Genomic DNA, 288,358 nt, shown 5'->3' with positions numbered 1-288,358 from the left:
CTTCTGTACCACACCCTCAGTGCCACCACCACCCTGCTGCTAACCTCATTTTCTCTCTCTTATTCATGTTTCTCACCAACATCTATCGCATCCTTGAATACTATAAAAACCTATTTTTAAGTAACACCCCATTCTTTACTTTGCAAGGCTTATAAATGGAATCAGTTCAGTTCAATTCTGTTGCTCAGTCATGTCTGACTCTTTGCCATGCCATGAACCGCAGCACACCAGACCTCCCTGTCCATCACCAACTCCCGGAGTCCACCCAAATCCATGTCCATCAAGTCGGTGATGCCATCAAACCATCTCATCCTCTGTCATCTCCTTCTCCTCCTGCCCTAAATCCTTCCCAGCATCAGGGTCTTTTCCAATGAGTTAGCACTTCACATCAGGTGGCCAAAGTATTGGAGTTTCAGCTTCAATATCAGTCCTTCCAATGAATACCCAGGACTAATCTCCTTTAGGGTGGACTGGTTGGATCTCCTTGCAGTCCAAGGGACTCTCAAGAGTCTTCTCCAACACCACAGTTCAAAAGCATTAATTCTTCAGCCCTCAGCTGTCTTTATAGTCCAACCCTCACATCCATACATGACCACTGGAAAAACCATAGCCTTGACTAGACGGACTTTTGTTGGCAAAGTAATGTCTTTGCTTAATCTAGGTTGGTCATAGCTTTCCTTCCAAGGAGTAAGCGTCTTAATTTCATGGCTGCAATCACCATCTGCAGTGATTTCAGAGCCCCCCAAAATAAAGTCAGCCACTATTTCCACTGTTTCCCCATCTATCAGCTATGAAGCGATGGGACCAGATGACATGATCTTCGTTTTCTGAATGCTGAGCTTTAAGCCAACTTTTTCACTCTTCTCTTTCACTTTCCTCAAGAGGCTCTGTAGTTCCTCACTTTCTGCCGTAAGGGTGGTGTCATCTGCATATCTGAGGTTATTGATATTTCTACCAACAATCTTGATTCCAGCTTGTGCTTCCTCCAGCCCAGAGTTTCTCATGATGTACTTTGCATATAAGTTAAATAAGCAGGGTGACAAAATACAGCCTTGACATACTCCTTTTCCTATTTGGAACCAGTCTGTTGTTCCATGTCCAGTTCTAACTGTTGCTTCCTGACCTTGCATACAGGTTTCTCATTAAGCAGGTCAGGTGGTCATCTGATCCATCTCTTTCAGAATTTTCCACAGTTTATTGTTATCCACACAGTCAAAGGCTTTGTCATAGTCAATAAAGCAGAAATTGATATTTTTCTGGAACTCTCTTGCTTTTTCCAAGATCCAGCAGATGTTGGTAATTTGATCTCTGGTTCCTCTCCCTTTTCTAAAACCGAAGCCTGCCTTGAAGAATTTTGAGCATTACTTTACTAGTGTGTGAGATAAGTGCAATTGTGCAGTAGTTTGAGGATTTGGGTCATTGCCTTTCTTTGGGATTGAAATGAAAATTGACCTTTTCCAGTCCTGTGGCCACTGCTGAGTTTTCCAAATTTGCTGGCACATTGAGTGCAGCACTTTCACAGCATCATCTTTTAGGATTTGAAATAGCTCAACTGGAATTCTTTCATATCCACTAGCTTTGTTCATAGTGATGTTTCCTAAGGCCCACTTGACTTCACATTCCAGGATGTCTGGCTCTAGGTGAGTGATCACACCATTGTGATTATCTGGGTCATGAAATGAAATAAATAGCAGAAATTGGGTGAGTCTCCAGAATAGTGGTGTTTGTTGTAAAATACTAGTAATATTTTTAAAGTTCTTTTAGGCATAAACTTCAGAGTATCCCATGAAATAAAACAAAATGTTTATATTAAAATATCATATGGTGGCTCAGATGGTAAAGAATCCACCTGCAATGCAGGAGACCTGTGTTCAACCTCTCAGTCAGGAAGATCCCCTGGGGATGGGGGGGGGGGTCTGGTGGGCTGCCATCTATGGGGTCACACAGAGTTGGACATAACTGAAGTGATTTAGCAGCAGTAGCAGCACATAAAAGAGTCAGTAGAGTGTTAGTTGCTTAGTTGTATCTAACTCTTTGAGACACCATGGACTATAGATTGCCAGTCTCCTTGGTCCATGAAATTCTCCAGGCAAGAACACTAGAGTGGGTTGCCATTTCCTTCTTTTATGTGCAACTGATTTTAAATATACATGACTGGAAAATGAATGAATTTCTGATTCATGCTACGGGAATGAACTTGAAATCATTATACTAAGTGAAATAAGCCAGACATAAAAAAAGAACAAATAGTGTATAATTCTACTTACAAGGAATTTAATCTACAGTAGGCAAATTCATAGAAAAATAAAGTAAAATAGAGGTTAACAGAGTCTGGAGGAAGGAATGAATGGTGAGTTTTTACTTAATGGATACAGAGTTTCTGCTCGGGGTGAAGACTGTAAATACATATAGATGTAATTAGTGCCATAAAGTTGTACACTTAAAAATACTTAAAATTGAAAAATGAGTACAAGAAAAATAATATTTTGGGTTTTTTTTTCTGTGTCTCAATATACATAGTTTCTATTATTAAGTCTTCAGAATTACTTGTCTTTTCTTCTATGTCCAATGTGTTTATAGTCCCTTCCAGCATATTTTTCATCTCAAATGTTGTTGTTTTCATTTGTGGAAATTCAGTTTGAGTCTCTATCTTCTTTCTCTATTTAATACACTCAATACTTTCTCTAGTTTCTTGAACATATGAGTGCAGCTAAAATTTTAGTTTAACTATTCTTGTCTGTTAATTCTGTTTTCTGTGTCATCTTGAGCCTTCTCATAATATTTTACTGTTGTTTGCATGTCTTGTAATTTTTGTTTGAATGGTTAATATTATGAATATTATCTTCTAAAATGCTGCATATGCTGTCTACCAGTAAATAATATTTAGTGTTTTTTTGAGTTACAGTTTAACTATTTGCAAACAGTCTGGTTTTTTGTTATCTCACTGTTAAGCTTTGTTAGGCAGAATCAAAGAAATGTTTACTCTATGGTTAATTTTTCCCCCAGTGCTGAGGAAAACAAACAAAAAAACCTCTGACTACTTAGTGCACCAGGAATGGGGATTTTTTAAATGTAGGGACCAGAAATATTTGCAGCTTTACGTGTGTTTTACGTGTTATTCCCCTTTAGCCCATTAAGGTGGTTCTTTACCCAGACTTAACTGATATTCTCTCATGTGTTCAGTAAAAGATATAAAGCTGAAGACTTGAGGCCATCTGAAGATTTCTGGGTCTCTCTTTCTGTATAGCTCTCTACTCTGTTACTCTGCCATGAATACTCTAGCCACCGTGGCCCCTCCAGAGAATATGCTTTCTACTAAACTCAGGGAGACCACTGGGCAATTCAAGAGCCTCCTCTTCCTGTCTTTGAATGTAGAAATTCCCTTCAGTCAGTGTGCTGGAGCAGATAGGAATGTAGGGCTGAAATCTTGTTTCCCATCCTTATGGGATTACTGCTCTTCACTTACCAGTATTTAATTAGCTCAAATATTATTTGATATATTTTGACTGTTTTATTTTTTTAAGTTGTTTCAGGTGGGAGAATGGAGAAGGCAATGGCACCCCACTCCAGCACTCTTGCCTGGAAAATCCTATGGACAGAGAAGCCTGGTAGTCTGCAGTCCAGGGGTTGCTGAGAGTCGGACACGACTGAGTGACTTCACTTTCCCTTTTCACTTTCATGCATTGGAGAAGGAAATGGCAACCCACTCCAGTGTTCTTGCCTGGAGAATCCCAGGGACAGGGGAGCCTGGTGGGCTGCCCTCTATGGGGTCGCACAGAGCCAGACACGTCTGAAGTGATGCAGCCGCAGCAGCAGCAGCAGGAGGGAGAATAAATCCAATGTTAATCCATTATAGCTGAAAGTGGAAGAACTATTTTTCTTTAAATTTTTACTTTATATTGGCATATAGTTGATTTATAACATTATGTTTAAGGTATACAACAAAATGAATCAGTTATACATATATCTAGTCTTCAGATTCTTATCCCATATGGGTTATTACAGAGTATTGAGTAGAGTTCCTTGTGCTGTAGAGTAGGTTCTTGTTGGTTATCTGTTTTCTATTTTACATATATAGTAAGTGAGTGTCCGTGCTCAGTCATATCTGATTCTTTGCAACCCCATGGACTAAAGCCCACCAGGCTTCTCCATCTATGGGATTTCCCAGGCAGGGATACTGTAGTGGGTTGCCATTTCCTTCTCCAGGGGATCTTCCCAATCCACGGATCAAATATGCATCTTCTGCGGCTCCTGCATTGGCAGGTAGATTCTTTACAATTTCAGCCACCTGGGAAGATATATAGTAGTGTGTATATGTTAATCCCAACCTCCTAATTTTATCTCTCCCCTCTAACTTTCCCCTTTGGTAACCAAAATTTGTGTTCTAAGTCTGTAAGTCTGTTTCTGTTTTGTAAATTAGTTTATCAGTTTTTTAGATTCCACATATAAGTGATATCATATGATATTTTTCTTTCTGTGACTTACTTCACTTAGCATGATAATCTCTAGGCCCACCCATGTTGCTGCAAATGGTAGCATTCCATTATTCGTCATGACTAATATTGCATTATATATGTGTATCACATCTTCTTTATCCATTTCTCTGTCGAGGGACATTTAGACTGCTTTCACATCCTGGCTACTGTAAATACCACTACAGTGAACATTGGAGTGGATGTATCTTTTCAAATTATAGTTTCCTCGAGATATATGCCTAAGAGTGGGATTGCTGGATCATATGGTAGCTCTATTTTTAGTTTTCTAAGGAACCTCTATACTGTTCTCCATTGTGGCTATACCAATTTACATTCCCATCAGTACTATATGAGGCTTCCCCACCCTCTCCAGCATTTATTGTTTGTAGATTTTTCCGATGGCCATTCTTACTGACATGAAGTCATACCTCATTGTAGCTTTGATTTGTATTTCTCTAATAATTAATGCTGAGCATTTTTTTCCTGTGCTTTTTGTTCATCTTCCTTGGAGAAATGTCTATTTATATTTTCAGATCGGGCTGTATTTTTTTATGTTGAGCTGCATGAGCTCTTTTATATATATATGTATGTATGTGTGTGTGTATATATATATACACACACACATACATACATACATGTATATGAGTTATTTTTTATATTGAGCTGAATGAGCCATTTGTATATTTTGAAGATTGATCCCTTCATGGTTATATCATTTGTAAATATTTTCTCCCATTATGTGGGTTATCTTTCCATTTTGTTTATGATTTCTTTTGCTGTGTAGTGTGGAAGACCATTTTTTTTAATTTAATGATACTCTAAAAAACTAAAAATGAACATAAATAGACATATCTTAAGAGCATATAAACTGTAATTCATTATTTGTCCTGGGTAAGGTAAATATTTTTTTGCTTGCTATATCTCAGTAACTATGCAAATGAGTAAATATATTTACATATTTATATAATGAATAAATTCACTATTTCTAAAAATTAATTATTTCATCTCAGATAAGCAGTTTGTTTTATTATGATTTTCTGATAATAGTAGCTATTTGGGTGGCTAATATTTTACTCTCTTATTTTAGATGATAAATTAATCTTACTAGCTTAAAACCAATCAAATTGTCACTCGTTCAACAAGCATTTCCAAAATTGAGTGCTGAGTGTTTTTTATCTAGAGCTTTAAGAGTTTTGTAATGAATTTAAGATTGGTTTTACTGATAGTTTTCTATCACAATTTCTCACAATTATCTTTCCTCCCCTGATTCCTGGATATTTGTACATATTGAAAGTTTGGAAAGTTCATTGACAGCACAAATTAAAACTTTATTTTTTTCTTTTTATTAAAGGAAACAGTTTCAGGTATTACTTGCTTAATTATATATACAAATTGAGATAAAAAGATAATCCCAAATGACAAACATTGCAAACAAAGTATATTTAGCATCAGAATTTGTTTTTATAATTATGTAACAGTGGTGGCTCAGATGGTAAAGCATCTGTCTACGATGCGGGAGACCCGGGTTCGATCCCTGGGTTGGGAAGATCCCTTGGAGAAGGAAATGGCAATCCACTCCAGTACTATTGCCTGGAAAATCCCATGGACAGAGGAGCTTGGTAGGCTACAGTCCATGGGGACTCACAAAGAGTCGGACACGACTGAGCAGCTTCACGTTCATGTGTACATTATTCAAGTTTCTGTGCATCTTATTGGTTTTGGGTCTCTTTTAACATAGTTACTCTGTCTATCAGGAAAGGAAACAGGTATGCAATAAAACAATAATTATGGCATGAACATCCAGGCAACTAATGCAGATTTATAAAAATTGAAGAGATAAGCAATAAGCAACTCACCTTAGAAACACTCAAGCTCTCCTTTCAATGGCAATAATTTTTTCAAGTTTCATATTTTATATGTTTTTCTCTTAAGGAATTGCTGAAGAATATGCCATTGGAAGAAAAGTACTTAACTAGAGAGAATTTAAATTAGCCTCAATTCACATGGCAAGAGAGGGTTCTTTTTTCTATTAGTGGTAAACTCTGAATGAAACTCCTTTAAATCTATTTAAATTTATTAATTAGAGCCCTAAAGAAAGTAAAAGTTTCCTTAGATACCAGTGTTTTCCCTGCCACTACTATGTCAACCTTGCTCTCCCATCCTCTCTTGGCTGCATTCAATATTACTATCTCCTTATTCAGAGGATGAAGAGATACAAGTGACATCTATCCTTCTGAATGGAAGCCTCACCTGAAAAGATATGAGTGAATGAGCATTCACGAATGGTCCTCAAAAATGTATGAGAAAAATATCTGAGCCATGTGTGTATTTGTTCCTTAGAAAGAAATCAATAGTTTTTCTCAGATCCCTCAGGATCTTACACATAACCATGAAAATTGTATCTGAACATGATAATATTTAAGGAAAGCAGTTTATAGCATTAGGATCAAAAAGAGTGTCAAGTAATAATATATCCTGAAGAACGCAAGATAAAGATTTCAAAGGCAGATAAACGACGTAGGATGAATAAGGGTGGGGGAGAGATTCCTAAGTTATCCTATGGGTAAGAAACTTTCAAGAAAATATCTTTTTTGAAAAGCCTAGGAGGAGATTAAATTTAGAGCCTCACTTCTATCATTATCCTTGAATCAGTCTCTCAGTCGTGTCCAACTATTTGCAACCCCATGGACTGCAGCACACCAGACTTCCCTGTCCATCATAAACTCCCAGAGTTTACTCAAACTCATGTCCATTAAGTCAGGTGATGCCATCCACCCATATCACCCTCAGTCATCCTCTTCTCCTCCTGCATTCAGTCTTTCCCAGGATCAGGGCCTTTTCAAATGTCTGTTCTTCACATCAGGTGGCCAAAGTATTGGAGCTTCAACTTAAGCATCAGGCCATCCAATGAATATTCAGGATTGATTTCCTTTAGGAAGGACTTGTTGGATCTCTTTGCAGTCCCAAGGGACTCTCAAGAGTCTTCTCCAACACCACAGTTCAAAAGCATCAATTACAATTCAAAATTATACTTGAATAAGCAAATTCAATTTTTAACATCTTTCAAGCTGAGCATTAACTGTATACTTCTCTTAACTTTTTTTTGACATGTATAGTGCTGTGTTTGTTTGTTTGTTTGTTTGTGGCTCTACTGGGTCTTCATTGCTGCATCCAGACTTTGTCTAGTTGAGGAGGGTGGGGGCTATTCTCTAGTTGTGGTACATGGGCTTCTCATTGCAGTGGCTTTTCTTTTAGTGGAGCACAGGCTTTAGTAGTTGCAGCACACCGGTTTAGTAGTTTTGCTGGATCTAGGGCATGTGAGCTCTAGAGCAAAGGCTCAGTAGCTGTGATACTCAAGCCTAGTTGCTCTGCAACATATAGGATCTCTCCAGACCAGGGATTGAACCTGTGTCCCCAGTACAGGCAGAAGGATCCTTATCCACTACACCACCATGAAAGTCCTAACTGTATACTTTTTATATATTAGATCTTTTGCAGGATAAAAAAATGTGTACAGTGTGATAAATTGTAGTCATTTATAAATCAACCTAATTATTAGGATTGAAAGTAATGTAGTACAAAATTAAAACTCTGGTCTTCATTGTAAGAAAATTGCAATCAGTAAAATTAACTAGCCTTTTAACAAGAACATACTATCGGATTCCTGGTTATGTGTTGGTAGAATTTGGATAGAGGAGAATGGAATGGCAATTTAGAGAAACTAGCTGATTTTTATAAAAATATAAAATAATGAACATTCAATGTGAGGACCCAAGAGAAAACAGAACTCTTTTTAGGACGCTATAAATAACAAATGAAGTAGCAACAATTTCCTTTCATTCTCTTGAGACCATAGTTCATTCTTTCACAGGTCTGACATTTTAGTCTGAATGGAAATGCTGAAGATCAACAGTTCCTGGAAGACTGTGACTCAGCTGCCTGGAGCGCCCCGTTCCTTTACAATGATAATTCAGAAAGTTGAACTCAGGATGTCATCTTAACACATGGGTGTAGTCACCAACAGCTGCAGTACCAGTCTTGAACTAAGCTCAGGTATTTTTCACTATAGCACAATCAGAAATTCTCAGGTTTTTCACATTAAGATTTATTTCACTCACAATTGCACTCACTGAAGAGGGAGAAAATTGATCATTATTGGTTCAATATGTTTATTGTACTTAAGTATAAAACTCTAGCTAATATTTGGAATCATAATACTTTCATAATCAGACACAAAGTTACCTGATCATTTATCTGAAACCAGAATGTTATAAATATCTAGCCTTAGGCATATTGAGTGTAAATTTTGCTTCTCTTTACCTCAAGGAAGTGATAGTATGAGAATATTTTGTGGGAAATTCCTATACATGGACTAACATGTTGCTCTCTTTTTCTTATAATACAACTGATACTCTCAAAGGCAGATAGTATAGAAGTTTCCAATATGTTTGTCTGAGCATAGAAAATCTAGGATTGCAACAGACTTTAAAAGGAAATGAGGAAGCAGACTTGACTTTATCTATTCATCTTTTTAAAATTTAAAAAAGGTAATATCAACTTGAATTATATAAGCTATTAATCAAAGTCTTAATTAAAACCCTGTTAGGAAGGTCTCAACTGTCTTTCTGTGTCTTTCCAAAATACATATGCTGCTGCTTAAGATGTTACAGTTCAGTCGCTCAGGAGTGTCTGACTCTTTGCAACCATGTGAACTGCAGTATGTCAGGCTTCCCTTTCCATCTGCAACTCCCGGACCTTGCTCAAACTCATGTCCATCGAGTTGGTGATGCCATCCAACCATCTCATCCTCTGTTATCCCCTTCTTCCCCTGCCTTCAATCTTTCCCAGCATCAAGGTCTTTTCCAATGAGTCAGTTCTTCACATCAGGTGGCCAAAGTATTGGGGTTTCAGCTTCAGCATCAGTCTTTCCAATGAATACACTCAGCATTAATTAATAGATTAACTGATTAATTATGTAATCAAGAGATTGATTGATGGACATATAAGAGAAACAGTGGTCCTGAAATACATTTTCTTTTTATTTTAAATTAATTTATTTATTTTAGTTGGAGGCTAATTACTTGCCATACATTGACATGAATGTGTCATGGGTGTACATGTGTCTGCCTCCTGAACCCCCCCTCCCCTCCCTCCCCATTCCATCCTTCAGGGTTGTCCCAGTGCAATAGCTTTGAGTGCCCTGTTTCATGCATTGAACTTGAACTGCTGATCTGTTTCACATATGGTAATATACATGTTTCAATTCTAGTCTCTCAAATCATCTCACTCTCGCCTTCTCCCACAGAGTCCAAAAGTCTGTTCTTTATATCTATATCTCTTTTGCTGTCTCACATATAGGGTCATCGTTACCATCTTTCTAAATTCCATATTTATGCATTAATATACTGTATTGGTAATTTTCTTTCTGGCCTACTTCACTCTGTATAGTAGGCTCCAGTTTCATCCAGCTCATTAGAACTGATTCAGATGTATTCTTTTTAATGGCTGAGTAATAGTCCATTGTGTATATGTACCACCACTTTCTTATCCATTCATCTGCCGATGGATATCTAGGTTGCTTCCATGTCCTGGCTATTATAAACAGTGCTGTGATGAACATTGGGGTACATGTGTCTCTTTCAATTCTGGTTTCCTCAGTGTGTATGCCCACCAGTGGGATTGCTGTGTCCTATGGTATTTCTGCTTCCAGTTTTTTAAGTAATCTCCACACTGTTCTCCATAGTGGCTGTACGAGTTTGAGTTTATTTTTGTGTATGGTGTTAGAAAGTGTTCTAGTTTCATTCTTTCACAGGTGGTTGATCAGTTTTCCCAGCACCATTTGTTAAAGAGATTGTCTTTTCTCCATCGTATATTCTTGCCTCCTTTGTCGAAGATAAGGTGTCCATAGGTTCATGGATTTATCTTTGGGCTTTTTACTTCCATTTATTTCCATTCTCTTATTTCCATTGATCTATATTTCTGTCTTTGTGCCAATACCATACTGTCTTGATGACTGTGGCTTTGTAGTATAGCGTGAAGTCAGGCAGGTTGATTCCTCCAGTTCCAGTCTTCTTTCTCAAGATTGCTTTGGCTATTTGAGGTTTTTTTGTATTTCCATACAAATTGTGAAATTATTTGTTCTGGTTCTGTGAAAAATACTATTAGCTTGATTTGGATTGCATTGAATATGTAGATTGCTTTGGGTAGTACACTCATTTTCACTATATTGATTCTTCCAATCCATGAACATGGTATATTTCTCCATCTATTTGTGTCACTTTTGATTTCTTCCACCAGTGTGTTATAGTTTTCTATATATAGGTCTTTTGTTTTTTAGGTAGATTTGTTCCTAATTATTTTATTCCTTTTGTCACAGTGGTGAACAGAATTGTTTCCTTAATTTCTCTTTCTGTTTTCTCATTGTTAGTGTATAGGAATGCAAGGGATTTCTGTATATTAATTTTATATCCTGCAACTTTACTGTATTAATTGATTAGCTCTAGTAATTTTCTGGTGTTCTCTTTAGAGTTTTCCATGTAGAGGATCGTGTCATCTGCAAACAGTGAAAGTTTTACTTCTTCTTTTCCAATCTGCATTCCTTTTATTTCTTTTTCTTCTCTGATTGCTGTGGCTAAAACTTCCAAAACTATGTTGAATAGTAGTGGTGAGAGTGAGCACCCTTGTCCTGTTCCTGAAAGCATTTAGGGGAAATGCTTTCAATTTTTCACCATTGAGGATAATGTTTGCTGTGGGTTTATCATACATGGCTTTTATTATGTTGAGGTATATTCCTTCTATGCCTGCTTTCTGGAGGGTTTTTATCATAAATGGATGTTGAATTTTGTCAAAGGCTTTCTCTGCATCTATTGAGATAATCATATGGTTTTTATCTTTTAATCTGTTAATGTGGTGTATCACATTGATTTGTAAATATTGAAGAATCCTTGCATAGCTTGATAAAGCCCTCTTGGTCATGATGTATGATATTTTTAATATGTTGTTGGATTTTGTTTGCTAGAATTTTGTTGAGGATTTTTGCATCTATGTTCATCAGTGATATTGGCCTGTAGTTTTCTTTTTTTGTGGCATCTTTGTCTGGTTTTGGTGAAATACTATTTTCTTACCCTACTAAATAATGAATGCCTAGAAGAGCAGAAACAAGTGGGAGGAAAAATAGAAGTAGCCAAAGGTCTTACTGTATAATGTTCTTTCCTATTATGGACAGTAATGATAATAGAGAAAGACATAGTAAATATATTCACAACTTTTCTTCTCTCACACCAAAATTCATTGTATTTCTTTGTATTATTTTACTAATGCCAGTAACGCCTCATTTGGCGTTACTGGCATTAGTAGTTGAGCAGAATCAAATTCTCAGAAATCTCCAGTTTGGTTTAGACATATAAAACCATATTTTGTTTATCCATCTATTTATTTATATTCCCACTTAAAGGAAAGAAATGAAAACAGCATACTATGAAGGCCTTTGCTGTTAAGTAAACTGGATTAAGGGGATTCCCTGATAGCTCAGTTGGTAAATAATCACCTGCAATGCAGGAGACCCCAGTTCAATTCCTGGGTCAGGAAGATCTGCTGACGAAGGGATAGGCTACCCACTCCAGTATTTTTGGGCTTCCCTGGTGGCTCAGCTGGTAAAGAATCCGTCTGCAATGTGGGAGACCTGGGTTCGATTGCTGGGTTGGGAAGATCCCTTGGGGAAAGGAAAGGCTACCCACTCCAGTATTCTGGCCTGGAGAATTCAGGCCAGAATATACAGTCCATGGGGCTGCAAAGAGTCAGGCACAGCTGAGTGACTTTCACTTTCAAACTTGATTAAATTAAGAGTTCCTGTGATGAGAAAAGACGAATTCAAATAAATGATTACCTCCTTCTCTTGAAAAAATGTCATAATATTTTTTATAATTTTATACATTTTGGCTGTTGGGTTTTCACTGCTGTGCAGGCTTTCCTCAAGTTGCAGGGAGCAGGGGCCACTCTTTGGTGGGGTGCATGGTCTTCTCCTTGCGTTGGCTTCTCTGTTGCAGAGTACAGGCTCTAGGCTCACAGGCTTCAGTAGCTGCAGCACAGGGGCTCAGTAGTTGTGCTTCTCGGGCTCTAGAGCACAGAAGCTAGAAATATTTCTCAATAGCTGTGGCACAGGGGCTCAATTGCTCTGTGGCATGTGGGATCTTCCCAGAACAGTGATAGAACCCATGTCTCATGCTTTAGCAGGAGAATTCTCTACCACTGAACCCTCAGGGAAGCCTGCTCTTGCAAATTTAGCAGTTTATCTAGACAAAGTAACTTCCCACCTTCGTTCCTAAAGAGTTTTTAGTAGATATGGACAACTATATATGGAAAATCTTTGACATTATTTCTTTTATTATGGATTTTTATTTTACTTTCCTTTATTCTTTATATTTTATAGTAAAATATTCACTACTCTTTTTTTGAATTGACTTACAAATTTCATAAATATGTTTACATGAATACATTTTCCCTATTCTTAACTTTAGGGCTTCCCAGGTAGCACTAGTGGTAAAGAACCCACCTGCCAATGCAATCCCTGAATTGGGAAGATCCCCTAGAAGAGGGCATTGAAACCCACTCCAGTGTTCTTGCCTGGAGAATCCCATGGACAGTGGAGCCTGAGGCGAGCTACAGTCCATAGGGTTACAAACAGTCTAACACAACTGAAGAAACTTAAAAGGCACATTTTTAACTTTATCTCTGTACTTGCTTGTTCTCTCTTATTTCTTCTCAATTTTCCTTCTCCATATCCAGATCTCTCACTCTTTTCTCTAAACTAGTAATAAGAATTAATATTCCCTCTTGCCATTTAGAGGGAGACTATTTTCCCTTTTAAAAATATAAACACAAAATTAAAATAATAATAATAATTGGTGAGTTTCTTGACTGACTTTACTTATAGGACTTTGGTCCAGAACAGAGACTAAAAATCACCTACTATGATTTGATGAATTGCTAATTTCTAGAGAATGCAAATAATCTAAAATTCACTTCAGGGGGAAAAAAGGAAAATATTTGTGAAAATAGTGGGTCTTACTTGGGCTTCCCTGGTGGCTCAGATGGTAAAGAATCTGCTTGCAATACAGGAGACCCAGGTTCAATCCCTGGGCTGGGAAGATACCCTGAAGAAATGGCAACCCACTCCAGTTTTCTTGCCTGGAGAATTCCATGGTCAGGGGATCCTGTCAGGCTGCAGTCCAGAGTGTTGCAAAAAGTCAGACACGATTGAGGGACTAGTACTTGACTTGGATCTTTCTTAGGCTTGCATTTGCCCTTTTGAGGGTCTGGTCAGAATTCCTGTATTTGAGTTGAAGCTCTGCCAATATGCAAATGAAATACTTCGAGGTGGAAATAGTTTCTGATTCCTCATTAAAAGAAAAAAAAAAGCATATTTCAGATACTTATCCTTGTATTTTATTTTATCTCTAGCCAAATATAATTCTGTGACCTTGCCTTTTATTTCAGCTTTTTAAAATTTTTAAGAATAAATTTAGTTTACATATGTTGTATGTTGTTTGGTCATTAGCATGAAGATATTCACATTTTTCCCCTGGCATTGCTATTTCTTTTCTCTGGTATTTTTTTTTTTAAGTTTTAGTTCTCACAGTATTATAATTGACAAGAAATTAGGCCTCCACAATAAACAGCTTATAACATATCATTCCTAGAGGAAATTTCCCTGATTTATAAAATCCAAACAACAACTTCATTATCCAAAAGAGAGAAACAGACTTTTTTTATCACTAAAATTGTTACACTGAAATAAAGATAAATGTTATGATCTGGCCTATTAGCTAACATTAAGGAATTTCACATTGAGCAATTCTCCAGAATTACGACTTCCTGTAACGAGTCAAATCCAACGGATGTTTCCTAAAGAATTGGTCAATCTTTTAGTAAACACGATTAGAGTCAATAGTCTGCAACTATTTAGAGAGGCTTGGTTTTTTGTTGTTTTGGTTGTATTTTATTTTGATTCCAATATTAATTTACTTAGCATGTTCAGAATGTTTTGCTTCATTGTTTCCCATATTTTATCATGAGTTTGGATGTGTTTTAAGATATAATCTGAAAATCTGACTCATATATGAAACATCAAGCATTATTTTAATGACAAAACAACTTAATGCTAAGTAAAGGGGATTCTGACCTGAGCATTATGGTAATGAAATATTGATGTTATTTTCCCATCTTCCAAGCATCCTCCAATCAAAAACACTGAAAAAATAAAAATTGGTGAATAGCCAGTTTGTGAAAGCAGGAATAGCAAAATAATTGTCTGGTTACATTTGGCTGCCAGAAGGAAAAATCCATAGCATGAGTAGCTTAAAAATGAGGCCATTTATTAGTTCACATTATACAAAGGACAGAGGATGCTTCAAGATTTGTTCATTCAAAACAGACCTAAGTGCTTTCCATCATTTTTTTTCGATCATTAACAGCAGGTCATCTTTATCTTGGGATCACTCACCTCAACATTACAAGGTGGTTGTTTCGGTCATAGGCATCATATACAGACAAAACAATGGATAGGCACAAGGCACCTGTCCCATATGGCTCCTTTTAGAACAAAGGTCTTTTTCAAAAGTTCCCCAGCCCTGGAAGATAGCATGCTTCCTTTCTCATCTCATTGGTCAGAGATTTCTCATATAAAAATACCTAAACCAATGACTATAAGGGAAATGGAATTACCATGATTAATGTGGATTGTGTGTGTGTGTATGCTCAGTCTGTTAGTCATGTCCAGCTCTTTGTGACTCCATGGATTGTAGCCCACCAGGCTCTTCTGTACATGAATACTAGAATTCGTTGCATTTCCTTCTCCAGGAAATCTTCCCTACCCATAGATTGAACTTATCTCTTGCATCTCCTACACTGGCAGTTGGATTTTTTAACATTAGTGCCACCTGGGAAGACTGAATGGGTTAATGAAGAGTTAATTATTTATAAATTTAGTTCTTAGGTGGGCATAGACTATCCTTCCCTGAGAACTAGACTTATGAACATACACATCTTACCTGCTATCAAGGAAAAGTGGCAGAGAACAGATGTTGCATAAGTAAATTAGATGACTGAAACATCTTACAAAGTTAAAAAAAAAAAAAGACAAAAATATATCCATAATCTCACTGACCTAATTTCCCTTATTGAAGCATATTTTTCTGTATATACACCACTTTTTGTTTAGTTGATCTCAATGTATATATATATTTTTGTATACAGCTTTTAAAATTCACATTAAACATTATTAATCCCTACTTCATCTTCCAGTCATTATCATTACCAACTTAACTTTGTGTAGTATTACATCTGATAGGCGGAGGTGCTGCTGTCTCTGATAATTGCCATAATGTTGCATATCTACATTGTTTAAAAATATAATATTATTTCCTATTCTTAACCTTGATTGTGCATTTAATCATTTTCTTATTTTTAAATTCCCAAGTGTGATAGCACTACCCTAAAGTACCATGTACATTTTTTTTAACAAAGAAAGTATCACATTTAGGAAAAATTATTAGTTGATGATTAAATAACAAGCCACTTATATACTTCCCCTTGACAACACTCCTCAAAGTCCTACCTTTTTTGTACTTTTGTTACTCCGTTGTTTGGTTTTTGTCCTTTTCTTCTGTCCAGTTGATAAAATCCAACTCTGAATCCTTCAAAAGCTTAACTTCTGAATCTAGAAGGAAGAGGCACTGAATTTTGAAGACACCAATTACAATGAATTCATAGTTTGGGATTCTAGCAGCTCATAGTCCTTTAAGATTTTCAATATGCCATTTTATTTTACCTACAGAAAACACCAAACCCTCACGTTTTTAAAAAGTCTACCATTTTTGATATTTTGAACAGAAAATCTCAACCTCTTCTTCACATAGAAAACTGAATCACAGCAAGAAAATCTTGGGCTTTCTGTCTGCTCTTCAACAACTCTATCACAAAACATATGTACACACACACCTGAAAATGTATCCTGATTTTCTCTCCACCAAGAAAATCTCATTTTAATAGAAGTTCCTCTTTTCTTCAGGCCAGGGTTAGACCTTCTTCTCTTGTGTCCAGGATCTCATTGTCTGTTTACAATTTTCTTTTTAGCTTTTGTCTCTGCCTCTCTAGTGGCAGAAATGTATTAAACTATGTCTTCCACAAAAGTTTCCCTTCAAACACCCTCTCTCACTTTCCAGCATAGATTTATAACATGATGTTTTTAATTGCTGTTTTCACAGCCTATGTTCCAATTTCTTCCTCAGGTCATCAGCTTTTATTTTGCAGTGTTGCAAAGGTAAAGACAATACCATGTCACTAAACCCCATGCATGTTTTTTCTTTAACTCTTGTACTTGAAACCTCTGTGTTCTAGACATTGCCAACTTGTGACAATTTTATAAAGTACTCACTTCCTTAGCATCTGTGTCACTACAGCCTCCATTTCCTTTTGCTTCCCTGGCTATTTCTTAATCTTCTCAGACCTATTGCCCTCATCCTTGTTCTCCACAGTTAACTTGTAGGATGCTCCTTCCCAGTCCTCACACTCACCTCATTGAGTCACTGTAAGGATTATGTGAATTAATGTTTGTAAAAGCTCTTAGAAAAACACCTGCTTCATATCAAATGCTACATAAGTACTTATGAGTCGCATCAATTGCATGCACTCCAGAAGTAATTATTTCTATATTGTTTCTCACATTTATGTCTCCATAGAGATGTCTACCATAGCTCCATGTCAATATGTTGAGCATCTTTTTCGTGGCTCCAATGAATGTCTCACAAATATTTAAAATGCTTCTGCTCTGGATGAAAATATTTATTTAAATATATTATAATACTTCACTTTCACTTTTCACTTTTATGCACTGGAGAAGGAAATAGCAACCCACTCCAGTGTTCTTGACTGGAGAATCCCAGGGACAGGGGAGCCTGGTGGGCTGCCGTCTATGGGGTCACACAGAGTCGGACACAACTGAAGCGACTTAGCAGCAGCAGCAGCAGCAGCAGTAATGCATAATCATAGTATAATTTTGCCTAAGATTCATACTATTTTAGTAACACCAAGTAGAATGCTTACTTTTAAATTTTTATTGAGATATACTTTACATATAACATTGTGTAAATTTAAAGTGCATAATGTGTTGATTTGATATATTTATATATTGCAATATGATTATCACCATAGCATTGAATAACACCTTTATCATGTCACATGATTATCATTTCTTTTTTGTGGTGGGAACAACTAAGATCTATTCTCTTAGCAACTTTGATGTTTATAACCACTAAGCTGTGCATTAGATCCCCATGACTTATTTATCTACTGGCTGAAAGTGTGCACCCTTAAATAACATCTCCCCAATTTCCTCATCCCCGAGCCTCTACTAACCACCATAAAGTACCTACTCTAGACTTATACAGATTTATCACTTAGATGAAAACCAAAATGTGTATTATTTCTAGATGGTATCAAACACAAATTAAATAGACCATTTCTGGATGGTTTTACTGTTAAAATTTTTATATATTTTTCTCATTGACTAGATGGAAAAAAATAAAACGTCTAGGTACCTGGAACTTATAAGCTTATTGTAGTCTTGCAGTTATAAGAATATGTGGTAGATTTTTTGGATGGAAAAATTAAATTGGTATCATAAAATTATAACTCAATTATTACATAATACACATAAAATTGTGAATACATTCACTTTACAGTTATTAACATTTTTAATATTAATAAATATAATTATTTATATTTTCAGTGAGTCAACTCTTCACATGAGGTAGCCAAAGTATTGGAAATTCAGCTTTTGCATCAGTCCTTGCAAAGAAAACTCAGGACTGATATCCTTTAGGGTGGACTGGTTGGATCTCCTTGCAGTCCAAGGGACTCTCAAGAGACTTCTCAAACAACACAGTTCAAAAGCATCAATTCTTTGGCACTCAGCCTTCTTCACAGTCCAACTTTCACATCCATACATGACCACTGGGAAAACCATAGCCTTGACTAGATGGACCTTTGTTGGCAAAGTAATGTCTCTGCTTTTGAATATGCTATCTAGGCTGGTCATAACTTTCCTTCCAAGGAGTAAGCATCTTTTAATTTCATGGCTGCAATCACCATCTGAAGTGATTTTGGAGCCCAAAAAATAAAGTCTGCCACTGTTTCCCCATCTATTTCCCATGAAGTGATGGGACCAGATGCCATGATCTTTGTTTTCTGAATGTTGAGTTTTAAGCCAACTTTTTCACTCTTCTCTTTCACTTTCATCAAGAGGCTTTTTAGTTCCTCTTCACTTTCTGCCATAAGGGTGGTGTCATTTGCATATCTGAGTTCACTGATATTTCTTCTGGCAATCTTGATTCCAGCTTGTGTTTCTTCCCAGCCCCACGTTTCTCATGAGGTACTCTGCATAGAAGTTAAATAAGCAGAGCAACAATATACAGCCTTGACGTACTCCTTTCCCTATTTGGAACCCGTCTGTTGTTCCATGTCCAGTTCTAACTGTTGCTTCCTGACCTGCATATAGGTTTCTCAAGAGGCAAGTCAGGTGGTCTGGTATTCCCATCTCTTTCAGAATTTTCCACAGTTTATTGTGATACACACAATCAAAGGCTTTGGTATAGTCAATAAAGCAGAAATAGATGATTTTCTGGAACTCTCTTGCTTTTTCAATGATCCAGCCGATGTTGGCATTTTGATCTCTGTAGGGGAAAATGCAGTCATTAAAAAAAAAAAAAAAAAAACATGAAAGGGAATAGAATATGTCATGGGGTTGTCTCAAGTGTTCAAGACAGGATTATGTGAAGATATCATTTGAGCAGAGATTTGATACCAAATTAACATACCTATAGATTTATAAGATTGAGTCAGAGCATCATTCCAGGGGTGGAGAGGTAAGGAAATACTGTGATAGGGATTTACCACAGAATTTCCTTTCTGGTGAGGTCAGGAGTGTCTCTACAGCTTTTTTTATAGTAGTAATCATAACTTCTCATTATCCTGAAATCTTGCAGAAATGCTACATCTTAGTTTTTAGGCCCCTAGGATAATTTAATAAACTGTATTATGCAAAATTATAAAAAAATTCAATTTTAAAATTCAGTAATTTCATACTTAGCCCCCAAGACTGGCTGAGGGAACATTATTCTCTAATTTCAAGTTACAAGGAACATATGATTTGTGATTACAGTTGAGAAATGAAGCAGAGAGGGGATTAGGCAAAGCAGTGAGTGTCTGTTTTACCTGCCAAGTCTTTCCTTCTTCTGAACTTTGATACTTTCTTCCTAAAAGAGATTATAGAGAACAGTTTTCCCAAAACACATATCCTCTCTTTGTAAATAACAACAAAAATCCAACAAAAACACATAATTTGACAGAACTGGATACTAAGCATCCTTCTTATGTAGGAATGTGGCAGGTCATAGCCAGTACTGTCTCAGCCTTCATTTTAAACAACAAGAAATAGAACATCGTGGCCCATAATTATGCAGAAAGAAAAGAACCAGCTTATACATTAGAAACCAAACTCCAGAGCTGCTGTATCTCTTCCCACAGTCTAATGACAAAAGGGAAGTTACCCTTCTGAAACATTTACTCACCAAATTTAGAGATATAAGAAACTAGGAGGACTCCTGCTAGGAACTGAATCGTGTTCCTCCCACCTCAAATTCATATGTTGAAACCATAACACCCAATATCATTATATTTGAAAATAGGACTCTTAGGAGATGGTGGTGATGGTGGTTTAGTCGCTAAGTCAAGTCTGACTCTTGTGGCCGCATGGACTGTAGCTCACCAGGCTCCTCTGTTCATGTGATTTCCAAGGCAAGAACTCTGGATGGGTTGCCAATTCATTCTCCATTATATGAGATAATTAATGTTAAATTGAGACCATAAGGGTGGTGTCCTAATCTAGAATTGATGACTATATAAGAAGAAAGAGTGAGCTCTTTCTCTCTCAATATAAACACACAGAGGAAAACCATGTAAGGTCATAGAAGGCAGTTTCTGTAAGCCAAGGAGAGAGCTCTCCCCAAGAACCTGATCCTTCCAATGCCTTGGTCTTAATTTACCAGCCTCCAGAAGTGTGAGAAATTTGTTCTGTTGTTGAAGTGGTCTATCGTGTTGGTTAAAAAGCTCATTTGTGTTTTACCATAAAATGTTATGGAAAAATATGAATGAATATTTTGGCCAACTGAGTAGTTCAAGATACTGTCTTATGGTAGCCCAGTAGACTAAGATAGCTGCTGTGAGCTTTATCCACAAAATCACTTGAATATTTACCTAACAAAGATCTATCCAAGCATTTCTGGTTGTTTTGAAGTGATAGCAAAGAAAAACTACCTTGAATTAGGTCTAAGTCAACATTCTTCAGGGCTTTCTTTGTGGCTCAGGTGGTAAAGAATCTGCCTACAGTGCAAGAAACTCGGGTTTGATCCCTAGGTTGGAAAGATCCCCTGTTCTGGAGAATTACATGGACAGAGGAACCTGGTGGGCTCCAGTCCATAGGGTTGCAAAGCGTTGGACACAACTAAGCAACTATCACATAGCATTTTTGCCAGACCTCAAACTTGGACTAGGTCATTGATGGTTACCTACCTTAAACACTGAGGCTCTTTTACTCTTTTTTTTTTTTAACCAGCTGTCACATGAACATAAACTTCATGTAATAATATTATGATAATAATAATATAATATTGCATGTTCAGAGTTCCCCAAAACTTACAACCACCGACATGGTTTGGAGCATAAGTCCATTGTAAGATGGTAACTGCCTTAATCAAATCTGCAGTGTCTTTTTGAAATCTGTATTTACTGTTTTTATTACAACAAAGTACACTAAACCACAGAGGGGTGTACAAATATAACCTTTACTAATATTTAAATTTTCTTTTACTAAACCTTTTTTTTTCTTAATCTGACAGTATAAAGTGATAACTAAGGAATTTGCTTTAGACTTAATACATCTACATAATCACTTACAAGCTGTTTTCTTGAAAAAGTTATTTTATCATTTTGAACCACCATTTATTTTCCCTATCAAATGAGGATAAATTAAAAATATTATTCTAGAGGGAGTGTGAAATATAAATGAGAAAGAAATAATAATTAAGGCTCATTGGAAACTGCTTTTTGTGTTATGATTTAAAGTGACAAACTGTAATTTATCCACCCCCTGGGGAAAAAAGTAGCTTAAAAGCAGGCATCTAGAAAGAAATTCTAAACAAAGACATAATCTACAATGTGAAAATTAATACCAAATAACTCAAGAGCTGACTATAATTACATGTTTGAAATGAGACTTAAATAAAACAGGAATTTGTTCTTTTTGACACTGATCTTTAGCCAGGATTTTATAAAATGAATGTATATGTGGTTTCTCTTTCTTCTAAAGTTTGGGAAAAAAGAGAAAATATGATACTTAACAGATTTTCTAAGTTCTCCTTTAGATGATCCTTTGTGTAGGCTTGTTCTAATCTATTCATTCAGGCTTTGACCGATGGGTGAACCTGTGTCCTTTTCCCAGGTATGAGAGGCAAGCCCCTAGTTTTTCTAAGGTTTATCACCTATTCCCTTCTGTATGGTTTGTTAAAGCTTGGGCCAAAACCCCTACGCATATATATGGATAGAGTGACGCGGAAATATTTACATAATAATAAGTATAAGCACTAGTGAAGTGTAGCATTAAAGCTAGTTATAGAAAACACTTAGGCAACATATTGAATCAAAAATTAAAACAGTGACCACAGAAAAAAAGCATTCATCAATTAACTGTACTTGTGGGATTAGCAAAAAGATAAATAAGGGGTTTTTTTGAGAAATCAATTTTTATCCTGTAATTCCCATTGGTGATATTATCTAACCATTCTTCAAGTCATAATAAAAGTATATTTTAAAAAGAAATAAATATAGACTAAGTAATTAACACATTTATAGTTTACTACATTGCATTCAGTCTTTGTTCCACAAATCTTGTTTATTTAAAGGATGCTTTGGGACCCTGCCCTGCCTCTGTCCCTTACTCGCCATCTAGGCATATGAGGTTGGAAAACAAATCATGGTATTTCTAACATAAATTCAATATAAATGCCCCATTGGCTGCACAGCATTATTGTCAAGGTATAGTAACCTAGTAAATAAGAAACCACTTGAAAAAATAATAAATCATTCCGTTCAGTTCAGTTCAGTCACTCAGTCATGTCCGACTCTTTGTGACCCCATGAATTGCAGCACATCAGGCCTCCTTGTCCATCACCATCTTCTGGAGTTCCGAGTAGATGATGCCATGCAGTCTTCTCATCCTCTGTCATCCCCTTCTCCTCCTGCTCCCAATCCCTCCCAGATTCAGAGTCTTTTCTAATGAGTCAACTCTTTGCAAGAGGTGGCCAGAGCATTGGAGTTTCAGCTTCAGCATCAGTCCTTGCAAACAACACCCAGGACTGATCTCTTTTAGAATGGACTGTTGGATCTCACTGGAGTCCAAGGGACTCTCAAAAGTCTTCTCCAACACCACAGTTCAAAAACATCAATTTTTAGTGCTCAGCTTTCTTCACAGTCCAACTCTCACATCCGTACATGAACACTGGAAAAACCATAGCCTTGACTAGATGGACCTTTGTTGGCAAAGTAATGTCTCTGCTTTTGAATATGCTATCTAGGTTGGTCATAACTTTTCTTCCAAGGAGTAAATGTCTTTTAATTTCATGGTTGTAATCACCATCTGCAGTGATTTTGGAGCCCCAAAACTAAAGTCTGCCACTGTTTCCCCATCTATTTGCCATGAAGTGATGGGACTGGATGCCATGATCTTCATTTTCTGAATGTTTAACTTTAAGCCAACTTTTTCACTCTTCTCTTTCACTTTCATCAAGAGGCTTTTTGTTTCCTCTTCACTTTCTGCCATAAGGGTGGTGTCATCTGCATATCTGAGTTCATTGATATTTCTCCCGGCAATCTTGATTCCAGCTTGTGTTCCTTCCAGTCCAGCATTTCTCATGATGTACTCTGCATAGAAGTTAAATAAGCAGGGTGGCAGTATACAGCCTTGACATACTCCTTTTCCTATTAGGAACCAGTCTGTTGTTCCATGTCCACTTCTAACTATTGCTTCCTGACCTGCATATAGGTTTCTCAAAAGGCAGGTAAGGTGTTCTGGTATTCCCATCTCTTTCAGAATTTTCCAAAGTTTGTTGTGATCCACACAGTCAAAAGCTTTGGCATAGTCAATAAAGCAAAAATAGACGTTTTTCTGGAACTCTCTTGCTTTTTTGATGATCCAGTGGATGTTGGCAATTTGATCTCTGGTTCCTCGGCCTTTTCTAAAACCAGCTTGAACATCTGGAATTTCATGGTTCACGTATTGCTGAAGCCTGGCTTGAAGAATTTTGAACATTACTAGTGTGTGAGATGAGTACAATTGTGCAGTAGTTTGAGCATTCTTTGGCATTGCCTTTCTTTGGGGTTGGAATGAAAACTGACCTTTTCCAGTCCTGTGGCCACTGCTGAGTATTCCAAATTTGCTGGCATATTGAGTGCAGCACTTCACAGCATCATCTTTCAGGATTTGAAAGAGCTCAACTGAAATTCCATCACCTCCACTAGCTTTGTTCATAGCAATGCTTTCTAAGGCCCACTTGACTTCAAATTCCAGGATGTCTGGCTCTAGGTGAGGGATCACATCATAGTGAATAGCTGATCATGAAGATCTTTTTTGTACAGTTCTGTGTATTTTGGCCACCTGTTCTTCATATCTTTTGTTTCTGTTAGGTCCATACATTTCTGTCCTTTATCAAACTCATCTTTGCATGAAATGTTCCCTTGGTATCTCTAATTTTCTTGAAGAGATCTCTAGTCTTTCCCATTCTGTTGTTTTCCTCTATTTCTTTGCATTGATCACTGAGGAAGGCTTTCTTATCTCTCCTTGTTATTCTTGGGAACTCTGCATTCAAATGCTTATATCTCCCTTTTTCTCCTTTGCTTTTCACTTCTATTCTTTTCACAGCTATTTTTAAGGCCTCCCCAGACAGCCATTTTGCTTGTTTGCATTTCTTTTCCATGGGGACGGTCTTGATCCCTGTCTCCTGTACAATGTCACGAACCTCCATCCATAGTTCATCAGGCACTCTATCTATCAGATGTAGTCCCTTAAATTTACTTCTCACTTCCACTGTATAATCATAAGGGTCATGAGGGGCAGCCGTGAGGAGATACCCCTCGTCCATTGTAAGGAGCAGTGGCTGCACTTTGCGGGAGCAGGCGTGAATACATACCCCACATCCAAGGCAAGAGAAACCCAAGTAAGATGGTAGGTGTTGTAAGAGGGCATCAGAGGGCAGACACCCTGAAACCAAATCACAGACAACTTGTGAATCTAATCACATGGACCACAGCCTTGTCTAACTCACTGAAACTAAGCCACATGTGGGGCACCCAAGACCGGCAGGTCATGGTGGAGAGGTCTGACAGAATGTGGTCCACTGGAGAAGGGAACGGCAAACCACTTCAGTATTCTTGCCTTGAGAACCCCATGAACAGTATGAAAAGGAAAAATGATAGGATACTGAAAGAGGAATTCCCCAGCTCAGAGGGGCCCAATATGCTACTGGATATCAGTGGAGAAATAACTCTGGAAAGAAAGAAGGGATAGAGCCAAAGCAAAAACAATACCCAGTTGTGGATGTGATTGGTGGTAGAAGCAAGGTCCAATGCTGTAAAGAGCAATATTGCATAGGAACCTGAAATGTTAGGTCCATGAATCAAGGCAAATTGGAAGTGGTCAAACAGGAGATGGTAAGAGTCAATGTTGATATTCTAGGAATTAGCAAACTAAAATGGACTGGAATGGGTGAATTTAACTCAGATGACCATTATATCTACTACTGTGGGCAGGAATCCCTGAGAAGAAATGGAGTAGCCATCATGGTCAACAAAAGAGTCTGAAATGCAGTACTTGGATGTAATCTTAAAAATGATGACAGAATGGTCTCTGTTCATTTCCAAGGCAAACCATTCAATATGACAGTAATCCTAGTCTATGCCTCAACCAGTAACGCTGAAGAAGCTGAAGTTGAATGGTTCTATGAAGACCTACAGACCTTTTAGAACTAACACCCAAAAAGGATGTCCTTTTCATTATAGGGGACTGGAATGCAAAAGTAGGAAGTCAAGAAACACCTGAAGTAACAGGCAAATTTGGCCTTGAAATATGGATTTAAGCAAGGCAAAAGCTAATAGAGTTTTGCCAAGAGAATGCACTGGTCATAGTAAACACCCTCTTCCAACAACACAAGAGAAGACTCTACACATGGACATCACCAGATGGTCAACAGCGAAATCAGATTGATTATATTCTCTGCAGCCAAAGATGGAGAAGCTCTATACAGTCAACAAAAACAACCGGGAGCTGACTGTGGCTCAGATCATGAACTCCTTATTACCAAATTCAGACTTAAATTGAAGAAAGTAGGGAAAACCACTAGACCATTCAGGTATTACCTAAATACATCATTACAAAATGCAAATACTTTGTAATGATATAGCTTTGTACTTCTATTATCACTCTTGAATGTAGTGAATATACCATACTGCCAGAGCCTCAGGAAATTTGATCTTAATTTTAATTGTGGATCATAAATTAAAAAATCCTGATGCCAAAATATCCCTTATAGTGATGACTCAATGCCTCAGGCATGTGGAATTTGAGGGGTGGGTAGTTAATAAAGAGATAAAGAAGGCTCCGTACTGACTTGTTAAAATTTGATATCTGGCAAATATGCAGTTACACAGTCTTAGATCTCTCTTGGGAAACTGTCCAAACATTTTCATTTTAACAATGTATTTATTTAGAAAATACTTTTTTCCTGAGAAAATCTGGTTCTCAAACCTCTCACTGAGATTATGCAAGTTCAGTAACTATCAGGAACAAGAGTTGGAAGTCTAGTGAGAAATGTATTTAACAAAAATCCATTTACAGACTCTAATTGTTATGAATAGTTTGGGATTTTCAGTTGAAAAATACTACTTATAAAAGGTAAATTCAAAACTTAAGAAAAGAAATAGGAAACTTAGAATCTCAACAGGACTTTTTTCTTCCTCCCCTTACTATAGACTTATGCCTATGTTTCCTTTCTTCATTCATTATCCTTGGTATCAGGGTTCTGTAAATTCACCCAAATTGAGAAACACTGGAGAAAACACAAAGGTTAGAGATAAAAACAGGCTCCAGGTTTTAGTGGGCAACCCCCCAGGGATCAGCCAAACTGAGTAGACAGAAGCACTAAACACCAAGAAGATAATGACATTAGCTACTGCTGAGTAGAAAATTGGAATTATTTTTCAAGTTATAGTTTTTTATATTTTCCTGGTTGTCATGTTTTGTCTCCCTGTCTTTTCATTAGTATACTGCAAATAAATAAGCAGCAAAAATGAAATTTCTTTCAGATATGGCCAAGTACTCATTGGCTTAATTTTATGAGTAAAATTTTTAAAAAGGAGAAGTTCAATGATATGTGCTAAAGAAAATCTAAACTAAAAAGTTTAAATTATATAAGAATTGTGATGATAATATATATGTAAACACATGATTCTTTCCAGATAAATTTATAAGATGAGAAATAACAAGACTGTACCCAAAACTAATGATAGAATAGAATAATAACTGCCTCCATGTTGTTATAGACTTTTCCAAAAAAGATGTAGTGAACATTTAATGCAACCCTTCCAGCTTACTGTGTTCTTCCATTCTTTGTGAGCTATTTGCACTTTGACTCTTGCCACAAGTTCTCATCCATTACCCATTACCATTTCCTTTGAGATGTGCTCAGCCAGTCACCAAAGCTAAATTGCCAACATATTTCTAGCTCCGAAAGACTTGAATTCTTACAAAAGCATTCACTGTAGATTAAGATTTGTATGTCTAACCTTTCAACTATCATCAGTCAGTTCAGTCGCTCAATCGCGTCTGACTCTTTGCGACCCCATGGACTGCAGCGCCCCAGGCCTCCCTGTCTATCGCCAGCTCCCAAAGTATACTCAACTAATGCCCATCGAGTTGGTGATGCCATCCAACCATCTTATCCTCTGTTTTCCCATTCTTCTCCCATGCTCAATCTTTTCCAGCATCAGGGTCTTTGCAAATCAGTCAGCTCTTCACATCAGGTGGCCAAAGTATTGGGGTTACAGCTTCAGCATCAGTCCTTCCAATGAATATTCAGGATTGATATCCTTTAGGATGGATTGATTGGAACTCTTTGAAGCTGAAGGCACACTCAAGAGTCTCCTCCAACACCACAGTTCAAAAGCATCAATTCTTCCATGCTCAGCTTTCTCTATAGTTCAACTCTCGCATCCATACATGACTACCGGGAAAACCTTAGCCTTGTCCAGATGGACCTTTGTTGGCAAAGTAGTGTCTCTGCTTTTTAATATGCTGTCTAGGTTGATCATCTTTTCTTCCAAGGAGCAAACGTCTTATAATATCATGGCTGCAGTCACCATCTGCAGTGATTTTGGAATTTTGGAGCCCCCCAAAATAGTTTGTCACTGTTTCCATTGTTTCCCCATCTATTTGCCATGAAGTGATGAGACCAGATGCTATGATCTTCATTTTCTGAATATTGAGTTTTAAGCCAACATTTTCACTCTCCTCTTTCAGTTTCATTAAGAGGGTCTTTAGTTCTTCTTCACTTTCTCCCCTTTGGTTGGTGTCATCTGCATGTTTGAGGTTATTAATATTCTCCCGGCAATCTTGATTCGAGCTTGTGCTTCCTCCAGCCCAGCGTTTTTCCTGATGTACTCTGCATATAAGTTAAATAAGCAGGGCGACAATATACAGCCTTGACATACTCCTTTTCCTACTTGGAACAAGTTTGTTGATCCACGTTCAGTTCTAACCGTTGCTTCCTGATCTGCATGCAGATTTCTCAGGAGGCAGGTCAGGTGTTCTGGTATTCCTATCTCTTTAAGAATTCTCCAAGGTTTGTTGTGATCCACACAGTCAAAGGCTTTGACATAAGCAATAAAGCAGAAATAGATGTTTTTTTCTGGAATTATCTTACATGAGGCAGCAGATGTTGGCAATTTGATCTCTGGTTCCTCTGCCTTTTCTAAGTCCAGCTTGAACAGCTGGAAGTTCACCGTTCACATACTGTTGAAGCCTGGCTTGGAAAATTTTGAGCATTACTTTGCTAGCGTGTGAGATGAGTGCAACTTTGTGGTAGTTCGAGCATTCTTTGGCATTGCCTTTCTTTGGGATTGGAATGAAAACTGACCTTTTCCAGTCCTGTGGCCAAGACCGAGTTTTCCAAAGTTGCTGGCATATTGAATGCAACGCTTTAATAGCATCATCTTTAGGATTTGAAATAGGTCAACTGGAATTCCATCACCTCCACCAGCTTTGTTGGTAGTGATGCTTCCTAAGGCCCACTTGACTTCACATTCCAGGATGTCTGGCTCTAGGTGAGTGATCACACGATTGTGATTATATGGGTTGTGGAGATGTTTTTTGTACAGTTCTGTGTATTCTTGCCACCTCTTCTTCATATCTTTTGTTTCTGTTAGGTCCACACAGTTTCTGTCCTTTATCGTGCCCATCTTTGCATGAAATTTTTCCTTGGTATCTAATTTTCTTGAAGAGATTTCTAGTCTTTCCCATTCTATTGTTTTCCTCTATTTCTTTGCATTGATCACTGAGGAAGGCTTTCTTATCTCTCCTTGCTATTCTTTGGAACTCTGCATTCAGATGGGTATATCTTTCCTTTTCTCCTTTGCCTTTTACTTCTCTTCTTTTCACAGCAATTTGTAAGGCCTCGTCAGACAACCATTTTGCCTTTTTGCACTTCTTTTTCTTGGGGATGTTCTTGATCCCTGTCTCCTGTACAATGTCATGAACCTCCGTCCATAGTTCTTCAGGCGCTCTATCTATCAGATCTAATCCCTTGAATCTATTTGTCATTTCCGCTATATAATCATAAGGAATTTGATTTAGGTCATACCTGAATGGTCTAGTGGTTTTCCCTATTTTCTTCAATTTATGTCTGAATTTGGCAATAAAGAGTTCATGATCTGAGCCACAGTCAGCTCCCAGTCTTGTTTTTGCTGACTGTATAGAGCTTCTTATCTTTGGGTGCAAAGAATATCATCAATCTGATTTTGGTATTGACCATTTGGTGATGTCCATGTGTAGAGTCTTCTCTTGTTTTGTTGGAAGAGGGTATTTGCTATGACCAGTGTGTTCTCTTGGGAAATCTCTATTAGCCTTTTCCCTGCTTCATTCTGTACTCCGAGGCCAAATTTGCCTGTTGCTCCAATATTTCTTGACTTCCTACTTTTGCAATTCAGTCCACTGTAATGAAAAGGATACATTTTTGGGGTGTTAGTCTAGAAGGTCTTGTAGGTCTTCATAGAACCGTTCAGCTTCAGCTTCTTCAGCATTCCTGGTTGGGGTATAGACTTGGATACCTATGATATTGAATGGTTTGCCTTGGAAAAGAACAGAGATCATTCTGCCACTTTTGAGACTGCATCCAAGTACTGCATTTTGGACTCTTTTGTTGACCATGACAGCTACTCCATTTCTTCTCAGGGATTCCTGCCCGCAGTAGTAGATATAATGGTCATCTGAGTTAAATTCATCTGTTCCACTCCATTTTAGTTCTCTGATTCGTAAAATGTCAATGTTCATTCTTACAGTCTCCTGTTTGACCACTTCCAATTTGCCTTGATTCATGAACCTAACATTCCAGGTTCCTATGCAATATTGCTCTTTATAGGATTGGACTTTACTTCCATCAGTGGTCACATCCACAACTGGGTGTTGTTTTCGCTTTGGCTACATGTCTTCATTCTTCTGGAGTTATTTCTCCACTGATCTCCAGTAGCATTTTGGGCACCTACCGACCTGGGGAGTTCATATCTCAGTGTCCTATCTTTTTCTTTCATACTGTTCATGGGGTTCTGAAGGTAATAATACTGAAGTGGTTTGCCATTCCCTTCTCCAGAAGAAGAAGGGAGACGAAGCTCAAGAATAAACAGCTTCACATTTTGTCAGAACTCTCCATCATGACAACTGCCATTCCTAATCAAATTAGAACAAAAACGTCTCTCACTTTGGGCCTAAGGTCTTTACAAATCAGTGCTATATTTTCAATTTTTTAGACTTTCAAAGAGTCTGAGATGATATTTTCAGTAAAGAATAAGGTCCATGAGTATTGTCCTTCCATTTTTACAGTATACTCGAAATGATGGCAAGGATTACTTAGAATGATTATGATAGCTGACATCTGGAATTAGTTATCATTCTAATGACTCTTCCATTTAATCCACACACCTTATGAAATAGGTTTTAGTAAAATACCCAGTCTATAAATTAGTAAATAGAGAAAAAGTAATGATAAACATATTGTCAACTTTACATAATTAGTTAATCATATAACTGGTATTTGATGCTTTATAGTCTGTGCTGGGTTACTAGAGCTGCCATGAACAAACTGTGACAAAATGGGTGGCTTAAACAACAGAAATGTATTTTCTCACTGTTCTGGAGGCAATAGAGTTTGAGATCAAGGTGTCACTTGCATTGATTTCGTCTAAGGCCTCTCTCCTTGGTTTATTTATAGTCAGTCTTTCTCGGCATGTCTGTGTTCTCATCTTTTTTTGTAAAGACACCAGTCATATTGAATTAGAACCCACTGCAAGGACCTCATTTATCTTTAATTATCTCTTCAAAAGCCGTATATCTCCAAATACAGTCACATTCTGAGGCACTAACGGGTTAAGATATCAACATATGAATGTGGAGAGGACACAACTCTGCTCATATTACAGAGCTGGCAAAGAACGTATGTCCATAATATATAAAGAACTCCTACAACTCAATAATGAAGAGACAAAAAAATCTTAAAACACACACACACAAGTTATTTGGACAGTAACAGAGGAACTGGTAGTTGTTACTTTTAAAATATGATACTCAAAGAAGGTCTTTTGGAGAGAGGGTATCTGACAAGTGTTCTGACTAGAAGGACAGAGTCTTTCATTCTGGAATCTTGTAGAAGCGTATTCCCACAGCAAGAAATAACAAATTTAAAGTACTAAATCTAGAATGAGTATGGTTTACTCAAGAGTCAACCGCTTCAGTTGAACCAAAGGATTAGTAGGCAGTTTCCATAAAGTCAAGTGATTACCAAAAAAAAAAAAAAAAAAACTGACAGGAGATAACGTTGAAAGAGGAGCTGGGATTAGACTTTCCCCTTGTTGAAATGATCTTACCTCATGATGATGTTGGGAATACTGCAAAACATTTCCCAGCTTCTGCTTTGCTTTGTGTCTTTAACTGCCCTTAATATTGTTCCACTTAGAAAACAGTCGCAAATGTAATCTGTCCCGACCAAATTTGTCCCTAGTATGCACACTGATCAATGCTTACATTAATTTACTCAGTTGTATGACTAGCACAACAGTTCACTCAGGATTTAATTGACTCCTCTGTCCACATTCTGTATATTCAATGACTGTATATTCAGTTTTATCAATAGTAATTCAAGATATCTGCCCCTTTACCTTTAATTCCACTGATAACCCTCTGTTCATAATTTCAATCTGATTTGCAACATTCTAGCTGTTCATTCCAATTATAATTTTGTCCTCTCAACATCTCTCCATTTTTGTGGACTTTGTTAGTAGAAAAATCATATAATTTTTTTAATGTTTTTCTGGTTTATAAAATCCAAATTTTTCTTTTTGGTAGCATTATCTCTCAAGATATTTTCTAAAAATATTTTATGGGAAAATAGATATTTGACATGAAAATTTAGAAATGCATTTCTGTATCTCCCATAGAGGACACCATTGCACATTACCATATTGTGTTTGTTAAAAATCCTATAGTTGAGAAACCTATATAAAAAGTTAAACAGATATATGTTAGCCTATGAAACTCTTTTTAATGTAACAACTAATAACATTCTTGCTTAACTGGTATTCTAAGAACATACCTTGACTAAAATGATAAAATAGATGCTGCAAATTATCATTGAAGAGACTATAAAATGTTATGCAATATAACCATAAGTTATTCTGCAAAGTAAGTAAAATGTGTTACTCCAAATGCGTAAATTTTAGAAATGAAATGGAAATTAAGGACAATCTATTTCAAGTCCTGCATTTTATGAATCAGGTTCATAAACATAGATTTATTTCCAAAGATTACTTAGATTGCTGGCAGTGCTGAACTTAGAATTTCTAGTTTATTGCCCAGTATATAAATACTATTTTTATTCAAGGTAAATAATTACATTTATTGTTCACTACTATGTGCCTAGTATATGCAAAGATATTCTCACAATTTATCTTGGCACTTAACATTACTTATGTATAGAATTCAATTGGTTGAGCATAAATTCCTTAAGGGTCAAGGCTTTCTCTAGTTTTTTGAATATCCCTTAGTGTCTAACATATTATTATATACAATTAGTCACTAACTCAACACATATATGCAATATACTCTTGCTTAAACAACTTCTGATGTCAGATTACAAATTAAATGGGATTTATTAAGAGTGAAGATCCTATTCCTGGTTCACAACTGATGCCTTCTTGCTGTGACTTTACATGATGGAAGGTACAAGGGAGCTCTGTGTGATCTCTTTATAAAAACACTAATCCCTTCCATCATGACCTAATTACCTCTGAAATGCTTCCTAATACCAAAACTTATGAGAGTTAGAATTCTACATCAAGATTTGGGGAAACACAGTTAGACCATAGCATAATCCAACCAACAATTGAATGTTCACATCCTAACCAACATTTTGTATTATGAATTTTTATTCATTTTAGTTGTCGTATCCCCCACAATAGTGCTAATTTGTATTTTTTGATGAGTAATGATGTTGAGCATCTTCTACTATGCTTATTGGCTATATATATATAATCTATTGGAAAGTTCCTATACAGACTTGTTTTGCTAATGTTTTCTTTCATTTTAGGTTTAAGGGTTCATTAACAAAAGAAACCACTGATCACACATAATAATTTTTATATTTAATAGATTATTTGACTTAATTTCAGTATGTGTGCACACTAAGTTGCTTCAGTCATGTCTAACTCTTTGTAACCCTATGGACAGTAGCCCGCCAGGCTCCTCTGTTGATGGGATTCTTCTGGCAAGAACAGTGGAGTGGGTTGCCATGCCGTTCTTCTGCAGATCTTCCTGACCCAAGGATGAGATGTGTATCTCTTATATCTCCTTCATTGGCAGCAGGTTCTTTACCACTAATGCCACCTGGGAAGCCCAACTTAATTTCAGTATACAATTATTAAAAGAAGAAATGTAGAGACAATAGAGAAAAATAAGAGCACATACATCCTCAAATTCCTCCATCCAGTATCCAGATTTGAACAGTGCTGGGAAGTCCCTTGTTCACACTAATCTGGAGTCCCAGTTGGGAAAAGGTCCCAGGCAGTGCATCCACCCCATTGGCAAGACTTCAAATTGCAATCACTTGTACCCCAGGGCACAACCTGATACTGTCACCAGTTTGCACACAAAAATGCAGCTCTGGTATAACTTTAACTTTTACAATGCTGTTTCTCTCACCTTATAAGTCTTAAGACTTCTTAGGCCTTGGGGTAGAGGGGACAGGGAGGAGCTGGCCAGGCCCTGGGGGTTTAAAAGATTTCAAAACCCACTCCATTTCTTATCTAAAGTGCTGCCTGACTTGCTGTGCTTGCCAGTAGGCTCGGAATGCAGGCAGTGTGCAGGCAGGTCAGAAGCAGGTCAGAGGCCTGATATTGCTGTCCTGCTTCTGAAGCCTGAATTAGACTTCCTCCATTTCAACTTCTTTAACAAATCTTTAATCCATTTTTAACTGCATATTTATTTGTAGTTCTTTATACATTTTCAATATATAATCTTAAGATATATGAATTTCAAATACTTCCTCACAACTTGCCTTTTCAATATCTTAATGATGTTTCCTTTGATGAACAGAATTTCTTATGAAATACAGTTATCAGTATTTTATTGTATTTAGTTGGTGCTGTCTATATCCTGATTCAAAAATGCTTGCCAACTTCATCATAAATATATTCTCCTGTGTTTTTTCTCCTAACATTTATTATGTTTTACCTTTCACATTTAGATGGTTGAATTCTCTTGAGTCAATTTTTGTGTATGATACTAGATTGGGTAATACATATTTTTAACGGGGTCAGCTATTAAGACAGTAGAGTGCAGAAAGGTACAAGTATGTAATAAGAAGTGAGTCAATCAGTACACAGCTTCAGTTTGGGTTTGTTATTTATCTTGTCACTTTGCAATGTAATGCATCTTGAAATTTAAAAAATAAGTAAATTAAAATAATATATAATTAATTCAGTTCTCTCTGATCACCACAAATTGCAATTTTATGAATGTTATAACATGTTGTACTATTTCTTTTCAGTGGTGCACCCAAATCAGTCTTCTACATTGCTCTTAGAAATTGTATTATTTAATGCTTTTGGTCACTTTTCAGAAGCAATATTATGGAGAAAAAAGAGCACTGAACTAGCAGTTTGCTCACTTGAACTTAAGATCTGTATCAGTCAGTAACTAGCTATGGCTTGTTAAATAGCATACTCATAGTTTTTTCTGTTCAACTCCTTTTTTTCCTGAAAGCAATAACCCACTTCTCCTGGGAGCTACACCTATCCGCTCCACCCTTAAACTCAGATATTTACATTAATATTTGCAGTGTTTTGACATATTCATATTTACTGACCCTTTTATAGAATTCACCAAATATGTGCTAATCTCCCGTAGCTTTTGACCTCAAGCATATTGGTTCAGCGGTGGGACACTTCCCTATCATTTCTGCGTTCAAGCTTTGTGAACCTAGTCCGGGAAGAAAAGTAGTCATACTGTTTTGACTAGGCCCTCCTTATGCAAATTCCTTCATGTCATGTTTCCTTATATCAGCAGTTCCAAGTCCAAAAATTCAAGCAACCATCGATCAGGTAGTACTATAGCATTTATTATTGAAAAAAATCCACATATAAGTGAACCCACATAGTTAAATCCATATTGGTCAAAGGCCAACGGTGCATATGTATATTTGTGCATGCATTTAAATACATATATATATGGATTCAAGTACTTCATGATATGATTTAGAAGGTATATAGCACTGCTACCAAATATAATTTTCATATTTGCAGTGTCGTAAGAAAATAGGATTATCAATTTCACTGGTGATTTTAATGAAGTTTAATGCAAATTGTCATTTATCACTTTATTTATTATTTAAGACTACACTTTAATGATGTATACTGTAGCAATGATCCACTATAGACATAAACGAAATACTCTCTAAATTGTTTTGATGGAGTATCAGTTCCTGCATTTGTGAACATGTACTGATAACACTGCTCTTTCCTTCCTGATTCCCATGGCAGCAGCGACTGAGAATGTGCATGCATTCTCTTCTTTTCTCTGCCCATGCTGCATGAACATTACACATTTCCTTCCATTTTTGAATACAAAGGAAATATAGCCTTTAAGTGTGCTTTTCCGTTATTTTTTGCTATGGATCTTTAAATAATTTTGAAACAGGAAGTCTCACTCTTCTCCTGAAATCTGTTTCCTATAGGCTGTAAATGTGTTGATTTATCACTTAAAGTCACTTTTCTGTGAAACTCTTTTGCATGAGATAACTCTTTAAATTGTGGAGAAAAATCGGAGCAAACAACTAGCTATAATGTTAAGGCATTTCTTTTTTCAGCAGTTCTGTTTGCAATCTCATAGAAAATCTGGTTAGGAAATTGTATAAAAACAGAAATATATTTTAAAGGAAACAAAGATGAACATTTGGAGAAGGCAATGGCACCCCACTCCAGGACTCTTGCCTGGAAAATCCCATGGACGGAGGAGCCTGGTAGGCTGCAGTCCATGGGGTCGCATGGAGTCAGACACGATTGAAGTGACTTAGCAGCAGCAGCAAGATGAACATTTAGAAATGTATTTCTGTTTTGAACATGGTGGCAAAGGGAAAGAGGAATCAGAAATTGAAAGTTACATTCAAGAAATGATAGAAAATTTCAAATAAACGTAGTTCTGACTCAGAAAAGAATAGTTACGAAAAAAATGTGGCAAATAGAATTGCATATGAAAATGGATCTTAATACATACTTAGTCATGTTGATTAGCATTACCCATGTCTCAATTATTGCTACTTAAGTGTGTATTTTCGAGACTGAAATATGACCTGTGTTTGAACATTATTAGCTATATGCATTGAAATTATGTGTGTCTATAATACTGAATGCTAACACACATGTTTTAAATATGATTTATGGAATTCATGAACAGAGATGTATGAGAATACACAAGATTCCTACTAAATTGTGTATAAATCCACATCTACTCTCTATTCATTCGGTATATCTATGTTTTATATTTCAGACATCTCTGAATCTTCATTAACATAATGAAGAAAGAACAGATTTGGGGGGTTTCTCTATGTCTGCTGCTTAGCTGTGCCTCTGCCCCTCTTGATGCTGTTCCTGCGGCAGGTGAAGAATATACAAACATTACAGGTAAAGTGTTAGAAGCATTCATCCTTTTAATCCAAAAATTAATACATTTTTCTTCTTCTTGAAGAAAAAGAAGTTTTATTGAAATGATACTTTTCCAAAACCTTAGTACAAAAAAAGTCACTTTAGGGAAGAAGATCTCTCATTTCTCAGATTGTATATTAAAACCTGAAGTATCTCTGGAAAATTGCAAGTAAAAAAAAATGATATAGATATAGCTGTCTACGAACCTTGATGTCACCTTTGACTGGGGAAAGTGTGAGAAGGAAAAGGAAACAGCAGGCATTGAAGGTTTCAGTTTTTCTCTCCTTCCCGTCTTCATATTCCTCAAACAAGAACTTCTCAGATGAGACCAGTGTGAGAATACAGCCAAGCTGGATACCAGGAGATGGGGATAATAGAAGATAGTTCTACTCCCATAAAGTTCTGTGCTTAAAAATAAAATGCAGTTGACTCTTGAGCAATGCAGGAGTTGGTGCGCCATCAGTGAAGTAAAGCATCCACATGTAACTTATACTCAGCCCTCTGCATCCACAATTCCTCTATGTCTGGTGTTCTGCATGCAGATTCAGCCAACCACAGATCATGCCTTACTGCAGTATTGACTGCTGAAAAAAAAATCTGTATAAGTGGACCCACGCAGATCAAACCCGTGTTGTTCAAGGGTCAACTGTTCTAACCATGAACCATAGAACAAGGAGGAGACTGTGTAGTGATCATTATTATAGATTTCTTTCTTTCTTAAAAGTACTATTTTGTGACAAATTAGTAAATTATTGATAGAAGCTTCAACTCATTGTTAATAATGAGAGACTGAACAACATGAAAGCTTCTATTCATATGTGTGTGTGTGATGTACAAACGATTTCCACAAATACCTTTTTATTTCATCTCTTACGGCTCTTTCGTGTGATTTGGTTCAGTGTACTTCCCTTTAATACAGACTGAATAAATACATCTTATGTGTCTGAAACTCTGGTAGATGCCAGGGAAGACCAGATGACTGAGACTGGGTTCTCCAAAATGTCATGATTTCACAAGGAAGACAGGTTATTTCAGTACAGTGTAGTAATTAAAATGAGAGAGGCATGCACAGGGTGCTGCTGTTGATACAAAGAAGAGGGGGCCTCATCTATACTTGGCTGTCTAAGAGTGTGGCCTGGGGAAGTGCAGATATGCATCCTACACCACATCAGCCTGCACCCAAGAATCAGACACTGGGAGCAGATTTGAAATCAGACACAGCTTTGAAGGTCTGACCCAGCTGGACCCATAGATTGAACTCCACCCGCGCAAGAAAGCCTAGCCTACAGCAGCCCCAGCTGACTGGTAGATGAGAAGCAAACCCAGCTGGGATCAAAAGTGTCAGTCACATCCTATCCATGTGTGAAAAGTAGAGGCTTATTGTTATATGCCACTAGAAAAAAATATATGCTTGAGAAATTTTCCTAAAGATGGAATGTTATTTAATAAAGTTAAAAACCATTATGTGTCTTATCAAAGTAGGAATGTCATCACTATGAGATGAGATCTAATCCTTCATTCTGCTCATTTCTCAAAAAAGGGGATGGCTAAAATTTTAATATTCTGGAGGTAGGTAGAGAAGGAATATGGAGATTAGAGTAAATCCTAATAGGAGAAAAGCAAGCAATCCCATTTTAGGAAGTGGGAGGAGAAAGAGTCCAAGTTTTCCCAGTATTCACCTAGTCCAAGAAGTTCTCTCAGTTAGGCTGAGAAAGTGAATGCCAGTTAATCAGGAGGTTCCTGAAGTTGTTGCTACTGCCACAGTCAGCCAAGAAAACAAAATTAATCCATCAATGTTTAAACCCAAGTTTAAAATATCTGGGTAAATACAGACCAAATCCAGCTGGATAAGAAAAAACCTTGATTGTAAAGCCAGATGTGAAGACCACTTAGCTGACTGGCTGCACAGACTTATGCAGTTTTGTTTTTGTTTTGTTTTCAATTAATCTTGTGTTAGCATGATGCTTTGTCTGTCTCTGGGCTTCCCTGCTAGCTCAGCCGGTAAAGAATCTACCTGCAATTCCAGAGACCCTGGTTCGATTCCTGGACCAAGAAGTTCCCCTGGAGAAGAGATAGGCTGCCCACTCCAGTATTCTTAGTCTTCCCTGGTGGCTCAGCTGGTAAAGAATCTGCCCGCAGTGTGGGAGACCTAGGTTCAATCCCTGGCTTGGGAAGATCCCCTGGAGGAGGGCATGGCAACCCACTCCAGTATTCTTTCCTGGAGAATCCCCATGGACAGAGGGGCCTGCTGGGCTAGAGTGCATGGGATCCTAAAGCGTTGGACACAACTGAGTGATTAAACACAATGCCTGTCTCAATTTAATTTTGGAGATATCATCTATTACATTATGCCATGGTCACGCCATCATTTTATAGAAACTCAGTGAAATAATGTACTAATATTTTATTGAAAAACATTACGAGATTTTATGGCTTCTGTCATAAGTCAATAGTAGACATTTTAAAATTAAGTCAAATAGCAGGGAGGATGAATAGAGAAACTTCTTGACAAAACAAAAATGACAAAAAAATTATGGTGAAAACTTTCTTTGAAAACAAAATGCCTTTGGACTAGGAGAGACAAAACTATCAGGGAACATTTAGAGAAAAGCAAGTATATTTCATAACACTTAGAATCAGATGGGCCTAAGTATGCATTTGTAGTTTGTCGCATGGCAGCTTTACAAAATTAGATGAGTTTATATAAACTCTCTGACTCCCAGTATCCTAATCTATAAATAAGTGATGTAAATGACTACAGTCAGATGGCTGTTATATAAATTGCATAAAAGCAGCTGGCACATATCCTAGCACAGAGTAGGCAGAGTACATGTCTGTGTTCTATCTTTCCAGAGAAACCAGTCTTTTAGTGAGACAGTCAAGTAGCATGTAGACTCCCAGGCAGTAAGTTACCTTAAAGCTCCAGGTTTCCAGACAAATCCCAGGAGGAGGAGGACTCTAACAAACAAGGACCTGACACATCCCCAAATATTACCCTGAGCCCTCCCCTCAATACCCCAGGACCGAGGGGAGGGAGAGTGGAATTGTAATCCTCAGACTGTGAAAAATAAAATGCAAGAAATCAATTCTGAACATGATTACATGTGAACCATAATTCTGTTTATTTCAATACATCAGACTGAATTCCTGTTACATTGCCCTGTGTGTGTTTTCCAGTTGTATGGCCTTAGGTAGATCCTTGTCACAGTCAATGCTTTCTTCAAGTCTCAGGAAGGAAAGTTACTCTTGACCCCCTCAGAGCAGCTGAAGTATCTTATTATACATGCTCACAGCATCTTGAAGTTCTTTAATATTTATATAAGTAAGTCTCAGTGTCTGCATGTGCCATGAAGTGGGGGCGTGGGGCGGAGGTCACTGACACTTAAGCTTCTGTCACACCTGCCGTGACAGCTCGGTGCCAGACATACAGGATCGGCACACAGCTGTTAACTTTGGAAAAGGTTTATCTAAAGTAAAAAGTGAAAACAAGACAGACATTCATCCAATTTCAGTAGCGGCATGGCTTTGTGTTTAAAGGAGCCCTGTGATCACTCCCCCAATCAGGAATGATGCTGCTCAAGTGGGAGGTCACATGCTCACTGCACAAAAGAATAAAGCATATTCTAATGCAGGATTTGTGTAAGAAATACCATAAAATTTGAATGGTAAAAATGAATAATTAGATAATAATTAGTAAAATATGTTAATCAAATTAATTCATAGTGCTTTCTTTAGGAAATTGCTATAAAACCATTACCTGCTTTCATGTTATGTGGCAGCCTGGGAGGGAGAGGAGTCTGGGAGAGAATGGATATATGTATATGTATAGGTTGAGTCCCTTTGCTGTCCACCTGAAACTATCAGAACATTGTTAATTGGCCTTATCCCGATACAAAATAAAAAATTTTTAGAAAAAGGAATAACAAGAAAAAAAAAACTTTTAATTTTTATCAAGTAAAATTTAGAAAAATTTATTGAGTATAAATTGTAAAATTCAATCAACATTCTTGATCTAAATGTCAATTAAGGAATCTCAGTCACACAGATCTGTGACTGTATCACTCAGTTATTAAGAAGGTGTGAGATATCTGATATCAAATTATCTGGGGGTCAGATCTAAAGCCATCACTTAGAGTGTGAACTGAGAAGTTCATTTGCGCAGTATTATTTTACAATTTGCACAGAGGAGATGAAGATGCCTAATTCAGATGGCTGTTGTGGTTATTAAATAACATGATTGCAAAATGTCAGGCGCACAGTCGTCTCCGTGAACCATTTGCTGTCTTTCCTACCCAGACTCTGCTACTACTGCAGAGCAGTTACCGTTTGTGTGTGTGGTGCACTGCCGCCACCTGGTGGCACAATTACTAAATAGCAGGTTGAAAATAGGCTATTATTTCTATCCTTAAAACATAAAATGTAAACTAAAAATTTGGCATGATGATAAAGAGCATCACATATATGAAAAGTCAAAAATATTGTCAATTATCAATGAGGAAAACCTGATAAAAATTATTATAAGCAATAGTTCCCCTACATATACAGTATATGGCAAATCAGGCAATGCTTTCCACATTCTACAGGCGTCCTCTTTAAAGGTGCTTGTCTAAAGAACGGCTGCAATGATTTGGTGTCTGTAAAGTTCCGCAATAACTGTAACTTGGGAATCAGGACCATCATATTATATGAGAAGTGCTATGCTGTGTTGTGCTGTGCTTAGTCACTCAGCTGTGTCCGACTCTTCGTTACCGCATGGGTATAGCCTGTCAGGCTCCTCTGTCCATGGGGATTCTCCGGGAAAATACTGGAGGGGGTTGCCATGCCCTCCTCCAGGGGATCTTCCCAACCCAGGGATCGAACCCAAGTTTCCTGCACTGCGAGTGGATTCTTTATCATCTGAGCCACCAGAGAAGCCCAAGAACACTGGAGTGGGTACCCTATCACTTCCCCAGGGGATCTTCCTGACCCGGAATCAAACCAGGACCTCTTGCATTGCAGACGGATTCTTTATCAACTGGGCTACCAAGGAAGCCCTAGGGATTTCTGAAATAATGGAATATACCTCTACAATTCACAATGTCAGAATACTTGTATTCTAGCTCACTTCTCAAAATTATTGACATAGTTCTGAGATCTGATTATAAGATCAGACATTTGTAAAACTGATAAGTCAAAATTTGGTCAGCCCTATCTAGAGTAGATAAACATAAAATGATAATTCAGTGACACATGGTGAGCCATCTCTTAGTCAGATGTACCACATAGTGTCTTTGATGCAAAGCCTTCTAGCTTCTCACAACTTTCTAACAACTTGGAATATCAAGTATAAAATTATCAGTCTTCAAGTAAACATAGGAATATAAATAGCATTCACAATTATATAAAAATATATTACTCAGAAAATGCTTTCACTTATTTTTGAATTTGAATTGACAATTGTTAACTTCAGTGATAAAGGGAAACTATATATTTTTTCATAAGTCATGTTTTGTTTATATACAGTTATATATAATACTCTAAAATGCCATTATATATTAATTTCTATAGAAAGAAGTTCTTGTGTGTATAGTGTAAAAGAGAAAGTCACTCAGTTGTGTCCAACTGTTTGGGACACAAAGTCTCTTTGGGACTGTATAGTCCATGGAATTCTCTAGGCCAGAATACTGGAGTGGGTAGCCTTTCCCTTTTCCAGGGGATCTTCCCGACCCAAGAATCGAGGTGGGGTCTCCCGCATTGCAGGTGGGTTCTTTACCAACTGAGCTACCAGGGAAGCCCTTGTGTGTTTACTTTAAGAAAATAAATTATTTGGAATTTATAATAAATTACATAAATTTTCATAAGTAGGAAATAGTTTAATGTAGTAAGATGTATGCACACATATATGAACATAGATACCCTGTTAATTTTTTTCATAATGCTTGGAGTCATGTACCAGCCCTAATATTGTTGCTTTTAAAGACTTATTTTATATGTAAAAAATGATGCAACTATTGATTAGGGAGATATCGCTATGACTCAGTTACATATTGGTCAACTGGTACAAGTTTAAGCAATAGTAAGAATCTATTACAAATTTCAACATTGTCCCTTGATAGTTGGTTAATAATCAATAAAGTTCAATAACGTTGGTAAGATCTGTCTCATTTGGTGAGTTTATATATTTATCTACCTTTTGGATAACTTTCATAGCTTCTTATATTAGCCTCTTCTATTATTGTTGTACTTTTCCTTCAAATTAAAATGTATTAAAAAGGAAGTGAAAAGGAAGCAACATTATTACAGTGTTGATGAAGGATTATATGTTGTTCTTTTATTTTTACCTTGTAGATGCTGAGGTGGTTCCAGTGCGACCTATACATTCATTTTGTGCAATGAGAGCAGATGATGGCCCATGCAAAGCAATGATAAAGAGATTTTTTTTCAATATTCACACTCAACAATGTGAAGAATTTATTTATGGAGGATGTGAAGGAAATCAGAATCGATTTGAAACTCTGGAAGAGTGCAAACAAAAATGTACAAGAGGTAGGTTTTTGGAGACACTATCATCCAGAAACCTTTCAGGTTATTCGATCTAATCATAGACTTGATCATTTTAGAAAAAAATTTTTAAACTATTTTAACATTAGAAGGAATTTTTTTTTACTTTTTCAACTTTAACAATTATTGTTTTTCATTTTTTGTATCAGTTATTATAAAATACATTAAGCTTATTGTCCTATACACTTCTCCATGATGAAGAGGGAAGCAAATCCTTAAGTGTGCAGAACAGATTTTATATCTGCAACAAATTAAGTGTAATTCCATCTCTTTAGGGAGCTATGAGTTCACAAGAAATAAATCATTATTCACAGTGATTTAGACTTTCCTTTTTCAACACGATGATGTCATAGTTGTTTCCATATCAAGATAATGAATTAATCCATTTTGTGGTTCTCAGTAGTTAGTAATTAGAAAATTATAGAAATATATATATATATATATATATCTCTAAGAGTTAAATCCTTCTCTTTGGTACCTTGGAATAATGTAGAAAATGTTATCTCTAATGGCTTATTAAGACCTTACTGAACCTGACTTTTCTTTCCATATTTTACTAAATTATAAGTATTAAAAGCACACCACATTCTGTTATTAAACTTAAATTAATGCTTTTATTCTTTTAATTATATTAAAACTTTTTAAATTCTACAAATTACAATGTTTTATGTGGTTTTCTCTCTTTAGACTAAATTCTGAAAAATTACTTGTCCAATTTTATCTCAACTTTATTCTTCTGAATTGAGAGCTACTTGAGAGATAGAAAATCCTGAGTTAGCCTTATTTCCATAGTTTCTAGACCCAGATTTCTGCCTTGCATGTTCTTAGAGCTGAATTACTGTGTAAGTCTATGGAGGGTTTCTTTACTTAACACTGGTGTCTTGTTTTTTGCAAAGCAGGTGGCTTAGCATTCTCACACTGATAATGCTTTCCCACACCGCTTTTACAAAGCAGCCTTGGCATCATGATGCTCTTGGCTTGTGGGAAGAATCTCAGTGTGGTGAAAAGAAAGAGCTTTTCTCCCCCTATGATTGTTGTATGCTCCTGAGCTGACAGAAAAGAAATGATGTGAATGTATTTATTTCAGAGCACTTACTTCCCTCTTCTTCTCTGTAGATGTGCTGGAAAATGTTGCTAACACAGATTAGGCAGTTCGGTGTTTCTCTCTACCCTGTACATTTGGTTTTGTGATTGCCTGGTCATTTTCCATCCATCACAGATTTCTATACCTTTCCCTCTTCCATACCTGCCAAGTATCCTTTTGTATTGAGTATCACTCAAATTCAGTACCTTGGCTAGAGGTCAGGTTGCCTCATTCTTTGTAATCCTCACTTTCTCATGTAGCAGCCTACTTATTTTCATCAACAGGACTATTTCCAGAAACACATATCTATTTAGCATTTATAATTTAAAAATCTCTTATTTCACCATTGTGACAAGTTACCTTTTTCTTCAGAAATTAATCAAATATAATCATTTTGTTCTTCAGTGAGTGTCCTGTTGTAATATTTTTTCAAATACCAAGTAATATAATTATAATAGTTATATTACTATTATATATTATAATAGTAATGTTACTATTATATAATATAACTATAATAGTTATATTACTATATAATAGCTAACTACTACCATAATAATATATGTCCTATGCCCCCATCTCCTCGTTATGTCTTCAAATGTCATTGACAATATTGCTTGAATATCTGAGTATTTTATATAATAAGCTATAGTTAAGAATATGGCTGATATATAGAAAAAGAATTACTAAACTTTAAAGACATTACCTAAGGAGAATATTCCATCTTCAGCTATAATGTAGTAACTGGAGCTGAATTTCTCTCCTAATGTAAATAACTAAAAACTGGGGGGAAAAATGTATGAAGTAATGTTTTTACAGACAGTGATCAAAATGCAGTACATGATCGTGATCTCTGAGGGAAGGGAAACAACTGAGGTGAGGTTTCCAGTCTCCCCAGTGTTCTGCATGAAGGTACTTCTGCAAAAAAGCAAAGTGGCTGTCTGAGGAGGCCTTACAAATAGCTGTGAAAAGAAGGGAAGTGAAAGCAAAGGAAAAAAGGAAAGATATACCCATCTGAACACAGAGTTCCAAAGAATAGCAAGGAGTGATAAGAAAGCCTTCCTAAGAAATCAGTGCAAACAAATAGAGGAAAACAATAGAATGGGAAAGACTAGCGGTCTCTTCAAGAAAATTAGAGATGCCAAGGAAACATTACATGCAAAGATGGGCACAATAAAGGGCAGAAATAGCAGGGACCTAACAGAAGCAGAAGATATTAAGAAGAGGTGGCAAGAATACACAGAAGAACTGTACAAAAAAGATCTTCATGACCCAGATAATCAGATGGTGTGAAAACTCACCTAGAGCCAGACATCCTGGAATGTGAAGTCAAGTGGGCCTTAGAAAGCATCACTATGAACAAAGCTAGTGGAGGTGAAGGAATTTCAGCTGAGCTACTTCAAATCCTAAAAGATGATGCTGTGAAAGTGCTGCACTCAATATGCCAGCAAATTTGGGAAACTCAGCAGTGGCCACAGGACGAAAAGGTCAGTTTTCATTCCAATCCCAAAGAAAGGCGGTGCCAAAGAATGCTCAAACTACCACACAATTGCACTCATCTCACATACTAGAAAAGTAATGCTTAAAATTCTCCAAGCCAGGCTTCAGCAATACGTGAACTGTGAACTTCCAGATGTTCAAGCTGGTTTTAGAAAAGGCAGAAGAACCAGAGATCAAATTCCCAACATACAATGGATCATAGAAAAAGGAAGAGAGTTCCAGAAAAACATCTATTTTTGCTTTATTGATTATTCCAAAGCCTTTGACTGTGTGGATCACAATAAACTGTGGAAAATTCTGAAAGAGATGGGAATACCAGACCACCTGACCTGCTTCTTGAGAAACCTGTATGTAGGTCAGGAAGCAACAGTTAGAAGTGGACATGGAACAACAGACTGGTTCCAAATAGGAAAAGGAGTATGTCAAGGCTGTATATTGTCACCCTGCTTATTTAACTTCTATGCAGAGTACATCATGAGAAACGCTGAAATGGAGGAAGCACAGGCTAGAATTAAGATTGCCAGGAGAAATATCAATAACCTCAGATACGCAGATGACACCACCCTTATGGCAGAAAGTGAAGAGGAACTAAAGAGCCTCTTGATGAAAGTGAAAGAGGAGAGTGAAAAAGTTGGCTTAAAGCTCAACATTCAGAAAAACTAAGATCATGGCATCCAGTCCCATCACTTCATGGCAAATTGCTTGGGGAAACAGTGGAAACTGGCTGACTTTATTTTTCTGGGCTCCAAAGTCACTGCAGATGGTGACTGCAGCCATGAAATTAAAAGACGCTTGCTCCTTGGGAGGAAAGTTATGACCAACCTAGATAGCATATTGAAAAGCAGAGACATTACTTTGCCAACAAAGATCCATCTAGTCAAGGCTACGGTTTTTCCAGTGGTCATGTGTGGATGTGAGAGTTGGACTATAAAGAAATCTAAGCACCGAAGAATTGATGTTTTTGAACTGTGGTGTTGGAGAAGACTCTTGAGCATCCCTTGGACTGCAAGGACATCCAACTAGTCCATCCTAAAGGAAATCAGTCCTGAATATTCATTGGAAGGGCAGATGTTGAAGCTGAAACTTCAATACATTGGCCACCTGATGTGAAGACCTGACTCATTTGAGAAGACCTTGATCCTGGGAAAGACTGAGGGCAGGAGGAGAAGGGGATGACAGAGGATGAGATGGTTGGATGGCATCACCGATTCAATGGACATGGGTTTGGGTGGACTCCGGGAGTTGGTGATGGACAGGGAGGCCTGGCATATTGTGGTTCATGGGGTCTCAAAGAGTCAGACACATCTGAGCGACTGAACTGACCTGAACTTCTGGACCATAGTATAAGAGGGAAGTACAGGCATAGCACACTAGTCTCTCTGGTAAAGGATGTGGAGATTGGAGACTGGTAAACTGATGTGGCTAGGTTCTGAGGGACAGTATGTGAAACAGAATGGACATACAAAGTGAAAAAGCTAAAAATTCTGGAAAAGGGTCCCACTGAGTTTGTTGCTGAATAATAAAGCTGCATGTACTTGATGAAATTCCATGAACTGAGAACGTAATTAAAGAGATTTGTAAGTGGAACACCTCCCAGAGCTCCCACAATTAAAAGAAAATTTGCATTTAATTTAATACTGGAATGAAATTAGACCTAGAGTAAAAGCTACTTAACCCCTGCCATAGTGCAGGTTAAACCAAGCCTTAAAAATTCGTAATTAACTACTTGCCAAAAAAGCACTTCTTTAATTGTTGTGCTCTGTCGCTCATTTGTGTCCTATAGACAGCAGTGACCAGGTTTGCAACCCTATAGACAGCAGCACACCAGGCTTCCCTGTGTTTCACTGGCTCCCGGAGCTTGCTCAAACTCTTGTCCATCAAGTCAGTGATGCCATCTGACCATCTCATCCTCTGTAGTCCCCTTCTCCTGACTTCAATTTTTCCCAGCATCAGCTTGTTTTCCAGTGAGTCAACTCTTCACATTGGGTGGCCAGAGTATAGGAGTTTCAGCTTCAGCATCAGTCCTTCCAATGAGAATTCAGGGCTGATTTCCTTTAGGGCTGAGTGATTTGATCTCCTTGCAGTCCAAGAGACTCTCAAGAGTCTGCTGCTGCTGCTGTGGCATCACAAATAAAAAGTATCAATTCTTCAGCACTCAGCCTTCTTTATGGTCAAATTCTCACATCCCTACATGACTAATTGAAAAAAAATATGGTTTTTTGACAATATGAACCTTTGTTGGATAAGTAATGTCTCCGCTTTTTAATATTCTGTCTAGGTTTGTCATAGTTTTCTTCCTAGCAGCAAGTGTCTTTTAATTTCGTGGCAACAGTCATCTTCTGCAGTGATTTTGGAGCCCAAGAAAACAAAAGCTGCCACTGTCTCCATTGTTTCCCCATCTATTTGCCATGATCTTAGTTTTTTGAATGTTGAGTCAGGTTTTTTCACTCCTCTTTCACCTTCATCACGAGGCTCTTTTAGTTCCCCTTCGCTTTCTACCATGAGGGTGGTGTCACCTGCATATCTGAGGTTATTGATATTTCTCCTAGCAATCTTGATCCCAGCCTGTGCTTGCAGCCCAGCATTCCACACGATGCACTCTGCATCTAAGTTAAATGAGCAGGATGACAATATACAGCTTTGATATACTTCTTTCTCAATTTGCAACCAGCCCGTTATTCATGCCTGGTTCTAACTGTTGCTTCTTAATCTGCATACAGGTTTCTCAGGAGGCAGTTAAGGTGGTCTGGTATTCTCACCTTTTTAAGAATTTCCCACAGTTAGTTTTGATCCACGCAAAGGGTTTAGCACAGTCAGTGAAGCAGAAGTAGATGTTTTTCTGGAATTTCCTTGCTTTTTTCTACGAACCAACTAATGTTGGCAATTTGACCTCTAGTTCCTCTGCCTCTTCTAAATTCAGCTTTACATCTGGAAGGTCTTGGTTCAGTAGTATGGAAGCCTAGCTTGAAGGTTTTTGAGCATAACCTTGCTAGCATATGATATGAGTGCAATCGGGCAGTAGTTTGAATATTGTTTGGCATTGCTCTTCTTTGGTATTGAAGTGAAAACTGACCCTATCCAGTCCTATGGCCACTGCTGAGTTTTCCAAATTTGCTGAGATATTGAGTGCATCACTTTAACAGCATCATCTTTGGGGATTTGAAATAGCTTAGCTCGAATTCCATCACCTCTACTAACAGTGTTTGTAGTAATGCTTCCCAAGGCCCACTTGACTTCACACTCCAGGATGTCTGGCTCTAAATGAATGACCACACCGCTGTGGCTATCCAGGTCATTAAGATCTTTTTTGTATAGCTCTTCTGTATATTCTTTCCCCCTCTTCTTAATTTCTTCTGCTCTGGTATGTCCATACCATTTCTGTCCTTTACTGTGCCCATCTTTGCTTGAAATATTCCCCTGGTGTCTCTAATTTTCTTGAAGAGATCTCTTGTCTTGCCCATTCTGTTATTTCCCTCTATTTATTTGCATTTTTCACTTAAGAAAGCTTTCTTATCTCTCCTTGCTATTCTCTGGAACTCTGCATTTAGATTGGTGTATCTTTCCTTTTCTCCTTTGCCTTTCTCTTCTCTCCTTTTCTCAACTATTTTTAAGACCTCCTCAGAAAACCATTTTGCCTTCTTGAATTTCTGTTTTCTTGGGGATGCTTTTGATCACCACCTCCTATACAATGTTATGAACCTCCATCTATAGGTCTTCAGGCACTCTGTCTATCAGATATAATCCCTTTGATCTATTTATCACTTCCACTGTATAATCATAAGGGATCTGATTTAGGTCATACCTGAATGGCCTAGTGGTTTTCCCTACTTCCTTCAAGTTGAACCTGAATTTTGCAATAAGGAGCTGATGATCTGAGCCAAAGTCAGCTCCAAGTCTTGCTTTTACTGATTGTATGGAGCTTCTCTATCTTCGGCTACAAAGAATATAAACAATCTCCTTTCAGTGTTGACCTTTTGGTGTGTCTTTGTGCAGAGTAGCCTCTTGTGTTGTTGGAGGAGGGTGTTTGCTGTGACTGACACTAAAACATTATTTGATGGAAGACAATAAAATCCAGCAGCCAACAGCATAATATTCAAAAATATCTATATCCCCCCCTTCCCAGAATACTAAGCACTCAAAGATGAAGCAAAGTTGATCCATAATTAGGAAAAAAGTACTCAATTCTAACAGACAAGATGACAACATTAGCCGACAAGAAAGTTAAACTAGCTCTTATAAATATGGTAAAGGATTGAAAGAAAACAGGAACATAATAAGGAGAAAAGTAGAATATATAAAAGTGAAGTAAATGCACTTTTTTGGTTTTGGAATGAAAACTGACCGTTTCCAGTACTGCGGCCACTGCTAAGTGTTCCAAATCTGCTGACATATTGAGTGCATCGCTTTAACAGCATTATCTTTTAGGATTTGAAATAGCTCAGCTTGAATTCCATCACCTTTACTAACATTGTTTGTATTAATGCTTCCTAAGGACCACTTGGGAGAAGGCAATGGCACCCCACTCCAGTACTCTTGCCTGGAGAATCCCATGGACGGAGAAGCCTGGTGGGCTGCAGTCCATGGGGTGGCTAAGAGTCAGACACGACTGAGCAACTTCACTTTCACTTTTCACTTTCATGCATTGGAGAAGGAAATGGCAGCCCACTCCAGTGTTCTTGCCTGGAGAATCCCAGGGATGGGGGAGCCTGGTGAGCTGCCGTCTCTGGGGTCACACAGAGTCGGACACGACTGAAGCGACTTAGCAGCAGCAGCAGCAGCAAGGACCACTTGACTTCACACTCCAGGATTTCTGAAAAGTACAATATATAAATAAGAAATCCAAGTCATCATTCTCAGTTTAGTCGTCACTCAGTCATGTCCGACTCCTTGTGACCCCATGGACCGCAGCATGCTGGGCTTCCCTGTCCATCACCAACTTCCAGAGTTTACTCAGACTCATGCCCATTGAGTTGGTGATGCCATCCAACCATGTCTTTCCTCTGTCATTCCCGTCTCCTCCTGCCTTCCATCTTTCCCAATATCAGGGTCTTTTCAAATGAGTCAGTTCTTTGCAGCAGCTGGCCAAAGTATTGGAGTTTCAGCTTCAGCATCAGTCCTTCCAATGAGCACCCAGGACTGATCTCCTTTAGGATGGACTGGTTGGATCTCCTTGCAGTCCAAGGGACTCTCAAGAGTCTTCTCCACCACAGTTCAAAAGCATCAGTTCTTTGGTGCTCAGCTTTCGTTATAATCCAACTCTCACAGCCATACATGACTACTGGAAAAACCATAGCTTTGACTACATGGACCTTTGCTGGCAAAGTAATGTCTCTGCTTTTTAATATGCTGTCTAGGTTTCAATGGTCTCCTAAATAAAACAAAATTTCAGCTTCAAAGACTTGAAATATAAGATATAAATCATATTTCTTCTTTAACTTCTATCGATTATTTCTCTGAAAATTGTCAGGTTCTATGGATGAATTTCTACAGTTGAGCTTTTATAGTTGAATTTCTTATAAAATAAGAATTTCACCAGATATACTTGAAGTATGTTATATATTACAGAAGAAAAGATCAGTAAACTTGATGACAGAACAAAGGTAACTGTTCAAGATGAAGCACACCTAGTGTGAAACCAGCAAACAACAAAAAATATTGCACAGTAACCCATGAAACACAGTCAAGGAGCCTGTCAAAATGTATAATTGGAGTTCTGGCACTTGGGACAGAAGATATGCAAACAAGAAATTGGCAAAGAATTATTCACATTTTTATGATATCCACATTTCATTTGATGAAAGCTTTAACTTTCAGAACCAAGAGCCTTGACAAAATCAATCAAAGAATGAATACAAAAAAAAAAAGCCATGTCAATGAATCACGTTGCTGAAAATTGTGGCTAAAAAATAAATCATAAAAAAATAAAAATTATACATGCCAGAACAAAGACCAAGAGAATACCAATTTCTCATGAAGAAAAAATTCACAAGAGAATAAAATGGAACATCTTCTTTAAAGAGCTAAAGGAAAAGATAAACTGCCAACTGGTAATTGAGATCTACTAAAAATACCCTTATGATGGAGATAAATAATTTTTTCAGATTATCAATATTTGAGAAAATTCATTGCTAGCAGACTTGCACTGTGAGCAATTTTAGAGGATTTAGGACAAAAATAGGAGGGTGAACATATGAAATTACTGTTGTATGGTTCTGATACTACAGGTGAAAGTGGTATAAATTATTTGAAGTCAAATTGCCATGAATTAAAGATGCATATTAAAAGTCCCAGAATAGTCACTAAAAATAAAAGAGATATAGCAAATTGACCAATAGTGAAGGTAAAATTGTTATTAAAATATTCAACCAATTCTAAAAAATATCCAGAAAAACAGGAACTGAAAACAGATGTAAAGTAGAAAACAAAGACCTAAGGATTTTTGTGCGATCATGATTATAACTACATTAAATTTTAATGGTATCATCACTCAAAGAAAAGGCTTATAGTAGACAATACAAAAAAACTAATCATGAACTAACTACATGTTGTCTACAGGAAAGACATTTTAAAAATATGGACACAGAGGTTAAAATTTAAAAGATGAAAAAAGATACACCTTGCAAGCACAGATCATAAGAATGATTAGTAGAGGTAAACTATAGGACTAGGAATATTGGCAGAAGAAAGGGGAGATATTTTATAGGAATGAGGGTCAATTAATCAAAAAGTCATAACACTCACTGTCTGTGTGTATGCCTCAACTGTAGAACCTGAAAACTTTCAAAGAAACAATTGATAGAAGTGAAAGGAGAAATATGATTTATATCATATTTATATAATATATGATTTATATCTTTGAAGCTGAAATTTTGTTTTATTTGGGAGACCATTGAAAATTATGACATAAATTGCCATGCCTGAGAATAAATTCAAGCCAAGTATTTCACAGAATAGGAATTATAAATGTGTTCAGTTTGATATGTATCCTCAGCTGTCCTTTTGCAGATAAAGGTGGTTTATCAGTTGTTTCCAAATATGTATAGTTTTGTGTGGCATATTTACCAGCGTAATAATAGAGACATAATAACAAAGTTAATAAGGTAGAAAACATTAAAATATAGTTTGTTTTTTGGTTTCTAGACACATGGCTTTCAAAATGTTTGTCTTTTGGTTTAGTTGGTTTTTTTCCCATAGCCTGAACAAAACTGGGCTCCCCTAGTGACTCAGTGGTAAGAATCCACCTGCTAATACAGGAGACGTGGGTTCGATCCCTGGGTCAGGAAGATCCCCTAGAGAAGGAAATGGTACCCCACTCCAGGATTCTTATCTGGGAAATCCCATGGACAGAGGAGCCTGGTGGGCTACAGTACGAAATAGTCAGATAAGACTTAGCGACTAAACAACAGCAACTAAAACAACATTGAATTTAATTATTAGTTTTTTGAAAACTAAGTGTATAAAGTGTGGAAATTAAAAGAATTAGATGAAAGAGATCAAATTCCCATTTAACTTTTTAGCCAGTCCACCTCTGCAGCAGGGTTGACTGTTTACAATTAAATCATAGACTATAAATTCCTAAAACATCTTTAAAGGCTCTAGTAAGTATGCTGTTTATACTTATACCAGGGGGCTTCCCTGGTAGCTCAGCTGGTAAAGAATCCACCTGCAATGCAGGAGACCTGGGTTCAATCCCTGAGTAGGGAAGATCCACTGAAGGAGGGCATGGCAACCCTCTCTAATATTCTTGCTTGGAGAATCCTCATGGACAGAGGAGCCTGGTGGACTAGAATCCACGGGGTCACAAAGAGTCAGAAATGACTTAGCGACTAAGCACAAGTATGCTGTTTATATTAATTACTATTTTATTGACTAGGCTAACTGTGACTTCTGGTTTTTCATAAGGATTTACATGGGAATTTTCTCCACAGGGAATTAAAGAGTATGTAAATACATTTTCCATTATCTTAATTTTTAACTTTGTTATTTTATGTTTTATTTGTTTGGCACAGTGAACACCTACCTAGTAACAAGAATAGTCTGCCCATAGAGTATTTTCCTGTCTAGTTAGAAAATTTCTAGGCTGACTTCAACAAATAAGAAACATTAAAAGTTACTGTTCAGATTTTACCCTTCCTGTTCCCAACAGAAAAGACAAAGATGAAGACAGAATAGGGCAAAAAATATTTTTTTTACAGTTGTTAAAATGTATACAATAATTATCGCAGGCTTCCCTTGATAGCTCAGTTGGTAAAGAATCTGCCTGCAATGCAAGACACCCTGGTTCGATTCCTGGGTCTGGAAGATCCACTGGGGAAGTGATAGTATACCCACTCCAGTATTCACGGGCTTCCCTTGAGGCTAGGCTGGCAAAGAATCAGAGAACTGTGAATTAATTTTAATATTACTAATGAGAAGTTAAAATGTAAATTCATATATATTAGAATTCAAGGAATTATTAAACTAATTAGTAAAATATACTGCCATTACTTCTTATACCATCATTAATAAATGTTATGTTCTGTATAAATCTAAGAAAATATCTTTGATAATTAGCTGTAAACCTTATCTATGTTTTCAGACTACAAGTGGCATAAAAATAAATTGTATGTCCATGGCTGTTCTCAGGATTCTTGAGGATAATTTAAATGTACCTATAATACGAATGTGCTAAAACACATTATTTGAATTGGTTACACATTTCCCAGATGAATTACTCTGACTTAGGATGAAACCAGCAAGGAACAAGTTCTCTTTTAATACTGCCTGAGCATCGAGATCAAGTATCTCTACGACTCTCGTCAGTAGCACTCTATATTCGTTCCCTCCTTTCATAAATTAAAAATATGACACAATAGTTGCACATTATATTTTAATGTAAGCTTACTGTGACAGTCCACTATCTAAAAGCATTAACTAGAAGTTGGTTATTTACAATAAAAAAAATCAGATTTTAACATTTAAAATGCAGTTAGAATTTCACACACACACACGCAGAGCTTTTTTAAAAAGAGTATTGAATAAAACATAGTAAAGCTCAGAAAAGAGTTGAGCCACGTCACCTTATCACTCATAGACATTTTACTGTCCAGAGAATAACCTGACTGGTCACTGGCTGAAAGGGGTATCTAACCAACTCATACTCATATTCGTTGTCTCTGACCTCTTCCCCCCCCCCCCGACCTTTTACAACCTTTTATGTCTCTCTGGCCATCCAAATAGTGATAAACTGCCTTATCCAAAGCTTTTCTGTATAAAACAAATGATTATACGAAAAAAAAGTTTCCTTATGTTTATATGAACAAATTAAAACTGTATATATCAATCTGAATTTCATTAGCTATCATTTAACTTAAAATTTAGATTCCATACTTGAAATACAGTGGGTTAAAGACAAGTAGCGGTGGAGTAACTCCAATTATTCTATGAGATTAAACCAAAAATGACATCACAGGTATCTTTTGCTTCATTCCTCCTCTGTATTTGGAAATAATAATGAAACTTATAATTGGATTAAGATAATTGGCAGCAGAAGGAATCAGGAAAGGAGGTATTTCTGGTTCCTTTCACCTCTACTCCCATTCCTCTGTACAAATGACCTATTTCTACAGGCCAAGTAGGCTGTTTGAATTACTTTCATATTTCACATTATTTTAATAAAGATCTATTTTAACCATAGATATTTTGAATAGCAAATTTACTTCACCATGAATTATTATTTTTATAAGTGGGTTAGAACGTTTTAAAATAGTTTTTGAGACATTATTATATTAAAACATAGGTGACTTCATGGTTATACTGTAATAATTTAACTAATTTAATATCTAGAGAAAATAAAAGGAAATTTATTCATTGACATTCTGTATAAGAATAATTTTAATAGTAATAAATACATCATCCTAGTTGATAAATGGAAAGTCATAACATTATATGATAAATTGTGGTAATTGATACACATATATTATTTTTCTTGCAGATTATCCAATGAATATTACAAAGACGAAAGTAACACTGCATAAAGGTGAATGTTCATTTGTGTGCTAATTAGTAGTATTTACATAAGGTACTTGGAAATTCAATTCTCAGCTTTCTCTGATAAGAGATTCATCATAAATCCACGTGATTTTTGAAATGGAGTTTTGTTTCAGTAGATATAATAAAAAAGTAGAAACAACATGCATGATAGTTCATAAGGAAAGACTTAAGCACTATGTTTACTCATTCTCATGCAGTATGATGTCTGGTATGAGATCAGTAACAATCCAGAGCCGTGCACATGCTATTCTAACGTCTCCCAAATAGTGATTTAGATGTTGCTGTTCTTTCTTTAGTTCTTAGATATCTAATCCTTTGATAACCTCAGCACTGTGTGGCTCTAGCAAGTTTCATTCGGTATTCTCCTGAGTAGATATGCCTTTGAGTTGTCAAAATCTACATGCAAAAATATGTGGAAATATTTAACAAGAAATAATTGCTTCTCTCAACATTATTTAGTGTTTACATATTTTTAATTTGGGGATTTAAATAATTTTACTTACAGTTTTTAACTAAAAATAATTACATTTTGGTGAATATGTTGCAATAAGAAAGACATGCTTCTTTTTAATAAAGGTCTAGAAAATGACTTTGCTCAATTACATTCACAGCATTTACATAGGAACGAGAAAATATTGAACAAAAGGATGAAATTATTAACTCATTACATGAAAATGAAAGAAAGTGAGCCAGCAGGAAAGCCCTAAGACATCAAAGAGCTACACAATTCAAAGCGAATTTTAGTTTTACTGACTTTGACTTAATTATGTGAGAAAGAGCTGAAAAATTCTACAACTCATTAATAAGTTTAAGACAGTTTATGGTCCAGAATTACAATCAAAATTTATAAAATAAATTCAGCAGCAAAGTTTGTACAACCAACATAAGTAAATGTATTTATTTACAAGTTGTAAAATAACTTTCTGTAAATATTGAATTAATTTTTGCAAAAGTGTTCGCTACCTCAATTAAATGAAATTCTTCCTATCTGTAATATCATACTTATAACTAGGCTTTTTTGTCCATCAAGTAAGAGATGATATCTTTAATATTTAATTGTTAGGATTTTTTTTTTCAAAAATGTAGAATTAGGGAAAGAATTATATGCAGGGAAATTTACTAGAAAATTATGCTACTTAATTTATATTTAATGATTCAGAATTCATTCTATTTTGATAATATATATGAAAGAGAATAAAGCTATCAATTCTATTCACATTTAAAAATGGTCAGATGCTGAAATTAATCAATAATGAAGACCTTTAAACTACTGATTTGAAGTTAACTTTGTCATATGCCTCCTAGTATCACCATCAGAACAGTTACAGAGGCAATAGAGATTCTCTACAACCCGCGCTGGGAGAAAGTTTTGCTTCAGACAGTTATCAAGTTTGCAGCTTGGAACAAAAGTTAGGAGTGAGAATTATGTGGCTTATGGAAGTGGTATATAGCTTAAAGTTGCATTCTAGGTTTTAACTGAGCATCAGTTTAGAGCAAGAATTGTACATACAGATTCAATACAAATATTAAAAGTTTATTTATCTGAGGAATACTGGAGTGAATTTCTTAATTTTTAATCATAAATATTTTAAGCTGTAGGCCTAACCAGAATAATTTTACAAGTATGCAATATCAATTCCTAAAATAAAATTCTGTCCTACAATGGGGTCTCATAAATGATAGCAACTTCCAGTTGTATAATTCCTTAATTACATTTCAAGATAATTTATTACAGTTTTCTCATCTTTATAGTCAATATTTTTTTTACCTACTCCCTTTTGTTAAGCTAGAATTCTTGTATTGTTTGTTAATATGATTTAAAGTTTTATAAGAAGTACATACTAAGACCTAAACAAATCAACTTAGTGATCAAATATATTTTTCTTTCTCTTATAGCATATTAAAAAAAATTAAGGAAGTAGGATTTTTCCTTATTTCATATATCATATTTAACCACAAATTGTTACCATGGAAATAATAGTAACAGTCACCTTAAGAATAAAGAGGCAGTAAATAGTGAACAAAATAATTTTCAAATTGGTACTTTGAGAAGTCATAGAAATAGATACTTTAATTAAAATAGTATATTTTACTTAATAAAATAATTTTTTCATGCAGATTGATTTTTCTACTGTTGCAGAAATCATTAACATTATTAAATACATGTTCTTTTTAAAATAAACACTCATGAATATTGTTTCCTTGAGATGGATACAACATGCTTTAAGATGTGAAAAGATTGTGCAGTTCATTTTTGCCTCTATGGGCAGCAGCAGAGAGGGCAGGAAATGGGGAAGCTGGAGATTTTCCCTAAAAATCCAAGCACAATATATCTTGCAATCATAATAATTTTGAAAATAATTTGAAGCTTTTCTTTCTGAGTATGCGTGTAAACAATGTTTGTAATGTAAACCACAGTGGCACAACTTTTATCGACAGCTGTGTTTAGCCTGGATTGGAGCACTATCAAAGATGGGGTATTAGGCTTTTTCAAAAGCCTCTCCAATCCCTGAACATGTATTTCCTTTCTGCCTCTGCACTTTTGGAGTCATTCCAATGCCTGGAAGAAAAATAAGAGACACAGTGGTGGAGGATGTCATACCTAATACAGGTATTAATTTCAGAATAAGAATTTAGGAGCTTCTAAGTATAGCCGTGAAAGACTCCACCCCGCCTCAAAACTTCCCTGTTTATAAAAATTGAAGCCATTCATAATGAAGCAGCACAGTATACTTTAAAATTATAGTACACAACTTAAAATTATGAAATTTGTGGATCTTTCCTAAATTTAGATGAACATAAAGTTAACAAAAATAAGTAAACGAAATTTTTGCCATAATACTTTACACTTCCAAACCAAGGGTAATCAAACCCCAATATCTTTTATTCTCTCAATTTATGAAAGAGTTGATAGTTAATGTGCTTGCTAATTGAGAAATTTAGAACTTGAAATTCCAATAGACTCAATGTAAGACAGTTGTACATACATTGTTCTAAATATCAAAGGAGATAAAATATAGTTGTGGATAATGTTATATTTTACCTTTTATCTCTATCTTTTCATATGTACTTCTTAAATAACTTCAACTTAACCAGTTGTTTATATTTTTAATTAACATAATTAAATTATTCAAAAAAAGAATACTACTTTCTGATGTTTTAATAATTTCTAGAAAAGCCAGATTTCTGCTTTTTGGAAGAAGATGTTGGAATCTGTCGCGGTTATATTACTAGGTATTTTTATAACGAGCAATCAAAGCAGTGTGAACGTTTCACGTATGGTGGGTGCCTCGGGAATCTCAACAATTTTGAATCACTAGAAGAATGCAAGAACACCTGTGAAGACACATGTATGTTTATTTCTCATCTCCTTTTACTTCATTTTATAGGCATTCTTTTTAAAATAAGACATCTTAAAGGATGTTCAGGGTTACTCAGATTTTGTTGCAGCCATGCAAGTGAAGATCCATTGTATTCACTCTAAATCTGATATAAATTCAGTTCAGTTCAATTCAGTCACTCAGTCGTGTCTGACTCTGTGACCCCATGAGTTGCAGCACGCCAGGCCTCCCTGTCCATCACCATCTCCCGGAGTTCACTCAGACTCACGTCCATCAAGTCGGTGATGCCATCCAGCCATCTCATCCTCGGTCGTCCCCTTCTCCTCCTGCCCCCAATCCCTCCCAGCATCAGAGTCTTTTCCAATGAGTCAACTCTTCGCATGAGGTGGCCAAAGTACTGGACTTTCAGCTTTAGCATTATTCCTTCCAAAGAAATCCCAGGGCTGATCTCCTTCAGAATGGACTGGTTGGATCTCCTTGCAGTCCAAGGGACTCTCAAGAGTCTTCTCCAACACCACAGTTCAAAAGCATCAATTCTTTGGCACTCAGCCTTCTTCACTGCCCAACTCTCACATCCATACATGACCACTGGAAAAACCATAGCCTTGACTAGACGGACTATCTTAATTTTTTGTTTTAAGGAATAGAGAATTAACAAATTTATGTGTGCTAAATTCTTTGTCATGTCCAATTCTTTGCGACGCTATGAACTGTAAACCCCAGGCTCCTCTGTCCTTGGGATTCTCCAGGGAAGAATACTGGAATGGGTTACCATGCCTTCCTCCAGAGGATCTTCCCAACCAGGGGTCAAACCCACGTCTCTTATGTCTCCTGCATTGGCAGGTGGGTTCTTTACCAGTAACGCCACCTGGGAAGTCCTAAGAAATTTATAGTGGAAATTATTTTCATCGAATAAAAATTTGTAGGTTAGATTATTTAATTTTCCTATCTGAGAATACGGTAGTAAAATTCAAGCACAAGAGTAAGACTGCTAAAATCCCTTAGGTTTATAACAATTTGAGGGAAAATGGTTCTTTGGAAACTACCACTGAAGATCAGCTTTATCTAGCTATAAAATTAATTAAAGGAGTGACTTAAACATTAACTGTTACCCCCTTTTGTTTTGACAAAGAACATCAAAGATACTCATGGAAATATTATAAGATATATGTATAGAAAAGTTTAAAGATTCACTGTTCACTACTTCCCAGGTGGCTCAGTGGTTAAGAATCCAATTGCCAACGCAGGAGACGCAGGAGACTCAGGTTTGATCCCTGGGTCAGGAAGATCCCTGAAAGAGGAAATGGCAACCCACTCAAGTATCTTTGCCTGGAAAAATCCCATGGGCAGAGGAGCCTGGCAGACTACAGTTCATAGGGTCTCAAAAGTCAGATGTGACCGAGCGAATGAGCATGTGGCACAATTTAACAAAGCAATGTAAATAAAATTTCTAGACATTTACTTTTTAAAATACAACTTCCGTGCTTTGTTTTATGTGTACAATTATGAGCTTGTGACAATGTCTTCTATTTTAATTGGCTATATATGTTTTCCAGTGTATGATGGAATCCAGGTTGATGCACCTAGCAAGAAACCCAGCTCCTTTGGTAAGACTCTGTTTTAATTACTGCCAGAAAAATATTATCATGGTAACAATAGAAGAATGTGTAAGAGAACTATGTTTTTTAGAAAATTATACCTCTTGCTCTTTAATGATAGCTCTGATGAAATATTATTTCAGTATTTATTTCAGTATTTATACAGAATTTCAGTATTTATATCAGTACTATTATTTCAGAAATAATAGTAGATGAAATACTGAGATTCAAAACTGCTTAAGATCTTTAGTTCCAGAAAAATGATAATTTTCCTAATCTATTTTAAAGTATGCTTTGAAGTAGGTTTTTGATTACATATCATATGAAAACTTTTACATGATACTTAACTCTATGCTAAATTTATCTTGTAACATAATAGCTAGGGGTTATCAGCTTCAGTGCCTAATTGTAAATGTTTGCGATGGCAGCCTAGAATGGTCTTAAATTGGGCCTAGCATTGGCCTAGGTCTCTGGTGTCAGTCACAGGAGAGATTAGGAATTTGGTGACTAACCATACTTAAGGTTAAGTCACTCCTAAGGACTTTTCTTTTGGAGGTGTGCAGAACTCTTTTTCTGGACTCTATCCTGTCAACATATTTGTAGAATTTAAAGAAACATACAGGAAATATGCCCGCAAAAATGCAGAACTGTGAAAATTCTGGGAAACATAACCAGACACAACAAATATCTAGACAGAAACCACCTGAAAAGTTGGAAGTTAATGGGACGAATGTAAGTCCTTACTAAATTTAAAAAATCACATGTGCTCTTTCAGAAATTGAAGATTTTGCTTAGAAGTAGTCCATATAATATTGTTAAATGTAAAGTTTGCACTGTTCAAAGAGTTCTGTGACATTAAAATTGCAACTTTAAGGTGAAAAGAGACATACTATCTCCACCCCCATCTTGTGTCAGAAACAGATGTGGTTCTGAATGTCTTTGAGCATCTTTCTTTACAAAAAAAAACAAATAAGCAAGCAAAACTTCTGCCCAGATGGATTTAAGAGACTGTAATACTGACTGATTTGTCTAGAATGAAGAATATAGACCTGCATTGACCTGATTATGTCTATGGACTTGTTTCAGCCCTGAATGCAATACATTAGAGGTCCCCACACTGTGACTTGGAAGGACTAGAAAAAGTAAGAAGTGAGACCTAAGAGAGAACATTATATATGCTCTTGGTGGTTGAAACACTGTCCTGTGAAAGGAGAATTAAATTCTATACATGCCTCACTCAGCCCTCTCTATTTCAGTCTTCCCTATTCACACACCTGGACATGGTTCCTTATCTCCCTCAACCCAGCCGAAGTATCAAGTTTATTGAATGAAATCTAAAGCACAGATTTCTTTCTGTAAAACTGTTTCTGTTTAATGTGAGGTCATCAAAAATGGATGAGTGTCTCAGGGACTAAAGTCCCCAAATTGTAGGCAATGACGCAGTATTCCAGCAGCACTTGAGATGTCATAAAGGGCATGCAAAATTTCAGAGGGAGTTAGACACTGTAGTATATTCAAAATGCTTTCAGGTCCTTAGATTTTATAATTTTAGGGCAGTGAGTTCAGTACCAAATGAAAAGAGTCTAATTTTTAAATACTACTTTGTAATAATGATAATCCTAAGTATCTTTGTACTTCTAATTTTTTATCTGTGAAATTAAATAATTTCACTGTATTGTTTCTTTGTGTCCTTCCAGCCCTGTGTCTTTCAGTGACATTTTATTTTATCCAATTAAATATCCCATGTTGAAAAGCATGCTAACTCTTATTGCTGTGAAAGATGTGAAAGTTAACAACAAATATATTATTGAATGTAAAGATACGTGTGATAAATATATCTACATGTGAAATTAGTTTTTAATGTGTTTCAATTATTTTTGTTTGGGTTACTTTACTAATTCAAATAGAGATCATTAGTTATTTACCATTAAAGTGAATAGAGTAGGTTAGGAGATGGTTTTGTCTTTGAGTATAATACTTGATTTTTAGCAGGCATACTAGAAAAACAGAAAGGGGAAAATGCAGAAAAATGTGAGAAAATAATGCTTTAAATACTATCTGCAAGATGTTCTCCCTAAGTTTTTATGTAGATGCACATTAAAAAGTATATTAAACAAATTAATAGTTTTAAAAGCATGTCATTAACTAAGGAAGCATTAACATTCACACCATAAATTTAAAGGGAAACAATGTTAAAAGATTTTTTTAATTTCAAATAATAGACATTTGAGGGATAGTTCTTTCATAGTAACTGCATTTAAAATTAGGGCACATGATCTCCCTTTTTGTCTAGAGAACTATTTTATTTTTGAGGGGTTTGTATTTGCTTCAAAATCTAAATTCCTCTAGCTATTTTGACCCCTAACCCTCTTTTCCTGGGAGCATTCTCTTATTCTTTTGTTTTGCAGCATTCCCAATTTAAAATATGAAACAGTGTTGCAATAACTTCTCTCCAGTGCCTTAAACATGCAAAGGATAACAATGAAGCTCTGCCTCTAATCTTCCTAAAACCTACATGATCCCATGTCTGCTCCATCCAAGATGAGGCAGGTGGAGATGCAGCTGTTCCTGTCCATCATCTAAGACCTAGATGATCCCTCCTCCATCCTGTCCAGAAGCAGAGTGTAGGAAGGCAATTGTGCCCCCACCCTTCCAAAACATAGAGTATCCCTCCCTCAACCCTTCATAAAAGGCTTTGTGGAGGTCTATAAAGACACTCTTGATATTCCAAATCAAAAAGTATTACATCCATCACTGCTTGCAATTATATTAATACATGTTACAATAATTTAAGAAACTACAGTTCAATGTTTACAGTAAAACCTTGTTGAAGGTTTTAGCAAATGTAAAAGCTTCTCTGTAGTGTTAGATTCTTTTGAAAAGATGTAAATCCTTGAAGATTTTGGTTCAGTATACAGTGATAGAACATGCCCCACAGTACAAGCAGAATAGCATTCATTTAAAATTTTTGTCATTGAAAACAATCCTTAGGTATTTGAATATTCCAAAAATACAGTGAGATTGTGTAATTGTTAAGTGAAATATTTGCAAATATAATTTTAATGTTTATCTTTCTGATGATGATAGAAAAACACTTTAGAAACATTGCTGAATGTTACTAGAAAATGATTTGGTAATTTTTAAGACTGCTATTCTCAACCACAATGTTGCTAATTAGCATGAGAATATGTTTTTTCCAGTGAACCTTCTTGACTCAAGATATTTGAATGCTTATTAAGCACAAGTGTTAGTCGCTCAGTTGTGTCCGACTCTTTGCGACCCCATGGACAGTAGCCCGCCTCTCCAGGCAAGACTACTGGAGTGGGCTGCCATTTCTTTCTCCATATTAAGCACAACTGAGGTTTAATTTTCTCCTTTCGTTTCTGTATTTCAATATTAATAGGCTCCTGCTTTGCAAGCAGATTCTTTACTGTCTGAGCCACCAGGAAAGCCCAATAGGCTACACGGGTGACCTCAAAGACTGAAACATGCTCTTCCTTAAAGAGGTTTTTATAAATGTTTTGTAAGCATGCCCCTGTGCACAAGTGAGAGAAAATTATTTGAGTTTGATTTATTGTTCTGAATTATGAGGATCTCCTTGTAGTTACAAGAAATGTATTCTCCGTACATGCAGGAGAGAAATAATTCTAACACAATATCTCTAAATGTATGCAGTTCTGTGTATGATCTTCAGGATGAAAGACTGTCACAACTGCTTCTTGACTTTCGTGGTGTGATTGGCACTATAATATAGTGGATAAGAGGAATGACTCTGCGTCTGAAGACACGGGCTCAAATCCCGTTTCTTCCACTTACCACCTGTGCAACCTTAAAATAATTCTTAACCTCTCTGAACCTTACTTTTTCCTACTACAAAAAGAGGATGGTAGTAATATAGTGCTTACCTCATAGGCTTCATTGTGAGGTGAAATCATTCACTATATATAGCTTGCTTAGGACAGTGGCTGATACCTCTTCAGTGCTATGTAAATAAGATTCATCATTTTTAACCCATATGATTCAGAGCAATACAAGCCTTAATTCCCAGGCCTTAGTTTCTCACCTTTAAAACAACTCTTTGTAAGTTCCCATTTGCAGGAAAAGGTGATACTTCAGCCACTGATAAAATCTCTAATTATTCAGATAAAGTGCTTCAGCACATATACTATAATAAAATGATAATCAACTTTTAAAAGAGAATTCACAGTAGAACTAAATTAATACATATATGGAAACTTAAACAGTTCAAATGTGTTTCCTAGAAACAAAGAATACTGGTATGAAGTACTGTGGGGCTTTGGGACAAAAGAATTTTGAGTAATTTTTTCTTTACATTTTATAATATTTCCAACTTTATAGATTTTCAGAGTTCTGCTGTCATTTTCCCATTTATTAAAGGTTGAGCATTTGATAATCACTTTTGATCACTTCTCTCCTAGTCAGTCATTAAATTTTATGACTTTCTCTGATGAAATGACCATCCTCATCTTTTCCATTTTCAATCTTACCTATTTTGTTCAGACTATCGTTCCTTGATGTTTAGATTACCTCAGCAATCATATGTCACCCAAACTGGGATGCTAATGAAAGTAGGGTGCTAAAACTCATTTATTTATTTACAATATATATTTATAGATAGAAAGTTAGGATTCTGATTTTGGCAGGTAAATAGTTTTGTTTTAAAGTGTACTACAATTTTTCAAAAATCATATACATGTTGGAATATTATATACCAAAAAAATAACTATGAACCAGTGCTATCTCAGGCAAACCAGACGTTATAGACCATTCCATTCAGTTCAGTCGCTCAGTGGTGTCTGACTCTGTGACCCCATGAACCGCAGCACGCCAGGCTTCCCTGTCCATTACCAACACCTGGAGCTTGCTCAAACTCATGCCCATTGAGTCGGTGATGACACCCAACCATCTTATCCTCCCCCTGTCATCCCCTTCTCCTCCTGCCTTCAGTTTTTTCCCCTTCCATAAGGAAGACTTCCTCTCTCTCCCCATTGGCTTTTTATTTTGATTCATTTAATAATTAAATTGATTTTTGTGTTACCTCCGACTTACTGACTAGATGGCAAGTTTTTTTAAAGGAAGAAACAATGGATTTGTATTTTGTAGACTCCCTTCCTCTAGTGTTTATCCCACTGTTAGGCACTGGAGAAATGACTTTTATATTTTTATTTATTTATTTTGTAATCCACAATTACAACAGAAAGAACAAATGATTGTTAGAAGAATGCTGATCACACTTACTGATGTGTTTTTGAACATCGTCGGCATTCATGCCCCATGCTCATTCTAGGATTATATACCATTTTATGCATATGCTGATAATTGTGCTTTTGATATTTCTTTAATATTTATATGGCATGTGTACAGATACCTTCCATTCTGTACCGTTAATAACATTTGTACCGTTAATAACGTTTGATATTTATACAGAGAGAGTTGATATATTCCTCTCCATATATCTCTTTGGTAAATGTCTAAATAGCAAGGAAAAACGAATGTTTTCAAGTATTTCTATTGGTTCTGAACCTTTTGAGTAGACCTGACTCATTCATGAAAAAAATAAATTATCCCGCTTCTCATAGCTCACATTCTTCTGTATATCAACTGTAAAGAGCTGTCTTAGGACTACTCCAGTTACATGATATTTTGGAAAAAAAAATCTTTGAATATATTTTGAAAGACTATTGCCAACCCAGTCTGATACTTGTTGTCTGGCTGAGAAAAGGAATATCTCTATACCTGACCTAGTCCCATGTTGCTTCCTGGCAGCCTCCAGTCGAGGGAGAGGGACTGGGTGGTATTCTGAAGGCCATTTGGGTACCTGGAACTCTGTCTCTCTCCTGACTGTATTCACTGTATGACATAGTGCCAGATTCCATATATATATATATATCTGTGAAAAAAAAAATTTGTAGAAAAGAAACACACAACACATAGATCTTTTAAATATTTTTTGCTTCTCATTAGCCTTCTGGAAGAGGTATTACACTCACAAATTGCCTGCCTGACACCAAATACCATTACTTATATAGTCAATTTAATATTTGAAAGATAATTTTGTCATCTATTTGGCCTTTTGTTGAAAATTTGATTATATAAAGAAAAATATTACAACCATAGACACTTTGGAAAGAAAATAATCCCCGTCAAGTAAAGATTTATTGCACGTAGCTGTATACCACAGTTAATCACTAAGCACTGTCAACAACTCTCGAAAACCCCAATCAACAACTCATATCCATAGTCCCAAAGAAATATCTTATTTTTCATATGGCGTTCTCATACCAAAAGACACAGAAACTTCCCTCATAATCTAAACATGTCTACATGATGAATCTGATGCCATTGAGCTGGTTTTACAAAAATAGATAAAAACTTGTGGTAAGTGTCCATCAGACCTCCCGCTTCCTGGCAGGAGCGAAGTGAGAAGCAAAAATGTACCACCGCATCTCTGCCAAGATGGCGGCCATCCAAACACAGTCACCCTAGGTGACCACGGACTACTTTTTGCCAATCCTTTTCTTCCTGGCCCATGCCTGGTTTTAACAAGGATAATTTTTTTTTAATCGTAAGATTTTACTGTAAGATTCCTCCAGAGAAGTGTTATAGATGCCTTTAAAAGAGAAAATTCACAGACCTCCATTTTGTGAATATTAATTTTGTATGAACAAGTAAAATGGTAGGAATAAATTTCTTAGGCATGTGACCATTATACAACTCTCAATCAAGCTTCAGTTCACTTCAGTTGCTCAGTTGTGTCCAACTCTTTGTGACCCCATGGACTGCAGCTCACCAGGCCTCCTTGTCCATCACCAACTCCCAGAGCCTACTCAAAGTCATGTCCATCATGTTGGTGATGTCATCCAACCTTCTCACCCTCAGTCGTCTCTTCTTCCCCTGCCTTCAATCTTTGCCAGCAAGAGGGTCTTTTCAAGTGAGTCATTTCTTGGCATCAAGTGGCCAAAGTATTGGAGTTTCAGCTTCAGCATCAGTCCATCCAATGAATATTCAGAGCTGATTTCCTTTAGAATTGACTGGTTGGATCTCCTTGCAGTCCAAAGGACTCTCAAGAGTCTTCTCCAATACCACAGTTCAAAAGCATTAATTCTTTGGTGCTCAGCTTTCTTTATAGTCCAACTCTCGCATCTATACATGACTACTGGAAAAACCATAGTTTTGACTAAACAGACCTTTGTTGTCAAAGTAATGTCTCTGCTTTTTAACACTGAGTACTCTTGCCTGGAAAATCCCATGGACGGAGGAGCCTGGTAGGCTGTAGTCCATGGGGTCGCTAAGAGTCAGACACGACTGAGTGACTTCACTTTGACTTTTCACTTTCATGCATTGGAGAAGGAAATGGCAACCCACTCCAGTATTCTTGCCTAGAGAATCCTAGGGATGGTGGAGCCTGGTGGGCTGCCATCTCTGGGGTCGCACAGAGTCAGACATGACTGAAGTGACTTAGCAGCAGTAGCAGCAGCAGGTTGATCACTGCTTTTCTTCCAAGGAGCAAGTGTCTTTTAATTACATGGCTGCAGTCACTGTCTGCAGTGATTTTGGAACCCAAAAAGGTAACGTCTGTCACAGTTTCCATTATTTCCCCATCTATCTGCCATGAAGTGATGGGACCAGATGTCTTGATTTTAGTTCTCTGAATGTTAAGCTTTAAGCCAACTTTTTCATTCTCTTCTTTCACTTTCATTAAGAGACTCTTTAGTTCTTCATTTTCTGCCATAAGGATGATGTCATCTGTGTATCTGGGGTTATTGATATTTCTCCTGGCAATCTTGATTCCAGCTTGTGCTTCATCCAGCCCAGCATTCCTCATGATGTACTCTGCACAAAAGTTAAATACACAGTATGACAATATATAGCCTTGATGTACTTCTTTCCTGATTTGGAACCAGTCTATTGTTCCATGTCCAGCTCTAACTGTTGCTTCTTGACCTGCCTACAGATGTCTCAGGAGGCAGGTCAGGTGGTCTGATATTCCCATCTCTTTCAGAATTTTCCAGTTTGTTGTGATCCACACATTCAAAGGCTTTGGTGTAGTCAATAAAGCAAGAGTAGATGTTTTTCTGGAACTCTGTGACTTTTTTGATGATCCAGTGGATGTTGGCAATTTGATCTCTGGTTCCTCTGCCTTTTCTAAATCCAGCTTGAACATCTGAAATATCATTCACATATAAATACAATACAAACTACAAATAAATTATACTGATAATAAATAATAAAACATTAATAATACTAATTGATTTATTTAATGGCACATGTTTTCTGCTAATAGGGAAAAATCTCTATAACATGATTTTGGTATGGACTGCTATAGAACAGGTTAGGAATGAAATAGGAGCAGGATAGAAAGCTTGTGCCATTCTAGGTTGTGTGTTCTTTTACTGCCCTTTTTGTATTTGAATGCTGGACAATCTTTACAGGAAGGAGCCTGAAAAGCATTGATATAGCATGTGTAGTGTAGGGGAATCTCAAATTTATCTTTCCTAGGGACTCAGAAGAATGAGCTTTCTAGTTTATCACCTATTAATTCTACTAAATAAATGTGACTGACTAGTGCAGATATGATCAGAGAGGGCATGAAATCCTAAAACATTGGTCTAATTCTAGAATCTGCCCAGGTTGAACATCACAACCCAATAATTCTTGCCCTTCAAATATTCGAGCTCTCTGTATGCTGTTTGACTCAGAATGTTACTTCCAAAAATTTTGGCCTTCTTGTTTGATAAACCTGCTTTGTTAGGTATCTTTCTCCTGTTCAGACTTATTAAATTCCAAATCCATTCATATAACTGAGGGTAAGAAGCATCTACAATACTCTGAACCTGAGCTTCAAAGAAGACAGACTTTGAGACTCAAATATAAAGGGGAACTTGTGACTACTTTCATTTTACCTGATAATAATTAAAATATCTTTGCTCAATTATTTTTATTTCCTAGTTAGTTTTTAGAGTTTTTCTATGACATACCACAGCCATTAAGTGCATTGGCTTTATGGGCAGAAAAATGTGGGTTTAAATTCCAGTTCTATTTGCAGACTCTGCCTCTGGCCTTGAAAAAAATTATACCACTGTCAGCCTCAAGCTCCTCATTTGTTATATGTGAAGAGTAATATCTCATAAAATTTTTGTGAAGATTGTGATGACTAAACTCAGTATTTAGCACAAATAACTCAAAGGCATTAATGTTTAAGTTTTTTATGATAATGGTATCTGTGATTATCCAGGATCAATAGAGGTTTACAGCTGGGAAAAAATAAAATAATCAGGGGTACCATTTGTATACATTTTATTACATTCATATTATATTTTATAATAATTTTTAATATAATTAAAGTATGTAACCTTGAAGTTTCTTCATTTAATATACTTAATACTATGATTACCTGAAATAACATAAAGCATTTGTAAAATTCTAACATAATTATAAAACACCAATATATGTTTTATGTCTTTGGGTCTTCTTTCTAATCAAAGGAATATCAAAACTTGTTTCCAACTTAATCTTATGACTTGAGGTACAGTTTTGTTAACGTTTAAATTTTGGTTCAGTTCCACCTACTGAGTGCCTCCTATATGAGGATTTGTCATGCAGTCTGGGAGTCTAATAATAGTAAACAGAGGGTGGTTTTGTCCTTTATTGGCATGCCTGGAAATAGGGGCATATGTAGATGTTTTCAGTGTCTACCATATGCTCAGAGACCTGAACAAGTGTTAAGGGAGGACAAAGTCTTGATGTTGTACTTCCATTGAAGACTGTAAAAATTAAAATTTTCTGTCTTCTCAAAACTTGGGTTTTATCTTCTAACATCTTGGACTTGTTTGCCTAGATGCTAGCTAATCAACAGGCATAGTTCACAATTCTGTCTTAGTTCAGAAAAATTTTCTGAAGTATGATGTTCAGTTGCTCAGCCATGTCAGACTCTTTGTGCTCCATGGACTGTAGCCTGGCTGGCTCCTCTGTCCATGGAATTTTCCAGGCAAGAATACTGGAGTGGGTTGTCATTTCTTCCTCCTGGGGATCTTCCCGACCCAGGGATCGAATCTGTGTCTGCTGACTCTCCTGCATTAGCAGGCAGATTCTTTTAACACTATGCCACTTGGGAAGCCATTTTCTAAAGTAAAGCCACATTGAAATAAAGCCATGATTACAAAATTACAAATTTGGAAGCTATTGACTATATTTTATAATCTAATTACATTTCAAAATACATTAGAAAACATTCTATCTTCTAAGTCAACTAATCTAGAAATAATAGAATTTGCCTTCTCCCTATCTGTCTCCAACCCACATTCACTCTGGTGCTTAATTTTAGCCATTGCTGCTCTAGCTGCTGTAGTTAGGGTTCACTTATACTCTGCTCTTTTTCATGTCTCCTACTGGATTCAGCTGACACATACATGGTTGAATTTGTTTTATGTATAAAGATAGATAATAATTGCCTCTTTTATCCTTTTATATGTTCAGTCATTTTTAATGTCTATATCATAAAATCAAATATGTTAGCATTAAAGGACCTGCAAATTTAGTCTGAATTTGCTGTTCAAAGGAAAGATTTGGTATTCAGTTCCATGAAACAATCCCAGAAGACAAAAAGAAATTTCTTCAACAAGTGATGAGGTGGTTCCTAAAACCTAAGTTGGTTGGTAAAATAGAAGACTCAATATAGGCATATAAATAGTACACATGGACATCACTAGATGGTGAACACCAAAATCAGATTGATTATATTCTTTGCAGCCAAAGATGGAGAAGCGATATACAGTCAGCAAAAACAAGACCGGGAGCTGACTGTGGCTCAGATCATGAACTCCTTATTACCAAATTCAGACTCAAATTGAAGAAAGTGGGGAAAACCACTAGACCATTCAGGTCTGACCTAAAATCAAATCCCTTATGACTATACAATGGAAATGAGAAATAGAATTAAGGGACTATATCTGATAGACAGAGTGCCTGATGAACTATGGACAGAGGTGCATGACATTAAAGGAGACAGGAATCAAGACCATCCCCAAGAAAAAGAAATGTAAAAAGAAAAATGGCTGTCTGAGGAGGCCTTGACATAACTGTGAAAAGAAGGGAAGCGAAAAACAAAGGAGAAAAGGAAAGATATAAGCATCTGAATTCAGAGTTCCAAAGAATAGCAAGGAGAGATAACAAAGCCTTCCTCAGTGACCAATGCAAAGAAATAGAAGAAAATAAATGAATAGGAAAGGCTAGAGATCTCTTCAAGAAAATTAGAGATACCAAGGGAACATTTCATGCAAAGATGGGCTCAATAAAGGACAGAAATTGTATGGACCTAACAGAAGCAGAAGATATTAAGAAGAGGTGCCAAGAATACACGGAAGAACTGTACAAAAAAGATCTTCATGACCCAGATAATCACGATGATGTGATCACTCACCTAGAGCCAGACATCCTGGAATGTTAAGTCAAGTGGGCCTTAGGAAGTATCACTACAAACTAAAGCTAGTGGAGGTGATGGAATTCCAGTTGAGCTATTTCAAATCCTGAAGGATGATGCTGTGAAAGTGATAGACTCAATATGCCAGCAAATTTGGAAAACTCAGCAGGGACCAGAGGATTGGAAAATGTCAGTTTTCATTCCAATGCCAAAGAATGCTCAAACTACCACACAATTGCACTCATCTCACACGCTAGTAAAGTAATGTTCAAAATTCTCCAAGCCAGGCTTCAGCAATATGTGAACCGTGAACTTCCCGATGTTCAAGCTGGTTTTAGAAAAGGCAGAGGAACCAGAGATCAAATTGCCAACATCTGATGGATCATCAAAAAAGCAAGAGAGTTCCAGAAAAACATCTATGTCTGCTTTACTGAATATGCTAAAGCCTTTGACTATGTGGATCACAATAAACTGTGGGAAATTCTGAAAGAGCTGGGAATACCGGACCACCTGATCTGCCTCTTGAGAAACCTGTATGTGGGTCAGGAAGCAACAGTTAGAACTGGACATGGAACAACAGACTGGTTCCAAATAGGAAAAGGAGCCCATCAAGGCTGTACATTATCATCCTGCTTATTTAACTTATACGCAGAGTACATCATGAGAAACGCTGGGCTGGAGGAAGCACAAACTGGAGTCAAGATTGCCGGGAGAAATATCAATAACCTCAGATATTCAGATGACACCACCCTTACGGCAGAAAGTGAAGAAGAACCAAAGAGCCTCTTGATGAAAGTGAAAGAGGAGAGTGAAAACGTTGGCTTAAAGCTCAACATTCAGAAAACGAAGATCATGGCATCCAGTCCCATCACTTCAATCTAAATAGGTGGGGAAACAGTGGAAACAGTGGCTGACTTTATTTTTCTGGGCTCCAAAATCACTCCAGATGGTATTGCAGCCATGAAATTAAAAGATGTTTACTCCTTGAAAGGAAAGTTATGACCAACCTAGACAGCATATTAAAAAGCAGAGACATTACTGTGTCAACAAAGTTCCATCTAGTCAAGGCTATGGTTTTTCCAGTAGTCATGTATGGATGTGAGAGTTGGACTATAAAGAAAGCTGAGCCCCAAAGAATTGATGCTTTTGAACTGTCATGTTGGAGAAGACTCTTGAGAGTCCCTTGGACTGCAAGGAGATCCAACCAGTCCATCCTAAAAGAGATCAGTCCTGGGGGTTCACTGGAAGGACTGACATTGAAGCTGAAACTCCAATACTTTGTGAAGAGCTGACTCATTTGAAAAGACCCTGATGCTGGGAAAGATTGTGGGTAGAAATAGAGGGGGACGACAGAGGATTAGATGGTTGTATGGCATCACCGACTCAATAGACATGGGTTTGGGTGGACTCCGGGACTTGGTGATGGACAGGGGGGCCTAGCGTGCTGCGGTTCATGGGGTCGCAAAGAGTGGGACATGACTGAACGACTGAACTGAACTGAAAATAATGCAGAAAGAGAGACTCTACATAAAGATTAATGTAAGTATAAAGTTAAAGGTTTACTGTATAAATTTTAAAGCTATTTCATAAGCCAGTTTACATATAAAACTGACTTTTGGAGTATCATCTTATAGTTTAGCAGTCATGCTATATCAATTGCAATTCCTGGCAGAGTATGAATTTATTCTGAATTCTGACATCTATCATAGACCCTCTAAATGGAAGCTATCCAACTCGTTATTAATGGTGAAGTCAAGGCAGTGCATTTTGTTATTAAATTCCCTTTGAAAATGAACAGAAGTCAGGTTAGTGTCTTTTATTCAATCTTAAATTTCCACAAATTATAATCTAGACCAAAATATCACATTGTGCAACTACTTCAAAACCTTTATATTTTCTTTCATTGTAGATATCAAAATCTGTATTTTGAATAGGTGAGTGCCTTGTGTTTATCTAGAATAAATATGTTAATTGAAAATAGTCAAGTTTATCTCCTGAAAGGGAACAAAAAATTTCTATTTCTTCACCTTTAGAGATTGAATCAGATGATACTCAAGGACTCAGTAAATCTGGAGCTATAACGTCCTTGAGAAACCATCTGCTTCATTTTTTAATTCTGTTTTTTATGCTAGATTAATTCAATGATAGTCTTAACTGCATCAAGCTTAAATGATTTTAGGAGAAATAATTTATGTAGTGGGTATAATTCATGTTTCTGAAGAGTAATGCCCTTTAAAAACTTCCCAACTGATGGTGATTTTTTGCATTATTAAAAACATAATTTTTTAAAAAATTTGAAATATTGAGTTGGCCAAAAAGTTCATTTGAGGTTTTGCATAAGATGTTATACAAAAACCCAAATGAAAAAGAAAAAGAAATCTTTGGCTTACCCAATACAGCCTTTTTAGTGATTAATGTCAAGCTATAACTCCCTATCAAAATGTTATTATCTGTCTATATTAACCTGGGTCAAATGTGAGTTGAGTCTGATGATCTGTTTAGGTAGTGATTAAAATAGGACAAACAAATGATATCAGATCAGATCAGTCATGGAGAAATACTTTCTGAGTGGGAGCTGCTATGTGGTAAGATAGACAGTTAAGTCTGCACACCAGATCCCAGACTGTCAGAAGCAGCATTCCACATATCCTCTGATTCAGAAGTCACAAAGAGTTTCAGGCAGAGGTAATCTGATGCTTGGGGCAGTTCAGCAGCTGGCGAAACTCTTTGATGAATCTGTACTGTCACCTGTCTGTTTGCTTTCAAACTTATCCCCTGCATTATTCTTGCTCTTTCCCTTGGTTTCTGAGTAGCTTGGTCAGTGGCAAACTGTTGGAAGACCGGGTGACTAAAGGAAGACAGAGAAGTACGCCTCTCCACCAAAACTGTGGTATATGCTCCATGGTTTCAGATAAGACCAGGCGTGTTCTGGGTGGTATGGCCATAGACGCCCCATGGTGTCAGATCCCAGTGGAGAGACTGTTTTGGTTCTAGCTTTCAAGTGATGTTCCAGGCTTCTGGTCTATGATAGCAGAGGCACATTCCTGTTACCCTTAATCTAGGAACTATAGCCCCAGATATACTATGCCAATTTGTCCTCACTTTGAAATAACACTGATTTTGTTATGGGGCCAGTTTTACTTTAGGTTGTGTATTTGGCAGAAAGAGATGATTTGTTCCCTGTAATCAGAAATTTCTGTCTGTCCTGGAATAAGAAGCTTTAGAGCACTGCTATTAAGACATAATAAGTAATATTTGTGAAGAAGTATACTACAAGGATATCTATAATATATGTATATGTTATTATTTTCAACTTATTGTGGGCTAATATATTTCGTGTACAAAATGCTAAAGTGAAATAGATGTATAAATCATACCATGATACTTACTTACACATCTACTATGAGGCATCTGTGGCTGCTTTTTGAGAATAACATTTAAAAGAATAGCAATTTCTTCTGTTTTCTCTGTTTCTCAAATCAGGCTAATTGCTTTTGGGGTATTTCATTTGTTTCTGAGCATGGATGATAATTTTAGAAGGTCATGGAATTAGAAGCAATGGCAATTGATAACTATGTTATATTCTTGGCTATGGACTGATGAGAATCCACAACTTACCCACTCGAAAAGCTTTCACACAATATTGGGCTCAATCACAGCATATCTCTCCTAGGCTGTTACAAAATTCCTCTTACATTAACCATTTTTGGAGAAAAAAGACCTCAACATTTTCAGAAAATTAAGCACACATTCTCACCAAGTACATTTTAGTTTCATTTTAAGATGGCAGTAATAATGCTCTATAATCCCTAAATGGGGTGAGGCAAAACATAAGTTAGACTACATGATTTTTAGTCAAGTTTTTTTACAAAATCTCAGGAGTTTCTTTTAAATCAGTATCTATACACCTACTTAAAGATTAAGTAATACAGTTTTAATCTGATTTCAGTTCTTGGATTTTGACACAAAATGTCACCTTTCTAAAGTGTTTATCATAAATTCTTCCCATAATATTTTCAATACTTGTCTCATATTTTCAAGAATTTCTCTTTTACATGAGACATTATATCTAGATACTCTAATCTTTATTTACGTATCTAGAAGGTAGGAGGCTATAAAATTTTGTTTATCAATTTAAGATTTTTTTCGCTTTTTTCCTCAGATTATTTTATTTATTTTTTAGTCCGTTCCCCTGGGGTTCACTTGCCATCAAACCAGTTCTTGCTTTTTGTGCAAACTCTTTGCCTTCATTGCTACTGACTTCCTCAAAGTTCTATTTTCTGCCAATATTGCACATTCAGCATAGCCTCTTCATCTGCATTTGCTGTACCATGTCTTGCTATATTGATTCCTGGGCTTCCACCAAATTATCTACAGTTTTGGTTTACTAATAATATCAAGCAGTTTAGCTCTACAGCTAAAAAGACTACCAGTTTTCCCTCTCTGACAGGAATTCCAGAAGGAGCTGAAAACTATCATCAGGCTGAAACCATTTTTATGCTTTGTCATAAGGAAATGAGCAATCCTTTCATTACCCTCGCTGTATTTTTTTTTCGTCTATTTTTGAAAGTGGTTGGTCCCATTGACAGACTAGCCCATCTGTCTGGTTTAAACCTGTAAATGTGTGATCTTACCTGCCTTCAGCAATATTCCTTCCTTTGCAAAAATATCTAACTCATCTAGAACTGCTGGTTTAATTCACACACACACACGCAAAAACTTATTACTAAGCCAAATCATCTGGGTTCACTTTCCAAAGCTTAAGGTTAGAATTTGCTGTACCTGAATCCCTGTGCTTTAAATTGTCATATGTTATTTTGTCAGGGAATGACCTCTTCCTTATCTTCTGTTTGTTTCATACAGTGAGTAAAGTTTTTGCTCATCACGACTTTATTTGTGAAGTTGAATACTCATGAACAAATTATATATAAGCAATCATAACTTTTTAAATGGATATGGTTAATAAATTTTCTTCAATTAAATTGTTGAATAGTGGTTGTTTATATTATGTAAAACTAGTTTTGTCAGATAAAGAGTAATCCTGGCACTTTTCTTTAACAGATGTACCTACTTTCATATTTACTGGAGAAAGGTCTCAGTAGAGTGAATGCTTGGAGACTGGCTAAGCATTTTCCTGGAATTGAAATATATGAATTTTATGTTATTCATTCAGATTACTGTTTCACATAAACATGCCTAATAAGACTAATCTACAAACAATAAATATGAAAGTTTCAGACTAACTATTCTATATGACTTACTATGTTTTGTTATCTTTTCAGAATTTAATCGCCCCTCCTGGTGTCTGACCCCAGCAGATAGGGGATTGTGTCGAGCCAATGTGACCAGATTCTACTACGATTCAGTCATTGGGAAATGCCACACATTTGAGTACAGTGGATGTGGAGGGAATGAGAACAATTTTACCTCTAGAAAAGCATGTTTTAGGGCTTGTGAAAGAGGTATAGAGGACATTCTCCCATTAATTCACTACTGTTTAAGATAATAATTGTATTGAAATCATGAATGAATTTTAATCTGGGAAAGTATGAAATTAGTTTTATTTATGATAAGAAACAGTATTTTCATTTAACTGTGTCTTCTCAACTACATTTTAATAATATTGCCAGATACGTTAACTACAGTTCCTTTCAATGTATCTTCCTCCCCCAGAGAAATTTAAACAAAACATTTTATTTTTTTAATGTTTATACACTAAGCTTTCATTTTAAAGCATTATACCAAAATATCTTTAAGCTTTCCAGTGCATAGAAATTTAATGTATTTATTTTCTTCTGAAAATAAAAATGGTCCATATTTATAGAGTTGTGTGCATGCTAAATCACTTTAGTCATGTCCACCTCTTCATGACCCCGTGGACCATAGCAACCAGGCTCCTCTATCCATGGGATTTTCCAGACAAGAATACTGGAGTGGGTTGCTATGCCCTCCTCCAGGGGAGCTTCACAACCCAGGGATCAAACCACGTTTCTTAAGTCTCCTGCATTTGCAGGTGGACTCTTTACTGCTAACGTCACCTGGGAAGCCCATTGATAGAGTGTTAATATGTAAATAAAATCATCTATAACTCCACTCAGTCATGTTACAGCCACATGTCCACTTTAATAAAAGAAGCATTAATTTCTAACTGAAGATGAATAATAAAAATCAATAATGTTTACCCATTCATGCAAACTGACATCCTTAGAAAGAGGATGTTTACACAAAGAAATAGACAAATGACTGTTAAACCAATTACACTTTTTTGATTTAAATCATTAAAAGATAATTTGAAGAAATTTTAGATTATGTTTTGTTATGTTAGTTTATCATGTATACATTTATTTATCTTCCTTTTCTAGGTTATATCCGAAGAATATCAAAAGAAGGATTACTTAAAACCAAAAGAAAAAGAAAGAAGCAGCTAGTCAAAATAGAATATAAATTTGTTACATTACTGCGTCATTTCCACTAAATATTTTGGACAAACATTTTCATTCTGATTCTTATTGTTTCTCTCCTGAAATCTTTTTAATGAAAATCTCGTGAATCTTCTATGCATATATTACCTGCTATTAATACATTTGCATCAGAGTTCCTTTTCCAATCTAATCAAATTGCTTATTCTGTGGCTATAACTTATTAACTGTCTACTATGAATTTATTATTTTCTTGATTCCTTTCTAACTATCTGTCATTTAACTACAATTTATCATACTGCTGGCCCCATCAAGTCAGTCTGCTTTACCATCTGGTGGTTATCTGTTTGAGAATATGTCATCACTTATTTGTTTTTATCACACATACAATTATATTCTTTATACCCTATGTTCAGATTAACAAATATAACTATTAAAGATCAAGTGGTTTGGGGTTTCACATATAAAATGGTGGCAAGCATCCTTTTCTGATTAAGATCACTCAATATTACATTTGGAAAGACCTAATAACAACAGAATTCTGTACGATGATTCACTCCCTAGACATACTTTTGCTCCCTTTACACTAACCAGCACTTCAAACAATCCTAAGCCAAATCGTATCTGAACAAAGAGAGTCAACTCTGTGTCATGTGCCTGCCTGATTTTGATTGATGTAGCTTTTGTGTGCTTCTGGCCCATCTTATCAGTAAAGAGGGTTGAATAGTTGTGTGTTAAATACAGATCATGATAAGAAAAGTCCTGGTGGAAAAAGTTTTTAATGGCAATCTGAAGGAAATTATTTATGTACTTTCTAATTTTATTGTTTGACAAAATTTTCTCTTCCCGAAAATGGCAAGAATATATAAACCTCCCAAAACCTATTCATTTATAATTAGGCTTTGCACACAATGCAACCAGTAATTCATGCTTTAAAAAATGTCATACTATTTCTGTAAAAAAGGAAGACAAAATTATCAGGAAGGAAAAGTCTCCTAGAAAAATGCGTATTATTCACTCTCAAGCTTTTAACATTTCTCTGGAGTTAATTCAGTTCATCTAGATCCATACCGTTTCTTCTCTGCTGAGTCATGTACAGTTTGAGATCTCAAGAGCTTTGTTCACTTCAAATTTCACATTTAAATTTGAACTTGTCATCTAGAAACAACTAACCACTTTGTCCATTTAGTTTAGTAATAGTAAATAAATTCTGCCTGTTCCTCAGTCTTGAAAGTATGAACCCAATTTTGATTTCTTCCTTTCCCTCATATACAGCTTATAATCAGTCTCTAAACCCTGTTGATTGTTTTGTCACAAAGTTCATCTAACTCCCAGTCTTTTTACCTCTACTTCATTCTTCACATAGTTACTGATTTAATTCTTAAGAATTAACTCGTGTGTTTCTCCACTACTCAGACCCCTTCAGTGATTCATTAATTGGTACTTAACTTCACCCTATCCTCCCAATTTAATTTTGATATATGTATGTATTTGTACTTACCTACACTACTCTTTCATGACCATTTCAGTTTAGTTAAAATGGTCCTCATAGATCACTGAAAATATATCTCATTACTTAGTTTATTCATGCTGATTTCATATTTTTAAAATATGATCCCTTCCAGATCATTCATGTGAAATCAGAGACAAGCTGATGCAAACTATAAAATCACTGTCTTTTGAGGCATAATATGAAAAGTCCTAATGTGCATCCTATGTCATAAAAATTATATCATTACAAAATATGTCAATTTTTTCACTTAAGAAAATTTTTATATCTGGTTTTCAAATATTCAGTACATAATCACATAAATAACTGCCTTAAATTGAGTCTTCTATGGAATTTGAAACTTTTTGAAATCAAAGTCTCTTGTGAAATATGTCTGTTGTCTTTTACACATGGATAGCAACACCTTTAAGTAAATGGTAAAGTCTACTTAGGTCAAGTGGCAAGTTGCCACCAAGGACATATAAATAGCATATTGGTGACTTGACTATTTTCCCCAACAACTATTCATAACTTCATTACTTAGTCAAAAGACCTACACTGAGAGATGGTTTGCAATGTTTAATGCGTGTAAATATGTTTACTGTGTTTTTAAATAAGATTGTCTCTGGTGGTTTTGTCTTCCCATATTTTGCATAATTGAATGCATCTAACTGTGAATTTTATATAGAATTACATTATATAGCATCTGATGCTTATTTACCAACTCTGTTTATTCTGTTCAAAATTAACAGGTTATACTGAAAATTGATAAAATGTTTTTATTTTTTACAGTATAAGAAATAAAATATATTATCCTAAATAATAAAGTGTGACTGTTACATTTACGTTAGACTTAAAAAAATAAAAATCAATGATCTTCAGTTATTGCAAAGGTAAAGAGTTCTAAGACAAAGAGAAAATGCATCACAAGCTGCACTCCACTTGCCTCCATCTATGTATTCTACATTTACTTTATTTCATATGTATTTCTACCAGTCATCCAATTGTATGAATATAATATATTCAAATATATATTATATGACAACGCAGTATATCAATGACTTCCAATCCTGACTAGCCTGTCCAGTTTTCATACCAGAGGAAAGAAAATGACATTAAAGTAACCAACTATTTAAGGGACTTTCTGATTTTTTTCACCTTCTTTCTCAAGAACTTGAGCAAAAACATGTCTTGGTTGACTTCCCTGCAGTCTCCTATGCTTAGGAAACCTTGATTCTTATCAGCCCCTCAGGCCCAACCTCTGAACTACTCTAATCACATAGCTGAAGTCTTGGCTAGAACACCACTTTTAAAGAAGTAGTATTTATACCACTTTAAAAATACACAATAATTCATCTTACCAAAGAAAGAGAAAGGTACAGACATTTAATTGTATAACGTTACAATAAGTTAGGACAATGAATATGGTCTCCTCATCACTTTCCTTAAAAATAAGAAAAATTCTGACTCACACAGTCAGAAACAAAACATGGATATTTTTTGTCAAAATTGAAAAAGTCAAAGGTATTTGACTTCAGTATTGATGGATTCAGGACCTCATATTATTAAAACTCAGTCTCTCTCCACTTCTAATTCTGCTGCCCAACATTTTTTTTTTTTTTGCTTTTATTTTCTAGCCTCAAAGATTTCAAGATGATTTCCAGAATTTAAGTCCCTTTAAGCTCAGAGTAAAGTTTTCTAGAAAAGTTTGAACTCTCTTACCTCAAAAAATTGAATTAAAATTCTAGCCTCGGGCATGACTAATGAAAGAAATAATTGATAAGCTAGACTTCATTAAAATTAAAAGATTCTGCTCTACAAAAGACAGTATCAAGAGCTTAGAAGACAAGCTACAGCCTAGGAGAAAATGCAGAAACACGTTGGTTAAAAGACTGCTATTGAAAATATACAAAAAACTCTTAAATCTCAAGAATAAGAAAACAATCCTATTAAAAATAGATCAAAGACCGTAACGGACATCTAAAAAAACCTATGGAGATGGCAAATAAGTTTATGAAAAGATGTTCCACGTCATATGTCATCATGGAAATGTAAATTAAGACAACAATGAGTTACTACTACACACCAATTAGGATGGTTAAAATAAGATGCACGATACCACCAAAATCTGTGAAAGATGTGGAAAAGCAAAAGCAACTCATTCTTTGCTGGTAGGAGTGCAAAAGAGCACAGCTACTTTGGAAGGCAGTTCAACAATTTCTTTTTATACTGCTCATGGGGTTCTCAAGGCAAAAGTACTAAAGTGGTTTGCCATTCCCTTCTGCAGATCAAATTGCCAACATCTGTTGGATCATAGAAAAAGCAAGAGTTCCAGAAAAACCTCTACTTTTGCTTTATTGACTATGCCAAAACCTTTAACTGTGTTGATCATAACAAACTGTGAAAAATTCTTGAGAGATGGGAATATCAGACTACATTACCTGCCTTCTGAGGCATCTGTATGCAGTTCAAGAAGCAACAGTTAGAACTAGACGTGAAACAATGGACTGGTTCCAAATTGGGAAAGGAGTACATCAGGGCTGTATATTGTCACCCTGCTTTTTTAACTGACATGCAGAGTACATTATGCAAAATGCCGGGCTGGATGAAGCACAAGCTGGAATCAAGATTACTGGGAGAAAATAACCCCAGATATGCAGATGACACCACACTTATGGTAGAAAGCCATAAGAGGAAGAGGAACTAGAGAGCCTCTTGATGAAAGTGAAAGAGGAGAGTGAAGAAGTTGGCTTAAAACTCAACATTCAAAAACCTAAGATCATGACATCTGGTCCCATCATTTCATGGCAAATAGATGGAGAGACAATGGAAACAGTGAGAGACTTTATTTTCTTGGCTCCAAAATCACTGCAGATGGTGACTGCAGCCATGAAATTAAAGGTGCTTGCTCCTTGGAAGAAAAGCTATGACCAACCTAGACAGCATTTTAAAAAGCAGAGACATTATTTTGCCAACAAAGGTCCATGTAGTCAAAGCTATGGTTTTTCCAGTAGTCATGTATGCATGTGAGAGTTGAACTATAAAGAAAGCTGAGCACCGAAGAATTGATGTTTTTGAACTGCGGTGTTGGAGAAGACTCTTGAGAGTCCCTTAGATTGCAAGGAGATCCAACCAGTCAATCCTAAAGGAAATCAGTCCTGGATATTCATTGGAACGACTGATGCTGATGCTGAAGCTCCAATACTTTGGCCACCTGATGTGAAGAACTGACTGATTTGAAAAGACCCTGATTCTGGGAAAGATTGAAGGCATGAGGAGAAGGGGATGACAGAGGATGAGGTGGTTGGATGGCATCACCAACTCAAAGGAAATGAGTTTGAGTAAGCTCTAGGAGTTGGTGATGGACAGGGAAGCTTGGTGTACTCCTGTCCATGGGGTCACAAAGACTCAGACGTGACTGAGTGACTAACACTTTCACTTTCAGAGATGAAAAGAAAATTCTAAAGGACAGAGGAAAATGTGAAGGAATTGGTCACATATAGATAAGTAGGAATAAAAAAGGTATTGTGCTTCTCAATGACAAGAATGGAAGGAAGCCAGAATAAAGCTGGATGTGGAAGTCTGAGGGATGAGGAATCACTGTTTACTTTATTACATATGTTTAGAGCTAACTGATCTTTCAGTTACATGCCTAGAGTGCTTTGCTGAAAAATAGAAGTTAATTAAAACAAACGTAAAGTTGTTCAAGGGTTTAACTTTCCATCAGAGGCTGTGGGGAAATTTTCTGAATTGTGAACTAAGAGAGATTGTTTCTTGTACTAAGACTGACACTACTTTTGTACTAAGACTGATGACTGAATTTGTCATCTGATTTGCTTACCACACATTGACTCATCTTTAGAAACAGTGTTTTGGATTTGACTGCTTATAAGAATTCTTCTAGTTTGGCACTTTAGAATTTTATGAAAATGCTCTCTATTTAAAAGCTGAACAAATGTAAAGATATTCTGTGCTTAAAAAACAAAAGTCAACATCGTCTAGGCTCTTCTCTCAGTAGTAACCACATCCCTTGTAAGGTAAAGAGATCATTTACAGCCAGTCATCTGCTATACTTCTGCAAAGCTTGCCTTATTCAAACTGACTACACCTGTAGCAGATTTCTTTTTCAGGGACTTCTCAGTGCTAAGTCATGTCCAACTCTTTGCAACCCCAAGGGCTATACCCTGCCAAGTTCCTCTGTCCATGGAATTTACCAGGCAAGGATACTGAAGTGGGTAGCCATTCCCTTCTCCAGGGGATTTTCCCAAGCCAGGGATCAAACCTGGGTCTCCAGCATTGCGGGCAGATTCTTTTCTGTCTGAACCACAGGAAAGTCCCAAGAATCTGGGAACAGGCTGCCATTTCCTCCTCCAAGGGATATTCCAGAGCCAGGGATCAAGCCCATGTCTCCTGTGTTTCCTACACTGCAGGAGAGTTCTTTACCGCTGAGTCACCTGGGAAGCCCATTCAATGCCTGATTAGTCCCTAAACAACAAAAGGTTTTTATTTTTGTTTTATGAGAGGCTTCCAAAAGCACTACTTTACAAAGTAAAGTGTTTCCCCAACAAAGTAGGGGCCTTACTTTGGAAGAGTCTAAAACCTTAATATTTGACTTTCGCTTATGCTAAAAAAATTTCTGAACCGTCAATATTTCCCCTCTTAAGATTGTATACAATCTAGAGAAAATAATGTATGTCCTTCTGATTGATAGTGTTTGAGGCATTTTAAGCTCATTAAACATTTTGAAACAATTTTGGAGGCACTTGTCTATTTTAATAATCATTCTTAAAAGAGCTAGCAAAATTTAATGAAGAGTAAATTATTTCTAGTACCAAATATTTATTTCAATCTACAGTTTATTCTAATGTTTTAAGCAAATCCCATTGGACCAAAGTTAACCCATTCTTGTCATAACTTTTAATTTGCTCTTCTTACAATGAAGTAACATCAGCTAAGTCAGTTATGAACCCTGGGTGTCTTTGGGACTTTAACCCATATTTAATCTGTATTTTCATAAAGAGTATAATTTCAACTTCCTGACCTCTCTCTTAAGCTGCAGGTGCCATCAAGTTAGAAGCCAGAGGAAACTGCTACTTCCTTCTTAGTCAATTATTAGAATCAGAAAGCAAGAATTTTGACTTTCAAAAGTAAATTTTTTAACACATTCCCCATTCTCAACAGAATGTTCTACAAAATTTATAAATCACTCCAGGGAGATTTCCAGAGAGTTTCAAAATGTGAACAGCTGTGAGCTACCTAAATGACCCATCTGGCCAAGAAGTTTCTACTCCAGAGATGGAGTAATAAGTCATTATCAGTTTTTACTTAAACTATCTGCCACTGTTCAATGAGAAAATTTGTAGTTTTCTTTAACTCCCTCTCATCTGAAAGTAAAAATAAAATCTTATTCAGTGTTAAAATATCTAAAGCACATAGCGTATTTCTGGGAAAATGCCAGTCATCAACAATATTCAATTCAGTTCAGTTCAGTCGCTCAGTCGTGTCCGACTCTTTGCGACCCCATGAATCGCTTCCTCAATTTATCCTGAAACAGAAGGAAGTTTCCAGAAGCGCTAAGTACTTACAGATACACTAATTAGTAACCACGCAAAGTTGAATTTGTTTTTATGCTTCTTTACAATTAACCCCCCAAAAGAGGGTCCTCCAACCATAGTATTTTTAATTTTCTGAATAGTGACAAATAACCATGAGAATGTAAGTCAAGAACACCATATATAAGGAACCATGGTTAACCCTGTGAACATTAACTTTGCTGAAAAGACATAGAAACATTTCCCAGGAAAAGATTTTCGTACTTGCTTAGTTATGCCATCCCACCACCCCAGCCTCACCCAGACGCACAGAATAAAGCATAAAATTTGATTTGAGTGCATGACCCACTGCAAAAAGATTAAAATACAAGTTCCTCATCACAATCTACATGATCCTATGTACAATGTCCTGATATACTTGGGTGGAATTCTCTTCTTGTTCACAGGTCTCTGGACTCTAGGAACTATTAAGGTCCCGCACCTGAATAGGTTTTGCTTACTTGTGCTACTTATTCCTAGTAAACTCTGCTTTGGTGCCCTGCCCTCAGCCCATAATTAGCTGGTACATTCATCTCCCTGCTGCTGGGAGAATTGGCTGCTAATAGCTCCCACCTGCATCATTGTCCCCAGCTGACAGTAGTTACTTCCCCTAGAAATTATGCTTCCCAGAGTGGCTCATGCTGCTGCTGCTGCTGCTAAGTTGCTTCAGTCGTGTCCAACTCTGTGTAACCCTATAGACGGCAGCCCACCAAGCTCCCCGTCCCTAGGATTCTCCAGAGAAGAACACTGGAGTGGGTTGCCATTTCCTTTTCCAATGCATGAAAGTGAAAAGTGAAAGTGAAGTCGCTCAGCTGTGTCCGACTCTCAGCGACCCCATGGACTGCAGCCTACCAGGCTCCTCCGTCCATGGGATTTTCCAGGCAAGAGTACTGGAGTGGGGTGCCATTACCTTCTCCGAGAGTGGCTCATACAAGGACTGAAAAGAAGCTATGAAAGACAAACTCCTGTGCATCAAGAGAGGACAAATCTTACATGCAATTTACACTCCAAGCCCTTGTCCTGTGCATTAGGCCAGATCCAGATTTTACCTGAGACCACATGCTTGCTCACCTCATTCATCGATTCCTGCTTCATTCCCTTCTTTAATGCTTTTCAGTAAGTTATGGGAGCTCAAATCCTTCTTTCAAGATCTGTTCCTGGGCCCTATGGAGAACAGACTCCTTTCTAATTCATGGAATACCTCCTATTTCTTGACTTTTAGGTTCCAGAGTAATTATTGCCTTCAGAAAATGCTCTTCTACAAAAAGTATGTTCACCCTCTATCCCTCCCTTCCTATCTACTCAGCCCTGGTCTGTTTCAGTCATTGAACATACTGCCTTTTACCAATCTGAGTAGTTGAGCAATATGAATAAAAATAAGTGTTTTTCTATTAATAAATGTCTACCTGAAAATACAAAGTAAATTCCTTGAAAGCATAGACCATGTCCCTATTATCAAGCTTTGTACTCCTAGTATCTATCCAAATCCTGGGCACATAGCAGATGATCAATTAATATGAAAATCAATTAGCATCCAAATGGATGGCTCTACTTCAGAAACTTTGCTTTCTGATGACATAACTGTTTAGAGAGATATATCTCAGGGGTAATTAATATGCTCCCAAACTCTGTGTCTCAAATGTCAGCTGAATTATGCCAGAGCAGGTTTATAATCAATTAATCACTGATGTTTTTTCCTAACACATTGTGGTAAAACAAAGGTTTCTCATGCTTGAATATAGTGAGGTCCTTGTTTATCAGATGTGACACTTTTTACTCTGTTTTGAGATTTTAAAAATCTGATTTGTATTCCTGATGTGATAGGAGTTAATCCACTTTAACCTAGCCATAGGTTCAGAGTTGTCTAGCTTTAGATCATTTCAAATGTTTAAATATATGTATGGCACGTGTATGTGGTATGTACATTCATTGGAAGACAAAAGGTAGTGAGTCATTTTAATTTGAAATATTTCATTTATATTGTTTCAACGTTTAATGATTTTTTTGCCTTTGCATCTAAATAGTGTATGAAGTACATATTCTTTTCACTGTATATAAAATGATACCTTAATTGTATAGTACACACTAAGTACCTGCCCATTATAACTCTAGCTATCATGTGCATCAGAATGTTTTCTTAGGAATATTCCCTTGTTATTGAGATTTTGATTTAAAGAAAAAAGCCAATAATAATTTCATTCTTTTTTATTTTACTGAGAGCAACTTTGGCAATTTGAGGATGCTTAACAATAGATGCCTGGAGAAGGTAATGGCACCCCACTCCAGTACTCCTGCCTGGAAAATCCCATGGACGGAGGAGCCTGGTAGGCTGCAGTCCATGGGGTCGCTGAGGGTCGGACAAGACTGAGAGACTTCATTTTCAATTTTCACTTTCATGCATTGGAGAAGGAAACGGCAACCCACTCCAGTGCTCTTGCTTGGAGAATCCCAGGGACGGGGGAGTCTGGTGGGCTGCCCTCTCTGGGGTAGCAGAGAGTTGGACACGACTGAAGCGACTTAGCAGCAGCAGCAACACTAGATGGCAGGATGAGACTGTAGATTCCCAACTCTTCAACACTATAAAAAACAGTGCTTTCTCAAAGGTGCTAAGAATTCTTAGGCAAATACACTGTATTCTTCTTTAATACATTCTTCTTTAATATATGCATTTATATAGTTCTGGGCTTCCCTGTTTACTCAGACGGTAACGAATCTGCCTGCAACTCAGGAGACCTGGGTTCGATCCCTGGGCTGTGACGATCCCCTGCAGGAGGGCATGGCAACCCACTCCAGTATTCTTGCCTGGAAAATTCCATGGACGGAGGAGCCTGGTGGGCTACAGTCCATAGCGTGGCAAGAGTTGGACACAACTAAGTGACTAAGCACAGCACAGTGTATAGTTCTACATTCCTTTATATTTAAGAGTTTTCACTGTATATAATACAGTGATATTGAATGAATAAATTATTGAAAAGAAAATATAACTTGCTAATAATTTCAGAAGTTATACAAATATGACAATAGCTGAATAAAATAATCTGTGCTGGGAAAACCTTCATGATATTTGGCATTCTCAGAACTTAATTATTAAATTTTTAATCCAACTATAAAGATGTGATCAGTTAATCAAATGCTGCTTAGGTCAACATGAGTAAACACAAAGTTAAATAAACCATTGATTATTTTCACAATGAAGGTTGATAGCAAATAAAGAGCGGTTCAGAATAAATTCACAATAAATATCCAGTAATGAAAAGGGCATCTTTCTCAAGGCCAACGAATGCTATCCTAGAAATAAAAACTATTTTAAACTCTTCTGGGAAAAGCGATTCAAGTTTCCCAGACAAATTACTCACTCTTAGTATTTTGTACCACTCGTCAGTGCAATATGGATAAGTATTGCTAGGGTGACTGTGCATAATTTTTCATCCAAACCAGGATACTTTCAAGCATAAAATATAAACTGGATCTGCCCTAACAAACTTGGGCATATGATCACCCTGATTAGGGAATTTCACCCTTAAGAAGTTCATTTTGTGAGCATTTATGAATTTGTTGTATTTTTAAACTAATTTTTAATTAGTCCATGACATATCTCATTTGCCATTGTTAGCTCTTCTATCAACAGGCAGCCCTTTTAGAGGAGGAGAGGCTCAAACACTCAAAATCCTGAATTCCTTGCAAGGTCCTAATCCATCAGAACTTCATAAGAATCAATGAAAAGAATAGGCAAGTTTTTAGCTAATTATAATGGATATGTTGGCCTTTGTTGGGAAAACACATTATAAAATAGTAAGAGAAATAATATGTGTAAGCTAGTAAAATAATTTTAATTATACATATATGTATGGACCTGATGTCATGATACTCACTTCAAATTTAAAGTTTTCTGCTCCTTTGAAATTTGTATTTATAGTAAATATTTTAAAAGCAACATTGATTTGTTGATAACTTTTGTGTACAATTAGAATGAAATCAGCCCTTTGGTTTTAATAATGGAAAATAGCATGTTCATTCTCAAAGGCCCTGCCATCAGACCTGGGTCTTTTAACTACCTGCAGTTCATTTAGTAATAAAATAAGTTGAAAAATGCTGAGTGACTTAGGTAAAATAATAGAAGGTCATGCCAACTTACTTCCCTGCTAGGATTGTTTTTATTTTTGTGTGTTTCTCCTCAAATTATTGGTGAATTTTAACCAAAACATCGTTTTCCTTGATGCATAAATTATCTAACTGTAAGCAATGACTTTCCGACAATTGAGAGCACAGAGGAATTATTAATTTACAACATAATACCTGAGAAACTTCATAGAAATAATTTTTAAAGTTCTTTCGTACACTTTTACCAGGGACAATCTGTCCATAACGCGTTTTGTTTAACAATGTTTTGTTTTGTTTTGTTGGGCAGAACTGTGCTCCAAGGCAGTAGCCACACCATTTCAAAATAAGTGGTCAGTTCAAACCAAACCACATTTTCGGTCTAACATGACTAAGTTAGTAAAATAAAATAAACAGTAATCCAGAGATTTTTAGATAGCCTCCTCCTGAGTGTTAGTCGAAGTGTATTTCAAGTGGTAATTAGTACTCCTTGCTCAAGGACTATTGCTCTTGTGAGCCTTCCATGGAACCACAAAGGTAAGCACAGTCTCTCTTGTAGGATTCTGAAATGGACAAGCATGATAAATTATTATTATTTATGTCATTCTTCATTGGAGGTCATTCCTGAGTTCTATAGAAAACTGTATTGATAGTGCTCTGCATGGTTTCATCTAGACTGTGTTGGTAGCATTAGTTGCTAATTTAAAAGAATACAGCACTTGATTCTTCATGTGCTACACAATTTATGCTGTAAACAACTAGGTAACAGAATACATCCTGTTTTTTCTTAATTCCCCAACACAACTAGTACAGTATTAAACTCAAAATATAGGCCTGATCATTAGTAATTAAATGATTGCAAGTGTCATTAAACATATGTTCTGGAAAAATATTTTATAAATAAATATAATACATAGGGCTAAATTAACATATTGATTCATATCTTACTGGCCAAGAATTACCTCATTGATTATCAAAATATCTTCATTTCATTCTAGTGCATTTCCCCAATATTTATGTCACGTTTCAGTGTGAAGATCCATATTTTCGCCTGTGCCTTCATACCCAGAGTAGCTCTCTGAAAGTCCTCATGCCATTTATTTCAACTGGAATTTATAAAACAGCAACTCTGAAGAATTTGATTAGAAGCATGCAGTTTATCTGTTATTTTTAAGTGAGGCTTATAAATGATAACTAATAAAAATTATCCAAGGGACTTCAAGGAGTATAAGCATGCCTGACCAATAATTTAAATATAAATGCTATAATCTCTATTAGCCTTCCTATTTCATATAGAACTTGATGTAAACTAGAAGAGAAAGAGTAATAGTTTCAGTATTTTAGGACATAAATTTGGAGCGTAGATTTTTTTCACTCACTAGAGTTTATTAGTGGGCAAATGAACAGGGAATCTTGAAGGAAAAATAGTTACCATCTTCTGCAAACTTGTTGGCAAAAGTTTTAGTTCTTTATAACTTAAATTCAAAAACTATATATTGATCTCTTTCTGGGAGTCAGATGATAAACCAAGAGTGAGTGTTGAGATGACATGAACAGTGATCATTCACGCACATAATAAAGTCTAGTATTTTATTTTGCTCTGAATTTTAAGATGGGAACAACAAGACTTAAATTTTGTCAAAGGCTGCACTAGAAAATATCAGAACCAGGACTGGAATTTCTTGTTTCTTGGTCCAATCCTAGTGATTTTTCTGTCTTCTTAGTGGTTCTCTGAACAGTGTATTCACTCCACAGCAGAATTCAGGAAAACTTTCACCTGACAATATCCACATCAGTATTCTGATTAAAGAACCACTGTTTGTGGAGTCAGTCATAGTCGGCAACTTGGACTTTTTTTTTTTTTATCATGGCCTTAAATAAATTACTCAAAATGCAGCCTTCCAAAGCAAAGCAAAACCAAGCCCTAACTGCAAATAATGATATTCTACAACCTTGCAACCTCTGGTTATTTTCTATCTCCCAATAACTAAAGAGGCATAAGTTAGTTTCTTATAAGCTTTATAACTATAATTTGATAGAGATTAGTATGTATCCTGTTTATATGCATTTATTTTTATTGACCTTGATCCTATTGATCATAAAATCACCAATTATGTAATGTTTCTTCTGTGGATCCAAGTAATAAAAATGTCAGCAGGAACATACTGTTTAAAAAACATGAATCTTCTTTAATTTATATTGCCTGGTCTTTTGTTAATTCTACAAGGAATTTGAGCATCTCATTTTGTTCTGGAATTGCAGTAACATACCAATATCTCAGTGCCTCTGATCTCAAATTTATTCAGAATTGAGAAATCATCATGATATCATCTCTATTTCTAAATGTTACCTAATTTGTTGATTGAAAATGTTAAAAATATAGGAATTTTAGATATTATTTGATACATCTCTTCTAGTTTACAGATGAGAAAATTGATATCCATACAAAGCAAGTGACTTTTAGTGCTGTTTAAGTTTCAGAAATTATAGTTATTGTTGTATTTCACGCATACTATATCATTTAAAAAAGTACATTTCAAAATTAAAGCTTTCTTCTGTGATAACTTCCAATGATTTACTAAACACATTTTAGAATAAAATTACGTTTTGAGGCAAACCTTTTTGTAAAATGTAAAAGTATGTTATATAATTTACCTTGTTTCAAAATTTATATTTATAAACTATCTGCATTTTTGTTAAGGCTATTTTGAGGTACAAGCTATTAATTACTTTTTTACTTCATAGTTGATAAGTCAAATATTTTAAAATATGTGCAATTATTTACATGTATAAGTGTTCTCAAGGTTACTTTCTCTAAAATATATATTCATATATAATGAAAAATAATTATATATGTATATCTATACACACAACACATATACACACAATGGTTCTGGTTAGGACATATTCCTAGGTCATGAACAAAATTTAAAAAATGTTCAAAAAACCTGCAGGAAAGAGTTTCATCATTTAATTGTGGAAAACTGATAAGGGAATAGCTCTGATTATCAGAGGTCCAAATTAACAAGAATTAGATCACAGAACTAATTATGATGGGAAAATAGTTATTACTTTTCTGTGTTCCTCTATGAAGAAAGACACGTTACATTAAAACATTCCCTTGATGCTTTGTGAAGTATAATTCAACACACACACACACACACACACTCCCAAACTCCTTTAATTCTTTGAGCAGAATACTATTCAGATTTCCTTCAAACCATAGGCAGCTCTGTTTGACAAGTTCTAACAGAACTCAGTCAAGGTGAAATCCAGCCAGCTTTTGCTGCTAACAATGTGTTCATACAGCATATGATGTGTGTCTGTTCAGGCTGCTTCTCGTTCCTGTCTCAGAATAAAAAAGGAGTGCTGCTTTCCTGGGGTATGCCATTTGAGAAAGAAAGTAACCTAACACTAACTGCAGGCGGGGTCAGAGTGATGTAACAGGAAGCTCTGATGTTTCCCTTCTGCTGCTGAGCACATACAATGTGACAACCCTTCCAGTCCACTCAGAACAACACTCTCTCCAGCAGTGTCACCTCCTGCCTGAGGATCACCAAGCTCTGCTAACTGGACCTCACCCTGCCTGCAGGATCATATTGCAAGGCTTTCACCCTTCCCCACCTTGCCTGGGGGTACATTTCTTCTGCGGAATCTCAGAAAATCAAATTCCATCCTAAGAATAGTTCACCAAGAATTTCCTTAGGAGCTGTTCTGGGTAAGTGCATTATTCAAAATAAATATATTTATTCAGAGTAGTATTCTCAAGTCGTTTGACAATGTTTTTACTATAGAACTCAGCTAGTAACATTAAAATTATGTTTAAACAATTTACATTTATTTCATGTGTTAAAACAATGACAGTATATCTCCCCAAGATGTACACAATACCTGTTACTACTAGATAATATTAGGTACAGTGCTACTCTAGAAAATAAATTTGGGAAGTAATAAAACATCTAAATGTATTTAAAGGCATACTTCTGAACAAATATCTTAATCAGGGAACAATGCCTTTTAAAATTAGCTCTATTAGCCAAGCTTAAATTTTGACAGCTGGAAAACATTTTTCCCCCACAAGAGTCTTTAAACTTTCCATATAATCACTGTTTTAAAAAGGGGGGTGAGAAAATACTTATGGGGATCTTGGAGCCTCACTCACTCTGCTATTAAACACAATGGAGAATCTAAGGAAAAGTAACAACTTTGGATTTATTATATTTGCCTTCTACTTGCCTTCTACCTCTATTTACACATACATCTCGAACTACTGAACTAATGGAATTTTCATTGTTCGCTGTTGCCAGATGTGTTTAAATCTCTTTGACTAACCCTGAACTGTTTCCGCTGTGTTGGATCATGGGGTGGGCAACAAAGGAAAAAAAACTAAGGTTGAGAAAATGTTGGTATTTCTATATTAACTCTAATTTCAAAGCTTTTTATAGCTAAGAAGTAATAGAATGTATTGCTTCCATTTGTCTGATAACCTTCTGCAAGTTTTTTTTGGGAGGGTGTGATATTGAGATAACAAAGAAAATCGCAAAGATTTCCCAATTGGGTATATCAGATTGTTCAAGAGAAATTAAAGTGTGTTTAAAAAAAAGTAATTTCCAGGATAGAACTTACTGAAATGTTGAGATGAAACATCTGTTAATGCTTCTTTCAACAGTACAAACAATTGGACAGTTTCAGAAACGAGTGTCTAGTTTATAAGATGTTCGTATAGAGACATGACAAATTTATTGCTGAGGAAAATTAGATGTCAGATTTGGGTTCAAATTATATTGATTGACATAATTTTAGTATATTTTCATACCCAAATGAAATTATAATCTGCAAAATGTCTTTCCATGGAGAAATTCTGTACTTATTCATCCATAATCAGGCACATTAACAGTGGACCACCAACTCATTCTCAGTAATTCCTTTATAAGTTTCTACTCAATTCTTCCATATATTTCTCCAAATAATGGAAACTTCAATTAAGTCTTGTTTTTGTGATTCTTTAAAAAATATTATGGCTGCTTTCCTATCTCCTGTCATTCATTAATTGTACTAAGTTCCTTGACACATTTGTGGAAATGGATATTGTTTTTGAATGTAACTTTGTAAATAGCCATTAGATAATTAGGGGAGGAAATGGAAAGAACACATTAAATGCCGAACCCAATGTCATGGGGTAGTAACAAAACCTAAAAATAGCAGTTCTTTTAGCTTATTTTCTTAGAAGGAGAATTACATTAAATTAATATCATATTTTATAATAAGAAACTTCCTCAAATTCTCTAATCTCTAGTTGCTAACCAAAACCCCACAATTTTCTTGAATAGCTTATTTTTGGTAATAATTATAATGATTTATAATTTTTATTTTCAAGTAATAGTGTGGAATATTCAGGAATGAATATTGTGGATCTTTTCGCAAAGGCTTGTTATTTGAGAAAATCATTGAAAATTTGAAATAAGAATTCATATTATTATATTCTGCAGTTTGCTTTCTTTAATTGTAAGGAACTATCAGAGCACTGACACATGCTTCCAGCCATAAAGAATTAATTTATGTTTCTGGATGATATTACCCTATAAGATCATAAAATGAATGCACAGAATCTAATGTCAGTTCTAAATATGTAAGACAAACTATAGAATTGAGAAATTACATGGGTAATGTGAGCTAAAATATGTTTTACCTGCAATATTTGGTTGTCTTTAAGAATATGCTTTTGGTTATTGCTACAAGTCTCCTCTTCCCCAGCATATCTTGGCACATGCCAAAATATAATTTTGTTAGATAAAATATGTACACTTTTAGCATACATAAGATCTTTCATTCACTTGGAAAAAAATGAATAACAAAATATTATAAAGAAATCAGACTTGGGTCTGTAATTTTAAGACTATGTTAAATGAATGGCCAAGGTGTATATACTTTTCTCATTGGTGATGCCTAGGATATAGTGAACTTTAAATTGCGTCAACACCTAGCATACATATGAGAACCTTCACATTCACTTGTACAGAGTCTATCATTCTTTTACGCATAACAGATATTTACTTCCGTAAAAAATTCAAATAATATCAGAACAAGACGTTTACTTTATAAGCTCTATGTTAGCATGGAAAAATTATTTGATAAACATGTATAATCTAATCAAAATTCAGTTACTAGTATTATTACGTATTTCTAATTTAGATTATATCTGTAACAATTTTAGCAATATTTTGTTTCCAACCTTTAACTCCATAGTTAAAATTTGAGAGTTACTTAATTTTTAAGACTTGCCTTAGTGATTGCTATAGAACAATTAACAAAATACTTTAAAGATCAAAATATGCATTTACTATACAAAACTTGTTTATGTATGACATTGAACACAGCTTGAAAAAAAGAATTCTGTTTTTAGAGATACCATGATAATAGTCAACATTTCAGAAAACAAATATATTTAAAGAACATTATTTGAAGTCATTGATTTCATTCCTTATCTTTGTTTACGATTCAGAGAAGCTTTTAACCCATAAACATAAGCTATATCATTGCAATGGTGTTAAAGACAGACACTCAAAGAGTCAAACTTGCAGCATCTGTTAGTTCTTGACTTAATCAGACTTTCAGAGAATGAACTTAAGATGGAAAGTCAGTATATGCTTATTTAAAAGATTTGTCTGTGTCTGGTTCTGAAGTCTAGGGATGTACTATATAAATGTCTATAATTTCTTAGGAAAATTTTCCTTTTCTACCAAATTACTACTACCATGTTGCTGTTGCACTATTAAATTTAGGAAATTCTCTCATTTAATACCAGAAAATGCTCTGATGCAGTTAAATGGAAAATAAAAGTTTACCAGAGACACAGGGTCTGCCTACTAATGCCATATCTCACACACTTTCCCGTTTATTCACATGGACAACCATGCCTCCCAAATTCTTTCATCAATCCATAGTTATGCAACTCAAAGTAACTGGATAGTTTTCATACCTTAATTTTAGTTTATCTACTTATAAGTTGGTTAATAATTTTGAAGATATATAGACTTAACTAGTATAAAATTGCATAATATAGAATACATTTAATTGTAAAATTTGGAATATAAATATTGATCTAGTGTGATTTAAGGAAAAAGAACATATGATTAGATATATGATAATTAAATCAACAAAACCCATTTAAATAATAATATATTCTTTTATACATACTATTGTCATTCCAGCTTAAACAACTTAAACTTTCCATCCTCAATAAATCCAGATTATTATCTTTTCATATCTAATTTGAGTTACAATATTGTTCATTAAATTAGATTAAATTAAGTAATATGTATTTTTCATATTTGAGTAACTTAAAATCAAATTGTTTTTAACTTTAATGTTATTTACAAAAAATTAATAAATGGATTTTAAAGGCCCAATAAAAGTCTTCTTAATATTAAAAAATAAAATGAAATCATTGTCTGTGACAGAGTTAGGTTCTATGATTATTAGGTTGCTGGTATTATTATCAAATAAGTTGCAAATACTTTACCAGAACATATTTCTTCCTTTTTTCCCCTTAAATTTCTTTACTTAAAAAAGACAGTATCATGCAAAACTAACACAACAATATATTATCACTTGCAAAAATGGTCAAAGGGGTATATTTACTTTTAAATATAAATCGTTTTAATCCTTTTCTTCCTTCATGGTTTAGTTAAATGCATCATATGCTTTCTACCTTACAACCAATTAATAGGACCAAAACTCAACCCAATAGAAATCTAAATAAACAATTAACCAACCCAACCCTGTGGTATTAAGGTTTTATACCTTATTGCAGTTGTTGGATGGAGCCAATATGAGAAATCTTACCTGTCAATATGGAACATATTTTTTAAATAAAAAATTTTAATATGGGATAAACTTGTGTATAAATCTGTCATTATTTCTCTATTCTGGCTTAGGTAACTCAGACCCGATTGTGCTTCTCATAAATCATAGTGACAAGAACAAGTGGTATAGTGAAGTAGCAGCTAGAAGGTTTACAAGGTGTCTGTCCCTCTCCTTCCAGCCTAGTCAGTGGGGGGTCATTAGCATATCCATGAGCACACAGACTTGGTTTTCTCAATGGAAACTAAGTAAATTTGTCTTATATCCATGCACTGACTTGATACATTTTACAAATGAGTATTAGTTTGAACCCATAACCATTAGTTAACCTGACACCAATTATTATGCAGATATCTGTGCATGAACTTCAGTCTTGCTTCCCTTCCAAGGATAAATTGAAGGGAAAATTGGAACTTCGCTAAGTACAAGAGAAGAATAAATAATGTCATAGCAGAAAATAAGGAGGATTAAAACTCTGGGGAAAGAATGCCAGCAAAACAAAATTGTTGATCTTTTTTTCCTCAATTGTGTTCATTTCAAATATGAGGCAAAATAGGAGACTTGTTTTTATTAGACCTAACATTAGAGTAACAGGCTTAAATATTTTATTAATCAATTTACATATTTCTTTTAAAAATCATTTCAATGAAATTGTTTTGGTTTCAAATCTTTTTTTACGACATGACAGTAAACTTTATTAGCTAAGGCAAAAATACAGCTTTTGTAGTTGTGCTTTAGAAATTTAGATATAGTTGTTGTTTGAAGCAATTCCCTGGAATGGAGTATGTTTGAGACCACAATCATATCATATTTAGTAAAGACATTGCTACATTTTAAATGTGTTAAACACAATTTTATTAAAGTCCCGGTTAACTAAAATATCTTGGAATTGTCAGGTTTACTTGAGTAAATACATATATTTATTGTCAGGTTGCTTTGCTTTCTGATCCTTGACAATATAAGATGAGGATGTGTTATTGAATGAAGGAGGCATTGATGGGTTTTGTTGTTGTTTAATTGCTAAGTAGTGTCCAACTTTTGGAACTCATGGACTGTTGCCTACCAGGCTCCTCTGTCCATGGATTTCCCAGTCTAGAATATTAGAGTGGGTAGCCATGCCCTCCTCCAGGGAATCTTCGCAACCCAGGGATCCAAATGGAGTCTTCAGCATCAGCAGGCAGTTTCTTTACTGCTGCACCATCAGAGGAAGCCTTCATTATTGGATGGATCTATCTTAATATTCCTGTAGGAGAGTCGGCCTCCTTTGCTGCAACCTCTAACAGGAGGATCTGCCTTCCCTCCTGCAGCATTCCTTCCCAAGGTCAACAGAAGGTGAACCTGTGCACACTGCATTCATACACGAGCACCCTGTTTTAAAGGGTGGCTTGCTGCTACTGACTTAGGTAAATTCTTTGAGGGTTTGCTATGTGCCATAGACATTATTAATTACTAATGTATAAACTCCTTTAATCTTCCCTCAAAGCCCTGGAAATATTATCCTTGTTTGCATGTATGAAACTCATAAACTAAAGCACAGAGCTCCTAAGTAATGTGCCCAAGTTCATACAGTTATCAAGTGGCAAAACAAGGCCTTCAATCCTGACTCATGCTCTGAATAACTCTGCTTCCCTCTTCAATTGGTGATTGCTACCATGTCATCCCTAGTGCAAAGGGATGCTGTTCCTAGAATCTTAGCTTAAGTGTAGTTAGTTAGCTCAGTCTCTCAGTGTTGTCTGACTCTCCAACCCCATGGACTGCAGCATACCAGGCTTTCCTGTCCATCACCAAATCCTGGAGCTTACTTAAACTCATGTCAATTGAGTCAGTGTTGCCATCCAACCATCTCATCCTCTGTCATGCCCTTCACCTCCTGCCTTCAATCTTTCCCAAGGTCAGGGTCTTTTCAAATGAGTCAGCTCTTCACATCAGGTGGCCAAAGTATTGGAGTTTCAGCTTCAACATCAGTCCTTCCAATGAACACCCAGGACTGATTTCCTTTAGGATGGACTCGTTGGATCTACCTGCAGTCCAAGGGACTCTCAAGAGTCTTTACCAATACCACAGTTCAAAAGCATCAATTCTTTGGCCTTCAGCTTTCTTTATAGTTCAACTCTCACATCCATACATGACCACTGGAAAATCCATCTCCTTGACTAGATGGACCTTTGTTGACAAAGTAATGTCTCTGCTTATTAATATGCTGTCTAGGTTCCTTCCAAGGAGTAAGAGTCTTTTAATTTCATGGCTGCAGTCACCATCTGCAGTGATTTGGGAGCTCCAAAAAATAAAGTCAGCTACTGTTTCCACTGTTTCCCCATCTATTTGCCATGATGTGATGGGAATGATGCCATGATAATAGTTTTCTGAATGTTGAGCTTTAAGCCAACTTTTTCACTCTCCTCCTTCACTTTGATCAAGAGGCACTTTAGTTCTTCACTTTCTGCCATAAGGGTGGTGTCTTCTGCATATCTGAGGTTATTGATATTTCTCTGGTCAATTTTGATTCCAGCTTATGCTTCATCCAGCCTACCGTTTCTCATGATGTACTCTGCATATAAGTTAAATAAGCAGGGTGACAATATACAGCCTTGACGTACTCCTTTTCCTATTTGGACCCAGTCTGTTGTTCCATGTCCAGTTCTAACTGTTGCTTCCTGACCTGCATACAGATTTCTCAAGAGGCAGGTCAGGTGGTCTGGTATTCCCATCTCTTTAAGAAATGTCCACAGTTTGTTGTGATCCACACAGTCAAAGGCTTTGACATAGTCAATAAAGCAGAAATAGATGTTTTTCTGGAACTCTCTTGTTTTTTTGATGTTTCAGTGAATGTTGGCAATTTGATTTCTGGCTCCTCTGCCTTTTCTAAAACCAGTTTGAACATCTGGAAGTTCGCTGTTCACGTATTGCTGAAGCCTGGCTTGGAGAATTTTGAGCATTACTTTACTAGCATGTGAGATGAGTGCAGTTGTGTGGTAGTTTGAGCATTCTTTTGCATTGCCTTTCTTTGGGATTGGAATGAAAACTGACCTTTTCCAGTGCTGTGGCCACTGCTGAGTTTTCCAAATGTGCTGGCATATTGAGTGTAGCACTTTCACAGCATCATCTTTCAAGATTTGAAATAGCTCAACCAGAATTCCATCACCTCCACTAGCTTTGTTCATAGAGATGCTTTGTAAGGCCCAGTTGATTACACATTCCAGGATGTCTGGCTCTAGGTGAGTGATCACACCATAGTGAATATCTGACCATGAAGATCTTTTTTGTATAGTTCTTCTGTGTATTCTTGCCACCTCTTCTTAATATCTTCTGCTTCTGTTAGGTCCATACCATTTCTCTCCTTTATTGAGCCCATCTTTGCATGAAATGTTCCCTTGTTATCTCTAATTTTCTTGAAAATATCTCTAGTCTTTCCCAGTCTATTGTTTTCCTCTATTTCTTTTCTTTGATTGCTGAGGAAGGCTTTCTTATCTCTCCTTGCTATTCTTTGGAACTCTGCATTCAAATGGGTATATCTTTCCTTTTCTCCTTTGCTTTTTGCTTCTCTTCTTTTCACTGCTATTTGTAAGGCCTCCCCAGACAGCCATTTTGCTTTTTGCATTTCTTTTTCATGGGGATGGGCTTGATCCCTGTCTCCTGTACAATGTTACAAACCTCCATCCATAGTTCATCAGGTACTCTATCAGGTCTAGTCCCTTAAATCTATTTCTTACTTCCACTGTATAATCATAAGGAATTTGATGTAGGTCATACATGAATGGTCTAGTGGTTTTTCCACTTTCTTCAATTTCAGTCTGAATTTGGCAATAAGGAATTCATGATCTGAGCCAAAGTCAGCTTCCGGTCTTGTTTTTGTTGACTGTGTAGAGCTTCTCCATCTTTGGCTGCAAAGAATATAATCAGTCTGATTTCAGAGTTGACCATCTGGTTATGTCCATGTGTAGAATCTTCTCTTGTGTTGTTGGAAGAGGGTATTTGCTATGACCAGTGCGTTCTCTTGGCAAAACTCTATTAGCCTTTGCCCTGCTTCATTCTACACTCCAAGGCCAAATTTGCCAGTTATTCCAGGTATTTCTTGAGTTCCTACCTTTGCATTCCAGTCCTCTGTAATAAAAAGGACATCTTTTTTGGGTGTTAGTTCTAAAAGGTTGTAGATCTTCATAGAACCGTTCAACAGCTTCTTCAGCACTACTGGTTGGGGCACAGACTTGGATTACCATGATATTGAATGGTTTGCCTTGGAAATGAACAGAGATACTTCTGTTATTTCTGAGATTGCATCCAAGTACTGCATTTCAGACTCTTTTGTTGACCATGATGGCTACTCCATTTCTTCTAAGGGATTCCATGGACCTAATATTCTAGGTTCCTATGCAATATTGCTCTCTACAGCATCAGACCTACTTCCATCACCAGTCACATCCACAACTGGAGTGTTGTTTTTGCTGAGGCTTTGTCTCTTCATTCTTCATGGAGTTTTTTCTCCACTCATCTCCCATAGCATTTTGGACACCTACCAGCCTGGGGAATTCATCTTTCAGTGTCCTATCTTTTTGCCTTTTTATGCTGCTCATGGTATTCTCAAGGCAAGAATACTGAAGTGGTTTGCATTCCCTTCTCCAGTGGACCATGTTTTGTCAGAACTCTCCATCATGACCTGTCCATCTTGGGTGGCCCTACATGGCATGGCTCATAGCTTCACTGAGTTAGACAAGGCTAGGATCCATATGATAAGTTTGGTTAATTTTCTGTGACTGTGGTTTTCATTTTGTCTGCCCTCTAACGGAGAAGGATAAGAGACTTTTGGAAGCTTCCTGATGGGAGAGACTGACTGAGGGGGAAACTGGGCCTTGTTCTGATGGAGCCATGGTCCATAAATCTTGAATCCTATTTTTTGTTGATAGGCACAGCTGTGTTCCCTCCCTGTTGTTTGTCCCGAGGCCAAACTATGGTGGAGGTAATGAAGATAATGAGGAACTTCTTCAAAAAATCCCATGCAAGCACTGCCACACTCAGTACCTCTGACCCTATAGCAGGCCACTGTCAACCCATATTAAGTGTAGTGTGCACTTAAATTCTTTCAAAACAGTGATGGAGTAAATAACCTTAGCTTTCCAGGTTACTCCATGAGTTTAATTTTTTTTTTAATTTACCACCTTTATCAGTTGCAAAAAATAAAAAGCTACAATATCAGTTAAAATATGAGCCACATTACAGATGTGAAGCTTAATGGACTTTGGCTTTAGGTTACTCACGTATGAACCCAGACTTCACCACTACTTAATTCCCTTTTGTGTCAAATGGAAGTGATAATCATACTGCTTTAAAAGGTTTTGTTAGGAATCCAAGAAACATTCATTGAAAATGTTTAGCACAGCCCTTGGCACTTAGTAGGTATTCAACACATTTTAGTGCTCATCATAAATTTTTCGTGAACAAGAGGAAATAACTGAGGACATAACTTGTGTCTCTGCAAAAGCTTATTTCAATCACCTTACAGAGAATTAGAATACAGCCCCTTCATAGGATAGGGAGAGTGAACAGGAGTGATTTGTAATGTTTTTAGACTAATCACACTTTTGCAATCATATAATATATGCCAGAACTTAATAAAACTGACATTGCTAACCACCATTTCTACAAAGTTTGAGCACTTAAAAGGGATCTTCATGCTAATGATTTTAAATATATATTATATAGAAATTATTGTTTTTTTCTTTCTTTTACATATGAAGTCCAATGAAGGAAACAGTGTTCCCAAAATCAAATGGTCATCATTGACAAAGCTCTGGTTTTTACGTATGTCTACTGTGATCCTGAATCCTAACTATTTTGTTGAACTTCTGTGGATTATATTTTATTAGATCTATTATTACAAATGTTGCACAAAGTTGAATAACAATAATGATCCATCACATCCAAACAGTTTCTTCTAACTGAAGATAATACAAATAAATTTAATCACGTTACTTACGTGGACTTTGTGAAATATGCTACGTTAGATATAAATTTAGATGTCTGTCAAGAAATTTTTAGTTTTGACTACTTACAGAAACTCAAAATTTAAAGAACATTTAGAAAGATTAAATTAAACATCATTGTAGAACTCCAAGTTTCTGGTGGTTATTTATTTTTTTAAAAATGTCTTTATTGAAGGGCCTTTTATTGCTGTTTAATGGTACCCACTTTCTTATCTTATGTATTATATTTCAGAAATATGATAAAAGAATACCTGTACAATAAGATTGTTAACATTCATTTAGGTTTTAGTTTAAAATAATTTATTCTGTTTTTGAATATTATATGATATATAACCCACCTTGAGAATATAATGAAAACTACAAACTTTTTCTCCTGTACAAAACCAACTAATCTATATTCATAAGATAAAGGTCATAGAGGCTCACACTTTGCATATAGCTGTGTGAGTTTCAAGTGACCTCCCTTTTTGATGGATCCAGTAAGAGTTTTGGATCTCAGTTATGAAACTTGCTAATTAATTCAAATGACAACTTTTCTTCTAGAATGAAGTAAATTATATGTATATATTTTTCATATACCTCAGATACATTTATAAGTACCTACAAACTTAAAAAATGAGAAACCCAAACGGCCTATAAGATTATTTTCATCAACTAGAGCACAATGCTGCATGAAAAACTGCTCTGGGAAAAACTTCACAGCAGTAGAATCTGCAATTGGTAATTTTCTGTCTTCTCTCCCTTTTCCTTTCACTGTTTCTATACCTACACCTGCACCTGCCTAATCCTCACCCTTCTCTAAACCAAACACTCAGCAGCTACTTTCTGGCCGCAGATGGTCAAGTTCAATTCAGTTCAGTCGCTCAGTCGTGTCTTACTCTTTGCGACCCCATGAATCGCAGCACGCCAGGCCTCCCTGTTCATCACCATCTCCCAGAGTTCACTCAGACTCATGTCCATTGAGTCCGTGATGCCATTCAGCCATCTCATCCTCAGTCATCCCCTTCTCCTCCCAGTCTCTCCCAGCACCAGAGTCTTTTCCAATGAGTCAACTCTCCTCATGAGGTGGCCAAAGTACTGGAGTTTCAGCTTTAGCATCAGTCCTTCCAAAGAAATCCCAGGGTTGATCTCCTTCAGAATGGACTGGTTGGATCTCTTTGCAGTCCAAGGGACTCTCAGGAGTCTTCTCCAACACCACAGTTCAAAAGCATCAATTATTCGGTGATCAGCCTTCTTCTCTGTCCAACTCTCACATCCATACATGACCACTGGAAAAACCATAGCCTTGACTAGACGGACCTTTGTTGGCAAAGTAATGTCTCTGCTTTTGAATATACTATCTAGGTTGGTCATAACTTTTCCTCCAAGGAGTAAGCGTCTTTTAATTTCATAGCTGCAGTCACAATCTGCAGTGATTTTGGAGCCCCAAAAAATAAAGTCTGACACTGTTTCCACTGTTTCCCCATCTATTTCCCATGAAGTGATGGGACCAGATGCCGTGATCTTCGTTTTCTGAATGTTGAGCTTTAAGCCAACTTTTTCACTCTCCTCTTTCACTTTCATCAAGAGGATTTTTAGCTCCTCTTCACTTTCTGCCATGAGGGTGGTGTCATCTGCATATCTGAGGTAATTGATATTTCTCCCGGCAATCTTCATTCCAGCTTGTGTTTCTTCCAGTCCAGAGTTTCTCATGATGTACTCTGCATATAAGTTAAATAAGCAGGGTGACAATATACAGCATTGACTCACTCCTTTTCCTATTTGGACCCAGTCTGTTGTTCCATGTCCAGTTCTAACTGTTGCTTCCTGACCTGCATACAGATTTCTCAAGAGGTAGGTCAGGTGGTCTGGTATTCCCATCTCTTTCAGAATTTTCCACAGTTTATTGTGATCCAATAAAGGCTTTGGCATAGTCAATAAAGCAGAAATAGATGTTTTTCTGGAACTCTCTTACTTTTTCCATGATCCAGTGGATGTTGGCAATTTGATCTCTGGTTCCTCTGCCTTTTCTACAACCAGCTTGAACATCAGGAAGTTCACGGTTCATGTATTGCTGAAGCCTGGCTTGGAGAATTTTGAGAATTACTTTACTAGCATGTGAGATGAGTGCAATTGTGTGGTAGTTTGAGCATTCTTCAAGAGAAGCATGGAAAAAAATCTTGAAGAAAATTTTTTTCTTCTTTAGGAAACCTCAATATTTACTCTTAAAGCCTTCAAATGATTGGAAGGCTTTATCACATACATTATCAAGGGTCATCTGCTTTACTTAAAATTGACTGATGGTAGATGTTAATCACATCTACAAAATAGCTTCACAGCAACATCTAGATTAGCTGTGATTAGTTGTTTGATGGGCACCATAGCCTAGCCAAGTTAACACATAAAATAACCATAATAACTACTTAGGGGGATTCATCTGTATTTGCTCTTTTTTCTCCATAATGATTTATATTTTTAAATTTGGAAAGTTCTTCAAAAATTCCTTCTGGAATGATAACTGGAACTATAGTGAATTTGCTAGTTATATTGACAAGAACTGACATCTTAATGCCATCCAACCATGAGCATGGTACATATTCTCTAGTTATTCAGGACTTTCTCTAGAAGGATGATAGGGGCAGTCTGCTGTGGTTTAAATGTATGTTGAGGATATATTTAAGGGAAATATAATACATATTATTATAATATGAAAATATTTTTATTATAAATGGGGGACATTAAAGAGATATGACATGATACAAAGTTTCCACATTTTAAGAAAAAGGAACATACCCATAGGACCTTCCCAAATTGCTCTTCCTTTTATCAAGTTAAAATATGTTCTCACTGCAATGTATTTTATTTGGGGAAATTTCTGTTCACACCAGAATTTAATCTGGTCAGAGGATAGCTGTGGTTTAACTCAGTGACTGTGCCATTATTGCTATTAAGGGTGCTAAGCTTAAACAGCATGATCTTCAGTTTTGCAAGCATCCATGATATGCCAGGCCCTATGTTAGAGGTTAAAGGTGAGCAAGACAAGACCCAGGGTCTGGACAACATCAGCTCCACTTCAGCACAGTGTAAGGCAGCACTGACTAAAGAACCTATTAACTCTTAATCTGTACTGCTGACTGTCACTCCATTTTTCATCTTGTCCCAAGATCAGGACCGATGCTCTAACTAGGATGTTTTCTAAAATGATCAAAGCTGATGAGTCAGATACATTCTGACATATATTTATGAGTCAGACTTCTATAATTCTGACTCTGCATATATTTATTACATTTAAGAAACCCTGGATTATAGATTAGAAGAAAAAACCCTGAAATAAGGGATAATCTAATGAATTCTACTTGGCTCACAATTGTATGTGCTTTGATATTCTGAAATATTTTCTTACTGCTCTGATGTAACTTTGACATTTTAAATTTTAACAGAAAGATTTCCTTGCATCTAAATCCACCCAAACTATCATGGTTGTGTAACAGAAATTGTTCATTTTTTTTAAGCTAAAAAGAATGCGCTTAAAGAAAATGATATCACTAGGAATAAAGCTTTGAAGAATGTTTGGGCTCATTAATTTGAATAGGAAATTCTTCAAATGAGGTATAAACAAGGTTTAAGGTCTAAAGCAAACTGGCAGGGGTGAAATCCATAAAATAATTTTCCTAAATATTGTTTAATATTTTAATTAATTGAATTCTTCACATGAATTAACTTCGTTAATTATACAGGTAAAAAGGATTTCCCATACTGTGTTCCATGTTATCAGTTCAAAGATTATTAGAATTCTTACTAAGTCTTTTGATAATAAAATTAATATTTTTCCATATTTAATGAAGCAGATTCATCCTACTTCTTTCAAAATAAATATACCAAATCAAAGAGCTTATATTAGAGTTTTTGTGAAAGTTAGACATCCTTCAGAAATTCACTAATTGTGTAAATTTTCAGATTAACCCCGAAAGCTCAGTTTACAAAATTCTCAACTGTCACAAGTCTAGTACCATAAGAGATTATGTATTTAAGGCTACAAAAATCTCAATTTTCTCACTTATAGTACCATACAGACCATAAAAGACTACATGTTCAAACCTTTCAATGTTGCATGTAGTTTCTGATGCTAGAAGCCAGAATAAGATAAATAAATTTAGTTTAGGGGATCCAAACTTAGAAGCAGGAGATTCCAGCTCAGTGTGTCCTCAGAGGGTTTCATTAAGTGTAGCTATGATGTAGGTCTTGAAATAGCATGTGCTCTTTAAAAAAAAGTTAGATTTTTTACACTGAGACAACACCCTGCTCCTAATTACTCAAAACCATTAAATCATTTTTCCCACACACTGGTCCTTTTTTCTTCCACACATAGTTGCATAATTTTATTATCATGTGAGGGAAATAGTCTGTAAATGCAATATGTACGCTTTTCTATCTGGAGAGCTCTCACAGTATATCACTTCCAATTTGAATAACTCTTTGGAATTAACATTTGTGGTAAAAAAAAAAAACAAAAACACACAAAGATCAGGGACTTCCCTGGCAGTCCAGGGGTTAAGACACTTTATTTCCAATGTAGGGGGCACAGATTCAATCGCTGGTTGGGGAACTAAGATCCTTCAAGGCACATAGTGTGGCCAATAAATAAAACAAAGATCATTGTGTATCATATTACTTTATTGATATAAAATTGTAATAAAAATTAATGAAGAAATATTTATTTGAATGCATTAATTGAGTAACTTTCTATTAATGTTTATTATGCCTCCTGTTCTCTACTCTTCATTACATATGCATCATTATAGCACCTGAATATAAAAACAAAGCACTAATTGTTCTTATTTGTGGGCCTGGAGTCTGTATTTTAGTAGCTCTTTTTTTTTTTTTTTAATTGAGTCCTTTACCTCCAAACAAGTTGATTTCTTTGCTAGTACTTCTGATATCAACTGGTGTAAGTTTAAGGGAAGGTCAACACATTATTTAAGATAAGATTAAATTGTATCTGAGTTTCTTTTATGGAGCAGAGAATACTTTTCCCTCAGATACCCATATGCCTAAGTCTGTCTCCTCCCTGTAGTCTTTGCTCAGATAAAAGCTGTTCTTTGGGGCTTAAGCTAATCACTATTTAAAATAAACCAACAACTATACCTACACCCCTTCCCCAGTGGCTCAGATGGTAAAGAATCTGCCTGCAATACAGAAGACTGGGATTCAGTCCCTCGGTCTGGAAGATCCCCTGGAGGAGGGCATGGCAACTCACTCCAGTATTTTTGCCTGAAGAATCCCATGGACATGAGCCTGTGGGCTACAATCCATGGGTTCCCAAAGAGTTGGACAGGAGTGAGTGACTGACGCTACAACACTGCATACCACTACAACCCTATTGTTCATCTTTACCTATTTTAGCATGTCCTTGCTTTTTTACTATAAAATCAATCACCTGACAACAAACCATCTATTAGAATTTACATATTTTCTGTTATTATTGATGTTCTGTCCATGACACTAACCCCTAAGCTCTATAAGTACGGTACTTCTATTTTTTTTCCCACTGATACCTAGCACCTAGGTAAGTGTCTACATTAGTAGGTGCTTAAAAACTGTTTAATAAATGATTAAATGAATGAATGTTTCTTTCTACCAGTCTCCAAAGAAAACTTGATAGTGACTCTGTGATTTTGTATGCAGTACACAACAGATATCAGAGCTGAAATTCTGAAGACGTTAGTCACTACATATTGCCAAAGAGAAAATATTCAGAAACTAATTACTGTCTTATTATTCTTAGGTCAACCTAATATTTACCCCTTTACTGTCATTATAAAGAAAGATAAATTAATAAAGATGCTTTCATTAGTGTATTTAGTGTTCAGGTTTCACTGAATTCCAAGGCATGACCTTTCAAACTGGGGTAAATGAGAAGGCTGCTCAGTGTTTTAACACAGAATGTTGAAGCATTTCCCTAAATGGCCAAACAATGGTTGAAATTGGCAGAATTTCTTGTTGAAACTGGCAGACTTGCCCACTGTTGCCTCCCAACAAAAGTCTTCCTCCATTACTTGTTGCCTTTTTGGACAATAGCACTAAAATGTCTATAGAAGGAAAAAAAGAACACTTAGTGTGAAATTGAAAGAAAGTAAATTAAGCTTATAAAAACACATATAGGGTAGAATACAAACCCTGTTTGAGTGTAAAAAAAATTATACATCTCTGTAATAATTAATGAGTTATATATTTCTATGTCTGTAATTTCTCAAGCTTTTAAGTATTGATTTATAAATATTTAAAGAAAATTCTAAAAAGAGTGCCAAGTGTCAATGCCCTTTCATCATTGTATAGTTCTGCAAGTTTTCTAAACTTAAAGCTAAAGGACTATTTTATAAATTAAAATATATAATTGTCACTAAATAAAATCATGATTTGTTTGAAAGCTCATGATAAATTTTCACAAACTATATCTTCCTAAAGTCATAAATTTTAACGATTCTTTTCTATTTAGATTCTCCACGGGTTTATGTCCATAGTATTCAGACAAAAAAAATGTATGTGTATATATACACATTTTATATGAATGTGTCAAGGCTGTGACTTCCCTGGTGGTTCAGGTGGTAAAGAATCTGCCTATGATGCAGGAGGCCTGAGTTCGATCCCTAGGGCAGGAAGATCCTCTGGAGAAGGAAATGGCAACCTACTCCAGTATTCTTGCCTGAGAAATTCTGTGAATAGAGGAGCCTGGTAGGTTATAGTTCATGGGGTCACAAAGAGTCAGATATGACTGAACGACTAACACTGTTTACACTTCTCAAGGCTGTAATTTTACTGTTCTTCAGCATATCTTGTATGACTGGATTTTAAATCACATGCTAGTTTGTATTAAACAACTCTATGTACTCAATGGAGTATTGCTCAAAACATAAAAGTAAGCTATGAAATGGGTTCTTTAAGTCCTTTTGAACTTTCTAACTTTTGTTGTTGTTCAGTCACTCAGTCATGTCTGATTCTTTGTGACCCCAGGGAGTGTAGCTTTCTAGACTTCCCCGTCCTTTCACTATTTCCTGGAGTTTGCTTAAGCTCACGGCTCTTGAGTCAATGATGCCGTCCAGCCGTCTCATCCTCTGTTGTCCCCTTCTCCTGCCTTCAGTCTTTGCCAGCATCAAGGTCTTTTCCAGTGAGTCAGCCATTCACATTAGGCAGCCAAAGTATTGGAGCTTCAACACCAATCCTTCCAATGAGTGTTGTGTTAGTAGCTCTGTTGTGTCCAACTCTTTGCGACCCCATGGACTATAGCCCGCTAGGCTCCTCTGTCCGTGGGATTCTCCAGGCAAGAATACTGGAGTGGGTGGCCATTCCCTTCACCAGCAACTCTTCCCAACTCAGAGATTGAACCCAGGTCTTCTGCATTGCAAGCAAATTCTTTACCATCTAAGCCACCAGGAAAGCCTCTTCCAATGAATATTCACGGTTGATTTCCTTTAAGGTTGACTTGTTTGATCTCCTTGTTGTCCAAGGGACTCTCAAGACTCTTCTCCAGCACCATGGTTGGAAGGCATCAGTTCTTCAGTGTTCCACCTTTTTTACTGTCCAGCTGTCATATCCATACATGACTACTGGAAAAACCATAGCTTTGACTATATGGATCTTCATCAGCAAAGTAATTTCTCTGCTTTTTAAAATGCTATGTAGGTTTGTCATAGCTTCTCTTCCAAGGAGCAAGCATCTTTCTGGCTTTAATGTGGTGTTATCAAAGGGATTTCCCAGGTGGTGCAGAGGTAAAGAATCCGCTTGCCAATGCAGGATGCACAAGAGACTTGGGTTCCATCCCTCAGTCAGGAGGATCCTCTGGAGAAGAAAATGGCAACTCACTCCTGTTTTCTTGCCTGGGAAGTTCTATGGACAGAGGAACCTGGTGAGCTACAGTCCATGGGGTTGCAAAGAGGCAGTCACAACTGAGCATGCAAACACCAACTTATAATAAAGTTACTATTATAAAACATAAATAATAATAATGGCCTAACAAAAATTGTATTTTGTTTTAGAATTAGTCTATATTCATTCTGATATGTTTACATATATGTATGTGTATATATGTTTACATATATATGATATATTCATATATAATGTGGTCTCCTGCATGACAGGCAGATTCTTTACCATCTGAGCAACCAGGGAAGCTCCACATATTCTGTGACAATCCAATATTCTACAATATATTTTCTTTTTCCCAAGTAGCTTAGAATAAACAATAATAATAATAAAAGCTGAAACCAAAAATAATTTTAAAAGACCAAAGTGTGACAATTTTACTAATCAAGAAGAGGTTGATGAAATGGTAGAAAGGGCAGTTAAACTTTACATAGTAATAGAATAATAGAATTTTCAGTTCAGGTACTTGGCACATAAAATTGGAGTGCAAAAATAACTGATTTCTCACAGTGAGCAGAGACACCACACTTTCTCAAGTTAGAATCATGCCCTACAATGAAAAATGGGTCCTCCCAGTAGTCCTGTTCAGCAAAAGGCAATGCCAAAATATTTGTTTACTCTCATTTAGATTCAGCAGAGGTACCATGTATTCCTGAGACCCTTTTCTAATAAAGTGCTGCTTGTAGAATGAAAAAGCTGTTTTGAAGCCTGAATAGCTAATACTAAATTAAGTCTAAAAAAATTGCTGTCAACTTAAAGTAATTTCTCCAATTATTATAACTGACTCTTTATTGCATATTGGATTTAAGGATACAGGCCAAAAATTATTATCAGTTTTAGCAGTTCTTCAGCTCTTATATATGCTGGGTCTCGTTGACTCTGCCAAGTGTCTCTTTTCTAGAGGCATAGCTTGCTAACCTACAGCATGGAATATGACTGTAAATCAGTTTGGTAATCCATGATGTTGCCCACAAGCAAATGTTATTAGCAATTCTTTAATTATTTCTGTTTTGATTCCTCTTACTAGGTCCTCACCTCACTTGTTTCTAAAGGAGTGGATGTGCTCTCCTTGTTTACATGGATCATAGTTTTTAATTGTATATATTTAAACATATAATTTAAAAAGTACACAAACCCTAAACTTTTCTTCCTTGAAGTAAAACCACTTTTTGCTTTTATGTTTTTGAGGAAAGGACTATTTTTGGTTAGGGAGTCCAGGGAAAGGAAAGACTGTTTTATTGCTTTAAAGCTGGGTATGGATGAGCGGCATTTCTCATCATGACCAAGAACATAGATTAATAATGCCTAGAATTACACTTCCAAATTTCCATTTCCTTTAATTCAAAAATCCCATCAAATACATATTTTCTTTAAAAATAGGAGGTAAGGGAATAATTCCATTCAGATGTATGTGTGCTTTTTTAAAAAAAAGACTTTATTTTTCAGAGCTGTTTTAGATTCCTATAAAAGCTGAGTAGAAGGTAAAAGATTTTCCAACTAACCCTCTTCCTACCCCCTCCTCTATTACTCATATCCCCCATGAAAGTTGTACATTTGTTAGAATTAACCTATATTGACAGATCATACCCACTCAAAATCCTGTGCTCTGTTACAGCCTAGAGAGGTGGGATGGGGTAGGAGGTGGGAGGGACATTCAAAAAGGAAGGGACATTTGTATACCTACTGGTGATTCATGTTGATGTATGGCAGAACATAGAACAATATTTTAAAACAATTATCCTCCAATCAGAAATAAATAATTTAAAAATACTGTATAATTCACTGTTGGTGTTATGCATTCTATGAATTATAACAAATATACCATGACATGTATTATGTGTTTTTTTAAAAATAATCTTTTAACTGTTTTAAATCATTCATGGTGCTTACAAGTCTCTGAAAGAGGTCATGTCTCTCTTTCTACTGTTGTAAAATTACTTAAACATAAAGTTATCCTAGAAGGCACTGCAGTTTGTGTCTTCATGTAATTCCTCATTTTGGAAACCACTTGATTGCCTTTGTACCTATTGGCTGAATTTAACTAATATATTTCTTCAAGTTTCTGATTTCCTCTTAATAAATACACTTAGGTTTGTGTATTTGTTCTTTTAACTTCATTGTTGTGCTTCACCATGGCAACAGTACATCAAGAAGGTTTATCCAACATTCTTATGTAATACATTTATTTACTGTGTTTCTAAGGTTTAGTTGATTTTTATTTTATTGCCTAAACACTTCAGTCAGTGGTGCTGCTTGCACAAAATTAACTTTCTTTTGCATTTTCTCTAGATATCTTTATCATTTTAATTAAGGCTTTATAATATTTTCTTTGTATTTTTTGGTACTGCAGATGCTGATATTTTCAGAGGAAGTGGAATACCATGTTGACATATACATTATATTTTATGAATATATGCAATATGTTTACTAACCAAAATGATCTCATCAATATATTAACTGGTTCAGTTCAGTTCAGTTGCTCAGTTGTGTCCAACTCTTTGCAACCCCATGAATTGCAGCACGCCAGGCCTCCCTGTCCATCACCATCTCCCAGAGTTCACTCAAACTCATATCCATTGAGTTGGTGATGCCATCCAGCCATCTCATCCTTTGTCGTCACTGGTAGTCAGAAGTAATTGTTGACATTTTCATTTTCTACTAAAGCTTATCACCAAAAGGATGGAAATACTCTTTCACAGCATTTTCAGTTGGGGTTAAAAATGAAACGTCTAGAACCATGCAGAAAAAAAAAAAAAAAACAAAAACCAATGGTCATGTCTATTTCTAGAGGCATTTTCTAGCAAGTTGGGAAAGTACTCAAAATAAACTTCAACTTTGAACCTTGTGAATTCCATATGAATGCCAGTAAAGTCTGAGACTGACAAGACTTTCTGTTATTTTTTCCGAAAAATAGCTAGTAGAAAATCCAGATTCTAACTATATGCAGAGTGTCTGTTTATGCAAAACTACACATCTCTTTAATATGATCACTGTCCTAATGACAATATATGCTAGACCATTTATAATATATTATAAATTATTAAAGTATGTGAGGGTATAAAAATTTATAAACTAATTCAAATGTTTTTTATTTATATAAAAGATGTTATTACAGAGATTGCATTTAACATAAGCTTCTTATACTTTCAGGTTTTCATGCAAGGATCCCTAGTGACTTCATGAAAATCCTTTACAATAATTCAGAAATTATTGTTGGAAGTAGCAGCAAATTGATGATTCATATGAATAAGTTTATTAAAAAAAAACCCTCAATATAAATTAATGGAGATAAAAATTTGCAAATGCAAATTTGACATGTTAAAGTACTATAAGTTCAAACAAGTAAGTAAGTAAGTGTTAGTTGCCCAGTCATGACTGACTCTTTGCAACCCCATGGACTGCAGCCCACCAGGCTCTTCTGTCCATGAGATTTTCCAGGCAAGGATACTGCAGTGGGTTGCCATTTCCTTCTCCAGTGGATCTTCCCGACCCAGGAATCAAACCCAGGTCTCCTGCACTGCAGGCAGATTCTTTACTGACTGAGCTACAAGGGAAGCCCAAATAGTACTTTAAAGTACTTAAAGAAGTACTTTAAAGAAATTCAGATAGTACTGTGTAAATGCAAATCAAGGTACATCCTGCCTTAAACATTATTTTGAGTCTGAAAAGAGACATGTAAACTACATTTATATATGTTAACTCTTGGTTTAGCAGTGGATGAATCTCATTTGTTAGTGATACCCTATATTTAAGGAGCACTAAATCTCATTACTGACATAGTCTAGCCTCTAGCTTCCTCTGACAAGATCTGTGTCACTCTTTCCCCCTCATTCACTTCAGTTTGATCATGTTGGTTTTTTTTATATGCTTTGAACCAGTAATGTCATTCCATTTTCAGAATCATTGACCAAGCCACCCTTTCCTCCAGGAACTTCTTTTCTCCTGAACATTTGAGGACATCCACTTCTTCCTAGTGCCAAGATCTGGAACAACAGGCCCCATCCTCCATGTCTGTGTGCCTTAAAATCCTCATTCTTAACAAATGAGGTCCAAGAACAAAGTTCTTGATTACTTTCAGGTTAAAATGGTGGCAACCTAAATTACCTGAAACAATACCTTCCAACTTCCCATTAAAATGAAACATATAAAATAGATGTTTGTGATTTTAAGAAAGCACACTAGCATATAACTTTAAGTTATGTAAAATCCCACTACTCACTAATATTATTACCGAATTCACAAGAATGTTCTCTTGTCATCTAGGGTCCTACGATGATACACCAACCACTTGTGCTATCACCAGTCAAAACTATGGATGGCCCTACCTTCAGGTATGGCAAATGAATATATTACAAAAGGACACTCATGACTTAATGAAATTAACATGTTAGATTTACAGTGAAGTTGAGGACAATATGAATATGTTAACAATCATATGAAAGATTTCACAGAATGATACATAATATAACTCCAAATAACTTCTGAATAAAGGAAAACTTTGAAAGGCAAGCTAACAAACTACTGATAAAGATGGACTTTTGGGCATCTGTCAAACTTACAAAGTCATTTCCTTGGGACCTTTGGGTATGAGCTTATCCCACATGTTTTTTGTTCCCTTGGCCAGAGGACTAGGAATGTTAAATTAATACAAATGGCTCTTATAAGATTTGTTAATATCCTTAATTTGCTAGTATTAGCCACAAACATCACACAAAAACACAAATACACAAATATATAACGTCTATGGTTAATCTTGTTTTAACTATAAATATATATATATATATAAATAGGAGAGGCAATGGCAACTTACTCCAGTACTCTTGCCTGGAAAATCCCATGGATGGAGGAGCCTGGTGGGCTGCAGTCCATGGGGTCGCTAGGAGTTGGACAGGACTGAGCGACTTCACTTTCACTTTTCACTTTCATGCATTGGAGAAGGAAATGGCAACCAACTCCAGTGTTCTTGCCTGAAGAATCCCAGGGATGGGGGACCCTGGTGGGCTGCCATCTCTGGGGTCACACAGAGTCGGACACGACTGAAGCGACTTAGCATCAGCAGCAGCATATATATATATAACAAATTATGTTTCATGTATAAAGTAATAGGGCTAAGTTGCTCTTTTGAACTGAATTCCTTTCCTCTGTAAAGTTCTTTGTTTTCTGATTCACATAGTCACTGTTGTGTTCTTACAAATGGCTATAAACCTTTCCCATAATTGGAACGTAAAGGGTATCATTTATAAATAAGGGAACAGGAAAATGGTGGTTAGCTGAATTAAAGATTTAAGTTGCTCTAGCTACTATTTTTAGAACTCCCTGGCAAAGCAGCTTAAACTTCAATCGTAGGCATTAATTTCAACTTTCCGGGGCACTGGTGCTTCCAAAAAGATTACTGTTGAAGACAGATATCTCTTCTTATTTATATTTAGAACTGTAGTTCCATACCAGATAAAATATTAATTATGTGATTATTATTATACTTCACATCCTCCTTCCTGACAAAATTAAAGTAGCTTTCCTGTCCTCACTTATTTTTAGACTGTGAAGTATTTAAGAATTCAGTAATGCATCATCTCAATAAACTATAATAGCATTAATGAAAAATAAAGGCTAGTGAATCATTTTATCTTAAATTCAAAGCTGAGTGAACTAATTCCTTATTCTAACTTTAAATTCCCACGTCATTTTGTTGGACCAAAAATAGACCCTCTATAATTGTTCTTTGTCCTACAGCATGTCTTTGGGAACTCATCATTGTTGTTCTATCCTTTTATGTGTCAGCTTCCTTTGCACATTGAATCTCATATGACTCACTGTTCCTTAGAGCGTGGTGTGAATGCTTGAAATGCCTACTTATAACTGACAGTTGAATTTTTCTTCCTGAACTTTTTTATGTGAAGTGGTGCCAGATCAATTTTTTAAAGCCCCAATTTTGGTTATTGAAGACATGTAAGAGCATAAAATGAAAGAAGATTCACTTACTGGGCCCAAACTGACTTTAACTTCCACTATCTGTGAGTACCAGTCATCCTCATATGGAAGTTAAGAAGATTACCCATACTTTTCTGTCTTTCCAACTTATAAATTCTGACATATATTGGCTAGTTTCAAATGACTTGAAAATGAAAGATCTGAATTTAAACTGCATTCTCTTCATTAAACTGATCTCTGACTTGCAGTGTATTGATGAGATTTTTTTGTGAGACACCAATAGCCCTGATGGTAATTTTAAGTTTAAGGTGGATATGTATTTAAATTCTAGCAAGAAAGAGTTTGAAAAAATTATCTCTGGAAAGATTAAAAAATATAGCTGAGAACCAGTTTGCTATCATATTAGTTTGATTCACATGCAGTTTAACTTTAACCTAATACAAGAAGACCAGAAATGAGACTTAAGAAAACTCCTAGTCTTAGCTCATCTGCCTCTGCTGTGGGATATGAGGCAAATTACCAAACATTCCTGAATTCCCACCTTCTAAATCTATAATATGAGCAGGTTATACTGTGAGACATCCAGGTCCATTTCAGCTGTGAAATTCTGGGTCCTCTAACTGTAATCACTCTGAATTAAAGACAGGAGCTGGAAATAAAATATCATTTTTATTCAATTCTTCTAGCTCCAAATATTGTTTCATTTCTTTATTTACATAATCATTCAGTAGACTCTGAAACTTGACAAATAGGTAAAAGGTAAGAAAGAGGGAGAAAACAGGGAGAATGTCTCTGGCTAGGCTGAATTTTGGCAATAGAAGGATCCATTTCTATTAATCACTAAAATTGTATATTCTTACTGAAAATTCTCTTTGACTGCATGGTAGTGAAAATATTAACTTTTAAATTTATAATAATTTAATAGATCCATTTTCACATTTAAATCTTAAACCAATTGAAACTGAATCTCACATACAAATTTTTTTCCCAAAACTGATGGACAGTTGTAGCAATGTTTTTTATCAAATAATGCATCCATTCTATTACTGATTTAAAACATAACTAAAATTATTCTATTTGCTAAGTGATATTAACAAACTGGTTTGGTTTCTAGGGTCTATTTGTCTTATCATTGCTATTTGTTTAACTGACCTTTAAAAGTATTCATTACCTTGATTGCATTACATTATACATCATTTGGAAAAAAAATTAAGCATCTTTATACATTTTAGTTTTATATACATTAATAAAAATGTCTCTTTAATAGAAATAATTTTATGTCCATGAAATAATTATATACCTTCTTCAAAATGGCTCTTCAGGCAGGAGTAATGCCTGGTTCTTAACGATCAGAGTGTACTTTTACACAGAACAATGTGAAAGTTTTCTTAGCAAATATTATGAATAGGTCAGAGAATCAAGACGGAGTCAGGTTGATTAGAACAGTGAGAACTAAATTAAGGTAAATTTACAAAAAAAAAAAAAAAACAGATATTGGTATTCCACTAAATTAATGAAACAAATTATAGGACTTTAACTCAAATAAGACACTTTCAGGACCCTGGATTTAATTTTGTATTTATGATCTGGTGGTTTTTTAAGGAGAAAATTTATAAGCACATTAGTTTTCTCTAATCCAAGACCATAGCATATAAGTCCCCAAGTTGTCAGTGATTTGGTTACTACATCTTACACAAGGAGCAAAGGAGCCACTGGTGTGTAATTCGAGAGGCTGGCCACTGAGGGCTGGTCTATTGTGGAGCATATCTCCCCTAGCTAAGCTTTTGACTTTGCATGTCACATAAATAGATTGGAGTTTGGTCTCCCTATCTGTAGAATAGGAGATTAAATCTAAGAAAAAGAAAAAAAAAAAGGAGAGAGAGAGAGAGAGAGAAAGAGCTGCTCAAAATAAAAATAAACTCCAAGATTCTCCTTTATTCTAACTCTTCTTGGTCACTTTGGCTCTTGGCTTAATCATCATCTCCAAAGGGTACATTTTACATTCTACTTTGGTCCTTTAATTTGTTAAGTCTGTCTTTCTTGTCCCTGAGCTACATTAAATAAGCATTTGTAAAGAGCTATTTTAAACCTTTGTGTAGTACACCTTATAGTGCCTGTAAACTCAGTTAAGTGTATTACAAATTGTATTAGAATGTTCCCCTAAAATTATATATTTAGTGAGTAAATTACTCATATATATCATGCATAATTGTCTTACCATTCCTTGAAAAATGAATAGCACACTGTCTTATTGCTCAGAGTTAAAAACAGGTAAACTAGGGGACATCATTATTCTAGAAGATGTAATTAATGACCTCTTACAAAGAGTAGGTATAAAAATATATAGCATATATTCAAACGTAATTTTTTAAAAAGTTAAAAGATGCAATATTTTAATAGTTGGAATATCAAAAAAAATAGCAATTCTTATCTTTCTGTATAATTAGCTGTTTCCAATAAAAATCATTCAAATAAAAATTATGGATTCAACAAAATGAGTTTAGCACAACTGATTAGGAACATTTGCTATATATACTTGTCTTTTATGTTAGCTTACATATCTCACATGCAAAATAAAGCATGAACCTAAGTATAATACACCTCTTCAGTAATTCAGTATTGTTCTTGATCCAGTGACATGGAGGTCTCATTTTCAGTGTCAAAAAAATCTACAAGTATTCTAAGCTGTAAGAGATTTCCATATTGTAATGCATCCTATAAATGGTGGTATTCTTTGAAAATACACTTCTCTGAAATCTCCTTGTTACCTTACTTTTAATCAGACTCTATTTTAGTGCATAAAGCTGTTCTTTTTTTATTGACCCTGAAGTAGTTCTTTTTTTGATCTTTATAAAAAATTCCAGACAAATAAATTGTTTTGCATGTAGTAGACTTCATTGAATATTTTCATATGAAATATTCAGGAGAGATTCACATATTAGCAATGTAAACAATTTCAGATCAAGTGGTAGACATCGTCATTTATAAAGATCACTTGGTTTTTCCAATATTTTATCTATTTACAGCCTCTCTCCATCTTTCTGAATCCTTTCTCTTCCTCTTTATCACTCATTTTCCTGCTTCCTTTATAGGAGTGAAAACAATACACTTTCTAACATTGATTCATGGAGAGGAGATTTTGCTTTTTATATTTAAGTAACTGCAAACATTTATTATTATGTATCTGCTCTATCATATGTTATTTTTGATGTATTTTACATAAAAAAATAGTTCCTTCAGTAAGAGAAATTCTGGTATCATGTTAATGGTAATTATGTAATGAATTATGATAACAATCTATTCATAATGACAATTATTTAATATTTGATAGGTAAAAGTAAGTTGTCATTGAAGTTTAATAGGAACTAAATTATATGCAGACTTACCCGATGGCTCAGTGAACAAAGAATCTGCCTGCAATGCGGGAGACAGAGGAGAAGAAGCAAGTTCCATCCTTGGATCAGGAATATCCACTGGAGGAGGGCATGGCAACCGAAAGAGTCACAGAGTCTGAAACCACTGAGCGACCAAGCACAGCACAGTACATGTTATATGTAGTGTGCATGCGTGCTTTGTCACTTCAATCGTGTTTGACAGTTTATGACCCCATGGGCTGCAGCCCACCAGGCTCCTGTGTCCATGGGATTCTCCAGGCAAGAATAATGGTGTGGGCTGCCATTCCCTTATCCAGGCGATCTTCCCGACCCAGGGATTGAACCCACCGCTCTAAAGTCTCCTGAATTGGCAGGCGGGTTCTTTACCACTAGCACCAGCTGGGGAGCCCTTTATGTAGTGTAGATACTATAAGCTTTCATACATTTACCTGTTTATTCCTTTCACATTTGCTTTATATTAAATTATAATTTATTTTATTCATTTTTCTGACTACAGTGCTCAGTCTAATAGTTTTCAAATGCAATGCATTTTTACTTTTGGTAAGATTGAATTTTTTTTGTTTCATATGTCTTACACTTTAGATCAATGATCTACAAACTGGGTTATGAATATACCTAAGGAGTAGGCTGAAAATGCTTGTTGTGCAGAAATCAATTTCCAGATCCAAAATTTCTAAGGTCTAAGTTGCCAGCCAGTCACCCTTTTCACTTTTTCTTTCATAGTTTTCCTTTTACTTCTTTACACACACACATACTATTTCACCCTTCTGAGTCTCACTATTAATATACAAAGCATTTCTGCAGGACATAACAATCTCCGAGGCCGTAAAAATGAGTACAGAAAAAACAGACACATTGATGTTTTTCAAACCTATTTCAAAAGTACACATGGCCTCTACTTTCTTCATCTCATCTGATATATTTCTAATAAAATTTTACTTTGTGTTTAAAAACTATGTATCAAATTTTGTAATGAATTTATTATGTTCTGATCTAGAGTATAAACTCTAGAGGCAAACTCTCAGGGTTCAAACCCTGAATCAAATAGTTTTTTTAATCACTTGGTTAAGTTAATAAATCTACTTGTGCCTCAGTTTCCTCATAGGTAAACCTGGGATAAATAGTACCTATTATATATATATATATATACATATATATATTTTAATAATGTGATCATAAAGATTGAAAAGGTAAATATTACATTTTTATGTATTATAAATTGGTCATCATCTATTATGTATCATTGGTGTTTCCAGACTTGGTGGTCACAATCTATAAGAACTGATAGAAGTTCTGCAAAAGTGAAAGTCTTAGTCACTCAGTTGTGTCTGACTCTGCAACCCCATGGACTGTAGCCTGCCTGGCTCCTCTGTCTATGGAATTCTCCAGGCAAGAATACTGGAGTGAATAGCCATTCCCTTCTCCAGGGGATCTTCCTGACCCAGGGGTTGAAATAGCATCTCTTGCACTGCAAGCGGAATCTTTACCATTGGAGGCACCAGGGAAGCGCAATAGAAGTAGAGGTGGAAATATTTAGTACTTAGATCACAGCTTGGAATTGAGTAAGTCTTGTGTGAGCTACTATCATCATCATCACCATCATTATTATTATTCTAATAAAATTGTAATGGTCAAGCAATTGAGAAAGATTTTTAAAACTTTCTCATTCAGACGAGGAAGTTTTTTAATGAAATTTCAACCTAGGTATATGTTTTGTTGCATAAAATAGTTTGGTCAGGGAAGACTTCATTGAAAATTTTCCTAGGAAAAGACTAGGAGAAGTTTGCATAGTAACCATGTGAATCCTTCACAGGAAAAGAAAGATGCTGCGAGATGATAGCTTTTAAGCCTCACTTGCTTACTCAGTGACCTGCTTCTTCCTCCTTCCGTCTTCCTTTCTCCACTCTCCGTCTTTACTCATTCTGTTTCTCTCTTATGACTTTTCCTGGCTCTCCTGTAATGTAGTCGCTTAAAAGAATTGGAAAACTAAAAAAATATATTTCGATAGAATAAAATTCTGTAAGCAAAAGGTGGATAGTGGAGTGGATATGATGTCAAGGAGATTAAGAAATTTCCAGCTATCAAGAGAACACTCATTTCTCTACAAGTGATTGTGTGGGTATTAAATTGTTCTTGCATTTATATTTCATTGAAAATAATATAGCAGTTATAGTTTAATATATCAACATTTAAAATGTGCCAAATATTACACTTGGCAAATGACCTAGTAACTTAAATGGATGAAGTTTTAAAATTACTTTAGAAATAGCATCAACAGGAAAATTAGAACACTTGCACTAGATTGGCATGTTTAATTCATCTTGCATTCCCTCTTGCATGAAAAGTACACTTAAAATAAGTTTACTAATAAATAGGCATATAACATTTTATTGTGAAAATGTGATGAATTATAATATCATACCTTTCATTGTAGCATGGAGTTGTAACCAAAACAACTAACCTCATGTTCTTAACTTGACATAATTACAGGAGGATGTGTTGGATCTGGGATAAGGTGATGAGATACTACATGTATCACATGGAAATGAGCTCTTGATGCTGTTAGTAAGAAAATAAATATAAGGCTTTGCAAATAGTGGGTTAGAAGATACCATACGGGTTTCTCTTTTGTCGTTAAGGATAATAAATTATAAGGAGGTTAAGAAAGATCCTTTGCAACTGGAGCTTTTATTTCTACATATAATAATTTATATTTGTAGTTTAGGATTAATAAATAGCTTACATTTATTTATTGATAATGAAGTTTTGTTTTTGATAATGAAGAATATTATGCATTTCCAAAAACAAAAGAGCTTGTCATTAGTTGTATAAACTCTAGTCTTTTTCCAAGATGCAATGATCCATAAAAAAAGCAATCAGTTGAACAAAGAGTACCTATCTTGAAAGAGGTTTTTATCATATCAGAAAAGCTCATTTAGTGGGATAGATCTATACTTACAATTAAGAATCAAACCCCTCCACCAAATCTCAGCAGAGTTCATTAGACTCCAGATTAATTCTAATAGTCATTAGGGTGTGGATTTCCCCTCTGTAAGAAAACCCCAAATTAAAAAAAAAGCACCCTTCTCCCCCATTAGAAAACCCTGTTTCTTTTCTTAAGATACTTTATTATTGTTTCATTTTGTCTCCTATCCTATCTCCCAAGTCCTCCTTAATCTTCTTTTCAAAGCAAGTTAATTATCTTTTTATGGAATAGATTGGTTTCAATAAAATTTTCCCTCTTCCCAAATTATGCAGACCCAAGCATGAAGACATCAAAGTGAAAGTTCCAATCAGCCTATGCCACAGTTCATTTATACCTGTCAGGATTATAATTTTGCTAGTTTTTAACTTCAAGCCAGTTTTTCCTAAATTGCCCATTTTTATAACTTTCCTAGGTTATCTAATTTTCTGTCTGTATTAACCCATCAGTCACAATATACTTAAAAATGGCCAGATGGACAAGTCTTGGGTTTCCCTGGTGGTTCAGCAGTGATGAATCTGCCTGTGGTGCAGGAGACCTCAGTTCAATCCCTGGATCAGGAAGATCCACTGGAGGAGGGCATGGTAATCCACTCTTGTACTTTTGCCTGGAAAATTCCATGGACAGAGGAGCCTGACAAGGCGGCAGATCATAGGGCCTCAAAGAGTCGGACATAATTAAAGTGACTCAGCAGCAGCAACAGGGCAAGCCTTTCCACTGTGTGGTGTGTTTGCTTAATGTAAAGTCTTGCTAATATATTTAATGTGATATTATCTATATGTCTACTAGTTATTGAAAGTAAATGAAAACACATTTACATTTATTGACTTCTATTTAAGTGACCTAAAGTAACGGAGAAATGCCCAGCACCCAGAAAGAATAAAGGGTGAGACATAGGAGGAAAACAGTCATTTACTGTATTTTACAGGAAGTTCCTGCTGTGACTAAAAGTTCTTTGCTCTCTCAGAGACTAGACATAAGACAAAGGGAAAAGCAACACAGATAACTGGTAGCTTTTACTCTGTTGAGTCGAAATATGTCTGCCAATGAGAAACAGATCCTGGATTTAAAGAAAATGAGTGCTACGATTCAATGAGTCTGGGAAGCAGACCTGGCAACAATAACTCAAGAAACCCTTTAGATGCACTTTTGCTGTTTTAGGCTGTTTTAGAGAAACCAAACCCTCCAGGTGAAAGTTCAACACTCTCTTCAAATGTTTTTCTGTATGACACCGAATATCACTTGCGGTAAGAAATTCCAGTAAACAGCAACTATCAAATGCCAAAGGTAAAAATGACCTCACTGGGCATATCCACATCTTTTAAATCAAATTTGGCTATACTTTTAATTAGACATTAAGCAAGAGACCTGCCTATCTATAAGTAAAAATTATGGCCATGCTGAATTTATTATTCTTTATTATCTCACATATAAATTTGTTTTTCACATTTACTACTATATAATTAGTAACAAACTAACTTCAAATCATTTGGGATTTCATTTTATACAGTGTGCCTATCTTAGTTACATATTTCTGGAAAAGTTTATTATTCCCCATTTACTATCAATTTTTCCAAAGCCTTTGGACATTAAATAAAGGATCCTGTGACACAAAGACTGCCATATCACTAGAAACAATAATGCATGCATGCACATAAAACCACAAAATACTGTAGAATGTAGTTTACTATCAAAAGAGCAAGTTTTCTGAACCATAGCAGACCTTAGCATTTATCTTTCAGCCAAATCATAAATATATTCCTCAACATAATCCTATTAAGATAGTTCCTGTGTTTCCTTTACTGGGGGAAAATGACACTGTATACTTTTATAAATTTTCATATTCTACCTGGTATTTCATAGAATATTTGGTGGAATTGTATGTGGATATATACAAACGTATATACATACATACATGTAGCCTGAAACACATTAGCTGAAATTCAAATGTATTCTGAGGAAAAAAACATGCAATGAAAATAATGATGAACAAGTGTGTTTGTTTATAAAGATAAATTAAAAAGAATAAGACTAAATTTTTTGTTCAAACTTTCTAGTGCCTAGTTTGAAAAGGTATATACTTGTAGCCAGAACAATTCTCTAACACTCTATTATTAATTCCATCATTCTCTATCACTGTTTTGAAGGTTAACTGCATCTTCAAAATTTTTCAGTAGTGAACAGGAGCTATTTTTTTCTCTCACAAGTCCCAACTAAATATAATATAATGTGATTTCTATTATCTCTGTTACAGATCTGATGTTTGGAAATCTTTTGGGCCATTTCTGAGCACAGAGCTTTAAGCAGTCCTATGTTCAATTTTCTAATACATTAGATTTATAGCTTTGTAGGACTCCAGTTTAGTTCAGTTGTGTCCGACTCTTTGTGACCCCATTGACAGCAGCATGCCAGGCCTCCCTGTCCATCACCAGCTCCCAGAGATTTCTCAACTCATGTCCATCAGGTCAGTGATGCCATCCAACCATCTCATCCTCTGTCATCCCTTTTTCCTCCTGCCTTCAACTTTCCCAGCATCAGGGTCTTTTCCAAAGAGTTAGTTCTTCACATCAGGTGGCCAAAGTTTTGAAGTTTCAGCTTCAACATCAGTCCTTCCAATGAATAATTAGAACTGATCTCCTTTAGGATGGGCTGGTTGGATCACCCCACAATCCAAAAGACTCTCAAGAGTCTTCTCCAACATCACAGTGCAAAAGCATCAATTCTTCGGCAATCAGCTTTCTTTATAGTCCAATTCTCACATCCATACATGACCACTGGAAAAACCATAGCCTTGATTACATGGAACTTTGTTGATTAGTTAAACTTTGTTGAACTAATGTCTCTGCTTTTTAACATGCTGTCTAGGTTAGTCATAACTTTCCTTCCAAGGAGTAAGCGTCTTTTAATTTCATGGCTGCGATCACTGCAGTGATTTTGGAGCCCAAAAAAATGAAGTCAGCCACTGTTTCCGTTGTTTCCCCATCTATTTGCTGTGAAGAGATAGAACCAAACACCATTATCTTAGTTTTCTGAATGCTGAGTTTTAAACCAATGTTTTTCACTCTCCTCTTTCACTTTCATCAAGAGGCCATTGAGTTCCTCTTCACTTTCTGCCATAAGGGTAGTGTCATTTGCATATCTGAGGTTATTGATATTTCTCCTGGCAATCTTGATTCCAGCTTGTGCTTCATCCAGCCCAGCGTTTCTCATGATTTACTCTGTATATAAGTTAAATAAGCAGGGTAACGATATACAGCCTTGACCTACTCCTTTTCCTACTTGGAACCAGTCTGAGGTTATTGATATTTCTCCTGGCAATCTTGATTCTAGCTTGTGCTTCATCCAGCCTGGCATTTCCATGATGTACTCTGCATATAAGTTAAATAAGCAGGTTGACAATATAAAGCCTTGAAATACTCCTTTCCTGATTTGGAACCAGTCTGTTGTTCCATGTCCAGCTCTAAGTGTTGCTGCCTGACCTGCATACAGGTTTCTCAGGAAGCAGGTAAGGTGGTCTGATATTCCTATCTCTTTAAGAATTTTCCACAGTTTGTTGTGATCTACACAGTCAAAGACTTTGGCGTAACTAATAAAGCAGAAATAGATGGTTTTCTAGAATTCTCTTGCTTTGTCTGTGATCCAGTGGCTGTTGGCAATTTGATCTCTGGTTCCTCTGCCTTTTCTAAATCTAGCTTGAACATCTGGAAATTCACGGTTCTGAAGTCGGGCTTGGAGAATTTTGAGCAATACTTTGCTTGCCTGTGAGATGAGTGCAATTTTGCAGTAGTTAGAGCATTCTTTGGCAATGCCTTTCTTTGGGATTGGAATGAAAACTAAACTTTTCCAGTCCTGTGGCCACTGCTGAGTTTTCCAAATTTGCTGGCATATTGAGTGCAGCACTTTCACAGCATCATCTTTTAGGATTTAAAATAGCTCACCTGGGATTCCATCACCTTCACTAGTTTGTTTGTAGTATTGCTTCCTAAGGCCCATTTGACTTTTCATTCCAGGATGTCTGGCTCTAGGTGAGTGATCACATCATCGTGATTGTCTGGGTCATGAAGATGCTTTCTGTATAGTTCTTCTGTGTATTCTTGTCACCTCTTAATATCTTCTGCTTCTGTTAGGTCCATACCATTTCTGTCTTTTATTGAGCCAATCTTTGCACGAAATGTTCTCTTCAATTTTCTTGAAGAGATCTCTAGTCTTTCCCATTCTATTGTTTTCCTCTATTTCTTTGCAATGATCACTGAGGAAGGCTTTCTTATCTCTCCTTGCTATTCTCTGTGGGACTGCTGCTGCTGCTAAGTCGCTTCAGTTGTGTCCAACTCTGTGTGACTCCATAGACGGCAGCCCACCAGGCTCCGCCGTCCCTGGGATTCTCCAGGCAAGAACACTGGAGTGGGTTGCCATTTCATTCTCCAATGCATGAAAGTGAAAAGTGAAAGTGAAGTCGCTCAGTCGTGTCTGACTCTTTGCGACCCCATGTACTGCAGCCCACCAGGCTCCTTTGTCCATGGGATTGTCCAGGCAAGAGTACTGGAGTGGGTTGCCATTGCCTTCTCCGTTTGTAGGACTAGCTGGATTCTTATAGTTTTTTGATACAACTGATTTTTTTAAATGAAAAACTGAGAGGCAGGCAAATAAAAAGGCTGATTAAAAGGAAAATAATAGTAATCTGGTGTCACAGAGTTAGTACTCATTTTTCTTTAAAACATTTGTGCTGACTTTTCTATGAAACTCCAGTACTTTGGCCACCTCATGCGAAGAGTTGACTCATTGGAAAAGACTCTGATGCTGGGAGAGATTGGAGGCAGGAGTAGAAGGGGACAACAGAGGATGAGATGGCTGGATGGCATCACTGACTTGATGGACGTGAGTCTGAGTGAACTCCGGGAGATGGTGATGGACAGGGAGGCCTGGTGTGCTGCGATTCATGGGGTCACAGAGTCAGACACGACTGAGCGACTGAACTGAACTGAACTGAATTCTTTGTATAAATTTAATTTTTCCTCATATTCTTCTGGACAATTTCTTTTATGTTTAACATGGAAATTAACAAAGCATTTTTTGCTATTTACTCCAAGATCATTGCTATTGTTCACAGGTTTGAAAAATCTTCTTTCATGATGCCCTAAAACATGTAGTCACATACTGTTCAATTCGGACTTCAAAAAACTACTCCACTTTGGATTCATGACCTACCCATTGTCCATTAATTGGGATCACCTAACATGCTGATATATCTTAAATTTCAGGGTAGCTATTGCTACAAAATCTCTCATGCAATTTCAGTGCAAACCTGATCAAATAAATAGTATAATTGATATTTCTATTAAAAAAAAATTGGTCCCATCAAATAAGTTTCTGAAATTGCTTTTCAAATCCTGATATGTTGACGGTAAGGGGCACACATGTGCTTAGAGTTTTGTATCCACTCTGTGTATAGACCACCATCTGAGTAACTAGGTAAGCCTCCTGTTGAAAGGAGATCACTCAATTGCCATTTTATTTTAGTTTTCTCTTTTTGTGTAGCAAGGTGGCCCTTATTTAGCCCCAAGGCCTTAAGAAATTGAGTAAGCAATAAGTATTTACCTTGAAAAAGGATTGAGAAAATACATACTTTATTACACAAGTTGAAGATGGGCGTTTTAGCAAGAGTATCATTCAAACACTGATGAAGTAGATAAAAACAAAGATAAAGCTCACCCTGTTCACTAAATATAATTCTTTTGAGTCATTGATTTTTAAATCTGCTGAAATGACATGCAAATACATTAGTTTAAAAATAATACTTTGCAACTGAAATCTCAGTAATAAAGATTACTTGATCACTTGTGTGTATCATTGGCTGTTCATACTTTATCTTGAGGACGTCATTAACTCATTTCATAGGATTTTGCATACCTAGGTTAAATCCCCAGAGACAACATAGGGAAACCCAAAGGAATTGGAGCTAAGAGATATCTTTCTAGTCTCTATATCTGACCTATTGTTTGAATGTAATCAAGACATATCACTTCTTCAGTATTAAGTGTCCTCTATACAGTAAATCCCAGGGACAGTGGGCTTCTGTCTATGGGGTCGCACAGAGTCGGACACAACTGAAGTGACTTGGCAGTAGCAGCAGCAGCAGCAGCATACAGTAAATTTTTGTATGACGTTGACTTTTTTATATTATTTAAAAAATGATATTTAAACAATAATATATTCACAATGCTTATACTTCTGAAAGTCATGTTTTATATTGTTTTTCTAATTCTGAAAAATTGAAGTTTCTCTAATTGCTTATAAAATGATCAATTACAAGGTAGAAACTATATAGCATTATTTAATATCATTCATTTTTTTCCTGAGGTATACTGTAATGTTCTTAACATAAACAAAGAATCAAAATTGAATGTAACTAATGGTGAGGGTTATCCATTTTAATATCCTCTCTATAGCATCTATCATGATTGTGGGTACATAGTAAGAAATTGCTTCAAGTTCTAAGGTGCAGACAAAATTAGAAATTTTGGGAGTTATTGATAATATAACTTAGTATCCAGAAGTTTTTGTAGCCTAACAAAATTTCAGCCATAGAATAATGATGAAAAAGTTCATTTAGATATAATTAAGATAAATAGTATAGAGCCAAGAGTAGGTTTCAAAGTGTTTGAAATGATGAAAATTGTAAGTGAACTACAGGATTACCTAGCTGATGGGCTTTTATGTTCATTGCCTAGTAATAAGGAGGTATGTGATAGTTCCTAATGAAGTTATTTTCAGATGGGAAAAAAATGAATAGAGCTACTTCCGCATGGGGGGTACTGCTACTGATCTATGTATACCTAAGGATTACTCTATTCATGGCTCAGGTAGTTCAGTCGAAGAAAGGTAACACGTAAATTCTTATTAGTCAACATTTACAGATACCCTCCCTTTAGAGTGTTCAGAGGAAATTCTCAATTAACTTTGAAATCTTTAACTTAATCCTCTCTCAAAACCCAGAATATCGCATCAATATTCTGATAAGTTGGGGCATCTCTGGTAGCTCAGCTGGTGAAGAATCTGCCTGCAATACACAAGACCTCAGTTCGATTCTTGGGTCAGGAAGACCCCCTGGAGAAGGGATAGGCTACCCACTCAAGTATTCTTTGGCTTCCCTGGTGGTTCACATGGTAACAAATAACCTGCATTGTGGGAGTTCTGGGTTCGATCCCTTAACTTAATCCTTTCTCAAAACCCAGAATATTGAATCAATGTTCTGATATGTTGAAGTTGCTCAGTCATGTCCAACCCTTTGCTACCCTAGGGACTGTAGCCCACCAGGTTCCTCTGCCCATGGGATTCTCCAGGCAAGAATACTGGAGAGGGTTGCTGTTTTCTTCTCCAGGCGATCTTCCTGACTCAGGGGCTGAACCCGGGTCTCCTGCATTGCAGGCAGATTCTTTGCCATTTGAGCTACCTGGGATTCCCTCTGATATGTTAGGCCTACTTAGAATAAACTTTAAGACATATATTGCTATTTGTATTTATGTGTAAATAATCCAAGACTGGATGCTAGAAATTATCTTTCTTTCATCTTCCTTTCTGAACACTAGCCTTTCCCCACACCTCTACTCTCTTGTATCACTTCTGTGTACATTTCAAAATTCTTTCTTTTCTCTCAAGATACCACTCAAACATATGTACTCCTGAAATGTAAATTCATGTTATCTCCTGCCAAGTTTAGATTTCAAATTAAGTTGCATGAGGCCCATAATGATTTGGCTTCCTCCAGCCAGTATATGACAAGAATACATATCTGCTTTCTCCCCTGGTGACTCAGATGGTAAAGTATCTGTCTACAATTCAGGAGACCCGGGTTCAATCCCTGGGTCGGGAAGATCCCTTGGAGAAGGAAATTACAACCCACTCCTGTACTATTGCCTGGAAAATTCCATGGATGGAGGAGCCTAGTAGGCTACACTCCATGGGCCAGCAAAGAGTCGGACATGACTGGGCGACTTCACTTTACTTTTCTTTCAATGTATCCCCTTTTTTAAATGTTTTATCTTATATTAGAGTATAGCTGATTAACAATGTTGTGATAGTTTCAGGTAAACAGCAAAGGGACTCAGCCATACATATACATGTATCCCTTCTTCCCCAAACTTCCCTCCTCTCCAGGCTGCCACATAGCATTGAGCAGAGTTTCCTGTGCTATGGACAGGATCTTGTTGGTTATCCATTTTAAATACAGCAGTGTGTATGTATCATCCCCAAAATCCTTAACTATCTCTTACTCTTATTCTTCCCTGGTTGGCAACCGTAAGTTTGTTCTCTGTAAGTCTGTTTTGTAAATAAGTTCATTTGTTTCATTTCATTTTAGATTCTGCATAGAAGGAATGTTATACGATATTTTTAGGATACATACAATATATCCTTTCAACAGATTTTTAAAAAACTTGTTTAGCCTGTCCTGAGCTTTGTTTGTGGCTGTCAACAAATAGGTGAAACTTAGCAAAGAATGATCATCTACAGTGATCTTCACCACAAGGACACCTGCCTCTCCATATTGGTCCAATTCTTTCCTTTTAAAACAATTCAAAAGAAGAAACATAATTATGACCATTAGCCTATTTGAGCTCTACCTTCAAACAGCTTCATATAAATGACACTATAGTGTCATTTTTATACTTTGAAAAAACAGTGATTCATTAAAGAAGAGTTTCCTAAGATACGCATGATGAGTATGTCATAAGCTCATGAAAGAAATTCCATCTATTCCAGAATGAGTTCATTAAATGAGTCTTTTAATCAGACTGATTCTTGATGCAAAAGACAGAAACTTCTCTTTAAATTCATCTGGCAAAGATGCAGTCTTTAAACATATGAAATATCAACAAATCAACTTTGAGCACTACATGAAAATGATTTTTAATTTTCTTACAATGAAAGCTCTACTAGAAATGTTAGCACTTACTTCATTTTGTAGATTTTAGAGTAATTTCTATCAGAAATGTATAGTTTGGTGACAGTGGCAACTGAAGATTTGATGATTAGTAAGGCAAGGAGATCCAACCAGCCCATTCTAAAGGAGATCAGCCCTGGGTGTTCTTTGGAAGGAATGATGCAAAAGCTGAAACTCCAGTACTTTGGCCACCTCATGCGAAGAGTTGACTCATTGGAAAAGACTCTGATGCTGGGAGGGATTGGGGGCAGGAGGAGAAGGGGATGACAGAGGATGAGATGGCTGGATGGCATCACCGACTCGATGGACGTGAGTTTGAGTGAACTGCGGGAGATAGTGATTGACAGGGAGGCCTGGCGTGCTGCGATTCATGGGGTCGCAAAGAGTTGGACACGACTGAGCGACTGAACTGAACTGAAGACAAACAGGTTAAGTTGACATATGAGCCAGTCTCTGCTTCCAGAAAGAGTAGTGTGAGGTTCCTGAACTAACAGTTATTAATCATAGGGTTTTTTTAACTTCTATGTTTAATGGCTTAATATTATGCTATTCATCTTCATAATGCTATCAGGCAGATAGCAGAGATCTTTTAGAGGTAGATTTATACTTCTAGTTAAAATAACCTAAGGAAGGTTTTTTTTATTCATTTTAATTTAACCTCACATACAATAACTTTTATTAAAATAATAGCTCTTTAGCAAATGAAAATATTTTTGTTTTAATTTTAAATTAAAGAAATGGTCTGTTTATTAATGAGATAATGGTTAAAAGGAGATAATATTTAAAACACCTTAATAAAATTCTTAGAAAATTTTCTTCAGTTTTTATTTAGAGTCAAGCTCTGAGAACTAACTCAATCCAACTGTATTATTCTGCTAAGGCTACCATAAATAAAAAAAAAATCACAGATTGTGAGGCTTCAAAAATAAAAATTAATTTTCTCCTGGTTCTGGATGCTGGAAGCTCAATATCTAGGTGTTGGCATGTTCGGTCTCTCTTAAGCCTCTCTTGTGGGCTTGCAGATGATCACAGTCTCATTGCGTCTGCCACAGTCTTGTCTCTGTGTATGAGCATCCCTGGAGCTTCATTTTCTCTGCATAAAGTCATCAGAGTAAGGACCCACACTTATTACCTCATTTAACCTAATAACCTCCTTTAAGTCCCTATCTCCAACATTAGGGCTTTTAGCTTCAACAAAATTAATTGGGAGGGGATACAATTTACTCCACAACACTGAGAATTTCTAAGACATTATTTCAAAGAAAATGGAGTTGACATCAGTTGGGTTGAGTAGAAATTTTATAACTAATCCTAGGTAATAACTGAGTTCATTCCCTAAGTAAAAAAATAATCATCCTTTTGACCTAAAATAAATAGCTTGCCAGTTACTTCTACAGCATGAAATGGATTTATTCAGGATCAGCATAGAATTGCAATCCAGGGACTTCAGTCACGGCAATGGAGAAGGAAATGGCAGTATTCTTGCCTAGGTAATCCCATGGACAGGAGAGCCTGACGAGCTACAGTCCATGGGGTTGAAAAGAGTCAGACACAACTCAGCAACCAAACAAACACAAATCATGGCAAGTCACATGCAAGTCACCCACAAAAAATGGAGAAGTGGCTTTTTTTTTTTTTTTTAATAGTGGGGGAAAGGAAGTTGAGAGGGCTGTAGTAAATAGAGTCCATGGTTTTTCACTGGCCGAGTTTTGACAGTCTCTTATTGGCTGAACTTTTGGCAAGAAAAAAGAGGAAGGCTTTCTTCTTCATGTTAGGCTTTGTTATAGTTGCAGGGTATGAGAGCTCTTATTTCTGTCCTTCTGACTCTATTTTAACTGAGGCTTCTGTTTATTAATTTCTACACTTCCCTTTTTTTGAGCAAGGTCTTTCTCTAAAAGCATGGCTGGTTAAGAGTCAGGTTTTTCCAGTTTCAGTGGCTTTTTGTCCCTCAATGCCAGGAAGACTCTTTCCTAAGTGTAGTATTCCTTGTCAAAGGGAAAATGCATGGATCTTTTGAGATCATATTTAAGTAAAAAAGAGTGGTAGAAGGGAGAGCTCTCGGGTATTTTTTATTTAAAGCCCGTTTGTTTTCAAGATCATAGTCATCTAATCAAAGGTTTGGCAGATGAACTTCCAAAAGGCCTGGTCTGGATATCTGAGGAAAGTTGTCTCATTAAATGCTGTTTCCTTCAATTCTGGGAACTCTTTTCTTCCAATCATCTTGCAGATGATATGCCTGTCAGTCAGGACTTAGTGTATCATATGAACCCAAGAGTCTGTTCCTTATAGTTTGGCAGTACCACAGTTGGTTAGCAGTACCTGATAGGGGTCTTTCCAATGAGATTGAAGAGAGCCTTCTGTAGGAATCTTTTCCAATTGGTGAAATTTCCAGTTTGCAAAGTATTATACTTAAGATCTTCATTTCCTGACAGTGTACTGTGAAAAGATTGCTCTACCAAAACATGATTTTTTGAAAGAAATAGAAGCTATTAGACTTTTGTAATATTGGAATATCTTTCCTTTTATCATTGGTAGGTCAGAAGAGACAGGAGTCAGTGCATGGGAGTCCTGTGGCTATCACAAAGGGTGAAAGTTTCTGAGTTCCAAAAGAGTGGATCTAAGATATAGAAAAGCCAATTGCAATGCTTTTGGCCAAGATATTTGGAGGACCTCACATACTTTGCTATTGAGTTGTAATAGAGACATTAGTGCATTCAACTAAACCAGAGGATTAAGAGTGGTAAATGAAGTGGAAATGTTGCAAAAGCAGTCAATAGCACAGACTTGTTAAAGTAACTGATCAGTAACATGGGTTCCTCAGGTAGGGATAATTTAGTTTTCAAAATGACTTTGCTACAGGCTTCAGTCCAGTGTTAAAACATACAGACTCTGACTAAAACTTATTTATATTCATAAGACAGAGTAAGTTGTATGAAATCCATTTACCAGATCTCAAATGACCCGTTAGTGAAGTGAAGTCGCTCAGTCGTGTCCGATTCTTTGTGACCCCGTGGACTGTAGCCCACCAGGCTCCTCCGTCCATGGGATTCTCCAGGCAAGAATACTGGAGTGGGTTGCCATTTCCTTCTCCAGGGGATCTTCCCCACCCAGGGATCAAACCCAGATCTCCCGCATTGCAGGCAGATGCTTTAACCTCTGAGCCACCAAGGAAGCCCAAAATTAGGAAGTTTAGAATATTCAGAAGCAATATGGACAGGCTACCCTAGGTTGTATTTTGGACAGTGGGACAAATGAGGTGAGCACTTTTTGTAGCCTTGATAATGTTTCCCCACTCATTGATTCATGAATGCTATTATTTTGTCAGTAAACCGGTGTTTTAATGCATGTTCAATGGTGAGGAATGAAAATTTGAGAGTCTACAGAAAGACTGGGTTGTGATTTGATCCAAGTCAGAGCCTTCTCTTTTTATCAAACAACAATTGTTGAATTTTCATTCTGTTTTTTTCCTCTTCTGAAGCCAATTGTTGGGCTTTTCTAGCCAGTTTATAACTTATAATTTGGGAAAAATATCACTTTTGACCATGACAGCAGTTTGGCTGCCATTGGTTCCTTTAAGGAAAGCAGCCCTTGTAAGAATGTCAGCAGGGTGATTTCCTCTAACTTCCGGACAGTCAAGTTTAGAATTCCCCGGAATCTTAGTAATAGCTAAAGTGGCAAGTAAAAATATTGCATTCAGTAATTTCTGAACATAAGGAACATTTTTTGTTTTATTTTTTCTGGAAGTAAAGAAGTCACATTGCTTCCACAACATTCCAAAATCATGAGCTACTCTGAAAGCATATCTACTCTCAGTATAAATATTGACAAATTTGCCCTTGGCTAAAGTACAAGCCCATGTAAGAGCATTTGATTCAGTCTGTTAGGCTCAAGTAGACATAGGTGAAGATGCTGCCTCAACAGTACCAAAATGTGTTCCAGTAGCATACTCTGTAAAATATTTGCCATTGTCACCATTTAACTAAGAAACACCAGTGAACCATGAGACTTCAGTGTTACTCAAGGGAACTTCCTACAGGTCATCATGTAAAGTCAGGAGGTGATCCATCAGTATTAGGCAGTTGTGAGGGATTTTGTCAGTGACAGAGGGGAGGAGAGTAGCAAGGGTAAGATTACTACAGCATGAGAGAATTATATGAGGAGTAGTTTAAAAAAAGATTTCATAAGAGATGAGCTGACTAGTGGAGAAATGTTAAGTATGATGGGAATTCAGGAGAGCCACTATAGCATGAGATACAAAAATGGTTAGGGAGAAATCCCACAACAATGTTCTCAGTAGCCTTAACCAAAATGGCCGTGGTAGTAATGGCTTAAAGGCAAGAGGCGTATCCCAGTGCCACTGGGTCTAGTTGCTGGCTATAGTATCCTATGGGTAAATGGTGGTCCCTATGTTTTTGAATGACCACCCCAAGGACATTTGCTTCCTTTTCATATACAAAAAGAAAAAAAGGGAATCTGATAATTGAGATGCCCTAGAGCAGGTGAGTTCATCAGACTCTTCTTCAAGGCCTTAAAGATTATATCATCCAGTTTTTAACCACAAAATCAGGTCAGGGTTGCTGTTGTTGAATAAAACATACAGAGGTTTGGTTGTAAGAAAGAAATTTAGAATCTAATTTTGGCAATAACTAACTAACCTGAAAAAACCTTGCAGTTGGTGCTTGGTTTTATGCAAGTTCCCCACAAAAATGGAGAGGAGATCTCTTTTATAGAGGAGAAAAAGAAGTTGGGAGGACTACAGTAAATGAAGGGTCCATGGCTTTTCATTGGCTAAGTTGTGATAGTTTCTTGTTGGCTGAGCCAAGAAAGAAGATGAGGTCTTTCTTCTTCCTCTTGAGCTTTACTATCATTTTAGGGCATGAGAGCTCTCCTTTCTGGCCTCCTGATTCTATTTTAATTGAGATTCTATTTATTAATTTTTACAGTCGATATTTTCTATACACCAGTAACTTCCCGATTTAAATTGTTATATAAGAGCTTCTTACATATCAGTCCTTCAATAAGAACTTTCAGCCAAAGATTTTATAAACTTTCATAATTAGAAACTTTCATGGCTAAATGTAAGTTAATGTCAGAAACACTGCTAGTTTCTGGTCATAGACACTATTAGATACCACAGAGGCTTATAAAAATGTTTTTTATTAATAAGTTTACTTTTCAAATCTATATTCCTCCTCAGATTCTTCAGAAGGATTTCTCTTTCTCTTGTGAGTCAATATTTTTAATGCTATCCCTTTTTTAAAAAAAATTATTTTATTTTGTTAGCTCATCACAGCCTAAAGTTAGATCTGCTTGCCAAAAGACATCTTGAGAATTTCCTTTGTTTATGCTCACTGTTTTCTAGGGCTTCATCAAACTTGCTCTCATGTCAAAGTTTAAAGGCAAGCAGATAAGCATAACTTTTAGTCAAGTCTCAATATTTAGAAAACATTTATCTAGATTTCTCTAGTGTGGAATTGCCTCATGTCTTATATCCGATCATCTGGAACTCTCACACTTTGACCAAGAGAATGCATAAAAACCTCTTCACCAGGGTTCTTGCCACTTCTTCCTTCCCCATGGGGCTGGACTTGTGAGATTAACCCTTAACCATAGAGATTATTGAGACAGCACCAGTGTCTACTCCTAACCAAATCAATAAATCAATAAACAAAATGTATTTTTTGTTTTCTGGGAAATGAAATTTCTGGATGAATGAGGGAAGTACAAAAAGAATATACATATTTCTTACATTGTTTTGTTTCAAAACCCAAAACACCTACAGTTAGTAACTGAACCTGGATCTCCTGCATTGGGGCAGATTCTTTACCATCTGAGTCACAAAGGCCCTTGTGCATAGGTTGCCATTTAAATGCCATTTTAAACCAAGATTCACATGTGCACTTTGAGTTTAGACATTATTTATTCAATTATGATCAAATTAATTTTATTATGAAAGAAAAATTATGTTTTTAGTATCCTATAGGTCTAGCTGCTAATAATTATGATCTCTTTTAGTGCAAAGTAGATTTTAAATTAATTCATTATGACATACTGCTGCCTATATTAATATGTAAGCAGTGAGTTTAAAATGTGGTCATCTAGTTATAACTTTAATTTTTAAGTTACTTTTATATTTAGGAGGGCTCCCCTGATAGCTCAGTTGCCTGCAATGCAAGAGACCCTGGTTTGATTCCTAGGTTGGGAAGATCCACTGGAGAAGGGATAGGCTACTGACTCCAGTATGCTTGGGTTTCCCTTGTGGCTCAGCTGGTAAAGAATCCACCTACAATGTGGGAGACCTGGGTTCGACCTGCGTTAGATACCTGGGTTGGGAAGATCTCCTGGAGGAGGAAAAGGCTGCCCACTACAGTATTCTTGCCTGGAGAATTCCATGGACTAACAATCTGTAGGGTCACAAAGAGTAGGACACAACTGAATGACTTTCACTTTATATTTAGGAATGAAATATTATTGACTGATATTGAAGAATTCAAACACCTCCTAGTATAACAATATGCTAATTAACCTCAGGCAACTACATTTATACAACTTTCCAGACTTGTGATCCTAATAAAATATGGTAGAAAAGAGATATTTCTTCCCATAAATGAAATTTTGCATAAATAAAATATTTGCTATGCTGATGTCCCTGTTTAGATATGGTGCTTCCCATTTCTCTTACTGTGAGTAAATTAATGATATTCAATATTAAATATATCATAATAATAAATCACATTTTTTGAGTACGCAGTAATATGTCAGTAAATGTTAATTTTTAAGTTACATACTACATACTTGCTTGCTACATACTAACACATCAGCCCTAAATAGGATATTATTATTCACATTGTATGTAAGATATCAAAGTTAGAGGGAAAAAATGATTTGCCTAAGTTACATAGATGCATAGTGTCAGTTTACATCAGAGCTCAAAGAAATATATCATCAATCTGTGACTAACTCTATAATAAGAGTCTTTCACTTTCCCCAAGACGTAGGTTTGAGAAAACAAACCTGGTTTGCCTTCTCTGGTATTTTGTATCTTGTGTGTTCATGCTCAGTTGCTCACTGTTTCCTATTCTTTGTGATCACATGGAATGTATCCCTCGAGGCTCCTCTGTCTATGGAATTTTACCGGCAAGAATACTGGAGTGGATTGCCATTTCCTACTCCAGGGGATCTTTCTGAGCCAAGGACAGAACTCATGTCTCTTGTATCTCTTGCATTGGCAGGCAGATGCTTTACCATTGTGCTACCTGGGAAGCTCATTTTATTAATATATCTATTGAGACATAAATCATAGTTTTTTGTGTCAACTCAGGTGCTGTCCACATAAAAGGTTTACCTTTGATAAAGGTTATTTTAAGGTCAAGAAACAGAAATACAAGAAGGTAAAGTGGTTGTCTGAGGAGGCCTTACAAATAGCTGAGAAAAGGAGAGAAGCAAAAGACAAGGGAGAAAGGGAAAGATATACCCAACTGAATGCAGAGTTGCAAAGAATAGCAGGGAGAGATAAGAAAACCTTCTTAGGTGAACAAACAAAGAAACAGAGGAAAACAATAGAATGGGAAGACTAGAAATCTCTTCAAAAAGGTTAGTGATTTCAAGGGAGTATTTCATGAAAGGATGGGCACAATAAAGGACAGAAATGGTAAGGACCTAGCAGAAGCACAAGGGACTAAGAAAAGGTGGCAAGACTACAGAGAAGAATTACATTAAAAAGTCTTAATGAGGGTGGATAATCACAACGGTGTGGTTACTCACCTAGAGCTACACATCCTTGAGTGTGAGAGCAAGTGGGCCTGAGGAACATAGCTAGTGGGGCTGATGGAATTCCAGTTGAGCTATTTCAGCTCTTAAAACATGATGTTGTTAATGTCTGCCCTCAGTATGTCAGCACATTTGGAAAACTCAAGCTATGGCCACAGGACCGGAAAGGCCAGTTTTCATTCCAGTCCTATAGAAGGGCAATGCCAAAGAATGTCTAAACTGCTGTACAATTGTACTCATTTCACATGCTAGCAAAGTTTTTCTCAAAATCCTTCAAACCTGGCTTCAACACTACTTGAACCAAGAACATCCAGATGTACAAGCTGGACTTAGAAAAGGCAGAAGAACCAGAGATCAAGGTGCCAACACTGGATACTAGATAAAGCAAGGGAATTCTAGAAAAATATCTCCTGCTTCATTGACTTTGCTAAAGCCTTTGACTGTATGGATCCCAAAAATCTGCGGAAAATTGTTAAAGAGATGGGAATACCAGACCACTTACCTGCCTCCTGAGAAACCTGTATGCATGTCACGAAGCAACAGTTAGAACAGGACATGTAACAATGGACTGGTTATAAATTTGGAAAGGAGTACAGTTGTATATTGTCACCCTGCTTATTTAACTTATATGCAGAGTACATCATGTGAAATTTCAGACTGGGTGAATCACAAGCTGGGATCAAGACTGCCAGGAGAAAATCAATAATCGTCTTCAGATATGTAGATGATACCACCATAATGGCAGAAAATGAAGAGGAACTATAGAGCCTCTTGATGAAGGTGAAAGAGGAGAGTGAAAAAAACTGGCTTAAAACTCAACATTTAAAAGATGAAGATCATGGCATCTGATCCCATCATTCCATGGCAAATAGATGGGGAAAATTTTGAAACAGTGACATGCTTTAATATGATAGACCGTAACGAAGGCTGAGCACTGAAGAATTGATACTTTCAAGTTGTGGTGCTGGAGAAGACCCTTGAGAGTCCCTTGAATAAAAAGAGATTAAAGCAGTCAGTTCTAAAGAAATCAATTCTGAATATTTATTGCAAGGACTGATGTTGAAGCTGAAGCTCTGCTATTTTGGCCACCTGAGCATGGTGTACTATATAGTCCATGGGATGGCAAAGAGTTGGGCACAACTTAGAGACTGAACAACCACAACAATTATTAATACTTAGGAGAGTTTTTCTTCCTGTAGGAAGAATAATTTTCATTATGTGCTGAAAACATCATCTACTCCAGACTGTTCTCTTGGTATGTGAATAACAATGTCTTAAATAATATAGTCCTATAACATTCTCTTGGTTTTCTCATATTAATATTTAATTAACTGATAAAAAAGTATGATATAAAAACTATGCTAGAGCAGCCATCAGCTAAATAGCAATTACCATAAAAGGTTTAAAATACCAAAGCTGACAGTAATCACAATAGCATACAATGTCAAGAAAAACACAATGAATGTTTTAGTTCAGTTCAGTTCAGTCTTTCAGTCGTGTCTGACTCTTTGTGATTCCAGGGCTGCAGCACACCAGGCCTCCCTGTCTATCACCAACCAACTCCTGGAGTTTACTCAAACTCATGTCTGTTGAGTCAGTGATGCCATGCAACCATCTCATCCTCTGTTGTCCCCTTCTCCTCCCCTCTTCAATCTTTCCCAACATCAGGGTCTTTTCAAATAAGTCACCTCTTTGTATCAGGTGGCCAAACTATTGGAGTTGCAGCTTCAACATCAGTCCTTCAAATGAACACCCAGGACTGATCTCCTTTACAATGGACTGGTTGGATCTCCTTGCAGTCCAAGGGACATTCAAGAGTCTTCTCCAGCATCACAGTTCAAAAGCATGAATTCTTTTGTACTCAGCTTTCTGTATAGTCCAACTCTGACATCCATACATGACTAATGGAAAAACCATAGCCTTAACTAGATGGACCATTGTTGGCAAAGTAATGTCTCTGCTTTTCAATATGCTGTCTAGGTTGGTCATAACTTTTCTTCCAAGGAGCAAGCATCTTTTAATTTCATGGGTGCAGTCACCATCAGCAGGGATTTTGGAGCCCCCAAAAATACAGTCTGTGTTCATTGTTTCCCCATCTATTTGCCTTGAAGTGATGGAACCAGTTGGCATAATCTTAGTTTTCTGAATTTTGAGCTTTAAGACAACTTTTTCACTATCCTCTTTTACTTTCATCAAGAGGCTTTTTAGTTCCTCTTCACTTTCTGCCGTAAGGGTGGTGTCATCTGCATGTCTGAGGTTATTGAAATTTCTCCCAACAATCTTGATTCCAGCTTGTGCTTCCTCCAGCCCAGCGTTTCCCATGATGTACTCGGCATATAAGTTAAATAAGCCGGGTGACAATATACAGCCTTGAAGTACTCCTTTTCCTATTTGGAACCAGTCTGTTGTTCCATGTCCAGCTCTAACTGTTGCTTCCTGCCCTACGTACACGATTTCTCAAGAGGCAGATCAGGTGGTCTGGTATTCTTATCTCTTGAAGAATTTTCCACAGTTTGTTGTGATCCACACAGTCAAAGGGTTTGGCATAGTCAGTAAAGCAGAAGTAGAGGGTTTTCTGGAATTCTCTCTGGCTTTTTGGATGATCCAATGGATGTTGGCAATTTGATCTCTGGTTTCTCTGCCTTTCTAAATCCCCAGCTTGAACATCTGGAAGTTCATGGTTCACGTAGTGTTGAAGCCTGGCTTGGAGCATTTTGAGTATTACTTTGCTAGCATGTAAGATGAGTGCAATTGTGCAGTAGTCTGAGCATTCTTTAGCATTGCCTTTCTTGGGGATTGGAATGAAAACTGACCTTTTCCAGGCCTGTGGCCACTGCTGAGTTTTCCAAATTTGCTGGCATATTGAGTGAAATTGAGTGCAATTTCACAGCATCATCTTTTAGGACTTGAAATAGCTCATCACCTCCACTAGCTTTGTTTATAGTGATGCTTCCTAAGGCCTGCTTGACTTTGCATTCCAGGATGTGTGGCTCTAGGTGAGTGATCACACCATTGTGATTGTCTGGGTTGTAAAGGTCTTTTTTGTACAGTTCTTCTATGTATTCTTGCCACTTCTTCTTAATATCTTCTGCTTCTGTTAGATCCATACCATTTCTGTCCTTTATTGTGCCCATCTTTGCATGAAATGTTCCCTTGGTATCTCCAATTTTCTTGAGATCTTAGTCTTTCCCATTCTATTGTTTTCCTCTATTTCTTTGCATTCATCACTGAGGAAGGCTTTCTTATCTCTTATTTGCTATTCTTTGGAACTCTGCATTCAAATGAGAATATCTTTCCTTTTCACCTTTGCTTCTCTTCTTTCCACAGCTATTTAAGTCCTCCTCAGGCAACTATTTTGCCTTTTTGCATTTCTTTTTCTTGGGGATTGTCTTCATCCCTGCCTCTTGTACAGTGCCATGAACCTCCGTCCTTAGTCTTCAGGCACTCTATCATATATAATCCCTAAAATCTATTTGTCACTTCCAATGTATAATCTTAATGGATTTGATTTAGGTCATACCTGAATGGTCTAGTGTTTTTCCCTACTTTCTTCAATTTAAGTCTGAATTTGGCAATAAAGAGTTAATGATCTGAGCCACAGGCAGCTCCTGTCTTGTGTTTGCTGACTGTATAGAGCTTTTCCATCTTTGGCTGCAAAGAATATAATCAATCTGATTTTGTCATTTACCATCTGGTGATGTCCATGTGTAGAGTCTTCTCTTTGCTGTTAGAAAAGGGTGTTTGCTATGACCACTGCATTCTTTTGGGAAAACAATATTAGCCTTTGACCTGCTTCATTTTGTACTCCAGGGCCAAACTTCTTTAAATTTCAAAATCTATTTAAAAGTCAAAATTCTGAGAGGTTATGACTGTGCCTATTTGATATTCTTGCTTTTCTCTCCGTCTTTAAAAAAATCTTTTGCGCTTGTTCCTTCCCTTATTTGAAATATTCTCTCTCTCTCTCATTCTGTCTCTGACAGATGCTTAGATCACAATATCTCCTTTTTTCTTCCTGAGGTAAATCCTGACACTACTAAGGCTTTTTCCTAAATCAAAACAAATAAGTTTGAAAAGCTGATCCAATGGAGGAGAAGGGAGGGGGGGAAAAGACTTCAGTGTTGTAAACATTTTCCCAGAGATCAAGGCTATTATCCATCATTATTTGATAAACAGAGTCAATTAGAAGCATTCACATGTAAAACTTTCCTTTACAAAGAGCTCACTGTGTTGCTACAGTCCTGGGAGAAAACTGGGAGAAGACAAAAAGGGAAGAAAGGAAAAGACTTTAGACCTCTAACCAAGAGGAATGGTAAACACTTCTTGTCTTCTGAATTAATTTATTTGTGCTTTCTTGAAAATGTAATTGCTACTTAATTTTTAGGAAAAGAAAGTTTTATATTTCCTTAAAGTGTTGTTTAATTATGAACTACGCAGAGCATGAAGGAAGAGAGAATAGAGTAAAAATTTTAAAGAAAAACCTGCATTTGTAAATCTTATTTTTTTCTTGGTCACACTCTTGTTTAGCTGTCAGTGGAGTAGTATAATCATTTCGCTCAACTCTACAGTGATTGAGTTATTATTATTATTATTATTATTTTACTACAGTATTCTTGGTAGCTTTTCTGAGGTGGGAGGATTTGTATACAAATTACAATAAAATTGAAAATCTGTTCTGGATTATCACAAAAGAAAAAAAAAAAAAAAAACCTGCAGAAGGGAGGTTTAAAATTCTCGTTTGTAGAGAACAGAGACTCCAGTGCAAGATTATAGTGAATTCATTGATTTACTGCATTTAGTAGGTGTTTAGGCTTCCATATCATCCTACCTTTTAAAAAGAAAGATATAGGGTATGTAATGTAATTTTATGGATATCACATGGACATCTTTGAGTTTTATTCCTAGACTGTTTATTTCTTAATTGTTTTAAATAAACTTTAATGTATACTGTCATGCTTCTTAAAAGTGTTGCCTTATTTATTAAGGCATTGGGAAGAGAAAAAAAATTCACTGAAGTTTTTTAGTGAGTTTTTAAAAATCTACTCACTGTAGATTTTTACAGCTAAAAATCAAGTTTTCTAAGTATATATATACACATATATATATATGTATGTGTGTATATATATGTGTATATATATATATACCAAGATGGTATCAAATCTCAAAATTGCATTATTTTGCAAACTGTAATATTTTGTTGTATGTTTATAAGAACCTAGTGAGGAAAATTTCCTTTAGTTCAGCTTTCCATACTTAATGTATTTGCAGTAATACAGCATTACTAAGATATAAAAACTATAGCATTGCCCCTCAGAAAAACAGAATTAAACAAAAAGTATCTTAAAAATCTAGTCTAATATTCTTACTGTACAGATTAAAAAGAAAAAAATTGAGACTACCAAAGATGAATGATTTTGTTCAAAATATATAGAGCTTATATAGTGACAGAAACCAAGAGAACATGTAGAGGTGAAAATCCTAGTAATCCTATTGCACTGTGCACATGAAGCTTTAGGTCACATCTGTAGGCTCCTTTTCCTCTGTGATCCCCAGGTTGACCAAAATTAAAACCCTGCATTTATTCAGCACTCGACTCAAAGCTATTGAAATGCTTTAAAGGCAATATTTTACCTAAACCTATGCTTAATGCTAAAGAAAACTTTAACATGAAGTAGCATATATGCTCAAACTCCTGCACAATTGCACTCATCTCACATGCTAGTAAAGTAATGCTCAAAATTCTCCAAGCCAGGCTTCAGCAATACATGAACCATGAACTTCCAAATGTTCAAGCTGGATTTAGAAAAGGCAGAGGAACCAGAGATCAAATTGCCAACATCCGCTGGATCATGGAAAAAGCAAGAGAGGCCCAGAAAAACATCTATTTCTGCTTTATTAACTATGCCAAAACCTTTGACTGTGTGGATCACAATAAACTGTGGAAAATTCTGAAAGATGGGAACACCAGACCACCTGACCTGCCTCTTGAGAAATCTGTACGCAGATCAGGAAGCAACAGTTAGAACTGGACATGGAACAACAGACTGGTTCCAAATAGGAAAAGGAGTACGTCAAGGCTGTATATTGTCACCCTGCTTACTTAACTTATATGCAGAGTACATCATGAGAAACTCTGGACTGGAAGAAACACAAGCTGGAATCAACATTGCCGGGAGAAATATCAATAATCTCAGATATGCTGATAACACCACCCTTATGGCAGAAAGTGAAGAAGAACTAAAGAGCCTCTGGAGGAAAGTGAAAGAGAGTGAAAAACTTGGCTTAAAGCTCAACATTCAGAAAACTAAGATCATGGCATCAATCCAATCACTTCATGGCAAATAGATGGGGAAACAGTGGAAACTTGGCTGAATTTACTTTTTTGGGCTCCAAAATCATTGCAGATGGTGACTGTAGCCAAGAAATTAAAAGACACTTACTCCTTGGATGGAAAGTTATGACCAACCTAGACGGCATATTAAAAAGCAGAGACATTACTTTGCCAACAAAGCTCTGTCTAGTCAAGGCTATGTTTTTCCAGTGGTCATGTATGGGTGTGACAGTTGGAGTATAAAGAAAGCTGAGCGCTGAAGAATTGATGCTTTTGAACTGTGGTGTTGGATAAGACTCTTGAGAGTCCCTTGGACTGCAAGGAGATCCAACCAGTCCATCCTAAAGGAGATCAGCCCTGGGTGTTCATTGGAAGGACTGATGCTAAAGCTGAAACTCCAATACTTTGGCCACCTCATATGAAGAGCTAACTGGTTTGAAAAGACCCTGATGCTGGGAAAGACTGAACGTGAGAGGAGAAGGGGACGACAGAGGATGAGATGGTTGCATGGCATCATTAACTCAATGGACATGAGTTTGAGTAAACTCGGGGAGCTGGTGATGGACAGGGAGGCCTGGTGTGCCGCAGTCCATGGGGTCACAAAGTGTCGGATGCGACTGAACTGAACTGAGCATATATTTATATCTCATGGTATGTATCTCAGCCTTTAGTTTATGCCCAGTGATTTCTCATTCTTTTACTTTTAAATTTAGATTTTTGACTCAGCATATAAAAGTCAGCACACATTTCTAGGATTAATAGGCAAAATACTACTAGCCTTTTGAATATGCACTATTTTAGAAATAAAAGAAATAGTTCATTTGAAAATATTCACCCCTTGCCTGCTTTGATTACCATATTATCACCCACCAATTTTTCAAAAGTTTCTTTAATAGTATGAGAGAAAATATTTTTGGACTAGTTGAAGTACTTTTCTTTATTTGACAAATGAATGAGACAAACTGTTTTAACTAGTCTTATACTCTTCCTATACACACTTGAATTTTGCTTTGATCATACTTTATAGATCATTAAAAAGATGTTAATCATTATAATTAGACATATTTGTGATGCATATTTATTTCATTTCTTTATTCATTTGAAAAATGGTAACGATTATTACACACCAGGCAACGTCCTGGGGACCCAAGGGTTAGTAAAGCAGGGCCCTCAAATGCCTCAAATAGCACTCACATTTGGTGGGAGAAAGTAAGAAGACAGACTGAATTAAGTCTAATGTGATAGTGTGCTCTAGGAGGGTGTGACCACTCCAGGGTGGGAACATGAGGGACACAAGGAGTTCAGAGAGGGTTTCTTCAGGATGAGAGAGCCAAAGTCAAGCCCTGAAAACACAGTAATTAGATCCTTCATAAAACATCATTAGCATTCTTGCACAAAACAGTTCTTTTTTTTTTCCCCCAGAATTCTGTTTTCTTATATCCACTGACTAAAAGATTTTCCATTTGGTTAGTTAGTGCATGTATTTAATGATGTGAATTCCATCACCCCTTCCTTGTGTTAGAAATAAAATGGAAATCCTGTCCTTCTATCTTCCAGTTTTGGCTTGCTCCCTCCCTGTCTCTCTCCCTCTTCCTCTCCTTCTGTCTCTTTCTTTATGTAAAAACACACATACACACACACACACACACACACACACACACACACACACACGGACCAAACCACATCTTTTTTCAAAAGTCATTAGTTGCTTATTTTAAGTACCAAACACAAGATAAGCAATGATTACTTTTTTGAAAAAAATTTTTTACCTGGAGGAAAATTGCTTTACAATGTTGGTTTCTGCCATACAGCAACATTAATCAGCCATTGTTGCTGTTCAGTCATGAATCAGTCATAATTACAGCTAGATCCTCTCTTTCCTCCCCTCCCCCGACCCCACCCCACCCTACTAGTTCATCACAGAGCACCAGGCTGGGCTCCCTGTGTTAAATAGCAACTTCCACATGATAGTTTATATATGTCAATGCTACTTTCTCCATTCGTCCCACCCTATCCCTCCCCTGCAGTCTCTGCAAGTTCATTCTCTACATCTGCGATTCCATTCCTTCCCTGTAAATAGGTTCATCAGTATAGTTTTCCTAGACTCCATATGTGTGTGTTGATATACGGTATTTGTTTTTCTCTTACTTCACTCTATATAATAGGCTCTAGGTTCATCCACTTCACTACAATTGACTCAAATGTGTTCCTTTTAATGGTAGAGTAATATTCCATTATATATATGTACCGCATCTTTATCTATTCATCTGTCCGTGGACATATAGGTTGCTTCCATGTCTTGGCTATTTTATTATATAGTGCTGCAATAAACATTGGGTACATGGGTCTTTTAGAATTGTGGTTTTCTCAAGGTATATGCCCAGTAGTGGGATTGCAGGGTCATATGGTAGATTTGGGCTTCCCTGGTGGCTCAGATGGTAAAAAAAATCCTCCTGCAATGCAGGAGAACTAGGTTTGATACCTGGGTTGGGAAGATCCCTTGGAGGAGGGCATAGCAACTCACTCGTCCTCTTGCCTGGAGAATTACCATAGACAGAGGGACCTGGCAGCCTATGGTCCATGGAATCGCAAAGAGTTGGACACACTGAGTGACTACAGCACGTGATAGATTTATTCTTAGCTTTTTTTTTTTTTTAAGGAATCTCCCTAATAGTCTCCATAATGGCTGTATCCATTTACATTCCTACCAACAGTGCAGGAGAATTTCCATTTCTCCACATCCTCTCCAGCATTTATTGTTTGGCAGTTGTTTTGATGATGGCCCTCTGACTGGTGTGAGGCGATACCTCATTGTAGGTTTCTTTTTTTTCTTTTTTTTACCTCTCTAATAGTGATATTGAGCATCTTTTCATGTATTTATTGGCCATCTATATGTCTTCTTTGAAGAAATGCCTGTTTAAAGGCCTACTGTTTTTTTTTTGATCGAGCTGTTTGTTTTTCTGCTATTGAGCTGTATGAGCTGCTTTTATGTTTTAGAGACTAATCTTTTGTAGTTGCTTCATTTGGAATTATTTTCTCCCATTCTGAGGGTTTTCTTTGATTTTGTTTATTTTTTCTTTTGCTTTGCAAAAGCTTTTAAGTTTAATTAGGTCCCATTTGTTTATTTTTGTTTTTATTTCCATTGCACTAGGAGGTGGGTCATAGAGACCTTGCTGCAAATTATGTCAAAGAATGTACTGCCTACGTTTCCTCTAAGAGCTTTATGGTTTCTGGCCTTACATTTATGTCTTTAATCCATTTTCAGTTTATTTTGTGTATAATGAAAGTGCTCTAATTTCATTCTTTTATGTGTAGCTGTCCAATTTTCCCAGCACCACTTATTGAAGAGACTGTTTTCTCAATTGTATATTCTTGCCTCTTATGTCAAACATAAGGTGTCCTTAGGTGCTTGGATTTATCTCTGGGCTTTCTATCTTGTTCCACTTGTCTATATTTCTGTTTTGTACTGTACTGTCTTGATGACTATAGCTTTGTAGTATAGTTTGAAGTCAGGAATGTTTATTCCTCCAGCTCCACTAAGCAGTGATTACTTTAAGAGACTATGGATACACACAAACAGGCAGACTAACTAATAACGTTCAGTTCAGTTCAGTCACTCAGTCATGTCCGACTCTTTGTGACCCCATGAACTGCAGCATTCCAGGCCTCCCTGTCCATCACGATCTCCCCGCAGTTCACTCAGACTCATGTCCATCGAGTTAGTGATGCCATCCAGCCATATCATCCTCGGTAGTCCCCTTCTCCTCCTGCCCCCAATCCCTCCCAGCATCAGAGTCTTTTCCAGTGAGTCAAGTCTTCGCATGAGCTGGCCAAAGTACTGGAGTTTCAACTTTAGCATCATTCCTTCCAAAGAAATCCCAGGGCTGATCTCCTTCAGAATGGACTGGTTGGATCTCCTTGCAGTCCAAGGGACTCTCAAGAGTCTTCTCCAACACCACAGTTCAAAAGCATCAATTCTTCGGCACTCAGCCTTCTTCACAGTCCAACTCTCACATCCACACATGACCACAGGAAAAACCATAGCCTTGACTAGATGGACCTTAGTCAGCAAAGTGATATCTCTGCTTTTGAATATGCTATCTAGGTTGGTCATAACTTTTCTTCCAAGGAGTAAGCGTCTTTTTATTTCATGGCTGCAGTCACCATCTGCAGTGATTTTGGAGCCCAGAAAAATAAAGTCTGACACTGTTTCCCATCTATTTCCCATGAAGTGATGGGACCAGATGTCATGATCCTCGTTTTCTGAATGTTGAACTTTAGGCCAACTTTTTCACTCTCCACTTTCAACTTTCATCAATAGGCTTTTTAGTTCCTCTTCACTTTCTGCCATAAGGGTGGTGTCTTCTGCATATCTGAGGTTATTGATATTTCTCTCAGCAATTTTGAGTCCAGCTTGTGTTTCTTTCAGTCCAGTGTTTCTCATGATGTACTCTGCATATAAGTTAAATAAGCAGGGTGACAATATACAGCCTTGACGTACTCCTTTTCCTATTTGGAACCAGTCTGTTGTTCCATGTCCAGTTCTAACTGTTGCTTCCTGACCTGCATACAGATTTCTCAAGAGGCAGGTCAGGTGGTCTGGTATTCCCATCTCTTTCAGAATTTTCCACAGTTTATTGTGATCCACATAGCCAAAGGCTTTGGCATAGTCAATAAAGCAGAAATAGATGTTTTTCTGGAACTCTCTCGCTTTTTCCATGATCCAGCGAATGTTGGCAATTTGATCTCTGGTTCCTCTGCCTTTTCTAAAAGCAGCTTGAACATCAGGAAGTTCACGGTTCACGTATTGGTGAAGCCTGGCTTGGAGAATTTTGAGCATTACTTTACTAGCATGTGAGATGAGTGCAAATGTGTGGTAGTTTGAGCATTCTTTGGCATTGCCTTTCTTTGGAATTGGAATGAAAATTGACCTTTTCCAGTCCTGTAGCCACTGCTGAGTTTTCCAAATTTACTGGCATATTGAGTGCAGCACTTTACAGCATCATCTTTCAGGATTTGAAATAGCTCAGCTGGAATTCCATCACCTCCACTAGCTTTGTTCGTAGCGATGCTTTCCAAGGCCCACTTGACTTCACATTCCAGGATGTCAGGCTCTAGATGAGTGATCATACCATCATGATTATCTGGGTGGTGAAGCTCTTTTTTGTACAGTTCTTCTGTGTATTCTTGCCACCTCTTCTTAATATCTTCTGCTTCAGTTAGGTCCATACCATTTCTGTCCTTTATCGAGCCCATCTTAGCATGAAATGTTCCCTTGGTATCTCTAATTTTCTTGAAGAGATCTCTAGTCTTTCCCATTCTGTTGTTTTCCTCTATTTCTTTGCGTTGATCCCTGAAGAAGGCTTTCTTATCTCTTCTTGCTATTCTCTGGAACTTTGCATTCAGATGCTTATAACTTTCCTTTTCTCCTTTGCTTTTTGCCTCTCTTCTTTTCACAGCTATTTGTAAGGCCTCCCCAAACAGCCATTTTGCTTTTTTGCATTTCTTTTCCATGGGGATGGTCTTGATCCCTGTCTCGTGTACAATGTCATGAACCTCATTAGGTTCCCCAAATACTTTCTCTTTTTTTCCTCCTCCTTTTTCTTATCAGTAGTACCCACCGTTATACAGAGGTGGAATCCCCATAAGGTTTTCTTCACAGTAAAGATATTTAACAGAAAAATTCAGTTTGAATTGTGAATGGAATATTCTAAACATCTTCATTGTAATCGAATTTATTTCCAGTTTTTAAGTAATATAATTCTCGTGAAATACTGAGCTAAATCAAACAATCACATGCAATTTTCATAAAATATTAAGAGTTAAATCCAAATATATGCAGTTTTACAGAACAACAAATTAGTTTTTAGCTTAAAAGTATTTTCGATGATGAATTATTGCATTTATTGTTTCTTTGCCACAAATAAACATATCAACATTTTTCTTTTCTTTTCTTTTTCTATTTTGGCTGGAGATGGTCCAGAATTAAGTTTTGACAATAAGAAGGAAATGATGAAGTCCAGCTACTTACAGCCCCATATTCATACTATTTTATATTAAAAGAGAACATTATATTATAAAACAAAAATAGTATGATTCAATTAATAAATAATGAATTATTATTTTGCATTTATATGTCTGTATTAAATTGTATTTGTTTTTGACCACACAATAAACAGTGAAGAACTGCTGCATTTTTTTCTCCTTCCACTATTTACATATTATATCTTTGCACCATTCTGTCTCCACCTAATAACTCCCTGATATTTCCAGATAATATATCTGACAGCTTCAATTTTACTTTTTTGAAAATCAAAGAATTAAGAAAATAAAAAACAACAATTGATAATGCAGATGCAGAAATCTTCATAGGGTATGTATTTGTGACAAAGTAAAAAAGATTTTACCTCCTTAATAATATTGTCCTGGGAATCTAAAGAGGAGACTTGAGGGCTGGTGTTTATTAGTTTCTCAGAAAAAAGCCCCGATGTATATATGTCATACACATATTTTGATATATGCATGCATACATGCATGCTGTCACTTCAGTCATGGCCAGCTCTTTGCCACCCTATGGACCATAGCCCACCAGTCTCTTCTGTCCGTGGGATTCTCCAGGCAAGAATACTGGAGCAGGTTGCCACGCTATGCCCTTCTCCATGGGATCTTCCTGACCCAGGGATCAAACCAGTATCTCCTGTGGCTCCTGCATTAGCAGGTAGATTCTTCACTGCTGAGCCGTCAGGGAAGATCCTGGAAGCCCCCCAAAGCCCCATAAACAGGGTGCTTCATTGGGGACTCAGTGGTGAAGATTATACCTGCAATTCAGAAGACTCGAGTTTGATCCTTGGGTCGGAAAGATCCCCTGGAGGAGGAATCTGCAACCCACTCCAGTCTTCTAGCCTGACAAATCTCAGGAAGAGAGGAGACTGGTGGGCTACAGTCTGTGGGGTCATGAAAGAGTCGGACACGACTTAGCGACTAAAAAACAACAGTGTATGTGTGTATATACATGAAATGGCACCTCCTAACAGAGCAAGAGTTAGCAGTGTTATGTAGAGAGCAAAGAAGTAGTTTTCATAAGAAGACATAAGTGATTTTGGATATAGTATTCATTGTCACTTCCGTTTGACCGTGTTAAATCCCATGACTTTGATGGCCACTAATCTCCTCCTTTCCAGAAAGTGGAGAAAAGTGGCATTGTTAAATATTCACATATAATTTTAACCCATTTGCAAGTCTTGTCATTGGGATCAATTAAAGCAAACCTTGGCATTCTCTTCTGCTGCAGGGGAGAAGAGAGACCACTACTTTCATAGTACTTCTCGCTTCCCAGATAGCAATAGGTGATTATGTGGGTTATTACATTTAACCATCACAAGTATACTTAAGATAGAAATGTTATGCTCATCTGAGAACTACAGAAACTCAGGTAAAGGCTGCAGATTTAGTTTCTGCCTGCATTTCCAGTTTGTAAATAACACAGCTGGTATCTCAAATCAGAGCCCATTGATGCAAAAACCTGTGCTCTGCCCTTCATTTGCTTTTTACCATTTTCCTGTCTTTTTCCCCCCAAATCCCCCACTGTTAATTTTAAAAAGTTGTTATCTGCTGCCAAAAGCAACATAATCTTCCGATAGATGCATTGAATCCTGTCCCAGAAAGCTGCATGTGAGTTTTCTAGACATAATCTCCAACAAAGTGCCCTTCAAGCTATGTTTATCTTTTATTTACTTTCCTCTTATTCCTTCTCCTCTTCCTCCTACTTCTCTTCTCCGCCTCCTTATTGTTATTTCTTTTTCCTTTTCTGAGATTGCTATTTTTATTACTGTTCACAAAGACTTTTGCTGCGGAAACAATTTTCTCTGGAAAGACAGACACACTAGCAGAACAACCTGAGTTGCAGTTTGACAGACGTGCCTCAGCAATGCATGGGATTTGTTTTGAAGTGACCAAGACAGATTTCAGGATATTATGATTCTTTTCTTTTCCTCCAAAAGAAAAAAAAAAAAAAAGATCAACATGGGTACCTAAAGAACCATTTCATATGATTAATTTATTTTCTTTAGATTATTTTAACTTTACAAAACAAACATTTATTTTCCCTAGTGATTTTTTTTCTCTTATTTGGAAAAAAATTCCTACTTCAGTGGACAGATTTTTCACTTGATTTAAAATGATGACTTGTTTTGGTAAATTGTCTCTTCTGTTGTTTCTTCAGGGTATTTTGCATTTTCATGAATATGCACTGTCTTAAGATTCAGTGAGAAGAGGGATAGTCAGGTTAGAAAAATGCTTTACTAATGTTGTTAAGACCTATTACACCATGTCAAGCGTGACAGGGCATTTTTTTTTTTTTCTTTCTTTAACACATCCTGGTCCAGTTAAGGCTAAGATTCAGAAAAAGTGCTTGGCACAACAATTTAGCAGGAAAGAAAGCTATTTTAAAAGTCTTTTGGGAACATGTTTGTGAAACAGGAAAAAACATACAATTGAGTTGATAATAGCACTCCGTAAAGGTTAGACTCGCTGAAAGGGACTTGCCATCATTTTTCACAGGGAACGTGTTGTTCTTAAGCAGCCGTTCTCACTTAAGCATGGTTTAATTCAGCAAGGAGCTTCTTCCTGTGCGACTTCTCTTGCACTGGAAAATCTATTTTTAAATTATAACCCAGATTTAGTCACAGGACTAAATAATTAAAAATAAGTTGTTTGGTATGTGCAACATTACAGCAGTAGTAGAGAGCATCATGGGACAGGGTGCCTAGGAAATGTCTCAAGTCACATATCCAGGTTTCCCTCAACTGATTCCCTAATAAAGCTCAAGTTCCTGCAGGCCGGCACCTCTACCCTACTCACACAAGCCTTGCTCTTTTAGAACCTATGCCTTTGTGTTTCTAGTTCCTAGTCCATAGAATGCTCTACCTATACTGTCTATTAACACACAGTTTTCCTTTTGAAGGAAGGACTGTCTAAAATTCCACTAGTGTTTGAAATGTGCTCTAATTCAATTCCATACATATCTCTTAGAGTACACTGTCTATTCTCTTCCCATTATAGACAGCTTTTCTGGACAAAATGGCACCTTTTGCCATTCTATTGGGAGAAGGAAATGGCAACCCACTCCAGTATTCTTGCCTAGAGAATCCTGTGGATGGAGGAGCCTGGTGGGCTTCTGTCCATAGGGCTACACAGAGTTGGAATGACTGAAGCAACTTAGCATGTATGCATGCATTGGAGAAGGAAATGGCAACCCACCCCAGTATTCTTGCCTGGAGAATCCCAGGGACAGAAGAGCCTGGTGGGCTGCCATCTATGGGGTCACACAGAGTCGGACACGACTGAAGCGACTTAGCAGCAGCAGCAGCAGCAGTTGTTCCATTATATGGTGATGAGTGTGAACATTTTATTTCAAGCCTCTTCCTTACTAATTTTCAGAATTATGTAGACAAATACTCAGGCACTTTCTTCGTCAAAATATCTCGTCTATACTCATATATTTTCCCGCCATCTATTTCCTCTGTTGTATTCCCTATATTCCTTATTGGAAGCCAGAGACTCATATTAGAATTGAGGAACTTCCTTTAAGGACTTCAATTAGGGATTTTGTTAATTACACTCAGCTGAATTCTCATATCTTCATAGATTAAATCTATTTAATATCTCTGACTTTTAAATATTCCTATCCATGCCCATCATTATCAATCCTAGTTCCAGCCTCCATGATTATTTTCTTGCCTCATTTCCTTAGAAGTCATTGCAATATTCTAATTTGTCTCTTTCTGTACAACTGCCCTTGTCACCATCTTTAAATTAATCCTCCTACTTTGTAAAAGGAAAATCTTGACATAGTGTTCTACTGCTTAATTCCTCTACAATTATCTTTTTTTTTTTTTTTCAGCTGGGTTAGAAAATTTTTAGAAAACATGTCACAGCTTCTCAGGATGATGCCCATGGCAGACATCACCGATGCCTCAGGGAAGCTTACTGAGTCAAGACTCAACCCAGTCACTGCTCAGGGCAAGAGTGCTCGCTGCCATCACCAGCAATTAGAGTGGGCACAGAGATGAAAATCTCTAGCTTACAGCATTACATCAAAACTCTTCAACATGGCAGAAGATACCATCTTTAATCTGCATCCCTGTCTTTCAAGAAGGTCTTATCTCTTATATCCTTGCATCCATTTAGTACCTGACACTTTCAAATTACTGAATTAAAAGAAAAATAAATATTTGGCCATACCACACAGCATGCAGGATCTTAGTTCTTTAAGCAGGGATGGAATCCATGCTCCCTCCAGTGAAAGGAAAGAGTCTTAACCCCTGGGCCACCAGGGAAGTCCACCAAATTACAGATTTACTGAAACTCTACTTAAGTGTCATATGTATGTGCATGTACGTGCACACACACACACACTTCTCCCATGTAAAATGCACCATTCTCTGAACAAACACTAAAAAAGTATTTATTGACTATCTATATACTTTATTGGGCTTCCCAGGTGGTGCACTAGTAAAGAATCCATCTGTTAATGAAGGAGATACAGGAAACATGGGTTTGATCCCTGGGTTGGGAAGATCCCCTGGAGTAGGAAAAGGCAACCCATTCCAGTATTCTTGCCTGGAAGATTGCATGAACAGAGGAGCCTGGCAGGCTATAGTCCATGGAGTTGCAAAGAGACTGACAGGACAGTCACTGAGCATGCATGCACACGTTATTAACAACATTTGTATATCTTTTTCCCCTATAAATTTTTTTACTACCTCAAGATAAAAACATTAAAGCATTTCTGGATCTCTAGTACTTGGCATAGGTTTTGAAATAAATATTTCAAACAAAGAAATTTTATATTTAAATAAATGTTTGAATGAATGAATGAGTATACTAAAAATATTAAAATGGAGTTATGTTTAATGGTTGTGAGAAAAAGAAACTTGTAATGGTACAAATTTCAGTATTATAAACATTCTGTTTTATATTTTAGAAAAGTAATGAAAAAATAAATTTAATTTAAATAAAGCATGTATTTACCTCGGACACACACACATTGATTTTTCTCTTTCCTTCCTTCTTTGCTTACCCTTTCTTATTTCCTCCCTTTCCTTCCTTCTTCCTTTCTCCTTTCACATTTTTTTAACCTATTAATAACTTTATAAAAGGGAAATATTTGTGATATAAGAATTTTAACCAGGGTTTATTTCCAGGAATAGTTCAATAATTTTTCTTTTTTTCATGCTAATTCTCCTGTACGCTGTTTCTTTTTTGTTATAGCTTATAATAACACAATTAAAACATGCCACAAATGGGATTAAAATTTGCATTTTTGTATATAAGTTGTCAGTTTTCACTCCTATAAGAAAATGAAAATGTCATGGGATTCTCTACCAATCTGCAGCTCTCAGCTGACTCTCTCTGCTTGGCTTTGCTTTTAAAACAGGTTTTCTCCATATGATAGAAAGGATGCATGCGCGCATGCATGTGTACTCAGCCAGGTCCGATTCTTTGTGACCCCACAGACTGCAGCCTGCCAGGCTCCTCTGCCCATGGGATTTCCCTGGCAAGAATACTGGAGGAATTTCCTTCGCCAAGAAGGATGTGTGAGGACAGCCCAATAACAATGTACTATTTGCTTTGCAACTCCAACAGAAAATCTTCCCAGATAACACTAAAATAAATGTCCCAGGGCGAATTTTGATGGTATAGCTTAGACCACATTTCCATGCCTAAATCAACCTAAATCAGAGGACTGTGTTAATCTGACCTCTTTTCAATCACTTCCCACCTCAGCAGGGCAGCCTCACTTCAACCAGAATGAATAGATTTTCCAGCGGAAATAGAGGGTCATTTTATCAGGGAAAAAAAAAGAAAATGTGCTGGACTGACCATATCAGTAGAGTTTCTATGCTTCCTACATGTTAGTAAACGCTGTATGCATGTTTGATTTGAAAGAAATGGAATCGCCAGTCTATGTCTGATGCAGGATACAGCATGCTTGGAGCTGGTGCATGGGGATGACCCAGAGAGATGTTATGGGGAGGGAGGTGGGAGGGGGGTTCATGTTTGGGAACGCATGTAAGAATTAAAGATTTTAAAATTTAAAAAAAAAAATAAAAATAAAACATTTTAAATCTTAAAAAAAAAATTAAAAAAAAAAGAAATGGAAAACGTCAAAAAAGAAAAATACCATAACGTTTATGATGGACTACTATATTAATTCAAATTAAAATTTCAGTAGAATTACATATTTTTTTTATTTTATTGTCTGAGGAAGATAACATGTTTTTGCATAGAACTTGACTCCTGACTTTGTGGAAAAGTAGGTATAAAGCTTATAATCCAAAGAGCTGGAAAGATGTGTTTCATTTCTATGCTCTTGGACAAGCAATTCTTTCCATATTAAATCTCCTGGAGCAAGTGTCCCATCAAGTACAAAGCATTTTTTAGGTTTCCTCCCACCTTTTACTAATTGGGCTGATATTTGGCCACTTGCCTCTTTCAAATAAAAAGAAGGTGACCAAAATCATCGGAAATGGCTAATTATACCCACAATGGGAAAATAATTCCTGTGAGTAAGTACTTCAGAGTGTAAAATGAAGTCCAAAATTTAATCACAATATTATCTTTCATTAATGGTTATTCAGCTATTCAACCTGGAATGTTCATTAGATAAGCAAGTAAGCATAGAGTCAATGTTTTTCTTTTTGGTTCCAATACATTGTTAGTAAAGGCTGTTACAGTTAACATAAAATTAAAGTCAGATTTGAGAGGATTTATATCTTGTTTTTAATTGGATTAACTTGTTATATTCTTTACAATGTGACTGATTATAGTGTGTACAGACAATTAGCTAGAGCAGTATTAGGAAATATGCAGTTATTTATTAACTAGGACATGTTTGGGAATAGACTTGTCATCACTCATTTAACTTGATATTTTCATAACTGACTAAATGACAGAATAGAAACATTTCTGCATAATATAAAGAGTCAAGATGCTTAGGACAATCATCTTGAAATGTAAGATTAATTTTCACCTATAATGCTATTAAAATTATGGCAAATAACTTAAACTTATAATAGCTTAAACAAAATAACTTAAACTTATTTGTATTTCAAAAATTTTAATGTAATGTAATAATAATAAAAACAGCTAACACTTATTGAGTTGTAAAATGTTTACGTATATTATCTCATTTTATTTTCACAATAGTTTTCTGGTTTAAAACTATTTTGCAAATGAGAAAACAGTTCTTATTGAAGTTGTTTAACTTGCAAGTGTGAGGCTGAGTTGGGTTTTAAAATCACAAAGTTTTGACTCATATTTGTGGCTAGCATAACTACTGCCTCTGCTTGTTACTGATATCACACAGTGTTCCTGGATCATGCTAATTATAAATAGCAGTTGGGTGTTACTTTGTTTCAGTCACTCTGTGGAAAAAGGAAAACTGTATCATTAGTCAATGAGACAATATTTACAATATATGTTTTCTTAGCAGTTGGAGTTTAATAGTTATTATTAAAGTAAGTGTTAAACACTCAGTTGTGTCCCTCTCTTCAAAACTACTTTCTGGAGGTTTTTATGAGAGTTTTTATTGCCTTTTTAAATATTAGATGTCCCTTTTATATGCTAAGTAATGCATAAGATTTTTTTTTTTTTTTTTTTTTTTTTAATTTTATGTTTATTTTTTTTTTTTTTTCTTACATGCGTTCCCAAACATGAACCCCCCTCCCACCTCCCTCCCCACAACATCTCTCTGGGTCATCCCCATGCACCTGCCCCAAGCAAGCTGCACCCTACATCAGACATGGACTGGCGATTCAATTCTTACATGACAGTATACATGTTAGAATTCCCATTCTCCCAAATCGTCCCACCCTCTCCCTCTCCCTCTGAGTCCAAAAGTCCGTTATACACATCTGTGTCTTTTTTCCTGTCTTGCATACAGGGTCGTCATTGCCATCTTCCTAAATTCCATATATATGTGTTAGTATACTGTATTGGTGTTTTTCTTTCTGGCTTACTTCACTCTGTATAATTGGCTCCAGTTTCATCCATCTCATCAGAACTGATTCAAATGAATTCTTTTTAACGGCTGAGTAATACTCCATTGTGTATATGTACCACAGCTTTCTTATCCATTCATCTGCTGATGGACATCTAGGTTGTTTCCATGTCCTGGCTATTATAAACAGTGCTGCGATGAACATTGGGGTACATGTGTCTCACAACAAAGGAAAATATAAGCAAGGTGAAAAGACAGCCTTCTGAATGGGAGAAAATAATAGCAAATGAAACAACTGACAAACAACTAATCTCAAAAATATACAAGCAACTTCTGCAGCTCAATTCCAGAAAAATAAACGACCCAATCAAAAAATGGGCCAAAGAACTAAATAGACATTTCTCCAAAGAAGACATACGGATGGCTAACAAACACATGAAAAGATGCTCAACATCACTCATTATTAGAGAAATGCAAATCAAAACCACAATGAGGTACCACTTCACACCAGTCAGAATGGCTGCGATCCAAAAATCTGCAAGCAATAAATGCTGGAGAGGGTGTGGAGAAAAGGGAACCCTCCTACACTGTTGGTGGGAATGCAAACTAGTACAGCCACTATGGAGAACAGTGTGGAGATTCCTTAAAAAATTGCAAATAGAACTACCTTATGACCCAGCAATCCCACTTCTGGGCATACACACGAATGCATAAGATTTTGATGAATTAAAAGTAATAATCTTTCTTACTCACTCATTAATTAACTTGTTGAGTGTATTGTTGAATCATTCCTTAACATGTGCTGTAATTTCTGGCACCCTATGATTTTTAAATTTTTACCTAGGTCATTTTCTGTTAAGTGAAAAAAGAGATAAAAACTCAGTGTAGCCAAATTTCAGAAATTGTTGGTTTCCAGTATTAGAAGCATTAAGGCTATTCCAATGATGATGGTAATAAGTTTAGCTTGGCCTAGATGAACTGATCAGGTTCCATTCTGAGAAGTCTGGCAAGAGGGCTTATGAAGTATGTTTGCTTTTCTAATTTCAATTTTGTGCAGTGCAGAAGAGAGAACTAGACTTTTTCTGTAAATGGCCTTTCAAAAGTAATAGTGGCTCTCAAAAAGAGGCAGTATATAAAGAGGTGAAAGCAAGATGTGACTTTTGTATATATTTTTGGTCTAGATACGTGTTCCCTGAATTCTCATATAATAAAAGAAAAAGCATTTAGCCAAGTGGTCCACTTTCAACTGCCTTAGATTCAAACCCACTCTTTTTGGGTAATTGGTAGTAGGAGACCTGGGGAAAGTCTTCCTGAGCCAGGAAAAACAGTGTCAGGAATGACTTTGATTCAAGAATATTTCGGACTTGGGTTACTTGCAACAAAACTCTTCTTATATTAATTGTCTTTTAAGATATAAATTTTGAACCTTTATTCAATATTTATCATATCATACTCCTTTGTTTTACAAATGAGACACCTGGAAGGTGTGTAACTTGCTCTGACTCATTGACTGACAGTGTACTGCCTAAGGCTCAGCCTTGGCTTCCTGTCTTAAATGTTGTGAAAGCATTCCTTTTTAGAACCTCATGAATTTTTCTTATGGACTGTTTGTAAAAGCACTGAACTAAGTCTCTAAAATCAGCATAAAATTACTACTTTCTAACTTGACAAATATTTGCATTGACAGCACAAATCTTATGTTCACTTCTGTCTCCGGATACAACTAAGTGAATGTAATTGCTCAATAAATAGGGTAAGATGACAAACTGAATTTCTAGAGGCATTTCGTCATCTAAGTTGCATTTTAAAGTGCTTAAGAGTGAGACAATACATATTCTTTTCATTTTGGTACCTTAGCAGAATGGCAAGTCTGAATTGTCAAGCCATTTACTAATGTAAGTTTAAAAAAAATAATCACAATATTTCTAAATAATGTGTGTTAAAAAAAAGTCACAGCATTTCTAAGGAAAAGAATTAAAAGAAGAAATTGTGTGAAAAATGTTTTATGAATAAAAATAAAATGCAATGCAATGAATGGATGGTTATGTAAAATAACTGAAAAAGCAAAATAGAAATGTATTCTGCACTTATTAATCCTTAATTATCCAAATAAAAGACTCAGTTCTCTGAGTCACAATCGTCCAGGGCAAAGGGGCCCAGATACAGGGTCAGAGATTCTGAGTTCTTAAATTGGTGTCAGCCCTAAGTATCTATGTGACCTTGGCCAAGTCACTAAAATATGTATGCTGGACTTTTCTTGGTTCCTTCAGTTGAGAATAGTGTTGTAGTGACAAATTGTTATAACATGGGTCGGGAAGTTCTCCTGGAGAAAGGCATGCCTACCCACTCCAATATTATTGCCTGGAGAATCCCTTGGACAGAGGAGGCTGGCAGGCTACAGTTCATTGGGTTACAAAGAGTCAGACACAACTGAGCAACCAACATTTTCACTTTTTTCAGTAATAATGATAATAGCAAGAGCTAGTGCTTTTGGAGTATTTATTATAAGACAAATTCTTAACATTATCACGAAATTTAACACACTGATGAGTTATGATAAAAAATTCTAGGAAGCATTGATTACACCACTACTTGTACACCTGCTTTGAGGACAAGAAATAGACTTTAGTGAGTTTAAGTTTGTATAAGCTTAAGTTTGTAGTTCTGGCTCTCTAACTCCAGCACACATCTTCTAACTAGGATGCAAGAGAAAAAAAGATGCTAAAGATCAAGTTGAGTATTTATTCTCTAGTTGGGTAAGTTCAGTTCAGTTCAGTCGCTCAGTTGTGTCCAGCTCTTTGCGACCTCATGGACTGCAGCACGCCAGGCTTCCCCAACCATTACCACTTCCAGAGCTTGCTCAAACTCATGTCCATCGAGTTGGTGATGCCATCCACTCTCGACTCTAGTTGGATAAACCATGCAGAAAAAAGTTGAGTTGATTTTCTCAAAATCATACAGCAATTTAAGAGCAGCTAGAAAGAATTTCTCTTAGCTAATGTGATTGCCTTGCAGTATTAACGAATATACAGTCTCCAACTTAACATGGTTTGACTTTATGATAATGTGAAAGCAATACATATTCCGTAGAAACCCTACTTTCTTTTGAATTGTGACCTTTCCCCAGGCTGGCAATATGTGGTATGATATTCTCTTGTGATTCTGGACAAGGCAAAGAACCAAAGTTCCCAGTCATACACAAGATCATGAGGATAAACAGCTGATACAACCATTCTGCACTCATATAGCTTTCTGTTTTTCACTTTCAGTATAGTATTCAATACATTGGGCTTCCCTAGTAGCTCAGATGTAAAGCATCTGCTTGCAATGAAGGAGACCTGGGTTCAATCCCTGGGTTGGGAAGGTCCCCTGGAGAAGGAAATGCTAACCCACTGCAGTATTCCTGCTTGGAGAATACCATGGACAGAGGAGCCTGGCAGGCTACAGTCCAGGGGGTTGCAAAGAATTGGACATGACTGAGTGACTAACACACACACTCAATACATTACATGAGATATTCAACACTTAATTATAAAATAGTATTTGTGTTATGTGATTTTGCCCAACTGCAGGCTAATGTAAGTGTTCTGAGTATGTTTAAAGTAAACTATGGTGTTTGGTATGTTAGATGTATTAAATGCATTTGCCTCTTACAATATTTTCAATTTATGATTTATCAGGACATAGCTCCATCATAAATTGAAAAGGATCTGCATTCTAAAGTTAGGAGGGATGATTTGGGAGAATGGCATTGTAACATGTATACTATCATGTAAGAATCGAATCACCAGTCTATGTCTGACGCAGGATACAGCATGCTTGGGGCTGGTGCATGGTGATGACCCAGAGAGATGTTATGCGGAGGGAGATGGGAGGGGGGTTCATGTTTGGGAACGCATGTACACCCGTGGTGGATTCATGTCAATGTATGGCAAAACCAATACAGTATTGTAGAGTAAAATAAAGTAAAAATAAAAATTAAAAAAATTTTAAAAATAAATAAATAAATAAAGTTAGGAGGAAGGACTGGCCAGTTGGCAAGCAGAAAATTACCACTTAGTTTTAATGGGAAAATTAATATTTTATAAGGGTAAGGATTTCTAGTTAGTTTTTTCTCACAGCTCTGACAAATTGCCACAAATTTAGTAGTTTGAAACAACACGTTTATTATCTCACTGCTCTATGGGTCAGAAGCCCTGTGGGTTTGTCGAGTTTCTCTATTTCAAGTCTCACAAGGCCAGAGTCAAGTGTTGGCAGAGCTGTGTTCTCTTCTGAAGGTCCTGGAGAGGATATGCTTCTGGACTCATTCGGGTTGTTGGCAAAATTCAGTTCCTTGAGGATGTACAGCTGAGGTGCACATTTGCTTGCTGGCTGTTAGCTTAAAGGGCACCTTTGTCATTCTAGAGTCTGGTTTCTGGTCCTAGCACATGAACTCCTGCATGGCATAGCCAGCAACCGTGGATCAACTCCTTTTTGTTGCTGTTATCTTCTGCTTCCTTCCTTCTGCTGCACTGCTCTGACGGACTCGCCAATGTTCCCCTTCTATTTGAAGGGCTTAGTTTAGGCCTACCAGGATAATTCATGAAAATCTAGGATAATCTTCCTATTTTAAGGTCCATTACCTTAAAATCACAGATTCTGGGGATTATATATGGGAATCTTTGGAGGCTCATTATTCTGCCTACCACAGGATTCTGTCTGTACCACTGGTTCTCAACACTAGTTGCATATTCCTGCATCACCTAGGAAACTTGATAAAAAGCTTATCCCTTGGCCACAATCAAGATGCACTGAATCTGAATCTCTTGGATTACAATCCGGGCAATGACTTGTTAAAGATGTCAGAAAATTATAATATGTTTGAGACAGCTGAGAACATCCTGTAACACCAGATTTCTTCAACTCGATTGAATTCATTTTGTAAATAACCTACTCAAAACATACTATCTGGGTACCCCCTTTATCCTCCACTTTGCTAGGGTTTGAAGTCACAGGGATGAACATGTCTGGGGAGTAACTTCCTTGGTTCTGTGTCACTGCAGCAAAAATTTGAAGTGATGGATGGACCACTGTTATAGCTCAGTTTTATTTAGAAAGCAAAGGAAAATACATCCTTGAGGCGTGAGGGTGGGCCGACCCAAAAGATGGGAAGAGAAGAGAAGCCCCCAGCTCAGTTTTGGCTCCTCTCTGTACATATTTTTGTCTCCTCCCCTTGAGCCTGCCCGAAGGCTGTTTGCTTCACCTGAGGTCCTTACTCTGGTCTTCGGACTTTCCTTTATTCTATTTTCATGGGCTTTTCCCTTCTTTGTCTTTTAGCCACTACTATTTTGGACTCCTTTTTCCTGTCCTAGCTACCTAATAAATATGGTGCATGTCTTATTCTTCATGTACTCACAATCCAGAAGCACGAACAGTATAGAGTAATCATTATATTACATGAAATGTTTTAACATATATATCTGAATAACTTGCTCTGGAAGTTCTGAGGTAGTAATTGTGCCTGGGAACACTGCAGAATATTTTGCTTGATTTATACTTAATAGCACTTCTAAAATAGTTTGGCCAGCACCTAGAGACAGAGGAACATAAGTATGTCCAGGTTTCAGCATGGCCAAATGAGGATGATGTGTTTGTACTGTGCTTCCCAAAATGTAGCAGGCCAAGAATTTCCTCGGGTGCTTACAAAAAGTACTCCCAAGTTCTTCTGAAGATTCTGATTCAGAGTTTCTGTTCTGGGGCCTAGACATTCTAATGTGTTGAGCAAGTTCTGGGGATGATTCTGATACAGGTGATTCATTAACCCACACTCTGTGGAACCCTGGTGTATGTTACAACAGTGATTTGTTACTTGTTCATTCAGTAATGAAAGCCTCAAGACTTACTATTAAAAAAAAAGATTAATAATTTGAGTTTCTTACATTCCAATAACAGATCTTCAAGAGAAGTCTCTTTATATTTTAATTTTCTTACTGCTTCATTTATTGAAAGTGTTAGGAACAGTCCAGGGCAGGATGGGGGTGGGGAAATAAGGGCATTTCGTTCTCAAAGACTCTAGCGGAAGTAAAGATGGTAATAGCAGGAATCATTCTAGCACAAAGACTTAGGTTTTGCCAAAAAATAAGCAGTGAGAAGATAATAAAAAGTAACCAGGATCTTGTACTTGAACACTTTTCACAATCTGTTCCACACAGAGTGAATGAGAGAAAGAAGTTGACATTTGCCATAGACACGTAGGATATTGGGAGCGAAGAGTGCTTTTTCCTTGTTTTGAATCAGGAAAAATGGAACTTGTTTAATATGCCATAAAGGAAACCATGTACTTGGATAGGAAACAGCCTCACTTTGCTCACACAAAGGTTCGGGATACTTAATGGCAAATTAGATATTTGTGGGAAATGCTTCTGTTAGCCAGTTTTATAGTAACTAGATAAATAAATGGAGGAAAGAACATGGCTTAGGGCCTGTGACAATCCAGGATATTTTGGAAATCGAGGAGTGGAAGATTAAAGTTGTTTTTTTGGTCTTAATTTTGGAGTGGACATACACTTTTAATATTAGGGTTAGATGAGTCAACTAAAAATAAGAATTTTTACTAAGAAAAATTTATGAGAAGTGTGTACATGTATAATAAAAATTTGAGAAAATAAGAAACAATTTTGAAAGGTACTGGCTTTATGATTTTGTGTTCTGGTAAATGATTAGGTCACATTGATTTATTATGTTTAGGTAGAATAAACCTTTTTTTTTTTTTTTTACACTGATCAAGCCAAGAAGATTGGTTAAATTTTGTGGATTTGGAAATGCAAAACTGTTAAAAAAACGGAGAACTGCCTTGTGTTGCTGATCTACTGCAATTTTAAGAAATGAACCCAGAATGATGCTATACAAAGCTATGAGTGATTAGGAAGCTATATTTCAAAAGTTATTTGAGGTCTTAAGTCAAAGTTCTTTCTGTGATGAAATAAGTCATTTAAAGTTTATTTTGGTGATTCTTGGAGTGAGCAGCTTGTAGATTATTTATAAACTATTTTTTATTTCATATATACAGTAAAGAAAATTATTTTATTTCTAACAGTAAAACCAAATCTTCTATTTTAATTTTGAAATGTGATCATAATATTTATAGGATCTAGAGACTAGGCTAGCAGTTAAAAAGAGAAAATGCCAATAACTACTGCTAGTTCCACTGTGATTAGAGATTGACTTAAAAGTTTATATTAGAGCTTTCTCAGTTTTGAAGCAGTGCTTTTCCTGTTAACCTGGAAAAGCTCACCTGAAAAAATCCACTGGCAGAATTAGTCATTTAATTTGACCTCCTTTAATTATGTACTTGATCTCTCTTCAAAATTGAATGGGACCTACTGTATTTCAGCACGCAACATGAAACTCAGTTGTCAATAAATAATTTAACTAGGTATGAGAAATTTACAATGATTTACTTAACATCTTTGATCAATTAATATAATGTGAACTTCAGGAAAGATAAATCTGGAATAAGCCAAACATAGAGGAGAGAACCACTTGCTAAATGAACATATGAGAAGCTGTATACAAAGAACCAGTGAGTTGGTTCAGTATGATTAAATGTAAGCTGAGGCATACAATTAAGCATGCTTCTGACAGTAATCATGCCATACTCATAAATATGAGGCTTAATCTAAACTGACCTTCAGATGTATCTGCAGTAGCATTATTTGTATGCCCAGTCATGATTCTTACATTATTGATGTGAGAATTGATGTAAGATGTAAGAATATTGGTAAAAGGGGTGATTCTTCCATCATTAGCATTTTCATGCCATATGTCTACCAGGAAGGAAATTTGATAAATCCTTTGCAGGGTAGATGATGCAAGCAAATTGGATCACTGCATGAAATAGACATTACCAGATCTAAAGAGTACAAGTATCCACCATGTTGTTGAGAAACTGCCACCCAAAATTGCTGCTTCAAAGTTTGATAAAACCAGGGATCATAAACCTGCCCCTTTGATTAGGAATGCTACAAATATATGCAGTGCAGAATATAATCTGGTTCCTAGTAGCCCACTTTCCAGATCACTAGGGAATAGGGTGAAGTAAGAAAGCTATAAAAGTGGAATTACTTGCACTGATCAATATTTTGTGAGTTGAATAAACTCATCTTAATTATTGGTGCCAGGATGATCCTTTGAACACTAAGAGATATTTCACTAAGATATTTTTTGGAACTCTGATTCTGAAACCCATTAGCTAAGCAACAAAAATGGCTGCTAGTGTTGCATGAAATGTTTTTCAAATATGTTGGATATAGGAAAACTTCAAACATGTTTTTTGAGGCAACTTTTCCTTCAATTTTTGAGCCCATATACACATTAAGGATAATTTAATCCTGCATTGTGTAAATCATCAAAGCATTGTTTCATAAAAATCTGATTTCCATATAAAATAATATTCCTTTACATTTTCCTTTGCAACTTTGTATTTTATACATATTTAATTCAGAAAAAATGTGGGCTACTAATGTTTCAAATTTGTCTTAAGCTTTATGACTTCCAAAGATAGAACGGTAAACTACTGTTTATTCAATCCCATGGATGGAGGAGCCTGGTAGGCTGCAGTCCATGGGGTCGCAAAGAGTCGGACATGACTGAGCGACTTCCCTTTCACTTTTCACTTTCATGCATTGGAGAAGGACATGGCAACCCACTCCAGTGTTCTTGCCTGGAGAATCCCAGGGACAGGGGAGCCTGGTGGGCTGCCATCTATGGAATCACACAGAGTCGGACACAACTGAAGCGACTTAGCAGCAGCACCATTCAATCCAAATACCCAACCAACCACTGAACACAAAGATGGAATAAAGGACTTTCATTTTGTAAAAAAGTAAACATGCTGAAGTTTCCCCTCAATTTTCAGTGTCAGTATAGATTCAAACACTACTTGCTGCTGCTGCTGCTGCTGCTAAGTCACTTCAGTCCTGTCTGACTCTGTGCGACCCCAGAGACGGCAGCCCACCAGGCTCCCCTGTCCCTGGGATTCTCCAGGCAAGAACGCTGGTGTGGGTTGCCATTTCCTTCTCCAATACATGAAAGAGAAAAGTGAAAGTGAAGTCGCTCAGTCGTGTCTGACTCTTAGCGACCCCATGGACTGCAGCCCACCAGGCTCCTCCGTCCATGGATTTTCCAGGCAAGAGCACTGGAGTGGGGTGCCATTGCCTTCTCCGCAAACACTACTTACAGTCTTCTAATAAAAGAAATGATAATTCACTAATAGTTATGATTAGTGTTCTGGATTATAAACTTAAGCTCCTAAAGTACTTAATTTCTTCATTTTTTCATTTATTTCAGACACAAAGAAAAGAAAGATGAATGTGGTTTCTGTCTGTGAGGAACCATATCAGCTAGGGAATTAGATTTAAATAACCGAGACTAACACATTCCAATAAATATTAGATAAAATGGGTAGCCATTCCTTTCTCCAGGGGATCTTCCCAACCCAGGGATCAAACCAGGTTTCCCACATTACAGATAGATTCTGTATCATCTGAGCCACGAGGAAAGCTCAGATTATTCGAGGGAAGTTTGAAAAACAGTTTAATTTGTAAATTATTTTATTGTATTCTACTTTTTTGATATTTTCTTAAGTAAAATAGTCAATTGCTCAGTGTTTCAACCATCCTGGATAAATGAAAATTGACATAAACTTCTCCACATGATGCAAAACGACAAATATTTGTGACAAAACTCAAATATTGTAAGCAAAAGATTTTAAAAAATCAGAGTAGCTTAATAAAAATATCATCTTACTAGTGGCATTTTCTTTGAAAATTTTAATTTATCATGGAAATGATTTCGTTCATTGAAATAAAATTATTATATCAATATTTCAGGTCATGACTTCCAGATTTAAGACATTCTTCAAGACAGTTTTGAATGTGATCCAAGAGAAAATGTGATTTGAGTCTGGAGACAATTGTGAATGTAAGTATCAGAAAATTAGATTTTTTCTCATGGTACAATGTAATAAAAACTAAAATATCAACTCATTAATCATTAAATTACAAAAACTTTGATTCATTATTTTCTATTACAACTGATTTTTTAAATCTAAATTCAATGTAATACTTTGTTTTTTCATTGTATTTTTTTAAGTCAGTGTAGCTGACTGAAAAGAAAGCATTATTTGGAAGACTGCTACAATAAAAAGAGAAGTTTCTTTTAGGTAAGTCATTGATGAGGTCAAGCAGTGGCATAGATTCTGTGTGCTAGTTAATGGTGTGCTCTCATTGCATGCAATAATACAAATGATAAGTAAAATGAAGAAAAGATTTTTATAATTCTTATTCTAACATTTGCCCTGTAATAGGAATCACAACACATTTCCTAACGAAATTAAATCTAAGTTCATATAGTTCACTGGCAAATATTTATTGATTGGATTTTTTTAAAGGATTTAATTTATTTATATATTTTTAAACTTTTTATTTTTATTTTATTTTACTTTATAATACTGTATTGGTTTTTATCTCCTTTGAAAAATGTTTTTAACTCAGCTAAACAGATATATTATATGACTAAACCAGGGTCATTTATATTTCATAAAAATGTTACCAGAGGAGATTGGTGATGGAACTTTTGGAGAGTAAGTGCCAACACTTTATTCCTGTGATGTTTGCCTCTTAGAATTAAGAAGTTAGCAGGGATCTATATCTAACATTACAAACGCTTGACAGAAATACTTTTATTTGCTATTTTCCATATCCTTTAAACTTATTTTAATAATATAGATGGGTTAGGGAACTATTTTTATTATATAAAGTGAATCCTTCAGTGAAGAGTAATTTCTATTAAAATAAAAGTCCATTTTTTATGACTTATGGATGCTAGCTTTCAAAGAATGGGCCCAAATTCAATTTTTCCCTTAAATTGCTGAAGAGTCATAAAATTAAAAATAAGATGAATAATTATTGGAAATAAATAAGCTTTATAGTAAAATATGCTATCAAAGTGAAAGTGAGAGTGACTTCACTTTCACTTTTCACTTTCATGCATTGGAGAAGGAAATGGCAGCCCACTCCAGTATTCTTGCCTGGAGAATCCCAGGGACAGAGGAGCCTAGTGGGCTGCCATCTATGGGGTCACACAGAGTCGGACACAACTGAAGCGACTTAGCAGCAGCAGCAGCAGCAGCAGCATGCTATCAAAAGTTGTGCTTTTATGTCTTCTGAGACTTTACTCTGATACTTTTTATCATTTTATTCTAATTTTTTAATCCAAGTTTTGGTAAATTTAAGGATATGTAAAATAAATTACCAGTGTGAATTTGCTGTATGACATAAGGAACTCAAACCTGGGCTCTGTAACAACCTAGAGGGGTGGAACAGGGTGGTTCATGAGGGAGGGGACATATGTATACCTATGGGCTGAATCATGTTGATGTTTGACAGAAATAAACAAAAAGAAGATGATTTCTAATTTTTTAAAATTACATCTGTAAGAGGCTTTCCTGCTTGAAAAATTAACTAAATTAAATTAAAATGTATTTAATTTAGCTCTTTAGTACTTTATGATGCTTTTAATATTTGTAATTCATAAAACTGTTAATCAAATCCTTAAAGCAGAATTATCATGTAGTTTTTATTTATTTATTTTTTATCATGAGGTTTAAAAGAAATTTCCATTGAGAGCCATGTATATTTACTTCATATATATTGCTGAATTATATTTTTTGTTTTCTATTGCAGTTTGATTTATATATATAGCATATTTCATTTTGGCTTTAATGATGGAGAAAAAGTTTTTCCTGTCTTTTCTGTTCCTCTTGCCTTTTTTCATGGTAAGCATAAATTTGTCTAATGTATCCTCCTATCTATGATTATTTCTGTTTTAACTTCTAATATACCCATCATTGATAATGGTTAATAACACAAAATCACATACATATAGTTATTTGATGCATAAATAAAGTACACTTTTTTATCTAATCAACACAGCAATAATTCATTTTCTTTCAGTGTACCTTTTTAGGCATTTAGTCCTGTAACTGGCACCCTAGTATTATGTTGCATTGGGAGGGGTGGTATCAAAGTGAGGAAGTATGATAGACACAGCAGTACCGACACCAGAGGAAAGTAATTACCAGAGTTTGAAAAAAAAAAAAAAAACAAAAAAGGAATGGCTGCATAGGACAGTCATACATAATAGATGAAATATTTTCAATCAGACCTGCTGATTCTGAGTTAGCTACGTTAAAAAAGCAATTCCAACCTGTTGATTTTCTTCCCGTTCTGCCAACTGATTGACTTGTATTGACTGAAAAGCATTTTGGAACCAATCACTATGTTTTAAATTAATTTCCTCATCCATTCATTCAAATAAGTATGAAATGTCCGTTTTCTGACAGGCATTGAAGCTAAGTTTGGGGCAGATGTGTGTGTGAGTATGTGCGCTCCTGTATGCCTCTGCATGTATATGCAGGGGAGGTGGGGCTGGAAGTGGACGGGGGACTGAAGATGACTAAAAAGCAATTGCTCTACTAGAGGGGCTATATGCTTTACACATTTAATGTTATCTTTATTTACAGAAATATTTTGTTCCCATCTTTCTCCCTTATTAAAGCAATGACTATACTCTTACTACTACAACAACAAAATACTCTTATCATATGCATGAGAAACTGAGAGACATAATCTCGTCTAACTCTGTGCCAGCAAATAATTTTCCTGTGTTGTTTCCAAGTAAACCCCAGGAAGAGTCAAGCAAAGAGACTCAAGAGAAATATAGAAAACTTAAATGGGAAAAAAAGCATGACTACATTCCTGTTAGCATTTGTATTTAAAAACATTCTCAAGTCTAGGAGCAGCCCAAATTCTACGCTTCTCGGATGTTATCTTAGGTAAACAGACTAGAATTTAAGAAACAGGAGTCCTGTTTCTCTGGCTCCTACCCTCAACTGAGCCTGCCAATGAGCTGCACGGGCCAAAGCTGGGTCCCTGCAGGTAATTCTGTAACAGATTACCAACCTGATTATTGTAATTTAAGGAATTGGGACCGTTTCTCTTGAATTCATTCAAACAACATGCATATCTGGCTTTTAAAGTAAGAATAAAAATGATATTGGTTTTATGCAATTCTAAAAACTGAGAAGAGGAGAAAAATATTTTTCCTTGATGTTGTAAATTTCCATTTTTAATATGTGCAGCACAACAACTCCATAAATCTTTGTTAAGAAATTAAAACCAATCTAAGAATGAAAAAGTTAATGTTGAATGGTGGTGAGGTGATGGGAAAACTAGAGTGATGTCACACACTGAGGGACTATTCGTATCTATTTTACATTTAAATTAAATTCAACTTGCTGCTAGAGAACAGCAGTAAGAAAATTAAGAATAAGGAATCAACACAGGAATAGAAAGATAACTGTTTATGGAAAATAGATAGGAATAATGCAAAAGCGAAGAAGAAATAAAGTTGAAGAGACGTGTATATAGGCTTCATGCTGTGAAACAAGGAAAAAAATTCATGTAGAAATTAAAGTGTAAGTGAAGGTTAAAATACTACTACTAAAGTGGAAGAATATAAATATAGACCTGTCTAAAACATTTATTGATGTGCATACAATTCTATTAACCAACAGCATAAATGAACTTTCATTATTTTATCAAAATGTACGTATAAAAACGGCAACAAATTTGAGCATTTACCATGTGCCAGATACTTCCCCTTTGTTATCTTGATCCTATTTTAACCCATTTTACAATAAGAAAGCAGAGATTTTGGTGGGGCTGTGTGCCAGGGTGGAGGTTAAATATCTTTTCCACATTGCCAGGTTAAAAAGTAGAGGTGGAGTTTGAGTAGAGCTGCCTGCATTCCAGAAAGCTGGCCTGGAGCTGGCCCCCACAGGCTCTGAGGGGGCACTGCGGCCTGTACTTCCCAGGGCTGCCGCTGGCAGCTCTTTGTGGTGGTTGGATATTGATGAGGTGGGGATATTTACACCATGGAAACTGGCAAACACTGAAAGTCAAGAAGTGCCCCCCAGAGCCTGTTGACCATGCAGCACATCACTGCACTTACTATTTTTCACTGTGAGAGACTGTCTCTAACATTCTCACAATTCTGAAATTTTATTTTCTTTAATTCCTTAGATTCTTGTTATAGCAGAATCCGAAGAAGAGAATCCCGATGCCTTAATTCAGCTGGGTGTTACTAGAAATAAAATCATGACAGCTCAATATGAATGTTACCAGAAAATTATGCAAGACCCTGTTCAGCAAACAGAAGGTAAACATGACGAATTTTAAATGCATTTGATATAGTTTATAAGAAAACTACCCCCATTACGTCATTGCCGGTCTCTTAGGTTCCTTCTTAAAAATGAGTTAGTTGCTAGTTTTTCTAGTATATGTGCAGTTTTAATTATTTGTGAAGAACATTTTATTATGTAACTTATCTTATTCTTTTTAAAAATTCTAATAAAAATATATGTGACAGGGATATTTTTAGTATTTTATATAGTATAAAGATATTTAAAATATAAAATAAGTATGTGTCTTGAATTAAATCAATGACAGTCGATATTCAGTTTATGTGATCTATATTTCTTTTTTTCACAAACTTCTTGATAGGAGCTTAATAAAATGACAATTTGTTTTTGCATAACACATACTATGTATAGTACATTTGGTAGCAAAGCTAATGAAATCCATGAATTTCTGTTTCCATTAGATATTTTTAAGGTATTTCTGAAAGATTCATTGAAGGCCTACCAAGTGTCACATATATGCCTTAATTCTGAGTAGCACAAGTAGAGTTGTGAAATTTAGCAAAACCAAAAACGAAACCCAAAGCATGAAAACACCATGTTTTTTATCTGGCAACCTTAAAGGCAGGATTATCTTTAAAATATAAAATGCAAAACTCTTAATGAAACAGAGAAAAACATAAAGACTTTAGATATTTTTAAATCAGTAGAAACAATTTAATTTGGGGAGAAAATATTTATAGTATAAAAAGGTTTGTTATACACATAATATGTTAAAAGTAGGTTACTGTTAATTTTTGTAAATGTCAAAATTAATTTGCTTGTGAGAAAGAGAAAAAAAAGCAATTTTTCCATATTGATCAACTCTTGGAATCTTAATCTAACCAATATATATCAAAGCAATTTGATATATCTGTCCAAATATTTTTATTACAATATATATCCAGTTAAAACATATCTCTAAAATATGTAAGACAGTGATAAACTATCTGATATTAGTTCAGTAGGAACTGCATTATCAAATAGTTAAAATCTGTATACAAATTCTGTGCTAACTGATCTGGCCTCTCACTTTATTCCCTTAAAGTCCAAGTGTTATTAGCTTTAAATTATTGAATTAATGCCTTCCAAATGATCTAGATATGTGTGCAAGCTAGCTTCAAATCTAATTTCTTAATAATAGGAATATATTTATGAGAGTTTTATAATAAAATAATTTTGTGATAAAGTTCAAGATCAGTACATAATAAACTTCCTCTTGGAGATTCATAATGTTCTCTGTAGTTTTAAATACTGTAAAAAACCCTGTAATAAAGAAATGTGTTTGGCTTTGTGTTTTCCAAATCTATTTGACCACAAAAACTTTTTTTAACGGAAAACTTTTTCATGTCTCACTCAAACGCCATATAACACAGCTGGGAAAATTCTAGACCTTTCCGTCTATCCGGTAGTTAGTGTTGTGGAATCTTTTGGAGCTCTGTAAAGACTTGTCTAAAATGCTTTCTAAAATGGGATCAGGAAAATTTGCTCTGACAGGCCTCAAAATGCATTTTATATGGTAATAATGTGGATGCAAGCTATTTAAATAAAGAGTTTGAAAATCACAGGAGGGAAAACAGACTATATGAGTTTTATTTTTAATTAGAAATATTTAGATTTTCAGGCCGATAGAATGTTTTCTATTGCTGTGAGGCCTAGATTGATTCTGAGATTGCTGTGCAAATCTATTAATAATAATAAACAGCTCATGCAACATTCAAGTTTCTATGTGTGCTTAGGGCAAAAAATTACCCTCTTTGATTACAGACTGTTATATAACTTTAGAAAGTTTTAGTCATTTTATTTCTCTATGCCTTTAAACTTTTTTTCATGTAAGAAGTTTTTGCTCTTAGTGTAGGTAAGCAAAGAATGTGAGATTAAACACTTATTTCATTTGAAAAAAAAAGAAAAATAAGAGCTGGAATTTGGTGGAGGGCCCTAAATAAGTGTGTATCAGGGTTAATATGATAAAATAGGAAATATTAGAATGTTCATTTGTTCACTTCAAAAAATACTATAACTTGCCCTAAGAATACAGTTTCTAAAATAGAACACATTTCCAATTTCCCATATTTTTTGAATTTCATAAATAGGGACACTAATTAACCAATACTTAATGGTTAAGGAAAACCAGCAAAGACCATGTAATTTATTGGATAAATAGCTACCTTTGAGAATGAGAATTAAAGCTAAACATACATTTGTTTAGATATTTCTAAATTTAATAATTAGTTATTCTAATAATTACCTTGTGAATAATCCAAGTAATTGTTATAAAGATCTTATATGATGTCTTCATTTTCAGTAGACAGTCTGTATTCCCTGTTAGTGTGAGTTAACCATGAAGACTTCATGTGTTTCTGTATAACTGAACTGATTTTTACTTTCTCCTTAAGGCATTTATTGTAACAGAACCTGGGATGGATGGCTGTGCTGGAATGATGTTGCTGCAGGAACAGAATCAATGCAGCACTGCCCTGATTACTTTCAGGATTTTGATCCTTCAGGTAAAAGTAGAAATTCATATACAAATCTCTTTGACATCTATGTAATAAACCCTTGGTTAACTAAATTACTATTTCCTTTTAAATTTTAAAGAAAAAGTTACAAAAATCTGTGACCAAGATGGAAACTGGTTTAGACATCCAGCAAGCAACAGAACATGGACAAATTATACCCAGTGTAATGTTAACACACATGAGAAAGTGAAGGTACGTAATAATCATAAATTCAAACTGAATTTACACTATCTACTTTAAAAGTTAGTTATTGATACAATATCAGAGAAAATTTAGCTAGTGTTCATTCATTCCACTGTAAAGCCTTTTCATAAAAAAAAGTCAAGAAAAATATCTTCATAGAAATAATTATTATAGATTTAGTCATTACACTGAAGAAGCAATCCAGCTAGGTATTTGTCTATTTCCAAGTCAATGTCTCAGTACTGTAGTTTAGAATTTTCCAAAGTAAACATAGTTTAAAAGTGTAAGAAAAAAGAAATGTTCATTTGTGGTGAAACTCCTATAGTTACACTCAGGAATTGTGCTCAAGAGAACAAGACCAGCCCAGGGGGGTTTAAACAGACCTACCCATCCCAACCAAAGACTTTCATACTGACTGGCTGTTAGTTCACCCTTACTGGTATTCCCACTTTTAACGTCCATCATACATTAAAGTCAAGGTTAGCACAGTTTGCCACAACAATACAGTTTCGATACAGAGTGCCAGCACGCGTGTGTGTGTGGAGGCGGTTTGTCACAGTGATTAAAACTGAGTTCTGGTTTCTCACTTCGTGTTTCTGCTCTTTATCCACTGTGACCCTGGGCAAGCTTGAACATCTGCGTCAGTCCCTTCCTGTCTAAAATGAGGATAATGAACCCATCCTCAAGGTTTTCATAGGAACTGACTAAATACAAGGAAAATATTTAGAAAACTAACAAGCCTATAGTAAGGATTTGATAACTGCCAGCTCTCATTATAAATCATGTACTCTTTATTTATTCAGAGAAGGGTTTGAACATATATATATATATACACACATTAAAATGGTAAGTTACAATAAAGACAAAAATCAAAGAGATAAAGTTAAAACCAAGAAAAATAATTTATTTGTACAAATCAGAGGCCCCTATACATTATAATATTGAGATTTGTTTTGGAGTATCAAGTTTGTCAAATGGAAAAAAGAAACTTAGTTGGGAAAGAAGCCTTACCTGGTATTTAAATTAAACAAACAAAAATCACAATTTAAGGTGCACAAACTGATGGAGTGAAAATTGTCAATGTCTTCCAAAGTTTAAAATGCTGGTTTCACATTTTATGAACCTAGATCAATAAATTTATTTCTTCATATGTTTAATATGACTTCTAATTTCTCAAATAAAAAAGAGCGATTTGTAAATTTTGACATCACTTAATAAATTTTTATATCACCTGATAAATTTTCATAGATATTCTTCATTCAAGGTGTATTCAAATACTTACTGGCTTGCTTGCTAAAGGCTTAGGTTATCAGATCACATGTTTTTAAAAACAGATGTTATTTTATTGATTTGGGGCTTATACACATGTAGAACTATAGCATTGATATTAGCGTTAATTACTGTTTTATTCATACAAATTGCAGACTGCACTGAATTTGTTTTACCTGACTATAATTGGACATGTATTATCTATTGCATCACTGCTTATCTCACTTGGCATATTCTTTTATTTCAAGTAAGTACATGAACATTTTTTTTAAATTTACTGATTATCTTTGGTGAATGCAGAGTCATATCCATGTTTATGTCATGTGCTGATAAAATACATGAAATATAGATGATTTATAATAGTTAAAATAAATTGATATTTAAAATAATTTTAAATATGTTGACTCTGTCTTGACTTTATAAAATATAGAGAAAGGAGATTGATGAACTATCTGAAGCCTAACTTGTCATGCAGTAAGAAAGGAACCGAAACCAATATGCAAACCTATCTGTATTTGCTTTGGAAATTGTGAAATATTTGAGGTCTGCCCAATTAAATTTTCAACTTCTTGGTCAATTTTACTATCAGCATACATAGTACGTTGTAAGAACTGTATTTTGTGCAAAAAAATAACTATGGCTTTTTAATATTTACTATTAAAAATAATAATTTCAATATTTGTGGTTAGGTTAATTTTCCTGGTGTTGGGGGGATAATCTTTAAAATAGTTAAATTATGCTTTGAATTTTACTTTTAGTTTATTCTTTTGGGAGCTGGAGGGAAAGTCAGTTCCAATTTATTTTTTAATAGAAATATAGTTGATTTACAGTGTTTCAGGTATACAGCAAAGTGATTCAGTTATATGTACATACGTGTGTGTATGTGTGTGTGTGTGAGTATATATATATGCATGTGGCAATGTGTGTTAAGTCACTTCAGTCATGTCTGACTCTTCGTGACACTATGAACTGTAGCCCACCAGGTTCCCCTGTCCATGGGATTCTCCAGGCCAGAATACTAGAGTGGGTTGCAATGCCCTTCTCCAGAGGATCTTCCTGATCCAGGGATCCAAACTACATCTCTTATGTCTGTCTCGTGCATTGGCACGCAGTTTCTTTACTACTAACACCCTCCTTGGGAAGCCTGTATGTATGTAGGCATGTCTATATACAATATATATATGTGTTCTATGCTGTGCTTAGTCACTCAGATTCGAACCAGGGTTTGAATTCAGTTCTTCCGCATTGCAGGCAGATTTTTTTACCATCTGAGCACCAGGGAAGCCCAAGAATACTGGAATGGGCAGTCTATATCTTCTCCAGGGGATCTTCCCAACTCAGGAATCAAACTGGGATTTCCTGCATTGCCGGCAGATTCTTTACAGCTGAGCTACCAGGGAAGCCCAAATATATACATATGTATATATGTGTGTGTATATATATATATATATATATACACATACACACACACCATCTCTCACCATCTCCAGGAGATGCATACTTATATATACACATACCATCTCTCACCATTAAGGATGGGGAAACCTGACGTGCTGCAGTCCATGGGGTGGGGTCGCAAAGAGTTGGATACAACTGAGCGACTGAACAACATCAATATACACACATATATTCTTTTCAGATGTTTTCCCACTAGAGGTTATTGCAAAATACTGAATATAGTTCCCTATGCTGTAGGACGTTATTGTTGTTATGTATAGTAGTGTTGTCTGTTAATCCTAAACTCCCATTTTACCCTCCTCTTCTAATTTCTTAATTCTATCCATTAGCTGTGACTTTTTAAATTGATAGGAAAGTAAAATCTAAAACATGCATGCATTACCTTATACATTAACATGGTCTTCATAAATATGATCAGGAGCAGAATCACAGAATGTAGTGTGAAGAGTAAGTGCACTTCACTGTCTCATCACTACTGTCACTCTCATTGCCTCTCTCTCACTCTCTTCTTTCCCTGCTCTCCTTATCCCTACCCCCACTCTCCTCCTCCTTCTCCTCCTTCTTCATCTTCTTCAACATGTATCTTGGAACACGATTCAGAACCGACTACAGTAATAGCACATCAAAATAATTCAAATCCAAAAATTATTAGATAATTGGATGTTAGGTTCGTTTTTAACTGGAACACCAGTTTTTAGCCCACAGTTGAGTTCAGTTCAGTCGCTCAGTCATGTCCGACTCTGCGACCCCATGAATCACAGCACGCCAGGCCTCCCTGTCCATCACCAAATCCCGGAGTTCACTCAAACTCACATCCATCAAGTCGGTGATTCGGACATGACTGAGCGACTTCACTTTCACTTTTATGTCCATTGAATCGGTGATGCCATCCAGCCATCTCATCCTCTGTCGTCCCCTTCTCCTCCTGCCCCCAATCCCTCCCAGCATCAGAATCTTTTCCAAGGAGTCAACTCTTCACATCAGGTGGCCAAAGTACTGGAGCTTCAGCTTTAGCATCATTCCTTCCAAAGAAATCCCAGGGTTGATCTCCTTCAGAAAGGACTGGTTGGATCTCCTTGCAGTCCAAGGGACTCTCAAGGGTCTTCTCCAACACTACAGTTCAAAAGCATCAATTCTTCAGCACTCAGCTTTCTTCACAGTCCAACTCTCACATCCATACATGACCACAGGAAAAACCATAGCCTTGACACAGCTCATCACAATTCAAAATACAGCAAATAACATATGAACCAAATGATTATCTTTCATGGGTTCAAAATCATAGGGTCGAGAGATTGTATCATAATTTCTGTTTTTGGAAACTTGTGCCTTTTTAAGAACCTTCAATATGAATTGCTTTGGGGACTTTTAATGGCACTTTTGATTTAAGACATTATCTAGGCATCATTAGAAACTAAAAAAATTCCACTGAAGAAAATTAATTCAACATTTGTGTACATTTTAAAATGTGACTTTCTTCCAAAACTGTATAAAAATGTATCAAAATAAATTGAAGATAATTTTTACCCTCAAATATGGAAAACATTTCCTAAATAATTAAATTTACAATTAATTTAATTTAAATTGCCATTAAAATTTAATTGCCATTTGAATTCAATTGCCAATTGAGTTTAATTGCCATTAAAATTCCCCAAAGTAATTCATATCGAAGGTTCTTAAGAAGGCACAAATTTCCGAAAACAGAAATTATGATACAATCTCTAGATAATTTGTAACAAATTATCAAAAAGTTCTTGCTCAAAATAAACTGTCAATTCTATCACTGTAGACCCATTTCTCATTTTAAAAGAGAAGTTAAAAAATTAATGTTGTCCCAAATATGGGATTCATGTTCAACATATTAATAAACTTTATTTTTTTCAGAAGAAAATCAGGTTTTCTTTTCTTTTTATTTATATATATTTTTTAATTTTATTTTTTTACTTTACAATGCTATATTGGTTTTGCCATACATTAACATGAATCCACCACACAGGTTTTCTTTAAAAAAAAAATCAAGAATACTATATGCAATGTATATGTATGTATATGTATGTGTGTGTGTGTGTGTGTTAAAAGCCACAAATCTCTAAGCTTTAAAAGAAAGATTGTAGCATGCTACACAGGCAAAACCTCATTAGCAAATAAATTTCTTGCCAATATATTGAGTTTGGTTCTTGCCCTCTACATAACAGAAAAATTAAGAATTTCAACTAATTACATTGCTTATTTTTAGAGTTTATCATGCAGTTAACTATTCATTTTCCAAAGTGAACTAAAAAAGATTCTATTTTTAAAATTTTTTTCAGCTTTTATTTTATTTAATTAATTTTTTTTTAATTGGAGGCTAACTGCATTACAATATTGTGGTGGCTTTTGCCATACATTGACATGAATCAGCCATGGGTGTACATGTTTTCCACATCCTGAACCCCCCTTCCCACATCCTTCCCCATCCCATCCCTCAGGGTCATCCCAGAGCACTAGCCCCAAACACCCTGTCTCATGCATCGAACCTGGACTAGCAATCTATTTCACATATGTTAATATACGTGTTTCAATGCTGTTCTCTCAAATCATCCCATCCTCGCCTTCTCCCACAGTCCAACAGTCTATTCTTTACATCTGTGTCTCTTTTGCTGTCTCGCATATAGGCTCATCATTACTAAATTTCTAAATTCCATATATATGCATTGATATACTATATTGATGTTTTTCTTTCTGACTTACTTCACTCTGTATATAGGCTCCAGTTTCATCCACCTCATTAGAACTGATTCAAATGCATTCTTTCTAATAGCTGAGTAATATTCCATTGTGTACATGTACCACAGCTTTCTTATCTGTTCATCTGGATGGACATCTAGGTGCTTCCATGTCCTGGCTATTGTAAACAGTGCTGCGATGAACATTGGGGTACACATGTCTCTTTCATTTCTGGTTCCTCAGTGTGTATGCCCAGCAGTGGGATTGCTGGGTCATAAGGCAGTTCTATTTCCAGTTTTTTAAGGAATTTCCACACTGTTCCCATAGTGGCTATACTAGTTTTCATTCCCACCAACAGTGTAAGAGGGTTCCTTTTTCTCCACACCTCCAGCATTTATTGTTTATAGACTTTTGGATAGCAGCCATTCTGACCGGGGTGAGATGGTACCTCATCATGGTTTTGATTTGCATTTCTCTGATAATGAATGCTGTTGAGCATTTTTTCATGTGGTTGTTAGCCTTCTGTATGTCTTCTTTGGAGAAATGTCTGTTTAGTTCTTTGGCTCATTTTTTTATTGGGTTGCTTATTTTTCTGGAATTGAGCTGCAGGAGTTGCTTGTATATTTTTGAGATTAATTCTTGATCAGTTGCTTTATTTGCTATTACTTTCTCCCATTCTGAAGGCTGTCTTTTCATCTTGCTTATAGTTTCCTTCCTTGTGCAAAAGCTTTTAATTAGGTCCCATTTGTTTATTTTTTCTTTTATTTCTATTACTCTGGGAGGTGGGTCATAGAGAATCCTGCTATGATTTATGTCAGAGAGTGTTTTGCCTGTTTTCCTCTAGGAGTTTTATAGTTTCTGGTTTTACATTTAGATCTTTAATCCATTTTTAGTTTATTTTTGTGTATGGTGCTAGAAACTGTTCTAGTTTCATTCTTTTACATGTGGTTGACCAGTTTTCCCAGCACCACTTGTTAAAGAGATTGTCTTTTCTCCATGGTATATTTTTTCCTCCTTTGTCAAAGATAAGGTGTCCATAGGTGCGTGGATATACCTCTGGGCTTTCTATTTTGTTCCATTGATCTATGTTTCTGTCTTTGTGCCAGTACCATACTGTCTTGATGACTGTTGCTTTGTAATATAGCCTGAAGTCAGGCAGCTTGATTCCTCTAGTTCCATTCTTTCTCAAGATTGCTTTGGCTATTTGAGTTTTTTTTTAATTCCATACAAATTGTGAAATTATTTATTCTAATTGGAAGGTAAACTTCCAAACTCATTCTATGAGGCCACCATCACCCTAACACCAAAACCAGACAAAGATGCCACAGAAAAAGAAAGCTACAGGCCAATATCACTGATGAACATAGATGCAAAAATCCTTAACAAAATTCTAGCTCTCAAAATCCAATGACATATTAAAAAGATCGTACACCATGACCAAGTGGGCTTTATCCCAGGGATGCAAGGATTCTTCAGTATTAACAAATCACTCAATGTGTTACACCACATTAACAAATTAAAAGATAAAAACCACATGATTATCTCAATAGATGCAGAGAAAGCCTTTGACAAAATTCAATATCCATTTATGATAAAAACCCTCTAGAAAGCAGGCATACAAGGAACATATCTCAACATAATAAAAGCCATATATGATTAACCCACAGCAAACATTATCCTCAATGGTAAAAATTTGAAAGCATTTCCCTTAAAGTCAAGAACAAGACAAGAGTGCTCTCTCTCACCACTGCTATTCAACATAGTTTTGGAAATTTTGGCCACAGCTCTCAGAGCAGAAAAATAAATAAAAGGAATCTAGATTGGAAAAGAAGTAAAACTCTCACTGTTTGCAGATGATATGATCCTCTACATAGAAAACCCTAAAGACTGCACCAGAAATCAATGAATACAGTAAAGTCGCAGGATATAAAATTAACACACAGAAATCCCTTGCATTCCTATACACTAACAATGAGAAAACAGAAAGAGAAGTTAAGGAAACAATTCCATTCACCATTGCAACAAAAATAATAATATACTTAGGAATAAATCTACCTAAAGAAACAAAAATCCTATATATAGAAAACTATATAACACTGGTGAAAGAAATCAAAGATGACACAAATAGATGGAGAAATATACCATGCTCATGGATTGGAAGAATCAATATAGTGAAAATGAGCATACTACGCAAAGCAATCTATAGATTCAATGCAATCCCTATCAAGCTACCAGTGGTAAAAAAGATTCTTTAATGATGAGTTAGTGCAATATCCTTGATTTCAGGCACAAGTTAATTTTAATGGATAGTGAAATACAGTAATTAAAAAAATGAGAATATGCAAATCTTGCCATCTCACATTTACTAATAGTATGGACTTATTCTGATTTATGCTTTTCAGTTAGCCTGTTTCCTTACAATGAGTCATATCATTATTTCAAATATTGGCAGAGAAGATTCAGAAAGTACTTGGCATGTAGTGATATTCCAATAAATGGTAAAAGGAACAAATTTTGCCCTTAGACTATACCAGTCATGTAGGCATGTAGATTATACTTAGTCATCTAATATTGTATCTATATAATAGTTCAGTTCAGTTCAGTTGCTCAGTCATGTCCGAATTTTGCTACCCCATGGATTGCAGCACGCCTGGCTACCCTGTCCATCACCAGCTCTCGAAGCTGACTCAAACTCATATCCATCGAGTCAGTGATACCATCCATCTCATCCTCTGTCAACCCCTTCGCCTCCTGCCTTCAATCTTTCCCAGCATCAGGGTCTTTTCCAATGAGTCAATCTTTGCAGTAGGTGGCCAAAGTATTGGAGTTTAGCTTCAGCATCACTCCTTCCAATGAATATTCAGGACTGACTTTCTTTGGGATTGACTGGTTCGATCTCCTTGCAGTCCAAGGGACTCTCAAGAGTTTTCTCCAACACCAGAGTTGAAAGCATCAACTTTCAAAAGCATCAGTTCTTCAGCACTAAGATTTCTTTATAGTCCAGTTCTCACATCCATACATGACTACTGGAAAAACCATACCTTTGACTAGGCAGACCTTTGTTGACATAGTACTGTCTCTGGTTTTTAATATGCTGTCAAAAGAGCAAGCATCTTTTAATTTTATGGCTGCAGTCACCATCTGCAGTGATTTTGAAGCACAAAAAAATAAAGTCTGTCACTGTTTCTATTGTTTCCCCATCTATTTGCATGAAGTGATGGGACTGGATGCCATGATCTTAGTTTTCTGAATGTTGAGTTTTGTTTTGTTTTTTTTTTTTTTTGAGATCCTGTATGTCTGAATTATTTTTCTTTCTTTCTTTTTTTTTTTAGCTTTTTATTTTTTAAATTTTAAAATCTTTAATTCTTACATGCGTTCCCAAACATGAACCCCCCTCCCACTTCCCTCCCCATAACATCTCTCTGGGTCATCCCCATGCACCAGCCCCAAGCATGCTGTATCCTGCGTCAGACATAGACTGGTGATTCAATTCTTACATGATAGTATACATGTTAGAATGCCATTCTCCCAAATCATCCCACCCTCTCCCTCTCCCTCTGAGTCCAAAAGTCTGTTATACACAGCTGTGTCTTTTTTCCTGTCTTGCATACAGGGTCGTCATTGCCATCTTCCTAAATTCCATATATATGTGTTAGTATACTGTATTGGTGTTTTTCTTTCTGGCTTACTTCACTCTGTATAATCGGCTCCAGTTTCATCCATCTCATCAGAACTGATTCAAATGAATTCTTTTTAACGGCTGAGTAATACTCCATTGTGTATATGTACCACAGCTTTCACACTCCTCTGTCACTTTTCTCAAGAGGCTCTTTAGTTCTTCTTCACTTTCTACCATAAGGGTGGTATCATCTGCATATCTGAGGTTATTGATATTTCTCTTGGCAGTCTTGATTCCAGCTTGTGCTTCATCCAGTCTGGCATTTTGCATGATGTACTCTGCATATAAGTTAAATTAGCAGGATGACAATATACAGCCTTGACATGCTCCTTTCCTGATTTGGAACCAGTCTGTTGTTCCATGTCCACTTCTAACTGTTGCTTCTCCATCTTCATACAGATTTCTCAAGAGGCAGGTCAGATGATCTGGTATTTCCATCTCTTTCAGAATTTTCCACAGTTTATTGTGATCCACACAGTCAAAGGCTTTGGCATAGTCAACAAAGCAGAAGTAGATTTTTTTCTCAAATTCTTTTGCTTTTTTATGATCTAACGGCTGCTGGCAATTTGATCTCTGGTTCCTCTGCCTTTTTTAAAACCAGCTTGAACATCTGGATTTCACAGTTAACGTACTGTTGAAGCCTGGCTTGGGGAATTTTGAGCATTACTTTGCTAGCATGTGAGATGAGTGCAATTGTGTGATAGTTTGAACATTCTTTGGCATTGCCTTTGTTTGAGATTGGAATGAAAACTGACCTATTCCAGTCCAATGGCCACTGCTGTGTTTTCCAAATTTGCTGGCATATTGAGTGCAGCAATTTTACAGCATCATCTTTCAGGATTTGAAATAGCTCAACTGGAATTCTATCATCTCCATGAGCTTTTTTATAGTGATGCTTCCTAAGTCCCACTTGACTTCAGACTCCAGGATGTCTGGCTCTAAGTGAGTGATCACACCGTCATGGTTATCTGTGTCATGAAGATCTCTTTGTATAGTTCTTCCTTGTATTCTTGCCACCTCTTCCTAATATCTTTTGCTTCTGTTAGGTCCATACCATTTTTGTCCTTTATTATGCCCATCTTTGCATGAAATGTTCCCTTGGTATCTCTAATTTTCTAGAAGAAATCTTTACTTTTTCCTATTCTGTTGTTTTCCTCTGTTTCTTTGCATTGATCACTGAGGAAGGCTTTCTTATCTCGCCTTGGTATTCTTTGGAACTCTGCATTCAAGTGGGTGTATCTTTCCTTTTCTCCTTTGCCTTTCACTTCTCTTCTTTTCTTAGCTATTTTTAAGGCCTCCTTAGACAACCATTTGCCTTTCTATATTGCTTTTTCTTGGGGATGGTCTTGATCATAACCTCCTGTACAATATCATAAATCTCTGTCCATACTTCTTCAGGCAGTCAGTCTATCAGATCTAATCCCTTAAATCTATTTGTCACTTCCACTGTATAATCATAAGAGATTTGATTTAGGTTATTCCTGGATGGTCTTGTGGTTTTCCCAACTTTCTTCAATTTAAGTCTGAATTTGGCAATAAGGAGTTCAAGATTTGAGCCACAGTCAGCTCCTGGTCTTGTTTTTGCTGACTGTATAAAGCTTCTCCATCTTTGGCTATAAAGAATATAATCAATCTGATTTTGGTATTGACCATCTGGTGATGTCCATGTATAGAGTCAGTAATACAAAATAAAAAAACAGAAACAATAAAAAATTATTGTGGAGCAACAAAGAGCTGTGGGAAGACATTGAAGGAAAGACTCATGTGACTCAGAATCACAATATTCCTAAAGTGATAAACTCAATGAAACAAGTGCTGAATAAAGGGCAGAACTTGAACAAGCAGAAACTGTAAGATAAGAAATGAAGAGATTATCTAATTCAATGCCTAGTTTTAGTTATATTCTACATAGTTAATTAAGTTACGAAGGGTTCCTGTTCATCTGTGTACTTCTCTTTGGCTTAGTAATTTTGTCTTTATCTTTTAAAAATGGAGAATTTGACCAGAAAGAAGCAAAGCTTCAGATTCATTTTTCTTTTTTATTAGACAAACTCAGGCTTTAGATAAAACATGAGAAACTGGGGTCAAGTTTGACCTAGGTGTAGCATTCTAAATGCCCTTTTCTGTTTTAGACATTCTTCATTACAGGTGAGTGGTTAAGAGTATGTTCTCTAAACAGGCATATCTGGTCTCAGATTCTACCTTCATCAGCTTCTTGGTGCCTAGCATCCAATAACTTCTTTTAATTTCTCTAGTCATCAATTTCACATCTTTAAAATGCAGATTCTATTAGTATCTATATTGTAACTGAGATGATATGCATGCATTGTTAAGTAAAGAGTCTCATTTAGAAAACACTATTACTGGCACAGTTATCACTTTTGTTCTTTCTTATTAGTCCATTGAAAGGTTTTATATAAACATTTAGCCCTGATGGGCATATTTTAACAGTGAGGTCTTTAAAAATGTAATTAAAGAACACAATTTCTAGTTTTATGTGTGCCACATTTTTAAAAGAAATTGTTAATAACATTCCCATAGAAAAATTGATCTTGGTGAGGCAGTAGTGAGGCTGGTTGATTGCAAAGGTCCAACCTGGAGCCCATCTATCTCCTACTTCAAAATCAATACACAATGAATGAACAATTCATTGTATAATTATATCAGTAAAAATTGTGATTGAGTTTTAAAAATTTAGTTGAAAATAATAAAACTTTATGTCCACAATATACCACATAGCTGACCCAGTACTTGAATTTGTAGTCTTTGAGTTTAATGCATTCTTGTTACATACTCCCCAGAACTATCTATTAAAATAGGAAAAGCCACTATCAACACAAAACAACTGTGTGCTAAAATAAGAAATAATGGAAAGAACATGACAAAGTTAGTGCCATGAGAGCAGGAGTCATCACTGCTTGTTTCTTTACATGTTTCAGGGCTTAGTATGTAATCTTGTGCATAGTAGGCACTTAACACATTTTTAAGGAATGAAAACATGAATGGATTTGGAAACACTTTTGTAGGATGCACCTTCCCACGACTTATCTGTGACCTTGGACAAGTCCCTTGAATTTGTCTGGCCTCTGTTGTCTCCATCAACAAAGAAAGACATTAGACTAAGACTCTACAATTCTAACCAGTAGAAGTATCTGTGTAAAACAATAGAGGATACCCTGCAGCTAGATCCAAAGAAGACCAAGGACATTTCAGAAAATGCTTAACTGAATGGTTAATAAAGCATGTTCATACAGTCAGGAGCAATAGAAATCTTTCCTTTTTCCAACTAACCTGGAAATAATTCTTTGGGGAGCTGATGTTTCACATGAAATCACTGTGTGCACAAAAATCTATCAATAGCTCTCTTCTGCTTCTGAACCCAGCTCCTCAAACTGCAGTCATTCTTGCTTAGCAGAGGGTAGAAGCAGCTTTTTATTTTTCATTTGTTAATTGAAGGTCACTCATCCATCCTAATAAAAACCAAGACTGTACAAAAAGTTGATTTAGGATACTGTTTGTTATTTTTTATTTAGAGAGAAAAAAGTAAAGTCTGCTACTTGGCCATGCTTTAAATTAGAAACAGAGAACATGAAACACTACTTACCAGATATACTTCAGTTTTATATTAGAGTCAATTAAAAGAAAGAGAGTGGGAGATAAAAAGAAAGGAAACAGAAAGGGAGGGGAAGAGAGAGAGACTGAGCTTTAGTATTTGCCAAGCCCTGAGAGGCTCTTACTCATAATGATCCTTGGAAAAACAAAGCAGAACCCTTTAGATAAAAAAATAAATAGGCTTTACTGGAATTAGCTATAAATTAAATTTTAATTACTGTTTAATATCTGAGAGCATAGCAAATCTTGCTGTTTGTTTAACTTAGACAAAGGACATAAAAGAGCACATGTAACTTGCATGTGGGAAAAGGTAGCTTTTTTTTTTTTATCATCTTAATTTTGCTGACATTTCAGGGAGTGCTTCTAAATAATTTTAAAGCCAAGTTTCATATTTGCACCTATATAGACAATGATATCATTTTTAGGTAATTGAGATAATGTCTTGAATAAAATGCAACAACAACAAAAAATCTATTCAGTTGATAGACCAAAGCTTTCTCAGCTTAATAAAATGCTTACATTTCTGCTTTCAGGGCAAGGGTCACAAATTCTCACCTTTTTTTTAAATCATGTATGAAAATATTCAATCAATATTGTGAACCTTTATCTCATTTCCAGTTTCTTTGTATATCTCTTGAAATTCGAACAAGTATGGTTTTCCTCTTTAAGCTATAATTTTTCACCTGAAAACTACGATTGAGTCTTTAAATTGGTTTTGAACAAAGCTAACTATTTAAACAAACCCTACATTGAAACAGAGAAAAGAGAGTCTTCCTCTACAAACCATACACTGATGTACCTGTTTTTACAAACCAGAACTATGACTTAAATAGGTTGTGTAAAATCTGGAAAATCTGCACTGTTTAGAAGTCTGTTATAGAGAGTGAAATAAGTCAGAAAGAAAAACACCAATACAGTATATTAAGGCATATATATGAAATTTAGAAAGATGATAATGATGACCCTATATGCAAGACAGCAAAAAAGACACAGATGTAAAAAACAGACTTTTGGACTCTGTGGGAGAAGGTGAGGGTGGGATGATTTGACAGAATAGCATTGAATCATGTGTATTATCATATGTGAAATAGATCGCCAGTCCAGGTTCGATATGAGACAGGGAGCTCAGGGCTGGTGCACTGGGATGACCCTGAGGGATGGGATGGGGAGGGACATGGAAGGGGGGTTCAGGATGGGGAACACATGTACACCTGTGGCTGATTCATGTCAATGTATGGCAAAAACCACCACAATATTGTAAATTAATCAGCCTCCCATTAAAATAAATAAATTTAAATTTTTTTAAAAAATGAAGTTTGACAGTGGTCCTTGAGTAACATCCCTCTGAGTGCCTGCCCAGGACCATCCTTGTTTTCTCCACTCTTGTGATAAGAGTGTATTCATTGTTAGTTTGTTGTGCCTACAGTTCTGAGATACATTCTATTCTATTGTATGTATCCTAGGCTTCTTTCAGCTTAACACTGGATGTTGTTAAATTAACTGGTTTTTCGTATAATGTTTTATTAGGGCATGCTCAGTGAGTCCATTTCCAAATTAATTAATTTAATCAATGTGCTGAAAAATCCTTCCCTCTCAAAATGAATGTGATGAGAGGTGAAATATTCCTATTTAGTAATGTTAGTCTTGGCTGGAAAGGTTTTTAAATATGTCCAGTGTAATTATATAATAAAAGCATTGCATTTCCACATTAGAGTATCAGATTTAAATAAGGACAAACTGTTACAAGAAGTAATGGATTTACTCTAACAAAAACCAGTTCCTCTATAACGTACTTGCTAGTACTAGTTTATAGCGGAGTCCAAGTATGGAAATGGAAAGTAAATAACTGAATTAAAGAATTTGGACTTATTTTAAAGAGTAAATTTATTATTTAAACTACAACTATATATTAAAGATAACATTTATGTTGATATTTTTTGTAAATATGAAACTATTTATAAGTGTATTTATAAAGTATATTCAAACATAATTACTATTTAAGAATAAGTAAATTTTCATGGGAACAAAATGATAAATTGTTCTAAGAATGCAAATGACCCGCTGCTTGGTACAAAAACTAGACCATTATTTGAATGGATTAAAACTTCATAATTTGAAATAGAAGGCACATAAGTAACATCTTTCTTCCCCAAATCATAATATGATTTGCAATCTCATTTGGCTCAGTGGTAATGAATCCTCCTGCCAATGGAGGAGACGCAGCTTCAATCCTGGGTCAGGAAGATCACTTGAAGAAGGTAATGGCAACCCCCTCCGGTATTCTGTCTGTGGAAAATCTCACGGACAGAGGAGCTTGGCAGGCTACAGTCCACGGGGTCACAAAGAGTGGATATAACTTAGTGACTTAACAACAACAAACCTTCTACTCTTGTAGACTTTCCTTGACCATATTCACTGATATGACTAAGTACAAGGAGAAAGCAAAGTAAGCCCTTCCATCTATAGCATCTTCCTAGTAGTTAGGAAAAACAAGACTCAAGAATGATTGGATATTACTTATCCAGTTAGCATTTGCTGATGGAACATTAAGATGTAACATAAAAGTATGAGCTGCAGAATCAAAAAATCATTTAGTAACTTATGCTCTTTGAATTTAATTTTCCTAATTTTAATATAAAAATTAAAAAACAGTGTGGAGTTTTTCTTTGTGCTTTATTCAGATTTTCTGTCCTTTTTATTGCTCAAAAACCTTAAGCTTTAACTTTGTAAAACAAACAAAAATAGTTGGACTTAGGATTCCTTCTCTGTTTGGAATGTTTTTCTCACCTATCTTCTCCAGTTTCAGTTCTGTCTTGAGTATTTCCCTCACTCTGGCCATAGTGTTTATTGTTCAGTTGCCCCATCATGTCAGACTCTTTGTGATCCCCGGGACTGAAGCATGCCAGGTCTCCCTGTCCGTCACCATCTCCTAGAGTTTGCCCAAGTTCATGTTCATTGCATTGGTGATACCATCCAGCCATCTCATCCTCTGATGCCCTCTTCTCCTTCTGCCCTCAATCTTTCCCACGATCAGGGACTTTTTCAATGAGTTGTCCATTTGCATCAGATGACAAAAACCCTGGAGATTCAGCTTCAGCATCAGTCTTTCCAGTGAATATTCAGAGTTGATCTCCCTTAAGATTGATTGATTTGATCTCCAAGCTGTCCAAGGGACATTCAAGAGTTTTCTCCAGCACCACAGTTTGAAGGCATCAATTCTTTGGCATTCTGCCTTCCTTACAGTCCAGCTCTCACAACCATACATGACCACCGGGAAGAAGCACTGCTGTTAATAAGGCTAGTGGATGCAATGAAATTCCAGCAGAACTATTCAAATCCCTAAAGGATGATGCCATCAAGGTTTTGCATTCATTATGTCAGATGACCCAGCAGTGGCCACATGACTGGAAAAGGTCAACCCGCATCTCAGTTCCCAAGAAGCATAGTTCCAAAGAATGTGCTAACCATCAATCACTCTCATCTCCCATGCTAGGAAGGTCTTTTATGAAAACCAGGAACTTCCAGATGTCCAAGCTTTGTTTAGAAAAGGAAGAGGAACTAGAAATCAAGCTGCCAACATTCGCTGGATTATAGAGAAAGCAAGAGAATTTCAGAAAAACAACAATCTCTGTTTCTTTGACTACACTAAACCCTTTGACTGTGTGGATTATGACAAACTGTGGAAAACTCTTAGAGAGATGGAAATACCAGACCATCTTACCAGTCTCCTGAGAAACTTGTATGCAAGTCATGAAGCAACAGTCAGAGCCCTGTATGGAACAACTGATAGGTTCAAGATGGAGAAAGGAGTACAACAGGACTGTCTGCTGTCACCTGTTTGGTTAACCTGTACGCTCATCACATCATGAGAAAAGCCAGGTTAGATGAGTTACAAGCTGGAATCAAGATAGGCAGGAGAAACATCAACAACTTCAGATATGTGGACGATACCACTTTAATGATAGAAAGCAAAGAGGAACTAAAGAGCCTCTTGATGAGGGTGAAGAAGGAAAGTGAAAGAGCTGGCTTAAGACTAAATATTAAAAAAAACTAAAATCATGGCATCTGCCCACATTACTGCATAGCAAACAGAAGAGGAAAAGTGGAAGTAGTGACAGATTTCCTCTTCTTGGGCTCCAAAATCACTGCACATGGTGACTGCAGCCATGAAATCATAAGACGATGGCTTCTTGACAGGAAAACTATGACAAGCCTAGATAGTGTGTTGAAAAGCAGAGACATTAAACTGGAGGAGGAAATGGCAAACCACCCCAGTATACTTGCTGTTAGAACGTTATGAACTGTATAAAAAAGCAGTCTTTATCAATCTCATAATACTATTTTAACTTCTAAAAAGCATATAACACTACTTAGAATTGCATTATGTAATGCAAATGGTGATTGCAGCCATGAAATTATAAAAACGCTTACTCCTTGGAAGGAAAGTTATGACCAACCTAGACAGCGTATTAAAAAGCAAAGACATTACTTTGTCAACAGGTCCATCTAGTCAAGGCTGTGGTTTTTCCAGTGGTCATGTATGGCTGTGAGAGTTGGACTATAAAGAAAGCTGAGCGCAGAAGAACTGCTGCTTTTGAACTGTGGTGTTGGAGAAGAGTCTTGAGAGTCCCTTGGACTGCAGGGAGATCCAACCAGTCCATCCTAAAGATCGGCCCTGGGTGTTCATTGGAAGGACTGATTTTGAAGCTGAAACTCCAATACTTTGACCACCTGATGTGAAGAGCTGACTCATTTGAAAAGACCCTGATGCTGGGAAAGATTGAGGGCAGGAGGAGAAGGGGACAACAGAGGATGAGATGGTTGGATGGCATCACCGACTCGATGGACACGGGTATGGGTGGACTCGGGGAGTTGGTGATGGACAGGCAGACCTGGCGTGCTGCTGTTCATGGGTTCACAAAGAGTCGGATACAACTGAGTGACTGAACTGAACTGAATGTGTGTACCCATTTATCCTCTGCTGTCCCATGAGTAACATGAGATCAGGATTTTGCTCTATATTGTTCACAACTGCTTCCCTGGTTATGTAGAAACTGTGCACAAAAAAATGTATTATTATGCATTAAAAATAGTTGTAAAAAACTACATGAATATTAAGAGACTAAACAGGATTGTGACCTGGAGCAACTTACCTTAGTTTTATTAAGGGATAATGATATTTCCAAGGGGTTGTTAAGTTAGATAATGAATGTAAAGTACTCATCTCTGTGGCTGGAATATTGTAAAGGCTCCTATATTATGATGTCTGCTGTTATTATGAGTTTTATCTCTAAAAGGGTTGTTTTTGGTTTGCTCTTTACTTTTGCAGTTTTGTAGGTCTTTTTTGGTTTTGCTTGTTTTTTTGTTTTGTTTTGTTTTGTTTTGTTTTGAGGGGTATGAGATTGTGTAAGAATCACATGCATTTAGAAGGCCAGACTATTTCTTCTTTCATTCTCTGCCCACTAAGAGACGAGGAAGTCCACTTACACTAGGGCAGTTTAGAACAAACTATTTGGCCACATAAAATGGACATGTCTATTTCTTATGCAGCCTGTACTTACATGTAACATTAAATGAACAATCTTGAAAGGCATGGGAGGAGGGCCTGTGATGGAGACCTCTCTAGCAGGACTTCATTGGGCACCTGGGTTGAAACACTCTTGGACTCTTTCTAAATCTGGCCAAATGGATCACCAGCAGCCTCCAAAGAGAGTTAATGCTAGAGGTTATGTCTACTTTGTGTCATATATAACCAAGTAATTCCATCAATTCAAGGTTCTGTATCCAGTAGACAAAAAGTAGCCATACTGCTTATTCTTTCCATATATTTATTGCTTTCTTCCTGTTATTTTTGGCACTATTCTGATTGGCACAGGCTTTCCTTTTGGATACATGGTTTGTGTTTTCTTGTGGGAAAAGCTGAGCATTTGGGAAATTAAATTAGATAAATTAGCATAAAGAAGCAGTACACCGTAGGGTGGGCGATTCTTTCATTGCTTGTATTTTCTCCTTCCATGAATAGTTTTGCTCAGGATTAGCATGGAGTAAACTAGTTTGGAAATTTCTATCCCATATCAAAACCAAGAAAGCTGTGGTACATATACACAATGGAATATTACTCAGCCATTAAAAAGAATACATGTGAGTCAGTTCTAATGAGATGGATGAAACTGAAGCCTATTATATAGAGTGAAGTAAGCCAGAAAGAAAAACACCAATACAGTATGCTGCTGCTGCTGCTGCTAAGTCACTTCAGTCATGTCCGACTCTGTGCGACCCCATAGATGGCAGCCCACCAGGCTTTCCTGTCCCTGGGATTCTCCAGGCAAGAACACTGGAGTGGGTTGCCATTTCCTTCTCCAACCAATACAGTATACTAATGCATATATACGGAATTTAGAAAGATGGTAACGATGACCCTGTATGCAAGACAGAAAAAGATACAGATGTATTGAACAGTCTTTTGGATTCTGTGGGAGAGGATGAGGGCGGGATGATATGGGAGAATGGCACTGAAACATGTAAATTATCACATGTGAAACAAATCGCCAGTCCAGGTTCAATGCATGATACAGGGTGCTTGAGGCTGGTGCACTGGGAGGACACAGAGGGATGAGATGGAAAAGGAGGTGGGAGGGGTTTCAGGGTGTGGAACACATGTACATGAATCCGAATCCTGTGGTGGATTCGTGTCAATGTATGGCAAAACCAATACAATACTGTAAAGTAAAATAAATAAATAAAACTGAAATTTTAAAAAATGAAAAAGAAAACACACACACACACACAAACCAAATGGGAAACAAAGGCAAGTATTTTGTTCATACTGTGATAACACTAACTTTGACTATAGAGAAGCATGATACCTGGGGTCAGCATGGTAAGGAAAGTGATAATTTGCAGACAATGCTAACAAGGGTAAAACTCCTAAGGAAGAAAATTTAGGTTGCTTCACCCATTGCCCTTTATCACATGGAAATTGTCTTTCTGATGCTAAATTCTTGTGTTTTTATAAAAAGGTGACAAGACACCATTTTATGGCTTCCCTGGTGGCTCAGAAGTTAAAGCGTCTGCCTGCAATGTGGGAGACCTGGGTTCGATCCCTAGGTCGGGAATATCCCCTGGAGAAGGAAATGGCAGCCCACTCCAGTATTCTTGCCTGGAGAATCCCCTGGACAGAGGAGCCTGGTAGGCTGCCGTCCATGGGGTCACAAAGAGTCGGACACGACTTACTTAAAACATGGGTAGTTTTATGTTTCTCACACAAAATGATGCTATTTTATTATTTGTGAGAGAAAACTGTTAGAGAATTTAATTAAAATTAGCCATATGAAAACTATGTTAAAAATAATGGTTAACATAACTTGGAATATTCGCTATAGGTTAGATATTATACTAAGCACTAGACACAATTAACTCATTTAACCTTCCAATCAATCCTATGTAGTACTATTGTTATCCTATATTGTAGAGAAGGAAAAGAAACAGAAGATTATGGATTTTAAATGACTTGTCCAAAGTCGCACTTTCAGTAGGTGGTACAGCCCAGATTTAATCTCAGGTCAGGTTTCAAAACCCACTCTGACTTGATGTTACCTGCTTCTAGTTGATCCAAGAGAGAATTGAAAGGCATGGTTACATTACACATGGTGTATAATGGGTTTGTTGACACACTTATGCCAGCTGCCTCTATAACTCCTCTTAGTGCCTATTGTGCATATAACTTAGTGCATATAACTCTGTCAAAAGTGCATATTGAAGTAGTGTTCTAAAATAATTATATGTAGAGAATATGAAATGGAAACAATCCAGACCCACAAACCACATTTTCTGTTCTGTGGTTATACTAGGATAACATTTAAAGAAAGTAGACAGAGATTTTCATAAAACAATCTCTAAGCCTATATAATCACTTTTAAAAATTTGGAATAGGTTATATTGGTTGCAGGTTAGCATTTGAAAAAATACCTAACTATTCTAGTATTTCATTTAAACAAACCACTGTATTTACCAAATACATATTTTGGTTTTTATTTTTAAGTTGATTTTATTTGGCCTAATGTATTTATATGTATTAATGAATGATTTTAAAAGAAAACAGTATGCATCACTAGAAAAAAATGTGAACCATTTTTACCACTAGACGCTGATATAAATCATGTCAGATAGCATTTGTCTACATTTAAGTTGGACAGAACATGGAGGAAGAAATAAAAGAAACCAAAGTTATAGGCTAATGTTGTAGATAGTAGGACATATTTTATACAAAACAAACTGAAAATGATTTGACAATAGTTCACTATGTTACAGGAGAAGGCACTGGCACCCCACTCCAGTACTCTTGCCTTGAAAATCCCATGGACGGAGGAGCCTGGCAGGCTGCAGTCCATGGGGTCGCTGAGAGTTGGACACGACTCAATGACTTCACTTTCACTTTTCACTTTCATGCACTGGAGAAGGAAATAGCAACCCACTCCAGCGTTCTTGCCTGGAGAATCCCAGGGACAGCGGAGCCTGGTGGGCTGCCGTCTATGGGGTCGCACAGAGTCGGACACGACTGAAGCGGCTTAGTGGCAGCAGCAGCAGCAGCACTATGTTACAACAATATAGAGAGTAAATGGAATATCAGGATTTCTAAAGCAGAAGTATGTGGTTTGAGTTATCTATGGCAGGTTATCTATGTTAACCAATTTATTAACATAATTTTGTAAAACATTCAAAATAAGCTTTACGTGTCTATTGAAATGATTTCATGTGTCCTCTCAAGTATTTGTTTGGCTTTGATTTCAATAAGTCATTTACAACAGAATTTCACTCTATTATTTCAAAATTTTCCCCACACTATGGTATAGTGCTTAGTCACTCAGTTGTGTCTGATACTTTGAGACCCTATGGACTGTAGCCCACTAGGCTCCTCTGTCCATGGGATTCTCTAGGCAACAATACTGGAGTGCGTTGCCATGCGCTCCTCCAGGGGATCTTCCCAACCCAGGGACTAAAGCCATGTCTCCTGAGTCTCCTGCATTACAGATGAATTCTTTACTGCTGAGCCACCAGGGAGGCCCCCTATGGCATTGTTTGGGTCTAGAGGGAAGTGTAGTATATTCTTTTATCACATAGTGAAATAATAAGAAACATGGTTTTTTTTGGTCTGTAATCACAATAATCACAATTTTAAATGAGAATAGATACCAGCAGCTCATTTTTAAATCTTTAACTTTCAAGCTAGATTGAGATAGTAGTCATTAGCAAAGTGGGAATTCTCAGAGAAACAGAAATACAAACTATCATAGAGAAAAGAAGGAAGTTTAAATGAACACAAGAAAAACTAAATTTGTTTTCCAACTAACTACAGTTGGCATTTTATTTTACTTACTTTCAATCTTTTCACATGTGAATGCTATAAATATCAACAGTTATAAATGCTGTTTGTTTTATGTTCCTCAGCTCATATCTTTCAGCTCCTACTTCTATCATGAATAGCTATTTTTGAAAACATTTTTTAATGTTTGTTTTCATTCATTCCAATTTAGTTCTTAAAAAAAATATTTCTGACGCTGTCTAAGCAAACCCTCCTACTCTTGTGGTCATAATTTGAAAACTATGAAATTTTGTTTATATATATACATGTCTTAACCAATGGACTTGAATATAAGTGTGTTCAGCAGAAAAGGGCAAAACAACCCAGTTAAGGAAAACATTTTTTTCCCATGATGGTAGCTGAGTTATCTAAATTCTGTTACTAAAAAAGGGCATGGGCATTTTATATTTGCATGGGTAAGCAGTCTTTCCCTAAATAATAGCTGGTATTCCATAGACAAAGGGTAAACTCAAGACAGGCATTTAAAAATAAGACCATGTGGACAAATTCTTTGTGTTCATAATTTTTAACATAGAAGTGTTCTAAATTAAGTAAACTACACATAATGTGCATAAATGATTTGAAAAGAATATTTTTGTTAGACTTCTCATGTTCATTAATTCTCTTCACTCTCATTGAACACAAAACACTCATCACTGCTGTGGCATTTTATCAAGAATAGAGCCGTCTTTGCCTCAGTGATGTCTTCACTGAAATAGCAGGTCTCGTACCACTCCTTTGTATCATTTTTACACTGTTTCTTGATCCCTGTCTGCTTTTACTACTATCATGCATTGTAAAGTCAAGTCAAATTAAGGACACTCTAATATGCAAATACCAGCAGCTCTCAGCTGTTTCTGTTTTGATGGACTCCAGATGGATTCCACAGTTGTTGGTCTGTGACTGTCTCACACACAGCGATTGATCTGTGGGCCATCTTGTTCATGAAGCCTTTCAGAGAAGTTTCCCTGAGAGCACCCACCTCTGTGAAAGGCATGCATTGAAATTCCATAAATCTTGATTTGGATTGGATTCACTTTCAAATCCTTTAAATTACTAGAACTATACATAGGATCATAGACCTATAGCTGCAAGAGATTTCAGAGACAATATAGCTTAAACTTTGCATTTTAAAATATAGAAAACAACCTTGGCATCCCAGTCTAAGTATAATATCCTGGGAATACAGTCTGTTTAATATAAGGTGATAGTTAAAACCTTCTTAAAGTTTCCAAAGTAGAAGTTATTGGCTTGAATTATATAGGGTGGATTATCTAGGTTGATCATCTTAATTGCATAATTGTGTAGAAACGAAAATGAGCTTTAAGTCTTTTTAATGAAATGATTTCTCATGTCTTCCTACATATGTGTTCTGTTTTGATATTAAGTATTCAGTTTCTAGTGGAATCTTGTCTATTATTTTAAAACTTTACTCATAATAATTCTTCGTAAAAGAGGTAGTACTTGAGATGGTCTTTGATCATAGGTAAGGCAGCCATATACAGTCTTGTAGAGCAGATGTAGATTCAAGCTAAAGAGCAGCAGTACTTGTCATTAATGACATCTGCTCCTGAAATCTATTTCTATATGAACTCCATCTAGCCAGTTTTTAAATTTTGTTTTACACATGAGAACTTGCAGTAAAAAGAGGTAATATTTTCATGTCTTACCTATTGCTAGGCCAATTGAAAAAAAATTTAGTAAAGCTGAATGAATCTCATTGGCTGCTAAATCTATATTTTTATCAACTCTTTGATAAAGAGTTCTTTATTTCTTCTCTTCTTATTTTAAATTTCTTTTTTTATTTTAAATTTATTTGTTTTAATTGGAGCTAATTACTTTACAATATTGTGCTGGTTTGGGGTTCAGAATGCAGATACACATGTACACCTGCGACTGATTCATGTCTATGGCAAAAATTTGTGTCTTCTAAATACAATGTTATTTTTCTCATGATTGGTCTACATAATCACTGCTACCATACAGGAGGTATACAAACAAAACAACCATAAATAACCATAAAAAGACTATATAAATAGAACTGCCTGTGTGGCATAATGAAAAGAGCCTTATCTATGTGAGAATTTGATGAGAAATTCAAAGTTTCAAATTAATTAGCTGCATGATTTTTGATCAGTTATCTACACTTAATATGAGTTTCTGCATCTTCAGAATGAATTAGAATATTAATCATGATGAAAGATTAAGGGAAGAAATTTATGTAGAGGCCTTGTACAAATTTCCTGTCCTTATATATGTCTACCTGTACTGAACCAACTCATGTGTCTCTATGTTTTAAGCAATTATAGGTTTTCCCTAATTAAGATTTTAAGATGAGTAAATCTTGGGGAGAAAAAATACTTTTTCGGAATTTGGAGCAGCTGCTATGAATTGTGAATGTATCTCATTTGAATGATTGTTAACACAAAATGTAGAAACATTTTATGATGTCAACACACTTTGGTTTCTCTTGCCTTTTAGGAGCCTAAGTTGCCAAAGGATTACCTTGCACAAAAATTTGTTCTTCTCTTTTGTTTGTAATTCTGTCATAACCATCATTCATCTCACTGCAGTGGCCAACAACCAGGCCTTAGTGGCCACAAATCCTGTAAGTAAAATAAGGTCTAAGTTCAAGGGGTTAATGGGGAAGAAACAAGAGAGGTAGGGAGCAGGGGTTCATACATGTATATACATACAATTAAGTACCAACATATTCATATTTTATGTCTGACACATAAAGAGTATGTATATGTAGCTATAAATATATCTCAATATTCCCCAAGTTATAAATATTGAATAGCAAAAGGAAAACTACTTTGCTTCAGTTACCGATATGTTACACGTTTTCACCTTGTTTTATGGTTAGAATCTTGCGGCTGGTGGGACATAATATTTACTCAATCAAGTTTAAAAAATCAATCAAAGCAACTAACTCTGTGTAGTTAGAAAAAGACAGGACATGAAAATGGAAAATGTAAATCATATGCTTGATATCAGACTGACTAAAAAGCATTAATAAAACTAGGGGAGAAATTACTTATATGTGTATAATGTTAAATTTTACCAACATAAAATTTTTAAAGTACTCTACCCAATCCTAATAGCCTCAGCAAGCCATTATAAAATGTTCCCTACAATCGCTTTGAAAGCACAGGTTTTATGATAAGTATCAAAAGACATACAAAATAAGCACAGAAACTATCATAACATAAAAGCTATATTTTAAAAACATAACCTGACATTTACTTATATAAAGGTATATATTTTCTTTAAACTCTATGGGCATTTAAGCTATATTTAAATTAAAATATCTACATAAATAGCAATCATAAGTTTGAGTTTTTTAATTTCCTGCTTTTATAATATTTGTAGCATCTATACTACAGTTTTGGATGTAGATTTGTATGAATATGTATATATGCATACATAAAGTAGTTTTCTAAAGATTAAGTTATCTAGTTATTGAAATGAAGGAAGGGAAGGAGTTTTCCCTCAACGAGTCAATAACCAATCTTCTCATATGTGTTTTACGTGTGCTTTTAGGGTGACTTCCAAAATTCTAAAATTCTCTGCATTATTTGCACGTGTGCATCTGGATTGCTTAATCTTATATATGTTCCACTCTAAAGTCACTGGGTGAGAAAACACTGGAGTATAATTAGCAAAACAAAACAAAACAAAAAAATGGCGAATATCCTGCCATTTCAGAGTGCATTTCTCTAGAGCAAGGAGATTCGGAGTTTTGTCATAAAGCTTCAGAGAAAGAGACTCTAAATGTTATGCTTATATACAAGGATGTTCTGTTTAACACATAAGTTGCAAAATGTAATATAGTTCCTTTTAATATATTCTTGGACAATTTATTATCTGTTTATAACACCAATGCTGTCATAAAAATGTTTTTCTGCAGTATGCTTTTTTATCATAATAGTTTATAGATTAATTTTTAATTAAATCAGGAGTTGGAAGCCCAGTTGTATGTTCTGTGGGCTCACTCATGACTGACTCTTTGTCACCCCATGAACTGTAGCCCGCCAAGCTCCTCTGTCCATGTGATATCCCAGGCAAGAATACTGGAGTGGGTTGTCATTTCTTTCGCCAGGGGATCTTCCTGACCCAGGGATCGAACCTGTCACTTCTGGATTGGCAGGCAGATTCTTTACCACTAAGCCACCTGGGAATTGTCCCAATTAGATATGTGTATCTAAAAACTATACAAATAAAATTTTATATATGAGGCTTGTTATTACTATGTATGTAAGTAAATAACTCAGCTATATTTCTGAAAGAACATTTAATACAATGTGTTTGATATCATACATATTTCAGATGTATTTGAACAGTTTTAAAATTATCCTCAGTCAAAAGGTATAACATATGATCAAGCAAACAAAATTGTGTTCAGAGTGTAGCTTTGATTGATGTTGTATGAATATTAGCAAATCATTTAACTTCTTCAACACTCAGTTTTTTTGTCTGTAAAATATGTGACTGGTGATATAAAGCATGCCTCTCAGAATTACTTTGGGGATTACAGAAAATAATACACACAAAAATATTTTTAAGCCAGCTCAATGCATAAATGTTATTACTAGTACTCTATGATAATCTACTATTTATTTTCTAGTGCATCTAATTTCCAGTTTTCCTTTCAGTGAAAAAAGCTTCTTATTCTAAAAACAATGATAATACCCACTAAGTATTTGAGATCCAGTCTGAAAATTGGAGTTGCTGAGAGTAACTGGCTGTGTATTTCTGGGAGAGCTTTAAATTTATTCCTCTTGTTGATGGAGTAAACAATATCTCTCACTCCTCTGTGTTTTCTTTATGCAATATTTAAACCTCTCTTCCTGTCTCTTTAAGAGAAAAAAAAAAAGTGAAGACCTCAGGAAAAGAGGAAGGAAAAGCATAATTTTCCTTCTTTTGCCTACATGAAATCCCCCAATCCTATATTTAAAATAAAAAAAAAAAAGAATGGGTTCATTAGATATTATTTAATAAACATACGCACTGGTAGCATGCAAGGCTTCCTCAAGTATTTCGCACTTTTCATGAATGCTTTTAAAATTATTAATATAATTATTACAAGTTTTCCAATAGAATGTAACAATCGAGTTCATGATGACATAGTTAAAACAGACATAAAGTCATTCATGGGCAAACTTTTTACTTGTAATTACACAATAGCTAGAACAATATTAAGAAAATACACATCCACTAAGTGTATTAAATTTGGAATTTGCATATTTCCTGGGAGATGTATTATAAATCTCTGGAGTCAGTGGCTAAATACTTTGAGGAGGCACCATTAGATAGGAATGAAGACTGGACTTTAAAAATCTGAATTGTTAGTGGAAAAAATTTGGTGTAGAGGAGAGAAAATTCTGTGTTTCTGTATAACTAAACTAAACTAGAATATTGTTTTACATGTTCACGTATAAACAACTAAATATTGATTGCTTTCTGGAATCCCTTGGTGGTCCAGTTGTTAGGCCTGTGGTTCCACTGCTGGGGCCCAGATTCCATCCCTGGTCAGGGACCTGGGATCCCCCAAGGTGTGTGACACAGCTAAAAAACACACACATATATACATACATATGTGTGTGTGTGTGTGTGTGTGTGTATAAAGTATATATTACTGTCTTTTTTCCCCCACAGGTTAGTTGTAAAGTGTCCCAGTTCATTCATCTTTACCTGATGGGCTGTAACTACTTTTGGATGCTTTGTGAAGGCATTTACCTACATACGCTTGTTGTAGTGGCTGTATTTGCAGAGAAGCAGCACTTGATGTGGTATTATTTTCTTGGCTGGGGTAAGTGCTATTATGCATATCTACGGATCCATCTTTTAAAAAAGCTTTTGAAAGACGCAGAGTTCCTTTGTAATAAAAATATACTTATGATTAATCATTTTTAAAACAATATCAGCTGATTAACCTTTGCTTATTGCTGTAAATTAAAATGTTTAAAGTGCCACTGACTCACTGTTTTCAGTAAGTACAGGACAATTAATGATACAGGTATCTTTTTTGTATTTAGTATTCCAGTGTATGTTTTGGCTGACTATGTAGTGACTAAAACAATAGAATTATAAATTAAAGGATCTAGTCTTTGCACTATTCTGAATTTCCTTTTTCCTCATGTACAAAATGAGGACATTGGTCTTAACTAGCTTTGAACTTCCATTCTAAAAATGCTTGTTTAAAAAAAATATATCATTTTAAGAGTAGAGGATGTAGTATTGTATTGACAGCCAAAAAATCTTTTCCTACACAATCATCTGACGTGTTATTATTCACAAAGCAAAAAATAATACATTTTTAGCATATTTTTAAAATAACTGGAATAAAGAGAAACATAAAATGTTACAAAGGAATGCAATAGAACTAGTTTCCAGAAAAAAAAACTGAAATTATATTTATATATCTATCCATCTATCTATTTACCCAATCAGATAATAGAAGTAGAGATATAGAGGTACCAAAAACGTCAAATCCCTTATGATTATACAGTGGAAGTAAGAAGTAGATTTAAGGGACTAGATATGATAAAGTGCGTGATGAACTATGTATGGACGTTTGTGACATTGTACAGGAGACAGGGATCAAGAGCATCCCCATGGAAAAGAAAAGCAAAGAAGCAACATGGCTGTCTGAGGAGGGCTTACAGATAGCTGTGAAAAGAAAAGTGAAAAGCAAAGGAGGAAAGAAAAGATATTCTCATTTGAATGCAAAGTTCCAAAGAATAGTAAGGAGAGATAAGAAAGCCTTCCTCAGTGATCAGTGCAAAGGAAGAGAGGAAAAGAACAGAATGGGAAAGACTAGAGATCTCTTCAAGAAAACTAGAGATACCAAGAGAACATTTCATGCAAAGATAGGCTCGATAAAGGACAGAAATGGTATGGACCTAACAGAAGCAGAAGATATTAAGAAGAGGTGGCAAGAATACACAGAAGAACTGTACAAAGAAGATCTTCACGACCAAGATAATCATGATGGTGTGATCACTCATCTAGAGCCTGACATCCTGGAATGTGAAGTCAAGTGGGCCTTAGAAAGTATCACTATGAACAAAGCTAGTGGAGGTGATGGAATTCCAGTGGAACTGTTTCAAATCCTGAAAGATGATGCTGTGAAAGGGCTGCCCTCAAGATGCCAGCAAATTTGGAAAACTCAGAAGTGGCCACAGGACTGGAAAAGGTCAGTTTTCATTCCAATTCCAAAGAAAGGCAATGCAAAACAATGCTCAAACTACCGCACAATTGCACTCATCTCACACACTAGTAATGCTCAAAATTCTCCAAGCCAGGCTTCAGCAATACGTGAACCGTGAAATTCCAGATGTTCAAGCTAGTTTTAGAAAAGGCAGAGGAACCAGAGATCAAATTTCCAACATCTGCTGGATCATGGAAAAAGCAAGAGAGTTCCAGAAAAACATCTATTTCTGCTTTATTGACTATGCCAAAGCCTTTGACTGTGTGGATCACAATAAACTGTGGAAAATTTTGAAAGATGGGAATACCAGACTACCTGACCTGCCTCTTGAGAAACCTATATGCAGGTCAGGAAGCAACAGTTAGAACTGGACATGGATCAACAGACTGGCTCCAAATAGGAAAAGGAGTATGTCAAGGCTGTATATTGTCACCCTGCTTATTTAACTTCTATGCAGAGTACATCATGAGAAATGCTGGGCTGGAAGAAGCACAAGCTGGAATCAAGATTGCTGGGAGAAATATCAATAACCTCAGATATTCAGATGACACCACCCTTATGGCAGAAAGTAAAGAGGAACTAAAGAGCCTCTTGATGAAACTGAAAGAGGAAAGTAAAAAGTTGGCTTAAAGCTCAACATTCAGAAAATGAAGATCATGGCATCTGGTCCCATCACTTCATGGCAAATAGATGGGGAAACAGTGGAAACAGTGTCAGACTTTATTTTGGGGGGCTCCAAAATCACTGCAGATGATGATTGCAGCCATGAAATTAAAAGACACTTACTCCTTGAAAGGAAAGTTATGACCAAGCTAGACAAATTATTAAAAAGCAGAGACATTACTTTGCCAACAAAGGTCTGTCTAGTCAAGGCTATGGTTTTTCCTGTGGTCATGTATGGATGTGAGAGTTGGACTGTGAAGAAAGTTGAGCGCCGAAGAATTGATACTTTTGAATGGTGGTGTTGAAGAAGATTCTTGAGAGTCCTTTGTACTGTAAGGAGATCCAACTAGTCCATCATAAGGAGATCAATCCTGGGTGTTCATTGGAAGGACTGATGCTGAGGCTGAAACTCCAATACTTTGGCCACCTCATGTGAAGAGTTGACTCATTGGAAAAGACTCTGATGCTGGGGGGGTTGGGGGCAGGAGCAGAAGGGGACGAAAGGATGAGATGGCTGGCTGGCATGACCGACTTGATGCACATGAGTTTGGGTGAACTTGGGGAGTTGGTGATGGACAGGGAGGTCTGGCGTGTTGTGATTCGTGGGGTCCCAAAGTGTGGACATGACTGAGTGACTGAACTGAACTGAACTGATAAACACACCATCTTTATTTTTTCAGTGAAATAGAATTTATTTCCTTGATCATTTGATATTATTGAACATAAAAATATCAGATATATGTTTCCCAAGTGAGTGCAATTTTTGCTCAGTTACCTCCATGTGTGTATGTATGTATGTTCAGTTGTATGGAACTCTTTGCAACCCCATGCACTGTAGCCCCCAGGCTCCTCTGTCCATGGGATTTCCCAGGCAAGAATACTGAATTGAGTTGTCATTTCCTCCTCCAGGGGATCTGCCAACCCATGACCAAATCCTCATATCTTGTGTCTCTTGCATTGGCAGGTGGATTCTTTACCACTGCACCACCTAGAAGCCCATGTATTTAGGCTATTAGTATATCTAGGTTACCCTTATAAAAGATATCTTCATTCTATCTTGAAAATATCTGATTTAGAATGCTAAGAGCATGCAAAATTTCTGATATATAAACCATCTTTCTCTTTTCTTCTTCATGTAGTCAGTCTCAACTTCTTCCCACATCTGATTATCTACAAAATATTGGCCAATTCCATCTTACAGAAAATATGTGGATTCTGAATTCCTTTTAAGCATCTGAGAATAGGCAGCACATTTATGAACTTAGGCCCTGGAGTCCACTGATTCAAAATGACTCATATTAGAATAAACTATACGCACACACTTGAAAATATAGATACCTAATACTTTACCAAATTTACTCTTTAACTAGACAGATAATACTTACTTGATAGGCATATAATGGCCAGTTATTTTTGCTCCTAGACTATCTTTGAGTTCCAAGTTTCATGATATATTTTAGGAATTCCATCTATAGAGAAAGTTGCCTATTTATTTTCTGTTTGACATTTACAGGATTTCCACTGATTCCTGCTTGTATTCACGCTGTTGCCAGAAGATTATATTACAATGACAAGTAAGATAATCTCTCTTTTTTATTTCAGTTGGAAGTAAGTAGAATGAAAATATTCAACATAATTTTCCTGCTTTTTTCCCTAGCTGCTGGATCAGTTCTGATACGCAACTTCTCTACATTATTCATGGCCCAATTTGTGCTGCTTTATTGGTATGTAATTAAAATGCTCCTTTTTCCATCATTGTTCACAGAGCAACTTTATTTCTTGAAACATCTAGCCTATGATATCCTTTAGGATTTCAGTGGACATAGACAGCATACTCACAGTGTTTGATTGAAGAGGGTTTAATGAAGGTGTCGGTTATTTGAGGGTTTTTTAAAAATAACTGGGGGCCTTATTTGAAGTGTGGGTAAAAAGAGGAAAGGAACTAACTCACAGGATGATGAGGTAGCAGGGGCCAACAGTGGGACGTTATTATCACGGCTAGACTTGGAGAGAAGAGGAGAGGACAGAACAGCGTTCCTGGGGTTGGGTAAGTGTTAGGAGGGCTGGCCCAATAGGAAGTGTGGCCTTCGGTAGAGGAACAGAGGTACTGCCAAAACAACAGCTTAACAGGGAAAAAGAGAAGGGAATGCTCAAACTTCTCTCTCTGCCCATGCTCTGATCTCCTGGTTCCTCCCGTCGGCCAAATGCAGCAAAAGTCTGCGGGCAAGAAAGTCTGGTGACGAAGTGGTCCTCAGAGCTGTCTCAGAGCCTCCAGGGTGCCGAGCACAACAGAGGAGGGCAGAGGAGGGCAGAGGAGGGATCTAGTGAGTGTGGGTGGCAATCAAAATTCTAAATCAGAAGGTTAAGGAAATAATAAATGCACTTAACAAGTGAGAAATGTAACAGCAATTAGCACAGTTCTTGAAGGAGCTTGTCCACATCAACGTTGGGAGGAAAGAGAACGTGGTGCAATTAGGAGAAAATATTACATAGGAATATAGCCCATCTAGCTGCTCGGTAAGAAAGGAAGTGAAAGTCCACATTATGTGCATAACCCTTTTTCTATTTTTTTTCTGGCCTGACAAAAGATTAGGAGCCCTTCTTTTCTTCCAGGATAAAATGTTCTGCCTTTGTTTAAGCTCTAGGTCTTCTCACTGGGCAATTCCAAGGTCTTGGGAGGTGCTCTAGCGATTGTTTATATGGTCACATGCTTTTTGCACAATTTTTATAAATAAAATATTTCAACCACAATCAGTTTCTTTCCACTCAGACTTCCTCTGCCACATTTCCCCTTAAGCAGGGTGGTAATAGAGTGGCTACAGCACTTTTGAGATCTTGCTAAAGGGAAATTGAGAGGATGCATTTAATTTGTGTTTAGTGAGAAGTGTTTAGCTCACTTCAGTGGACAGTTAAGTGATTGCTGGCTAATCTAGTAGGGGAGTACTTTCAGGAATCCTGTTGCCACTGAACTCAGGCTTCCTGCTGTGAGCCTACGTGGTATCATAGTATGAAAAATGTCCCGTGGTACCTACCACCTATGTGAACTTTATGGGTGTTGGAGTTAGTATGTTTCTTCTATTTTACTTACTTAGTTTTTCTCTAAGATAGATGAGATGCAGATGTAATTCATCTGAACTTCACGATTCTTGCTCTATTTGCATTTAAAATAAGTGGAAATATTTACAAAAAATCAGGAGGACATTCTCATTTCTAGTTTCACATTTTAAATCAGACTTGCAGTTTGGAGAAGCACTTGTATTTAGAAGTTTCCGTATAATGGACATCTAAATTGCAACATTTATACTGATTTTTATAATTGTGATTTTTGCATATTAGGATTATAAAATATTCTAAATTTATAAACAGATAAAATGGTATTACACCTCTTCTTCTACGGGTTAGTGGTAATTTCCACTTAGTTGAAACTTTTAAAATAATAATGAATGCCCTGGGAGAGAATAAGTAGGATAGGTGGAATAGCAGCTGATGTGTTGATTCATCACATTTCATTTTTACACCTGTTGAAGTGGCTTAAGTGGCTTTTATCTTTAACAGAGACATTCCTATGTCTGTAACCATGTTTCTTTTCATAGATGTGTTTCCATCAGGACTATAGTTAGCTGTTTATTTTTGAAGCATATGCTCCATTGAATTCTCCAAAAGAATGGTAGAGGAATATTTTTATGCCCAGTTGTTTTCATAATACATGCCTCAAATCAGCAAATGTATGTTATTCGTCCATTGCTTTCTAGATTAGACGAGATACTATCATTATTTTTCCAATTAATAGAAGTATGTAAGATGTAAATTGCATATAGTATGCAGTTTGAAAATTTTAAATTATTAAACAAAGCACAGATGCTAAAAGTCAGGGTGAGAAAAAAGGAAAGAGAACAGCATATTAGAAAAAGAGCCCTAAGTGGCTTTTCTGGGGCTAATATCTGTAGTTCTGTGGAAGGCATAAGGAATGGGCATAGAGGAAATAGACAAAATAACAGATATTGACATGGGTGAAGATAAGAAAGTATGATTCAGCCAAAGAGTGAGAGAGAGAGAAATATATTTCTGTAGAACTCTGCTCATTTCCTAAACACTATATTTTTGAAGTTTTATGTCTCCCTTTCAAAGGGAACATTTTCTCTTGGGGAAAGGTGTTAATTCATAGGACTTTAAAATCACAGAAAGTAATTAACAGAAGGTTCTGCTGGGTGCTAATTTTTTTTTTTAACCCTAGGATGACCTAGGTTGAATATCAACTAGTTTAAGTATGTGATTCAGCCTTTTCATAAGGATGAAGAAGATTATAGTACTATAATGGGGAGTTGGGATGATTTTTGTTATGCACACAAATAACACAGGAAGGAAAAACTAAAAATATGAAAATGGATATTATGATAGAATACATATTTGGATGGGCTTCCCAGGTGGCCCTAGGAGTAAAGAACCCACCTATGAATGCAGGAAACATAAGAGACACAGTTTTGATCCCTGAGTCAGGAAGATCCTCTGGAGGAAGACATGGCAACCATTCCATTATTCTTCCCTGGAAAATTCCATGAACCAAGGAGCCTGGTGGGCTATGGTCCATGGGGTCGCAAAGAGTTAGACAAGACTAAAGCAACTTAACACACACACACATATTTGGAAAGTACTTGGTTTGGACACTAATACAGAGTAGAGACAAAATAATTAGCCTTTGTTACAAACAATTGTTTCCTTTCTTTGGGATTAAAATATTCAAAGTTTTGGTTTTCTTAATCATAGCAGGATTTTAAAATGTTGCATAAGAAAATAAACTAAGCAAAACAATCAGATGTTACCCAACTGAATGTGGTCCACAATAACACCACCATAATTTTATTTTTTAAGATATAAGTCCATTAAAATTAATGTACTTTTTAAATTAATAAATCACAATTCCAATGTCTAAAGGAAACAAAAACATATTTACAAATATATTAATATCTGCACCCCATGCTCATAGCAGCATTATCCACAATAGCTAAGACATGGAAACAACCTAAGAAGGATACACACACCACAGACACACACACACAAACACACACATTACTATTTAGCCACAAAAAATGAGGAAATCCTGATACTGGAGACAACATGAATGAAACTTGAGGGCATTACACCAAGCGAAATAAGTTAGAGAAAGATAGACACTGTATGATCTCACTTGTATGTGGAATCTAAACAAATAGACAAGCTCATAGGAAAAAAGAGATCATATTTGCAGTTGCCCTTAGGGTTTAGGGATGGAGGAATTGGATGAAGATGGTCAAAAGGCACAAACTCCCAGGTGTAAGATGAAAGAGAACAAGGAATGTAATGTACAGCATGATGATTATCGTTATCACCACTGTATGATATATGTGTAAGTTGCTGAGAATAAATTGTAAAAGTTCTCAGCATAAGGAAATTTATATATACATAGATACATTTTGGTATCTGTATGAGATGGTTGACATTAGCTTAATGTATTGTGGTTATCATTTCACAATATATGTGAGATTAAATCATTATGCTATGCAACCTAAACTTAAATAATGTCAATTATGTGTCAGTAAAGCTGGAGAAAAAAATAAAAGAAAAAGTCAACAGCAGAAATAAAAATGAACATTTAAGCAAGTATCTCTTCAACAGAACATATTCTTGTGTACTGAATATATTCTAAGATTTATAAAATCAGTGATTCTTCTGTAAAGATTCTTTTTTTTTTCTAATTTTTATTTTTACTTTATTTTACTTTACAATACTGCATTGGTTTTGCCATACATTGACATGAATCCATCATGGGTGTACATGCGTTCCCAAACAATATGAAATAATTTCTATATGTCATTTTATTTTCTTTTAGGTGAATCTTTTTTTCCTATTAAATATTGTACGTGTTCTTATCACCAAGTTAAAAGTTACTCACCAAGCAGAATCCAATCTCTACATGAAAGCTGTGAGAGCCACACTTATCCTGGTGCCATTACTTGGCATTGAATTTGTGCTGATTCCATGGCGACCTGAAGGAAAGATTGCAGAAGAGATATATGATTACATCATAAACATCCTCATGCACTATCAGGTATGGTGTTCTCGCATCATGAAGGCACCTTGTGATGTTTGGCTGTAAATTTACATGTAGCTTTGACTTCATTTTTGACTACCTATACAGCAGATTTATTACCAAAAAATGTATCTTTTCTATTTGGAATCAAATAATTCTATTTTTCTTTTGCAGGGTCTCTTGGTATCTACAATTTTCTGCTTCTTTAATGGAGAGGTATGGTGACTGATTTTATTCCTTTTATCATTTTGTGTTTGTAATCCATTTTTTTCCTTTAAAAAAGAGAAAGAATCATAAATCCCCTAGGAATAAGTATTTCAAATTCCATTTCTGTCAGAAAAAAGAACCGTAGAGGCTCTTTGAATATATGCAATTCTTCTTCCCAAAAGTTCAGGTCAAATTTCAGTTGAGGTTAGGGCAAATTCAGACTCACTTTAAAATATTCTGTCAATGACTTTCATTCATTTAGTCTTTCAACTTACCTTTTGAACTGATCCTACTAATCCTCGACTTAGTCTTAGGCACAGGGTTAGACAATCCTTATCTTCATCGAACATATACTCTAATGGAAAATAAAATTGCCTCATTTTAATTTTCTCTCTTTCTCTGTTGGCCTTGTCCACACTGTGGTCTTTGGAAACATTTTTATGTCAAATAAAAAAGATTTCTAAAAATTTAAACCCAGTTATGCACAGAAGAGTGGCAGTAGATTAGGAAACATAATCAAGTACTTTAATTCGTAACATGGCAATGTGTTCTGAGATATTTCAGGATTTTATCCAAGGCTTTCCTCATTGGAAAGTTTCAGGCATTTTAGAAATTGGTACCACATTTCTTATGCATGTGAATAGAACTATAGTTCAGTGGTTTGGGCTATATTGCTTTAGCTCTTTGTGTGTTTTTAATCTACTTGACAATGTCAACCTGTTGGAGGATCTTGGCAAAATTCAACAAAGTTTAGAAATTCAGACAGCAAATGATAAGACTTACACACTTGTAACTGTGAAACTTATCACAAAGCTTCAGACTGGCAATACATGGAACCAGTTAACATAACTTTATAAGAATAATTTCTATGCAACTGATTAATGTCAGAAATCATGTACATGTCATGAAAAACTGTATTTTCTCTTGTTTATGTGATATTTTACTTAGCACATAAAATTTCATATTTTATTTCTTACTTGTAAATATAGATTTTATTATATATATATATTTATTTATGATGGCATATAGAAGTATCAAACATATTTAAGTGGTCTCTTCATGATTCTTCTGCTGTGCAGAGGACAAAGGTGACTTTTTCTGAAGTGAGAAGTAGAGACAGAGAATGCAATTAGGAAGACTAGATACATTGTTATGATAATAAAATTCAAATAGTATCCATTTTGTAACTATAAATTTATTATTATATAAACTGAATTAGACAATCCAATTGCTGCCTATATAGGATTTTACCATTAAATATAGATAAGAAAGCTACAGTATGACATAAAGCATGTATGAACTAAGAAAAATATACCTTTGTATCTGCAGGAACAAATTTTATTTTTATAAAGGACATTTTTTTTAATGTACAAATCATAATCATTAGTAAAATATTTAGTGATGGAAGGCAGTGTAGAATAAAGGCTCTGACACAATAGTGGATTCAAACCCAAAGATGCCACTTTGTTCCTGGCTGTAACGTCATGGGAAATACTCTGAACCCCAGGGAGTCCCAGTGTGTACTTCCATTCAAAGGATATAAAAGCAAGTTCCTTACACAAATCTCAGAGGGATTAATGTAAACTAGGAATATAAAGTTTTTAGCACCATGCTCCAACCTCAGTAGACAGTATATTAAAGATTCCTCATTAGGTCTGTCAAGTCCCTCACTTATAAAAATATACATATAAAGGGGTACATTACTCATATAGGAATCAAATCTCAAATTGACCCTTATATTTAGAAAGAGTGCACAAAGGAATATTTAAACTAATGCCTAACACTCTTATTGCACTTTATCCACGTAAGCAATAGAGACACGGGCCTTGATATTTTGCCATATCCTAAAATTGAGAAAACTTTGGCATTAGAAAATTTTAATAATATAAAATTTTTGAACCAAGTTGTTACCAAATCCTTTAGCTCCCCACAGCATCTCCAATATCTGTCCCCCTTTCTTCATCTCTAGATATAATACCTGCTTGTGTATGATTCATTTCTCATCTTAAGAAATACTATAACTTTTCTTTTTTTGTCTCTTTGCCTCTAGTTTTTCCCATTCTCATAATACAAAGACATGCAATCAAATTCATTTTGTGTGGTTCCAACTATGTCATATACTTCTTAAACTAATTTGCTCAGGCTTAATTTCCTTCTTGCTTTCCACCTTAGGTCAAACAGCTTGTCTTTGTCTTAATCTCTCTATTCACCTTTTTATTCTCACATTTTATTTTTATTTCTCAGCCAAAATATTCTTATTTGCATTTGTCACTAGTTAAATAACTGTGGCTTGACAAGTCCTCAGGTTGCTTTCGTCTCAAGTCCACTCAATCAAACAAATGTGCACCGTTAGCATAAACTAGGTACTCTGGTCATTGGAAGGGCCTTCATCCGACATGGAAATGTACAGATGTTGGAGTTGGAGGTGTGTTTGAATATTCTCATTTATGCTTAAAGACTCAATATAAAGAAAATCATCTGTGTCTTATGTTAAATGAACACCAAAGTCATTATATGGGCTTCCCAGGTGGCGCTAGTAGTAACAAACACGCCTGCCAATGCAGGAGACATAAGAGACGCAAGCTCCATCTCTGTGTCTGGGAAGATCCCCTGGAGGAGGGCATGGCAACCCACTTCAGTATTCTTGCCTGGAGAATTCCATGGACAGAGGAGCCTGGAGGGCTACGGTCCGTGTAGTCACAAAGAGCCAGACACAACTGAAGCGACTTAGCACACACCCCAAAGTACTGTATACGGCCTACCTAGTTCTGACCCTTAGCACCAAACAGAAGGAAGAGTAATTAAACTTCAAGTTTAGAAGAGAGGGGTCGAAATACAAAAAAAAGTGGAGTGATGACATTCCTATTTTTTTTTCACATGCAAATTCCTTTTTTTTTTTTTTAACAATGCTCATCCCATTTGTAATTTTCCGTTCAACATGTTCTTCCCTCTGGGTGGAAAGACATGAGGATTAAAAACTCTGTTCTTTTTTTCCCCAAGAATGTAGCTATTAAGCTAATAGAATGTAGCTATTATTAAGCTACATATCTGTCATATGGTAATCACTTAATAAAAGTGAGTGCTACTGATGTTGATGATGATGATTTATTATATTTCCTATATCCCTAACTTCTTTTTCATCTCTTTTCTCATCACCAATTATCCCATTCTTTTAATAAAATGTTGATACAGAACTAAATGTTGCTCATGCCAGCTTGTGAGAATGCATATTAATTACTTAACAGCTTGACATTCATGTGCATTTTAGCTTCAAAGAGAAAGCATAGAAAGTAAAATATGAATTTTTCTGTAGTCTGTACTAAAGAACAAAGTAATTACAATCATTTTCTAATATAAAGATGGTTTACTCAATTTCATATTTTAATTAAGAAAAGAAAGCAATATTATTTACCCATTAATATCAGTGATTTTTTTAAAAGAAAATCTTTTGTATATAATTAATTTTATTGTACTATTAGACATATTATCTTCATCTCATTTAATTAACTGCTTTTGCCCTTTCTGTTTCTTTCTGTTTTATAGGTTCAAGCAATTCTGAGAAGAAACTGGAATCAATATAAAATCCAATTTGGAAACAACTTTTCCCACTCAGATACTCTCCGTAGTGCATCTTACACAGTTTCAACAATCAGTGATGGTACAGGTTACAGTCATGACTGTCTAAGCGAACACTTAAATGGAAAAAGCATCCACGATACTGAAAACGTGGTCATAAAACCGGAAAAGTTATACGATTGATAATAGAGGGTGTATTGCTGAACTATTTTTTGCCACTCCTAACTCAAGGACTTGGATCCATGGCTTTACAACCACAAGACTTGAGTATTAGATGAATTATTTGAAGGTGACAAAGAAAACCCTCATGAATTCAGTAGTCTGTTGATAAATGTTTCACACTAGCTCCATGGGGGAAGATTGTCTTGATCTATGATTTTTGCCCATTTTTATGTTGCAAATACTCCCACCATGACTGATTTCCAGCTATCAACTTAACATCACTGCATGTGGAATTGGGTAAAGATGAGCACATTCTATTCCTGTAGGTTGGTCCAGGACACTACTGCATGAATCCACAAATAGACATAAAAGTTCATAAAACGGTGGGCACAATTCCACTTCTGTTGCCTAAAGAGGCCTAGTGAATGAAGGCTTATAGATTTAGAGGGAAAATGACCTTTCATTTATTTTTAAAATCTTTTTCCCAAGTTCATTGTTGCAGTTGATTTTTTACCCAGAAATTGTTCTAGCTCTTTTGTTTTTATTTTTTTAAATGGACCTGATAATTAATTATTCCTCTTTGCTTACTGTCTTCTCCCTAGAAAAAATATTGAGCAGAATTGCTGTTGGCTACGTATTTGCTGATTCATCACAGTTATACCCTTTGTCATATGCTTTTTTGAGACTTGATGAATAATATATATGACATGCAATCCTGCTTTGGTATCATTAGGGAGACATCTTGGTTGATACTACAAAACATGTTGTCAACAACTTTCCCATCTTACTACACAAATGGGAAGGAATTCATGTCCATGTACCTGTAAATAGAAACCTTGCCCCTTCCATTTCTACTATATGGACAAATTAGCAATTATTTTACATGAAGGAAATCAGTGAAGGGTTTATTATTTCCTCAAAAGTTTGTACAAATTGTGAAAAATGAGCTTGTAAATACTCTGTCGTTCTATTTTATAGCCTCAAATATATACAATCTACCTAATTTTTCAAACAAATGCTTAATGTAACAAAGTATGCATGCTAATATCTGATACTGTCTCTGGGCTAATTTTATAATAAAATAGAATCTGGAATTCTATACTTGTTGAATATTTTAAAGACAACCAGATGTCAGCATCAGAAGTTTGAGAACTAGGTTTGAGAAATGTCTATGATAAGATATAAAATATTTATTTAAAAATCCCTTAAGGCCATTGTTTTATTGAATATATTTGCTTTGGTGATTCAAATCTTAATAATAGATATGTTTGACATATTTTTCCTTTTATTTTGACGATGAATTTTCATTCTAATCCAGAAAATTCAAATGCCTTCTGTAACAAATGCCTGTTTGATACTCTTTGGGTTTTTATCCCATTAAAAATGTTACTTTTCTGACTTACTATAAGATAGTTTTGGAAATACTCCAGTCTATTTTTTAAAAGTAGACAAATATATATCATATAAAATGTTTTAATATTTTAATAGAGCTAGTATATATGATGAGACAATACAGTGAAAGACCTGAATGTAACAGTGGGTAAGAATTTTTGTTGGAACATTTATGGAATAATGAAATTAAGATGAAAGAAATCTTCCCTAATCACTTCATTAAAGTGATATTTAAATGGGATTCGTTTTCCCTAATGTTATTTTCCACTGAAATTTCTGAAATTCATTAAGTCAATTTGGGCAGGAGAATTCATTATTTTTCTTTTTTGTGTGTGGTGTGTCAATCTGCTTAAAATAGATTAGACTAATGACAGTCATCACAGGTTTTTTCTTAAGCTGTAAATAAACAGTAAGTTCAGAAGCCCTCTGAAATTGTCCAGGAAAATCATCGAAATTAATAAGAATTAACTTATTAAAAGGCCTGATCAATGGATTTATGATTTATCTATACACGTGTAAAAGCTTTGTTGTTAGTCTCAGATTTATGGATTTCAAAATAAGTTGTCATAAAAAGGTATGCAGGCTGTTCTGGACTTTCTAATGCTAAATAATATAATTCCTTTAAATAAACTTATGTTTAGCTATTTATTATTCAAAGACACAGATTCAAGTCCTTTGCTGGCACTGTTCATATGTTTCAGCATTCTACCAGACAAACTATCAAGTCTCAGCTATAAATGACAATAGAAAATGTCAAATTATCAGCAAGCATCATATTAAAAATACATGGTAACTTTCAAGTATTTTTACTGTGCTTTTATCATATTCAGTTTAGATCAGATTTCCTTTTTGGCCAGGATTTATCTATTGTACCACCTTTAGGCGTAGACAGTCCACGATTAATCAGTGTTAGTTTTGCACCCATATATTTTTGGAAGTAATATTTTTAAGTATTAGACTTCTCTAAAGCGGAAGTACTAATAATTAAGATCTCCTTTGTATTTTACTTATGAAGAAAAAGTAAAATATATAATTTTTAAAAACAAACTGCTTTGGTATCTAAAAGCTTACTGGGGAATTTCTAACTTTTCAAATGTAAATCTGCTACTTTTCTGCAAGTACTTGCAAAAGTCATGTTAATTTTTAAAAAATTCTAGTCTGTCATTTTTTTAAATTCTAAATTTATTTAGCGCGTCTATCCATAGAATATGCATTCTGGCATTTAGTGTTTGTTCTAATGTAATCCAATGTACATAGAAGTAGTGGTAGCTGTGGTGCTGTATTTATTGCTTGATAACTGTTTTACAATGTGAACTTATTTTAATTTTCACTGGTTTAATATGCTAATAAAAACTATCATTTCTTTTATTTCTAAAACATATCCAAGATATTCGGTTCAATTAACTCATGTTATGCCTACTTAATGTATATCTCTATATTTTGACTGTATGAAAATATTAAAGTTATGAGCTAAAGTTGATTTTCACTCATGCTTACTGGAGTGCTGAATAATCTAAATTATAATGATTTTTAATTCTCTACAGCAACCAGTGAAACACTTAAAATTGATGAGTATATCTCAGTCATCCTCTTTGAAGTCTTCCATAATCCTATAAATCATTTTATAAAGCAATTTGTTTTGTAAGCTAGAAAATTCTAAATAAACTACAATGTATGCAAATTCCTTCTTAGACTGAAAGAAAGGAAAAGATGCCCAGGGATAAGAAAATGCAGAGATTTGTCTCCTTTCTCCACTATGCTCCATTGCAATAGTTTTGTATTGAATAATAGAAAGGAAAAGAACTCTTTAAGTATACCGTTCACTCATTTCAAGTTGTTCTTAGTGGATTATATTAGCGTTGTCGCCACAGTCAGTTTTAGTACATTTTCATGACCTCAGGAGTTAACCACCTGTCCTCGCCATCACTTCTATCATCCCGTCCCTGCTGTCACCTGAGCCCCAAGAACACGAACCTACTTTTTTTCTCAGTAGACTTCCCTATTCTGACTTTATATGAATGGAATCATATGGAATATGGTGTTTTGTGACTGACTTTTTTCACCTGTAATATTTTCAGGGTTCATCATGTTTTAAATTGTCCCATCATTACATTCCTTTCTTTGCCTGAATTATTAAACTGTATGGATTTACCAAATTTTGTTTATCCATCTGTCTGTTGTGTTTTTCTGATCTTTTGGCTATTATGACTAATGCTATTATAAATATTTATGTAAATTTAACTTGGTTATAGTTCCAGAAGCAAAAGTGTTGGGTCATACGTTAAATGTGTCTGAGGTCTATCAGACTGCTTTCCAAATCAACTGGATCATTTCACATTCCCACTGGAAATGTTTGAGGGTTCCTTTTTCTCCACGTACTTCCCAATACTTGTTATTCTCTATCTTTTCTACTTTATTCATCCTAGAGAGTGTGAAATGGTATCCTGTGGTTTTAATTTGCATTTATTTGATGGCTAATGATGTTGAACATCATTTCATATTTTTATTGGCCATTTGTATATTTTGAGGGGGAGAAACATTCAAACAGTTTGTCCGTTTTAAATTGGAATTTTGTCTTTTTATTATTGAACTGAAAGAGTTCTTCATGTATTCCAGATACAGGTCCCTATCAGATATACAATTTTCAAAGCTTTTCTCTCATTCTGTGGGTCATAGTGTCACTTTTTTAATGGTGCTCTTCATAACACAAAAGTCTATAATCTATAATCTCAGTTTATCTATAGCTTATTTTGGTTCTTGGGCTTTCATTTTCTTATCTGAAATTCCTTCGCTAAATTGAAGATCATAAAGATCTACTTAGTTTCTTCAAAGGGGTTTATAGTTTTTGCTCTTATGTTTAGGTCTTTGGTCCATTTTGAGTTAATTTTTGTATACTGTGTGAGTTGTTGTTCAGTCGCTAAGTCGTGTCTGACTCTATGTGACCCCATGGACTGCACCATGCCAGGCTCCTCTGTCCTCTGCTATCTCCCAGATTTTACTCAAATTCCTGTTCACTGAGTCCATGATGCTATCTAACCATCTCATCCTCTGTCACCCCCTTCCCCTCCTTACTTCAATCTTTCCCAGCAACAGGGTCTTTTCCAAGGAGTCTGCTCTTTCCATCAGGTGGCCAAAGTACTGGGGCTTCAGATATCAGTCCTTCAACGAATATTCAAGATTGATTTCCTTTAGGGTTTACTGGTTTGATCTCCTCACAGTCCAGTGGACTCTCAAGAGTCTTCAACATCACAATTCAAAAGCATCAATTCTTTGGTATTCAGCCTTCTTTATGGTCCAACTCCCACATACATGAGATGGACCTCTGTTGGCAAAGTGATGTCTCTGATTTTTATACAATGTTTAAGTTTATCAAAGATTTCCTTCCAAGGAGCAAGCATCTTTTAATTTCATGGCCGCAGTCAACATCAACAGTGATTTTGAGCCCAAGAAAAGGAAATCTGCCACTGCTTCACTTTTCTCCTTCTATTTGCCATGAAGTGATGGTACTGGATGCCATGATCTTAGTTTTCTCAATGTTGAGTTTCAAGCCAGCTTTTTCATTCTCCTCTTTCACCCTCAACAAGAGGCTCTTTAGTTCCTCTTCACTTTCTAACGTCAGAGTGGTATCATCTGCATGTTTGTAGTTGTTGATATTTCTCCCAGCAATTTTGATTCCAGCCTGCAGTTCATCCAGTCTGGCATTTTGCATGATGTACTCTGCTTATAAGTTAAATGAGTAGGGTGACAATATATAGGCTTGTCATACTTCTTTCCCAATTTTGAACCCAGTCAGTTGTTCCATGTAAGGTTTGAACCATTATTTCTTGACCTGCATTAAGGTTTCTCAGAAGACAGGTAAAGTAGTCTAGTGTTTCCATTTCTTTAACAATTTTCCATAGTTTGTTGTGATCCACAGAGTCAAAGACTTGTGTAGTCAATGAAGTGGAAGTAGATGTTTTTCTGGAATTCCCTTTCTTTTTCTATGGTCCAGTGGATGTTGGCAATTTGATTTCTGGTTCCTCTGCTTTTTCTGAACCTAGCTTGTATATATGGAAGTTCTTGGTTCCTGTACTGCTGAACCCTAGCGTGAAGGATTTTGAGCATAACTTTACCAGCATATGAAATGAGCACAGTTGTACAATAGCTGGAACACTGCTTACAATTGCCCTTCTTTGGGATTGGGATGAAAACTGACTTTTTCCAGTCCTATGGCCACAGTTGAGTTTTCCAAATTTGCTGTCATATTGAGGGCAGCACTTTAACAGCATCATGTTTTAGAATTTGAAATAGTTCAGCAAGAATTCTATCACCTCCACTAGCTTCGTTCATAGTGATGCTTCTTAAGGCCCACTTGACTTCAGACTCCAGGATGTCTGGCTCTAGGTGAGTGATCACAGCATCATGCTTATCTGGGTCATGAAGAACTTTTTTTGTATAGTTCTTCTGTGTATTCATGCCACCTCTTCTTAATATCTTCTGCTTCTGTTAGGTCCATACCATTTCTGTCCTTTATTGTGCCCATCTTTGCATGAAATGTTCCCTTGGTAGTTCTAATTTTCTTGAAGTAATCTCTAGTCTTTCCCATTCTATTGTTTTCCTCTATTTCTTTATACTGATCATTGAGGAACACTTTCTTATCTCTCTTTGCTATTCTTTAGACTCTGCATTCAGATGGTTATATCTTTCCTTTTCTCCTTTGCCTTTAGTTTTAATGTCTAATATAATATTATCAACCACTTTTCATAGTTCTTCAGGCAGTTTCTACCAGATCTAATCCCTTGAAGCTATTCATCATGTCCACTGTATAATCATGGGCTTCCCTGGAAGCTCAGCTGGTAAAGAATCTGCCTGCAATGCATGAGACCTGGTTCAATTCTTGTGTAGGGAAGCTCCACTAGAGAAGGGTTATGCTACCCACTCCAGTATTCTTGTGCTTCCCAGGTGGCTCACATGGTAAGGAATCCACCTGCAATGAGGGAGACCTGGGTTCCATCCTTGGGTTGGGAAGATCCCCTGGAGGAGAGCATGGTAACCCACCCCAGTATTCTTCCCTGGAGAATCCCCATGGACAGAGGAGCCTGGCAGGCTACAGTCCATGGAGTTGCAAAGAGTCAGACATGATTGAGCAGCTAAGCACAGCACTGTATAATCATAAGGGATTTAATTTAGTCCTAGTGGTTTTTATCTACTTTCTTCAATTTAAGCCTGAACTTTGAATACGGCTGATGATCTGAGGCACAGTCACCTCCAGGTGTTCTTTTGGCTGGCTGCATAGAGCTTCTCTATCTTCAGTTGCAAAGAATGTAATCAATCTGTTTTCAGTATTGACCATTTAGTGATGTCCATGTGTAGAGTCATCTCTTGTATTGTTAGAAAAGGGTGTTTGCCATGTCCAGTGTGTTCTCTTGACAAAACTTAGCACAGTGTGAGATATGAGGCCAAACCTATTCTTTTGCACATAGCTATCCATTTATGTCAGGCTTCCCCAGCTCAGATAGTAAAGAATCTGCCTTCAATATAGGAGACCCAGGTTCAGTCCCTCAGTTGGAAAGATCCCCTGGAGAAGGGAATGGCTACCCAGTCCAGTATTCTTGTCTGGAGAATTCCATAGACAGAGGAACCCAGTGGACTGCAATCCATGGGTTGCAAAGAGTCAGATGTGACTAAGTGACTAACACTTTCACTTTTCAGCCTTTTGTCTCAGAAATATTTGTTAAAAATTATTTTTCTACATGGAAGAATATCTTTGTCTACAAGGATGAATCTGGAGTAGGGGACTGCAACCCATTCCAGTATTCTTTTCTAGAAAATTCCATTGACAGAGGAACCTGGCAAGCTATAGCCCATGAGAGAAAGTCAGAGAAAACAGAGCACACACAGATTCACAAGATTGAAACAATATTTAGAAATCTGTTACCTTAATAAACCATATTAATAGCATTAAGGAGAAAAAATCTAATAATTTTCTTCAAGATAGTGCAGAAGCATTTGACAAAATTCAATAACATACTTAATTTTAAAATTTAAAATAAATAAGGAATTTATATACAGACAGTTCATTTACATGACAAAAGATGCCTCAGCCTCCAAATGATTATCATTTCAATGGAAAAATATTGGAAGCTTTGTCCCTAGAATTGGGATCAGGATGTAAATCTTTGCATATCACCACCATTATTTAGTATCCAGCTAGATGAACCAGCCAATGTAACTTGACAATGCAAAACAAGATAAAACTAAACAAAAAGGAGGTTAAAAAATATAGAAGGGTGCAGAATACTATCAAAATTTTCTAATGATAGTTACGGACATACCTGGAATGCTAATCTAAACAGTAAGAGAATTCAGAAATGTAGAAACATAGAAAGCAAATGTGCACAGTCAATATTTTTTGTAAATACATATAACAACCAGATAAAAGATTCAGTGGGGAAAAAAGGAGCAAATGCCATTTGTTATGGCATCAAGGGAAGCAAAATATATGAGAACAAATAAAACAAGAAATAAGTGAAATACGTTTTGAGTATTACTAATGGTCACGACAGAGGGTAACAGTTCATGGAATGACACCACGTTCTTGAATAGGAGAAACATCTTAAAGATGTCATTTGGCCCCTAAATAAATTATAAAGTATTTATGATCCAAATAAAAATAGTAGATACTTATTTTGAAACCAGATGTCCTAATTCTAAATTTCATATACAGTCAACACTTAGTATTATTGGAGGATCAGTTCCAGGGCACTCCTCCTCCCTGCTGATACCAAAACCTACAGACAACTCAAGTCCCTTATATAAAATAATGTAATATTTATATAAGACCTATATATATGTTTATATATACAATATTTATATTTTTATAATTTTATAATTATAAATTATTGTATTTATTTTATATTTTATATTTATATAATTTAAAGTTTATAATATTTCTATATAACACTATATATGTTAAATCATGTCTGGATTACTTTTAATATCAAATAAAATGTAAATACTACATAAATAGTAAATACAATGTAAATGCTGTGTAAATAGTTGCCAGGTAGGTGGCAAATTCAAGTTTTGCTTTTCAGGACTTTCTAGAAGTCTTTCTATTCAAGGTTGGTTTCCATTCTGCAGATACAGAAACCTCAGATACAGAAGGATGACTTTAGAGTAAAAGTAAATAGTCATGAAGTTTCTAAATAGCAGGGGTTAGGAGATAAGCCCCGACAGATATATAACCCAATAATTAAAACAGTGGTAACAGTACATGATGAGAAGGACAGAGACTAGGAGGAGGAGAAATGTGTATGCAGAACATTCTTTAAAGCAGAAATAGTAATCAGAATGGGGAGTGCAATGCTCATTGCAGCATTATGTACAATGGCCTTGTCATGGAAGATATCTAGATGTCTATCAACAGATGAATGGATAAAGAAGTTGTGGTATGTTTATACAATAGAGTAATACTCAGTCTTTAAAAGGAACAAATCCAAATCAGTTCTATTAGGGCAGGTGATCCTAGAGTCTGTTATATAGTGAAGTAAATCAGAAAGAGAAAAATAAATATGTTAACACATAAATACGGAATCTAGAAAAAAATGGCACTGATGAACCTATCAGGGCAGAAATGGAGATGTAGACAGAAAATATTTTGTGGACATAGCAGGGGAGGGAGAGTGGGACAACTTGAGGGAGTAGCAGTGAAGCATATGCAGTACCATGTTCAAGTAGACAGCTAGTGGGAAGCTTTGGTATAGCACAGGGTGCTCATTCTGGTACACTGTGACTGCCTAGAGGCGTGGGATGGGATATTCCAATTAAATGTATTTGGAGGAGATGGAATTCCAGTTGAGCTATTTCAAACCTTAAAGATGATGCTGTGAAAGTGTTGTCCTCAATATGCCAGCCAATCTGGAAGACTCAGCAGCGGCCACAGGACTGGAAAAGGTCAGTTTTCATTCCAATCTCAAAGAAAGGCAATGCCAAACAAGTTTCAAACTACTGCACAACTGCACTCATCTCACTTGCTAGCAAAGTAATGCTCAAAATTCTCCACGCCAGTCTTCAACAGTATGTGAGCCATGAACTTCCAGATGTTCAAGCTGGATTTAGAAAAGGCAGAAGAACCAGAGATCAAATTGCCAGCATCTGTTGGATCATGGAAAAAGCAAGAGAGTTCCAGAAAAACATCTACTTCTGCTTTATTGACTATTCCAAAGATTTTGACTGTGTGGATCATAACTGTGGAAAACTGTTAAAGAGATGGGAACACCAGACCACCTGACCTGCCTCTTGAGAAATCTGTATGCAGGTCAGGAAGCACAGTTAGACCTAGACATGGAACAACAGACTGGTTTCAAATCAGGAAAGGAGTACATCAAGGCTGTATATTGTCACCCTGCTTATTTAACTTATATGCAGAGTACATCATGAGAAACACCAGGCTGGATGAAGCACACGCTGGAGTCAAGATTGCCAGGAGAAATATCAATGACCTTAGATATGCAAATGTCACCACCCTTATGGCAGAAAGCAAAGAGGAACTAAAGAGCCTCTTGATGAAAATGAAAGAGGAGAGTGGAAAAAGTTGGCTTAACACTCAACATTCAGAAAACTAAGATCATGGCATCTGGTCCCATCACTTCATAGAAAATAGATGGGGAAACAATGGAAACAGTAACAGTTTATTTTGAGGGGCTCCAAAATCACTGCAGATGGTGACTGCAGCCATGAAATTAAAAGACACCTGCTCCTTGGAAGAAAAGCTATGACCAACCTAGGCAACATATTAAAAGGCAGAGACACTACTTTACCAACAAAGGTCCGTCTAGTCAAAGCTATGGTTTTTTTCAGTAGTCATGTATGGATGTGAGAGCTGGACTATAAAGAAAACTGAGTGCTGAAGAATTGATGATTTTGAATGGTGATGGTGGAGAATACTCTGGCGAGTCCCTTGGACTGCAGGGAAATCCAACCAGTCTATCCTAAACAAAATCAGTCCTGAATATTCATTGGAAGGACTGATTCTGAAGCTGAAACTCCAATACTTTGGCCACCTGATGCGAAGGACTGACTCATTGGAAATGACCCTGATGCTGGGGAAGATTGAAGGCAGGAGGAGAAGGGGCTGACAGAGGATGAGATGGTTTCATGGCATCACCGACTCAATGGACAGGAATCTGAGTAGGCTCCGGGAGTTGGTGATGGACCAGGAAGTCTGGAGAGCTTCAGTCCATGAGGTCACAAAGAGTCGGACATGACTGAGTGACTGAACTGAACATATATATAAATGAAAAAAAGAATGGGGAGTGGAATGACATCATCACCCAGAGAACCATTGATTCTTGTCCTTTCTCATTTTCTCTTCTTTGGAAATGTGCCACCAGGAAAAGAAACAGGCATAGTTGGTAATGGTTGCTCTCTAAGCCTTAAAACAGCAAACACGTTGAAACTATCACCTGTTTAGTGTAAAAGTCTATGGAACAAAAAGCCATCTTCCTCGTTAATTTTTGCATGGAGTAAAATGTGTGATGCCAATTAAATTTACAGCTAATAACTGTAACTTACAGTTATTAGCATATAATTTCAGTGATTTCATAGAATCATGGACACCGAACTATACCTGTGGATGACCTAGGAGTACTTAACCTTCCACATATATCCTTAGCTTACATTTTGAGCAAATTTGAATGGATATTATATTGTTTCTAAATTCTACCTATGTTTTCTTCTCTCAGACCCCAGCTAGCAGGCATTTCTCTGGCCTTCTGAGAGCTAAACGCTATCATCATACAATTTTTTTTTAAGGTGTTTCTTACATAGTTTTGCCATTTCAATTTCTGTTACACTTTTAACTTTCCTCTGACCTTTATTTTCTTTATCTTATCTCAGTCTATATATTATATTCCATCTATTAGTTTCTGAAATTTTCTGAAAACACATTTATATACATAATCCCCAGTCTCTTATTGTTTATCCCATGTCTTAGTTCACTCACTTTTCATAAGAAAAATGCCATAGGTTGGGCAGTTTATTCAACAGAAATTTATTTCTCCCAATTTTGGAGGATGGAAAGCCCAGTTTCAAGATTGCAGCAAGGTGCCAAGATTAAATTTTCATCCTGAGGCCTCTTCTCTTAAATTGTAGGCAGCTGCCATCTAGCTGTGTGCTCAAATGACCTCTTCTTTGGGTATGTGGAGAGACTGAGCTACCTGGTGTCTCTTCTCATAGGGACACTAATCCTAATATTCAGGGCCCCACCTTTATGATCTCATTTAAACTTAATTCAGTAAAGAATCTGCCTGCAATGCAGATGTTTGATCCCTGGATTGGAAAGTTACCCTAGGGAAGGGATGGCTACCCACTCCAGCATTCTTGCCTGGAGAACTCCCTGGACAGAAGAGCCTGGTGGGCTACAGTCCATGGGATTCCAAAGAGTCAGATACCACCGAGGACTAACACTTTCATTTTTTTCAATTTTTCACTTCCTTAGAGGCTCCATCTCCAAATGTAGCCCCACTGAGGGTTAGTGCTTCAACATATGAATTTGAAGGACACAAAGATTCAGTGCATAACACCCCATGATTTCATTACAGGTTCTCTGTCTATAACACATTACCTCATAATAAAGCAGACAAAACAACAACAAAACTAACATTGCATTCCTCCTACAAATCAGATAATGTCCCCTTTTCTGAAATGAGTTTTGCAAAAATTGTCATTGTTTAAGTCTATTTCCTGTCAGTTACTGACGGCTATCTTCTTGATCTTCTTCGTGAGACAAACTGCTTCCTCACAAGCTTCAAAATTCTCTTTCCTTTAAGGTTCATTTTGGTTGCTTTACACTTTTATTTCTTTCTATTCATGTAATAAATGCAACCAGTCACTTTTCTCCTTTGGCTTCTGTGTCTGGGAAGCTTACCCAGTTGTATCAGTCTTATTTTCACTGTTACTCAGTCATTAAAAAATCTGTTTAGGAATGTTCTTCATCTCTAAGGATATACAAAGAGCTCTTGCTATAAAACAAAACAAAACAAAACATCTCCAGGTCTGCACACCCAGGACAGTTTCTGAGGCTGCAGATTACACTCCAATGCGTGCTCCATAAATTTAAGGTAACTGTATACATTTGTTTACTCGAGTCTAGGTTTGTTGTTTATTGTCCTGGCATCAACTCCAGCTCAGCATTTGCAGTACTGGCTTCAGATCCATGAGAAAGGAGCTGTGTTCTTCTCCTGGCAGTTTAGAGACTCTAACTCTGACTTTACATTCCATGAGTTGAGGAGTTATCTGAGCCAAGGAAACATGTCCACCTAAAGCTTAAACCTCCCATTCTACTCATCCTGAAAATGCTGGGACCACAGAGCTTCCTGCCCCTGTGGCTTCTGCTCACATTCAGGGACTGCACAAGTCATTTGACTGGATTCTCCTTTCAGATGATGGACCTGGCCTCTTCTGCGCCCATCCCTAGTCTCAAGGTGTGGCCACAGAAAGGGTATTTACACTGAGAAGTTGAACAGCAGCCAAATGGGCAGGTTGAAATGAGACCGAAACCCACATGAGAGGCCCTGTTAGTGTAGGAAGGAACTGGGATGGCCGGAAAAGGGTCTTCTGGGGCCTGGAGGCCAGTTCATCCTGTACCAGCATGTTCCTGAACAAAACTCCAAGAATCCTAAGAATCCTAAGAAATTGAAATTTGAAATGTATCTTCTTGGGTGTTTTGAGTATTTATGAGTAAAGATAGATACCAAAAGTTACCTAAGAGTGTGTGTCTTCCTGTATAAACTTGGGATATGTCAAGTATACAGGCTTTAATTTGTACCCTTGCCTCAGGCTCCACAGATACTAGGGAAAAGTCTCGGTAATTTTCCTAGAATAAACACTTCTTAGTTTGGATAATGAATTATATGTTCCCTTATTCACTTCTACTCTAAACCTTCCCTGACCCCATTTTAAAAGTGTCTATTAAACGGTTGAACTTTTCTTGTTTTTTTTTTTCCCTTTTGTTTTTTACACATAGATATAGTTCATGCTTTTATTATGCACCCTAAACCCTACATTTTCCCATTATTTTCAACCAGTCATAAGAATAGTCCTCAATAATAACCAGGAAAACAGCTAGTTTTAATCATGTTATTCTAATAACTCTATTGATCAAATATTATACTTTCCAGGTCCTGTGAAGCATGGGCCACCTCTGAAGGTAACTAGCAATCTTTGACTTGTTAAATGGAGTTGAAGTAGGGTTCCAACAAAAGTCAGGTTTCTCCTGCTGATAAATTTTTAAACCCAGATTCATGGCTGTTCTAAAGATCATTAAAAATTCTTTACTTCCTGGCATTAACATAATAATAAATATCTACTGTCTTCCAAACATTGGCTTAAACATCAGAGTTTGGGGGAGAGGGATGGTTCATTGTTCTTTCTCTGGAGACAAGTGTTCTTAAGCAGAAGCCTTTTTTCTTCTAAGGATCTTCCCATTCCCTCCTGAAGAGAAACTGAAAGTTTTCCTTCCTCTGCTTTAGTTCAACCTCCAAATGTAGATATTATGCATGATAAATAGAAAGAACAAAAAAGACTGATTTCCCTCTCTTTCTGCTGTAGAAATCCACCCAGTTCTGTTCCATGTGTGACAGATTTGCCCTGCCCTTTGTCTTTCTTAAACTTTCCTTCTGCAGCTGTCTGCAGACATTTCTATACCCCTGACTAAAGCCAACAGAGAAAACTTAGTACACTGCATGACCGAAATACTTTATTGAATTCCTGCTAGTGCCAATCCTTTGCAGACACTTACACCCCACTAAGATGCTCACAGGTCATTTCTGCATGGTAGTCTCTCTGTTTCATGCTCCTCACTACCTCTGGCTCACTGAACAGCGTAACAACTGCAAAGACTTTCTTTTCCTCTAATCTACCTGCCCAATCAGATAGTGTTATTGTGTTAGTCACCCAGTCATGTCTGGCTCTTTGTGACCCCATGGACTATAACCCACCAGAATCTTCTGTCCATGGGATTCTCCAGGCAAGAATACTGGAGTGGGTTGCCATTTCCTCCTCCATGTGTTACTTTATTTGCTATATTAGACTCCTTCCTCTATATTATAAGAGTTTGGTACATAGTAGGAACTCAACAAATAATGGTTTCTCTTCCCTTGTCTATTAAGAAATACATTTGAATCAGTAAGCAAATGTGATCCTCAGTTAATCAATAAAATTGAGTCTTTGTAAACCTATGTCAGTGTCATACTGTTTCCAAAATATAAAATTAGACTAGAAATCAGCATCAGTATTTGATATTAAAAACAGTATCAAACTGTTCATAACAAAAAGAGACAATACATAAAAAAATATTTTACAAGAAAGCCCCTCAGAAGACCTTTTATCACCATCATTTGATAATCAGGGTTTGGGAGAAGAATCTCAAATAAGAGAGCTGAAAGGCAAAGACATGGTTTTAAAATATGTTGAGTGTGTTTGTCACTCAGTCATGTCCAATTCTTGGCTTCCAAAATAAGGAATTGGCAAAAATTCTTTTGTAAAATGTTCCACCTACAAATTAGGAACTTTTTTTTTTTTTCCTGGCAGTCTATTGTCTTTTCTATCTCATGATGAAAGTAGATGCATCCTTTCATACTCTGATTATTTCCTCTTTGAACACTCAGTCATCAGGGGCTGAAATAGAAAGAATCCTTTGTTCTTTTCATTCAACTGATCTCAAATGGTGGCCAGACCAGGTCTCATTGGCTGCTGACTCTCTACAGCCACGCCCAGTACGGTCAGAACACAGAACCAGAAATGTGGACCAAGTGGAAGTCACGACCCTGAACTGTGCTCCATAACCTTTACCTGTTTATGTGATCTTTGAATATCCATTTCCTGAAATGAGCTAGCAATGACAAGGCAAAACCCTCACTGTTTCTAAAAGGTTCTAAAGAATCCAGAGGTGTCAGTTAAGGCATAATGTGACAGGTAAAGATGTGCAAGGCGTGTCAAAAGCAACTGTAAACGATAATGAATATGAAGGTCTTGTACGATTAAGCAGGAAAATATGTAGTACTGCTGTAGTTTCCAGTAAACTCTCAAATCAGCGCTGCTTTAACTGTCCCAGGCATTAGGTCACAAGGCACCCCGAGGAAGAACACTCTATTCAATGGCTTTCGGACCACATTTGATTTACATCCTGTCTCCTATGTTGTTTTACAAGGTATTATATTTATCAGATTAAAAAGTAAGCGTATTTTAGATGGGCTTAAAATCACACATCTTGCAAGGTTTCTATTCCCCTGAGGTAATGTATGTGGATAGAATTCAGGGTATTCATGAATTTAGATGCACAGTACTACATTTATTTTCATTAACTGCTGGATGACATATGATCTCCTTCAATTAGGAATGTAGGCATACAGCAAAATAGCGTTAGTGCTATCTGTGACTTTGTCACCAATATAAATCACAGATCCAGTCATACCACATTGTGATTGTTGCAGATATCTGGAAATAATATTTTGATCATCAGCATTTTGAAACTATGATAGTTACTAGATTGCCCTTGGATCTTCTTAAATTTATTAATAAACAAATGTGTATTCTGGTATCACAAATTTGTCTTTATATTTGGATAACTAAATCTTAATATACTTATTGTTTGTACTCAATATATTTTATTTCAAATATTTAAAAATATTAATCTAAACAAAGACACAATATTTTACTGTACTGTAAAAGAGGTAAAAAAAAAAAAAAACACAAAATAGCAAAATGCCATAGTTTAGAAGAGCAGTAGTTGACAAAAATTGAGCTTGTATCAGAATCCCAGAGAGCCCCATCTCCAGACCTTTTGATTCAGCCAATCTGGGGGGACCAGAGAATCCGCGTTTCAAACAAGTTCCCAGGTGATACTGATTCAATTGGTCTGAGGACTGCACTTTTTAAATGAATGTAGCAGCATTACTTGGAAGAAAGAATGTGCAGCTCTTAAATCAAAGCAAATCAATTGCTTAAAATTATTATAAGGTTTTTTGGCAAGGAACAGTTCAGAAAAACTTGAAAATCACACACATTAAAAAGAAATGCGTAAATGAATTTTCTTGCTATCAGTTCAGTTCAGTTCAGTCACACAGTCTTGTCCAACTTTTTGTGACCCCATGAACCGCAGCCTGCCAGGCCTCCCTGTCCATCACCAACTCCCCCAGTCCACCCAATCTCATGTCCAGTGAGTCAGTGATGCCATCCAACCATCTCATCTTCTGTCATCCCCTTCTCCTAATGCCCTCAATCTTTCCCAGCATCAGGGTCTTTTCAAATGAGTCAGCTCTTTGCAACGGGTGGCCAAAGTATTGGACTTTCAGCTTGAACATCAGTTCTTCCAGTGAATACCTAGGACTGATCTCCTTTAGGATGGACGGGTTGGATCTCCTTGCAGTCCAAGGGACTCTCAAGAGTCTTCTCCAATACCACAGTTCAAAACCATCAATTCTCCTGCGCTCAGCTTTCTTTATAGTCCAACTCTAACAGCCATACATGACCACTGGAAAACCACAGCCTTGACTAGACAGACCTTTTTGACAGAGTAATGTATTTGCTTTTTAATATGCTGTCTAAGCTGGTCATAACTTTCCTTCCAAGAAGTAAGCGTCTTTTAATTTCATGGCTGCAATCACCATCTGCAGTGATTTTGGAGCCCCCCAAAATAAAGTTTGTCACTGTTTCCACTGTCTCCACTCTTTCCCCATCTATTTGCCATGAAATGATGGGACCGGATGTCATGAGCTTAGTTTTCTGAGTGTTGAGCTTTAAGCCAACTTTTTCACTCTCCTCTTTCACTTTCATCAAGATGCTCTTTAGTTCTTCTTCACTTTCTGCCATAAGGATTGTGTCATCTGCATATCTGAGGTTATTGATATTTCTCCTGGCAATCTTGATTCTAGGTTGTGCTTCCTCCAGCCCAGCGTTTCTCATGATGTACTCTGTATGTAAGTTAAATAAGCAGGGTGACAATATACAGCCTTGACGTGCTCCTTTTTCTCTTTGGAACCAGTCTGTTATTCCATGTCCAGTTCTAACTGTTGCTTCCTGACCTGCATACAGGTTTCTCAAGAGTCAGGTCAGGTGGTCTGGTGTCCCCATCTTTCAGAATTTTTGACAGTTTATTGTGATCCACACAGTAAAAGGCTTTGGCATAGTTAATAAAGCAGAAACAGATGCTTTTCTGGAACTCTCTTGACTTTTCGATGATCAAGTGATGTTGGCAATTTGATCTCTGGTTCCTCTGCCTTTTCTAAAACCAACTTGAACATCTAGAATTTCATGGTTCACATATGGCTGAAGCCTGGCTTGCAGAATTTTGAGCATTACTTTGCTAGTTTGTAAGATGAGTGCAATAGTGTGGCAGTTTGAGCATTCTTTGGCATTGCCTTTCTTTGGCATTGGAATGAAAACTGACCTTTTCCAGTCCTGTGGCCACTGCTGAGTTTTCCCAGTGTGCTGGCATATTGAGTGCAGCCCTTTCACAACATCATCTTTTAGGATTTGAAATAGCTCAACTGGAATTCCATCGCCTCCACTACCTTTGTTCGTAGCGATGCTTTCTAAGGCCCACTTGACTTCACATTCCAGGATGATTCTTGCTATCAGGGCACAGCAAATCCATTGTATGAAAACTTATATCTTAAACAGCAGGTTTCCTCTCGTAACAATATCAATATAAATCAATGGAAAATATCAACACCATTATCAAAGATAACATGCATTTTTACCTTGATCAAGGAAGGAAAACTGCAAGATGTATTCTCTAATGTATATCCTTCAAAACTCAGTGTCGTTTCTGAGTGATGAATGATCCATTGTAAGGATACAGAACTCATTCTATTCCTTATTCCTACCCAGAGCACTTTTCAGAAACCTATCTAAGACAGGAAATTTTTTAAAACCAATTATGAAACTTAATATACACTAATGAATAGTGAAGGGATATTTACATCTATAATTCATTTAAATTCTGAAGGTTGACTTTCTATTTATAATTCAGAGTTAGTCTTGCTCCAAATTAGATTACCTGTCTCTGGAGTTTAATTTCCTCTTGAGCATGTCCATCTCAGGCAAAGGTATTTTTAAAAGTTGTGTGGTGATAAACTCTTGTTTTACAGCCTCTTCTCCTTGTGATTACAGATTTTTAAGTAATATTAGCTACTGAGTTATGTGTGTTGATGGATTAGGCTATATATTTAGCAACTCTTCATAGCAAAAGGAAAAAACAGATGCACAAACAGTGAAAGGAAAGAAAGATGATGTGACTGCAAATCAATATTCGTGGTATTCTCTATAAACTATGTTCTAGAAATTGATGTCCAGCCCAGAATTCTAACATCATTCCATTCTCTTGGACCCAATGTATGGAAGCTCTTTGTCTATACAACCATTTCATTCAAATTTAACTTACACATTAAAAGAAAAGGTAATATTTGACTGAGTATAGAGGGAGCTAGAGTGAGAAAAAATATGAGAGACTAGCCTTAATGTATGTTAAAAGAAATGTGTACACTCAAACAATACTCCAGGATGGTGGATAGTTTTCAGACCTCAGAGTGAAGACACATCTATAAATATGTGGGAAAATCAGCAAGAAAAAAAGTTTAGTTATTTCAAATAAGTCCTAACAAATTTGAATGCAGGAATTTAGAATTTGAGAATCCCAGGTAGAAAATTAGATTTCTTACAGGATAAGACCAGAGTCATTTCACTGTTAAACATGATTTTTTACTGACAAAAGAAGCAACAAGGAAAGTTATTGAAATACAGATGCTAAATTATAAAGAAAAATTACTTCTTTGTTTCCTTTGTGTCAAAATAAATGAAAGTTTACTTTAGCATTCAAGATCTCTAAGACATTTCAAGATTATTCTAGCTCTGAGAACAAGCATCTGGGAAAAGCATTAGTAGAATTATTATCACCTCTAATCGGGTGGCTCAGATGGTAAAGTGTCTGTCTACAATGCGGGAGACCCAGGTTTGAGCCCTGGGTTGGGAAGATCCCCTGGAGAAGGAAATGGCGGTCCACTCCAGTACTATTGCCTGGAAAATCCCGTGGACAGAGGAGCCTGGTAGGCTACAGTCTATGGGGTCACAAAGAGTCGGACACGACAGCAACTTCACTCGCTAATCATTTCAAGTGTTTGAGAAAGGGTGAACTTATTAAGTAGTAAATACTAACAGTCCATCACTTGATTAATTTGATATCATTCTATTTCTTGTCAAAAGTAAGAAGAAGATAATGTAGCTCTGAAATTTCATCACTAATGGCTGGGGTTAGTCATCACTTGACTCTTGGCAGTCCCTTGAACTGCAAGGAGATCAAATCAGTCGATCCTAAAGGATATCAGTCCTGAATATTCATTGGAAGGACTGAGGCTAAAGCTGAAGCTCCAATACGTTGGCCACCTAATGCAAAGAGTTGACTCATTAGAAAAGTCCCTGATGCTGGGAAAGATTGAAGGTAGGAGGAGAAGGGGATGACAGAGGATGAGATGGTTGGATGGAATCACTGATTCAATGCACATGAGTTTCAGCAAACTCTATGACATAGTGAAGAGCAGGGAAGTCTGGCGTGCTGCAGTCCATGGGGTCGCAAAGAGTCATACATCACTGAGCGACTGAACCACAAGTCTTCATTTCATATTTTCCCATTTTCTTGTCAATGGGATCCACTTTTTAGAGTGATTGCTTTCCTTGAAATAAAGAGATACTTAGTGTGCCTGTCGGAAAGGGAGAAACATTTCAGTGTTGCTGAAAAGCTTTTGATTGTGAGATTTTAAAAAAAATCCTAATAAATCTAAAAATCACTGAAACTGCTAGGGGGATTTTAGAGTATAGGGCCCCTATGGGAAACTGGAAACAGATTTTCCAAGTAACTGATCTTGGGAGCAAGCACATTAAAGCAGTTTCAGAAAATCAATGGTTTTTCTGGATGCCTGGTAACAATTTATGGGAAATGCACAATATAAGAAAACAAATTATATGAAAAGATGGAGGGAGTGGTGAGCAGGAGTTTTAAAGGAGAAGCAGGCTGGGTCATGTAGTGTTCAGCTGCACAGGATTCTAGTTACAAAGGTCACAATGCTCATTCTAGTTCTGTCATTTTCTACCTTAGAACAATTTGATTAACTTGGATTGTACCTTTTGGGGGTTTTTCCTCAGCAAGAAGCCAAGAATAGCAACTTTTGGACTGTGTATGGATCAAATTGGTTAAGATTTTTATATGTCTGGTGGGGTGCTAAGAACTGGAGTCTATTTCAATGAATATAGTTTTAGGATTAAGCTTGGTGAATAGCTAATAGTGCATTATGTATTTTGCTGGACACTTTATCTTATTATTTATAATTATTATTAATAGTTACTATGGGTGCATGCTCAGTTGTTTCAGTTGTGTCTGCCTCTTTGTGACCCCATGGATTGGAGCCTGCCAGGCTCTTTAGTCCATGAAATTTTCCTGGCAAGAATATTCCAGTGGGTTACCATGTCCTCCTCCAAAGGATCTTCCTGACCTGAGGATCAAACTTGCATCTCCTGCAAGAAGATTCTTGACCACTGAGCCATGGGAAGCCCTAATAATTACTATGAGTGCTGTGTGTATCAGTCTTCAGTGGTGTCCAACTCTTTGCAACCGCATGAACTGTAGCCCACAAGGCTCCTCTGTCCATGGGATTTCCCAGGCAAGAATACTGGAGTGGGTTGCCATTCCCTTCTCCAGGGGATATTCCTGACCCAGGGATCAAACATGGGTCTCCCACATTTCAGGTAGGTTCTTTACCTTCTGAGCCACCAGGGAAGCTCAAATAATTGCTATAGTAATTACTATAACAAAATTTAAAACTTGTTGAACTCTTTCTTAGCTATTTATTTCATATTAGTTCATTTCTTCTTAATTCAAAACTGTGTGAGATAGGTATTATAATTTAATAATTATAATTATTATTTAATTATAAACTAAGCTATAGTTTACCTACTGTGAAATCATGGATAAATTAAGTCATTTGTCTAAAAGTTATGTGGTCATAAATTTGAAAGTGAAGGATTATATCTGGGGCCAGACTTTCATACTGTCTACGCCTGGATGTGTCATTTGCTTTTAGAAATCAATAATTAAAATATGAAAAGAACAATTTGTGTTTCTAACTGATGAATTAAAAAATTTACTTATGCAAATCCTATTTTCTATAGGAACTGTAGATACTGATGTGTGGCTATTGATAATGGGTGAGTGGTGAGGATGACTGGGAGAATTTTTTTTGTAGAATTGTCATTTCAAGTAATCAGCAATTTTGAAATTCCCATTTTGATAGAACTAAATCCTATTTAGTTCATGCTTTTGATTCATCAAAAAGAGGTTATGTATCAGATATTAGATAGCTCTATAATGCTATTAGAAGCTCTATAATGAAATGCATCTTTAACAGAAATGTCATTCTTAGTAAGAGGATTGCAGTATAAAACCTGAATGTAACTATAATGGCCTACCCATTTCTGACTATTTGGCTAACAAAATTATTGTTACTGCAGAAATCTCCTTATTTCACTGCAATGGCAACCTAATTCAATATTCTTGCCTGGAGAATCCCATGGACAGAGGGGCCTGGTCGGCTACAGTCCATGGGATCGCAAAGAGTTGGACACAACTGAGTGACTTTCACTTTGACATACAATGTGGCACATATTGCTGATAACTGTATGCCAAGCAAGTATACAGAATACCTTCGAAATGCTTATTAAATGAATAAAGGAATAGATTAATTAAAAGCTTTCACACTTACTGCTCTTACCAATGACATGATATCCTCTTACTTCTCAGTCTTTCCAAAATGTTAAGTTTGAAAAGTTGAATTTTTTAAACTTTAAGTTTTATGATGTTTTTTTATGTTTTTGTTTCCTTACCTACTCTTTTGATCAGTTTTTCCCTGTCACCTTTACTGACTGTTCCTCTTCTAAACATGTCATAAGTGCAAGATTTTACAGGTTGCCCTTAATTACCTTCTTCAATCATGGTCATTCTCCCTAAGTGACCCCAATTAGCGTCATGGCTTCAACTATTCTATTTATATTGAAGAAATAGAAAAGGGGAGAGGGAGGGTGTGAAAGAGAAAGAGAGAAACACAAAAGGAAGGGACGAAGGAATGGAGGTGGGGAGAAAGGAAGGGAAAGAGATAAAGAAAGAAAGAGGAAGAGAGGAAGAAAAAAGAGAGGAAGGAAGGGTGGGAGGGAGGGAAACAGGCTAGTGAAAATGGCAAGCCAGTATCCCACGATTATCTCATATCAATACGTCTAAAGTAGAACTCCAGCAAAGTGCAGCCAGATAATCATGATGGTGTGATCACTCACCTAGAGCCAGACATCCTGGAATGTAAAGTCAAGTGGGCCTTAGAAAGCATCACTATGAACAAAGCTAGTGGAGGTGATGCAATTCCAGTTGAGTTCTTTCAAATCCTGGAAGGTGATGCTGTGAAAGTGCTACACTCAATATGCCAGCACATTTGGAAAACTCAGCAGTGGCCACAGGACTTGAAAAGGTCAGTTTTCATTCCAATTCCAAAGAAAGGCAATGCCAAAGAACGCTCAAGCTGCTACTGCTAAGTCATTTCAGTCGGGTCTGACTCTGTGCGACCCCATCGATGGCAGCCCACCGGGCTCCCCCGTCCCTGGGATTCTCCAGGCAAGAACACTGGAGTGGGCTGTCATTTCCTTCTCCAATGCATGAAAGTGAAAAGTGAAAGTGAAGTCGCTCAGTCGTGTCCGACTCTTAGTGACCCCATGGGCTGCAGCCTACCAGGCTCCTCCGTCCATGGGATTTTCCAGGCAAGATAACTGGAGTGGGGTGCCATTGCCTTCTCTGAAGAATGCTCAAACTACTACACAATTGCACTCATCTCACACGCTAGGAAATTAATGCTCGAAATTCTGCGAGCCAGGCTTCAGCAATACGTGAACCGTGAACTTCCAGATGTTGAAGCTGGTTTTAGAAAAGGCAGAGGAACCAGAGATCAAATTGCCAACATCCGCTGGACCATCGAAAAAGCAAGAGAGTTCCAGAAAAACATCTATTTCTGCTTTATTGACTATGCCAAAGCCTTTGACTGTGTGGATTACAATAAACTGTGGAAAATTCTGAAAGAGCTGGGAATACCAGACCACCTGACCTGCCTCTTGAGAAACCTATATGCAGGTCAGGAAGCAACAGTTAGAACTGGACATGGAACAACAGACTGGTTCCAAATAGGAAAAGGAGTACGTCAAGGCTGTATGTTGTCACCCTGCTTATTTAACTTCTATGCAGAGTACATCATGAGAAACGGTGGGCTGGAAGAAGCACAAGCTGGAATCAAGGTTGCTGGGAGAAATATCAATAACCTCAGGTATGCAAATGACACCACCCTTATGGCAGAAAGTGAAGAGGAACTAAAGAGCCTCTTGATGAAAGTGAAGGAGGAAAGTGAAAAACTTGGCTTAAAGCTCAACATTCAGAAAACTAAGATCATGGCAACTGGTCCCATCATTTCATGGCAAATAGATAGGGAAACAGTGGAAAGAGTGTCAGACTTTATTTTGGGGGGCTTCAAAATCACTACCGATGGTGATTGCAGCCATGAGATTAAAAGATGCTTACTCCTTGGAAGGAAAGTTATGACCAACCTAGATAACATATCAAAAAGCAGATAAATTACTTAGCCAACAAAGGTCTGTCTAGTCAAGGCTATGGTTTTCCCAGTAGTCATGTACGGATGTGAGAGCTGGACTATAAAGAAAGCTGAGCACCAAACAATTGATGCTTTTGAACTGTGGTGTTGGAGAAGACTCTTGAAAGTCCCTTGGACTGCAAGGAGGTCCAACCCATCCATTCTGAAGGAGATCAACCCTAGGATTTCTTTGGAAGGAATGATTCTAAAGCTGAAACTCCAGTACTTTGGCCACCTCATGCAAAGAGTTGACTCATTGGAAAAGACTCTGATGCTGGGAGGGATTGGGGGCAGGAGGAGAAGGGGACGAAAGAGCATGAGATGGCTGGATGGCATCACCGACTCGATGGACATGGGTTTGGGTGGACTCCGGGTGTTTGTGATGGACAGGGAGGCCTGGTGTGCCTTCATGGGGTCGCAGAGTCAGACACGACTAAGCGACTGAACTGGATTGAACTGACCTGAAAGTAGAACTACTTACCTTTCCTGTTAATCATCTTCCCCCAGTATTTTATATTTAATGAGCATTGTTATCTTCTGTTTTTGCTTAAGTTCAAAGTTTAAGAATACTTCTAATACAGTCCCCTTTTTGGCTATCTATATTCAATCAATCTCCATTGCTTATTAATTTGTTCTCACTAATGTCTCAAATTTTGTTCTGTTTTTCTTTGAATACCTTAGTTCAGTTCCTTAAAGTCTTTCACTTGAATTATTATCTCTTCCTCCTGTCTGGCCTCCTTTGGCTGATCTCACTTCTGTTTAGCCGGTTATCCACATGTTACTCCCCACTTACGGTCTTTTTTAACCACAGCAAATTGGGTCATTTCATTTTTCCTGCCTAAAACTTCTGCCCTAACATTACCTTCAGTATAAAGTTCAAAATCTTTTGCACAGAATATTAAAACCTATTTCTATACCAACCTTTTCCTCCCTTCTCTGTGGTTTTGTGCCAAGCACACTGACCTCCTTGTTCCGTGAACACACAACATGCTTTGAGAATGTTGTGCCTGGAATACCACACTCCATCTCCTCCTCTTGGCTAACTCCTGCTCATCAGTCAGCGCCAGTTCAAATGAATCTCATCCGTGGCCTTTCCTCACTCCCTCAGGCAAGTAGTTGTTCTGTTTTCCTCTCCCAAAGGAGTCATGCTCACACAGTGATTATATTAGCGGTTACATGCTATACTAGTAAATGGTTTTGATCTGTTTTCTCCAATACACTGGTGTATTCATCTATGTCACCATCCCTAATATAAAAACCGTAGAGTAATTAGAATTTATGCATGCATATATGAATATTTACAAGCTATAATTTCATTCATATGCTTTAAAATTATTTCATTTTGTCCTTTGAACGTAATGTAATGATGGTCAGTATAATAATGATTTAGCTAGTGCAAAATTTTGAAACACTCTAACATAATTTTAACTATTTAAAATTAATTAGCTATTAAATATTTTGTATTTTTAGAGATGATGATGACTAATATAAACTGCATGCCACATTTCAGGCATGCATATGCTCATCAATATAAATTCTGTCTCTTACCCTAGATCTGCTTCTTAATCTTCCTGTGTCAGACTACATGATAGATTATTAATTGATTTCTCTTGCTAAGTCTACAAATTTGTCTATTTTTGTAATTTTTAAATTTGATTTGGCTTGAGTATTATAAATGTTACAATTGTATTATAAAGAATAAATGCCTTTCAAGAAAGAATCTATTGGCCTCTCAGAAATTAAAATCTATGGCCTTAGTGGTAGAATTTTAAGGAAGATATTGTGGGTATTTTAAAGATCTGTTCTACTTCCTTGCAAGGGTAACAGGTTATATTTAGGAATACTAGTGTTTACTAAGAAAAAAAGCAATAATTTTTTTTAATTGATCACACTATGTAGCATGTGGGATCTTAGTTCCCAGCCAAAGATAGAACCCACATGCCCTACAGTGGAAGGGCAGAGTCTTAACCACTAGCCCATCAGGGAAGTCACTGTAGTAACCAGCTTATAGTCAGTGGCAGTTGAAATATCCTGCCTGATTTGTAATTGTGTTCTTTATTCTTGTCTCAGTTATTCAAAAAAATATTTATTCAGTTTCTATACTGTGCAAGATAATGTGCAAGAGAAAAATCAATGGTGAAAAAAGACAGTCAAGGTACCTGTCATTCACAGCATTTATAGTCTTCATTTAATATTATATAATATATTATCAGTTCAGTCACTCAGTCGTGTCGGACTCTTTGCGACCCCGTGAATCGCAGCACGCCAGGCCTCCCTGTCCATCACCATTTTTTACTCTCCTCTTTCACTTTCATCAAGAAGCTTTTTAGTTCCTCCTCACTTTCTGCCATAAGGGTGGTGTCATCTGCATATCTGAGGTTATTGAGATTTCTCCCAGCAATCTTGAGTCCAGCTTGTGCTTCTTCCAGCCCAGCATTTCTCATCACGTACTCTGCATAGAAGTTAAATAATCGGGGTGACAATATACAACTTTGATGTACTCCTTTTATATTTGGAACCAGTCTGTTCTGTGTCCAGTTCTAACTGTTGCTTCCTGACCTGCATATAGGTTTCTCAAGAGGCAGGTCAGGTGGTCTGGTATTCCCATCTCTTTCAGAATTTTCCACGGTTTATTGTGATCTCCACAGTCAAAGGAATATATTATCAATCAGACTTAAAGGATATCAACCATGAATATTCATTGGAAGGACTAATGGTGAAGCTGAAGCTTCAATAATTTGGTCATTTGATGCAAAGAGTCAACTCATTGGAAAAGACCCTGATGATGGATCATGGAAAAAGCAAGAGAGTTCCAGAAAAACATCTATTTCTGCTTTATTGACTATGCCAAAGCCTTTGACTGTGTGGATCACAATAAACTGTGGAAAATTCTGAAAGAGATGGGAATACCAGACCACCTGACCTGCCTCTTGAGAAATCTGTATGCAGGTCAGGAAGCAACAGTTAGAACTGGACATGGAACAACAGACTGGTTCCAAATAGGAAAAGGAGTATGTCAAGGCTGTATTTGTCACCCTGCTTATTTAACTTCTATGCAGAGTACATCATGAGAAACACTGTGCTGGAGGAAGCACAAGCTGGAATCAAGATTGCTGGGAGAAATATCAATAACCTCAGATATGCAGATGACACCACCCTTATGGCAGAAAGTGAAGAGGAACTAAAGAGCCTCTTGATGAAAGTGAAAGAGGAGAGTGAAAAAGTTGGCTTAAAGCTCAACATTCAGAAAACGAAGATCATGGCATTTGGTCCCATCACTTCATGGGAAATAGATGGGGAAACAGTGGAAACCGTGTCAGATTTTACTTTTTTGGGCTCCAAAATCACTGCAGATGGTGACTGCAGCCATGAAATTAAAAGATGCTTACTCCTTGGATGAAAAGTTATGACCAACCTAGATAGTATATTCAAAAGGAGAGACATTACTTTGCCGATTAAGGTCCATCTAGTCAAGGCAATGGTTTTTTCTGTGGTCATGTACGGATGGGAGGGTTGGACAGTGAAGAAGACTGAGCGCTAAAAAATTGATGCTTTTGAACTGTGGTGTTGGAGAAGACTCTTGAGAGTCCCTTGGACTGCAAGGTGATCTAACCAGTCCATTCTGAAAATCAACCCTGGGATTTCTTTGGAAAGAATGATGCTACAGCTGAAACTCCAGTACTTCGGCCACCTCATGAGAAGAGTTGACTTATTGGAAAAGACTCTGATGCTGGGAGGGATTGAGGGCAGGAGAAGAAGGGGACAACCGAGTATGAGATGGCTGGACGGCATCACGGACTCGAGGGACGTGAGTCTGAGTGAACTCCGGGAGGTGGTGATGGACAGGGAGGCCTGGCGTGCTGTGATTCATGGGGTCACAAAGAGTAGGACATGACTGAGCGACTGAACTGAACTGAACTGAACTGATGATGGGAAAGATAGAAGGCAGGGGAAGAAGCAGACAACAGAAAATGAGATGATTGGATGGCATCGTTGACTTAATGAACATGAGTCTGAGCAAACTCTGAGAGATGGGGAAGGAGAGAGAAGCCTAGAATGCTGCAGTCCAAGGGTTCACAAAGAGCTGGACATGACTTAGTGACTGAAAAACAAATTACTATTATTAGGTCTATTGGCCAAAAGATTTGTAAAGGATTTTATTACCGAATAAATGCATCATTAAATATATGTCATCAATATATGTGAAGGCTCTATATTGATTACTTGCTTATTTCACATATATAGAGAGCACATCATGCGAAATGACAGACTGGATGAAAGACAAGCTGAAATCAAGATTGCCAGGAGAAATATCCATATATGGAGATGACACCACCCTTATAGCAGAAAATAAAGAAGAACTAAAAGCCTCCTGATGAAGGTGAAAGATGAGAGGGAAAAAATAAACGAAGATCATGACATCTGGTCCCAGATGCCATGGCAAGTAGACTGGGAAAGAATGGAAACAATGACAGGCTTTATTTTGGGGGCTCCAAAATCACTGCAGATGGTGACTGCAGCTATGAAATTAAAAAACACTTGCTCCTTGGAAGAAAAGCTATGGCTAACCCAGAGAGCATATTAAAAAGCAGAGACATTTCTTTGCCAACAAAGGTCTGCATAGTCAAAGCTATGGTTTTTCCAGTAGTCAGGTATGGGTGTGAGAGTTGGACCATAAAGAAGGCTTAACACTGAAGAACTGATCCTTTTGAACTGTGGTGTTGGAGAAGACTCTTGAGAGTCCCTTGGACTGCAAGGAGATCAAACCAGTCAATCCTCAAGGAAATCAACCCTGAATATTCACTGGAAGGACTGATGCTGAAGCTGAAGCTCCAATACTTTGGCCACCTGATGTGAAGAGCTGACTCATTAGAAAATGCTCTTAATACTGGGAAAGACTGAAGGCAAGAGAAGAAGGGGACAACAGAGGATGAGATGGTTGGATGGCATCACTGACTTGATGTATATGACTTTGAGCAAGCTCCAGGAGTTGGTAACAGACTGGGAAGCCTGGCGTGCTACAGTCCATGAGGTCTCAAAAAGTTGGGCATGTCTGAGTGACTGAAAAACAACAATAGCACACCTTGTGTGCTAAGTTCCATCAGTCATGTCTTACTCTGTGTGACCCTATAGACTGTAGCCTGCCAGGCTCCTCTGTCCATGAGATTCTCCAGGCAAGAATACTGCAGTGAGTTGCCATGCCCTCCTCCAGGGGATCTTCTCACCCAGTAATCGAATCCAAGTCTCTTACATCTCCTGCATTGGGAGGTGGGTTCTTTACCACCAGCACCACCTGGGAAGCACCCTGCTATGTTTAAAATGGATCACCAACATGGACCTACTGTATAGCACAGGGAACTCTGCTCAATGTCATATAGCAGCCTGGATGGGAAGGGAGTTTGGAGGAGATGGATACATGTATATGTATGACCGAGCCCTTCACTGTTCACCTGAGACTATCTCAATATTGTTATGGGCTATACTAAAAAAGAAAAGTCAAAATTTAAAAAATTCCTATTATTAATCAGAATTTCAGATAAAAGAGAATGCTTTGTGCATATATGTGTGCTGTATGCTGTGTGATGAAAGAGAAAAAAGTTAGGAAATTCAGTAGTTAAAATAGCTAATAAATAAGTAACAAATAAGAATCCATCTGTGAATGCAGGAGATGTGGGTTTGATTCCTGGGTCAGGAATATCCCATGGAGAAGAAAATGGCAATCCACTCCAATATTCTTGCCTGTGAAATCCCATGGACAGAAGAAACTGGTGGGCTATCGTCCGTGGAGTTGCAAGAATCAGACACAACCTATCAACTAAACAGGGCTTCCCTGGTGGTGCAGAGGTTAAAGCGTCTGCCTGCAATGTGGGAGACCCGGGTTCGATCCCTGGGTCGGGAAGATCCCGTGGAGAGCAAATGGCAACTCACTCCAGTGTTCTTGCCTGGAGAATCCCAGGGATGGAGGAGCCTGGTGGCCTGCAGTCCACGGGTCACAAAGAGTTGAACACGACTGAACTAAACAACATCAAAGATAAATAAGTGGGGCATGATGGTTTTAAAGCATATACAGAAGATGACTGGGTTATTAATACTTATGGGATTTTACCACCAGATTATCTGTCTTAAAGAAAGAACAACTTTGACAAATTCAATAAACTCATATTAGAAATATATAAAAGGAAAAGGAATTTTATTTTCTTATTCTTTGCCTCCAAATAAATTTTCCCTGATAGTGTGAATATACATGTCAAATACAGTCCCAAACTGTAACACAGAAGCTTTTAAGAAAAAGCACAGTTTTCGTGGCAATTCTAATGAATATGATCATCAAGTCACTTTGCCCTATGGCGAGCAGGGTGTTAGAGGCGAGTTCTTAGACCTGTTTTGTCTGCTGATATGCATTTAGGTATAAAGATGAGAAAGAAGAGTGAGGCAGAAAAACCAGGGTACCTAATGTGAGCCCCAAGATTTGGTTTTAGGACATAAAATAGTTTGCAGTATTTTTAATGGAAAAAGAGTTGATAACAATCATCAGATTCTCCAAGGAACCTATAATTATCCAGAAGTTTAAGAACCCAAAAAGTAGGAGAGTGAGAGAGAGAGAGAGAGGATAAAATCAGAAATAAAACATTTCCAAAGCAATAATTAAGAGTACTTTTGAGAGCCAATTTTTTTTTAAGTTTGTAGAATTCTGAAATTAAATAGAACATTTACAAATATAATTAGCTTTCAAAAATGCTGCTATTTTGTTTACTATTTGGAATAGAGATAAAGAGGTAACTGAAACAGAAAGCTTCCCTTGTCATTTAGATGTTTTAGCAATTGCTAAAAACAACTTTTGGGAAGGTATTTTAACATCTACAATTATCAAAGTCATCTCAGTCAGGATTTGTCTTTGGTTTATTCATATAAACTTTACTTTGAATTTTGCTCTTAAAGATGCCTGAAATTATGATTTGTATTCTGTATCATAATTATATTTACTATTGTAAATTAAGTATTCTATATAGACCAAGAATGTTTTTCAGAAACAGAGATTAAAAAATTAAATTCACTCATGTCATTATGATTTATTTTTTAAATAATTTTTTTAATATCAAAAAAGTGATTTTAATCACTTTTTAAGTGATTAAAAAGTATTAGTCAAATTACATGCAATAACATCTACATATTTTGAGGGAGTAGTTTTTGAATATAGAATATGTGCCATCTTTCTCAGAGTTTTGAGAGTTTACTTAATAAATGAATTACAGCTCATCTTTACTGAAGTCACTTTCTGATAAATAGCCAACATTAAGAAATAAATAAATATAAGGCGGTTTGTGAACTCCAGCCTTCTTGGCGAGTCACAATTGGTGTGTTGTTATCTTGGCTTGAGGACAATAGTCATAATTACTTTCCTCTAAACAACTGAACTCAATCCAACTCACAATGTCATAAGTTTATGAATCTGTTGTAGCAAAAATTAAGGTTAGCAATGAAGTAAAATGCCACTGGAAAAACATTTTTCAAACCTTTCCTATCCCCTACTCCCCTTTCTTACTTCATCAAATTGGAATCACTCCCAATTTTAAAGGAATCACAGATTGAATTGTACTTTCCCAGCCACTGTTTGTCCAGTGAGTTCAACAAACACATATGTAGCCAGAAAACATTTTTGCTTTTGTGTATGTGGCTTTTCATGTGTATAAAAATCATGTTCTTTAGTTTTGCTTAAATACTGTGGTTATTACATCATTATAAATATATTCATGTACATTTCTTCTAGACAACAGTTTCTGAGAGATGTTTAATGTTAAAATGATTGTGTCTTGAGTTAGAATTTACTAGATTTGAACAAATAAAAATTGTTGATTTTTATATTTCTCAATTTTCAAAGCAATATTAATAATATTATTCATTCAATACAAATTAAAATCATATTTACATCACTGATGACAATAGAAAATGATCAATAATTTCAATGAACTTAAAATTACTCAATTCTCTGAAAAAAAAAAAAAACCTGAAGGAAAAAGGTGTGTAAGTATGTGTGTATGTGTGGAAGCAAAAAAGAAAGGGAAAAGTCATATAGATAAGGAGAAAGTATAGGACCCGGAGGTAGTCAGCAATGAACTTGTAAGTTCAAGAATAAGAATCAACAGGTTCGGTGGAGGGTTTTTATCAAGAATAAAAGAGCACTGATTGGAAAGAAAATTGCATGACATGACTAAAAGTTTCACCAGGGGTTATCCTACTAGAATAGATAAAAGGGAACGAACAAAAATTTTTCACAGATAAATGCAAAGAAATATTTCATAAGATTTTTATTATGAAAAGAGAGAGAAGGAGGAGAAGGGAAGACTGAAATTTTATGCCCAAAGGCCTGGAAGGGTGACCACTGAAGTCATGCAAGGGACAGAATGGTGAAAGAACATTTAAAGGAAAACAGATGGTCTCAGGTCAAACATGATAATAAGCATAGTAGAAAGTTATTAATGCTAATTTCAAAATTATAACATGTGTATAGTACACTTTGTGTCATCAGTGTTTTCATGTGCATGTTACCTCGTTTGACTCGATAGAGAAGAAGAATGGCCATGTCAAGGAAGAAAAACGGATGTTAACTGGACAGTGAAATATCATTTAGACATTAGGGAAAAAATTAGAAAACAGCTACTATCACTTATTTAGTGTTACCCTAAGTGCCTGACATGATGCTGCTTTTAAAATCTACTCTTTTAATCTTCACAGTAAATTTTCCGGTTATTATGTCTCCATTTTGCAGATGGGAAACAGATTCACAGAGCTTTTGTCAAAGATCACATAACTAAGAAATAGTACAGGCATCCATCTCAGAGATGACTGGCCAGAAACATTCAATATATGTATATATATTTTTAATTCCTAGGTCAATCAATGCTGAAAAACCTTTCCGAAATAAACACAAAAATCAAATCTCTCGGCTGCTTATTCACCATTCAACTCTACACTATTTTAGTTAAAAAGTAAGTGAATCAAAAATGATCTATACATAGTTAGAAAATATTTGCTACTATGATGAGATAGATATTAACTAGACTTACTGTGATAATCATTTTTTAATACATGAAAATATTTAATCATACTTTGCACACCTGAAATTAATATAATGCTATATGTCAGTTAGGGCTTCCCTGGTAGTTCAGTCAGTCAAGAATCTGCCTGCATTGCAGGAGACCCCAGTTTGAATCCTGGGTAGGGAAGATCCCCTGGAGAAGGGATTCTTGGGCTTCCCTTATGGCTTAGATGGTAGAGAATCTGCCTACAATGCAGGAGACCTGGGTTTGATTCCTGGGTTGCGAAGGCCCCTGGAGGAGGGCATGGCAACCCACTCCAGCATTCTTGCCTGGAGAATCCCCATGGACAGAGGAGCCTGGCGGGCTACAGTCCATGGGGTCACAAAGAATGGAACATGACTGAGCGACAGAGCACAGCACAGCACAGTGCACATATCAGTTATCCTCCAATAAAAACAATCTATAACATATACACTAAGGAAAAATAGTTAGGCAAATACATTTATTTACATGTTCTCCATTTCAAGTACTCTTCTAAGTACTCTACAACATAATCTTTATGATTTCTCTGTTAATACAATTTCATTCCCTCATGTGTCCTTTAATTACCCAGAGGCTCACCAACAGAAATGGGATAGCATACTCTACATAGGTCCCTTCCTGCAGATGGAGAGAAATGAAAACAATAACAGCAGCAAACATTTAGGTTAGTGCTTCTCAGTACTTCTCAGTTCAGTCAGTACTCACAGCAGCTTAATGAAGTGAATGCCACAGTATAATCCTCCTTTTATTGATGAGTGAAGAATGGTATGGAGCAGGTAAGTAGTTTTCAGAAATTTCCAGGGATACAGTCAACAGATCCAGGATTTGAATGACGGTCCTCTGCCTCTGGAGCCTGTGCTACCAGTACATACATTGTACTGACTTTGTACAACTTAATAAAGCAGACTTAGTACCCTTGTCATGGTTCTAGAAACCTGCAGAGGTCTGAAGTAAAGAAAATGTTGACCATTTAAAGAAACAGTAAATTAAACAGGATAAGGAGTGGGCATTTTTGTTTGCAACCCAACCTCTACCAACAAAACAAAACATAACACAGAAACAGCTTATTTATATTCATATGTTATGATTTTTAAACATATAGGGAAAAAGATATTGCAACTATCAAATCAAATAGTGGTTAAATTAAGAACATGGTTGACTACTGTTGATGTTTTCATATCAAGCACTGAAATGCCAAGAAAGACTGTTAGAATGTCTAATTTAAAAGTTTCAAAGGGTGAATGTACCTAAATATGCAGACAAACGGAAGACAAGAGAGGAAGATGCCCTTTTGCTCTCTGATACAGTCTGAATTGTAACTCTTGAAAATACAAATATCAGTGAAATGAATACTAGCTATAAATAGGCATATAAACCATTCCAGGTTTTTTTCTCACATTCTGAGAGTAGAGAGATGCAGTTTCATGTTTAACGCTGTATTTCTTTATCAATTGGTGCTTCTTCCTTATGTTGCAATAATGATATAAAAATTCTGAATCACAATTTATGAAGATATAACTAAAAACATTAAAAAGTGACTTGATTCTTACAAAAACTGTTCTGGCTAAACATAAATGACAGAATTGAAACATGCTAGCTAACATTTAGATTTTTATTCATAAATAAAACTTCGAGTCCAAGCAAATATTAGACATTTTATCATTCAGTTCTTCTCTGAGTTAGAAATTGTGAGAAGTTCCTTTGATGTTATTAACTCCCTTAACTCCATAGTAAGGTTTTCCCATGTTTGGCAGTAACTAAACTGACCAGATTATCTTTTCCATCTTCTGTCCTTTGTATACGACCAATACACATAGCAAGTACCATAAATGATAACATCATTATTTTCAATTGTCTGTATTTAAGGAAAAACATTTTCCTATGGATGATAACATGGCCATTGCTGCTGCTAAGTCATGTTAGCTGTGTCCAACTCTGTGCGACTCCATAAACGGCAGCCCACCAGGCTCCCGTCCCTGGGATTCTCCAGGCAAGAATACTGGAGTGGGTTGCCATTTCCTTCTCCAGTGTATGAAAGTGAAACTCTTCACGACCTCATGGACTGCAGCTCACCAGGCTCCTTCATCTGTGGGATTTTCTAGGTAAGAGTACTGGAGTGGGTTGCCATTGCCTTCTCCTACGGATGATAACATGGCTGTTGAGGAAATACTAAAAAAGAAAAAGGAAAAAAAAGCCAGTCAAGAAGCTTTTAATAGTACCTCTAGCTTTATTTATCTCAATCTCCTAAAATCTACTATGGTTTTTGTAGGTTTTACATGTGTCAGCATCAAATTTTCAAACTATTTTCAAACTAAATGCCAAGATCTCTCAAATTTTCTGATAAGATCCTGAAAAAAGAAACAAACAAACTTTTTTTACCTAATTTAATTTATAAATTAATTAATAGTTTTAAATTTATAATTACTCTCAAGGTTCTATTTTGAGAAGCCAAAGTTTGCGGACTAAATGAATGAATGATTAAAATATCTTTCAGGTGTGTCTCCTGCCATCAGCTATTTTATTAAAGATCTTAGAAAAAAAGTAGAATTTTTTGATATAACAGGTTTGACTAACTCCTCATGAATTAGCACAAATATCACTTCCTCAAAGAAGTCTCTCAAAGTATATTCCCATTCCTTTCCCCCATCTAGTTACTCAGCATCCTGTTAGCCTGTTTGGTTTATGCAATCATTTTTATCTTTTCATTTAATTGCTTACATATTAAAGGTGTGTTTGCTTCAACTGAAATGTGGACTCCATAAGGTCAGGGAGGTTTTCTCTCTTGCAGACAGTTGTCTCCCTTGTGCTTAGAGATAGATGCTCAATAAACTTTGCTTAAAGAAATGAATGGATGAATGCCTGTAATAATGACATGGAAGACTTGTTTAGCTAGTTGTTGTTATTCTAATTTGCTGATGTGGCCATAATTGTCTACCTACTTTTTGTCTCACCAGTTATTGGAGGCAACTTGTAAAGATATACTAATCAGGTAACATATGTGAGCATGAAACTAAAAATCAAATATAACTGAGTTATTTCAACAGTTAAATTAAAAAGTTAATGTATTTACTTATTGACTCAACAAATGCTTATTGAGTACTTCATGTCAGTCAACTGGCTAGATGCTAGAGAGACACCATGGGGAAGACGGATAGAAATACCATCATTACAGTGTGTTTGTGGGAAGGGTAGATGATAAGTACCAACCAAATAATGAAGATTGTATCATATACTATTAAAAAGGAAATACAGGTGATATCTCACCTAGCCTTTGAAAGGGAAAAGGAGGATCAGCAAAGACTCCCTGTGAAAGTCACAGTTAGAGTGAGCTCTAAGGAAGCCAAACAAGCAGGTAAGAGGCAGCAGGGAGATTGTTCCAAGAAGAGTGATTCAGATTTGGAAATTTAGTTAAATTTGGAATCTATTTTACGTATTCTATACTACATTCAAAATGATTCTTTAAATATTTACGCATATATACAAGTACGTTACAGTTGTTTAAGTCATGTCCAACTCTTTGTGACCCCATAGACTGTACCCCGCAAGGCTCTTCTGTCCATGGAATTTTCCAGGCAAGAATACTGGAGTGGGTTGCTCTTCCCTTCTCTAGGGGATCTTCCCGACCTGCCGAATGAACCTGCATCTCTTGTATTGAAGGTGGATTCTTTACCACTGAGCCACCCAGGAAGGCCACAAGGACATTACAGAGAAAAAAAAATTTGTCAGCAGTATCTTCCAAATAATCTATGAAAGTAAAAATGTTTCTAAGTATAGGTTAAGAGCCCTTTCAATCTAATTGAACTATGATTTTACAGCTAATAAATCATAGAATCTTAGAACACACAGCATACTTTCACAAACAGAAAATCTCCACTCTTCACAGAAATGGATCTGTTTTTCATTTCCATGAAGGTAGAATATTGACACTTCAAGTTCACACAAAATGATAGGCAGTCAGAGAATTCTCCTTAAGACTGATCAATTTATCAAAGTCAAAAATCATGGAAACAGAGAAAAGAATAGAATGGTGGTTATCCTGGCAGTGGTAGGATTTGGGGGAATTGGGGAGATATTATTTAAGATACAAACTCATACCAGTAGATAAGTCCTGGAGATCTAATATGAAGCATAATAATGATAGAGAAAAACACTGTACTATAAATTCAAAGTTACTAAAAGGCTAGATCTTAATTGTTCCCACTATGAAAAAAAAAATAAATGATGATTGTATGACATGAAGGAAGTGTCAGCTATTACTTTGATGAAAATCACAATATACAATAAAATTGCAATATACAATATATCCACCAGTGTACACCTTAAACATGCACAATGTTCTATATAAATTACATCACAATGATTTTTTAGTGGAGAAAGAACCGCTGAAAAAGGGATAGGCTACCCACTCCAGTATTCTCGGGCTTCCCTTGTGGTTCAGCTGGTAAAGAATCTGCCCACAATGCAGGAGACCTGGGTTCGATCCCTGGGTTGGGAAGATCCCCTGGAGAAGGGAAAGGCTACCTACTCCAGTATTCTGGCCTAGAGAATTCTATGGACTCTATAGTCCATGGGGTCACAAAGAGTCAGACACGACTGAGCAAATTTCACTTTCAGTTTAACAAGAATAACCAGTTGAACAGTAATGATTTAGGAAAACAGACACTGCCAGTTCTATGTAAGTGCCTTAATGCAAATTATCAAAAATTGGACCATGCACTGATGTGGTATAACCAAATGGCTCCAAGCAATCAGTAAGCTACTGTTGGTTGTGGGAAACTCTTGGTTTTTGTTTTCTGTCTAAGAGGAAAGCCTTTTAATACTTTCATTAAAAAATAAAAATTTTGAGAACAAAATTATAGTTTTGCTCCTAATTATGACATGAAGTGAACAGATTTAATATTAATTAACATAGATTTAAAAGATAATAGACTCACTCTGAAGTATAGAGAAAAGTGAAGCTAAAATTTTTAAATTTTGCATTTTAGGCTGATACATTAAAATGTAGGAGCATTCTTGGCTAAAGAAGTATAAAACCTGAAAATATATTTTGATTCAAAATAAATGCATGCAACATTTTTCAAGCATATTAGAATAATTCTTTTCAGTTTAAATGTGGTCATTTCAACAGAAGAAGATACAAAATTAACTCAAATATTTTAATATTCAAGAATTTAACACAGATTTCTATAAGGCAGAAGTTTACCATCCTCATTCATATTGGCTGAATACAATATAAGGTGTTGGCTACTTTGAAGAGTCTCATAATTTGTTAAGAAAAACACGAAAGCCTTAGTCTTTATCTAGATCCCTATGGCATAACAGAAGGGTTTAATAAAATTAAGGGTTAGTATAATTATAAGATATCCTTCCCATTTTGTCATTCTAAGATGATGTTGGGGAAAAACACCTGAAAATCAGTTTCATACAAAATGTACATATTCCTCTAAAATATGAGATAGAACATTCTTCCTCCCTGAGAATACTTTTATTAGATTATTTTCTTCATCCTTTATGATGCACATAAATAAACTTTTTTATCACTTTTGTTTTCTCTTTGGCTTGGAGAACTGGGGTACCTCGCAAAGATTTGCAGCTGGCAAGTCTTTCCCTAGCTTAATGAATATTCATCACTATTTGTAAAGATAAAATGACAAGGAAAACTTCAGCTCTTTTAATATATGACAATTTGGCCAGCTCTTAATGATTGCTTTCTGTGTTTGAAAACTGAATTACACTAGTAGGGAATTACTGAAAGAAAACTCCTGTAAAAAGGAGGAAGAAAAATGATTGAAGAGGTATGAAACAGTGTGATTATAAAAGTCATTCAAAAAACAATCTCAGAAAATTTTAGTTTCAAATAATATTCTACTCACTCTAGAATTGTGCTGTTACTCATGAATACAATTTATTTCATTAATATTCATATGTATTCATCTCAAAATCACTTAATGATATCTAAAGTAGATTAAAGAAATGGTCAGTTGGGTAAACTGCTAGAATAGTGTCCTATTAATTACTGAAAATAAGATATGCTTCATTGTTAACACATTGTTCTTAATGACATTAAAGTTCTTATTTGTTTTGCTGAGTAGAGCTTTTTTTCAGGTAAATTATGATTCCTGGGTAAATGAAAAGCTTTTAAAAAACTCCTACATATGGATATTTTATTTAACATAATTTAGACATTTGGTAAACAGTATTGTTGAATTCAGAAAACAAAGCTCAGAAAAACTCTTGCTGTAACATAAAATTAAGTACGATCTCATTTAAAACAAAATAAACAAATAAAATAACAAAACAAGAAATACTCACAGACAAGTAATTTCTCATTTTCTGTGCTTTGCTTTTGACATGAAGTCTTTTTTCTTTTATAAAAAGTTGTTGAAAGTAAAGAATCATTACAAAATCATATAATAAACAATGTCGTAAGAAACATTAAATGTAGGAACATTAAATATTTAAGAAACATTAAATGTGGAAACATTCTCTAGTGGGATATTGATTCACCTAAATTTTGGGTCCCTAACCTCCAGGATCTAATGCCTGATGATCTGAGGTGGAGCTAATTTAATAATAACAGAAATAAAGTGCACAATAAATGTAATGCACTTGAATCATTCTCAGATCATGCTCCTTGCCCCAGTCCATGGAAAAATTGTCTTCCACAAAACTGGTCCCTGGTGCCAAAATGGTTGGAGACCGCTGATATATCAAAACATACAAAATACATTGAAAGGGGAAAAAATGTATTACTTTAAAAATTTATGTAAAATATGACCAGGTTATTATTATTAAAAGGTATTAAAGTGAAATGAATTATTTGTTAATAGAAAATACTGATCCATAAATCAGAAAACCGTGTCTAAAAACCAATATATTTCATTCATGTCCTTATCATCTCAAGCCGTTAAATGATTCTTCTATGTATAGTACTTCACTACCTGGTTAAATTTTAGCAGTGTTCTGAGGCTGCTGAGTGTTAACACACATACACATACACAGGCACACACAAACACAAGGTCTTTAGAATTTCCTGAATACAACAACAATCTATTTATATTCAGACACTTTATACCAAAGAGGGCTATTTTTAGAATGAATCACATCCTGGTCTTCAAAAACAATGGGATAAAACTGGGTACTAAATACAAGGGCAATATTTCCACTGTGTAAAGGAAACGTGTGTGTGTCAGTGTGTGTGCATGTGCACACATCTCTCCAAAAAGCTGTCAATGATTGATTGAATCCTCTACGTATTTTGTAATACATTTTATCACATGAATACTGTGGTTTCAAATGATCCCAAATCATTCATTTTGGTTTTTGTTTTTGTTTTTGTTTTTTGCTTCTTTGAGTTCTTCGATCTATAACACTATTGGTGATTATATTTTGTTTTAAAGTAAAATGATTATTATTACCAAATAAAGGATTATTAGTTTTACTATTTCTACCTATTTCTCCTTCTGAGCACTACTGAAATTTCTCTTCAGATCTTAGAAAAAAAATGCTCTTTCCCAAAAGAAAATGGAATTTCTGTGAATCAACTTGTCCAGGGCAGCTTGCAAACAGATGGGAGAGTCCTGCTGTTTTTGAACTTCTGCCATACAAAGCTAGTACACACAGAAAGGCACTCTTCAAGGATCCCTCGTTTGTGTTGTTTCTAAATGGAGGTGGTGTTGTCCACATGCATACGCTAAATAATATTTTGCTTTTTAAAAAAACTACAAAGAAGTCTTGCCAAATCAAAGCTCTAAAAATAATACACACTGTAGTGAATGGTTATCTGTTTCTGAAATCAACACTACATCTGTAATATTTACCCATTCTTTCCCCTAATAACAGAAAAAATTTAAAAAGTATTACAAAAGATGTAGTGGAAAAAAAAAAACTTAAAGAGAATTATTCTTCTTTCCTTGGGTCAAACTTTTATTTTCAAGTTATTTTTCTATGTTAATATATATTTCTGAAATTAGTAGAAATATGATTTTACTATATGATTCTCTATACAAAATTTTTGAATCAACTATAAAATATTTTAGTTCTAGTGGAAAACATTTTTTTCCAATGCTTATATACTGGAAGTAGAAATTATACTGTTTCCAGAATACACACACACACACACATATCCTCAATTTGTCAACTAAATTTTAGGGATATTGTGCTTGAACATTCCATGCTTAAGCACACATTATAGATGTATTGTTATTGAATTTGAAAACTTTTTGAATCATGCAGATTTTGGTTTTGTCATTTGAAAATTTTAATTACATGGCCATTGTCCAGATAATTACTTAAAAAGAACTACAGACTTGATTAAAGTACAAGTATTAGAAACAAATTTTGTGGGTTTTTTTTCTTTTTTACTAAAATGATTACTTTTTAGTAATTTCAGAAGTCTGTGTTATAACAGGTAGAAACAAAAGAAAATTTCCTTGGGGAAACTGATGAATCCATAGTATACTATGATATGTGTTAAAAATAAAGATACAAAATTAGACAACGACCTTGGTGGTAAACTTTTTGTATTGAATGGTTAAAGTAATATTTTTTATATAAACCTTTCAACCATGATATAGGTATATGAGCTTGCTGTTAGATCAGTTAGAATGAGCAATAGAGTGAATAAAGCTTGTCTTCAATAATTAATTCTTCTAATTGGGCAACACTGATTTTCAATCTCCTAATAAGAGTTAGACATGCTGCTTAAGTGGATATAATATACATTGATTAAATTTAAGATATAGAAAATTGTGAATAATTAGAAACCACAAAATGTGACTCAAATAACTAAGAAAGCAAATATTTACATTGCCTGTAGTCCAAGGGAAAATTGTTTATGAATAAAAGGGAAATGATGGTAGCTTTATTTGGTAAGAAAAAATTTCACTTTTGCCTATAGGGCTTCAAAAATTTAAAGAAAGAGAAAATGGGAAAGAAACAGGGAAGGGAAGGAAAGACAGGTAGAAAAGTACTCACAATGTGTATTTTTCAGAGTGGCCTTATGACTGCACCCTTGTGTAACTGTAAATATGATGGCAGAAATTTTGAAAGTCTCTGCAGTGGCCGTTTTCTGACAGATTTATGTAGTAGATGAAACCTCTCAATACTTACTTCCTTTAAGAAAAGGCTCCAATTCAGAGACTCCTTCTACCATTGCAACAGGAAAAGAATTACACCAATTTTGGCTGTAATGATTAACTTAGTTACCAGTAGAGGGAGAACTCCAATTAAACTGCAAAATTGTATACTCTATGACAGTGCTAAAAAAAAAAAAGCAACTATATTAGGTGAGCATGCATTTAGCAAAAATTGCTTTTATAGTGAAAGTCTCTCAGACATGCTGACTCTTTGTGATCTCATGGACTATACAGTCCATGGAATTCTCCAAGCCAAAATACCGGAGTGGGTAGCCTTTCCCTTCTCCAGGGGACCTTCCCATCCCAGGGATTGAACCCAGGTCTTCCACATTGCAGGCAGATTATTTACCAGCTGAGCCACAAGGGAAGCCTATTATACCATAATATCCCAATCTTGAGCAGCTCAAACTTGGTAAGGGATGATGGGACAAGAAACAGGAGATGATTCAGCCAAAATTTAATATACTATTTAAAATTACACAAGAAAAATCTATGTAAAATATTGTAGGTGCACCAAAAAGAAAGAAACCAGTGGTACTTATATGGCTAAGTTATAAATAAATTATACTCAACATTACTGCCATGCTGTACAACTATGGGCATTGAAGAGATGTCAAAAGATTTGAGTTCCAACAAGACAAGATCTTACACTGATTCTGAGCATAACAAAGCATCTTTAACCAGGAAGAATGCTATCCAAGACTTCAGACTCCATCCCCACCATCCCTTTACAAAAGCTATTTTGCATGGAGAGTCTCCATCTATATCCCAGTTACAGCCTCTGATCACTCTCTTTTCGCTTTTCCTAACTGGCCCCAACCAGTAACGGTGAAGAAGCTGAAGTTGAATGATTCTATGAAGACCTACAAGATCTATTAGAAAAAATACCCAAAAAAGATGTCCTTTCCATTATAAGGGACTGGAATGCAAAAGTAGAAAGTCAAGAAATACCTGGAGTAACAGGCAAATTTGGCCTTGGAATAAGGAATGAAGCAGGGCAAAGGCTAATAGAGTTTTGCCAAGAGAATGCCCTGGTCATAGGAAACACCTTCTTCCAACAACACAAGAGAAGACTTTACACATGGACATCACCAGATGGTCAACACCGAATCAGATTGATTATATTCTTTGCAGCCAAAGATGGAGAAACTCTAAACAGTAAGCAAAAACAAGACCAGGAGCTGACTATAGGTCAGATCATGAACTCCTTATTACCAAATTCAGACTTAAATTGAAGAAAGCAGGGAAAACCACCAGACCATTCAGGTATGACCTAAATCAAATCCCTTATGATTATACAGTGGAAGTGAGAAATACATTTAAGGGCCTAGATCTGATAGATAGAGTGCCTGATGAACTATGGATGGAGCTTCGTGACATTGTACAGGAGACAGGGATCAAGACTATCCCCATGGAAAAGAAATGCAAAAAAGCAAAATGGCTGTCTGAGGAGGCATTACAAATAGCTGTGAAAAGAAGAGAAGCAAAAAGCAAAAGAGAAAAGGAAAGATATGAGCATCTGAATGAAGAGTTTCAAAGAATACAAGGAGAGATAAGAACGCCATCATCAGCGATCAGTGCAAAGAAATAGGGGAAACAAGAGAATGGAAAAGACTAGGGATCTCTTCAAGAAAATTAGAGATACCAGGGAAATATTTCATGCAAAGATGAGCTTAATAAAGGACAGAAATGGTATGGACCTGACAGAAGCAGAAGATATTAAGAAGAGGTGGCAAGAATACACAGAAGAACTGTACAAAAAAGATCTTCATGACCCAGATAATCACCATGGTGTGATCACTCATGTAGAGCCAGACATCTTGGAATGTGAAGTCAAGTGGGCCTTAGAAAGCATCACTACAAACAAAGCTAATGGAGGTGATGGAACTCCACTTGAGCTATTTCAGATCCTGAAAGATGATGCTGTGAAAGGGCTGCACTCAATATGCCAGCACATTTGGAAAACTCAGCAGTGGCCATAGGACTGGAAAAGGTCAGTTTTCATTCCAATCCCAAAGAAAGGCAATGCCAAAGAATGCTCAAACTACCACACAACTGCACTCATCTCACACGCTAGGAAAGTAATGCTCAAAATTCTCCAAGCCAGGCTTCAGCAATATGTGAACCGTGAACTTCCTGATGTTCAAGCTGGTTTTAGAAAAGGCAGAGGAACTAGAGATCAAATTGCCAACATCTGCTAGATCGTCAAAAAAGCATGAGAGTTCCAGAAAAAAACATCTATTTCTGCTTTATTGAGTATGCTAAAGTCTTTGACTGTGTGGATCACAATAAACTGTGGAAAATTCTGAAAGAGATGGGAATACCAGACCACCTGGTTTGCCTCTTGAGAAACCTATATGCAGGTCAGGAAGCAACAGTTAGAACTGGACATGGAACAACAGACTGGTTCCAAATATGAAAAGGAGTACCTTAAGCATGTATATTCTCACCCTGCTAATTTAACTTCTATGCAGAGTACATCATGAAAAACGCTGAACTGGAAGAAGCACAATCTGGAATCAAGATTGCCGGGAGAAATATCAATAACCTCAGATATGCAGATGACACCACCCTTATGGCAGAAAGTGAAGAGGAGCTAAAAAGCCTCTTGATGAAAGTGAAAGAGGAGAGTGAAAAAGCTGGCTTAAAGCTCAACATTCAGAAAACATGGCATCTGGTCCCATCACTTCATGGCAAATAGATGGGGAAACAGTGTCAGACTTTATTTTGGGGGGCTCCAAAATCACTGCAGATGGTGACTGCAGCCATGAAATTAAAAGACACTTACTCCTTGGAAGAAAAGTTATGACCAATCTAGATAGCATATTCAAAAGCAGAGACATTACTTTGCCAACATAGGTCCGTCTAGTCAAGGCTATGGTTTTTCCTGTGGTCATGTATGGATGTGAGAGTTGGACTGTGAAGAAAGCTGAGCACTGAAGAATTGATGCTTTTGAACTGTGGTGTTGGAGAACTCTTGAGAGTCCCTTGGACTGCAAGGAGATCCAACCAGTCCATCCTACAGGAGATCAGTCCTGGGTGTTCTTTGGAAGCAATGATATTAAAGCTGAAACTCCAGTACTCTGGCCACCTCATGCAAAGAGTTGACTCATTGGAAAATACTTTGATGCTGGGAGGGATTGTGTCAGGAGGAGAAGGGAATGACAGAGGATGAGATGGCTGGATGGCATCACGGACTCAATGGCCGTGAGTTTGAGTGAACTCCGGGAGTGTGGACAGGGAGGCCTCAGTTCAGCTCAGTTCAGTTCAGTTCAGTCACTCAGTCATGTCCGACTCTTTGTGACCCCATGAATCTCAGCACGCCAGGCCTCCCTGTCCATCATCAACTCCTGGAGTTCACTCGAACGCACGTCCCCGTTGGTGATGACATCCAGCCATCTCATCTTCTGTTGTCCCCTTCTCCTCCTGCCCCCAATCCCTCCCAGCATCAGAGTCTTTTCCAGTGAGTCAACTCTTCACATGAGGTGGCCAAAGTACTGGAGTTTCAGCTTTAGTATCATTTCTTCCAAAGAACATACAGGACTGATCTCCTTTAGGATGGACTGGTTGGATCTCCTTGCAGTCCAAGGGACCCTCAAGAGTCTTCTCCAACACCACAGTTCAAAAGCATCAATTCTTTGGTGCTCACCTTTCTTCACAGTCTAACTCTCACATCCATACATGACCACTGGAAAAACCGTAGCCTTGACTAGACAGACCTTTGTTGGCAAAGTAATGTCTCTGCTTTTGAATATGCCATCCAGGTTGGTCATAACTTTCCTTCCAAAGAGTAAGCATCTTTTAATTTCATGGCTGTAGTCACCATCTGCAGTGATTTTAGAGCCCCGCAAAATAAAGTCTGACAAGGTAAGAGAAACCCAAGTAAGACGGTAGGTGTTGCAAGAGGGCATCAGAGGGCCGACACACTGAAACCATAATCACAGAAAACTAGTCAATCTAATCACACTAGGACCACAGCCTTGTCTAACTCAGTGAAACTAAGCCATGCCCCTGGGTCCACCCAAGACGGGCGGTTCATGGTGGAGAGGTGTGACAGAATGTGGTCCACTGGAGAAGGGAATGGCAAACCACTTCAGTATTCTTGCCTTGAGAACCCCATGAACAGTATGAAGCAGGAGGCATGTGGAGCTGCAGTTCATGGGGTCGCAAGTGTCAGACACGACTGAGCGACTGAACTGAACTGAACTGGGCCCTTGTTCTTGGCCCTTGTTCTTGGCCCTTGCCTTCTATGTTGACACCTTACTGGCTCTCCCTCTGCCAATCTGATATCCTTACCTTCATCGTAGTTGGGTTATCTGAGAAAAGTCTTGGCTCTTTTCTTTCCCACTGGTTCCCTCTTTGGGTATTTTTTCTCTCTAGTGAGCTATACCATATAGAATTTTTCAGAATTAGAATGTGGTAGTGAGGGTACAAGCCGTATTTTTGTTACTTGATTTTTATTTTACCTCTTATATAAGCTACTGTCCCTGGTATAAACACAGCAGATTGGTTTCTTGGGCCTCCTCTATTTCTCCATTACTAAATGTTACACCCACGTTCCACTGTTTTTCCAGGCATACTTCCCATCATTGCATACCATTTTGTCAAGTCTAGATTTCTGACCTGGGGTGTACTTTGCTGCCCTTTTCTCACCTACTGTCATGTTTTTGATCTGGCAGAAAAGAATCAATTTTTATACTCTCTAGAATTAATTCTTTTCAGGTTCTATCACACCATTTTTATATCCTTGTCTATATTAATAATTTCTCTGTGTTGTGTTGAAGCATACTGAATATACAATTATGGGACAAAACACTGTTATTGTCTAAATTTATGGAAGCAGAAAAGTTATCCTATTTCCATGATCAGTTCAACTATGACAAACTTCACAAATGATCCATAATTAAATGAGGATTCAAGATAAAAATATAAATAGGCATATATACTAACAAACATAAGATTTTTACGTGGGGGAAGTACAAAAATCCTAACATGTCATTCATCCACTCAACGATATTTATTTTATTATGTACCCAATACTATCCTCTAGAATGGATAATTTATTCATTCATCCAATCAACAAAAATTTATGTTTTCTCTATATCTGCTACTATCCTATTATAAGGAAGGCACTGACTCCAAGAATTTATAATCTAGTGAAATAGATCTATAGGTCCTCAAATAATTGCATATGAAAAACCAAAATGATCAGAGATTTATATGAAAAAATTATAGAGGAAGGTTAAGTAATTGTGCCTACAGAAGTCAGAAAAAAAAATCCCTCCTGTATACAGTGCACTAACAAGGAATGATAAATATATATAATGGCAAAGAGGATAAAAACACTCTTGGTAGAGACAACGGCAAATTCAAAGACATAAATGCATGCCATCAAAACAATAACTTCTTCATGACCATTACATAGGGAAAAAAACCTGAGACATAGGAAATTGGGCTGAAAAGAAAGGGATGAGTCAGATAATAAAGGTACTTGAATTCTTGTTAAAAAAGACCTTTATTTAAACCTGTAAGCAAGTAAGCAAGGGGCAATCATTAAATGATTGTTAGTAGATAAAAATAGCATTTTAGAATAGAATTTCTAACTACTGCTTGGCTGATAGGCTAACATGGAGGATGCTATGACAGTCGCAATTAGACTAGGGGAACAAAAGGGAGAATAATTGAGACATATCTACAAGGTACATTAAGTCTTAAATGAAACAGCGGAAAATGGAAAACAAGGGGAGAGATCAGAATTGCATGTTGACTATTACACAATGCAATATACTAGAAACCAGTAACAAAATAATGAACAGAATGCAGACATTTCTGGAAACATTCCACATCCATATATAAACATGCAATTTTCCAACTTTCAAAGACACAAAGAAAATTTCAAATATTTTCAAAATGGAAGCTTTCTCTAAAGCTTATCAGATTAGCTATTCAAATTCTTACAATATTTCCTGTTGCCTAGTGAAACTCAGACTTTGAGTGTTTAGGATTCCCTATAGTCAGCTTTTATTTTACTCTTTCTGCTACTCCTCACAGCTTTTACAGCAGCCAAAGTGGATTTCATCCCCCCTACCTAAAATCACCGTGGATGGTCCCACTTCTCGTCCACCTACAATTACTGAATTTCTATAATTTTTTTCTGAACTACCTTACTTTTGTGTTTTTCTCAGTCCTATAGTATTATCAGTGCATGTTCCTTACCCCTTCTCAGTGTTCTCATACTAGTTTGTTTATTCTCTAGTAAGATTTTTAATATCTTTAAGTTATACACACAGTTCTCTATGTGCTTGCCTGAACCTTCTATGCTTAGATTAAAATATGCTTGAATACATGGCTTATATAATTTGCTTTTTTAGCCACTTCAATTCCCTAGCACAAGTCTTTGTCTAAAATAGTTTATAGAAAATAATAACAGTGTGAGAGAGAAAGAGTAAAAAGAAGAGATAGAAGAAAAAAATACTAATTTTAAATCATTTAGATGGGAAAAATTGAAACAAGAAATGTTTGTTGGCTTGAAGCTTTCATTGTTTTGATTCATAAGACCTCATTAGGCAAGTGTTTTCTGGCATGTAAAATCCCATATATTATGTGATTGTGGTTAAGTAGGGTAAGTTAAATTCAAGGTGAGTTACATAAGACAGTCACCTTGGAAACAGAAACAGAAAACCATATGCGTCTTATGAAGAGACCATTTATAATAGATTCCATGAGAGCTCAATTTTAAAATACCATGTTTCTGTTATGATGAAACGCTATAGCACCCCCTTTGATGAATGAACACTGAAGTACATTCTCATACAAGAACAAGAAAGCCCTAGGGGTCCGTCAAGTCAAACTGATGCGCCATTCAGGCACTGTTTTCTTTATTCCCATGATATCTATCTTCTGCATTCTTGAACAGCACTAGCAACAGAAGCTCATTTTGCTAAGAAACGTCTCTGGATAGTCTAGTTGAAGCTGTTTCTCCTTTTCTTCTCTCTTTCTCTCCCCTTTCACCTTGCCTCTTCCTACCCTTCTCTCTTGCAGCTGTTGCTTAAGTATTACAGTATTTAATTGATTTTTTTTTCAGTTAGCAATATCCAATTTCTCATCAGTTTCTCATGTGAACCTCAAAACTGAAACCTCATTTCTCAGCTTGATATGAATCAATTATATTTGTCCAAGATCATTTAAAAACAAATGCTTTCCAGCTCTAAGTCACTAAAATGTTAAGCTGTGCTTAGAGTTTAATCACTTTATAACTGTGGGACATTTTAACAAATGAAAGATATAACATACACTTTGAGAAATAACATAAGGCTGTTTGCTTTTCTGATTTTTTCTCTGGTACACCAAGTTATAAAAAGCTGAACTTTTGCTCAGTAGAAGATACAATTATATGATTTTCCTTTCTAAAGGTGATATAAACAACACACATTTTGAAAAATCAGGATTTTCATTTATTAAAACTGGCACTAAGTATGGAATTTTAAATTTAGTGTATAAAACAATATATATTAATTATAGTTTCATAAGTATATAAAAATTACAATGGTCATGAGAATGAGAAAGCCAAACTCATTTGCTACCTGTGGGAGGAAAAAAGGAGGAAAAAATACAAATAATATTTTAACTCTTAAAAATGAGACAGATATCTAAAACAAATACAGCCAAGTATAAAAATTTGACACAACTATTATGTATTAAAACACCTCCTATCTACTGAAGTGTTACTAATACCATTAATTGCTTTATGTCTATTATTAGAACAATCTATAAAAAAAGTGAAGGGGGCATTGGCAACCTAGTCCAGTATTCTGGCCTGGAGAATGCCATGGACAGAAGAGCCTGGTGGGCTGCAGTCCATGGGGTTGCAAGGAGCCAGACAGGACTGAAGCGACTTAGCATGCACACACACATAAGAAAAGTACTGTGTTCTTTCCATTTTATAGAATAAAAACTGAGCCAGGAGAATTAAATAGGCTGCCTAAAACATGCACAGTAAATAAAAGGTTGAACTGGGTTTAAACCCATGCATTTTGTCTCTTGAAGCCTTGTTCTTAATCACTGCATTACGAAACTGGTTTTATTTTTCCTCTTTTACTTCTTTGTGTATTTGAGGTAGTTCATATGTTTTAATGAACATGAAAATAGAAAAGTCAGTACGTAAATGATAGTTAATTGAAAAATACATTTTGTAATATTTACATGGAGCTTTGGCACTTGATGTTATGGTTTGTGAATACAAAGATTAGTAATGGCCATTTGTCATGGCGCTCATACTCATGACACAGGAACTCTTTCACAGAAGCACAAGTTTAAGAGACAGGAAAACTAAGATTTTGAATATTTTCATAAGAAAATCTGAATTCTGATCGTTTAACATACTGATTCAGCCATCCTTTGGACCCAGAGGCTTAGATTATTTTTTTCACCATATGCATCTCTTTTTAGAATAATAGTATGAGATTTTCTCAAAAATCAAAGTAGGAGTGAAGAATTTAGATTTAGATGTCCCAAATCCAGAAAGAATCAGAAGACCAGATATCCTGATGTATCTCAGTAATGACTAAATAAAAATTTGTTCAAACAGATTTTTTTTTTATGGCGTGTGATTGATTTAAATGTTTACAGCACGTTGCAGACTCAATGGTTGACTACTTCCTATTCTCAGTTCTCCTGTTGTTTCTCTACAAAATTTTCTTTATTCTTTATCCCACCATTTCCAGCCACTTCAAGTACTTTAAATGACCAGTCTGTTTCCTTTGTTCAGCATGATTGCTATGCTCCTATTCGGACTATCCATCTCTGTGCTGACATCTAGAAAGTGCATCCAGGCAGAAAACCAACTATTCTGGGGTTTATCTCTTTTGTTTCATTTATCTTAGATATATTTGCAATTTTTGTTCAAAATTTGAAAACAATTATTTAACATTACAATTTTTAGATTATTTATGGTGGGCAGCCACTACAACTAGCAATTCAATTATTTTTAGAAGTTGCTAATATAGATTTGAAATACTTAGAAAAGATGCATTCTTGGTGTGTATCCATTATGTACATGTGTATGCAATATTTATTAAATTAAATTTTAAGAGATAATTAATATTTCACAATTTCACAACCACTATCTAACCTTAGGCACATAATATTTCTACTAATCTTATTTTTTTTCCTTTCTTTTCCTTTGCCTAAAGTAGAAAACACTTGCTCAAGACCACACAGGCAGGAATGGAACCTAAGTCTTTGTATGCTAATTTCTGTGTTCTTTCCAAACAGGCCCAAGGTATTAGGGAACATCTTCCTGTCCACTCAAAGCTTTAAGCCTTAATGTACACACTCATATTCCATCATCAGGCTTTAATTATGACAGGCTAAGCTGCAGAAGCCATCTGGAAAGAAGAAATTTCCCCACCCATTGCTTCTTCCCACTGACTTTAATATGACCTGTGAATACTATTAACAAATAACAGCTGTCTTGAATCCATACAGCATTTAATTGCCATTTGTTTGCCTTAGCTTCTTGCAACTATTTCAGGACGGAACAAGATCTGAATTTATCACGGAGGATCCTGACATATAGAACTACAAAAATTAATTGTATTTTCTTTATTTTGATCTCTTCAATGCCACTTATATTGCTTTACTTACATAGAGTTAGAAATAGCCAAAACAATAATAATAGCTGAAGCTTAAGAAATATTTTAGAGATGATACATTATTAAAATATACTATCTTTGTGAATAAGAGCCATATACCAGAATCACTGAAAAATCAACCATTTGTTTTCTTATAGAGTTTTATATACTAGGTTAGGAAAAAATATTTTTGTCCTCTTGGTGTTTACTTGTCATGCTTTTCAAACTGCTTATAACAGTTTCTTTGTTTGTAAAATGAGTGGGTTGGATCCTTGAAGTCCTTCTGGTTCTTCCTAATTTGTAATTCCGTAGGGAGATGTATTTCTATTGAAGGCAGGGTGCAGGCGTCAGTGCACTTCTCACCTGCCCTTTGCTCTTTTGTCAGTGAACACACACAGAATCTGGGATTCACTTGGGAAAATCTGAATTGAAGTTTCTTCTTAGTTAGCTACACTGTTGCTCTTAGGAAAGTTATTAAATCTATATGAGAAAACTATGAAGGAGATGTACTACTCATTGGGAAAATGAAAATATCTACTACAAAATAAGTTTAAAGACAAAGCAAATGCATGAGAGAACTCTTTGCAAATTGTGAAATATTTTACAAATGCAAGGAAGTTAATATAATAATAAGTGCAAAAAGAGAGAGGGGGATATAAAAGAAATAGCTTCAGCCAGACTACCCAGAGACATGTCTTAGCAAAAGGAGGTTCTGCTACTAGTGCTGTTCACAAATGAAGGAGGTAGAATCATGTTCAGTTCAGTTCAGTCGCTCAATTGTGTCCAGCTCTTTGCGACCCCATGGACTGCAGCACACCATGCCTCCCTGTCCATCACCAAGTCCCAAAGTTTACTCAGACTCATGTCCATTGAGTTGATGATGCCATCCAACCATCTCAACCTCTGTCGGCCCCTTCTCCTCCCGCCTTCAATCTTTCCCAGCATCAGGGTAATTTCAAATGTGTTAGTTCTTCGCATCAGGTGGCCAAAGTATTGGCGTTTCAGCTTCAGCATCAGTCCTTCCAATGAATATTCAGGACTGATTTCCTTTAGGATGGACTAGTTGGATCTCCTTGCAGTCCAAGGGACTCTCAAGAGTCTTCTCCAACAACACAGTTCAAAAGCATCAATTCTTCTGTACTCAGCTTACTTTATAGTACAACTCTCACATCCATACATGACTACAGAAAAAACCATAGCTTTGACTAGATGGACCTTTGTTGGCAAAGTAATGTCTCTGCTTTTCAATATGTTGTCTAGGTTAGTCATAACTTTTCTTTCAAGGAGGAAGCGTTTTTTAATTTCATGGCTGCAGTCACCATCTGCAGGGATTTTGGAGTCCAAAAAATTACAGTCTGTCACTGTTTCCCCATCTATTTGCCAAGAAATGATGGGACCAGATGCCATGATCTTCGTTTTCTGAATGTTGAACTTTAAGCCAAATTTTTCATTCTCCTCTTTCACTTTCATCAAGAGGCTTTTTAGTTCCTCTTCACTTTCTGCCATAAGGGTGGTGTCATCTTCATATCTGAGGTTATTGATATTTCTCCCGGCAATCTTGATTCCAGCTTGTGCTTCTTCCAGCCCAGAGTTTCTCATGATGTACTCTGCATGTAAGTTAAGTAAGCAAGGTGACAATATACAGCCTTGATGTACTCCTTTCCCTATTTGGAACCAGTCTGTCATTCCATGTCCAGTTCTAACTGTTGCTTCCTGACCTGCATACAGATTTCTCAAGAGGCAAGTCAGGTGTTCTGGTATTGCTATCTCTTTAAGAATTTTCCACAGTTTGTTGTGATCCAGGCAAGAATCTTGATAGACTCATGGGAATAAAAAAACAGCACATACAAATAAGACAGTGTTGATTTGTCTAGTAAAAAAATCATATTTGGAATAGCATACGTAATTTGACTAATTTTGTGATTGTTAAATGCAATTTTTGAAGACGTCTTTTAATGTATTTATTTTGCAGGTAATTATTTTGCATGCTAAATAACTGAGTAAATTAAAATCTGATTGTAATCGTACATTCACCTTTCAAATTTCAAATATGAGCACTGATTTCACATGTCCACCAAGGAGAGAGCATTGTTTATGGTTACATCTTTTTTGGTTGAATTTTAAAAATAAATGGCATATTTGTAATGCAGCCCAGTTCCCATCACTTAAATACAGGATGGAGGTAGAAAAGAGGCATGCTGCATGATTTATTATTATTATCATTCAGTTAAGAAGGGTCATTTCAAAACTTTTTAAATGATCAGTCTTTTTGTAACAGCTCTTACTCCACAGATTGGGAAGCCATGTGGGCATTGTGCCTGTCCCTAGATACATGTTGTCAACACTTCAATTCAGATAAGGAAAACAGCCACACTTTTCCTCCATAGATGCACTGAATCCACTAGGTTCCAATCGACATTTATTATCCTTTATTAACTGTTGGAGAAGGAAATGGAAACCCACTCTTCTTGCCTGGAGAATTTCACGGACAAAGGAGCCTGGTGGGCTACAGTCGCAAAGAATTGGACATGACTGAGGGACTTTCATTTTCATCAGTTGTTCCCCTCTCTGACCAGTGGATCATAATGATGTTTCAGATCTCCAGTGATTAAACCAATTCAAAGTTTCTAGTGCTCCAATTAAGGTATATTTCCATTTTTCCACTATAAAAATAATTCTGAAATATAGTCATTAGACCCTTTGGGAAAAGCACAGAGAAAAGTTAACAGTACATACTTGTAGTGATATATCACATCCATTTTTAAGGGGATTAGGTTCACCTGGATTGATTATATTTTTTGCAGATTGATATTATTCTTTGCAGCCAAACATGGAGAAGCTCTAAACAGTCAGTAAAAACAAGACCTGGAGCTGACTGACTCAGATCATGAGGTTCATATGGCAAAATTCAGGCTCAAATTGAATAAAGTGAGGGAAAAGAAATTGTAGGTCTTTGGTACACATTTGTAGTGATATTTCACATCCATTTTCAAAGTGTTAGGCTCGCCTTCATTCAAGAGATTCTGAGTCTTCATTCTTGCAAATGTCTGTAAAATTGCTAGGTTCTTGAAATTGGACTATCTCAGTTCTGATGATAGAAGTAAAGCCTGGAATTGTGTTTTCTGGGTTTTTTAAAATATAGGTCAATATTTTAGAGGGGCTTCCCAGGTGGCTTATGGTAAAGAATCCACCTGCCAATGCAGGAGATGCAAGAAATTCAGGTTTGATTCCTGAGTGGGAAGATCCCCTGGAAGAAGAAATGGCAACTCCTCCCAGTATTCTTGCCTGGAGAATCCCATGGGCAGGGGAACGTGGTGGCCACAGTCCATGGAGTCATAAAGAGTCAGACACGACTTAGCCACTAAGTACACACACACACACACACACACACACACACACACACACACAGAGTATTTCAGAAGGCTGTTCATCTATTTCAGTCCTAGAAACTGAGCAATTAGACAGTACTAATGGAAATGTCATTCTTAAATTCTGGTAGCCATCCAATCCATTCTGTCTTTTGGAATAACCATTCCTACCATGACTCTTCTCAGTTAAATACTACAATTTCTTAAGCTTTGCCATTTCTACCATTTCTGTTGAAATCAGGCAATATATTTTTTTAACTTGACCTTGCATTTTCACCCTCAAATTTCAAGCAATAAAAATATTTTCAAGATTTTTTAATACACTGCTGAATGGAATGCCCTTTGGACCTGCTGTGGATCACAGTGAATGTCACATATGATAAATTCACTCTAATGCTCGTATGACCATAGACTTCAGGAGACTCGTTTGTTAATCTAAAGTGCTATATAGAAGCAAATTCAGGGAGCTAAACCTCACTGAAAATGGGTTACAGTTTCAGTCAGTCAACTGAGCAGCAATAGAGCTGCTGCTCATGATAACATATTAATCCAAGAATCTCTGGATAGTATGATAATATTGATAAATTTGACTCAAATTCCATGTTTTACTCTCTTTATTCTAATAGCCTTAGAAAAAAGTCCTATATGTATTCTTCAAATTCCTACCAAAATAAAAATTGGGCATTTTTTTGATTGCAGAATTAGTGCCATTATACTGTGTATAAGCTACATCATCCTAGGTTTACACCTTCAAATAAAATCTTGCAATGCTGTGAATTCAAGTTACATTGTTATTGTTTATCCACAGAATCAAGTTTGGAGCCTTATTTCTATCTTCAGCAGCCTTGCAGCAATTAGAGAAAAAATAATTTTAGGGCAATTCTAGAAGCTCTCTGGTTGTCTGACAATGACTTGAGCTGATTAAAATAGTCAGCTTGATATTTTATTTCCATAGTTTCCCAGGTTAAGTCAAAGGCAATTGTCTAACCCTCCAGTTAGTCATCTTTTACTCGATTACAATAAAGTGCAGCAGACTCTCGGTCTCCCCAAATTTTCTCTTCATTAGGAACTGAATACAAGACAACCACAGAAAGTTATTTGAATAACTATTTTTCCACTTCATGATTTTGACCACCAGCCTCCAATTTTCCACTAGCAGTAAGATCATCATTACATTTAAATCTAATTAGATCAAATCACAGTTCCTAGATGCCTATCTTTTGTGTGGATATGTTTCTTTGTTTCATTTCTTATACCAAGAACTCTTTTGATCAGTGTTCATTCAGGAGAAATAATAATAGTAAATCCAGTAGACAGTGATGATTTATGTAATAAAATTCATTACAAAACTTTTGGTAGTATGGAAAGACCAAATGATATAAACGGTGCCGGAAAAGCAAAAGGAGAAAAGCTTATCAAGTCCGAGGCTGAGTTGCTGGAGAGCTGTTACCTCTTCTCCTTTTCTTAGAAAAAACAGAAGAGCTTGGAACTAGGTAGTGTTAAATTGGTTTTCCACCCTCCAGGCCCAGTGATAAAGATTATAAATGGATAATCACTTACACATGAGACAAGACACGCTATGCAGTACACAGGAGTTACTCTTAGCTTAAATTCCATCAAAATCTCACCTTTTTTCTCATATATATCTAAGCAGACTCTCTACTGTCATATTCAGAGACTGCTATCTGCATACCAGTACTACATAGGTATATTTAAGGCCCAAAATATTTAGTAGCTCTGGGTTAAAAAGAGTATTAGGTGTAATTGCAGTTAATATTTGCACTAAAAGAGTACTGATGGAGGCGCTCCATTTTTCAAGACTTTGCAGCCCTTTGTAGAAAAGTAAAGACCTTGCTAAGGAAATGAATGATCATCTTAAAATACACCTATCTTTAGTTTACAGATGTATTCTCAACAACAGCTGCTGTCCACACTGACTAACCTTGAGCCGAAGTCTAGGTCGTGAGATTTCAACCAGCGTTTCTATAAGTGATGTGAATTGATAAGAAACATCCGAATGGATGCTCCAAGATCAATTTGCTTTAGATGGTTTCTTGCTTTTAAAAAAATTTCCTTCAGTATTTACATAGGACTAAAGGAATAGTCATACACCACAACAAGGCCTTTGACTGTGTGAATCACAACAAACTGTGGAAGATTCTTAAAGAGATGACAGTGCCAGACCACCTTACCACCTGTCTCCTGAGAAAGCTGTATGTCAGTCAAGAAGCAACAGTTTGAATGGGACCTTGAACAACTAACTGGTTCAAAACTGGGAGAGGAATACAACAGGGCTGTATATTGTCACCCTGCTTATTTAACTTCTATGCAGAGTGCATCATGAGAAAGGCTGGGCTGGATGTCTCACCAGCTAGAATCAAGATTGCTGGGAGAAACAGCAACAGCCTCAGACATGCAGATGATACTGCTCTAATGGCAGAAAATGAAGAACTAAACAACCTCTTGATAAGGGTGAAAGAGCAGAGTGAAAAAGCTGGCTAAAAAAATCAACATTCAAAAAAACTAAAATCATGCATCTGATCCCATCACTTAATGATAAACAGAAGCAGAAAAAGTGGAAACAGTGACTTTTATTTTCCTGGGTTCCCAAATTACTGCAATCCAATCACCCTTGGACAGTGAGGAGATCAGACCAGTCAATCTCAAGGGAAATCAACACTGAATACTCATGGAAAGGACTGATGCGGAAGCTCCAGGATTTTGGTCACCTGATATGAACAGCTGACTTATTGGAAAAGTCCCTGGTGCTGGGAAAGATTTAGGGCTGGAGGAGAAGAGGGCATCAAAGGATGAGATGGCTGAATGGCATCACTGATGCAATGGACATGAAATTGGGAAAACTTCAGGAGATGGTGAAGGACAGGGAGGCCTGACCTTCTGCAGTCCACAAGTTTGTAGAGTCAGACACAATGGGGCAACTGAAAAACAACAGCAAAGTCACTGCAGGCAGTGACTGCAACCATTAAATTAAAACATGCTTGCTCCTTGTAAGAAAAGCTATGACAAACCTAGATAGTAAATTAAAAAGCAGAGACATCACTTTGTGACAAAAGTCCATATATTCATAGCTATGGTTTTTCCAGTAATCATGTATGGATGTTTGGCCTGAGGCCAAACTATGGTAGGGGCAATGGCAGTTAAGGCGACCTCTTGGAAAGGACTTATGCCAACATGGCATCTGGTCCTATTGCTTCATGTGACTATAACCATGAAATTAAGACACTTGCTCCTTGGAAGAAAAGCTATGACAAATCTGCTGTGTTCAGTCTCAGTCATGTCCAACTCCTTGTGATCCCATGAACTCTTATAGCCCACAGGAGCTCTTATAGTCCATGGACTCCATAGCCGGCCAGGTTCCTCTGTCCATGGGATTTTTCAGGCAAGAATACTGAAGTGGGTTGTCATTTCCTTCTCCAGGAGATCTTCCCAGCCTAGGGACCAAACCCGCATCTCCTACATTGGCTGGCAGATTCTTTCCCCCTGAGCCACCTGGGAGCCCACCTTTAGGTTACTCACTTTTAGTGCTACGGGAAAAGCTGCATTCTGTTTTGCATCTCCTTGCTCTGTCATTGTTCCCTGTTGTTGAATAAACTAAAAACAATATCTACTAATTGAGAAGGATTCGTTTCAAATACACCAAAGTGCTGCACTCAATATGTCAGTAATTTGGAAAAACTCAGCAGTGGCCACAGGACTGGAAAAGGTCAGTTTTCATTCCAATCCCAAAGAAAGGCAATGCCAAAGAATGCTCCAACTACCGCACAATTGCACTCATCTCACATGCTAGTAAAGTAGTGCTCAAAATTCTCCAAGCCAGGCTTCAGCAACACGTAAATCATGAACTTCCAGATGTTCAAGCTGGTTTTAGAAAAGGCAGAGGAACCAGAGATCAAATTGCCAACATCCACTGGATCATGGAAAAAGCATAAGAGTTCCATAAAAACATATACTTCTGCTTTGCTGATTATGCCAAAGCCTTTGACTGTGTGGATCACAATAAACTGTGGAAAATTCTGAAAGAGATGGGAATACCAGACCACCTCACCTGCCTCTTGAAAAACCTATATGAAAGTCAGGAAGCAACAGTTAGAACTGGACATGGAACAACAGATTGGTTCCAAATAGGAAAAGGAGTCCATCAAGGATGTATATTGCCACCCTGCTTATTTAACTTATATGCAGAGTACATCATGAGAAACAATGGGCTGGATGAAGCATAAGCTGGAATCAAGATTGCCGGGAGAAATATCAATCACCTCAGATATGCAGATGACACCACCCTTATGGCAGAAAGCAAAGAAGAATTAAAGAGCCTCTTGAAAAAAATGAAAGAGGAGAGTGAAAAAGTTGGCTTAAAGCTCAACATTCAGAAAACTAAGATCATGGTATCTGGTCCCATCTCTTCATGGCAAATAGATGGGGAAACAGTGGAAACAGTGTCAGACTTTATTTTGGGGGGCTCCAAAATCACTGCAGATGGTGATTGCAGCCATGAAATTAAAAGACGCTTACTCCTTGGAAGAAAAGTTATGACCAACCTAGATAGCATATTCAAAAGCAGAGACATTACTTTGCCAACAAAGTTCCATCTAATCAAGGCTATGGCTTTTTCAGTAGTCATGTAAGGATGTGAGAGTTGGACTGTGGAGAAAGCTGAGTGCCGAAGAATTGATGTTTCTGAACTGTGGTGTTGGAGAAGACTCTTGAGAGTCCCTGGGACAGCAAGGAGATCCAACCAGTCCATCCTAAAGGAGATCAGTCCTGGGTATTCTTTGGAAGGAATGATGCTAAAGCTGAAACTCCAGTACTTTGGCCACTTCATGGGCAGAGTTGACTCATTGGAAAAGACTCTGATGCTGGGAGGGGTTGGGGGCAGGAGGAAAAGGGGACAACAGAGGATGACATGGCTGGATGGCATCACTGACTCGATGGACATGAGTCTGAGTGAACTCCGGGAGATGGTGATGAACAGGGAGGCCTGGCGTGCTACATTTCATGGGGTCGCAAAGAGTTGGACATGACTGAGTGACTGAACTGAACTGAACTGAATTTGTATATTTTTTAAATCTCTGAAGCACTTTGCCTGAAGAAGATCATATTTATCATGTTTACATTCTCAGGAGCCTCAGGGTCTGCAACTTTATAGCACCTATAATCTTGATAAATCCTTTCTAGAAACTCCGATGTATCCTCAGTTGGTTTTGTTTTCTCTCCTGAATTTAACTTAAACCCTTTTGTCTAGGTATCCCACTGGGTGCTCTCTCAGACTTCTGCATCATAGGGTGGTAGTCCCGACACCCTTTTCTCCTGATACAATAGCATAAATGCTTCTACGTATGATAACTCATCTCTTTTCCCTGCTCTTTTATAAAACTTTTCTAACTGTGAGATCACATAATAGTTGAGTGAGCCATTCAGAGGTCATTGCTCTTCTGATCCTAATATATATTGGGTCCAGACCCTATTACAATAGCATAGTCATAAGCTCACAATTATATTTTGCCCATTTATCCATTATACACCCCAAAGGGCTCTCCTTCAAGACAAATGGAGTAATTCCCCTTTATAGATGGAATACTTTCCATTTTAAAAAATATGACACCACAACACAAAAGATGCATACAAATTCCAATATAAAAAATCCCACAAAAATTACAACATCAATACACCAATAAATTGGTTCCTAACTCCCAAAACTTACCGTACAAACAAAAGAACTAATTCCAACCAGGGTAGGCTGATCCTGCAAGAACTAGTTCCCCAGTAAACTGGTTCCAACTGAACTGGTTCCCACTGAACTGGTTCCCAACTCAGGTTAATAAAATTACCTTATAAACTCAGGTTTATAAAATTACCTTATAAAACTAATGAACTAACTCCATCTAGGGTAGGCTTACCCCCACAGGAACTAGTTCACCAATGAACCAGTTCAAGCTCAGACATAGTACAAACACAGTGTGTTAAAAAGCAGAAACATTACTTTGTCAACAAAGGTCCATGTAGTCAAAGCTATGGTTTTTCCAGTACTCATGTATGGATGTGAGAGTTGGACCATAAAGAAGGCTGAGAGTCAAAGAATTGATACTTTGAACTATGGAGCTGGAGAAGACTCGAGAGTCCGTTGGACAGCAAGGAGGTCAAACCAGTCAATCTTAAAGGAAAACAACCTTGAATATTCATTGGAAGGAGTGATACTGAAACTCCAATACTTTGGCCACCTGATGCAAAGAGCCAATTCATTGGGAGAAACTCTGGTGCTGGGAAAGATTGAGGACAAGAGGAGAAGAGGGCAGCAGAGGATGAGACGGTTAGATAGTATCACTGAGTCAATGGACATGAATTTGAGCACACACCAGGAGATAATGGAGGACAGAGGAGCCTGGCTTGCTGCGTGCCATGAGGTTGCAAAGAGTTGGACACAACTTAGCAACTGAACAACATAAGGAGTATTATTTTTCTCTGTTAGAACATAAGATTCTGTAACAAAAGGGGGAAAAAAGATGACGGAAAAAGATGGTCATATTGAAAATTAATCAGGACCTAGGTAATTAAAACTCTGATAAGCAGATTTTGGGAGGATGTAATGCTACTTCTTATTGGAATTTCCTCTGAGTCTCTAGATTTCAAGTGTTTCTATGGATATCCCTTCAAAGCTGAGAAAAACAGAAGTTTCTGTAAAAACATTATCAACTGTTTGAAGGGAGACTTCAACCAGTGTAGTTTAAGTCCACAAATTATGGCTTTTGGAAAACTGGCATTAACTGACTATTATCCCAAAGAAGCAGAAACCAAGAAGATTTTAGAGTTTTTTCTGTGTATCCTCTGTGTATCCTCTTTATTCCAAATAACTTTGAGCGTTAGCTGTGGTCTATGATTGACTAAAACAAGAAGGACATGTACTAGTTATTGGCCCTGGGTACATTATTTTTCACTGATGGACTAGAATTGGAGTTTAGATAATACATTTATATATTGCATTTCTTTCTTGCATTCTAAATTTATTGAGTGTAGGGATATTTTTGTGAATCTGGTTATTCTTGAAATTTTGGAAAAGTGGAATACATAAGAAATGGGGTTAAATAAATCAAATTTGGATGTACTGAAATGGCCACACCCATTCCAGTGAAAATGGCCCTTGTTGCAAATGGTGTAGAAGGAATTCAGACCACCCAGATATCTGAGTGAAAATCTGTCTAGATGAATGAAATAAGACAGTAAGGAAAAGAGAGAGTGAATTTTAGTTAGTTTGGAACTTTATCCAAAGAAGAGAAGCTTCTTTCTGAGAACTTTACCATCTTTATGTGATATTTGGGATTTTTTTCTTCATTTTTTTCCTATTGAGCTTGGAGTCATAAAAAGAGGTGATTATAAGCTTTTGGGGGCTTCTCTGGTGGCTCGGCAGTAAAAGAATCTGCCTGCAATGCAAGAAATGCAGGTTTGATCCCCTGGAGGAGGACGCGGCAACTCACTTCAGTATTCTTGCCTAGATAATCCCATGGACAGAGGAGCCTGATGAGCTACAGTCTATAGGGTGACAAAGAGTCAGACACTACTGAAGCAACTGAACATGTACACATGCACATAGCCTATAGGGATGAAAATTATAATAATACATAAGTGCTTAAAATGGAAATTATTAGCACTAGTTTAGTTAAATTAATGTAATAATCTGTTTCCTATTCACTATCATTCATTAGATTTTGCTCGTTTAGAAAATATCAAGAAGGGTGATTGGCAAAGCAGAATTCAGACATCTACTTAAATATTATCAAAGCCCATCAAAGCACACACATACCAAGGAGCTAATAGAAATGGATGCAGTTAAAAATTCAAAGAGGATGATAACTCAAAATAAGTTTTCTGTACTTTGAAAGAGATTTATGCAACATTTCTTTTCCTCACACATCATGCATAATCAATATGATATCATTATGATTTACAAAAAGCTAACTTTTTTCAAGCAAAAAGCATGTTAAACTTTCATAAATAGATTTCACTAGAGAAGTGAAGAAACTGAAGTTGAATGGTTCTATGAAGACCTACAATTCCTTGTAGAACTAACACCCCCAAAAGATGTCCTTTTCATTACAGGGGACTGGAATGCAAAAGTAGGAAGTCAAGAAACACCTGGAGTAACAGGCAAATTTGGCCTTGGAATGTGCAATGAAGCAGGGCAAAGACTAATAGAGTTTTGCCAAGAAAATGCACTGGTCATAGAAAACACCCTCTTCCAACAACACAAGAGAAGACTACACATGGACATCACCAGATGATCAACACCAAATCAGATTGATTATATTCTTTGCAGCCAAAGATGAAGAAGCTCTATACAGTCAACAAAAACAAGACAGGGGGCTGACTGTGGCTCAGATCATGAACTCCTTATTGCCAAATTCAGACTTAAAATGAAGAAAGCAGGGAAAACCACTAGACCATTCTGGTATGACCTAAATCAAATTCCTTATGATTATACAGTGGAAGTGAGAAATAGATTTAAGGGCCTAGATCTGATAGATAGAGTGCCTGATGAACTATGGAATGAGGTTCATGACATTGTACAGGAGACAGGGATCAAGACCATCCCCAAGGAAAAGAAATGCAAAAAAGCAAAATGGCTTTCTGGGGAGGCCTTACAAATAGCTGTGAAAAGAAGAGAGGCGAAAAGCAGAGGAGAAAAGGAAAGATATAAGCATCTGAATGCAGAGTTCCAAAGAATAGCAAGAAGAGACAAGAAAGCCTTCTTCAGCGGTCAGTGCAAAGAAATAGAGGAAAACAACAGAATGGGAAAGACTAGAGATCTCTTCAAGAAAATTAGAGATACCAAGGGAATATTTCATGCAAAGATGGGCTCGATAAAGGACAGAAATGGTATGGACCTAACAGAAGCAGAAGATATTAAGAAGAGCTGGCAAGAATACACAGAAGAACTATATTAAAAAGATCTTCACAACCAAGATAATCATGATGGTGTGATCACTCACCTAGAGCCAGACATCCTGGAATGTGAAGTCAAGTGGGCCTTAGAAAGCATCACTATGAACAAAGCTAGTGGAGGTGACGGAATTCCATTGGAGCTATTTCAAATCCTGAAAGATGATTCTGTGAAAGTGCTACACTCAATATGCCAGCACATTTGGAAGACTCAGCAGTGTCCACAGGACTGGAAAAGGTCAGTTTTCATTCCAATTCCAAAGAAAGGCAATGCCAAAGAATGCTCAAACTACTGCACAATTTCCCTCATCTCACATGCTAGGAAAGTAATGCTCAAAATTCTCCAAGCCAGGCTTCAGTAATATGTGAACCGTGAACTCCCTGATGTTCAAGGTAGTTTTAGAAAATGCAGAAGAACCAGTGATCAAATTGCCAACATCCACTGGATTGTGGAAAAAGCAAGAGAATTCCAGAAAAACATCTATTTCTGCTTTATTGACTATGCCAAAACCTTTGACTGTGTGGATCACAATAAACTGTGGAAAATTCTGAGAGAGATGGGAATACCAGACCACCTCACCTGCCTCTTGAGAAATCTGTATGCAGGTCAGGAAGCAACAGTTAGAACTGGACATGGAACAACAGACTGGTTCCAAATAGGAAAAGGAGTCCATCAAGGCTGTATATTGTCACCCTGCTTACATCATGAGAAACGCTGGACTGGAAGAAACACAAGCTGGAATCAAGATTGCCGGGAGAAATATCAATAACCTCAGATATGCAGATGACATGACGCTTATGGCAGAAAGTGAGGAGGAACTCAAAAGCCTCTTGATGAAAGTGAAAGAGGAGAGTGAAAAAGTTGGCTTAAAGCTCAACATTCAGAAAACGAAGATCATGGCATCCGGTCCCATCACTTCGTGAGAAATAGATGGGAAAACAGTGGAAACAGTGTCAGACTTTATTTTGGGGGGGGGCTCCAAAATCACTGCAGATGGTGACTGCAGCCATGAAACTAAAAGACGCTTACTGCTTGGAAGAAAAGTTATGACCAACCTAGATAATATATTCAACAGCGGAGACATTACTTTGCCTACTAAGGTCCATCTAGTCAAGGCTATGGTTTTTTCTGTGGTCATGTATGGATGTGAGAGTTGGACTGTGAAGAAGGCTGAGTGCCGAATAATTGATGCTTTTGAACTGTGGTGTTGAAGAAGACTCCTGAGAGTCGCTTGGACTGCAAGGAGATCCAACCCGTTCATTCTGAAGGAGATCAGCCCTGGGATTTCTTTGGAAGGAATGATGCTAAAGCTGAAGCTCTAGTACTTTGGCCACCTCATGCGAAGAGTTGACTCATTGGAAAAGACTCTGATGCTGGGAGGGATTGGAGGCAGGAGGAGAAGAGGACGACCGAGGATGAGATGGCTGGATGGCATCACGGACTCGATGGAGGTAAGTCTGAGTGAACTCTGGGAGATGGTGATGGACAGGGAGGCCTGGCATGCTGCGATTCATGGCGTTGCAAAGAGTCGGACACGACTGAGCGACTGAATTGAACTGAGAGAAGTGACAGTAAAAGCTAAAATCCAGTTGTTTATGATTTGTGAGGAAGCAAGACAAGTAACTGTAGACTATCAAGAGGCTTAAATAAAAGTTTACACACAGAATCATTTTTTAAAAAATCACAGACAGGATCTTCCCTGATATTCCAGTGTTTATTAAGACTCTACACTTCCACTGCAGGTAGTTCTGGTTGACCCCTGGTCAGGGAACTAAGATCCCACATGCCTCACAGTGAGGTCAAAATAAATAAATAAATAAAATTATAGTTAAACAAAAATATTTTTATAGGGTGAGACTCTTAAGAACACATTCAATCTTAAAAGAGAGAACTGGAGAGTGAGAAGTTGAAGATCCTGATAAGAAGAAACATGGCCTAATGAATTCAAAAGAAAATCGGATTAGAGAATTTAACTAAAAGGTGAATCAAAATCAAAAGATTCGCCATTTTCTTTAAGTCTGATAAAGAGATGAAGGAAAAGGACACAGGGGAATGTTTAAGGAGAGAAGAGATATCTCTCTTATATGCTTAGCATGTAAGAGAAGTTTAACCTGTAGACATATGACCAGGTATTATGAATCAAACATCCTTCTCAAATTAGCATATTATTCTGCCTTTATTAGAAGAAGTCTGGGCATAGAAAAAGCTGGGGTCATCTCTATCATTCTAAAAAGTTTTGAGCAGAAAAACATCATATTTAGTATAGCTTCTGCTTGGACTCTGTACCTACACAGGAAAGATTAAACAAGGAAAAGATATCCTGAGCCAGGGTTGTCACATTATTTTTCAGATTAGTTAAATCCCAATATCCCTTGCTGTAATAGAATCAAATTGATTAAAGATGGCAATAAAGTAGAATCAAGTTCATCTTCTTGATTAGGATGAGGTGCCCATAAACAAGAGGGCTGCATCACTCTCAACAGCCATGTTTTTCCAGTTTTCCGTGCTTTGAAACAGCTTTGTGCAAAATTTCTTTTCACCGCACATCATGTATAAACAATATGATATGATTTACAAAAAGCTAACCTGTTTCAAGAAAAAGATGCATTTCCTCAGAGACTTACAGAATAATAATTTATTTCCGTATAATATTATTAATTATAAAAGGTTCTAATTTAATTTCATTATTATGAAATAGGCACCATTCTCATTAGTTTGGAGATGAGAAACTGGAACTCAAAGGTTAAAAGTGACTTGTGTTTTAAGCTTATGCACTTCATAAAGTGTGACTGGGAACGTGAATCTGTTTAATTCCAAGATAATCTCAATCTCTGATCCAATTTCCATGGTGATAATAAAACTAAATAAGAATACTTCTTCCTCCAACTGAGAACTTTAAAAATTGTGTTTGCTCTTTCAGAAGTCAGAAGCAATCAACTAAGATTTGAAGGATGGATCCAATTAGTCTCCTGGTTTGATTAAAATCGTATATGATAATATTCTGCCTCACATCATTTTGAATTTTAGCTATCATTACTCATTTGATTTTAAATCATAAATTAAAATGCTATCTAAATATATTAACACACTTTATTCTTTTTGAATATAGAAAACCATTCTTTAATTTCACACAAAATTGTCATGATTTTATCTTGAAAGAAGAGAAATTCATTGCACCCAGAATTAAACTTTAGGTGGGATTTACTGCTTTTATTTGGAATAGAGAATTCATAAATATTTTTCTCAAAGGCTTATGAAAAGAACAATGGAAATCACTCATAAAATACTAGGAAATGTACAAACACAGTACAATTTCCAGCCTGACAATCACATACTAAGTAAGTGAATTTCTCTTTCTTTTTTTTTTTTTTTTCCATTTAGTCTCAAGAATAGCAATTGATATGATGTGCATCCATGAGCCAAAACTCTTTACTCAACTGGGAACTGATGCTGTGGACACTTGTTCTCATAAAGCATTTTGAAATATTCCATTTCATAGCTTAAAATATGAAAAACAATATCATTATAACTAATATTATAAATGTAAGTTTAGCAATACTTTATGTGTGAAACACTATAGTTCCTGGCATTAAAGCTATTTGAAATGGAATCCTTGAAAACCTAAAGTCATAACGTATATCTCACTTTGGAATTGCAGGCACTTAGAATAGGGGAAGGGGGTTCAAAATGGTAGTCATAGGAAATGGTAGCTAGGAGATCACACATGCAGCAGGCGAACAAAGAAAGGGGGAAAAAAAAAACAAGAAAAAGAAAAACCATGCACCTGTGTGAAGACTCATGACAGGAAATGCGCCCAACAAACCCCCTTCCATGATTGGTCTCTGGCATATGCCCTAACTGCTACAGCAAAACCAATCAGGTACCAGGGACTGCCCAGGAAAGGGAACAAAGGATTAAAAAGATTAAAAGTTTAGTTCAGTTCAGTCAGTCAGTCCTGTCCAGCTCTTTGTGACTCCCTGACTGCAACATGCCAGGCCTCCTTGTCCATCACCAATTCCCGGAGTCCACCCAGTCCAAACTCATGTCCATCAAATCAGTGATGCCATCCAACCATCTCATCCTCTGTCATCACCTTCTCCTCCTGTCCTCAATCCCTCCCAGCATCAGGGTCTTTTCCAATAGGTCAGTTCTTCGCATGAGGTGGCCAAAGTATTGGAGTTTCAGCTTCAACATGAGTCATTCCAATGAACACCGAGGACTGATCACCTTTAGGATGGACTGGTTGGATCTCCTTGCAGTCCAAGGAACTCTCAAGAGTCTTCTCCAACACCACAGCTCAAAAGAGTCAATTCTTCGGTGCTCATCTTTCTTTATAGTCCAACTCTTATACATCCATACACGACTACTGGAAAAACCATAGCCTTGACTAGACGGACCTTTGTTGGCAAAGTAATGTCTCTGCTTTTTAAAATGCTATCTATGTTGGTCATTATTTTCCTTCCAACGAGTAGGCGTCTTTTAATTTCATGGCTGCAATCACCATCTGCAGTGATTTTGGAGCCCAAAAAACAAAGTCAGCCACTATTTCCCCTGTGTCCCCATCTATTTGCCATGAAGTGATAAGGTGGCAAGGATACACAGAAGAACTATGCAAAAAAAGATCTTCACAATCCAGATAATCACGATGGTGTGATCACTCACACTGACATAGAGCCAGACATGCTGGAATGTAAAGTCCAGTGGGCCTTAGGAAACATCACTATGAGCAAAGCTAGTGAAGGTGATGGAATTCCAGTTGAGCTATTTCAAATCCTGAAAGATGATGCTGTGAAAGTGCTGCACTCAATATGTCAACAAATTTGGAAACTCAACAAAGGCCACAGGACTGAAAAATGTCAGTTTTCATTCCAATCCCAAAGAAAAGCAATGCCAAAGAATGCTCAAAATGCCACACAGTTTCTGCTTTATTGACTATGCCAAAGCCTTTGACTGTATGGATCACAATAAACTGTGGAAAATTCTGAAAAAGATGGGAATACCAGACCACTTGATCTGCCTTTTGAGAAACCTGTATGCAGGTCAGGAAGGAACAGTTAGAACTGGACATGGAATAACAGACTGTTTCCAAATAGGAAAAGGAGTACGTCAAGGCTGTATATTGTCACCCTGCTTATTTAACTTCTATGCAGAGTACATCATGAGAAACGCTGTGCTGGAGGAAGCACAAGCTGGAATCAGGATTGCCAGGAGAAATATCAATAACCTCAGATATGCAGATGACACCACCCTTATGGCAGAAAGTGAAGAAGAACTAAAGAAACTCTTGATGAAATTAAAAGAGGACAGTGAAAAAGTCGGCTTAAAGTTCACATTCAGAAAACTAAGATCATGGCATCTGGTCCCATCACTGCATAGCATAGTCAATAAAGCAGAAATAGATGTTTTTCTGGAACTCTCTTGCTTTTTCAATGGTCCAGTGGATGTTGGCAATTTGGTTCTTCTGGTTCCCCTGTCTTTTCTAAAACCAGCTTGAACATCTGGAACTTCACAGTTCATGTATTGCTGAAGCCTGGCTTGGAGAATTTTGAGCTCTACTTTACTAGCATGTGAGATTAGTGCTATTGTGAGGTAGTTTGATCATTCTTTGGCATTGCCTTTCTTTGAGATTGGAGTGAGAACTGACCTTTTCCAGTCCTTTGGCCACTGCTGAGTTTTCCAAATTTGCTGGCATATGGAGTGCAGCACTTTAATAGCATCATCTTTTAGGATTTGAAACACCTCAGCTGGAATTCCATCATCTCCACTAGCTTTGTTCATAGCGGTGCTTCCTAAGGCCCTCTTGACTTCACATGACAGGATG

At 36.4% G+C, this 288,358-nt stretch overlaps 2 protein-coding genes across 4 annotated transcripts in view; both read left to right on the top strand.

Annotated features, from left to right (window-relative positions):
- The window catches only part of TFPI (tissue factor pathway inhibitor), an 84,788-nt gene extending 3,435 nt beyond the window's left edge, over positions 1–81,353 (top strand). The window contains exons 2-8 of the mRNA XM_005675872.3: positions 36,943–37,076; positions 43,425–43,622; positions 56,192–56,236; positions 59,424–59,600; positions 61,148–61,198; positions 77,912–78,091; positions 78,992–81,353. Of these exons, the coding sequence (XP_005675929.2) occupies positions 36,968–37,076; positions 43,425–43,622; positions 56,192–56,236; positions 59,424–59,600; positions 61,148–61,198; positions 77,912–78,091; positions 78,992–79,104 (873 nt within the window). The 5' untranslated portion in view covers positions 36,943–36,967 and the 3' untranslated portion in view covers positions 79,105–81,353. The remainder of the gene's footprint in view (positions 1–36,942; positions 37,077–43,424; positions 43,623–56,191; positions 56,237–59,423; positions 59,601–61,147; positions 61,199–77,911; positions 78,092–78,991) is intronic.
- On the top strand, positions 93,651–221,148 carry CALCRL (calcitonin receptor like receptor). 3 transcript variants are annotated; one of them, XM_005675873.3, is made up of 16 exons: positions 93,651–93,944; positions 116,230–116,297; positions 171,183–171,273; positions 171,445–171,514; positions 173,037–173,128; positions 175,437–175,572; positions 177,988–178,098; positions 178,190–178,302; positions 179,718–179,809; positions 202,860–202,986; positions 206,037–206,190; positions 209,768–209,828; positions 209,912–209,978; positions 214,121–214,339; positions 214,496–214,537; positions 218,072–221,148. In XM_005675873.3, the coding sequence occupies exons 5-16, from the start codon at positions 173,075–173,077 to the stop codon at positions 218,285–218,287; spliced, it is 1,392 nt and encodes a 463-aa protein (XP_005675930.1). In that variant the 5' UTR covers positions 93,651–93,944; positions 116,230–116,297; positions 171,183–171,273; positions 171,445–171,514; positions 173,037–173,074; the 3' UTR covers positions 218,288–221,148. The 3 variants fall into 3 exon arrangements, with proteins under 3 accessions (XP_005675930.1, XP_005675932.1, XP_005675931.1); XM_005675875.3 differs by lacking the exon at positions 116,230–116,297; XM_005675874.3 differs by lacking the exon at positions 171,445–171,514.

This window comes from Capra hircus, chromosome 2 (assembly GCF_001704415.2).
Source record: "Capra hircus breed San Clemente chromosome 2, ASM170441v1, whole genome shotgun sequence".
Taxonomy (NCBI): Eukaryota; Metazoa; Chordata; class Mammalia; order Artiodactyla; family Bovidae; genus Capra; species Capra hircus.
The sequence above is the reverse complement of the archived record's forward strand: the minus strand, read 5'-3'. Positions and strand labels throughout refer to the sequence as shown.

What these genes read in the sequence shown, in the direction of transcription:
- CALCRL (XM_005675875.3), top strand. Translation starts at nt 173,075, where the DNA reads ATGATGGAGAAAAAGTTTTTCCTGTCTTTTCTGTTCCTCTTGCCTTTT. An exon ending in CCCTGTTCAGCAAACAGAAG is followed by an intron (nt 175,573 to 177,987) that starts GTAAACATGACG and finishes TTTCTCCTTAAG; the next exon opens with GCATTTATTGTAACAGAACC. An exon ending in CAATTTGTGCTGCTTTATTG is followed by an intron (nt 209,979 to 214,120) that starts GTATGTAATTAA and finishes ATTTTCTTTTAG; the next exon opens with GTGAATCTTTTTTTCCTATT.